We start from the raw sequence: 288,358 nt of genomic DNA, 5'->3' as shown, positions 1-288,358 counted from the left end.
AAACCTAAGGAAATTTATTGCAAATCTGCAGTTTACAGGAAACAGGACCATCACAACCTTTCTTTCCTCTGAAACTCCATGTGTCAGGCTATGCTCTTGGTGGCAGGAAAGACTCATGGTGGGTGGGTAAGTGCTATGGTATGTACCTACAGCTAGCAAGTGTACTTTCTGTCAAAAGACTTTGGGCAAGGAGCTATGTTAGATGATGAAGCTGCAGCCTCTGTCCTGGGCAGGAAGAACTGCCTCCTTGCAGCTGTGGCAAAGCTGAGGATGTCCCAGCTTGGAGTGTCTCCATCTGAAGGGCTCAGCGCTAAGTGGTGTTACAGCCTGTGTAACACCCTGGCCTTGTGGCATCCTGCACTTTTGGCTCACGGGAATATGCAGGATGGAGCTGCACCTCGTTGTCCTGCAGAAAGCAGTCCCTCCCTCCCAGGAAGCCCACATTGCCACTGTACAGGCAAAGGTACAACGGCAGCTCTGACTCCCGTTCAATATTTTTCTGAATGGTGTTGAAAATGCCCCTCATCATAATCTACTCAGTAATAAAAAAATGATCATTTTTATGTCATTCAGCAGAAATGTATGGTAAATGAGATTCAAAGGATTAATGCACAAAGGAAATGTCAATGTTAATCTATAGACAGTCCCTTTAGTCCTGCTTGTCATAAATTCAGGGCAAGAGAGTTTGCAGACTGGCTTGGGAAGGATAAAATCGAAGAATTAAACAAACCATAACTCAATCTTTCGGTGCCTTGAATTCTTACTTTTGGGGGATTTTCCTCTGCAGTTTTTCTTAAAAGAACATATATCTTTAGTGAGAGAGAGAAATTACAAACATTAGACCGTGAAAGTTGGGCTTTCTTATAGTCATGCTTGCACAGGCGGGCTCTAACTCAAATCAGCTGTGCCGGTTTAAAGCTGTGCTAGTATCTTTTATTGCTAACACTGAGCTACTTGGGTTACTCACTGTTGTGTCTTCTATGGGAATATAGGAAGAGACAGGCTGGCTTTGTCTCCCTTCTGACAGGGAGGCTCTGTATCTACCCGTCCTCAGAAATCAGATCATAAAATTAGAGCTTCACAATTGTTGTTGGTGGGTTCATGGTGCTATTTTGTTTTGTTTTGTCTTCTTAGATGAATGTTAAATTTGTTTTGCTTCCCAGTATTCCGGCTCAGCCTGAAAGGAGGGTGTGGATCTTTGGATAATGTGAAGGACAGCTCAGGTCTGGATGAAGGACTCAGTCTTACACCGGGATTCACAAGGGTAGTACTTTCTGCTCATTCATTTAGACTGCAGTCTGCCTGGTGCCAGGTCCTGCCCAACTTCTTAGCGTAGAAAATGTGCATTCAATTGCATGTCTAATTTGTTCACAAATTTTCCATGAGTGTTGAACCAAATCACACTGCAAAGACTATGCCTAGTTATGTGCCTAACTCAGCATTTGCACACAAAATTGCCTAATGAGCATGTGCAATTATGGCAATTAGACTTGTGAATTAAGCATGCAAATACCCTAGCATTTGGGTTAGAGAGTCATAGCCCATATCACTAGAAATAGCCTAACCTATTTTTGATATGATGAAAAAGCATATCCACCTTTTCCAGTGTGACCACACTCATGAAAAGAGAGCATTGTAAGACCTTTGGCTTGGGGAGGAAAGACTACAAGCTCTGGGCAGAGACCATAAGGAATCTGCAAATGAAATGAGACTTTAGGTGCTTCTGCTTCCTGTCCCAGGTGTCTCTTACTCATAATGAAATACCAGCATGCTCTCACAGAGCATACCTTGTCTTAATGGGGTTATTCACATGCAGCCTCCATCAGCAGGAACTGCTGCAAAAAAAGTGGACAACTTTCCTTCTATTATAGAAATATAATATTATTCTATTATATATTCCTTTCTACTATAAACACAGTACAATGCATTACTACCCTATGCCCACATGAATGTTGCTGCTGAATTCATAGTTTTCTAAAATAATTCCATTTTGAGGCATTCTCATCCTACCGAGGGAAGGCACTGCTGGCTGGCTGCAGCACAAATCCCAGTGTAAGGTGTGAATTCATTTGGCAGCTGCCAGGACTGAGATTTTTGCATCACTTATTGCTGCCTTAGTGAAATAAGGTTAACAAACACAGAGGTGAGCAGGTGGTCAGAGATAAACAGGTGAGGGAGCACATTTCTCTAATAAAGAAAAGTCTTGGGAGGGAAACCATACGCTCCCCCCCCCGCTTAAATTTCTGCTTCATTAAGGTGATTTCAAACTCGCTGGGAAATCAAGGACTTCGTAGCTGATCAGCGCAAACAAAAATAATCCAGGTGGCAAGTCTGATGAGATATGACCTTGTTCAAAATCAATAGACTGTTCCCCTTCCACAGAGCACAACCGACTCTCGAATGAGTTTACTTCAACAGAGGCATTTCCCTCACAACATTAACATTTTAATTGCTTGTGTAGGATTTTCTGGAAAATTAACCCGGCGCTGGTTGAGCGCCGGGTGCGGATGCTGGGCGCAGGGCTGGGAGCGCAGGCGGTGCTGCGGGGAGCTGCAAACACATACCGCCACCTAAAGGAGAGAGACCTGCAAGGAAGCCGCCGAAAGCTGCTCCCCTCGCCTGACTCTGTCAGAGCTGCTTAAAACAAAGAGGCTTAATTTGCTCTTCGCAGCCTGCCTCCCCGATGCCTTCCGAAGGGCTGTCGCCCTGGCAAAACAGGACAAGTCCAGCAGCATCATGGGCTCTGCTACAGGACCAGGAACACAATGGTCGCACACCTGGCAGCGGGCACGGGGTAACTTCTCAAGTTGTCCCAACTTCTTTGTGCGTCTGTGCAGCCTTGTAGCAGCGCCACAAAAAAGGTGCAGCCAGGTCTTGTGCCAGGGGAGGTGCCCGGGGAAGGCTCTGCTGGGGAGCAAACCCCAGCTGCGCCGTGGCACAGGGCTGTGGTGCTGCTCCCACTCCTGCTGCCAGGTCCTGCCGGGCTGGGCCAGCCGGGAGCAGGCGGGAAGCTCAGGCCGAGGCATCGGTAATGGATGGATGAGGAGGGTGGGTGGCAGCCTAGTAGGTGGTCTTCAGATCATGCCTGATTTTACTTCATTATCTAACGTAGATGGCATAAATGCCAAGGGGACAGGACTGAGATCTGCTCAGCCCAGACGAATATCTTAACTCCTAGTACTAAAGAGACAAGCTTCTTTTGAACAGTCTTTTTATGCCTTCATTCCTGGCTGCACAGAGGAGGCAGGCAGAAGAAACTATTTACAGAGAATATATTCCCACTGAGTATTCCCAATCCGTTTATGAGCAAAGCCTGTGAAAATAAAGGGATGGGGTGGGGGAGGGGAAGGGAAGCTTCCCCCTGCCTTCTGTAAGCTTGTGGAGCGTAAAGGAAAGAACCTTTTAGACACATATAGGCAATGCTGAGCCACAGAGCTGTGTCCTTGAGGTGTGGCTGACATGTCAGCCCACAGGGCTGAGCAGGCTCTGTACCAAATCACCAGCAATGAAAAAACCAAGTGAGTTTGGGAACTTCCCGTGGTTTGGAGCGCTGTCCAATTTCCCCTGCGAGTGGCTGCCAATATCACATTAACACCTTGGCTGCCAGTCAGGTGGGGCTCTCAGAGGCTGGAGGGATGTGGAGGCACGTGTAGCTGCACACTGAAAATCAGCCTGCGCAGGGGTGGGCTGAGGTGAGGAGAGCCTGTGCTCATACAAACATTTTTGGTGTTTCAAAGGCAAAGCTCTAGTGTTTTGGGGCACCTTTGCAGAGCAGTAATATTTTGTTAAGTGCATGCTCATAGACAGACGTACACACAGCGCTGCCTGCCTAAGCTGTGCCTGCAGCCCTTTACCTGATGCCTGACTTCAGGCAATCGGTTGCACCCAAGTGCTTGGCACACATGGCTGTCCTGGGAGGAATGATGTGTCAGAGAGACAGGAGGTTATGCACAGACAGCCAGCACCCCACTGAGCAGTCATAACCAGCACATTCCTGGGATTCCTGCAGGCCAGCCCAATCTGCAGCTCAGAGCTCACCCGGTGAGAGCACTCCTGGTCTGGTGGGACACTGGGCCACTGTTCTCTGAGGTCAAACCGCTACCAGTTCACAGCTCCAGGAAAGCTCTCCAGGAAAGCTGCAAGGTCACTGGCAGGCAGAATGGATATTGTTTTGTCTTATGTGAGTTATTTTCTTTTAAAAACTGATTATCATCTCAGCATCCCTATCCAGTGTGCCCATGGAGCAGGTTTAGGACGTATCCTTCTTGTTAGTGCTGTTCTACATTGTAGCTTACAGCCTTGGTTGCAGTACAGAAAGTGCTTGCTGGGAAGTAAGTTTCTCAGACTGAAAGGAAAATTAATGTGACTTTTCTTCAAAGAGAACTTTAATTTTATTTGTGGTAAATTCTTCACAATGATGTATCTGTGTTTGAGGTATTTTTAATACTACTTTAGAAACTTTTCAATTAAATACATCTTTTCCTTTTGCTGTCCAGGTGTGTTTGGTTCTGGAGCCAATGAACATCTGTGTTTAGGTGAGGTTTTCAATCCCATGCAATACCTGCATTTGCAGTGGAAGGCACTAGCATCTTGCTCTCTTCTATCTGTAGTATTGCTTAATGGGTCGGAGGTAAATGTAACAGGGTAGGTTTGAAAAGAGGGATTCTCAGATGGGCTAGGGTACTGTAGAGCATTGTTTTAAAACCTGAATATAGCCTCTCATTAATTAACACTGCAGTTGTATGGACATGGTCAGTCATAATAAGGAAGGAACGGTGTCCTGTAGGGAAAGCAGTTGATGATACTTCAAACAGATTTCTGGGTAGACTTGAACAAAAAGCTGTTTACTCCTCTGTGCCTTAATTTTTACATCTGATTAGAGGCGTTATGATTAAAGCTGATGAAACATTTTCAATTCAATGACTGGAGAAGTTGGTTCTGGCTAAAAGGACTAAAGGAATATTTCACAGCTGTTCCACCCATGGAGCCAAGGAATCCAAGTTTTCCATTTCTAAAAGACAGAGAAAGGATTTATTTGAAATCTATATCTATTAATTTCATGTTTAAATTACCATACTTTATTATTCCATTGAATTTTTGAATATCACCTGTATATCCTGTAGGTATGAAAACATTTTAATATCATGCTTTAACTTTTTTTACATGAATTCAGTGAACTGCTTTTCTGTTTGTTAAGTCAACGCTTCAGCTTTTTCAGAGATAAATGCTTTTGCAAAATTATTGGAAATTTCCTTTCTGCTCATTACCTTCTGATTTTAAAAGTATTGGATCCCCCTTTGCTGACGTTTCTGCACTTGCAAGGTGGCTAGGGCCGAGGATTAGGCGTTCTTTGTGTGTTTTGGGGGCTGTGACAAAGTACTGCCAGGGAATGTCCCTAAGGCAGAGTCAGTGCTTCCATGGCGCTACCTGCAACAGCAGTGGCTCGGGATGACCCCTTTGCATGTCAGCCACCAGCCAACTTTTCTGTCACTGCCTCACTCCATGGGGTCTGGCTGAGCAGAAGCTGACATTCATTCCCCCAGCAGCCCTCGCAGAGCTGGGCTTTGCAGTGGTAGCTGGGAGGTGCTGATAACACACCGCTGTTTTGGCTGCTGCTGAGCAGAGCTCACAGAGCACCAAGGCTGTCTCTTCAAGGTTCCTCTCTCACCAGTAGCCTGGGGAAGGGCAAGGTCTTGGGATGGGATCCAGCCAGGACAGCTGACCCAAACTGACCGAGGGATATTCATACCATAAACTAACTCCATTCCAAAAGCTAAGAGGATGGAGGGGAGGGTATTTGTTACTGCAATGTTTGCCTTGTGGAGCAACCACTCTGTGTACTGAAGTCCCGCTTCCCAGGAAGTAGCTGGACATCATCTGCTGATGGGCACCAGATAATAAATCTTTTGTTTTCCTCTGTTTCCACTCACGACCTTTGTTTTTGCTTCTTTTAAACTGCCATTATCTTGACTCACAAGGGTTTTGTTTTCATCCTATTTTCTCCCCTGCCCTGTGTTGCTGAGGAGAGAGTGGTATAGTAGCTTGGTGGGCACCTGGCATCCAGCCAAGGCCAGCTCATCACAGTCCTTTTTGGTGCTCAGTGTGAGACACGAAACAGTGGCAGTTTTTAAATAAGTGTGCTACAGCTGTAGCAGTTGTGAAGTGGCAAACACCTGCACAGGCTGTGGAGTTTGTTGACTGCACTGCTTATCTCTATTTTGCTGAGCTTGGAAACATGTTAGTACAAGCAGCAGCTCTGTGCTTTGCCCTGGCATTGATGGCCTTGCTGTGCTGTGGGAGCTGTCTTGTGGGGATGGCGAGGGAATACATCTCCCTCCTCCTACCCAGGGTTTATGTGGATGGTTTTATGATGAGGTTCCTGAGATTCTTGTTCCCCCTTGTGAGCTCTTTAATACTGGTAATTAACACTGTATGCAGTCTGTGGAATCTGGTGTCAGAGAAGACAACTTTTAGGTCAGGAGAGACTGAAATGTGTCTGGACAAAACAGATTCCTGGGTGCAGGGTGTGTGAAAGGATCTGGGCAGGTTCCTAGAATGGCTGTCACATCCCATAGCCTGGGACTTGAAACCCAAACATGAAAGTAACCCTGACAAACTGGTGTGCCACCTGACAGAAGAGTGCTTTGCCTACCCTGGAGAAAACCAGTTTCCATCAGTGTACTGGTGCTTGGCCTGTGCCTACTGAGCCACAGCTCAGTACTCTCAGAGTGGTTGAGATAGACACCCAAACACTGCAGTCATGGCTCCAACATAAAAGAGAAACAGTGGATAAGGAAAACAACGGGTCCATATCACATGTTAGTGAGGGAGAAGGAAGAAGAAGCTGATCCTTCAACAAAGAACTTAGAGGAAGGAGTGAGACAATTCAGGCAGGAAGCAGAAAATACCTGGTCTCTGACCACAGAATTTCAAGTCATGTAGAAGACATTTGTCTTCCAGAGCAACTGGAAGCCCTACTTCCTGGGAACTGTCTGGGTATCACCTGCTGGTAGGAAGCAGAGAATAAACCTTTTGTTTCCTTTGCTTCTGTGCATAGCCTTTGGTTTTGCTTTATTAAACTGTCTTTATCTTGACCCAAGTGTTCTTCTCTATCTTATTTTCTACCCACCCGGCTCTCCCCAGCTAAGAAGGGGGGTGATAAGAGTGGTGTGTGAGTACTTGGCATCCAGCCAAGATCAACCCATCCCATTTCCCCAGGGCAAGTCATAGGCAAGTTCAAGAAAATAGTTTAGAAATAAAAGGCTCACTTTGGCTTTGCCTAAGCCCACTCCTACCATTATGAGAGTCTGGAGGCTCTGCAGGGGAGCAGGGCTAACAAACACCTTCAGCCTTTCTCCAAGCAGGTGATTCCTGCAGAGGCTGATCCAAGACATCTGCTGGGTGACAAATGTTGTTGTGTGGGTGCTGTAACCTCCTGGGAGCCAGTGAAGGGCTCCTTGCCCCAGGTGCTTTGATGATGTTGGACTTCTGTGGAGTGACTTTGATGGGCCCTGGGGAGAGCCAGCCACAACCTGCATTTTCCTCACTTAGCATATCCAGTCCACAGCCATGCCTAGATGGCCTAGAGCTGGAAGGCTGCATAAGAGTACCACAGACATCCCAGGGGAAAACCCGTCTTTGAAGAATGGAAAAGGTGGGCTCAGGGGAATATGTATCTGTGATTAATCTGTTCAGCCACTGGGTGCCAATGTTGGCTCATATTTGATAATTCAATACATTTTTCTATGGGAAGAGGAATTTTTAAAATCAAAAGGAAAATGCTGTAGTTTCGAGAGGCTGTGGAGACTGAAAAATATCCCTGAGAAGATGTGAATTTTTCTTCAAACAAATCTGGAAGTGGAGTGCCAGGAAGGCATCCATGAGGGGTGGGGAGACAGGGGAGCCCTGGGTTAACAAAAGAAAGAGAGGGACCCTTAATGAAATGGGCTTGCTGAGAATTATGAATCTGTGAGCCTATGTCGTGTAGTGATTAATGATGAACGACTGTTTTAACTTCGGATCAAATAATGGGTTGCCTCTGAAAAGCTTCATTAATCACCGTTAGAAATAGGCCTGCCAATTCATTACTTCAGGGCAGACATGAGCTGAACAGTTCAGCAAATTTCAGGACTGAGTGACTCTAGGCAGGGGATGGCTAAAAAGAAAGCAGGGGTCTAATCTGTGTTTCAATGCGCTGGGATTTATGAGTGAAGAATATCTTCCCATTGGCAGTTTCCTCTTTGTCCCCTCCTCTCCCACAAAATCTTTCTCCTGATTGTGATCTGGGCACAATGGACAGAAAACACATGGCATTCAGGGCCACATCAGGGCCACATCTTCTCCCAGGTACCCAGATGTGACTCTGATCCGAATCACTAGAAATGACATTGCATGTCTCGGGGCAGAGCCTGGCTGTCCTCAGCTGCTGTTTTTCACTTTGCAGCCTTCATCTGAGACTAATGCTGCCTACTGAAGGGCAGAACATGGACAAGAAACACATTTGCCCCCCCTTTTGAGAAAGTGCTGTCAATAGTAAGAAGCTTCTGTGCTTTTGATGTGATTCAAGATTTTTGAGCCACCTGGGATCTGTTTTAATTGCTGTCCCAGGAAAGTAAGGACTGGGAAACACGTGAAAGTACAGCTGATGCTCCCTGCTTGGGAATAGATCAACTCTTTTTCTTTAAAATAGCATCCAAATATCAGCTAAAAAGTTTCCTGTGCCTCCCTGCTATTTGCACCAAGCCAGTTTGCACAGGGGAAGAGAAAGAAATGGAAATTAGGTGCAGAATAGTTTTATCAGATGAAATTTTTTTTTGTTCCCAAAACATTTGTTTTGATCAAAACAAAAAGCCTTTGAAGATGTAGCAAGAGCTACCTGAGTCATTTTGGGTAGAAATCTTTCCTTTACTCCTTTCAAAAAGGAAATGGCAAATTACTTGCCCTGCCCTCACCTCCACCCTTGAAGCCCAAATGCTTTTGCTTTTTTTTTTCAGTCACTCCAACATCTACAAATTTACTTCAGCTATGATTTATTATAAATAAGTTCAAACTCAACAATTTTTCAATTTGTTCTTTTTGAAACATTCACCCAAAATGATCATTTGCATTGTTTTGGTTTCCTGAAAATATGAGTACTTTTGTTCAGGATTGACCTAACTTCCTTGAAACAAACAAAAAAGTCATTTATTCGCACAGCTGGAGATAGAGAGGGAAAAACATCTGGATATGAGAAGGGAGAGAAAATGTGCATTGGAAGGGAAAAAAACAGTAAAAGGACAAAAGGTTATAAGTAGAAAAAGAGAAAGGATTGATATGGGGGTTGGAGTGTGTATCCAGGGATTATGTGAAGAGGGCTATAGAAAGGGCCTTGAAAGAGAAATGTAAATATGGTGATGGAAAGGAGGAGGGGAGAACTAAGAGAAAAGACAGGGGAAAAAATGAAATGGAATAAAATAAACAAATAGAAAGCAAAAATAATGAGAAAAACTTGCATTTGAATGAAACAAAAAAGTGACTAAAAAGAAAATAATAGTTAAGAAAAACAAAGTTAAGAAAACAGATGAGAGTAAGAGATATGCTAGAAAGGACCTACAAACTGAAAAAAAAAAAAAAAACAGGAGAAATTTATTGATTTATTGCAGAAAAGGAAAGCAACATCCTTTTTGAATCTCGACCACTTATCGCCCAGCCCCAGCTGCACTGAACACGCCAGCACAGCAGCCCTTAGCCCCGAGACTGCAGTGTCCCCACTGCCCAAATCCACAAAATCCATGTGTGGGACACAACAAGGCTAGGGGAGAGCAGGAAGTAACATGTCAGCACCTGGGACCTGTGTTAATTCGGTGCATCAGCACCTTGGCTTCTACCAGCTCATTGTTTCCAGATGGTGCCTGGGCTGAGCCGGTATTTAAGGCATTTAAGGTCGCCTGCCTTAGGATTCCCAGGGGGCAGGAATAAACCCACCTCTCAAGTATGCAGGGCTCAGTCGCAAACTCTTTGGCACTGCCAACTGCCTTGCAAAAACTGAGATGGTCAGTGAGCAAAATGGTCTGGTTTTTATTAACTCACCAACATCTCCTCCCATGTGGTGTGGGGAAGGAAGGGCACTTCTTTGTGCTCCATGGCCCTTGCAGAAGGGAGATGCATCCTGGGTTTGTTTACCAGCCTGTTGCCCTGATTTTTTAAGATTTTCTAAGCCTTCTGATGTTGACATTCTTTTAGAGAACTTTCTCACACACTTTCTGTAAATAGCACACTGTTTTGCATTCTTTTATGGAGGAGGAGAACTTTGATGGACTGTTGGTTTGTCCAGTGTCATTGGAGAGGTGGCACTGTCACCCTCCAATCCACTGTCACTTTTGGAAAACTATGAATGTTGGAGTCAGAAAATAAACTTTCTCTTTTTTGCTCTTCACCTTGAGAGCAGCGGTGTGCGCCTGTGTTCTTTCATGTTCCATAGCGACACCAGCCCTCATGAGAAAGGTCTGAGTTCTCCATTCTCTGGGGCCAACCCCAGCTTGAACCTGCAGGGACAAGGCTGGGGGCTGAGCCAGCCTTCCCTCCTCACTCACCCTGGGCTGCAGGCAGCGGAGGAGCCAGAGGCTGGGGCATATGGAGGTGGTGGGATTTCATACTGGCCGTCAGAGCTCCTGGCTGAGGTGGCAGCTGGGCTCTCTGAAAGGAATTGGCTTCAGGACATTCCTGTGTGTCTCTCCAGCATGGGGGAAGAACCTAGGTGAATAGCTTAGTGCTTTGAACTGACTCTGAGCACTCAGCAGTGAGGCAGGGACCACTCCAAAGCCTGGTCTCTGCCCTGCAGTCTGAAGTAGCATGTATGGCAGCAACTATTTCAGCAGCTTTTAATATTTCTCCCTCCACCATCAAAAACATTTAATCAGCTTGGCTGAAATTGCAAAGCCTTTTTCTTTCTTTTTTTTTTATTTTTTATTTTTTATTTTCAGGTTTGCTTTATGATTGCTCCTAGATATAAAACATTGAAAGGAAAATCAGATTTTAGGTGATATGAAAAAGACACTGGAAGCAATAAGCACTGCTTCAAAATGGGGTGACTTCTTCCTGTTGGCTTACTGTAAATAATGGGTGACCAGTGTTGCCGTTCGGTGTCACATCCCAGTTCTGCTGAATAGAATGCCGTGATATCATCATAACAGCAGACAGATAAATGAAACCAATGATCTGTCCCCTGTCTCATATTGTTTTAGTTTCACTGTTAGGCATTGATTACACTTTGCCCTCACCAAAAGCTTTTCTTACTAATTTCAGTGTATCCCAAATTGTTCACAGACTTTAAAGGTAAAACTATTTCCTTGTACTGTCTCAGATAAAGGATAATCAGGCAGAGGTCTAAATTCTTAAAGTTATTAAGCACAATATGGTCTCAAAGGGAATGAGAAGCCTATATTTAGTCCTTAGCATTTAAAGTTTAGTCAAATGTGAATAAATTTCCAGACAAAGGCTGGATCACTAACATTTCTCAACAGTCTGATTTTTTTACAGAAGAAATACATTTATAACCAAAGAATCTGGTAATTCTTCCTTGAAACTTGTGTTACCATTAAAGCTTTTGGTCATAAGCATTAATGCATGCATGATCAGATTTCTTCAGTTGTAATGGTCAAACTGCCAAAAAATATCAAACATGCTAATAGAGGCATGTGTTTCCATGTAGCATTCAGACTTTCAAAGCATAGCCCATGTCTCCATTGTCTCTGAGGACAGCGTCTGGGAAATCCTCACCTAGCACACACAGTCAGTAACAGAGATGTGGAAATCTGCTATAAACCTTTCATTTGTATTAGGTTGGCTTGGCAAGGCTGGGGGGCAGGAGGGGCATTTCAGGGGTGGCTTCCATGAGAAGCTGCTGGAAGCTTCCCCCATGTCTGGCAGAGCCAATGCCAGCTGGATCCAAGATGGACCCATCACTGGTCCAGGTCAAACCCACGAGCAGTGGTGGAGGAGTCTCTGGGATAATGAATTTAAGAATGGCAGAAAAAGCCCAGTGTGCATCAGCAGTCAGAGGGAGGAGTGATGAAATGTCAAACAGCTCTGCAGAGCCGCAGGGCCTGTGAAGAGGGACGAGGAGGAGGGGCTGCAAGCACTGGAGCAGACATTCCCCTGAAGTCCATGGTGAAGACCATGGTGAAGCAGGATGTGCTCCTGCAGCCTGAAGTCCACGGTGGAGCCTGTGGAGGACCCCATGCCAGGGAGGGTGGATGTGCTTGAAGGAGGCTGTGGCCCTGGGGGAAGCCCACACTGGAGCAGGTCCCTGGCAGGAGCTGTGACCCCAGGAAGAGGAGCCCACGCAGGAGCTGGTGCAGAAGGTGCATGGGCAGCTGGGTCCCTTATTTCTCCTCAGCTTCTCCTCAGGGTGGGACCAGGAGGAGACACAGCATGTTCCCCAGCAGGTGCTGTGTCCTGCAGGTACAAACCAGCTCACACAGAGCAAAGAGACCTTGGCTGGCAGCACCCCTGTAGTGCTCTGCTCCAGCTGAAAGGTGTGCCCACAGGGAGGCTTCAGGGGCACCAGCAGGTGTTAAACAGCATCGTCCTTATTCGAGGTGTTGATGTCTCTGATCACCCTGATGTGATGTGTCTTTCATTGCTTTTTTAGGTGGAAGAGAACCTGCAGTGTTACTGGTAATACATGAAACTTACATGACTGAAATCATACGATGAAATTTTGAAGATACATAGCACATAATTTCTGCCCTGTTGCTGTATACAGATGACTGTGCAGCACTAGAGAGAGTGGGTAGAGAGAAACTGTGAGTTTTCAAACCGGAGACCTGTGAGCTGAGTACTGCAGTACCTACAGAACCCACTCATGGCACATCTCAGCCACAACCCCTTGAAGGTTAGTGAAGATGCAGCTGCAATGCTGTAGCACCAGAACACGCAGCTTTAAAAAATGAGAAAAAGATATCATTTACCTAAGGCTGACTTCCTTACAGGGACAAAGAGGATATTTACTAGTGCTTGGAACATAAAAGAAAAGTGAGCAGTCCACGACAACCCACATTAGCGACTCGGTAATCATATCAAACCCATCTTGTTTGCTTTGCTGTAGGACACCAGGCCTTACAAGTAACTGAGAGCAGTCATATACAGCCATTTCAGCAAAGTTTTTGACATTGATTCTCATATCATTTTAAGAAAATAAGGTTTACATGTAAGTCATATAAAGAGATAAAGCATTGCCCAGAAATTGCAGTACTTACAATTCTGTTTGTTTAGTGAGCAATTCCCTGGCTAAGTCCAGGGGTATATAGAGTTTAATTCTGCAAGGGTCTGGTATTATTTAATATTTTCCTTAATGGTTTCAGTGATCCATAAGGAATAATATATTGTTTTTTAAACTTTCAGATAATGTTATGGTGGGAAGCACTTGGGGAAGAAAGAAAATTACTGGAAAACTTAATAGTTTGGAAAAAAGAGGTGGAAATGGAATCACAGAATCATATAATTAGCTGAGTTGGAAGGGACTCACAAGGATGATAGAGTCCAGCTCCTGGCCCTGCACAGCACCATCCCCAGGAGTCACACCATGTGCCTGAAAGCACTGCCCAAATGCTTCTTGAGCTCTGGCAGGCTGGTGATGTGACCACTTCCCTGGGGAGCCTGTTCCAGTGCCCTGCCACCTTCTGGGTGAAGAACCTTTTTCCAAAACCCAACCTAAACCTTCCCTGATAAAACTTCAGGCCATTCTGTGGGCCCTGTCACTGTCACCACAGAGAAGAGATCAGTGCCTGCCCCTCCTCTTCTCCTCATGGGGGGTTGTAGACTGAGATAAGGTCATTAAAAGCAATAGAATAAAGAAGTGTAAAACACTGCATTTGGGCTGAAGTAATTTGAAAGACATGTATAGACCAAGATTAGGTACCTTAACCTTGATTGGTTGGGAATCACATCTCCAGAAAAGTGCCAGAGGTTTGTGAGATGACTGTGATTCAACATTGATGTGCTATCCCAGAAAAGACAATTACACATGGGAAAATAGAGAGAAATCTGTGGGATGTAGGACCTATGATTTTTATTTGTACTAAGTCCTTGGCTGGAGCTCTGTGTCCAGATTCAAGTATCACGCTCCAAGGGAGATCTGGCTAACTGGAAAAATCTCAGAGAAGAGTGACAAGAAGGGTCAGAAGTCTGTGAGGTGTGGAAGACAAGGTGACATGGCAATGATAACCTAAAGAAGAGAAGGTGATGAGAAGTGGGAAGGAAAACAGACAGGACATTATAACAGTTTTGAAAATATAAAAAAATTTGTGCAAAAAAAAAAAAGAAAAACCTCAAAGGTTTTTTATTCATCTCAAAGGAAGGTTAGGGAGAAGTAGAGTGCCTTAATATAGTAAGGAAGCTTAAGGTTAGATTTTAGGGAAATTCTTATTTTGCTGAAGCCCAAAAATCAGTTTCCTGGTTGTGGAGTATGCATCACTGAAAGTCTTATACAACCAGGTAGGATCTGTCCACAATGGCTGAGTGCTTTATCCAGTCTTGAGGCAGAACAGTACATAGTCACTCCTCAAGATGCTTTCCAAATTAATTTGATTTCATTTGCTTGTGGTTCTGCATTTGAAAATCAACCACCAGCAAACACCTTCTCTGTGAATTGTTATAAACCTGTCAGTAATTATTATTACCTTTACTGAGCCATGAAAAATAATTTCCTCTTTAATTTCAAAAAGCAAATGAGCGTAAAGATCGCTCTTGCTTTTGCTGTGTATCATGACTTGTTGATGAACATTACTGGCTAAATATAAGCTTGACTCATCCAAAAAAGCAGAAATAATATTTATACACAGCTTTAGAGTGAGATATTTTGATCAGTCTCTATGTTCAGTGCTCTGTGATTAGGGTCAATGCATTCAGGTACACAGAGTATTAAGCTCCTGATGACTATACAAAAGAAAATTGGAATCAGATACCATTAAATTGAGTAGAAAAAATTCTTTTTTAATCATAATAACAGATACATGAGAGTTTAATTGCATAACTTTGCATTTCAGGATCAGCTGAAGTAATTTCCTGCATTCAGACTATAAAGAAATTGAGAATATCTTCATTTAAAATATAAACCCTTGAGATCAAATGCATAATATAGGAGATTTTTAAGTCCAATTAAATTTTTAGGAAGGCATTGAAGACTATCCATTTGGAGGCCCTGCTCAAAATATTTCTCAGTTATTTTCTGGTGTGTTTTTTTGGTATATGTTTCCAGTCCTCAAGCACTGAGATGAGGGAAGGGATCAAAGTTGTGTCCCATTTTTTGAAGAAGATTTCCTGATCTTTTCTGAAATTTCGCTTCTCTAGCCCTAGGCTCATGGAGGATTCATTCTATTTTTCTTCCACATCTTCCCAGGTGTCAATATTGTCCTTAGTTATCCAGCCCTCTCTGATGACAGCAATGTCCTTATTACCTTAAATTACCTTTTGCAGATAAAATATTTCAAGATATAGTAAAGTCTCCTACTGGAAACCCAGTAAGGACCTGTCCTTCTACCATTTTCCAGTTCTGGACCTTGCTACTATGCACACTAAACCAATAAAATGAAACATTAGGACACAGCTGTGACAAGGATATGTTATTTACATAGCCATTAATTAACACTTTAGAAGTTTCTTTCTTCCTTGCCCTTAACTTACCTTTCCATTAAATTGCAATTACAAAAGCAGAAGCCCATGGTGGTATCATATTTAAACAGGCAAGCCCAAAAGTGAGGTTGCATACATGGTTTTTATGAAGCTCTTCAGTTTGATCCAGAGTAAAGGAGATGCCAGAAGAGAATTGAAAGAAAAAAATTGTTTTTGAGTCTCAAGGTTGTTTTTGTAAAAAGAAAACACCTACTTTGGAATTTCTAAGGCTCAATTCTACATTGAAAGCAATGTTTAATCAACCATATCCTTGCTCAGTGTTGCTCTGCAAGCCTTTGATTAATTGATTCAGCCTTCTCCATACTCAGGTGACAAATGAATGAAGGGATGGCTGCTTAAACCAAGGGATGGAGAGAAAGATCATTCTTTCTGAGAAACTGAAATGAAAGAGCAATTTTACAGTCAAAAAACAAACAAGGTTTTAAGTTGGGAACAGATCATTATACAAATGCTCTTTGACAATTATTAGTGTTTGGGTTGCAGTTCTGCTTTTGTGCTATCATTAGTGATCAAAATGAAAAAAAAATCACTGTATTTTCTTTTTTGGAGAAAGCTAATAATGACCCATGTTTCCTTGTGAAGAAAGGAGACTATCCAAAGAGAGTATCCAAAAATAAAACTGAACACTCAAAGGCAACATCAAAGGACAGTCATGTTAATTGGAGGTCAAATCCTGCAGCACTGAATTCATTTAAAAAAGAGGTGAGCATAGATTAGAAGAGACCACTTTGTTTCGTATGAATCCTCAATTTTTCTTGCATCTCGGGACAACTGTGGCAGCAAAGATGCAGAGATCTGACATCCAGCTTCTCACTGAATGCTGAAGGGAGATGAGGATTTCAGTTTCCCAAGCAGAGGAAGGAATTGAGTTTGTCTTCACAGGATGCACCTACAGAGTCTGTGTCCAGAGTACTGAGTCATACCTCCTGAAATAGTCAAGGTGCCTTACTCAGAAGAGAGATGTGAGACAACACACACTCAAAACTGGGTTCAAGTAGAGGTGTCAAAATTCTTCTGGGGTTTAATCTGCAGTCCTTGATCAGGCTTCACCTGAATCTTACACATCCAGAATTCACAGTGAAACATCAGGAGTTGTTTTTCAGATATTAAAAGGCAGTTCTTTGTGTATTTGAAGGAAAAAAAATGGCATTAATTGTACTGAGAATGGAACATGAAAAATGCCTGATATTCTGATGTATCCATACAGAGTTTTGTCTTATTTTGCCAAAGAGGAACCACTAGCCTGGAATAAATCTTGTTATTTTGAACATTTGAGCTATTGCATGAATGGAAAGGCCAGTTTAAACATTAAGCCCAGTCAATTAAATAAAGCCACTCTATTAAGAATAGGAAGGGTTTTCATAGAATCATTGGATGGTTTGGGTTGGAAGGGACCTTAAAGATTAACTAGTTCCAAAACCCCTGATGTGCAGGGACCCCTTTCCCTAGACCAAGTAGCTCAAAGCACCATCCAGCCTGGCCTTGAACACTTTCAGGGACGGGGCAGCCCCAGCTTCTCTGTGCAACCTGTGCCATTGTCTCACCACCCTCCAAATTAACAATTTCTTCCAAAGACTCAATCTAAACCACTCTTCAGTTTAAATCCATTCATTCCCCCTTGTCCTGTCATTACATGCCCTTGTCAAAAGTTAAACTGTTAAACTGCAGTAACTGGAAGTCTAGAGGATGTGATAACACAGCAGCTGACACAGATGGCCAAATCACTGATCAAATACAGCGAGCATAGCTCTCAAAATTAAAAATAGGGGTAAATTAATGTACTTTGAATTGGAATGGAAGTGAGTGTTAGAAGTGAGGGCCTGGCTTACAGCAGAGCTCAAGCCCTGTTTCCCTGACTGGGTGTGATGCAGAACACGTGGGATAATGGCTGTTTGGGAAAAGGAGAGCAGGAAGTTTGCTTTTGGTCCATGACCGAGGAGTGGAGCAATGAAGAAGAGCTGAATTTGAAGCTGTGCTCCTGCACCTCAGAGGACGCCATCAACAGAAAATGAGTTCATCACTTCTTCGCGTGGTGGAACAAACGTTTTAGAAAAACCTGGCCGGATTCATGAAAGAAAAACCTCTCTGCATTAATGTAATGCGAGAGGCTTGAAAATGAGAGAGAATGGGAAACGTCGCGCCTCGGAAAAGTACCAGCAGAGGTCAGCACAGCCGGGAGAATGGAGCAGCCGCCGCCGGGATGCTGCTGCTGCTGCTGTGGCTGCCGGGATGCTGCTGTAGCCGGGATGCTGCTGTAGCCGGGATGCTGCTGCTGCAGCCGGGATGCTGCTGCTGCAGCCGGGATGCTGCTGCAGCCGGGATGCTGCTGTAGCCGGGATGCTGCTGCTACTGCCGGGATGCTGCAGGGCCGGCGGCGCGGCCCTTCCCGCTAAGAGTTTAAGTTCCTTCCTGCCAAGTGCGTGAGCAGCACACTCCACCTTCCATTCTGGGACAAAGCAGATACTGGTGTTTTCTTTATTCTGATCTCGTATGTGCTTTGCAAATTCAAGAAGGTGGCTTGACATAGCACTTTAGATGAGAAAATACTCACACCTGAATTCTTTCATGGCAATAAAATTTCCTCCACAATTCATACAAAATCTAATTTTTCACTCTGTTAAGACATCCATCCTGCTGCATCTTTTTCTTCATAACACTGGTTCTCACAGAACATTGTAGACAGAAAAGCCAGAACATCATTCATCAGACTTAATCAGTAAAACCCTTCTTCATGGAGCTGTTTCTTCCAGGAAAGCTCAGTTTCGTGAATAATTTTATATCTGGATTACTTCATTCAAAGCTAGTGCAGGAAACTGGATTTCCTTAATGTAAGGTGATACATTACACCTGTCTCTCTGGAGAATAATGTTGGAACTTGGGTTCCTTCCAGACCAAATGATGGCAAATGCCAAAATGCCCAGTAAAAAAGGGACTTCACATATAGAAACATAGACTGGGCTTGCTTCGCATCATTCTGAAGTAGAGTAGTGCTGGTAAGAGAACTTTGGTTATATCAGAGTTACATGAACTTGCAGTTATTGAGTTATGAAATAATTGATAATCATAGTGATGCAAAGCTTAAAGTAATGCCAATGATATCACGCCAGTGATTTCCTGACTGAAAAGAATTTCAACTGATTGAGTGCTTTGCTTATAATGGTGTGTATTCTTTTCCAGATCCAAAGAGGCTGGATTTGTTTAATACTCAATATTTGCACAATCAATGGAAATTTAGATTTGTGTTTTTCCAAAATAAAGTGTGAGACACAGTGATTTTTCAGGGTGTATGTTGTATGAGGCTGGTGTTTTCTGAAGAACTGATAAGAACATCCAAGTGAAATTGCATTTCATCTCAGTAGACATAACTGTAGCACTGAGTAACTTTACAGTGATGAGTATCATCGCTGGTGTCTCATGTAAAGACAGGAAAGAGAAATATATCCAGCCTTAATTCTGTGCAAAGGCACCTGGGGCAGCTTTGTACCTGCTGCCAAACCAGCATGGCATGATGCAGCACTGGAAAGAGGTACTGACACAGGCCTGGAAGCAGCAGAGCTATTTTAACTGTGTTTTCCACCTCATTTGATGTTAACCAGCCCACAGCAGTATTATTTAGGCATGTGATATCTACATGACTAAATTGCTTGCTATTCCAGAGCTTGTGCTTATATGGCACAAGCTTAGATAACTCTGGTATCCACTGTATTGCACACTATGGACATCATCCTCACTTGAGTCCCCAGGGAACAGAATTTACCAGCATCTGTAGATGTGTAATTTCTTATTAGGTTGAGGTAGCTGCAAAATGGGTATAGGGCTCCACTTTGTGCACCATTTTTTAACTCAGAGTGTTTGTTTAGGCTAACCTGAAGTGGAAGACTATCCATTATTGTTTTAAATATTGGTTAGCCTGAAACACTCAGTGGAAAAATATCTAGGAGCAGAAACGTAAAGATGTTTGTAAAGTCTGTCCTCAGCATCCATAGAGAAGTTTGAGTAGAAGTCTTATGGGAGCAGGACTTCCAAAACTACATAGTCAGAGGGCTGGGTCAGACCATCAGATCATGGAGTTGTAACCACAAAAATTTATACAAAAGCTTTTACTGTAGGCTAAATCCACAATAAACTCTAACAACAGTAAGATTCTGGGTATTACCCAGGCACAGAAATGGTTTTGGACTACTGAACATTTACCATTCTTCCTCAGTTTTCTGACAAAAATTCCATTATTCAAGGTAATTGTTGGCAGACCCAGAGAGTGGAGGTCACAACAGCTGAAAGTGAGTTACAATGCCCTTGTGTGTGTAAAATGCATCACTTGTCCCTTTGTGTGGAAAGAAACACATGGAGCTGGATATTTCTAATGCCAGTTGATGTTTAAGGCTTCAGTTCCCTGATAGGAATTGAGCAAAGAAAACTGCATTTTGAAGAAGCCATTTAAGTTTGAGACAGGAAAAAGTAATGCAGCTTATCACCATTAGCTTTCTTTTTGTCTAAAATCAATGATGTGCAGTGTTTTTTTTCTGTGACATAAACAGAATCAGTGTTTGTTTAATAATGTACAACTTCCTAAATGACAGAGATTATGAATAAGCCCAAGGGCTAAAGAGAAGAGCTGTTATGTAATGGTAGGGCCCCCTCCTACCCTAAGAAGAAATATGACATTTCAAAAAAAAAACCCCATTAATATGCAGCAAAATGGTTAAAAAAATTATTTTCTCCCTCTTTTTCAGGCCTGCATGGGACTAGCATATTTGACAGGAAATGTTCTCTGTGAACTGCTATTACTGATAGAAATGGTGGAGAAATCTGGTAACTATTAATATTATATAGCTGGGTTTTATTGTATTACAAAACCCTTGCAACTCCTTAATACAGAGAAAGGCATCAGAATGAGTACCTCTGAGCACAGAGAAACACAGCATCACTTGTGACTACACAATTAAAAAAGGTGTCTGTGTATTCCCATTTTGTCCAAAAAGGAAAAAGCCAATCTCATATATCAAATGGAGTCAAGGATACTGCTTGACAAGGATTAGTTTATATTAAAGAAATGTAGCACCATGCATCAGGGAACATTAGTGAAACCTGACCTCATCCATCACTGGCTCTCTGACAAGTGTGGCCATATCCATTTGTTTCATGAAAATTCAGGACTGAGCATCGGTTTATATTGGGCAATCCTTACACTGCATCGTATTACACTAGGCAGAAACTCAGGACAATAAGTCATTATAATTTACTCCTGCTGAAATCAACACAGCTGTCACTTACCACTTAGGCACTCCTGTTACACAAACTAGTGCCAACAAAAAACCCTCAAACCTCAAAACAGCAGAGTAGCTGTCAGTCAGGACATATCTATGAGGCACAGCTTAGATCTCACCAGGGAATATCACACAGGCTGAGTGTGTTTCTGCTGATGCCAACGCAGTGACACGGAATGACAATGCCAGAAAGCTGAACTTTCTCCCCTTAAACACACCCCCTGGCTCAAACCCATCGCTGTGAGAACCAGACTCACTCGTGTTCAGATGTGTGTGTCTTGTGTAATTTTAAATCTTCGGAGTCCTGGCAGGGAGTGTTGGATCTATTGATCTGCAACCTGCTAGGGCTGCAAATGGAGACCATAGATCTTAGTGTCCCTAAAGTGATACTGTAGTTGGTCATTGGCATCTTTTCTGATTTCAGAGACGTTCAGCCCACTCTTTTGTGAGCAAAGGGTTAACAGATTAACAACAGAAACTGGTTGTCTTGGGTAGAAAAAAACCAGTGATGCTGTATATAAAAGTATTCATATTAAAACACATGTCAGTCTTGGAAAAGTACAGGGTCAAACATCAAGGAAATACATGTGAAGTTTTATTCCGTAGTTTCTCATGTGAATTATATTTTTGGATCATGGCACTCACTTTTTAATTCCCAATATGCAGTTTTTTTTCAAAAATCCATTCTTACCAGAACAGGCAGGGAGGGTGAGAACCAGAGAGAAAGTCTCCTTGTGGGTTCCTGTTGTGAAAGGAGCTTGGATTTTCATAGTATGGTACATGCTGCTTTGTAAATCATTTGCCTCAAGTTTTACCTCTGGGCCTTGTGGAATCTCTTTGTGTCCCTGAGTCAAGTAACTCAGCTTCAATCATTAAGGTACCTCAGAGAAAATTATAATAGGGCATTATTTTATAATTAAGAATGGAAATTCAGTCTCCCAAATGGTCATGAAATTAATCCCTTTTCATCTAGCATTTTCAGAATGAGAAACCTAGTCTAATGCATCTCTTGACAGTAGCAACAAAATCATCATCCATCACTTTGCACCAGGGAAGTCCCTTCATTTGCTTCATTTTCAGTCTGGGAATACCATCTTCACACAAATGAATGAACACCAGAAAAACAGCCCTTCAGATAAATTGCCTCCTGGGGGTATATATCTTTAGATACTGCATTGCATTCATATATTAATATTATATGCATTACCTTTCCCATAAGATGAATAAAGTCCCCTTACAGCAGAAATCACCCTCTATATATTCACTTAATGATCAGGATAAACCTGCCACATTACCTTTAGTGTGGGAATTCTGATCGGAAACCAGGAAAACACCAGAGGAAAGGAAAATCTACTTTATGGTACTGAAAAGTAAATGCAATGGACTGTGCAGCTGATAGCCCTACATAGGCAAAAAGCTACTTTAACAACCTTGCACAAACAATAAACACACATTCAATTCTAAACAACCTTCATGCTTTCTCCATATATTGAGTACAATGATGCAGTGATAAATCATATTGAGGCTGGGAACCTTTCTAGAGAAAGAAAATAAAATCTGTTGCTTTAATTCAGCAAAGAAACTTTGCCCCATGCTTATGTTTGTAGAGGAAAAAGACTCAGCCTTTTACTTACCTAATATTTGGTTTTTGTATTCTAGGAAGATTATCAGTAAGATCTTTGAAAATAAAGCATATGAATGTTCCTTCAAACAACAATAAATTACAGATTACTGTAATTGGGTATCAGATAGCATTGAAAATATTTTTAAGGTAAAGGTGTGGATGAGGCTGAAGACAATTATATCTTACGAAATTGTAAGCATTGCTTAATAGAATGTTGTCAGTTAAGGGAGTTTGGTCTTAGTTTTATCACATAATTTCAGTAAAAAATAAAGATTTGCAGGCTTGAAATTTATGTTGAAGAAATTAAACTCAATTCATCTTAGAGAAAAGCAAGAGCATAAAAAAGCTGGTGTTCAAACCTCTGGAAGACCTTGATTGTGTCAGCAATAGAGCTTCGGAGCTGAAATGAATGCCTGTAACAGGTGGTTCAGCAAGGTCCTGGACAAAATCAGATGGAGAAATGTATTGTAAATGGAAGCAATATTGTATTGGGGTAGAAAAAGTACCTCATTCTTCATACTATTTAATTAAATGCATGTTTATTGAGAATATACACTGCACTGAACAAAAAAGTCTCCAGTAGAGGAATTTCCCACACTTGAAAGAGAAAATCAGAAAATAGTTCAAAATATATTTCTCTAAAAAGGGACAAACTTCTTATGGGTCTACAGGAATTTTGATGCTTGAGTCTCACCACCTGGTTTAATAGCAGTAGCTGAGGTCTGTCAGTCTTTGGGGTGCACTATTCACCTCTTACACCCTGACAATCAGAACACAAAACAGGCATTTGTTGCAGCTGTGGTTTTCATAGGCAAATATCAAGATATGTTTCACTTTATACTGAGGGAAGCTGTTTTCATATGCAAGTGGGAAATTCAGCAGGAATGGTTATATCACAGTAAGATATGGGTGGGCTGGGCCCATGGCTCCTGCAGATGAAGGATTGAGGTGGATTCTCAGGAGCTGATTCTCTCCATCAGATGGTAATTTTGCACTGAAGTTCAGTAATAATTAGGTAGATTGCATTCTTTTTAAAATCAAAAATATTTTAAAAATAAAAAATTAATACCCCGCATGCCTGCACAGAAAACTGGCCTCATAGACTAAGAAACAGAAGTGCCTTTTCAAAGTCTTTAAGCAAGGTATTGCAGGAACCAGCAATAAAACTTGACATCCCCAAATAACTTGTGTCATGACAACGCTCTTTGATCTCTCTTGCCTAAACATGTATAAACAAATGGATGCACCACTGATGATCTGATAGCCAGCAACTCTGTCTTCAGGTTTCTCATTCCATATGTGAGAAGTGGTTATAAAATATCACTGAATCTTTGAAAAACACTAAATCTTAGTTCAATTTACATCAGGAAAATGTAACTCCATGCTTCGCTGGGTGTTGGAGGAATGCATGCATCACCATAGATGTGGAATAGTCAGCAGCTGCTTTTTATGCTCTTTATTCTGAGGAAACGTTTTTCCAGGCTTCAGTTTTCATTAGAGATCCTTGCCCACATGTATCATTCTGTGATATGCAGAGTGGGTATAATAAATCATATTACCACAGAGAGATGCCAACACACATTACACTAAAGAAATGCTACCTCATGACTTTTTTTTTAATATTGAGGAAAGGTAAATCTTTCACATCACTTAGCATCAGCACAGTCTGGCAGTGAGCAAACTGGACTGGGAGAAACACTAATATTTCCAATCTTTAGCTAGAGTAGCATATGAATAAAAAGCATATAATTGTTTAGTTACAAATCTCTCAATCTAAACAGTTAGCTGTTACACATTCTTGATTATCTCTACCAGAGATAGCTGATGATGGAATTTGCCAATCCTACCGTGTAATCTTGCCATGTGGATAGGGGACCGGATGAAGTCTTGTTGCCCAGAACATAAGAATAGTTTTTTCAGTCCTTCCTTCCTTCCTTCCTTCCTTCCTTCCTTCCTTCCTTCCTTCCTTCCTTCCTTCCTTCCTTCCTTCCTTCCTTCCTTCCTTCCTTCCTTCCTTCCTTCCTTCCTTCCTTCCTTCCTTCCTTCCTTCCTTCCTTCCTTCCTTCCTTCCCTCCTTCCCTCCTTCCCTCCTTCCCTCCTTCCCTCCTTCCTTCCTTCCTTCCTTCCTTCCTTCCTTCCTTCCTTCCTTCCTTCCTTCCTTCCTTCCTTCCTTCCTTCCTTCCTTCCTTCCTTCCTTCCTTCCTTCCTTCCTTCCTTCCTTCCTTCCTTCCTTCCTTCCTTCCTTCCTTCCTTCCTTCCTTCCTTCCTTCCTTCCTTCCTTCCTTCCTTCCTTCCTTCCTTCCTTCCTTCCTTCCTTCCTTCCTTCCTTCCTTCCTTCCTTCCTTCCTTCCTTCCTTCCTTCCTTCCTTCCTTCCTTCCTTCCTTCCTTCCTTCCTTCCTTCCTTCCTTCCTTCCTTCCTTCCTTCCTTCCTTCCTTCCTTCCTTCCCTCCTTCCCTCCTTCCCTCCTTCCCTCCTTCCCTCCTTCCCTCCTTCCCTCCTTCCCTCCTTCCCTCCTTCCCTCCTTCCCTCCTTCCCTCCTTCCCTCCTTCCTTCCTTCCTTCCTTCCTTCCTTCCTTCCTTCCTTCCTTCCTTCCTTCCTTCCTTCCGTTTCTCTCTTTTGAAAGCTCCTACAGCCGCATGGCCTTCTATGGGCCAGGCTGTTGGTGCAGGTGATTGAAGTCCTAAGCTCTGGTTTGTGGAATGAGGACACTGCTGTATTTTGGTTCATTTGTGAGAGACAGGTTTCCAGCCTTCACCAAGGCTGTAATAATTGGAATAATAATAATGGAAAAATAACAACAATGACAACAACAGCAACAACTCATGGCCGACTGGAACATAATCACATAATCTTCAAAAGTTCAATTTTTTTTTTGCATTATAATTTTTTGTAGCCATGTTAAACTTCTTGAAAACTTTTGAAACTCCAGAATGGCCAGCAAATTTTAATTCATCCCATAGACTCAATGTGCTCAGTATGATTCATGTACATACTCAATATCCACCTTTTCCTCCCTGCCCCCCATGATACACAGGGTGTTGCTTCAATTGTGAAGATTCCTCATGATGTATAGCAAGGGCTTTCAAAAGTGATTTTAAATGCCATTTTTAGTTGTGAGATATTCTGAAAGGACTGTTTTCTCTGCAGAAAGTTTTCTTTTCATTGTTGGACAATGTAAACTGGAACTATTTCCTGACATGTCTTCCAGGCTTCATGTGAACAACCTGGAACAACAGATATTTGCAGCTAACCTGACAGCTGCTCTATGAGAAAGAGGCACCAGTGCTGTGCTCAGCTGTTATATTATGATACTGTGGGTTTTGCAGTCACTTTTGAGCCAGGTTCCTTTCAGAATTCCCTAATCCACTGAAAATTTCAAGGGACATAAGGTCAGGGACGTAACAAATCTTTCCATGCACGTAGTGAAGTTTGGCTGCTGGGCTCAAGCCATCCACTATGACCACCAGTAGTCCCTTTCGGGCAGCATGCAACATTTCCTCTTCAAGTGCTTCAGACTTCCTTTGCATTTAGCCATTATCCTCTGGAGTCCACCAAGCTCTTGTGTCACTCAAGTCCCGGGCTGTGCACATTACCAACCTCCTGTGGCATGAGCCTTGTGAAGAGACGCCAAGACATGAGTGGAGTGGTCACTTACAAGAGCATTGTCAACACAGGTGCTTCAGCATCTGCAGACCATGGAATTGGCTTTTCTTTCTGTCCACTAATGCAGTGATTTTGCAATGTTATCATACCCACAAATACAACTCTCAAGCAGAAGCAGAGTATTTAAAAATATTGTTACTTTGAGTGTTGACAACATTTGTAAAAAGCAAACCTGATATATATCATTAATGACACATTTTCTTACACATTTTCTTTTTACTCCAAAATTTTGTAGTACATTTATTCTCTTTGACTGCATTTAAAATCCCTCCAGGCTTTCCCTTTAAATAGCTACAGGAAGCCTCTTCCTCATCTGATATTTTACACAATAAAACTTTTGAAGAAGTTAAAGCCATAATATTGATGTATTGATGCCTGCAGCACAGCAAACTGCTTTCAGTAACAGCTGTCAGGCTCAGTGCTGCACCAGATCTCTTGATAGTGTTTGCAATTTACTTATCTTTCAAGAGATATCCAATGAATGTGGACAAGAATTTGTAACAAATAACTTTCTCTTTCTCTTTCTTTCTTTCTTTCTTTCTTTCTTTCTTTCTTTCTTTCTTTCTTTCTTTCTTTCTTTCTTTCTTTCTTTCTTTCTTTCTTTCTTTCTTTCTTTCTTTCTTTCTTTCTTTCTTTCTTTCTTTCTTTCTTTCTTTCTTTCTTTCTTTCTTTCTTTCTTTCTTTCTTTCTTTCTTTCTTTCTTTCTTTCTTTCTTTCTTTCTTTCTTTCTTTCTTTCTTTCTTTCTTTCTTTCTTTCTTTCTTTCTTTCTTTCTTTCTTTCTTTTCTTTCCCCTGTATATCCAAAATATCACTGACCTTGGCAATTATAGATTGCTTTTTTTTTTATTGACAACATAACAGGAGAGCTTGGCCATTGCTAGTTTTGACAAGGATGTATTTGTGTTTTACTGTTGGATTTTATATCAGGCTGGATTTTGATGTCTTGCCTATATTTTATCTATCTATCTATCTATCTATCTATCTATCTATCTATCTATCTATCTGTCTATCTATCTAGCAGATATATGTGCTTATGCACAAATGTTCTTCCATATTTGAGGATTTTTCCACGAGTATATTTTTATTTCTCTTTTTCTTTTCCTTTTCTATCTTGCCACAGATAACTTCACCTTGTTGAGCAGAAATAAAGAATGCTGCACATTGCTAAGAATCTATGAATGAGTCCTACTAAGGGAATATAGGATTGTTATCATAAATCTTCTTAGAACATTGACATTAAATGGAAAATCCCTTTCACTGCTAACTGAGACCAGTGTCAAGAAAGAGAGTGCTAACAAGATTAAAGATTCTTTTTTGGTGATCCTACCTTATGGCTCTTGGTTGGATTTATATTATCAGAAGAGGCTTCAGATCTTTCTCACCTCAGCGCTGTCTGTTGGTAGATCTCAGTTAGACTTTCTGAAAGCCAGAGTTATAAAGTGAATGGAAACTAGTCTATCCTAATAATGGTGTTAGAATCCCTCAAGTCTTGGGAGGACATGTAGGTCACTTATCAATAACATTGTCTCACAGATTAGGAAGAACCCTAAGAGAAACCAACCTACCCATGGTTATTAGTAGGAATAACAAGATATTTGGTACCCTTTGCTTCCATTTCAGTCTCTGAGCATTCTTATTGGAGTATACATTATTATTAATTACTAGATTCTATTTCTAGGCATGTGACTGGAAACTTATTCAAGTCATGACTGCAAATGATCTTTGGAAAAAGTCTCGGGGTTTCCAAGAAAACTGAGGAATTGTCCAAGTCCAGCAGGTTTGCAAGAAAATATGAAGGTCAGATCACAAGATGAAGGGCCTTTGTGAAGTTCTGGTTCCTATTCTTATAGCAATCAGCAGAATAATTCAGGAGTTTTATTAAGGTTATAATACTAAAACCTGTCACTTGCTGTTTTTGTCCCAGTGAGATGCATGTGAATTGGCCTAAACATTTACAGATTCCCCCATCCCATCCCTATCAGAGGGTCAAGAAGATCTCCCACTAACTTTTGCAGCTTCTTGGAGATAAGCCATGATGTGATACAGGCAGCTGTGGAGCAGCTGGAAGAGGTGTGATGACAAGGTACATTCTCATGAATGAAAGTTTGTGACAAACAACAGAGGAAATTCCTCTGGTTTAATCCAGGTTGTACCTTGGCTTTGGCTTCTCAGCAGCATTTAAACCCAAAGATCAATAAATGCCTACAGGCAAGGAAGAGGTCACACAAATCATGCTCTGCAGTAATAGCACTTCACTGCCAGTAATGGATGGTTTGGCCAAGACCTGAGCCTTTTCCTGAGAGGCACAGGCCTCAGAAATTCCTCAACTCCTTTACTTACACCTACTACTTTTCATAATTTCAACCTTACCATGAAGCTGCTGAGAAGGATTATTCAGTGAAGAAATGTTTGTTTTCCCCATGGCACGCTTCAGACCTCAACAGTTATTCAGAAATACCTGATGGCCCACATTCATGGCCATGTGGGACATGGCCATACATGTCTGTTAATGAGTTTATGATTTCAGATTTAGTTTCCATCTCTTACCTCTCTATCTGCTGTTCATAATAATGAGCTCAGGGACCTGATTCACTGGGAGGAGGGGAATCCCTTAACATTTTTTTTCTCATTCCCACTAACAGAAGTAGTACTGGGACATAATTGTGCATGTAATCTCAGAGGTGTTTCTGCTGCATTCTTTCAAACCAGCAAAGAGCAAATCTTCAAAGATATGAGGAAGTCTCTATTTGTTTCCCACTCTGAGAGAAGCAGAATGGTCTAACGTCAAGAAGTTTTTGCATCAATCCTTTTGGGGAAACTTAAAGTAAATCCGAAACCTCTTTGAAACTTACGCAAGTGTATTACAGAGGAAGAGGTCAAAACCAGCAGAGAGCACAAGCATACCACCAAAGTATAAATTAGACACAATTTTTGCTAAAGCTATAAAGGGGAAAACACACAGCTTTTAAAAATGGCCTTAATTATGTCTTGCTTCAGCTCAGGTTGCTTGCATCCCTATAGGGAAGAATGCCTGATATAAAGAGGAGGTCTTGTTGTATTTGTAAAGATTGCCATTGTTTGGAGTGATTCAAAAGATGAAAAGGAGCCCAGTGTGAGAGAAACAAGAGAGATCACGCAGTCCAACACTGCTGAAAAGGCTTAGGGAGGCAGAGATGCAATTTCTGGGCATCATGCAATTTCTGAAATAACATCTGTTCCAATTAACCTCTTGTCCCTGAGAGTCTGAGCTCTCCATGCAGCTAAAACACAAGGTAGTTATCAAGCTGTCCCCTGGCTGACAGTCCATGAGGAGAACAGCACCAGCAGCCAACTCGGTGGGCCCTAGCAAGGTGAGATGCAAGGCTTGCCATCCATGAAGAAAGACAGTAAGGAAAATAACAGAAACCTCCAACTCAGCAAACTCTTCTGATACACAAGCCATCCAGGACCATGCCTTACTATCAGGGCTCAGTTGTATGTCCAGAGACTGTCTTTGAGACAAAGCAACACTAGACTTCTGGTGCCATTTAAAAGAAGAATGAACATCCTCCATTGTAGCAGAAAAAGGAGGAAAGCAATTGCTAAAATTATTTCTGTATTCTGAACAGTTTTTGAAATACTGCTTTCAAAATCACAAAATCACAAAATCCAAGGTGGAAGAAATGGCAAGCAGGAGGTAACTCTAGGTTATTCAATATTTGAGAGAAAAAAGGCGTTGAAACACTACCAGCAAATATGGCAGCATATGAGAACTAAAAGAGGAAAAGTCTCAGTATCTCTAAAGATTCATGTAACAGGCCATGTTCAGCATTCAGAAAAACTGATTTATCAAATAGACAGCTTCTTAAAAGAAAGTAGTGAAGGGACATCTCTTCCAGTCCTAGTACAGGATATATTCCTCTGAAAATCTTTATAGAGATTGCACACATAGTTACTGGTGCAAGCCTTGGCCTTTAAAAGCACAAACTCTTAGTGTGTACAAATTCCTCCTACAAAAGATCAGAAAATGGAAACTGCAGTATCCAGGTGTGCATGGAAAGATTCGTGTGAATTAGGAAGGTCAGTGGGAAAGAGGCTTTCCAATCTGTGTCTTAATCCCTGAGTTTATAAAATGTTACAGATACTATTTGCTCACTTTGTGCTGCACTTTCCAAATCTGGAATTTTTTTATTGCTGTTTGCACGAAAGTTAATGGGAATTAAGGCCAAATGTATTGTAACAGGATTATGCAATTTTACAGGTTCCCATATCTTCAGAAACTAGGGCTAACTCCAGGAGATAGGTGTTCATCATAGGTAGAAAACATGGGAGAGAGTGAGTCATGTCATGATACATGGGTAACTCTTTCCCATTCATCGAGACTGAGTCCCCTGCACTGACTGACCACCAGTGTATGCCCATTTTTTGTTCTCCTGCAGGCTTCATGCTTTTGTATCTAGTGTATTGCAAACTCAGGGACTTTCCCTCAGATGCCCTTCTCTAGTTCCTCAAGGTGGGGTTACAGGGCTTCTGTACGGGATCATTTTGTTGTTACTGGGTGTGCTTTTTCACCATGTTTTTTCTTCCAAACACTGCTATGAAAAAAATGTGTTTTGAAAGCATCACCCCCATGATGTCAGCTCTCTGGGTGATAGGAATGCATCCCTCGTGTGACTTTATCACCTGCATTTCAATAAATGCAGTAGGAAACCAGGCCTTCTTCTTGCAGAATTACTATTCTCAGTCATGAGGCTCCTTCTCTGGTGTGGTGATCAGCTCTGTTTGACCAGGAAAACTCCTACAAACTGCCCTTGTGGAGTCAGAGAGGATTTGCTGTCTCATTCCACTGGTGTATTAGGTGTGGGATCTCACTTCTGCTTTCACCCTGTGGAGATGACTAATGACTTCCAACAGCTCTAAATAACACCTAAGCTGGTAAATCTCCTGTCTCCTTCAGCTTTGCTGCCTGGAACATGCAGCTGAGCTGCTGTCTGGACAAACACCTCAGTCAGGACATATTAGAATGTGATCGGTCAAACAGCAGTTACACAATGGAAATATTAATGTTTTATTGTGCTGCTGTAGGTGCTATTTTTGCTTTAACTGAAATGATAACATTTGCCCTGGACATGTTCCCAGGAAGAGGATGGCTGCTCTTTCAGCCTCTTACTTTCAGTCATCCACAAAAAAATTTTCCCCAGACCACAGGGTTACATCTGTCCAAAAAAAGCACTTAAAAAGCTACCTTCACTCACAGCTCCTTTATTGCCCTCAGTTCAGTACACACACGACCTTTTTCTCTTGGTTTTCCCAGGAAGAACAGGGGTGATCTTACTACCCTGTTTGCTACAGCAATCCCAGGAAGAAGAGGATGCACATTTTAAGAACAACAGTGGTTTTACCAAGGGTCACCTTGGTCAGTCATTGCAAATTCTTCCTTTTCCTGTTTTTCATCACTTTAATCTGGTTAGAGGTCTGTACCCTTTCTGCTGGTTTACATCCACTGGTTGTTTCGCATCTCATGAGTAGAAATTCTTAAAATTTCCACGTGATTACTAATGAATCACAATGAATTACTGTTGGTGTGCTAATTTGCAAATTTCTCTAAAATTCACCATGTCCACTAGTAAAGACTTGTTTTGGATTATGTGACTCATTTCTGTGGATGAAAATTTGAATGGATTGTGTTAAATTGCTATTATTTTTAATAATATTTTTATTATTAATGTTATTTTTACAAGTGCTAGTGAACCATTGGTTGGCCATAGGCAATAGTTTATGTACCACAGAAAACATTCTGGGAACTGATTAGATTCCTCAGCACTGGAGTATGGCAGAATCTGAGTGGAAAATGTTTCTGCACAGTGCTGAACGGTGGAAAAAGCCTAGGAAGATTTTGGCACCGTGACTGACCTTAGATAGTTACAAGGTAAGTAAACAAAGCATAAAAGCAGTAAAATTCATCTCTCCCTGCAGTTGGTAAGGATTTTGTTACTTAGCCTGAAAAGGTCAGAGTGCCTAAATCCTACCTGCACCCAAGGAGACTTGGACTTGACCATCTCAAATCACTCCCTCCCCAATTCCCCAAATAGGTACTCAGTCAAATTGGCAGGGTGTAGTCTGCCCAGAACGTGACTCTTTCTCCTTTCTTCTTGGCAACAGTGGTGTATTTTGTGTACAATGTGTTAATATTCATTGAAGCAGGGCTGCACATCTAGAACTTCTCCTTCCCAGCTGAGTGCTCTAACCTCTAGACTGTGCAGTATTTCCTTGGATCCAGTTCCAGCACAAAGACTATTTATTTATGCTGTTCAGATTGATAGAACTTCAACAGAAAGACAGGGAGTCACATTCACAAATGTCTTATATGTTCTGCTGATGAGACTCTCTGCTTAGAAGAAAAGAGATATCAGATATCTGGAGGTAAAAGAGGGAGTTAAAAATGTGTCCTTTGACCCATGGTATCCTAGTATCTGGCTAGCCATTATCCTCTAAACTACTTGGGCAAAAGGGCTTTCATCAGCTCGGGCTCTTCCTTTGTCATCTGTAGGAGCAGATCTGAGAATTCCTGTCAGCCTTGGTCTGCAAGCATTGCTATTACCTTGCAACTGCTGTGGCTTGGCTATAAGTTAGATGATTAAGCACTGAATCCTCCCACACTCATTTTCCAAGATTTCTGGATTTGTAATTAACTCAGCTCTGTACATTCTGCACCTGAGACAAGCACCTAAGCATTTGGCACAGCAGTTCTACTCACCATGGTACTCAGGCCTTTTGTTGGATCTGTTTGTCACCTTCTAAATTAGGTAGTTCTCTTAGTCTAGTAGCAGTAAATATTTTTGGCAGAAATATAGGTGCTAGGCAACTGAGAAGAATTTCTCAGACTTCAGATCTGAAAAAGGCAGCTAGATGCTGGTCTTTTAGTGGCATTAGAGTTGCTGCTCTTCAAACACCACCAAGGACTGCTCAGTACAAGAAAAGTGCCATGATTTAGGTCCTTGCAAAGTGTTTTTGAACAGATGTCTGATGGATACATGCAAGGTCAGAAAGTGTGAATAAAATCCCAGCATCTTTTGCTAGATGGAGAAAAGTGAAGCTGGAGCATGAGCAGTGTAGAATACAACTATATCAGAATCACTCAGTGCAAAAGCATAAAGAAAATTCTATAGGTGTAAGGAAGAACCAGCCCTGATAAGAAAGTACAAAAAGCAGTAAAAAGCCACAGAAGGGGACAAAGTTCCCAAATGTACTTTAAGGAAGATATCATTTTGTGTCTGTCTGATTTCTGCATTTGAGTCACACACAGGATCTGGATGTCCTTGAGCTATGATGTGGATGATTATTCTTCCTGCTGCTATCAGCACATCCAAGGTCACTTGCTCTGCTTCATCTCAGCTGGGTCAGGAAGGCATTGCTGACTCACAATGCTTCAGGAGAAGACTGCAGGAGGGGGAGTATGCTGGTATTGGGAGCAGGTGAAGTCATGGAATCCATTATAGCAGCTACGAGGCTCTTCAGGGAATGGCCAGTGGCTCCTTATGTCACTGCCTAGAGCCCTGCAAGATCCCCCAGTGGAATTCTTCAGTCACTCAAAGCAGATGGCCACCCAGGGCAGAGGTGGCTGGATATGGACCATCCTCCTGTGCCACTGCAGCAGGGCAGTGCTAGGGCCACAATGGACAGCTTTTGTGGCTATTGTTTTCTGCTGGGGCCAAACTATGTGGGGTGGGGTTATCTTTAGGGGCACAGCTTTGTGCATGCACAGATCTGCTGACTGCAGTGGCTGTCCAGGATGCTGGAATGAGCTCAGCCTTCGTGGTGCCGCTTGGATGTGATGGGGAGCTTTATAGCAGCCATAGTCCAGAGGGGCTGTGGGGTGAGGTGAACTTAGGAAACACCAGTGCAGTGGTGAGGAGTCCTTTTTCTCTGTTCTTTCTTGCTAAACTCCTGACTGAATGAAGAGCACCAAAAATTCCTTCCCACTTCAGGTCAATTATGTTTCCCAAGTTACTCAATTTTCCCTCATAAAATGTAAGTGTAGAGCCTTGTACCAGGACCCATCATGGACAGCCAGAATTATTCTCACAATTACCTTCAAAGTATTTTAGTTGATATTAAACTAAGCCTGTGTAAACAAGGGGCTCATACAATTAGATTATCCTCTGAGAGACAGTGCTAGCTCTTAATGAAGCTTTCCCCATACATATGGCTCTGTTTTGAACCTGCCCTTAGTATTTAGTGATACAATTTGCAACTTTTCCTTCACTGAAATGAATGGACTAATTTGTCTGTCTTGCCTTTTCTCAGCTGCTGACTTTCGCAAGGTTTGTAGGAATATAAATATATTTGACACTTCTACTATTTTTTTTTAATTTGGCTTGAAACTAAGTCAACAGTTTGAACAGTCTTTAGAAGGGCAAAGGACAGACAGATAACAGGACCTAAGTTTCACTGTCCTTGGAAGATAGGCTAAAAGACCTGCTTCTTTTTCCTAGCAGTCCTTAAGGGATTTCATGATGAAAGAACATGCCTGGAAAGCTAAATAATAAGGAAACTGTCATAAAAAGCAGTGGCATTTTTTAGAAAACACAAGGTGAAATAATTCCCCCATCCAATTTGCTTCCATCTGATTGGTGATGTGTCATGTTTATGCAGGGAAATAGGTCTCTGAAAAATGTCATAATGGCTCACATAGGAGCCATCTTTTATAAATGGCTTCTTCTCTTTTATGAGTAGATTATTAACTCTCTACATACTATAAACAAAAGAAGATCTTGGATGCCCTAGGGAATTTCTCAAGGAAGGGATGGACCAGAGACTGTGTTAAGGGACCCCAAGCCTTAAATTTTGGGTATTTACCCATGCTGAGAGTAACATGAATACCAAAAATAGACAAATGGCTGAAACTTGGATCTTTCAGATCTTTTTGGAAGAACTTTGACAAAATCTTCAGTTTCCAGGTAGTTTTATTGCACACTGCACATTTCTCTCCAGTTGTGAACAGCTGGATGCTTTGAGTTCATTTCCTCCTGGCAGAGCTCTGACTGCAGGGCCTTGCATTAAAGGATATATTCACATCTCACCACAAGCTTAGCAGTGTCAGTGCCTCTGATTTGGAGCTTTGCAGACAGACCAGCTCTGGCACTCCTTTTTGTTGAGCAGGAAATTCAATCTCAAACCAGCAGATTTTCATATACAGCTTGGTGGCTGTGTGCAGAAGTGAGGGAATTTTGCTGGCCAGTGCATGTGTGTATCCATGCTCCTGGGCACATCAGTATAGTCAGAGTACACTATCAAATTCTGGCTCTACTCTAAGCTCTCATGCAAACAGAAATTGCTCAGGAAAATTGAACAACTGTAACTACATGAGATGATTTTTTTTTTTAAGTGAACAAAAATTCATTGTTTAACTAAAGTAATTCAATTTGACCTATCCTCAGCTTTCTCTTTTGGAAATTGAAACCCCTTCAGTGACCCCAGGATTGCATCTTTCACTTCCTCTGCCTGTGAAGCAATGTTGTTTTGTGAATGACTTGGAGCTGTAGTCACACTCTGATAGCACTCATAGGCAGGGCAGCTCCTGGGGCTGGCAGGGTTTGTCTATGAAATTGTCTCTAAACCAGAGGTGACATAAGAGCTTCCAGGCTCCTGTTCAGGATAGGACCTGGACAATAGAAGGAGAAAACATTTAAAAGCTTCTTTCCTTTGCTTCCCAAGGGAAGAAAAGGGGGTGAATAAGCCCAGCAGAGTCTGTGAGGACTTCTGACTGATCCTGCTGGACCCCAGGGAACAACAGGTCATTTCAGCTGCAGAAAAATTATCAGCTAGAGGAGCAGTGAACACTGGTGAGTTCACTCACTGGTGTGTCTGGAGTTCAGCCTGACAATAGCAATCACACCTCTGTCAGAAGTCCTGCATCCTGTGACAAATTGGATTGCGTCTGACTGTTCCCTGGGGCTCCTGTCTTCTTCTGAAGCACCCAGATCAACTTCCCAGATTTTTCTGAAATATCTTGCTGTAAACATGTATAGAAAATGCAGTAATACAGTGCAGTAACACAGCTGTCCCAGAACAGCTGTGTCAGTTGTGTGTTTAGCTGTACCCTGGAGGATCAGATGTTGGTCTGTGTGCTGTGTTGGTGTATCTGTCAGACCTGTTTGAGAAAGAAAGTGGCTGAAGCAGACACAGGGTGACCTACCCTTCATACCAAGGTTTGTGTTGGCCTCTGATACAAGCAGTTTGGATAACTCCTTTTCCTTAGCACAGATCTTTCCAATTAATTGAACAAGAGAGGAGTTAGGCCAGTGCTGAAGGTTTGTGAAAGTCTTACCTACAGCATTGTCAGGAACTGGCCATTCAGTATGAATTAGAGAAAGAACAGATGACTTGAAATCTTATAGCCTAAATCCTATTAAGATATAACAGTTCACTTTTCCTCTGCAGCTTGAGAAGATAAGAAAGGAAGGCTGTAGATAGGAAAGTATGTCTTGAAGTGTTTTGTCCTTTCCTTTGTTGATGACATTCTATGAGATATAGAGAGAAAGACTCTGGAAAAGCCTAAGGGGACAATCTTGACAGAACTCCAACTAGTAATTCCTTTAGGCTTTTTACTTCAGTCCTGCTTTCCAGTGTTATTCATATCTGCACAGAGGCTGGGGAATTATTCCTCTATCTTCAAGTTTTCTTTTCCCCAGTTAGTTGTATTGATTTTCTACTCTGCTCTTCCATGTTCTTGAAATTACCACTGCACTCTTATCCCCAGGTCCTTTTGTCTTCCCCACTTGCCAGGTCAGCGTTTACAGCCCCACACTGTTGAATCCTGCCAGAGGTTACAGAAACCCTGCAACAGCAGTCACTGCTCTATAAGTAGCCAGGGAGGTCAAAGGCGAGGAAAGACAATATTGCAAGTCCTGTCTTGTGGGGGCTGTAGCTGGGGCTCTGTTCCAGGAGGCACAGAGTGTGAGCTGCAGGGAGATGAGGGCTCCTTTGGGGGGGCTCACCCCCACCCCAATGGCTCCACAGCAAACACTCAATGACAATGTGGTGGCGGGCGCTGGTGACACGGCTCATCATCATCATCATCTCCCTTCCTCATCTGCTGGTTTTATAGAGACATTCTCTTGTGCTCTCCACGTAGGATAGGAGTAGTGGGGCCCCTAATTCCTCTTTGGAACCATTGCTTCTGGCACCATTGGAGACAATGAATATTGATAATGCTTTTGTGGAGGGGCACTCCTCTGCCTTCCATGGGGCCTTTGCCAGAGGAGAAATATTGCTGTTTGACTGCTCTTCTTCAGTTCTGACCAGAGATCAGAGAGTTAGGAAGTGTCCTCTGCAAAGCCTGACACTAATGCAAGACCCCATGCTGGCCGGTCCAGGGCAGACTGCCCTGCCAGGATGGTTTTTTCCCTGACAGCTGGAGAGCTGCAGGCAAGCAGCAGTTTTGTGTAGTAGCACAGTATTATATATAGCAGGCATAATACAAAATGAATGAGTGTTTCTCTTAGAGTGAACGAACAAATTGCAATCCCACATCCAGAGAATTTGGAGCTGAGGAGCATGCTGTGAAACTGTTAATAAAGAAATATGTTTGCATCAAATGGCATCATTTCCTTTCTTTAAAATAAAATGTTTGATGGATTTGGGGTTTAATCTGATTTCACATACAGAATATATATCACATCTTATCCGGTAAAAGCATCTGCTAAGCCTGGCCACATGCATACCCAGATGCTGATTTTACAACACATGCAGTGATAGGCACCTGTGAAACTGAGATCAGTGAAAAGCTGATAATGTGTTCTTGACACCACAGAGTGTGAAAGGAATTTACAGTGAATAGAGATAGATAAAGTAAAAAACGTAAGAGAATGAGGGCTCGGAGTTAATAGCCATAGCATCTTTGTCCTTTATTCTTCCCAAAGTAAGTAGGTAAGGGAGCAACAATGCACTGTTTGCTGGAGAGCTCATTAGCACTAATGGTATTATGATATCAAGCAGGGCTGAAAGGTGAACTTCAAATCAGTCACAAGTGAAGGTGACTGGGAGGCAGTTGTATCACATGGAAGTAGGATAGTACCAGAAAATTGAAAACTGTTCTCAGACTAGAACTGCGAAGATATTTCCTTTCTGGAAAGCCAGGAACCTGTGGTTTCCAGTTTAAAACGTGCTCCCTGGATCTCAACGACTTCATCTGTATGACTGAAACAGAACCAGACACCCCAGAAGCTCCCATTGTGAGCTGCCAGCCAGCCACTGCAGTGTCCCACCAGCAGCACCACGGTGGGCAAAAGGCATCCTCACCCACCCACCCTTCTCCTGCCAACCCTGCAGAAGACACGAGGGGTGCAACAGAGCTGCCGTGCTTCCAGCCCTCCAGGCCCTCAAGGATTAGGATAGGGAATGGCTGTGAACACAGACCAGGCATGATGGCATCCTTGGTGAAGGCATCCAGGCCCCTGGTGTTACAACATCACAGGATTTGGGCACTGAGCTCAGGCTGTTATGAATGGCTAGATATCTAGGAAAAAACTGGGAAATGCCCTCTCTCTGTCCTGCCTGCCTTTCAAAGTCTATTGGAGGTTGGTTAAAATAATGCAGGTTGATTTTGGTGAACTAGCTAATTCCAGTGAATTGCAGGATTGAGAATTGTGTTTGCCATCTCTGCTTTGCTGTGCAGTGTAAAGACTCTAGGTGTGGTGCTCTGGCAGCTCTCAGGAGTTGCAAGCAACAAAGACTAATGGATTGTTTGAGTTTTTTAGATTTTATTCAGGATAGGTACATTCAGGGAAAAAATAGAAACTCTCAGGATATTTAGGATAAAAATTAGAAAACTACTTAGATTAGATTAATAGATCTATTGGTCCAGAGATTTACAGGTTACAGGGTTTAGAGGTGTCACAGGCAATATTTTCATCTTTTGCAAATCAACATACCCATATATGAAACAAGGCAAGCCCCAACTGAAGCAATATTAGAGATATTAAAAATAGTTTAAGTACCAGAACAGCACTAAAATGCTGGCTATCTAGGCATTGAAATGCCTCTGAAAATCCAGGATTGAAAACCTATGGAAATTTTCAAGTAGCAGGCTTTTGCTAAGAAAGGCAGTAAAAGGGATTAAAGGTATAACTGTGTTTCTTGGAGGGTGGCTAGCTAGACTGAATAATTAAGGGCAATGAACTCCAGAGAAGAATGAAAATTACTTTGGAGTAAAGGTGATCTAAATGGAGAGCTTTAATTGTATACCCTTTGCACTACAGGAGTGGAATAAGGTCATGTTTAGAAGATTAGATTCTGCTGCCTCAGTTTTGGCTGTGCTTCAAATGACAAACCCAGATGGAGATAACTTTCAGCTCTGTGCTCCTCTAAGAAAGACAAGTGTGAGGTCAGACTCATGGTGACAGACCATAGCTCCTGCTGCAGAAGGGATGGCCTGGCCTGTCTGCCTCTGACCACAGCTAACAGGCAGTCCCTGCCACCAATCAGTCCCCAATGTGGACATGAACTTGGGTTTTTCAATCAGACTGCTGTTTATAAAATGTTGAATACCTCTTCAGGCACAATAAATGCCATCAGCTTCAGCATAACCTGGAAACAACTAAAACAAGCCAAACCTGAACATGCCTAATTTACTGAAAAGAGAACAGAGAACAGTTCATGCTCTCTGTCCCCCCTACACTCCCTCACACTCATCACTTTTCTCAAGGAGATGACAGAAGGAAGTCTGCCTTTACAGACCTGCCTATGGCTCCAGGCAGTCAGACATAAGACCTAATGTTTCTATCATCTTCCATAGATTCAGAAGGTTTTGAGGGGGCTGTGTTTGTTCACTGGTATTTCCAAATGTTAGGACATTTCAATCAAATTTTATGGCACAGCTAGTGCCATGACCTCATCTTTCTCCTCTTTTTAAATAATTTAAGCTGTTGATTTTTATTCTGTTAAGGAAATAGCTGGGCACTTTTAGCTCCTGATTTTAATACTTCTGATTTGCCCTCCAGTGGCAACCTATCTTCAATGAAGTTTCTGAGGGTTACTTAGTCTCTCATCAGGAAGAAAGCATTCTTTTAGTCCAACCATGAACAGTTGGACTCTATGATCCTAGAGGTCTTTTCCAACCTAAATGATTTTATGAGTTGTTGTTCTTCTTCAAACCTCCTTTTGTTTGTTTCTTTTTTTTCCCTTAAATTTACACCTTAGTTAGCCCTTTTACATAATCAGTTTTCTCTCAACTCTGAAGAAAAACCTGAGTCTCTTTCAACTCTCTTGAATATGTGAACTAATGCATTTGGTAACAGGATTGGGTTTTATGTGCTGAGACTTTGTACATTCAGTGTATTGAAAAGGAATCCACATGAAAATTCTTGTTGTTGTGAACACAAAATGGGATCTTTCTTCCAGACCCCTGGAAAGACAGAGGAAGAGAGGATTTATCTGAAAAAGAGAGGGAAAGAAAAGGAAAAACCCTTTCACGGTTTTAAAAAGTTTTTAGTCAATTTAGTAAAATATTGTGACCCTCAGGTACAGACTAACAGGTTCTGAATGCCACTAGGGAGTTTATTCTTCCCCTTGCCTTTGTGGTCCTTTGACAGAACAGGGTAAGGCAGGAGCTGTGTGAAGGGATAAAGTTTGCTCTGCAGTGGCAATACTCCAAGGGACAGCTCTGCAGGCATCACCTGCTGAACTGAAATGAAAGAGGTGCCTGTCTTGGGAGGAGGAGACAAAGAGGCAATTTCCTTCTTAAGACATAGCAGTCCGTGGGGATCTATGCTGAATCTCCTTTTTCAATGAGAAAAGGATGACTTGGAAGTTGCACTGCCAAGATTATATGAGTGGTGTAGGGCAGAGCTGCCTGATTTTCCTTTCTGGACTTCCTCTGTGCCTGTATTGGCCTGAATATGAGAGTCTTGAATCTAGGGGAATGATTTCTATACAAGAAACAGCAGAAGATATAGCGATATTATATGGGAAAGCACTAAGCACCCTATGCTCATTCTTTGATCCATAGCACAGGTCTGAAGCCTGTCCCAGTTCAGTGACACTTGTGCTTTACTGGCCCACAAAATACCTCTGTGTCCTTTCCACAATCTTCTCCTTTCCCACTTCATTTGCTGTAAATGCTGATGCAACACAGCAGGCATCAGCAGGAGCACTTCTGTGCCCAGCCCTGGATTTAGGAGATGGTAATGGGGATATCCAGGTCCCCTTGCATTCTTAATCAAGCAAACATTTAGCTAAAAGCCAAGCAAATCTTGGTGCTCTCTAGTCACACATGAGGACCCACCTGTGCAGCCAAGTGCAGGCAGAGCCCTCAGCAGCATGCTGAGCTGGCTAATTGGTTTCCCAATCAAAATATCTCTCACCTGGCCTTGCCAGAGAAGGGCAGAGCAAGCTCTGTTCTATTAACCTTGAGCTACTCACAATTTTGGTTCCTTCTGCTACAGGTTTTGGATTTCCTCTTCTAGCAGTTGTTGTTTTCATGGGCCTGGACATTCAGCTCAGGAAATGCTGTACAACCTTGCAATTCACTAATATGCAGTGGGTTTTCTTGCATTGTAATTTCTAAAAGCAAATACTGCTGCTGTATTCCAAACAATAAATGTTTCAAAGGGCTTTATACTAATGATTCATCTCATGGGCTCCTTTTTTATGATACATAGTGTTCAACTTCTTTCATGTTTAGAGACTAAGGTGATATTCTTAATACACCATGTCTCACATATGAGAGAATTTAACTTTATTCAACCAGTTCAATAGAAATCAGCCAATGAAATACTATTGAAATAAATGTTCAACCTTGTTCCTAAATAGTCCATGGGGCAGTGTCTTGAAAGAAATCAATAATAATGCAGATATGCTGGACTTTAGTCAAGTGAATTGATTTTTCACTTAAAAAGAGCGAGTAGTTTGACTTGTGTCTTCTTGAAACAGCGGGAAAACTAAACAATAGTCCATGATCAATATAATGCACATACATTAATTTTAGAGCCTAAATGTGCTGAGGAAGCATTGTACCTACTGCAAATATCTACATTTGTTGAAGGTGATAGGACGTGCCATCAGGTTAGAGCATCTACAGATGTAATAAAGAGAGCAGACCTGTATGCAAGCCTAAGAGTAATTGAAACCTTGACTATATGTAACTATTCATGTTTCCCTAATGAGCTAAAGTCTAAAAATTTCTATTAGCTGTATGACATAGCTAAATCTTCATAGCCAGATATAATCATCTGTGTCAACACCATTTTTCTGGTACAGAGAATAAGGAAAAAGAAGAGTATGTCATTGTAAAGCAGTTTTCCATTGTTCTTCATGGCCTCTATTCTCAGGTAGTTTATACTCCTTTTCCCTTTCAAAATAAACAATATTGAAAAGAATTAGCAAAAAATCAGGATATATGTGCATTAACAGTCTTGGTTTTAAGGCAGAATCTGACTTTATTGCATGGAACATCCCTGTTAGGAGAGCACCAGCAGCAACTTGAATGTGGCAGCTTTGCTCAGTCTGGGCTGAAGAGGCTGAATCCTGTCTGATATCAACTGCTATTTTCAACCTCGATGAAGTTTGTCCACTTTCTACAGTCTAGGAGAAAAATGGTTTCATCAGTAACCACTCTAAACCCTCATAGTCCTAACTCAGGTAGTCTGTTGGTTTTTTCCTTACTTCTAATGTAATTAAAGACAGGACAAAGCAGACTTATTCTTCACAGGACTGCTGAATTATGAGAGCCCAGTGGGGTGACCTGCAGGGTGTGCTGGCAAACAACACATGCTCACAGCATCCTGAACCAGCTTTGATTTTTTTTTCTCAGTTTTTTTCCATAGCTTTATGATTCTAAGAAATATTTGAATTAACATCACAAAAAGAATGAGGTAGTGAAGTCTCTTGCACCCAGGTTAAGACATGCTTGAATGAGGATACATTCAGTTAGGCAAAGGTTCCTCTGGAGACTCTTTTGAAGACATAGTCCACACAGAGACTTCCATGGAAGCAGACAGGCTTTTCTCTGTTTTAAACAGGATGCTGTGCTAGATGGACCATGGGTCTTATCCACCATGGCAGTTTTTATGCTCGTTTCTGCTCTGGGGATGCTTCAATAAATACATCAGGAATCTGGAGCCAAATACGACAATGAATCCTAAAAAAAGTGCTGTGCATAGATAAGTTACAGAATTTGCCTGTGGCCAGCAACACTGACCATGTTTCTTAACATGAGAAAAATGAACGCTGGCAAAGTGTTAGGGAAAGAGGTTGATAGGGCTTGCAGAAGAAGCATCCTGAATAGAAGCAACATGAGTGCCATCTAAAGAGAATTAAAAAAACCCCCAAAAAATAAAGGAGAATGAGTCTGAGTAGAATTGAATTAATAATGAAAAAAGTTAAAATCTCTATAAAGTTCTATTCTTAAAAAGATGCTAAAATGTCCAAGTGCTTCATGCATTTCAGATCTCTCGAATCTATTTCCTTAGCTGGATTTTAATGTTTTAGATTAGTTATGTTGCCTGTGTTTGTAGGGAGGAGGTAAAGTCTTATGTTCAAATCAAATTTTAAATTATTTTTAACTGGTAGCTTACTCCAAATACAGATTAAGCCTTCATGTGTGATAACCTTAGGCTAGTATTCATAGCAACAAATAGTATTTAAACCTTGAAAACAGCCTAGCCTGGTGCTATTTATGCAATCTTGTCTTTCCCAAAATTTGGAAAATGGAATTCTTCTTCATGAAAATGAATCCAAATCATATTTTTCACCTCTAAATCTCCCATGTTGTACTTCAAGCCTGCCATTTCACTTTTTAGATTTAGCATGCCACAAACAGAGGGAATCTCTGCTGTCACTCTTCTAGCATGGCTCTTCATTAGGGATAACATCCACGTTCCAACACAGTAGCTTATATGCTGCTTAATTTTGCCATTTTATGCCAGTGGGGAAAGCCAGTGCTATCTGGAGTTAGAGAAAAAGCCTCAGTGCCTGAATCCACTTCATTGTGCTTTAGCTGCCATTCAGGACTTGGAAAATATTCTCCTTCTCCTAGCCAGACAGCAAAGTTTCAAATTATGATTAATGTGTTTGGAAGTCAAAAGGATTCAATAAATATAATAGGCAGACAGTGTAGACCTCAGCATTTGCAGTAAGCTCATGCTTATGCATAATAATTATTAAAGAGTTTTTGTGTTTCAGACTGGTACTATATATATCCAAGGATTATAGACAGTTTGCTTCCTTTGCCTTTTTGTTCTGAAAAATGTGACATCCCAGAATGTGTTACATATATGTTTTGGTGTCACTATGTACACTTCCCTGAGTTTTATACCCTGATTGATGGTACATGGAATGGGGAATGGATTGCCCCAAGCAACTTTCATATGTGAGTATCATGGGGGAAAAAAATAATCTCCAAGACCTTATCTGTCAAGAGGCTCAAGAGGAGACAGTTCTGAAAAAGGGGATGTGCCCCTAAATATCTTTGTTGCTGCTGATGCCATGTACTAAGCAGCAGCTTCTTTGAAGGAAAAGGCACTTGACAAAATTAGTATGTTCAAAATTTTACTTAGTGTACCACAGCAAACCGACCTCAATTACATTTATTGCTATGAAACCCTCACAGAACTACACAGTAGTGACAAATATACACTACCCTGAATATGATTATAAGGACAAAAACCCCTTTTACACCATTCACCTTACCATTTCCATGATTTGTTATTCTACCTCAGTTATCTGAGATTCTCTCCTTGCATGTGATGAGGTGGAACCATGCCCAGGGAGGCAGTAGCTCTTGTTTAGTCTTTTCCTTGCATGTCATGGAATGAGTTCTTTGATGAAGCTTACTAATTTGCATTTTGATATTTCACCTTCCCCCATTCCTTTTCCCCTCTCTGTTCTTCTCCTGCTTTTCTTCCTTACTCCAAGAATTTCCAAGATAGCTTTTCAGGGGGGATTGTTTCCCCTGCTTTCATCTCTACCTCCCTCAGCTGCGCTATTGTAGATGGCTTTGTTTTTCTTTAATGGATTTTCTTGTAGTGGTGAATAATTGTTTGGTTCACTGCTTCGTTTTTCATGCTTCATTTGCCTCATGTTCAAACTTTTGCACTCCCTTGAGCAATTTACTTTTGTTGCTCCTGCTTTGCTCTGCAGCCTGTGGCTAGGATGAGTGCTCAGCCTGGAGTTCAGTCTGAGGCTTCTCAAGGCAGCAGCTGTGCCTTGCTTTACTTCTGGTTTGCTGGTTTCTGTAGCATGAAAACATCATTTTCCTACTGGTGTTTTGTACTGCTGGCTGGTGAGAAGGAGCATGGAGCAGGTGGGTTGGCCTTTAGCAGCTCAGGGCATTGGCAGCTGGTGGCAGTAGAACAAGCAGAAATTTCTCATCTTTGTGGCAAAAGGCAGAGCATGAACTGAGAAAACAGGTAAGACTATGTGCTGATTGGATCTCTCTTTGGCTTGTCTTTGGATCCTACTTCTTTCAAGTGTTACTCAGAAATTGCAGATTCTGTCTAATCTATATGTCCGTAAGTAATATGTCAACATAGGCATTACCATACATGACTGTTTCAACTTACAAATGTGCTAGAACAGGAAAAACAACCCCTAAACTCATGCAGAAATAGGGATCCTGACTTTCTAAATGAATTGATAGTTTGCATCTAGTTGAAGTGCTGCATGCTCATTCTGGCCTTTTCAAAGTGACCTCAGTCCTGGGTTTGTACCCCCAATTCCTTATAGATCATTTTGCTGGGCACTTATTTACATGAAAACCAGGGCAGAGGAGAGTGTAAGAATCTCCTATGCACTTTGTTCTGATTGAGAGGTAGGGCTGGTCCCCTGATCCCCACGGTTACCTGGGCCTTGGAAGTATTTTGTTCCAGGTAAGTATTTTGTTCCTGGTAAGTAGTGTTGACCAAACATAGCATGTAGTGCTTTCTCTGTATTACAGTATTTTTCCATAAGGTCACTGTCTACTTGAAGAATTTGGTCAGGTACTACAAAAACAGTTGCAGAATAATGACATTTCAACACCTACTTTTGCCCTTTTCTCCACAGTTTTTCTTGTAGCAGATGCCAGCTCCAGGGAGTATACATGGATGTCAAAATTTGAATTGCAGGCACATTGTGTATTTGTTTCTTTTCCAGGTTCCATAGCCTAAATCATGCAGTTTAATCACTCTGAAGGGAAACAAAATAAGAACAATAAGATTCCAGTCAAATTTAGGTAAAAAGATCCAGTTACCTGATTATAGTAATGCACATAATGTGCCTGCACATCATTAGACTAAATGCAATCATATCCCATTATATTCTTGTATCTATTCACTGTGGTGCCCAGAGATCCATATTTTACTTTTGCAAGGAATACTTCTGTTTGACCATTTGCATGCAATATATGTATGCAACTGAAAAATCCTATATTATGGTGTTTGAAAAAACCCCCCTCCAATAAGAAGGGATCTCTAATAAACCAAGCAGTTGATTTAGACTTTCTTGTGAGAAATTCTACATTTCAAAGTGATGCTTTGTTTTGTTTTATTTCAGATAAAATATTAAAACAAATCCCTTTGCTAATGTTGCCCCAAGCAAAATATCATGTTTTAAATCTTCCAGAAACAAATAAAGACAGCCTAGAGCTGGCCACAGCCTGGGTCCCACTGAACTCTTAGAGTCAGCAGAGAGGTGCGGATGGTGGAAAGATTGCTGGATATGAGTAAACTGCAGGTGACTTTGGACTGCTAGAAGGTAGATGGAAAGAAGAAAGACTGAATAACTGAGGTAGTTAAGGAATGGTGCTCCCCAATTTAATGTTCCCTGCTCAGACTAACCATGTGCTGCTCACTCACTCCTTCCTTCCCAATTCCCTCCCCCAGTAGTGGGATGGAGAGGAGGAATGGAGGCCCAAAATGTAAAGATCTTTGGTTAAGATAGGAACTATTTCCTGGAAACAGCAATAATATAAGGAACGAATAGCAAGAATTGTGCAGAGGGTACTAGAAATGAACGATTTGCATGCGAGTTCCCACCCCCCCACAATATCCAACCACTTCCTCCACAGCCCTACCCTGACCCAGAGGTGACTCCTTCCCCTGCCCCTGGAAAGTGACATGAGGTGGTATAGAATAACCTCCCCTAGTCATGCTGACTACTGCAAAACTTAACCCTGCCAGAATCAGGACATTATCTCTTCAGCCTCCCTTGTGAAAGATATGGTTGACTAGAGAGCAGTAACCTGGCCAGGTAGGATGAGGCTTTAAGCAACCTGGTCTAGTGGGTGCTATCCCTGCTTATTGCAGAGGGGTTGGAAGTAGATGATCTCTGAAGTCCCTTCCAACCCAAATCATTCTATGAGTCTTTGTTCACTGGATTTCCCATTCCCTTCCCCAGACGAGGTCCACATTAAGCTGAACAGCTCCAAGAGACTTCTTCTGACCGTGAAAGTAAGTGCACAGGTCATAATTATGTGGCTTCTTCCATCCCAAAAGTAAAACAGGAAAACTGCAGGGAATCTTTATCTGTATATAAATGTGGAGTATCCCATGGCGTGTGTCACCTTGTGAAGCATTTCAGCACTGTATGGAGATCACAGCTCTCATGGGCCAAAGCCACATGCGGCAGGGAAAATGCAATTAAACAGTACAAGTTGTCATGGAAACAGCTTGAGCCTATGCCCTCTTTCTGGTGCACACAATCCTATATGTCTCTGGCCAATTTAAGTGGGTGCTTCCAGTCAGGATCAAGGAAAGTCTGCAGCAGTCATTTCTGACAGGGAATTTTAACTTGTAAGGGGCTTGGTGTGAGGTGTAGCCTTCAGGACAGTCCTCAGAGCTGGCAGTGAGACATGGAGTCTTCAGGAGGTTTTGCATGGAGTAGATGAGCAAAGCCCAAGCTGATGTAAGAGATGGTCAAGATAAAATGAAAAATAAAATAAAGAAGCAAAGGTGAGATTAAACCAAATATCCAAATGAGGTTTATATAATTTTAAATTAGGTCATAGGCACATGATTAACTTAGAATTGGGTACCAGTTTACAGCCTATTGCTTCAGCAGCCCGCTCCAACAGCCACTACAGCTCTGTCTGTACATGCTCTCGCTGTAACTGAGCTCTGTGTGTGGCTGAACTCTCAGGTGGCAGAAACAAGGACCCATGCATGATACCACCTGTCTTCAGGGCTGGCCTTCTTTGGGATGAGCTTTATTTCCCCCAGGACATCATAATTCATAGAAACTAAGGCCATTGAAAGATTTCTTTCCAACTTTCCTTTCTTGGTTTGTTTGCTTTGGGTATGTTTTCCATGTTTTGCTGTTGAAAGTAGGAGATGAAAGGGAAGGGAAAGACAGAATCAAGAAAGAAGCCACTCTTATATTTCCCAGAGTAAAGCAGCTGCAAGTCTTCTTGACCTTCATGTGGATTGCACAAAAGAAAGACAAAATTGCTCCCCCTGCTCCGTGCCCTTTCAATATTGTCAAGGTGGTGGCCCAATTAATGCTGTGTGCTAGCCATGCAGAATGGCAGGTTTTATTTAGTCACAAACATCTTCATCTCTGCTGAATGAAAAGCAACTAATTCAGATTTCCTCAGACTGCACAACCAGTTCCTATTAACAGTAATTAGAATGAAGTATGTGCATTGAGGGAAAACAGATGTAAATGATGAAGAGGTGGCAAGCCCCGTCCCTCCAAATAGTTATCACCACTTTACAGCTTGAAGTGTCTGTCTACAAAATGTCTTCAGAAGGATTTAGAAATTGCCTTTGTCAGGTAAAAATTTTGCTATTGATTCTATTTATGACAATGTTGTCTTATGTGTCTGAAAGTTGAGGAAAATTATTTGTTACACAAAATGTATATGATACCTGCACAACTAAAAATTTTAAGGAAGATATCAGTAAATATTTTAATTGGATTTTTTTTCCCAGCTTCTGTTACCAAAAAGATTATATAAAAAACAGCAGTGTAAAAAAACCTTCCTACCTTCTTGTAACAGGATTAGTTTGTTTCAGAGGGGTGAAAATCTGTGAAAAGCTGAAGAAACTGAATTCAAGAGTCATTCTAGCATTAAAGAATTAAAAAAAAAATCTCAGGTATGGTTTCATTTCAACCTAAATTATAATAAGCATAATCCCACCGTCTAAGGTAAGGATGAGTGGATGGATAAATCACTCTCTGAACATGGTAATTCAGAATCCATGCTTGGCATTTATTTGTTACCGTTGCTTCAGACAAATCTCAGCCTAAATTTTTAAAAGTTGATATCAAATGACCCACAGATGTTTGATTTTACCTTTGAAGTGCCTTTCACTTCAGTTTTGGTTACCTTTCTGCATGGTCTTTGGAGAATGGATCCTCCCTCTGCTCACTCACCTTGAAGGCCCCAAAGATGGCAATCTGGCTGAAATATTAGTTGTGTTTTACCACGGAGATTCTTCTTGTCCTATTGATGTAAATGATTGTGTCCATTAATACCAACAGGGTCAAGATTTCATCCCAATCCTCTTCAATGCTGCACATTTTCAGTGTTAGCTTCTTGAAATCAAGAAGAGCTAGCTGGTTCAGAGCCTTTTTCTTCCATGCCTCAAACCAAAGGGAACATACACAGATGTGCTGGACAACAGGGTCAAGATTTCATGCCAATCCTCTTCAATGCTGCACATTTTCAGTGTTAGCTTCTTGAAATCAAGAAGAGCTAGCTGGTTCAGAGCCTTTTTCTTCCATGCCTCAAACCAAAGGGAACATACACAGATGTGCTGGACAACTGCAGCAAAAGCACTGGACCAGTTTTGAAGCTCACTATCTTACCTTGGCTAATCATGTGAAGTACTAGGGTGTCCTGTAGTAAGCTAACAATAAACCCTTTTATCAACTTCCATTTTAACCCTAGTAAAGGAGGAGTTCATTTATAGACAAAATTTGCACTCTAACACCTGAATGAGAACACATATGGTAAAATAAGACTCGGACTTGGGTTTGAAAACAACCACAACAAAACACCATTGAGCTTGTTCTTAGGTATTGCTTTCTTCTCCCAAGTGTTGCAATTGAACAATCTTTATTTTCACAAAAGTGCTGTTCCACACAAGCTCTTAGTGCTTGAGGATCAATGGAAGGTGAAATTTAGACTGACAGAGAAAAAAAGGGCTTTTGCAGCACATTCCATTATTTTTAAATAAATGACCTTAATGCATGCTTTAAGCAGGAGCTGGCCTTGAAGAATGGCAATGGTAAAAGCACTGCCAGCTGGACTGGAACATGGGCCCTTTGTTCCAAATATTATGTATTCATTCTGGATCTAAATGAATATAGGATTTTTTTCCGTGCTTTAATAATGAAATGAATGCCTGGCCTCCCCCAGGGAACCGACACTGACCAAGAGGCAAGCAGTTGTCAGACACTGCCTGCAGCAAAGCTTACAGCTGCTCCAGATCAAGCTGCACTGAAGAAAAGACTATTAGGTCTCTGGGGATGCAGATAATAGACAAAAATGATAATGTATGTGGACAAAAGTAGAGGACAGTAGTGCTTTCTGGGATTAAGAAGCAGGCAAAAAAATGGTTTTGTTATACCCTGCAAAATGATTGCTGACTCTCGTTTTAGGATGACCCCTGACCTGAGGGAAAATAATGGATGGCCCATCTGCTTGATACACAGGAATCCTCAGGCACCATTTTGTCCTACTATGTCAAAACTGGTGTTAGAATTATGAATGTGCTGCCATTTGTCTTTCCTTTGTTACGTGAAACAAAGGTACCAGATCCTTACCAAAACTCCCCCCTGCAAGCATGGTTCCTGCTGCACGGGGAGGAGAGCAGAGGCAGAGAGATGGAGGCAGCTCTTCCCCGTGCAGCCTCACTCCTGCTCTGTTCTCATTACGGAGGGAGCCATCCATCTCAGCTCGGAGCAGGCGCTCCTCCAGTGAACCACGGATGGCCCGAGAGCTGCTAATAGGATATGGAGCTTTCATTACTCTGCTACTCATCTGAAGCTGGGCCAGCTGGGGGGAGACTGAAGGGCATTAATGTTTATCAGCTGTGGGAAATAGATGAGGGAATCTATTCTGCTCTCCACTTCATATCACCAACAACATTTCCAGCTCTCTCAGCATTTGAGCAAATGTTTAATGAGAATCTGAGCTATTTTCCCCCAGTGGCAGCACTGAGGTTGAACCATGCAGAACAAAGATGTTGTGCCTTAGTTCCTATGTTATAACACTCTTTTGCTAGGTGCAATTCCAAGGTCTTCAACCCTGGAGCTTACACAAGATAGCAGAACCAAGATTTTAGAATTGATGCTTACATTTGATACTTCTCTCACAAACTGGAGTAGGGCATCTACAATTCCCAGTAATTTCACTGATGCTCAAGAGGGGCGATTAGTTTATTTCTGCAGATGTGAAAAGAGGAGCACAGCAATAATAAAACAGTACTCCTTGGATCATAACATTCACACAAACAGGAAGCAGTTCTTGTGTCTGTGTGGGTTTCAGTGCATTTTTATTATTTCTTTCATTCATTGTAGAAAAGATCCTTCTCCTGGGCCTGATCCAGGACACCAGGAGGTGGCATTGCTCATAGAGAAGAGCGCAGTGATCTTCACTTGCAGGCGTCTAGTCACCATGAACATTGCATAAAGTGTCCCTGTGTTTGTGTTGTCTACACTGTCTGTTCCTCATGGTGCTATTGCTGGGAGCACTTATTCTGATTATCTTTTGCACACAACCTTCATCCCATCCTTTTGCCTGCAGCAAGCTTGGGCAAATAGAAGTAAATTGGGTCCCAGCTGTAATACCAAGTCTTGTGTGTATTCTCCTGGTTGCCCAAATGCCCCCTCCAGCATCATCCAGCACCTGTGAGGATGCAGGCAAAGATTTCTCTATAAGGTGAGAAAGAGCCAGCATGGATCCAAAAGGCATGGCAGCAAGGTATAATAAAATCTTCCAGATCCAAAAGGATTATTATTTCAATTCCATTTTTCTGTAATTGGGAGCAGAGAAGCTGCAGGACACCTTTGTGTGATGTACACCAGTGAAATCAGCATCTCTCACATAATATCCCTCACTATTAAGGAACTGCATTGTCTACTGATAGGAAAGGGAGGACGGCACAGGAATGCAGCTCCTGTCCTGAGTTCACCTGACATCCATGGCTTCATGCAATGCAGGGGAAATACCTTGTTTTCGTGCTTTTTCAGTGTAAAAACTGTGACTAGCCCAGTGACCTGGGAACTGTTTGGAGATGACCTGAGAGAGAGATTAAGAGAGAGACAGGCAGAATAAACCCCTAACATGGATCTTAAGGGAACAGTCTAACATAATTCCCACTGTACACCTGTGTAAGTATGCCAAGCTGTATCTGCGGCAACTCTACGGCAACCAGACGGCAACTCTAGAATTTCACTCACATAAATGTTCTCAGCTATGATGTTACTATGTAATTACATTTGTTTTATGTGGGGTGACAGCTAGAAGAATCTGACTCATTTGTCAACTTCAAAACAAAGCTCAGTAATAACACTTTGCATTTCCATAAAGTTTTCATGTCTGGAACACAGAATGCACTTAATGATTCAGCAGCATCTTCATTTGGCAGATCCATTTTTCAGGTATGAGGAAGTTTAAATGCATAGAACTTGTCTGAATTCACACAAGATTTCTGACTCAAAGCTGAGAATATAATTTAGAATAACCAAGACCTCATCTTGGTTTTAACCACTAAGAAACAATCTGTTTTAAGATAGCTTTTGCTTTTGGATTAAAAGATAAAAAACTCAATGTAATTTGCAATACATAGCTAACTTGAGTTCCATGCAAAATCCTCAGTGCCATTAAGTTTTTTCACTTCCTGTGATCAATAAAAAGCTAAACATATTCTCATAGTTTTAGTGATTTAGAGGAATATGAATCACTTGCACTAAAAAGGCGCAACATGCATGCTGGCATTTTAATACTACATTTCTCAGTAAATACCAAATCCTGTCCTCCAGATGTGTAAAACCAGTGACAAAAGCTGTGATGCCATTACAAGGCAGCAGTTCTTCTGTTGTAACATTTGTTCTATAACCATAGCACTTCTGCTCCCTCTCTTATTGGGTCACAAAAAAAGAACTTTGAGACCCAGCTGGCCATGGCTTGATACTGCAACACATGAGGATTCATAGTTCTTATTCCATGGTCATTTCAGGCTGAGCTGCAGATGCTCCTCTTTTCAGGAATTTTCTACTGTATTTTCCTTCAGTGGAGTCCTGTGACAGCAATGCACACAGGTTAATTGTAAATGGTAGAAAATGCAGTACTTGTACTATTTTATGTCTGTTGCATTTCTGTATGCATTTCATTCTTTTCTTTGTCATAATCCATAGGCTAAACAATATTTGAATGCCTGTTTTTTTATGTTTTGTTGTTTCATACACTCAGGACATTGCCTCTCTCTGTTGTACCTTTCCCTTTTAATTTGTGCCTAGTCCTCATCATGGCTTTAACCTTCACACTATTCTACCACAGACCTTTTCTGCATTTTCTACGATCTTTTTGAGACTAAATTCATCAGGGGAATATGATATTTGCTATAAATCTGTATTCATATGTACTGTTCTAAAAACTACCACTGATTTCCACAGAGCTTTGACGTAACTGTATTAGTTGAAATAACTGTGTTAATTGAAACTGAATTTCTCTGTTTTCATCCTATCTGGTTATTTGCTCTACATTTAATTTTCTACAGATTGAAAAATCCTTTATAACTTTGTCTTTGCTAATTAGCATAATAACCAAGTTTTGTTAAATTTATCTTCCTGCATTTGTGGATCCTCATTCTGCAGGTGTTTAGCAATGAACTCATGGAACTGATTTACAGGGTGTCACAAATGAGCTCTCATTATTGATTCTCATTCCAATGCTTTGTGAGCTACAAGCAAACATCTATTCTGCTTTCCAAAATGGTGGAAATCTTTGAACTTAGAAGGTAGGTGCCTTAAACATCAGCTAGTATTCAGCCAGCTCTATCCAATAGCATACAAATGTAAAAACATGAAAAATTTACAACATCTTTATGTGACAGTATGCATCTGTTCTTCAATGTGTTCAAGATGCAAGATTCACTCACCAAAAAGCAAAACCCTTCTATCTTTTCAAATCTTGGCACAGTGCTCTTCCTGGGGATTATTGGCTGAGTGGGATAAGCGGCCTTTGCTACAAGTATTGACTATTGCCACTTCTCCATCAATTCACTGAACCTGTCCTGCACCTCTTGGGTTATTACTCAGTAGGAATGATTCTTTTAAATGTTAATATAGATGACTGCTCATTTACAATGTACTAAATTTATGACATGAAGCATACTCCAATTACTTTTTCTAATCACCTCGCCATAAAAGTGATATTTCCCTAATAATTAATGAAAGAATAATTTCTATAATGGAGGATAAATTTTGGTGTGGTAACATAAATTAATATGTCTCCCTTTGATTTTTAACATAAAGATTCTGCAAATAACCAATATGAGAAAATGAAACAGATGTCTTCACCTTTCAGTTGCCATTCACCGCAGATTTGTGATCTAGTGTAAAACTAGAACCATACAGAAAGGAATCGACCTGGAGTATTCAGGTTCCTCTTTCCTCATTTGCTTCACACACAGAATCACACAGAATGAGGTTGGCAGAGACCTTTAAGATCATTGAGTCCAACCCATGGCTCAACACTTCAACTAAACCATGGTACTGAGTGCCACATTCAGTAACTTTTTAAAACACATTCAGGGATGGGGACTCCATCCCCTCCCTGGGCAGACAATTCCAGTACTTTATCACTTTTTCCATAAAAAACTTTCTTCTAATATCCAATCTATATTTCCCTTGGCACAGCTTAAGACTGTGTCCTCTTTTTTTGTCAGTTGCTCCCTAGAGAACGAGACCAACCCCACCTGACTACAAACACCCTTTGCTTACATCTGTTTTGCTTTGAAATTATTTCCATTATCCCAAAGAGCTCCCGTAATGAAATCAATTTGGATTAATGCTTGCAAGAAATCAAGTTCTAGTAAGGAATTCTTATAGATTAGAAGAAAACTGACCTCTCAACATAAGCAGATTAAAGAATGCAAAAAATGGGGTTTTCTAAACCCCATTTCTATATCCAGTTCTTATATCTATCTATCACAGTACAAGGTTCTGTGACCTAAGGGTTTGTGTGGTCTCCTGTAGAACTGTGTCCATAGCAGCCACTCTGAAAACCAGGGAACAGGGTTTGCACTGCTGTTAAAAGCAATTAGGAAGTTCTTTGGAGCAGTCTGTGGTAAATATTTTCTTTTCCCACCTGTCCCTGCTTGTAAGGCTACCAGTAATAACACACTGTGTTGAAAACAGCCCAGGGTATTTTATATACAAGGGTATTTTAGCACAACATGCCAACACATTCCTTATTGTAGCTGTTGAAAGATTGATAGTATTTTCTGTTTGGTTACATTTACAGTGATTGAGGAGTGACAAGCAGCATTCTAAGGGTTGTACTTTAGCTTAAGTGTGTCCACTGCTTTTAGTGTCTCAGCTGATGCCTGGCTCTGCGTGCAATGCGATACACAACCCTGCTCAGTGCTCCGCTGGGGGCTGTGCAAGTTTGTGCCATATTGAACTAGCAGCATAGAACATGGCATACTGGCTGGTTGTTTGACTATTTCGAAATGGTATAACTGTGTGAAGATACAGTTGTGACTATTAAAGTCAGTTTGGTATTAATCAAAGTGTCAGCAAGCTGCTCATGCTGGAATTTACTGATGACATTTAACATGAAAGAAAGTGGAAGGAATAGGCCTAAAGCAGTTAGGAGGGTTATAACATATTTATATATTTAATATAAGATAGAAATTTCTAGTCTGTTTCCTGAGAGTTAACTTGTGGAATCAGTCAGAACTCCTTGGGTTTGATTTTCCTGTATTTAAGACAGAGGTAGAGTGGTTTCATCTAATCATTGTGTATCTTTTTGTAGCTAGTGTCCACGCCTTTCCATCATGGTTTCACACATGCTAAGGTGTATTTGTTTGAATATTCTGAATTCACTTTGAGAATTACCTCATGCCTACAGCTCGGTTTAGCCAACCCAGCATTTGCCAACCCAGCCATCTGAAATGCTTTATACACTGCAGACACAGGCAGATGCAGCTGCTCTTTGGCTGCTGAGGATAAGGATGCTGGACAGGCATCATCAGGTGGGGAGTGGCACACTACTATGTGGTGTTTTCTGTCCTTAACAAAGAAAAGTCTTTTGTGGCAGACAATGCAGGAAAGTAATGGGATGAAGCATATATTTTCATCACAGAAGGAAGCAGCCTGGAGCAGGCTGCTTATCTGATCCAGTTTTTTTCTGTGTTCATGTCCTACAGTTCATTTGATCAGAGGATATCGCACTACCTGATGCTGTGGATGTTTTTACAGTACCTCACAGGAGATTTCTGAACTGAAAGCTTATTGCCTCATTTAATTTCAGAACCTGCTGTTACCTTTGTGAACACACTGTCAGATCTTCTTCACATTTTTTTATATGGAGGCAAGTTCTTCCAGGAATACATCTAGAGGCTGTATCAGCCCATCCCTGCACGTCTCTCATTACACTGGATTTTAAGAGGCCTTAAAGGGTGTGCATTAAGTGATTCTCCAGATGTTTGAGAAATGCAGAATTCAGCCACTGCTTTTAATGTGAGTTATGATGGCACATTGCGGAGCAGTCCCCATCTGAAATCTCACATTTCCTCCATTCAGACTTCTAAAATAAGACAGTGCCTGCAGAATGACCACCCAGCTTTCAAAACCATCACTGCTTCTGAAGAGTCCATAAAATCTACAGCTGACTTCTGGTCTCCATTTTGGAGACTTAATTAAGCTGCTTTATTTATGTGAATTTATAATTTATAAGAAGCTTTTTCTGCTGTACCAGGCACTACAGAAATAAAATAAAATAATCCTGAGGCAAGATTCTAGCTCTATTGGCATGTGAACAAAAGGCTTGTTAGGTAAATACAGGTAAGAGATTCAAATACACATAAGTGCAAGCCAAATGTTGTCAGTGTAGAGAGACACTTGAGCTGAGCTGAGCAGCAGCCTGCATAGCTGTACCTTAGTTTTTCCTCTCCTTTTCTGGATAGAATAGAAAGGCATTTGTTATGGTTAAAGGTGTTTTTCTTCATCACTATTCTTTCCTCAAGGTCAGGCAGGAAGAGCAGATCCAGTCAAAGAGATGTCTCCTAGAGACGTGGAGAGAAGCCATGCATCACATCATAAGAGAGCACCTCATTCTTAGGGTGTGAAGTTTTAGCCAAGATGTAATATGGCATTGAGTCCATGCCTTGGGAGAGTCAACAGAGAGTCTTTATCAACCAATGAACCTATTTTTGTTTTATTTTATTTTGTTTTCAGAAAAAACCCCAACTTCTAAGTTTTTATGCTGTGGTCTTTCCAAAGGTTTAGGGTTAAGGGGTTTTGGGTGGGAGGGGTTGTTTGGGGGGAGTTATAAATTAAGTTCTATGGTACATTGCTTCAGATGAAATTCCTTGTTTTCCATGCTGGTAATGTTAAGTCTAACCAGATAATAAATGCTGAAGTCTTCAAGCCCCTTTCAAATATGAGGATTTGACCCAATAATCCTTCTGTCTTTTGTATGCTACATTCTTCAAGTTGCTTAACTTGAAGAATGTAGCGTAGTCTGTTCAGGAAGATCCTCACCAACTTCCACTTTAATTTATATTTTCTGGGCTTCTTTAACAGATTTCTTATCCTTCCTTGTCACAGATGTCCTTTATCCAGCATATCCTAAGGGACAGAAATATGTGCCTGCTTTATTCCAAATGCGGAAGAGAAATAGCTATCAAGCACTTCCCGTCTCTCTGAGTCAGTATTTATGATTCATTGAGGGCAAAAATAAGGTAGAAACTGAATGTGCTTGCCTGAAAGGAACACAGCCTACATTTGGGAAATCCAGTGATAATATTAGTTGTAAATGTCTATTATATAAGCTTTTTACCATTTTTTCACTCTTGGCAACAGTCTGTCATAGTCTGAAACACCCAGCACTATGTTTCTGTGCTTTTTCTTTTCCCTTTTCCTCAGCTGCATCACTTGCTGTTTGGTGTTCAATGTTGGCTTGGTATTCAGTGCTGCTACAACTTAGAGTTTGAGAAGACTTTCCACTAGCCCCCTTGGAGCAGTTGGCCTGGAATTCTCCAAAGCAATGGAGTCCCTTCCTGAAAGAATAGTTGTAAGCTTAATAACCGACTGGAGAGTCCTTCACCACATCCTTCAGATATGTTGATGAAGTCTTACAACATCAGCAAAAACCATCTCTGCATTACCAAAATCTGTCACCAAGTTTTCAGAAAAAAAGTGGTATGGAGGGCTCTTTTCAGACTTCTTACACAGGAAATACTGAGAGGGAACGCTTCTGCTGTTTTTCCCTCTCATTATTTTTCCCATGCTCCAAAACATCCATATTAGGCTTTAGTAAGTCCTCATCAAAAATAAACTCTGCAGTTCTCCAATTCCATTTGACTCCAAAAGAATAAGCAGCATTATGATTTTTTTTTTACTAAATACTTAACAGAGCATTTGAGGAAAATACAGCAATGACAAATTGGTAAAGTACACCTTAAGTGATACATGACTGAAATAAAAATGACACTTGGCCAATGCAGCCTTTTCACTCACCCAGAGATGTCAATCAAGATGTCTTGCTCCCTGACAAACTGTCCATCTAGTGGAAATACTTAAGAAGATTTGGATCACTCTTTTCCCTGTGTTAACAGCATCAATAATGAGCTCTTTATCTCAGGGTCAGCAGGTCACTGGCCCGTCAGCTTGGATTACTCATTGTTTCACTCCGGGGTCCCGCTCCCCTGACCAGGAGCACAGCAGGCAGACTAGATTTGTCCTGGAATCTGTTCTGGATGGGAACAACTGAGTATCTCTTAAACAAAACCCATGAGTGGGTTGATGGTTAGATCCATCAAAGGCCATTCCACCAGGTGCTGTGGCCAGGGCTGTGCCTGTCTCTCTTGCCAGCCCAGGACTCCAGCAGGTACCCAGTATGATGGACCTTTTCACATGTTGTAATATCCTAGCCTGCTATGTGCAGCCCACCTCTCAGCAGTCTGCTGGAAAGGTATAAATGTACTGCAGGGGTCTCATTTTTCATGTGTATTTTAAAAGAAAGTATGAACCTTTGAATCTTTTTAAAACAAAAAAAAAAAAATCCAAAACCAAAAAACAATCACCAAACAAGCAGTGAAGTGACCAGAATGAAAGAGAGCATTGACATGGCCCAGAGGATAACTCAGACTTTTGTATCAGAAGGACTTTAGTGATTCTATAAATAAGGGACTTGAAGGATTTCAGAGGAACTTGAGAAATTGAAGTATTGTGCTGATTATGACCATAAATGACCACAAATTGCGCCTTGGGAGGTGAAGTTTAAGAGAAGAAAGAGGGTAATGCACTGCTGAAACAGGTTGTACTGAGACTCTTCATTCTTGGATGTTTCAAAAACTGAGATAGACAAAGCTACAGCTGATTTGAAATGATCTTAACTCTTTTAACAGGAGACTGGACTAGGCTTCTCAAGAAGTCCTTCCCAGAAAATGCTTTTATGAGTCTTCGATATTTTGCTGCATTGGCATTCTCATGATTCAACCACAGAGCCTTAGATTGTGACCTCTAGGATGCTTTGGTATATATTTAGAGCCACAAAGTGTCTTTTAAACATCTATTTTCTGTAAAAAGGAATGTGAGCTTATGCTTTCCAGATGTCAGGGAGCAGCAAGGACAAGCTGCTCTGCAAGGGCAGGAGCAGAGGGTGGCAACAAGACAAGCAGGGTCTGTGACCTCCCCAACAAGAAGTCAGGAAGTTTAGCCAGGCAGGGTCAGGACCAGGTCCAGGGACAGTGATGGGGCTCAGCATTAGCCCAGGGACAGCCCTGCTAACCCACGATGGTTAGCCTGGTCCAGGATCCAGATGGAAAGTCAAGTCAGTCTGCCAGGATTAGGGCTAGGGTCAGGACCAAGGATGTATTTAGGCTGGACTCACAGAGCTGTAATGAGGAAGAGATGTGGCCAAACTAAAGAGCCCCAGCTCCCAAGGGAAAGCTTGGTGGGCAGAATTTTTCTTCCAGCTTTCTTCATGATTTTTCTTATGAGTGAGGGAGTTGACTTTGGAGACAGTAAATTAGACTCCTTAACTTAGTTAGATTGCCTTCTGCAGGGAGGAGGGAACAGAACTCGGACTTCAGGGGAGGTTCTGCCCAGAGATCAGCGATCCAGAGCCAAAAGCTGGAGAGGAGAGCATCTTGGGCCCATAGGTCCTCATCCACATCTTGGTAATGTGGTAAGAACAGTTCTGGTTAACAGGGTATGCCTTTTAGTGGGTGTTTTAGCAGATTTAATGTCTAAAATCCCTCAGACACATTCCACGCTAGAAAAGTGGCAGATCCACCCTATCTAGCCAGAATCTGTCATCTGTGACTGATCATCTTTCTGACAGATCAGCTGGCTTGACTATCTCCTCTTTTCACAATAAATGTAGCAGTAAAAATCAGTTATCTCTGATATCGAAAGCATTTTCTGAATTTACTTTTCCTCTCATTTGCAATCTCAAGCAGATTTTTGGGGTTATGTCTAACTGAATTTCTTTTGTGCAGATGGGACGCCTTTCTCCTTGCTTTGAAACCCACATGGGTTTATTTTTTGAAAGATATATTATTATTATTATTATTATTATTATTATTATTATTATTATTATTATTATTATTATTATTATTATTATTATTATTATTTAATACAGACTTGAATTGCTATACATGCTCAACAAAAATAACACTGTAAAAAAATTTATCAGGCTGCTTTAAAAGGCTGCTTTAATGAAACAGCCTCCTCCCTCTTTTCCCTCTTTTTTTTTTTTTTAATTTTTAAATTTTTTTTACAAGGAAGAGTGACCACAGACAAGAAGAGGGAGTTGAAATTTAGTGGTAGCTGTGGCACTGCCCTTTACTGAAAATGACAGATGAGATCTAGTGGAAAGGCTGTGTCTTGTACCATGTGGCATTGAGCAATGCCCCTGGAAGTAGGGAAACTGGAAAATTTGGGAATAGAGAAGTAGAGAATAAAACCCTCACCCTAGATGCATCCACAACAAAGAGGTATCCACAACAAAAAGGAAATACAAAAGCAGTGATTATGTAAGGAACTGGTGCTGTTGGTTGTTTTAGAGCATTCACGCTTCCAATTAACACATGTTCAGTTGGCCAGTGATTGCTGGTTTTGTGTCTGTGGTCATGGATAATTGCACCATGTGATGAACTAAAATATTCCCACAGAGTACAACTGTATTGATCCACAACCTAATTGAGGACATTATGAAAATACCTTTGAAGGGGCATCAATGAGCAGCCTTGTTCTGAAGGAATTTTTATTTGGTTTGGCAGCATTAGAAGTGTTTAAAAATCACTCACTGTGCTCATCTTGTTGTTGAAATTTGTTCGCCTAAGGAATGATACACTGAGCCTTCGTGCATAGCTGGAGATTACTCACTTGAACAGTCAGCGGGGTGTAGGGATATATAAGTCAAAGGATGATTGTTTTCTTGCAGAGTGGTTATTATTTTCCCAAAACCATATTCCTCCTAGTAGAGGTTTGGAACTCTCTGCCAGGACCAGTAATTCAAGTAGACAAAAACCTCACCGGGACATGGGCTTGTAGGGATAGCTGATTTAGGAAAGATCACTGTTTGGTCAAGAAAACCTCATTTTGACTACACAAAGAAACAGACTATATGCAATACACTGGAATGAATATACTATATTTCATCTTATAATTCTTGCTGCTTTATTTATCTAACCTTTATCCATTGCCCACCCACCACAAGCTCAATAGACTCAAACTGACATTCATCACTGTCCTCTCAGTGGAGCTTCAGCTTGACAAGATTAGTGTGAGACACCTTCTTCTGTGCTGTCAGGTGAATAGGGATGATATAAGGCAGCAGAAACTTGTCAGATCCCATAGCTAAGTACAACTCAGATTTCAAAGCCAGAAAAATCGACTCCTGAATAGCTGTCATGCTTCAAGGCTGAGAAATTCTCGTTCCAGTTTAAAGGAGTAGAAATTATCTTGGCTCTGTCTCAAACTCTTGTTTTGTAGTGTCACTTCTTACTATTATAAGACACAGAAGCATTTGCTTAAGATAAACTGTTATTTAAGAATTAAAACACTGGCTTTCAAAAAAAAAAAAGTATTGAATCCCCAAAATGTGTAGCTTATTTACCGTTATAATATGTTGACCTTTCCTTACACTTTTTTTAATGATTCAGAAATCACATTACCCCATTAAAAAATTAGGACCTATAGGCTAACATTGCTCTTCTCAGTCTACAGAGAAGGAAATGTAAAGAAATCAGAGTAACAATTTTATTCACTGTCATTTAGCAGATCTGTGAGATAGACAGATCTCACAGATAAGATACAGACCTGAATGCCACAACTGGGGTGTCAGTACTTCAAGATTCTCCTTTAACTATTATAAGGAGTAACAACTGGCACTGAATTGTCAGAAACTACACTGAGGACTCATGCCTTCCATCAGGCTATGGCAAATTAGCAGGAATTTGGAATGACCAGTCAGTTGTGGGTTCTCAGAGCACTTCATCTATGAAGTGTTCCTCCTCCATTGAGCTTTAAAATCAAAGGAAAAAAGTTAAATCGGTGAGTATATTCATATCCTATATGCTAGGGTTTCTCTGCTGAGAGGTGGCAACTTTTTATGTTCGTGGCATATGCTCAGCCACCCCTCAGAGCCTTGAATATAAACCAGTGTTTTAATTTTGTTCCTTGAAACGTGTCATGCCAATGGGCTCTCCAAGCATTTCCAAATGCTTGCGTAGTAGCCTTTGCATGTAACACATTCTCAGGCTCTGTAGTGATGTGCCTGTGTTAAATATCTTAATATCAAGAGCAGCAAAGAGAAAATGTTGGTTCTGGAGTAGATGTAACAAACCTGAAATATTCCAGGGTACATTTGAAGAGGTTTTGTCTGATTTCACTGAGCCTACACTTCATACCATCCCACCCTTTCCCAGAAATTCTTGCTCGCTCTGCCTCCCTCTGGAAGCCACAGGTTGGTGGATCCAAAGGGACCTGAGGGCAGCTCCAGCAGTTTCTGAGAGCTGGCAGGAGTTCATACACCTTTGTAGTTCCAGCTGCATTACTGAGGTGCCACAAACCAGCAGTCTCACTCAGGACTATTAATAAAAGGTGATGGAGAAAGTGCACTAGAAGTAAGAGTGGAGGGAAGAACTGGAGTTGACAAAAGACTGTAATCCATGCTTATTCCAAACAATAAAGCAGTAGGAGTACAAATGGATAAGAAAACGGATAAGAAAAACAAGGTTAGATTTTGCAAATCATAGGAAAATAAGTAGTGAAAATCTTATCATGCTAATGAAGTGAGTCCTCTGTGTAATCAGTACAGGCTAAATATGAAACATAATAATGTTAGGACTTAAAATCCAAACTAATACTTTGCGTCATTTTTCAGTAAGAAATATGACACTGATGGGATGAATGAAGAGGGCAAATGGCTAATGGGCAGGAATGCACAGAGACAGAGAAGACCACATCTGTGTGTAAGAATGTTTAACATGCTCCTTTGAGAAACAAGGGGATTTACACACTGAAATGTGAAAAAAAGAAAAGTGAATTTTTAATGGAGTATGGAGGAGCATGATCTGACTAGAAAACACCAAGCACACTACCCATATATACAATAGGGAGAGGCAAATAATCCAGAATCAAGAATTTAAGCTGAATTAGGTGTAAGATTAGCACAGATATTGATGTGGTGAATATTCAAAAGCAGGAAATTAAGTAGAAATCAGGACAGCATATAGGATGGATTTAGTAGTGATAGTGATAGTTTGATTAGATGATTATTTTACCTTTTGATACCAAAGATTACTAAATCTGTGTAAAATATAGGACAAAAATACATGAAAAAATCACCAAATCAAAGACTAAATCTGATCTACCTGAATTGTAGCTACCTACCAACACCTAGCAGAAATATGAGTTCAGAATCAGCAAAAGAAAAGAAACAATAATTAGTCTGGAAAAAAACTGCCACTAATGGAAATCCTTAAACATCTGGGATTGATTTTTTAACATCTTCATTAATGACCCTGATAAGAAGTTGGTGTGTACTAATGAAGTTTGGTGATGACACAATGCTCAACAGAGAGGGAGAATGTAATATTGTACAAGAAAAACTAAATGACCTTGAGAGTAGAGTATTAGAAATGGGATGAAATTTAATTGCATAATGTGCAAAGTCATACACTTAATGAGCTTACAACATGAACTTCTGCAAATTGGGAGTTTCATAGGAAAATGACAGAGAAGGAGGGAGACCCTGGGGCACTTGTTGATTACAGGAGGATTATGAGCCACCAGTAGAGTGTGGTCATGAAAAAAGCAAGTGCCACAGCTGGAAAATTTCCTGGTATAGCATAATGTGCAAGACATTAATCAAAAACCATGTGAAATATCACTTATTTTCCTTATTTGAAAAGTTTCAAATGGGAAATTATGTCAAATCAGCTACTGGGATTTTCTTAGAGATGAGACTGGATTTTTTTCTCTTTGAGTGCAAAGAGAATATAGCTACATCAATGTCCCTATCATGCCCATGGGTCTGGACTGGTTCCCTGTACAGTGCTGTGCCCCCCTTGATGGATTTGTAGGCCTCAGACAGTACAAGTCCATGGTGCAACGAAGGTGTGTCCTCCCTGAGATGGTTTTCTTGGCCTAAAAAAGTAAAATTAGCTGGAAACTTCATCACTCTCTGTAAAGATACACTGGCATTTGTAGCTTTCCTGTCCCCTAGAAAAGCAATGTTAAGGAAAAAACCCAACAAACAGGGAGAAAATCAAATAAACATAGGATGAGAAGAAAGAGAGCTTTGTAACCAACAGAAAAGGGAGATTTAGCTGTGAACTTAAGGAGGAAAACAAAATTGCTTTAAAACTGAATTAAAATTCCTTAGCATTCTCTATTCATATTCTTTTCCTAAATGGTCCCAGAAAAAGCCTTTTTATTCTGTAACATCAAATTGCCAACTTATTGGTTCAAATCTACTAATTGTTAGGGAATGTGCTAATTTTTGAGAAGTTATCTCATCACTACTTTATGGGAAAGAGACACACATTTAATTCAAGATATCTGTGACTGATTTTTTAAAAACCTTGTCACAGAAATTTTGTCATAGAAAACAAACTGAAATTACCGGAGCTGTGTTCTAGCTTTTACGCCCTTTACAGTGATCTATAAAGGATTTCCACTCCGTGCTCCTCACTGGTGAGGCCACAGCTCAAGTGCTATGCCCAGTTCTGGGCCCTTCACTACAGGAAAGACATTGAGACATGGGAGCAGGTCCAGAGCTGATGAAGGGTCTGGAGCACAAATCTGATGAGCAGCAGCTGAGGGAGCTGGGGTTGTTTACCCTGGACAAAAGGAGGCTCATGATAAGTGATAAAGGAGACCTTGTCACTGCCTACAACCACCTGAAAGGAGGTTGCAGCCAGGTGGGGTTCAGCCTCTTCTCCCAGGGATCTAGTAACAGGATGGCAGGGCATAGTCTCAAGCAGGGAGGTTCACACTGGACATGGAAGAATTTCTTCACAGAAAGGGTGATTAGGCATCGGAATGGGCTGTCCAGGGCAGTGATGGAGTAACCATCCCTGGAGGTGTTTAAGGAATGACTAGATGTGTCACTCTGTGCCATGGTCTAGTTGGTGTGTTCGCGCTTGGTCACAGGTTGGACTCGGTGATCTGAGAGGTCTTTTCCAACCTGAGTGATTCTGTGAATCTGTGATCTGCCATTTTATGTGATGAACATTTGCCTATAGGAAGAAAAGTCAGCAAACATAACTAGGCAGTCAGACATAGGACGCTAATACCAAGTGCATGGAAATATTTTGTCTGCAAAGTCTTTTTCACACTAAAGATGATGCAAAAGAGACAAAATAATTTTTCCACTAACTACCATCAACTATTGATGCTTTCATCACTAGGACACCAATTATACTGACAAATGTTCTTCATGAGGTCTCCCTTGGGCTCGTTTTTTTTACCAGATGCCTCCCTCTCAGGGGTTTAGAGTGGAGGGATTTCTTTGGAGATCTAAAGTACCTGTCTTCCTTCTGATCTTGCTAGAGACAAGTTACTGCTGGGCAATGGATAAATCTGCTAGCAAAGTCCTTCCATCTTGAGTACCCCTTTGGAAGACATTTAATTTCTTTCTTTCCTTTTTGTGTTTTCCAGATCTCATAAGCTTATGTGATTAAGGGGATTAGTTTGGAATTCAAGGAGGGATTTTTTTTAAATATATTTTGAGTACTACATGCTTTTAATTTTTTCCTCAGGTTTTACACTTGTCTATAGCTTTTCAGAGGTGCTGAAAAGCACATGGTTTTCAGCACAATCTAAGACAAGTAGATACTTGCCACCTCTTCACATTTTACTGCAGTTCTGCAGGAAAAAATACATGTGAGAGGAGAGAGACTGCAACTGTGTCACACACAAATACCCATGCTGAGCCACTCCATCATATGGTTATTCACCCACCACCTGGTTATTCACCCATGCAGGGTATTTGACATGTCCTGAAGGCTGCTGCAGGTCTGTGGCACTTAACATTCAACAGCAGGACTAGGACAGCCTCTGCTCTGCAACGAGATGTGCGGCACATGGAGAGAGCCAATTCAGTTTAATGATGGTTTCTCGGCTTTTGTCCAGTGCAGGCACCACATCCTAGGAAGAGTGACAGACCAATAATTTAACCTTAGCATTAGTGTGGAGCAAACTGCAGCATGCCTCCATGGAATTGATGGTAAGCCCTGTATCGAGGAGGGCCAGACACAGTCCCCTCTGGAAAATCACAGCCCGCAGTTAAATCTTGACCTTTTACTAAAGGAGAAGCAAGGCTAACCGTGCCCAGCTAGTTAGGCAATAACTGAGCTTGAACACCTGATTAAAGAGTTTCTGGGATTTTATGCCTCTCCAGAGATGATCTGGCAGCTGTGATAGACTCCAGCAATGCCTGACAGTGAGGGCTTCCTGCCAGAACCAGGTCTTTCCAGCACTTTTGCAAACAGTTGCTGAAACCACTTTTCATGTGTACACATAGGAAAAAAACAGGTATTTGCAGCAGTGTATGTGAAAGATGGAAGAGTGACAAGAGAATTCATTTCCTCTCTCTTCTACATGCATACACAGACAGGCATGTCCCACAGCCATTAAAATCTTGGCTGAAGGGAGGAGATTTCTCAGGATGAGTGAAGTGACAGTCCTTGGCACTCCTCCAGCCAGCCTTCCTGCAGGTCCTTGCTGCATGAGAACAAGCTGATTAATAGTTCTCCATGCCCTGAAGCTAGGGGCACTTAAGGGAAGGGGTTGTTCCCTTTGTCCTACAGCTGCAGAGAGGGTACCACATCGGAAAAGGAAGTGAGGATTTTCCGATAGTCTCACCTTTCCCTTCCCAGCTGTCTTCAAGGTACTCGCCCATTAATAATTAAAAAAAAAAAAAAAATAAACCTAGCTGGTGAACACAGAAGTGCAAAGCTGCTCTTGAACAGACTCCGTTTGCCTCAGGATCAGTTGCTGTGTCTGCTTGTGAGGCTGCCAGTCAGGACTGCAGATGATTTAGGAGGCTTTCTTATTGGCAATTTAGTTAAACCTGCTGTGCGCAGCTAGGTCTTGGGAGAAGGAAGATGAATGCACATTTTAATGACTGAATCAGCATATATTGGGAACCAGGATGGCAGGAGCCTCGCCTCCCTCGGGGCTCACCAGCTCTGACAAACAAAATACCTCCCTCCTGTTAAAAGGTGCATGATTGCTGTATGTCCCACTGCTGGATCTATATTGCAGATGGATTGTAGCAGGGCTCCTCGACGTTAAAACATGCCCAGTGTTTGTAAAATGAGACTGTTGCTGTTTACACCCTGATTCCAGTGCTGAATCCCAGGAAGAGTACAATGGTTCTGTGGATTGGCTTCAGCAGATTGATACATCCTTTATGCTCCTGGATGAAGTAGTAATGTAAAGCATCAGACTGCTGATGGGTGTAACCGTTGTTTTATATACAGAGATTTACTCCTGTGCTGGTTAGTTAGCACACCTCCACCACAGTCAGCAAAATGGTGTTGATTTATATCTGCTGAGGATTGCAGCCATAATTCTTGTCTCTATTTTGTACAGGTATACAAATACACTCGCATTCTTCAGTTTTCAACAGACTTCAGCTATCCAGAGCAGCATTGTGTACTCCATCTGTTTATATCTCCAGCAAAAATTTATGCTTTTACTCAGTCACAAATGTGAGATTATTCTATATCCTCAGTGGCATTGAGATAATAGAATTTATATTGCACATATGCTTGTTTACACATGCAAGAACTCACAGTCATTATTACTGTTGTTGATTTATGTTATTGCCATCCAAAGCTGCATGTGTTTATGTACACCATTAATTTAAAACCATTTCAGAAATAAATCATCACATAACAAACTAAGAAATCAGATGAGTATCCTATTATTTGCCTCATCTCTAACTATTCCAATCCAACTACCAACCTTCAAATCCTCTTTTATCACTTCACATGTTCCATTCTCACACTTTGAGCTCACTGTTAAAGCTACTTTGGCCAAATGCATAGGAGCCAGTTGCAATTATTATACAGAAAGGGAAATATACAACAGACTTTGGGAAGCTAAGGAACACTGAAGTTAACACACTAGAGAATTGACATTAAACAGCTTACATATTTCAAGCTTTTAACAAATCATACACGAGATCAGTATGCTACAAATCAGACTGAATTGCTGTTTATGTGCAAACTGATCCCAACACAGCAAGGCAGCAGTTATCAGCCAGGTTTTTCCCAAGAGGACTTACCTGAATTGATTCTTTAATAGTCATCCTAAACCTTGAGGAACTCATCTACTTTTTGGACTACTTACCTCCTTATACACTTTTTTTTTGCCCTACCAGCCTACCTTAGGCTGCCTTACCCCTGCATCAGGAGGAACATTATTTCTAATATTCATCTTAGACAGTACAGCAAAGTTTTCCTGCACTATTCTTTAAAGGTCATATAATTTAGGTAGTATAGTAGCTATGCAAAACCTGAAAGCTCACAATTTATTTCTCTCTGCAAAAGGACACTTAGTTTTTTTATCAAGACACTGCCTTATTGTTTAGACAGAGAAGCACTGACTTTGTAAGTAACTGAACTCAATAGAAGCAGGTCCCCAGGTGATTTAAATCACAGTTATCTCACTGAAGTCAGCACACTCAGTGCTGCCAAGTTAAAACGACTGAAGACATGAGGCCAAATCTGCTCCTTACTTTAACAGCACATCTGGGCCTAAAGTCAACGTTTCCAACACCAAAATGTCAGAGATATCTGTAGTTTTTTGAATGCTTATTGGTCTTTAGATCCAAGCTGCTCAGTCTAGGTCTACACTGTGAACCTTACAATCCCAAAATAAGCCATCTCTGGGGTTTAGACTGGTTCAGAGACAGACAAGACCTGAGGGGGAAAGTTCTGGATCGCAGTTCTGAGAGCTTGACTTTACCTGGATTCTGCTGCTGGCCTCCAGCTCTGTGTTGGATCTCATCACCAGCTCCTGTAGTTCCCATGGAGCTGGGAACATTTCATCTTCACCCCTCTACATGCTCGAGGCCAAGGCTTTGCTCATGTCCCACTTACATGCTATTCTGAGAGTGGCAGAAGTGGTGATTGCATGTGAACTCAGCAAAAGAGTGAATTCTCTACATCAAGACTAAAGATGGCAAAATTGGACCCTTCTCATTAAATAAATCATATGAACAATCAATTTGCATATGTTTTGCATTCTTGGGCATACATTTTTAAATATTTTAAAGGTTCAGGAAACCTGGGAGGATTTAAAACATGAATCCCTCTGAACTGTGATCTAAGAGTTACTTGTCCCTTAAGAATAATGATTTACTGTGTCTAAGCAGTTTTAACATTATTATTTTTTAACCTACTGGGGCTTTCAATACAGTTACTTTCAAAGGAAATAAAACGAGATTGTAATTTTAGATTAGAAAAAAAGAATGAACTCCCAATTAATTATTAAAATTGACTGTTAATTTTAGAAACTTGCAGCAAATTGTTCGCAAAAGAAAATTTAAAGCTACAAGAACATCCAATACTATATTATTTCTCAAATTCCCTGTTCACAAGAGGTAAAAAACATTTTAAATATTGGAGAAATCACATAGGGAAAGTAAATGACACCAGGTATACACTGAATTGCATCAAGGATCTCTTCCCCTTCTTATATCAGAAAATCACAGAATGTGTAAGGTTGGGAGAGACAACCAGTGGGGTTAATTTGTCCAACATCCCTGCTAAAGGAATTTACATGCACATACACTAACCCTACAAAATGCTGAAGATCAATATGGGTCTGTGATACAGACATATATATATCTCTGTTTCAATCTTAAGGCAGAGTGAAAGCAGATTTCCACTTATTTGGAATTTTTTTTTAGGGTTAAAAAATCAATTCCTTATGGTGATGGATTAAAATGTTTCAGTGGTTTTGGGCTTTGTATGAATGAGAGAGTAATATCAGTAATATCAGAGATACATAAATGTTCAGACTAGCCCCTAGTTTCATGGCACATCTTGGGAATCAAAAATGCTGCAAGAGATTGTGTGTCTAGTCCAACTGAGTGAAGACAAACTATTTTACTGCAAAGAGAGTAGAAACTATTGATCATGCCTAGACTATGGAGCAATCATCTACTCTGACCTTCCATAGTTTCCTTGGTTAGGAAAGATACTTGTCTCCTTCTCACTGGCGGTGAAAATATACACTTCCTTTTCAAGTTTGTTATATCCCTAGGGTTTTTTATTTTGGTTATTTTTTTGGTCTTTTGTTTGTTTGTTTGTTTTAAAAGAGTATTAATATGTGTGTCAGTAGGAAAGGTCAGTTTACAATAAATTTAATATCAAGGTCCTGTTTTGCTTTTCTTTTGCATAAAACATCCTCCCCTTAAAAGTGACCTATTTCCTCCATGTGTGCAGTCAGTTCTGATGCCTTCAGTGACAAACTGTGATAACCAGCACATTTTTCTCCCCTTAGCTGTGTATATGCTACTGTAAATGAGAAAGGGCCGCAGCTCCAGTCCATGCACACCAGCAAGGGAGTTCCTAATGTCCCAGACATACCTTTATGAAACTCAAAGTTTTTTATCTTCAACGCTTTTTTTTTCTGAGATTGTAATGTCAGATGAGGTATAATGACTGGAACAACGCAAAGAATGATATGACCTGGAGCATGGTCTCAGAGTACAGAGTAGATTTTGCACAAAGAAAGCTATAAAGAAGTGATAAAGTGGTGATGAGAAAGAAACCTAAGAATATTTGCACTGGGATCAATATACGGCCCTGCTGTAATATGTTTAGAGATCTGCTTCTATCATAGTATTGTGGTACATGTCAATCATCCAGGGCCTCAGCAGGCACTGGTCACTTAACAGCAACAGTAAGGGAGGAAAAAACACATCAATTAAACTGAATAAAAATATTAAATCCCCAAATATTAAGCATACATCCAATTTGGCAACTCATTTGATTGCCTAAGGCAGTTGGTTTATAGAGTCATGTTCATTCCACTTAATATTATTAACAATTCCCAGGGAAGTACTGCATAGTTACAGTAGCTAGTACATTAATCTTTATCATATGTGCAAGAGTGGAAGCTTGGAACAGGATTATGAAAACAGAGTGCTTATTCTTTTATCTCCAAACTGATCTCTATGCAGAAAATAATGATCTAATGAGACTACTTACTAACTGAGTATTAACTTCCCTGGGGCTAGAAATGCTTTTCCATCAAGTGCTGGGACAAATGCTCTTGTGAGAGTTTTGAGCTCTCGGCCTTTGAGCTTCTGTTTCTTCTCTTCCAGTCAATGTGGTTGGGTCACAGGAAGCAAAAACTTCATATTCCAGTTTTACACATGCTGTGGGCTAAATGAATGGTTCTGCATGGAAATCTTCCTAAAAGCACAAGTCAACGTTCCCACAGATTCTTTATGCCTTTGCTCATTAATATTGGGGTGTTTCCTCTAAAAAGCAAGTGATTCTGGATGTACACTCTTTGAAAAAGAGCAAAACCAGCGGATCTTCCCCTTTTAAGGGAAAGCAAAGCTGAAAGGAATCCAGTTGTGTTCACATTCTCAAAGTTTACTTTGTATGTAAGAATATAAGAGAAGCCAGTACTGGGCCAGATCAAAGGTGCATCTAGCCCAGTGTCTACCTCCAGCAGTGATCATCATTGGATGGTTAAGGAAAAGAATAAGAGCAGGTCATAGATATAATCATCCTTTCCTAAATATTACTCCAGCCTTCTGTAATTTGTGGAAGGGTCTTCTTGAGCCAGAGGTTATGATTTCATGTTTAAAGGGTCTTAAATTTTTTTCTTCCACAGGTATGTCCTACAATTTTCTGAAGTGTGAATTCCTGTGGAAATAAATTCCACAGATTCATTAAATATTTTGTGAAGAAGCACGTCTTTTTGTTTGAATCAAAGCTAGACCCTTGTGGGTTTCATTTCTCCCACTCCTAAAACTGGAAATGATACTGAGATACTGTTCAGGTTTATCTTCCTCACACTGCTCTTTATTTTGAAATACTATGAATGATGAAAAAACCCCACACTTTTATTTTATCTACACTTACTCCTGTCCTTTTTTCTTTTCCATGCTGAGGAATCCTACTCTATTTAGCCATTTCCTATGCAGAATTTGGTCTTTATAATTTACCACCTAGTTCTTCACTGCACAAGATCCTTCACTAACTGACTCAGGAAACATGTCCAAAGCAGAGACCGAGAAAATCAGTTGACTTTAATCCACCAATTCCCAGGAATTATGCTCCACAATGCACAGGGATAACAAAAGAAGAAACACACTTTGCTGGTATGTTTAATATTATTTTGATATTGATAGGAGCAAATGGGTGTGAATTTGGTCATTGCATCACTCAAAGTCTTTAAAATTCCATTTAATATAGGTCTTATGTGGCTTGAAGAGAAAGTGATTTCAGAACCTAATTTAATGACAGAAGTTCACTTCTGTTCTTTCCACACCACCAGCTAAAGCTTAAACATCCCTCTAATGAAAGTTTGTGAAGTAGGCAGATGGCATAATCAAAGGGCATTATAGAAGGACATTCTAGAAACGTAAAAGTGTTGTAGGAGACACTGTGAGAATTCAAGAAGGACAAATTCATCGTGAAAACTCAGGCACTATGTTGCTGGGGAAATTTCTGAACCTGAAGTACTTGGAAGAGGGGCTGAGAGAGTTCAGGGTGAAGCTTGTCCTGTTTTTTACATTCTTCACTAAACATTTTCCACGGGCGCTATTGATGTCAGTCCCTGCAGTCTGACCAAGACAAACTTCTCTTCTAAACCAGGCTGCCATGTTCACTAAGGCAGCCCACGGACAACACACGGCCCGTTAAGATCACCTTTCCATGGCTGCTGTAAATGCCGCAGGAGGCTGTGCTCTGCCCGACTTTCTCTGGGGAAGAGGCGATGCTAGAAAACAGGCGGCGGAGCCAATGCCGCTGGGTGGGAGCCCGCCGAGCTGAGCCCTACCGGCGGCCAGCAGCCCCTTCCCACCCCTCCCGCGGCGGCGCGGAGCTCCCAGCCTGCATCCCGGGGTGCCGGGAGCGCCGGGAGCCAGCCGGGCGGGAGGCAGGAGGGCGTAGGACCCAGGGGGACGGCAGTGGAAGGACCCAGGCTTTGGCGCACACGCCTCCTACCAAAAAAAAAAAAAAAAAAAAAAAAAAATCACAGCCCCGTGGAGCTGGCGCTCGCTCATTCAGTTTTCTAGAGAGATCTGAGCCGGAACCCGGGAGCCAGGAGATCTTTCTCGCCCACACAGCTCAGCAGCAAGGACATCTACAGGGGGAAAAAACCCACCCCACGCAGCCCCCCGCCACCCCACGGCAGCTGCCGGCGCTGTGCAGGTATTTGGATTTGCCTTCTCTCGGGTTGCGCAGAGCGGCTCTCGGCGCTCCCCACGCCCCGCCGGGCCCGGGATGCGGCGTTTCAGCACCGCGGGGCGGACAGCTCCGGCCTCGGCCGCTCCCGCCCGGCACCCTGCTCCGGCCCTGCCTGCCCTGCTGCCGACCGGCCCTGCTGCCTGCCTGCTTCCCCTGCCTGCTCCCCCTGCCTGCCCTGCTGCCTGCCTGCTTCCCCTGCCTGCCCTGCTCCCTGCCTGCTCCCTCTGCCTGCCCTGCTCCCTGCCCGCTGCCCCTCCCTGCCTGCCCTACTCCCTGCCTGCCCTACTCCCTGCCTGCCCTGCTCCCTGCCTGCCCTGCTCCTGCCTGCTCCCTCCTGCCCCCTCCTGCCTGCCCTGCTCTCCCTTGCCTCCCCCTGACTACCTGCTCCCCGCCTGCTCTGCCTATTCCCTGTCCTGCTCCCTGTCTCCCGCCAGCCCTATTCCCGCCTGTCTCCTGCCTCCTTCCAGCCAAGCTCTCTGCCTGCTGCCTGCTCTACTCCTTGCCTGCGCAGCCTGCTGCCTCCTTCCCACTGCCTGCCCAGCCTGCTGCCTGTCCTGCTCCTCCTGTTCCCTGCCTCCTGCCAGCTCTGGCTGCTGACTCCTGTCTGTCCAGCTCCCTGACTGCCCTACCTCCTGCCTCCCAACATACCTCTCCTGCTGGTCTGCCAACCGACCTCTCCTGCATCTGTGTCCCTGCTGCCCGCCTGCTCTTTGCCCTGACTGCCTCTTTCTGCTGCTCACTGCCTTCCCTGTCTCTATGTTCCCTGCCTCCACTGCTTGCCTTATGCCTGCCCTGACTCCCTACTCCCTGCCTCCTCTGCCTCTTACTTGACCTGCTCCCTCCCTGTCTCCTTATCCTGTTCCCTGCCTCTCTTTGCCCTGCTGCATCTTACTTCCCTTACATCCCCTCCCTCCTCTGCTTCACCTGTGTCCCTTGCCTCTCCTTGTCCTGCTTACTGCTTCCTGCCTCCTATATACCCTGCCTCTTCTTCCTCCAGTTGTCCTTGCCCTGCTTCTCTGATTCTCTTCTCTCTGCCTTCCTCCATTCTGCCTTCCCTGTCTGCTCTCCTCCCTGCCCCACTCCCTTATCTCTTTCCTCCCTGCCCATTTCCCCACATTTCTCATTTGCCTGCCCTTTCTTCCCCTCCTGTCTTCTTTCTCCATCACCAGCCTCAATCCTTCCTGCAAGGGGGCATGGCACTGTAAAAATCAGCTCAGCAGCCCAGGTGCTGGGCTAGGAAAGAAAAGAGCACAAGTTGGAAGGGAAAGTCCAGATCCAGTTTGAGACCCGGGAGAGATGAGGGGCATGCAGAGGAAAGGGCTAAAACTGGGAGCTTAGTTAATGAAGTAAGGGCTACAGGCAAGCATGAACATACAGGAGCTTGTCAAAGAGCAGCAGATACCTGTTTCCTCCTCAGCACATTGATGCCTGTTTTGACTGGTTGCGCTCATTCCAAATAGAGAGGAGAGATTAAAGGAAGGGGGGAATGTGCCAGGTCAGTCAATGGTATTGCTTTCCTGGTGTCAAACGGGGATGGGTGCAGAGAAGAAGTGAGGTGAGTCACATCTAGCATGTGGGTCCTTTGCTGCAGGAAGTCAAAAATTAAGTTTTGGTCTCTGCAAGAAGTGAGGGTATTCATACAGAAAATAAATGCAAAGCAAATAACAGCTGGAGAAATCCTATGCATGCTACTGGCCTGGCTTTAATTCTTTTTGCAATGGTTTAATCCTGAGAGGGTGAGGAAGGTCATAGGAGAAAGGGAGTTTCCCCTTTTCAAAATGCTGATTCCTCAATTTTAACAAGCTCTGTGAATAATTAAGTTAAGGAGCAGATGGCTACTCCTTGTCCATCACTAAATAGTGACAGAATTATATTTGGAAGAAAAAATTAAATTACAGAAAGTCTGCTTTCATGTGCTGTCTGAGTAATCAGATGATAACATAGATTATCTCCAGTACTAAAAATTAATACAATGCTGACATTTACATGAGATATTATGTAACAGTATTATGCCATGCACTGCATAGCAAAGGTACTGGTTTAATTTTTCCTATAATAAGTCAGCTAACCTTGTAGAGCTTTTCCTCATTTGCAGTCTGTATCCTACCTTGAAGTTTACAGGGCCAGCTTGTGCTGTCGTGTATCTGTGCTGATGATTATTTTAAGAATTCTGTTGACTCATCTACCTCTAAAAACTATTGAGTATTTTCAAAAAAAAATAGACTTTTGTAAGGCAAACACAAAACAATGAAAGATACTGCAACCTTTTCAAGAAAACCTTCTTAATTTATTATATCACAATTTATAACTTAAAATCTGTTGCAGAGACGGGATACTCTGAGTAGCACTGAGTGCTGCTGAGTAGTAGTGTAAACAGTGCTGCTCGATTCAGCAGTGGAGAAACTGCAGAATCCACGCCATAGCACTGGGTCATAATTCCTTAAACTCTACTTGCCTTGAGCACAGACGTCATTTCACTGAAATATGTAACAGCAGCCTCCTCATCTTCCAAAAAATGGCTCATGTCAGTTGAAATAGTAATGATCAGCCTCATAAAGGATGGAGAATACTTCCTTCAAAAAGATGTAAACCCATGCAGTTTTTAACTTAAGCATGCAATTGTTGAAGCAGTTGTGCTATTGCTTAGAAAGTGAGTTTTATTTTGTCTCACAGCCTTGTACTGTAGTGTCTCTCTGGCATAAACAAACAAGATGTGACAATTGGGTGCAACTAGTTAAACAAAACAAAACTAGAAAAAACAAAGCAACAAGAGTCTCTTATAGAGTGGAAAAACTGAAAAGAAGTTCACATGGTTTTCATCAGAAGAGTTGTAATTCCTTTCCCTCTTGATCTAATGCTGCTCCATTGATTTAATTTGAGAATTTCCAAACACTTTAGTGGAATTTTGGTTTGCTTTGTTTTTTGGTTTTTTTCTTCAGTAATATTTATAGAAATAAACTCCTTGAAATATGATATGTTTCTCTACTGAGAAAACAAACCCACACAGTATTATAAAGTTATATTAAGTTTGAGAGAAATTTCTATGTACTTTGTGATTGTGCTCAGACTTCAGTAGAAATGAGTGAAAAAAATCCCAGAAGGACTGCATTAACTTCTAGGGGCAGAAATACCTTCCTCTTTCCTTTCTCCTTTCTTTTCCCCTTTCCCCTTTCCCCTTCCCCCCTTTTCCCCTTTCGCCCCCTTTCCCCCTTTCCCCTTTCCCCCGCTTTCCCCTTTCCCCTTCCCTTCCCTTCCCTTCCCTTCCCTTCCCTTCCCTTCCCTTCCCTTCCCTTCCCTTCCCTTCCCTTCCCTTCCCTTCCCTTCCCTTCCCTTCCCTTCCCTTCCCTTCCCTTCCCTTCCCTTCCCTTCCCTTCCCTTCCCTTCCCTTCCCTTCCCTTCCCTTCCCTTCCCTTCCCTCTCCTCCTACAATGATATGCCACAGGCGCTTTCCTCTAGCATAACATATAAAGTAGACAGAAGTCAACAGTAATATATCACCATTGCATTTCATATTTTTTGAAAGAACATAATTTTCCAGAGCATGGAGTAAAAGTGCAAAATTAGATAAACTTCATGTTATTAAACACGCCGTACTGAATACGTTGTTAATATGTTTTGTTCTTTCTCCTGTATATCTTCATGCAGATGTTGTAACACAACTCCTACAGCATTTAGGCATTTTTGGACACCAGTGTTATGATTGTGTTCTGTCAGATTCTACATATAGCTTCTTTATGAGGCTTGGGGGTCAGAATTCATGTTTTGCATGCTGTTAATTTCTGCTGCAAGATGTTTCTATATTATTGGAGGAACTGTCTTGATGTGGAAAGACAGGAGTCTGCTAAGGAAGGCAGAGGAAGGCAGAAGCCTCCCCTGAAGTGGAGAATGTAAACCCTCCCCTCTGAATTGCTATAAATTTTAAATTAAGTGGCTCTCGGGCAAAAAAATATGGGAGCAGAAAATAACAGTTCTTTAATAGGGAAGAAAAATAAAAGGATAAAATAAACAATGCAGTACACTAGAACAACACTGACAGAGTTAGAACCCAGCCCGACACCCTGTTGGTCAGGGTGTTGGTAGCAGTCCGGTTGGAAATGTGGCTGCAGTCCTCCTGAAGTGTCAGATGTGGTCCTGTTGGAGCAGGTGGTCCTGTAGAAAAGGGTGTATTCTTCCTCTGAAGATCCAGTGGAAGAAGAGGCAGCTGCTGTTCCTCCTTGGAATCCAGTGGAGAAGCCGTGCTGGTGTTTCAGAACCTCCGGATTATATCTGGGTAGGAATGCTTGGCTCCTCCCTCTGGGCGGAGCATCTCACAATGGGGTGTTATAGTCCTTATCAGTCATGCAGTGACATTCAACAGCAGATGTCCCCTCCTGAGGGAGGAGTGATTGTGATCACTGAGAGAAAGAGAGATAAGGAGAATTGCCCACTTGACAAAAGACAACTGCCATACAGATGGTAATAGAATATGTCTGGCCTTGCAATCTGGAGCAGGAACTGACCTCTGTCCACTATGGAGTGGACAGGGTGCTTTTGCTTGGTGATGCTTGCACTGTCACTGACATGGAAGTTCCTCATACACTGCTGCTTCTTTGTCATGCCACAGGTCATGGGAGCTATACACTCCCATAGGGATTTGTAGATTTTCTGTGATTGGTGAATACTTGTAACTTAAAAACTGATTTGAAGAAAAATTTAATCAAACTCTTGAGGTTAAGGCTGTTATAATTAACTTTTTTATTTCTGTGTTGTATAAGTTCCCCTCCTTGGCATGTGATCCAATTCCTTAATATTCAGGTAATTAATAAGTTTTGCACATTTAAGGTCAAAAGACAACAGGGCAGTTTTTTAATTTTACATTTGCTAGGCAACTCTATCTGTCTCTCCTCCTGCCTGGCAGCTTGTAGGAAGGACAGCTTCACGTTGGTGCTGCAGACCTGCCTGCCCTACATACTGTGCAAAGAGCAGTGAAGATCAGTTGAGTTTCTGCCACATTCTGTTCTGTGCCATGGCTAAATTAGCACACCACTGGACATTTAGATGTAGCCTGAGGGCAATCTGTAACTAACTCAAACTAGCAAGAAGATGGTAGAATGAGTAGGAATGCATGATGTGTTGTTTTTACTGAACTGAAGGAAATGTTAGTTTTTGTACCTGAGCTGAGAGATTCTACCCTGGGAAAACGTGAGAAGCCATCAAATTCCCCACACAGCTGTTACAGTCACAAACAGTCACTATTTTCATAATGACAAGAAGCAACAAATCCCTAGTGAAGGTTTACGGGAGCACCAGTACTTGGAGCAGAAAGACTTACAATATTTAACTCATTAATGTTCACTGGGAGAATCTAGTCCCTTGGGAAAGACTACAGAGAAGCAGTGGTGAGGCCACAGCTGGAGTGTTGGGTCCTCTTCTGGGCTCCTCGGTAAAAGGAAGGCATGAATGTATAAGAGAGTCTGACAAAGGGTCCAGGGAATAATGAGGAAAGATTCCCTGGATGTTAACATGTAGGTTTATGGCTCAGGAGGGATGTGATCTGTTCCCAGCTCTGTGAAATGTGTCCTCTGGGGTCTCAGGCAAATCACTCAGGGCTGTGCTTCTCCCCACAATCTGTGGGAGATGCAGCCAAGGGTGAAAGACAGTCAGTTTTGCTCATTGCTCTTTTGAAATTGCTTCATGGAACTGGGGTAGGTTCCTTTCTAGGTCTGCCTACTCCACTTCCAATGCAGGTTTCTACGAAGGCACCACAAGGCCACAAAGGGCCACGGGAGCCATTCCTATAGGTACAGATATGGATTCATCCTTGCCTGTCCTTATGGAGCAACCCCTGCTAAACAGAACATAGCCCTGAGAGATTTTCCAAAATTAACATCAAAATATTTTTCAAAAAGAAATTTAATGAGGTGACACCCACGCTCTGAGATAAAATCATTCTATATTACCATTTTCCCTCCCTCCCTGCCCACTCCCTTCCTCTTTGGCATCTTTTCAGCAGCTAATATCTGTATAAATGCTAGGAGTTAGGAATTACATAATGAGCCAAACCTTAGCAGTGGTGCCTCTTAATACCAGGTGAGAATGAAATGTTAGTGCTTTCTCAATTTTAAAATTGTGGTAATGAAATTTCACATGGCAGATAGCTTTAGACTGGATGGAAAACATTTGGTAGATTAAGAGACAGCTAAAATCTTTCTGGTACTGAATTGGATGGGGAAGGGCCAAATGGACATGAGGTGTTTAAAGAAGCAAGTGGTGTTGCGGGGACTGGTAAGTGGGCAGGAACAAAATGATCCAGACAATTGCCATCATCACTGCAGGCAGGTTTTGACCAATTTTCCAGGGCATGCAGTGCAAACAGGGATTGAATGCTGACCCAGAAACTGTCTCTGAAGAGAAAGCAGTAAAGCATGTTAAAATCTTTGAATGAAAAGTGCTTTTTATACTTTGGAAAAGTATTATTTTCATTTTTGTTTGCATAGTAAATATTACTATCATTTTATTAATAACTTTTTCTTTTGAGGATTATGCAAAAAATATAAGCTGCTTGTCTGAAAATTGTATTCCACTTGCAGTGTGTTACTCATGCTGAACACTCACTGTCCCTTGTCATTCCCTTGCTGGGACGGAAAATGAATCAGCCAAAATTTTATGTGACACCACAATTTTGGTGGAAATTTCCCTCCTTGTTTTGATTTTAGTATGTTGTGTTTCAAAACTCTGTAATTTTTTTTTCATTTAAGGCTGAATTTTCTTTCTTTGGTGGGATGATTTATTATAAGTGGCTGTGAAAAGACATTAGAAGAGCAAATAGTCCCTTGGGAACAAAGAGTCACAAGATAGAAAAACAGCTGTTGAGACTATTACCCATTCTAATGTGCCAATACACAGCAACAATATTCAAAATAGGAGAAGAAGGCCAGTATCTTCATTTGGAAGAAAAACAACCCTGCACCAAACTGAACAAAGATGTAAACATCTAAAAAACTGGCAGATGGATCAGAGCTGTACACAACACTGGAAGAGAAGGAGAAATTGCCATGTGTGGGAGGAGGTGAAAATGGAGATGAAGCTTCTGTTATATCTTGGGAATCAGAATAAATCAGAACCATTTGAGAAAGTGCAGTGACAGTTAAACTGGGTACTTATGGAGCACTAAATTTATTGTCAAGGTTAGCAGTGGGAGAACCAAATCATTCACTGATGTATATCAGGCTCCTTGAAGGCAATGGTGCTAGTGTGGCTTGCTAACTTCATGATTTCCCTATGATTCTGAGAGTGACAAAATTGTTCATACATATTTTAGACTATTTTGCAATATATAACTTCACACCAATAAAGTATTTTAGTGCAGCCTGTTCCAGGTGATAGTCAGGATAATCTATAGATAACTGTAATCCATGGTTATAGCTCAGCTCACTATCAGAAAACTCTGAAATGCATTTAAAAATGGATCTTCTGATAGAATGAGTATTTGTAAGTTGTTTTTTGGCAACAATATCTGACAAGAAAGGACTCTATCTCCCTCACCTTGGGATAATCCTGAGCATTTAAATTAGTTAAAAACAGTAGGAAAATTTAATAAAAATAAGCAGAATAATTTTTGGCATTAAATAGTTGGGGAACCAATAAAAAAGGCCTGATTTTATTTCCTTGGAGCAGAGGAATATCCTTCCTTCTGGAGCAGACTGTATTTGACCTTTTAAGAATTTGCCTTATTGCCAAAGAAACATCTTGGTGCAGGTGGGAGACAGAAAACTAGCAGAGGAAGGGACAGTTTTACTCCCATAAACTCCTAGAAAATGATGAACCACTGGGAATTGTGTGTGTGTGTGTGTGTGTGTGTGTGTGTGTGATTTTGTCTGCTGCTAATCCTTGGATGCTTTAGAACAGATCTGGAGAAGGGTCACAAAAATGACCAGAGAGCTGGAGCACCACTCTTGTGAAGACAGGCTGAGAGAGTTGGGGTGGTTCAGCCTGGAGAAGAGAAGGTTCCAGGCAGAGCTTACAGCAGCTGTCCAGTACCTAAAGTGGGACTACAAGAAAGATGGTCACAGACTTTCTACTAGGGCCTGTAGTAACAGGGCAAGGGCTAACATTTTTAAACTGAAAGAGGACAGATTCAGATTGGATATAAAGAAGAATTATTTTTTTTATGATGAGGGTGGTGAATCCCTGAAATGAGTTTCTCAGAGAAGTTGCGAATGCTAAAACATTGGAAGTGTTTAAGGCCAGGTGGAAAGGGGCTTTGAAAAACTTGATCCAGTGGAAGATGTCCCTGCCCACAACAGGGACGTTGGACCAGCTGACCTTCAAAGATCCTCTCCAAATTAAAACATTCTGTGATTCCACAATTTTGTGATTCTAAGCCACAGGAATGCTAAAGGTGTTGTAATTCATACTAGGTCATAAGCCAGAGCCAATGCAGACCCCGGACAAGCTTCTTCCTTCCAGACCTCTGCTTAACACCCTCAGGAGCAAAGAGTTTCCCTACTCTACACTTGCTAAAACTAGTTACACTTGCTAAAACACTTGCTAAAACTCTACACTTGTTAAAACTAGGGAAGGACCAATCCTGGCACTACAGTCCCCTAATGACAGTCACCCTTAAATACCCGTAGCTCTCCTAGCTAGCTCTGGGAGGCAGTTGTGAATAAAGCCATGATTTATGCAAGAAAATGCTGATGTCACCATTAATTTGAGATATTAGCCTGGTTTCTCTAGGGCCTACTGTAATTTTACATCAGTGGAATTAGGTTGATACCATTGGAATTACTCCAACGTGGTCTAATAAAGGCAAGAGTAAAGAAAATAACTGTTACTTTTTTTTTTTATATAAGGAATCCACCTTTATTACAGCTCTAATTGCTTTAAGAATTGAATAGCCTGCACTTATGGATTACCCCTCAAAATGTGGGGACTTGTTTTCTGGAATCATTTGCACTCCATAGCGCCTTTTCAAAGCCCTCTTTTCTCCCAGCTCTGCCTTTCCTCGAGTTTTCCCAGGCTGATCAATCATCAGATACTCTGCTCTGCAGGTAGCTCTTTTCAACTCCAGCTCCACAGTGAATACAGAAAGAAGATGCTTAATAAACTCTCCTTTGTGTCACCCACAAAAAGTCCAATTCTGTTGGACTTTTTTAACTTGCTGTTAAATGAAAAGCTTATCTCCCACCACAAATGTCCTTTAAGCAAATATGCAGAAACACTCTGTATTTAAATTTTGGGATTTCATCCTGGGGCTGCAGCTGTGGCATCTAAAATGTAGTTTTTTATCAATAACATGCAAGGTCACAAAGCAGGGAACTGAGGCATCCCTTGAGCTCATTGACTTCCAGGTCCTGCAACATATCTTTGAGCAAATCCGGGACCAAGAAATGCTTTGGCTGCTGCCCTCCCCTTTGTTTGATCTGAGAATGCTGAACCCAGGGGAGTAGCTGAATGAAATGGTTGTTTTGCTATAAATAATTCATAACTTTTCAAATAGCATTCTTCAAATACAAAAAGTATTTACTGAAGGATTCCCTTTAAATTTTTTAAACCCATTTTTCTTTTTCAGAAATTAGAAAGAGAAATCTGTTAAGCCAGGGGGGGTAGTTTGCTTCTCTGTTTCTGTGATGGCTGAAAAATTGTATGGATCTTGATCTTTCCTCACACACATATCACATTGGAACAGGCCTTGATCTTATTTCACACAAGTATAGCTACACAGACTTCGATGACAGCCTCTTGCTAATTATGTCACTGAAATGTAAGAGGCTCACTGTACCATTTTGCTCATACATAACAGCTTAAGCAGATTTTCTTCTAACACTTGTAAAAACAAATTCTAGGTAAAGTACCAAAATCAAAATGAAATTCAGAACTAGGTATTCAGGAAAGCTGCAGTATACTGAAAAAAGGAATTTTGAATAAAATAGGTCTCTTTTCAACTAAAACAGCAATCCTGCCAGACTGTATACATCAAGAACCTTATTTGTGGGAAGTTTCCCATGAAGACATAGTGAGTCTCAATGGGAAATATTTCCAGTGAATTTCTAAAAAGTAGAAATTATCCCTAGTATTGGTAGAGTTTTGGATTTTTTAAAAATCAGCTTTACAGATAGCTCATGATCTTATTCAAGGAGACCTACAAGCTGATAGCACAGTTGATAAAGCAAATCAAACAGGTGTTCTGCTTAGTATGATGATGGTAAATCTGACTGTTTATGAAGCTGAAATGTTGCTCCTGTTAATGGTGGAAAAAAATACTATTATTTTTGCTGCTATCATCCTTGGCTTGAAGTTAGGGATGCTGCAACTCTGACATTTCTGTAAGACAGCTTTGAGAAGTGTATTCTAATAGTAAATTGATACAGCTTAGTATCAATTGTCAATAAATCAGACTGCTTTTCTGAAAGACTGAAAACATGCATTCAAGATGTTAGTGACTGCCTTATCTTAAATGCACCCATTCTGAAATATTGTGACTGGTATTCTCCTACATAAAGAAATTTTATGGCTAAATAAATTCAGAAATGCATTCCTAGAAGCTTTTTATAAACATTTAATCTTTCTTTTATATATTTTCTTTTTCTTTTAGTGAGCGGTGGAATAAACAACACTTTCCTTTGGATGGATTATAGTACACGTGAACTGCCTGTTACTCTGCAAGAATAAGAAAAGCCCTTTGCTTTTACTTGTTAAATATCAGCTTGATAGCAAAAAGCATCTGAATGGCTCACGCTCACAGCAGACCATCAATTGAATGGGATCAGCACTTCTACTAAAATATCCGAAGTTAAGGGTTTGAAAAAGAGGTTTTTGCAGAGATGACCCATTTACAAGCTGGACTTAGTCCAGAGACTATAGAGAAAGCCCGCCTGGAACTGAATGAAAACCCAGACATTTTGCACCAGGATATCCAGCAAGTCAGGGACATGATCATCACGAGGCCTGACATTGGGTTTTTACGTACAGATGATGCCTTCATCTTGAGATTTCTCCGAGCCAGAAAGTTTCACCAAACTGAGGCCTTCAGACTGCTGGCTCAGTACTTCCAGTACCGCCAATTAAATCTGGATATGTTCAAAAACTTCAAGGCAGATGACCCAGGAATCAAACGGGCTCTGACAGACGGGTTTCCGGGAGTGCTGGAAAATCGCGACCACTGTGGCAGGAAGATCCTTCTGCTTTTTGCAGCCAACTGGGATCAGAGTAGGTAAATGTAGATAGTGTCCTTATCTTTTTACACACACTCACACTCAACTCCTAATGGAATATTTGTGGCCATCTTTGAAGGAGCAAGGCCATTTTCAGCGAAATATTTTGCAACCATATCTCCATTAGACTATAACTTCCATCTCACCTGATCATCTGTCAGTCCTCATACTTAGGACACAGGGCCATTAAGAGTTAAGGCTATATCAGTGTGTCATATAAGTAGCTCATGTCTGGGTTTTTTTAAAGAAATATTTCCAAATTTTATCCAGATAATGTATTTTTGCTATATGCACATTAACGTCTATCACACAATTACTCCAGCTGCATCATGGACCAGCCAAACAGGTTGACAGAAAGCATCTCAAAACATATGGAGATTCTTGTAGCTCTCCTGGTGCAGAGGAAGCTGACAATATTTATTCTATCTTCAGACTTTCTAACAGATTGCTTGTTTGTTTGTTTGTTTGTTTGTTTGAACCATTTTGGGAATTGCAGCCTCTGCTCTATTTCCACAAACTGCACAGAGATTTCTACACACACTGGTGGCTCTGTGTTGTTAGTCTGATAAATGGGAGAGTCACACAAAGCATATTTTCTGTTCAGGCCATTTCTTTACAAAGTGGCATTAACAAAGATATCTCCTAACCATTATTATAAAACAATGTCCTTAAATTAATGTGATTAGTCAGCTTTCACTACCTATTTGAAGTGGTACAGAGAAAAGGGGCTAGTCCAGGAATATCATGTTCACATTGTCCTCATCTTTGTAAGTTATTCCATTCCATTTTCCCTGACTTCATGGTGAGATGGAGAAGTGTAATCACCTGTAGGTTTACCATGTATTCTGTTGGATCTTGATAAACATCATAAGAAAGAACAAAATTCAGATTCAGGTTTTAAGTACCATCAGTTCTGATGACTTCCAGGTAGGATTTTGTGTTGCCATGGTCTAAAGTCTTTGATGAAAAAGTCTTATCCTTAGGAGTCAGTTGATTGGAGCTTTGATTTTACAGCATAGAAATTGTTAGAGAACAAAACACATATGCCTGCAATTTTTCATGTTATTTGTTTTCTGGGAAAACCTTTCATCACCATGTGAAAAGCAGAGTTCAGAAGTGTTTATGATTTTCATTCACATGTGAATAAATGTACAGAAAATGATACAGAAGTGTAACTTTGCATAATCAAACATGTTTGGTTAAATGGTGAACTAAGGGCAGTAATAAAAGTCCTATTACCTACAAACAGGCCAGCAGTTTATCTCCTGTCTTTCTGAACTACAAGTTTGCCTTTCTTTCAGAAAGAACTCTTCTGTTAGCAATTGGCCTGAAAAGAAAGATGAATGCACAGGTATCTGGAATTAATAGAAAGCATCAGCTTTAGAGGACAGAAGCACAGTGGAACTGCTGGTTGCATTAAGGGATTTAGCTATTACATAGAGCCAGCTTTGGGTTTCTGATCCCTCAACAAAATGAATCTTTGTGATTAACCTTGTACATCAGGTCCTGCTCTTGGAAAGCTGAGAGTGCTGGTGTCTAAGACTCCTGCAATGAAGTTTTGACAGAATAATGACTCTGGTCAGATTTTGGCTCATATTTTCTGCAAGGCCTTTAATACACATCCGTGTGTGTGTGTGTGTGTGTCTGTGTGTGTAAAAACCAAAGCAACCCTGCATATTTTTGAAAAAATGATTTTAACTTTCAAGGAAGAAAAGCTGAGGCAAATACCATAGGATGTACTTTCCTAAGAACCCTCAGTGACATTAAAAGTCATGTGCAAATTTTACCTCAGTTCAGCCACTGAACCTCGTATCTACTGTGGATTCAGATGACAAGAAGTGTTTTTTTCTGTGGGCTTTTGTGGCACTCCAGGTGCAACAGGGATTTGGGACAGGATTTGGGCTGTAAGTAAATGGATATCCTCCTCTTTTTTTGCTGTCTAAAGACATCAACAAGAGGAAAAGCTGTTAAGGAGGGGAAATGGTGAGTGCAACGTCCTGTTAAGCAGCATGGGAGCAGGTTATTGACCAGAAGAAACACAAATTTTACAAAGAAGTTCAAAAAGGCATTGTGCACATCTTTTATAAATGTATCTTAGGCAACCTTTCTGTAGGCATGTCTTCTGAGTGATGGCAAGATATTCACAAGCTGGCATTTCAGCTGAATGCTAATGGAATCGGCCACGATGCAAGAGTAAGAGCTGAACCTTCAGCATGCCCTTCCTTACTTTAATCTCATTTGCCACTGGCTTTATCTTCTCTTTCTTACTGATCAAATTCTAATTTATAAGGCATTGTTTATAAAGAAATAATAATTTTTAAGGGGTCTGTTAAAATCAGAATAGCTACAGTCCATAAATTGATTTTCAGTCCAGACATCCTCACCATTTATGTGCCTGGGAGTATGGTTCCTGTTGGCACATGTCAAAGAGGCCAAACTTGAAACTTTCTGTGCTTATAAATATCTTGATTTTTAACAGGAAATGTTATTATTTGTGTAATATGACTGCTTGGACAAATCATATCCAAGATGCTTTTAAGGTATTTCCTGGATCAAAGATAGAATTTCTATGTAAGCCTCTAGAAACATTTGTAATTTCAGCCCCCAGAATGCAACTGATAGACCTGACATTTCTAGCAAACTAGGTTTTAATTTCCAGTCTCAATATTTCCAGCTTCAGCTTCCAGCTGCTGGATCATGTTAGTTTAAATGTACCACAAAAATATGACAGCTTCCCATGTTTGTACTTTTGTGTCCTGACCACGTCACATTTAACCTATTTTTGAGTTCACTGGGGAGGCAGCACTGTAGGGTAAGTCAGGCAAGAAGATACTGCATTAGTGACTCTGCAGCAGAGGTTCTTGTGTTCACCTTCAGCCATGGGGAAAGTAAAACAGCTAACACCCTGGTCCTCAAGGAAAAAACAACTGTGTGTTGGTAAAGGTAAAGAACACACCTCTGAGCAGCCAGCACAGCAAAGATAATTTTCTGCAAAGCAATCCACTAGATTAATGTATCACAATACATTTAAGATGCCCAAGCTTAAACAGTTTTAACTTTACTCTCAGAATTGGGGAGATTTTACAGGTTTAAAATACTCTTCATCATTCTTTTCTGGACTGTTCCTATCATTTTAGTGTTGTTGCTAAGGTGCAGGTGGATGAACTAAATAAAAATTTTCACTAATAAATCATTAAGTGATAACCCTATCTCATCTGTTCAGTAGTTTCCTCCTTTTAGATACAAGATTGTCACTCTGTTCCTAACTACTCTATCCCATTTTGAGCTCATGTTCAGCTCAAATTTGCTTTCAAGTCAGTTTCCTAAAATACAAATGCCACTGGTAAATGTGTCATACATTCTCATCCATAATGTGGGGACAGTCTCGCATGTGATTCAGGCTCTTGGGCTGAGCTAAACAAGTGCTGCTCCCCAGTTATCATTTCAAGAGGTTTGTGACATCTGCAAAGTTACTGGCAAGAATTTTATTTTTGTTTCCACAGAGTTAAAAAATATAACAATGATTGTTTTGACCAAAACCTCTTTGATGACAGGGAAAAACCAACAGGGGATGATAATTCTTATTGCCAAATCACTAGCTGAGATTTATCACAGTTCCAGAGTTGGACTAATTTAGCATGTTCTGCATAGGTTTGATTTCTCTCCATTGTTCAGGCAGATTTCTTAGAGATGATGTCATCACTTTCTCTCTAGGTCCTGCATAGTATATTTTGGATCTGTTAGTTAAAGTTGATCACATATTCAATACCTTCATTTTCACTTATTCAGTATTGAATAAATGAAAATGAGCAGATGAATAGAAAAGAAAGAGATCAGATAAGTTCCATAGTGAGGGAGAAAAAACCTGTTGAGTTATATTACTGTAAACTAGTACAGGGGAGGGACATTTTTCACTTTGATCAGAACTCAAGGTGTGGACCCACCTGAAACCCACAAAGACTTTATTTACTCCCCTTCTTACAGAGTGCATTATTTTGAATGCAAATTTGTGCAGCAATAAAGACAGATAAGGATGTCAAACAGATCACATAATGAAATTTTTTGATTGAATAGTTTGCATGATAAAAAATTCCAGTTTGTAAAATGAACAAAGGCATACACGCAGTTTTGATGAGACCTGAACAAGGATTTAAGGTAAAAAAAAATGTTCCATGTGCTGGAAAACAAATACTCTTTCTCACACTTTTTTGTTTCCTCACTCTCACCAAATCTAAGCCCTCCCCCCCTCATCCACCTGTGGTGAATCTGAAGCTTTTAAAGAAGTTTGGTAAGAGGGTCTTCTCAGCAGTTGGATTGAGGAAAGCCTTCAGTAACTTCCACAGCTGTTCCTATGTCTGCTACTGTCTTCTAATACAAGCTGCTCATACACCAAGGAGATGGAGCTTTGGGTGAACAAGTAATTCAGCAGAAGGTGTTCATTAATCTTCCAAGCAAAAGTGTTTCAAGGTTGTCTGGCCAACGTAAAATTTATTTTTATGTAGAGACCCAGAAGAAGGACTCCAATCACAATACTCTGCAAATAGGGCTGGGGGTAGGGAGCAGAATGTTTTTCATAGTTTTTTTTTCAGTAAGATGGTAATTAATTTCTGTCTTCATGTCTGTGCCTTAGAAGCTGTCACATAGTTCCAAAAATTCTGTGAGTCAGACAGAGAAAACCTGCCGCTTTGTTTACAACATACCAAGTCAACTGCTAGCCATAAACTGTCTTTTATTACCCAGGGAATCTCAAATATGAGATACTTACCATTCTGTAGGACAGTGTACTGAGGCTAAAGGGAAAGGAAATATTCTGACACAGAGGTAAACCAACAGCTATAAATATTTTAAAGGATCATAATAAAACCCAAGTATGTCCTTCCTGAGAATGCTCAAAGTGGTGTAATTACAAGGATATTATCATCATCAGATCCTGTTGGTATAAAAGAACACATCTCAAGTGTTGATTGTTCTAATATATTTCAAGCATAGTCTCAGATGCTTAATAGAATATGAGGTAATAAACATCTGCTGAGACTGATTTATAGTCACAGGCAAACTGTGGCAGTAACTCTGCCTCACGTCTGTTTATCATGAGAGATTACAGCTGAAGTGCAGCCAGCCCTTGCACCATAATGGTTTTTACACATCAAGTCTTTGGTTTGGTTAGGAGCTAGTGTTTCTGTGTTGGGAGATGCTTACAGTAATGCAGATTGACACTGTGGTTCAAGCATTGCATTGACCAATAAAAAGCTTAGAAGCATGCTGCATAAAATAATAATTCATTACTGAGCTGATCTGAAACGGTAGCAGAATTCAGGATAGCAGGGGAAGGCAGCATAGCATAAGCATATTACTCATTTAGAAGAGTAACAGATGTGTAAATTAAATGTTGGACAAAGAAGAAAAGAAGTTCTGTCTTGAAATGTTTTAATTTGCTTGCAGGCAGTAACTTAATTCAGTTAGTACCATTTATTATGGAAGCCATATTTGGGAAGGCAATTGTAGCCCATCTGAATAACAGCAGGATGACATACACAAATGAGAATCCTGTGTTGTGCTGTGAAGGGAATCCAAGAAGACAGAGAAAATGTCTGAAAAAAGAGAAAGAAAAACAACAGCTGGGAAAGTTATGAAGCATATGTTGAAGAATGAGAGAAGCCTGACTGGAAAGAAAAAAAATCAATGGAGAGGGACTGGCAATCAAACACTTTTGATTGCCATTTTGAGAGGGAAGAGGTGACTGGACGGTGTTTGGCTGAGGGCTGACTGAAGAGCTGTGAAGGACAGTGCCTGGGGGTGAGAAACACAGTTGCAGGAGCTTGCCCCCAGAATAACACAGGAAAATGTAGGGCAGACTGAAAAGGGGCTCTGTGCCACCTTCCTCCTGTGGCAAAAAGAAACCAACCCAATTCCCATGCTTTATAAAGTGGAAAAGCTGATAAAGAAAAATATACAAACATGCATACACAGCAAACACATAGGCACACATACATATCCCCTGCTTTTCATCTCAGACTCCATTTTTGCATAAGAGTTTATGTATTGGTGTAAGAAAAGAGAAACTACATACAATTGTGATTGCACTTGTCCCTAAAAGAAGGACCCATAGTCCTACGTGGGCTGTATATGCCATCCTCACAGATGGGATCTACAACAGAGCTACAGCCACAGAAAAGTAGGAAATGCAATGTGACATCCCACATGGTTCTTCGCCCTTTTGAACTTTGGAAAGTGCTGGAAACCATGAATGAATGCTCTTATAAATAGCAGCTTTTCAAGGTGAAGCTTTGTAGGAAGAGACCAGAATCCTTTTTTGTCACAGCACTCCTCAAATCAAGTTTTCTAAATATTCTGACCAGTTTCTGATAATATTCTGATCAGTTTCTAACTTGCCAACCTAACTAAAAGCAGCCAAGGCAAATTCAGGCATTGCAGCAGGAACAGTCTGAAAAGAGTCAGGAAAAAAATATTAATTCTCTGGCCAGCTATTTAGTAAGCTACATGAAGTAGAAGCATCAGAAAAGAATGGAAATATTGAGCTGGAATCCTTAAATACATTTGGAATTTTAAAATTTTAATACTTCCTTGATATATTTTTTCCCCAGGCCGTGATTTGTTTTAGACACTTTCCTCTGAACTCTGAGCCCTGTATCAATTGCATTTTACATTGAATTATCTGCTTTTTTTCACTCTGGCAGGTGCTGAGCATCCTCCAATTCCAGCACCCTCAGAACAGCACAAGGGATGCCTAGGAACTGGTGCTGCTAGCAGACCAGGTGATAGCACAGGAGTTACAGCAGATGGCACGAGTTTGGTCAGGATGTGAATGTTGTGGTGGCTGCTCAAGTCTGTGAAATAGCTGAACAGCACCCTGGGGTAAATTCTACCCCAGCAGTCACCACAGTCACCCTACTGCAGGGCACTTTTTTGCCATGATGAGGGTGGAGGATGAGGGAGACATGGTTGGTCCTGTGGTTGTGCTCATGAGAGTGCCATGACCATGGGAAGCTCTCAGTGATGTGGGAAATTAAGTGGTACAAGCACCCAGCTGCCATGTGCACCTAAAAATTTAACCAAGCAAATAGAATAGAGGGCAGGTGACAGGATGGAGGAGTAAAGTCATTCCAATAAGTCAGATAAAAAAATTGAATTGTTAAAGGCCTTTTGTGTTTTGCCTTTTTTGTCATGGTTAAAACAATAAAAGAGTTGGAGGATCACAATTAATATGTCATGAAAGGAGATTTGATTCCTAAAAATGAGTAAATGGAATAATTTCTTAAGAAAGAGGAAATTTTGGTCTTAAATTCTGATTGCACTCTTACAGCTTTTCTTTTTAATAAGTGCAGCAACCACAGAGGCAGCAAAAAGCAGCCATCCCTTGTTCACAGACCATGATAATCTCAGCTCTGGAAACTTCCTGGAGGGTCCATTTGTTGCAGGGACAGAGGGCAAAGCAAGCCAGTTAGCCTCCTGCTGACACTGTTTCCTATGTAACTGCTTATGAAAACTGTCCATGCTGAGCAAACTAAAGCTAGTAAAGATTCATTTTAAGGAGAAAGGTAATATGCAAATATGTTTTTCTTTACAGAGAGATGGTATCTCTTTCCCACTATTCCATTGCAGAGGATGGCACTTGTCTGTGCATGCATTAGCACATGTGGTGCCAGTTTTCTTTCACACATGCAATATAAATCACAGCATGTAGAGTTATGATGCTAGAGGTTCAATAACAACCAATTTGAAGAGGGTATATGGAGTATTTATGTAATATCCCACAATACATCTTTAGGGACCAAAATTGAATATTTGATTGAAAGTGTAAGCTAGTGACTGCCATATTGACGTACATAAGAAAAAACACTTTCTTTTCAGTGTAAGATTAGTATGATCTCTATTTTAACCTTGTCAACCAGCTGTGTATCAAACCTCTTACTATTCCTGGCAGGAGAACTTTTGGTCTGATCCCATAGAACCGGTCTCACACATATTCTCACATACTGCACCCTGATGGTATGAATTAATGAAGCAGGAAGACTTTTTTAAAAACCAATTTAAACCAATATGTTTTTCTTCATTGTATTCTAGCTACAAGCTGGAACATCCCCACATCTTCCTCCTTCTTTCCTACAGATAGTCCTGTGCTCCTTTCCACAAAGTTGCAATCTCAGCTTCTCTGGTTTTATGACATGTCAGTAGAGGAACTCAATTCCATAAATTCAGCTATGGATGATGTAACACAGGTGAAAAAAGGGGTAGCAACACAAGGCCACTGCTATGGTGTGATCAGAAACATTTGTTCCCCTTGCCAGGGCCAAACATTTCACTGTTTCCTTCCTCCTGGCTTCCTTTCACAGCAAATCCAAGAGATGCCAGTCATGTATTTTAGATATGCACTTTTCAATCTGCAGAGTATGTGTGCTGCCTACACCACTTCAGAGTGCTAGGCTATGTGATAGCACACAGCATTGCTTTTGTATGGGTGGTTCTAACCAGGAGAATCTACACCTGGGGGTGATAACCCTAAGTCATCTTCGTCCCCTCCTGTTATGTTGGAGCCGTGCTCCTCTAAGCTGTTCCCACTTTGCAAAGTTTCTCCATGTGTGTTCATTGCCTTGCTTTCCCAGGGCTAATCCTACCTGTCTGTTGTATAGGTACAAAAGAAGAAATGGGACTTACAGTGAAAGAGAAAGAGACCTATGAAAAATCCTGCTTCCAAATCTACTGCAATATTCATTTGAAAATTAAGTAAAAAAGGAGGAGGAATAAACTTGGACCTAGGGAGAGATGGTGGGAAATCTTTCCATTTCTTAGGTTCTCGTGTAAGCCACTTCTACCTGGCTCCTGCAATTTAAATTCACGTTTATTCTGATAAAGCCTTCAATTCTGTTTGAATAAAAGAGTTTTGCAAGACTGGGGGAAATGGCAATTAGTGTATGCTGTGCTGCCAATGAGTGCCTTTTCTTTTTCCAGCATCTTATTGTTATTCTCTGCTGAAATGTATACACAGGTACATGCACATTCACTTTCCTTCAGAGAACATTTTATATGAATCATTTAAAAGTACTTCAGGATCATTTGGGGATTTACTTCAGAAAGAGGCTTAGCAGATGTAGGCTCCAGGTTAAAAGCCAAGGAGACTTGTGAGACACCAGGCACACCTGCCATTATTGGTTTCGTCCTGGCTGACAAGTTTGTCTCTACTGGGATTTTCTCACCTCTTGATTCTTAAATCAGGTATTCATGGGTAACTAATATTGACTGGGCACAAAAGGATTTGAGGGTGAAGAATGGACTACAAATGAAATGATATACAGCAAAGTAACACCACTGGGGGAGCAAAGAGTCTGGGCTGTGTTACAGGAATATTGTCAGCAGGACAGCAGGAGTTACTCACCTTTACCCACCTCAACTGTCCTGTAAGCTAAGTTCAAGCACAAGAGGTGAGTTAGAAGAATAGTGCAACAAGAAGTCTGAAAAATATGACAGTGTCATACAAGTTGAAGATAATAAGAGGTGGGATTAAATTACTCCTATATACAACAATTTACTTTAACAAAATGTGGTAATAAACAGTGGATATAGAGAATAAAAGCAAAATTATCCCCAATCCTAAATGGAATTAGATTTCCAAATATTAGAAAACAGTTTGCAATGTGACTAAGATACAGGTAGCTGTGGCATTCTGTGGGCCACATCAGCAGTGACACAACTGATATGCTTTGCCTCAGACATTTGCTTAAATATCTTACGACTCAATACACTTCTCATGCAGAAACAAAAGCACTGCATTTACTTGGCCATTAAACACTGTTGCAAAATATTAACCAAAGCTAAGTCAGCCTAATGCAAGGGAATGGAATGGGCAAGGGTTCTGTCAGATCAAGATGAACAATCACAGAGTGTCTGAAATGTGTTTTTGTGGAGTGAAACTAACTGTAACATAATTGGAATAATTTTGCAAAGACCTGATTGCTTGTAGTTATTCACTGATATTGCATAAGGCCTTTTTAGTAATCTTCTGGTGAAGTCAAAGTATTGTCTAGAATAAAACAACTATGCACTACAGTTACTTTAATGAAAATTAATTCTGCTGTTGTAAGAATGCGTCCTAAGGCTGTGCAGAGATCTATAAAATGGACTGTCCCTACCTGATTTTCCCCTTTCAATATAGTCTAAACTGTGAGACAGTAGCACACAAAAAAAGGATAATCAGAGTATCAAGAAACATGGCAATTCTAATAAATCATCTCATGATACATGAAAACATCTCTGATGACATCTCCTGAAAAGCAGGCTTTGCAACTTAAAAAAGGTTAAAAATTTAAAGGTTAAAAAAAGAATTTAAGACTTATTGGAGGGGTTTTTTGTTTATTTTTTCCATTGTTTTGTTTTTGTTTGGTTTTTTAAATTTTTTTCTTTATTTATGGAAAGGAAAAGATGAAAAAATTAGGTGATTCTTTGAAAAAAAGCTAGTCCAAATGTAAGCATGTACATGCTTTCCACAAACATGAGGAAGTAAAAACAAGCAGTGATTTATTTGTTCAAGATTTACACATTTGCCCCTAAGATCAAGTTTTTCTTCTGGAATCGTTCTCAGGGCCATGTGACTATGTTTGCTGTGGCAATTTCTGCTGATCCTTTTTCTGCCTCTTTCTGGCTACCTTTTGCCAAAACAGGCCCTCCCTGCTGTCTTATACCTTCATTTCAGTGCTTGTGTTTGGAGTAGAAGTCCTGGTTGCTCCAGCTGTCTTGTTCCAGAGCTTCTTTCTTCAAATACCAGCACAGGGTCTGGCAGGACATCGCTGTGCATTGAGTTCAAAGGCACTGATTTTTTTCCTATTATGTCCTGAACTTAAATCTTGCATATGTTTCTTCATTAACAATTATTTATAATTGAATTAGCAGTACAGAGTCATGACTTGAACTAATCACACTTCTTCAGTAATTCTCTGTATTGACTATATGAAAATTCTTATTAGAGGTGTGAAAAAATTATTTCAAATTAATTATTTTAGCTTCATAATAAAAAGAAATACAAACAGAAATAGAAGAGTATAAATTCCATTTTACAGTTTCCAGTAGGTTAGAAACTTAAACTAGAAACAGCAAACTAAAAACAGCAATTGCCAGAAAGAAGAGACTAAATCTCCACACATATAAACATACTCTATTATTTAGAGGTCAGAGTAATTTAGGAGGTTGCTGAAAACTAGTTTAATAAGAAATTAGTGAAACTTTTATTTCAGAATCTTTAACATTGCAATTCATAGGAAATTCTCCTTTCAGCTCAACTCACTTTAATAGTTTATGAACCACTTAGATTACTTTTCTCTGGAAATTCCTAAGAAAATTTGATGGTCTCCCCAAACTAATTATATAACATTATTATTCCAAGGCAAGGACTGCACTGCACCTGCAACCCTCGTCTGTGCGCTGCTGGGAATTGCTGGCATGTGCCATAAAACTGTACTGGCTTCAGGGGAATAAGGATATCAGGCTGGGCTTCTTTTCTCCAATACCCTACACCCAGTGCAAGGCTCTACAATTCTGTTTCTGTTGCCTTTGGGATCTCAGCTTAAGCAGGTACTACCCACTATTGCTGTTAGGATGTTACACCATGGTCTACCCTATACCATTCAAGAAAAACCCTTCTTGCTGCTAGATCATAAATTAGAAACCTCAGTTAAAAGGCAGAGTTTGTTTCAGAAATTTAAAGTTTCAAATCCAGATTCTGAACCAAAAGTAAAGCATTGATCAATTTCTTCAGGTAGATTGACAGATCTTTTTCTCTTTATTTTTTTCCTTTTTTTTTTAATGGAGAAATAATGTACTGAGCCTCTGCATTCACGTAAATTGAAGTACTCAAAAATTATGAATATTGGTCTTAGAGTTTTAAAATAAGTTTAATTTTCCCTTTTGTGATTATATAAGATCATACTTTAAAAGTTGATTCTAGCTTATTTTGTCCACTGATCCTGTGACAAAGACATTTTGAAAAGAACTGCAACCCTAGCAGTTTATAATTTTCAATTTGCAGCCTGAACTTTAAGATTTTTGTTCTGTAATTGTTTGATCTGTTTTGAGAAGGCCAGTCTCAGCACTGTCGTATTGCTAAATGAGCAGGGCCAGTGACATTAATTTGTTCAGGTTGCTGCTTTGGAAAAATTTCAGGGGAGTTATGCTAGGCTCACATCTTTTCCCTTTGACCTCCAGTTCTCTCAGGAAACTGTAATTTGCAATTTGAAGGCCAAAAAAACATCCCCAAAACCCCGACCCATTACAAAGGACTATTTTTTTCAAAGGAACCTTGCACATCCCAGGAATACTCACATCTTCACTTTCACAGCATCAAGTGGTTGAAGCCATCTCAGGATCTCAACATCTTTTATTTCCTCAAACCCAACCAATTCTGCCTAAGTGGTAGCAAAATGCACAAAAAAAAGATTTTTAGCTTTTGTTAGAGTTTGGGTTTGCTCCATTGCTGCCAGCTACACAAAAATACCCCTGGTGAAAAGCTTCTAACACCACACAGAACAGCACTGATGATATTTGGTTTCTGTATTCAGTAATTCCCCTTCAAAAAGAGCAATTGCTGCACTTGCCAGAGATGTTACACTGGTGGTCATTTATGCAACATACAGAATTACATGCCTAAGGTTTCTACATTTTATGGTTGAGACTGATGGTGTCATTCCATCATTTTCATTTTCTACCAGTTGCTTATAAAATTCATTCAGTTATCATATTTTGTTGATTGACATACTGGGGAGCCATGTGTCTGTGGAATCCAGACCTCCCAGGGCACCTTCTGTCAGCTGCTGTCCACACAGGAGGTTGGATACCCAATGAAATCTGGGGCAAATGTGGAGAATGTGAGTAAAAAGACATACCTTTTTTAAAATTTCACTGGTGACAAATCACCAGACTCTTCATTGCTGGTTGGATCACAACCTATTTTCACTTTACTAAGGTTTCTGTAAATTCTGCAGTCTTCTACAGAACTGGTTTATTTGCTCTTTCAGTGGAGAAAAAATAAATCTGCTTTTTAAGGGGGAATGTTTTTTGCTATTCATTCCTTCACTTTCTTCAATGAAGTTGTGTGAAATATGATCCACTCAAAAGGAGCTAGGGCGAAAATGCTCATTTTTCTTGAGCTTCATGGCACTGTATATCCTTTTCAGTATAACTGTGCAAAGTGGTTTCTTTGTGGCTGGCAGCACCATGATTCTATATACTTTTATCAGTCTTTATTACATAAATCTACACAGTTTCATTTTTTTTCCTGGTCCTTCTCTCCTGTTCACTCCAATGATCATAACAAGTTTTCAACATTGTTTCTGCAGAGACATGCAGGTAATTTTTTCTAGACTGCTGTCTTATGAATCTTTATTGCATCTGTTTTGAGTTCCCCAGTGATTATTTCCACATCAATAATATCAAGTTCCTCCATCTTGTCAGCTATATCAAAGTTGCTTATTGTTCCAGTGGGAAACCTCTATGATATATAATACTTGACACAATTTTTCATTTATTTATAAGAAATGATTAGAATATTTTCGTGTCTATCTTTTATGTGCCCTGAAGGGCTCTAACTAAAACAAATTATAAACCTTATTGTGATTGACGTGAGTTTTGTATGTATTTCTAATATCTGCTACTTCCACTGACTGGATTTGAGTCCAGGCATAATCCAAGTATATGCTCTTTCCCTGATTTAACAGCCAGTTTAGGTGCCTACTAATGTATATTTGCATTTCTACTTTTTGCCACCTCTTCTCATGTCCTGATAACCTCTTACCCCAAATGCATCTCAAGAGAAACATTTTTTGAGGCTTTCTGGGATGAGTAACCAGGTGCTGTTTGAATGTCCACAAACAATAATACAACTTTTGTCTTTCTGAACACAGCACTCTCAAATACATGCATTGGTGAGCAGTTCTTTGATTTTAGCTTTGCTATTTGATGTAGTCATCATTGAAGTCTGCTGTAAGAGTGCTTGCAAGCAAAGGGACAATTAGATAATTTTCTTGGAATTCTTTAATGTAAAATATGCAAATATGCCATTTGGTTATCTTTCTTCCTGTGAACTTTTTTTTTTTTTTTCAAACACAGCTGAAGTTTCATTTTGCAAATAAAAGGGGTCCTGATACTTTGGACAGAGAGTAGGATTTGCAAGTGGCAAAATTATATTAGCATAACACCCAGTAGTAATCTTTTGGCAGACAAGTGAGGTGAATGGCGGTGTGACAAAAAATAAATGAAAAGTCACATAGGTTAGTGAGGAATAGCAAACATTGTGGAAAACTCTAGAATGACCTAAAAAACAGCATTATTGTGCAAAGAAGTCAAATAAAATATTGGATTTTAGTATGTGGCTACATCTTATATAGAGATCTTTCATCCTTTCTTAACTCTGTGCACTTTCATCTGGATTTTCAATTGCTTTTAACCTTCTAAGAAAAGCATTGTGTTGTTATGGACACCGTAATTAAGAAGTGTACTTATTGTGCAGAGGTGGTCAGAAAAGTTAATTGTTAGGCTGCATTAAGAATGAGATGGAGAACAAATAGAAAAAGATAATGAATTCTTTTATGCATGCTGATGTTCCAAACTCACCTTGAATATGAAATTCACTTTGTACTGTATTATTTCAAAAAGGTGGGGATGTAAAAAAATGTAACTATCTGACCAAAGAAAAAGAAAAGGCAATGAAAGGAATTCATTAGTGTTATGAGCAAGTGAGGTGATAGCATCAGGAGAGAACAAAAAGTTTGGGGTTATTTCAGATGGGAGGATGTTGAAGATGCAGAGATATAACTAGAAGGGACATAGTAGAATCACACAGAGGAAACATGATGTCAGGGAAACTGAATCAGTGATGCCATTTGTACCTTCCAACAACAAAGCAAAGGAGCTGTATAATTGCTTTCAGCCATTAAGCAGTAGCTTCATAATGTTCAAAAGAAAATCCCTTCCCTTTCTGTAATGAAAAATTAACTTGTGAAATGCAATGGTGCAAGAAATTGAGCAAATAGCTTAGTGTGATACAAGGATGCAAGAGGGAATAAGAAAAGGCTATGCAATCACACAGAGTAAAATAAACAACAGAGGTCATCAATCCTAATGATTCTGGCCATAGCCATTCATGTGCCAGCCATTTGTTTTGTTCATTATTACTACAGCTGTGCTTTGAGGAAACCATCACAGCATTGGTGAGATCACCACAGGAGATTAAAAACTACCTCCTAAATGGGATCCTGATCTGTGTGTTACCACGAGTCATCTCCTAAATTCCCAGCAGTGAGGCCACTAACCTGGAACCACTGCAGACTCCCTGGCTCTGTTCATGCTGGAATGAACTCTTTGCCTCTCTTCCCCATGCTCCTTGCAGGGGACACTGCCTTTGGGAATAGCCAGGCAAATTACAGCAGTGGCTCTGTCAAACTGATTTATTGATTGCACTTAGGGGTTGTAGTATAGGGCGTTTAATAATTTCCACAATATCATAACACGCTGCCTGTGATTGTCACTTATTCCTTCTCAACAGAGAAATTTACACGGTGTGCAAGCATGGCATGGACCTGGGTGCTAAAAAGGTGAGAAAATCACCAATGTGAATCTCAGAAATACTTAATTCCTAAAGGAATAAACCAAACCCACAGCCAGAGGAACAGTTCTATTGCACTTGAGATTGAATTCTGGCCTTTTCTGTCAGCAGCAGGCTGCTGAGCAGAGCTGTACACTGCTCATGGGAGGCCTGCCAAGCCCTGCTGCATCCACAAGAACTCCTTAGGAGCAGTCAAAGAACTTGTGCTATGATAGGTTGCAATCAGTTGCCTGCTCTGTTTGGGATCAAGTTTCTGGAGAGCTCTGGGAGAGATTTTTTTAAGTCTCGGGAGTGTAAAAATTCTGCGCTTTATCTTGGACTCATCCCCTGCTAAATGGTGTGACACTTCTGTGGGCTGAGGCAAAGGGAAGAACAGATGCCAGCTTCCTTCTGGTGGAAGCTGGTTCCATCATTTGTCTGAAGAGCCCCACCACCAGAAGCCTCCCTCCCAAAACCCAGGGTCTGTGAAGGTCCCTGTTTGTCAGCCAAATTACACGAAATAAATGGTCTTTGCTCAGTCACATTAACATCAGGGACAAAGTATTCACTTGGTAAGGGTGCCTGCAATATGAATGAGTGCATGTGGGAGGAGGTTTGTAGCACAGACTTGAATGCAGAATGTGTAATTCGTGGGCTATTGGTTGCTATGGAGTCCAACTGAAATGGAAACTGACAGCAAAAAAAGAAAAAAAAACAACTCATAATACTTTTATGTACAAGAACCTCTAGCAGAAACATAACAAGGGAAAATTTTTATATCTTCAAGGAAGTCACTGAGAGGCAATTTTGTATGATAAAAAGAAAAAAAAAAGATGCATTTTTTTTTCTCAGGCTTGTACATTTCCTCTTCACTGGCTGTGGCAGAGGCTTCCAGCTCATTCTCAGCAGGAATTCAAAGCTAGCCAGATATCTGTGTGTGAATGGCCTTCATTCAGTTATAAAATAAGCCATGCATTTCTAACTTTAGAAAAGTGAAATGCAGTTCAGGTCTCAGCTTAGTCTATGCTATTCTTTCCAATATCCAATGCATTGCTGGACTAAGCACTACTGGAGAATAAAACAGTACACCTATCTATCTAGTCTGTTGTCCTGGATGTAAAATTACTTGTGAATTTTATTTATAGAATGACACAGATGCTGTGGGGAAAAACTTGTTATCTCTTCGTTACAAAACAGGGGAGATGCTTGTTTGAAGCTGACATACTGGAACAACCAAAGATAGCTACACTGGATGCAACAGAAGAATTAATTTGGAGCTCTGACATTAACTTAATGTAACCCATGTTTTACTCAGTAGGAGTTTCCTGTGCATGTATTCTGTTTTGACAGAGAAGAAGAAAAAAGAGTAATATAGCTTGGGCATGACAAAGAAGGGTTGGGTACCCCACAAAATAAGAAAATTTCCCTTATATTGTTTTGTAATAATTTTTCCAGTTTGCATGTCAGTGAATTATTCATATTTCTTGCAGCTAACAAGTTTATATGGCTTTGAATTGGTGCAGTTCAGCATAAACAGAACAAGACAATTGGGAATAAAAGCATCATCATATAGTCAACCTAGGACATCTATAAAGAAGGTTACCTACAGCAGGCCAAAATATTCTTTGTGAGCATTTGCTGCTAATGCAACCCATTTCCTTGAGCTGCAGGCAAGCCTTGCTAATTCCTGCACATAAATGTGCTATTCAGACCTCAGACGGAGGAGATCAGCCCTCTTCAGTGCACTCCTCTGTTTGACTGTTCATCCTCTCTAGAGCAGGATTAATCACGTGAGCCACCATGTTCATTTGTGATTCTTCATCCTGAACTTATTTTTCCTGATTATTCTTTAGCCAATGGCTGCCCTGAATTGTGCATATGAGAGACCTTTCCTCACCAAAAGTGATAAGCTGTGAAGATCACGTCTTGCAGCACCTAGAGTGATTGCCATTTCCCTCTGGTGCCAGAGAGCAGGGTAGTTACTCAGGATCATGAGTTTGAATCAAGACATGAATCCTCAAGGTTTGTGTGTTAATAACTTCAGGTACTGATTTCAGTAGGGGTGAGGTTTAATTTTCTAAAATAAATACGCACATTAAAAAAATACGCACAGATATTTTCCAAGAATGCAGCAGTGGAAGTTCAGGGCTTTTTTATAAATACTTCATGAGCAGAAAGGAGAATTTAATCTGATTAAATAAATTACTTCATATGATTTATGAACAACTTTTCAAAGCCCACTGTTGACTGGATTCCAGGGACTTTTTTTAATTCATATTTCATGGATAACATGCCTCAGCTGTGTTTGGGAACAATTAAAAATGTGCCTTCCTGGGTTCTCCTTGTCCACCTGCATGGATCTGCTGTGCTGCTCATGTCTCCCTTTCTAAGCTTTTCACAAAATCATGGAATCATTTAGGCTGGAAAAGTCCTTTAAGATCATGGAGTCCTACTGTCAACCCAGCTCTGCCAAGTCCACCACTAAACCATGTCCCTTAGTGCCGCATCTACTCATCTTCATGTGTCTCCAGGGCAACCCTATCAGTGTAAAAGCTTTTCCTAATATCCAATCTAAATCTCTCCTGGAACAAATTAAGGCCATTTCCTCTTGTTCTGTCACTTGTTACTGGAGAGAAGAGACCGACCCTCACCTTGACACCGTTTTTCAGGTAGTTGTAGAGAGTGGTAAGGCCTCCCATGAGCCTCCTTTTCTCCAGGCTAAACACCTTCAGCTCCCTCAGCCTCTCCTCACAAGACTTGTGGTCCAGACACTTCACCAGTGCCATTATCCTTCTACAGACCTGCTCCACACCTCAGTGTCCTTCTTGTAGTGAGAGACCCAGAACCAAACACAGAATTTGAGATGCAACCAACTTCTTGAACTTGGACTAGCTCAAATAATTTAGGGCAACCTGAAGTTGTGTTTCTGGTCCTTTTTTTCTGCTTCCTCTTCTGTGTTTTACTCTCACTGGGAATCCTCCTTGCAGGGCAGTTCAGCTCTCCCCATTTAGAAGCTAAATATGCATTTTTGCTCTCCTGGTGATTTTTTGTGTATGGAGGGAGCAAAGCAAGATGTGGTCTCTTACTTGTTTTGTAGCTATGCCGTGTTTGCAGCTTGACAAATGTTATGGAGCTTTGGCCACCTTTTCAGTATTAGAGGAGAGAGGCTCTTACTGCATATTAACTTAGGGATATTCAGCTGAATTATCTGCAACTGCCAAGATAGCGGCACCAGTCCAAACTTTCTTAGGCTGCTACCTCATGGGACAGGCAGGATTTGCAGTGACAGTTTGTTTTTGCTTACCACCAGACAATCTTAATGGCTTCAGCTGCCAGTACTTCTGTACATTTGTATTTTTCACTATTTGAATAATCCAAATAATTTCACTAGCATGCCTAAAACAGAGCCTGTGCTTAGTTTTTCAGAAGGAGTAATGTCAAAAGCCTTTACTGATGCTGTCTTCTCCAAAATGTATCACTTTCTTTCAGTATGTCTTGGTTGCCCCCTTATTTTCCAACAGTCCCTCAGCTTTGTTATCCACGGATCTCCTCAGAACGACTGGTGGCAGATACATGCAAATAGAGCATTTAATTTCCTTGCAATGTCTTTATCCCCTTTAATTGTTCCCATTGCACCCTGGTACTCCACTGAGCCTTCTGGTTCTCTCACAGCCTGCTTACACCTCTTATAATTAAGTAATTTCTTCTTATTTATTTTCATGTTATGCCTTTGGCTAATCTTCCTACCAAATCCCTCAGCTAAACCATCTTCATTTTTTGTGTTACATCATTGTTCCTTACCACTAGCTTATGTTGGGCTAACTTCCCATATTCCAAAGGGTATTTGAAGAGTCCCTTTTGTGGTACCTTTCCATTCAGCCAAGGCAGATAGGCACACTCTCTCCCTCCTCCTTTTTCTCTTTCTGGGGCATGTGCAAATCTTTTATAACTCATTAGTGCCTCATTTTAGTAGGCTCCATGCTGAATCCTTACAGGACCTTACACATTTCCCTTTGTGTAATTGTAATTCATTTCACTTTTTTTTCTGTGTGAGAGGGTTAAACTGGTGAGGAGGGGCCCTGGAGGAGGGGAAGGGAACATTAAGAAAAGGAACAAAAGTGATGGACTAATAGAAAGTGGTTCTGTGTTCATGCATAGAAAATTATTTGGATGCAAATCAGTCACACAGCTGAATGATTTGTCTCAAAACCCCAAGACTTGAGAGCAGAGGGCTTAAGACTCAAGTGGCACTCTGTCTGATTTCTATCCAGGCTCTGCATTCATGGAACAGTGTGTCTGCAAACAATCCACCTGGAGGACCTGTGTGCTGCTTTTATGTCTCCCTGTACTCATCAGAAAAGCATCTTTGCACTCACTCTGAGTTATTTCCTACACCATGTCCTCAGATTGCAAATGCATAGAGAGAGGAGGGGTGTAGGCAGGGACAGGCAGATTAGTTGCAAACTAAGAAAATTGAGTGCCATATCTGCCAGGTAAAAAATTTCTACTGAAAGTACAGGAAGGTACAGGTGACTAATTGTTTGATAAATTGGCAATTTATGTAAACACTCAAACAAAGACTGGAATTCCTCAGCACAAAGTCCAAGGGGAAGATTTTGCACTGAAATCTTTCCATTGTCATTTAGAGTTTGAGTGTTTTACAGATGTCTTGTATCCACCATTTGCAGACAGTCCCACTGGAATCATTACACAGACTTTAAAATCATCAGTGCTAGCAGGATCATGAACATAAGTTTAAATGTACTCTTAAGAAAACTTCTTTCCACAAATGAAGGATGAAACCTTTTTTTGTCACAACGTAGCCATGTTTAACATCTTTGTCAATAAAAACCATCCGGTTCATTCTAGGTTTTGCAGCTGTGGGATTGAAGTCACGATTATTCCATTGTCCCTAAAGTAGCCAGCCAATGATATAACATTAAATTGATGCCAGTAAGAGTGCAGAGAAGGCTGGCATGTATGTAAGGACACTTTTGGAGCCACTGTACATGTCTGGGAGCTTCCATGGGGCAGTTCTTGTGGAAGGCTGACCACACTGAAGGAGGATGCCGGTGCAGTGTAGGATATATTACATAGCATAGTCTAGGGCTATGTCCTGGTTTAGGGCAAATTTGTGAGGAAACTTCCAAAGAGCTCCCTCTAGAAAGCAAATTCAAGCAACCCCTCCCCCAACTGGTTCAGGAAAAGATTTTGTTGGAGAAAGGTGAAAAAAACCTGTTTATTTAACCGGCAAAGTATTCACAAGCATAAAAAAATGAATAATATTAAACAAGAAAACCTCTTGCTGTTCTGAAGAGATGGCAAATTCAGAAAGTCACTTCATGGTCGGTAGCTCAGCTCACTCAGTCTCTTATCAGTCCCTCTGGCACTGGAAATGCTGCGTCCCAGGCCCCGGTGGGCCACAAGTGTGAGCTCCTGGTGTTCTTTTGGGTTTTCAGTCCAGGATAGATTTGAACCTGTTCCAAGAAAAAGGAAAGCCACAGTCTACAGAACTTCACTGCCTCAGCTAACTAAAAACTAACTAAAAAGCAAAGGAGAGCTCTCTCCCACTGTCCATCCGTACTGCAGACAACACAGTCCAGGAGCAGGAACGTGGAGGAGTGAGTGAGGTTCTGAAAACAAACTCCACTCTTCTTTTCCCCTGCTTTGCCCTCAGAACCAATCTTAAAGGTGCAGAACTTAATATCTAGCATAAACAGAGGAGATGACTGGGGATATAAGCATCACAAAGTCACCCTAGAACAGGGTATATTTGGGGTTTTTTCACCAGATGCGGTCATCTGATGCTGCTGCTTGAAAGTCTTCACCATTTCAGCTAAGCAGTAGGCAGTATATCACAGTTTTTCAAAATAAATTAAAGTACAAGCCAATTGCCAATCCAATCAGCACACCTTCACCTGATGTTGCTAAGGAAATACTTCTTCTTTTAGCAGTTTAGCAGAGCTTCCCCATAGGATTGAAAAGGTCCAGGTTGTCTTGTAACTGTAAATGAGGGAGGGGTGACTTGGTACGCAGCAAGAACAATATTATGTATCTTTAAGCCCAATAAGCTCAATTTATTCCCCCAGCAATTATACTTCAGAGAAGCTTCTAACTTTTGCAGAAAGGCAGAGTGCAGAAGCAGCTTTTACAAAGGATCAGATCTTTGGAGAAGGAATGTACATTTCCACTCAAAACCTTTTAAGAGTAAAGAGAAAGAATCAGAGAACACTTCACCATTTACTTTTAATAGAAATTTAATGTGTGTCGATGACATTCAGGGGTAGAGGCCAATGTTAGAGAAATTTGTTTTGACTACACATACGTTTGTTTCTCTCAGGCAGAATTTGAAACCATGCTCTTGAAGGTTTGAGAGGATTAGTTTTAAATTGATGAAAACAGCAGAAAATAACAAAATTAAAATCTCCATGGGAGGGCATGGTGTGAACCTTTCCTGTAAAAGAGCTCAGGCCTCATGAAAACTTGAGAATTATGCTGAGGTAAAGCAGATGGCACTAGCAGTATATTACATTTTCATTTTACACAAGGTTAAGCTTCACTTTGTGAAGCTTTCCTTGCTTGTTGCTCTCTAATAGAATGTATTGTTTTTAAATAATCTCAATGAAAAGGACAGATGAGGAGAACACCTAATTCAGCTTACTTGGGTATAAGTATGGACTAGTCATTAAAGTGTCCAAGTCTTGCTTTTGTGAAATGGAAGTAGTGAGGAAATGGAAGCAGTGAGCAGCCCAGGCTTCCCAAAGAAGACTTTCACATTAAAGAAAACATTTCAGTGCTTTCTTCCCTTTTACTTGTTATATGCTTCAGGCTCTGCAAGGTTTTTAATTATTTTCCCAGAGCTGAGGGAAGCCTTGTGGCCAGCCTACTGTAGCTGATAATTAATAAAGAGCTCTCATTTTGAGCATACGTAACAATTTTTCATGTTGCATTTGGTTTGCAAAAATAAGGCAACTGTCAAACTGTATTGTGTAAAGCCATGGATCATTCCCTACACTCAAGAAAGAAGGCACAGAAGCTAGTTGTATGATATCTTTTATATTAACATTGTGCTGATTTATTTCCTTTTCTGAAAATAAGGGAAAGAAAAAATCTGGTAAGGAGAAAGGGAATAAACTGGTAAAGTATATCCAAACAAGCAAGGATTTAAATTGATAGCTTGACTTTGTTTCATTTTATCACAGAAAAATAGTTTCCCAGTGTAGCTTAGCTAAAATCTGTTGAAAGGTCTACTAGTAAAATTGAGGAGATCTCAGTGTTTATTTTATCCATCAGTGAGCAAGATTTATCACACCAAGCAGTTTTGGAGCAGGAGCTCTTTCAAGACACCTCTGAAACAACTCTTTTTCAGCATTCTACCAGAATAAATCCCTGTCCCTCACTCATGCCCCACCCATAGCAAAATTGAGTATCTTGAGGTTCGAAGACAACTGCAACCATTGATTTTTTTTTTCTGCTTTTGCTTTAGGAACTCCTTCATAGATATCCTTCGGGCTATTCTGCTTTCCTTGGAAGTGCTCATTGAAGATCAGGAGCTTCAGATAAATGGCTTCATTCTAATTATAGACTGGAGCAACTTCTCCTTCAAGCAAGCCTCCAAGCTTACACCATCTATCCTCAAACTGGCCATTGAAGGGTTACAGGTAGGTGGAGGGTAACACATGTACCTACAACTTTTATTGCTGCAGACAGTGATTTTTGCTTCATCAGGCCCTGGGCAAAATGAAGGGAGGAGAAAATAATCCAGAATGCTTTAATGTTCCATCCACTTGCTGCATAGATCGATTTTCAGACATCTCATTTTATCTGTCTTTCACTTTTATTTCAGCTGTAAATCAATGTAGCCAGGACGTGCGTTACTTACCACCGCATTAAGAAGGAGGGTTAGAGATTTGAGGTTTAATCCATGAGAGAATTCGAGGGGATTAGAACCCAGCAGAGTCTGCCTTCTGGAGTGTGCAGTCCACATGCCAGCACATGTGTGTGCAGAGGGAGGGTAACAGGAGATGAGAGCAGCTCCCTCAGCAGATGGAAGAGCGCTGCTGTGTTCGGGGGATGCATTTGAGGAGGACGGAAATGAGGAAGAGGGAGGACAGGCTCCCTGTTGTGGCCTCATTCTGACTGCCTTCATTTGTCACACAGGATCCTGTTACTTTATGGTTCAGACTCTGGAGGGGCTGCACATCCACTTGGTGCTTGCAGATAAATAGGAGCAAGCTAACACCACGTGCTGTTATGGGGTTAGGTAGGAGGTGGGGACAAGGCAGCTGGGGCCTGATGGGACAACCTGAGGATGGGGCAACCTGAGAATGGGACAATCTGAGGATGGAACAACCTGAGGATGGGACAACCTGAGGATGGGGCAACCTGAGGATGGCACAACCTGAGGATGAGGATAAACTGTGGTGGTCAGAGAGGACTTCAGCCCCTTCTAATAAAGTCCGAGCCCATCTCTGGTGTTAGACCCGAGAAGGACTTTTTACATAACCTTACTATTTGAGGGCATTTGATAGACTCCAAGGGCCATTTAAGTTGGAAGAAGATCTGGAGATCACTTTGTCTGACTCCCTGCTCAAAGCAGGGATGACTTCAATCTTATACCAGCTTGCTTAAGGACCATGTTTTCATGCTGCTAGATATTTAAAAGGAGAGATAGGTAATTGGTTTTTTCTTGCTTAGTACTAATCAGATATCCTGTTGTCATAAATACCTCAAGAAAAATTCTCTCTGGGGTGATCATTTTCATTTTAACTTACATTCCAGAAGGAACAATTTGTTCAACTAATTTTTTGACTAGCAAATTATCTACAACTAGATCATGGTTGCGTCTGCTTTGTTTTATTATTCAAAAATGAGGTAGAAAAATCTGCCTGCAGTTTTAAGCCTGTGTTCCCCTTTGTGAGGAATTTTCACCTATTCTAACAAATTAGAAAGTCAAGCTGTGCAATTAGTCCTTAGCACAGTACTTTATCTTCTGCAGATACTATCACTTCATACAGAATAACATTCTGTGGTTCAAAAAAACTTCTAGTCAGGAAGATAAAGCCAAGTGACATTCATAAGTAAATCAAATTCTAGCAAAGCATCCTTGTGCATGTCCAAATTTAGCTTTTCCATCTATTCAGTACTAGGCCAGCCCAGCCTTCATCCCATCCAATTTCTGGCCATGGCACTGCCAGGTTGTCTGCCTCCACTTTGTTTGCATTTGTCATCAGCAGTACTGGAAGTACTGAAGCCTGGGAGTACCACAGTTGATCTTCTAATTCTGTCATCAGCCTGACATCCTGTTCTGTGCAATTGAAGGAGGCTGCCTTACTTGAGTATGCAAGTGCATTTTGTTTCCTATTTGAAGTTGAGTAACTGTTGTCTTCTCCAGGATTACTAAAAATATGACTCTCTCTGAAACTACAAATTGGGATAACATGTCCTAAACTTAGTTAACCACTGGCTTTGTGAGTAGTAGGAGTAGTAGGAGCTGTGAATGCTGCATTCCTTTTTACCAGTTTTAAAAGCAAGACATTCATGCTTATAAAGCACACGTTTAGCATACAATGATGTTGGGGGCTTTTTAGTTTGGGGGGGTTTTTGGCTCTCACCATTGCTGCTGAAGTCTCTTCATTGAGACTTTGTTCTATTACTATTGTAAAAGAACTAGTGCCATCCTAATGTAGAATTTGTATGAAATGTAGTTGAAATGCAGACAAGACCTACACACTTTAGAAAAAGAGTCACTGCATTGGAGGTCACTGAAAGTAAAAAAGTCAGGTCCTGCTCCCATGAGATGATGATGTCCAGAAATAAAAGCAGATTGCTTCAGTTCCTTGTTTTTTCTCATAGCTAAGGCGCTGTGCAAGTACAAATCCTCAGACAGGCAGATTACATGGTTATCTCAGTCCTCCTTTCTATGAAGAGATTTTGGGTTATATTAAGTCCTGTGTAAATCTAATTAAGTAGACGGAAGGAAAATAATCCTCTCTTACCATTTCTCCTGGACCTGAACCCATATGTTGCTATTTGCACCAGGAACTTTTAGCCTCTCTCTATGTAATGGCAATTTTAATGCCATATTGTAACAATTTTCCTATAGTTTTTAAAACTGTAATTCAGTGTCTCAGACCATCAAGTTCTGACACATAGGATTACTTTTAAAAAATAGCATTTAATAATTTGTGAATTTGGGTTTTTTCTTACTTTGAAATTGCTTTCAGGTAATTAATCTTTTGGCAATTCCATGTTTTTGCATTTGCCTCCAATTTTTTTCTCAAATCACTGCTACAATGCATTACCACTAAGTGCAGACAACAAGCATTACACAGGTGCACATATTAATTCATCTTGAGTTGTAAAACACTAGTCAAATCTAGTGGACTTGGCTAGAAATTAATGTATTGCTATTATACAGGCTGCTCCGTTCCAAACACTGTAAAATCTGTAAATGCTTAGAAAGATGAAGTAGGAGTTACATCACCACATTGCTGAATGCACATTTTGCTCAATACTACTCCTTTTTCTGTATGGATTTCTCTATATATTGCATCACACAAGACAGCTCATTGTATCTCAGCTATGTTATTTAATGACCTAAAAATGCCCTTATGCCTCCACTTCAAACAACAGCAGTTCAGATGTTAAATAAGTATTTGTACAGCGTGGCAATTCTCATCATGTCACAGCAGTGTGGGGACAAATGTCTCTGTAGTGCTTAAGCCATCCCTGATTAACAAGCTCTGCTGTTTTAGCACAAGACAATTGCCACTGTATGCTTTGAGCTCACGCTGTACTTCTTCCTAGACCCTGCAGATGTATTTAATTTTAACACATTAAACACAAGATTTAAGGTGGGGAAAGAGATGTGTCTAAAATAAATCTAGTGAAGCAGGTAAGAAATGGTCACTTTTCAGTATACAGGATGCTTGCTACTGACCACTGCATTCAACGACTCCAATAATCCTGGAAACCCAGGCTGAAGTGTTGCAGTGAAGACAGCCTTCATGTCCAGTGAAACCCTGACAGTTTTTTTAATTTAAGGCTGCTTGGTTTCTGCTCTGAGGATGTAGTTGGTTGGCCTCCAGACAGGACTTTTGATTTTATGGCATACCAATGAGCATAAAGAAACACTCTTTGTTCCTGCCTGATCCAACACCAGGGCTATGTACTGCAGTTCGTGTATGTGCATGCCTGTAGCAATTTAGAAATCCCCCCAGCCAGTATTCTGAATTGAAATGCAATAACTTCTCAATAGCATCCAGAAATCTTCCAAAACCTCTGAAACAGCAGAAGGTTTGGCCTTGCCTGCCATTTATTTGGTGAAAGTGAAGACAGAAGTCTATGGTCTACCAAGACCCAGCTGAGTGGCTTATGACACAAATCACCAAACTAGATTCAAAACTGACCTGAAGATGAGGTTTCCCTGATCCAGAGTACCTAGTACTGCCTTACCTAACAGGTAACCTGCCCCAAGGCTGTCTCAAGGTAGTGAAACAAGAGATAGGGTGAATGGTTATTTCCTGGCTGCATTCTTTCTTTCTCTGATAGTTGCTTCACACGCAGGTGTCCTCAAATGTGATTACAGTGACTCTTAAGAAATAAACCATATTCCCACTTTGTGACAATGATGACTCACTGCAGGAGTGGTCTTTGGGGTTCAATAGGGCTTTGATTGAAATTTCACAATCATTGCATTGAACAGCAGTAACAAGAGGGAACAACTGAGGTCTGCAAACAGGAATTTGTCTCCAGAGTTTCACTGGCAATAACCTGGCAAGATTTGACCAACAAAGGACATTAGGAGAACAATTACATTTCTTATAGTTATCTTCAGTTTATCATATCCAGCCAAAATTTGAAGCTAGTATATCTGTGAGGAGAGGAAAATGAAAGGAAATCAATGATGCTTGCCTTTAGAACACTTTGATCAGATAGTGGTACAGATAAAAATCTTGGAGAAAAATCTTCAAATAAGGGAAAATTGTATAAGATTCTCTTAGAAAATTGTCAAAGGTACATTTGCTAATGCTACAGAATAGCATTCGTACTTAGATGAAATCAGAAAATCAAGCTAACAGGCTTGTTTGGAGATTATTCCACTTCAAAGTCCAGAATGAGATGACAGTTTATGGAAAACTAGCCTGTTAAGAACTATATGAAGCTTTTTGATCTTTAGCATAAGCAATAGATTTTAAAAGTCTTTTTTTCTGATTTCCTCCTACTGTAATTTTATAGGATCAAGAAACCTAATGTCAGTTCAATTATAGCAGCAAATTATTTGTTTTTTGTCATTATCTTATACAATCAAATATTTTTCATGTTGTGCTTCAGAAGGAAGAACTATAGTATAAAAAATGCTCAAAAGCGAAGAAGAATGTAGATCTTAAAGAAAAAAAACACAGTCTAATATTATGCCACAGGTGTAATATTTTTTATAGTGTTTTTTCCAAATCTTATTGAAAAATATGAGTCTTTAGAGCTGATAAAAGTTTTCAAGTCAGAACCATTTTTTTTTTCCTGGAACTATGCTGTATTTTCAGAATAGCATTATTACAGTGGAACAGATTTCCAAAATTATCTGGAAGTATGTTTGTTTCAAAAATTTTAATCTGGGAATCAAAATGCTTAATAATCTTTTACTATGAGTGATAGGAAACTTTGATTTCTGCCTTAATTGTTAGTATTTCTTGCTTTTTGAGGTTTGAATTCAAGTGGAGGTAAAGGAACAGTATTTCAGAGCATCATGGCCTGGCTTAATGGGCATAATTTAATATTTGTTATGGTCAAACTGGGCTTTTGAACAGAATCCAGGCAGTCCTTGAGTGTTTGGAGACTTCACCAAACCTTCTGCCCTGAAAACTTGATGTCTCCTTCACCAGCCCAGACTGGGCTGGAGTCTCCAGACTGGAGCAAGGAACTGACTCTTCTTTCCTTGCTTAAACACATCTGTACTCTGAAAGCCGAGGTAAATGTGATCCCTTTGTCTGAATAAGTACTTCCAGTGGAACTCTTCATGAGTCATGAGAAGGGTGTAGGGTATAAGATGCCTGGCATAGTGAGTATAGGATAAAACTGCTCTTTCCACAGCGTTTCTGAACATAACATTGCTGTTACTTGAAACTTTAGAGTGAGTGAGAATTCTCATTGTAAAGAGCTGATAAACACTCAGCCTTTCTGTAGAAATCTGTAGTGTAAGGTTAAGTCTGCCTGTGCTATAAATATCCTATGATGTTATTATGTCTCCACTGGTATTTATAACAGGTCATATTAATAGAAAGACAGAGCTCTGTCATTGCTTCCTGAAGTCAGAACAAATAAAATCCTCAGTGACAGAAGCTATGCAAAGAAAACCAGGTACAGGCTCATGTATCCACTGGCTTGTAAAAGGACAAGCCAAAAAACCTTAGCACCTCATATAAAAAGGCCCTAAATGTAGATTTAACACTTTATCTCTTGGAGACTGACTGCAGATTCAAAAGTTGCTCATCCAATTGTTTGGCTTCTCCTCAGTTTTTCATGTTGACAAAAGTGAGCAGAGAGCTGAGGCCAGTTGCTGGAACAGGGTAACTGGCTGTGGTTCTGTGCACATCTGCAGAGAAATGATGATCTGTGGCAGCTGAAAATCTGCCCCTCTTTCCCTTCCCCTGTTAGAAAGAAACCTACCTAAAGGCAGACAATTTTTTCATATTTATGTCCAGAATTTAAAGACTAGTAAAAAATTAGAGGAATACTTAGATTTTGGATTTTTGCAAAAGCCTTGGCATTATCTTCCCCAAGATATGGAAATTGAAGAAAAGGGGATATCCTAGGCTGGATTCTTGGAGATGGATAACTGTACCTTTAGTAGTGTCTTACCAGAGGACAAGTGATTTCCTCAGGATATAAAAGCAGGATGTTCTTGTGTTGTAATCACAGGTTTTCATGTGTCCAAAGAAGGGTCCCTGTTAGTAACTCTAGAAGATCTGCTAGGAACTCAAGCTTATTTCCATAGAGAAAATATGAGCTACATAAACATGGGTTAACCTACAGAAGGGGACCTACAAATCTGGTCTGTGGAGGAAAAAGAGACCCCCTCTCAGTAAGAATGATTGAACTGTTCCTAAAATAAGACACCTTCAAGTTCTAATGATCTTCAGCAACTAGAAAGTGCCTAAAGATCAGAATTTATTAGATGGCTTAAGATGGAACTGGATATTCTCTTTTCCAAACATATGTAGCAAAAAAACTTTCTTGGTTTCAAGTCCACTACTCATATGAGACATCACACTGCATGTATACACAAGTATTTGAATGACATAATCTGCAATATGTTCACCAAAAAAGCCTCAAAAGTCCCCAAATCTGTTTACCTTGCTACCTTTTCCCTCAGTGTTAGAATGTGTTTCATGTTAGAGACCTGTGTTGGAACAGGTGAAGCACAGCTAATGATGAGCATTTAGTATCCATTGAAAGAAGGTGGGTTTGAATCATTCCAGAAATGCTCGCGCTATCTGTCTCCAGCAGCTGTTGTGATATGTAGAGTGAGTACTCTCTTAGCTGCCAGTGAGGGAGCCTTTGAAATTAAAGGAGATGAGAAGAGGGATTGACTCATTTTATATTAAAAAAAGGCAGATAAACAGACTTCAGTCTCTCCAAGAGAAGGCCTATGTTCATTGTGTGTCTATCATCTCTAAGGATTTGACTGGAACAAGGAAAAAGCAAAGGATAGCAGGTTGTAGACTCACATTTTTCACTTGAAAACTGGAATTAACTGCTTAGTAGAATTGATCAGCCCTGCCATGTTTATCAGTAGGATGCTTTGGGGCTTTTGGCTGCAAGTAAAGGACAAGCTGCATATGTTAAATGGAAAGTCTCTTTTAATGCCAGTTATTACACCTTAATAAAGATCTCACCAAGTTGCTGATAAGCATTAGAAAGAAAGAAAATACTCTTTCAGTCCCAGCAAGGAAATGTGAAAGTTTATTGCAGTAAGTCTGCCTTGAACAGAAAGTACCTGTTTCTTAGCGGCAGACAGTAAAAAAGCAGCTTAGAGCTAACACCAGTCATACTCAAACCTTCCCACCAACATAGATCATGTTATATGTTGAATGTTTCTTTCTCTCATAAAATATGAACCTGGTCTAATGTACTTGCATTAAATTACATTATCCCTGTCCTTCATAATTCCATAAAATTTCAGGAATGATGCTTCTGTAATATGTTTAACTTTTTTTACAACTCCAAAAGCTTTCTCCTTTTAAGCATGGGAAACGAGTGAATGCTTCCTGAAGAGAGTATTTACTTACAGGTAATTTCTTGCTGTGGCAAATATCCACAGTGATTATGCAAAAATAGGAGAGAGATTGCATATACAAGACTAGATTAGAAAGAGACAGGAGTAGTGAGAGTTCAGTGGGTGCTGTGTGACAACAGCGTTGAAGTAGGTGTTGTTTTGTCTGAGATGTGGGGTGGCAATGGAGGTACAGGTGTATAGGGAGATGGAGTCAGAGCAGGAGGGTCTGATATGACTGTGCACAGTGGCATAGATTATCCCCTGAGCACAGGTAGACAAGGACTTGGCTCTCTCCAGGAGAAGACTCCTGCTGGAGCCTTCACTAACAACTGCAGAACTGAAATTCCCATCTCCAGGGAAGACAGCTGTGGCAGGATAAGATCAGCTGTTCCTTTGCACCCCTGGCTCACAGCCCTGTCGTTAGCACATGCCTTCAAGGACGTGCTGCATCAGTGGAACTGCCTGTGGGTCCCTGACTGCTGCTGTGCAAGACCCAGCAGCTCAGCTCACACAGAGGCAGGAGAGGGCTCTTGGCAGGACTCTGCATTCATTCTGCTCCTCTAAGCAAGGTAATTTCTGGTGCAGGTTTTTTAACAAAAAGCTGCTGTCAGAAACAGCAGCAATTTTAAAATTCTGCAGAAAGGCAAATGATTTTTAGAAACATTTGCCTACTTGTTGTTTGACTTATGTGCAGAAAACTAGGACTTTCCTGCACACATAATTTTCTTTAAAGCCTCATGTACTATTATCTCCTCCTCAAAAAAGGAACTTACAAATTCCTCAAGCCTTGTATGGTCAGACAGACTTGTAGCCATACATATTTGTATGGCAAATATGTGTATGATCAACATGGTCAAAGGAGGCTACAATGTTTTCAGTAGGTTTGAGGTGAAGTCCCAGCTGATGCAAATAGAACTTTTACCATTGTCTTGATGAAGGCTGTAATTCCATCCCTATTAAACCATGGCAGAAAGTAATTTTCCACTTCAAGAGAGATTTCTACGCTTGCACAAAGAGTCCCTCAATGTATGAGCCCTTTTTGGAAATTCTGTACATCAATAAGAACATTTGCCTAGTGATTTGAAGAGCTCCATTTTGTTCTCAAATATTTTTACGTCTCTTCTTAACCATGTGCAACCTTACAATTAAGCAAATATTTATGAAGAGTAGGAGTTTCTTGATGCAAAAATGTCAGCCTCAAACACCACAGTCTTCCAAGGAGTGTTGAAAACACCAAGAGAAATATTCAACCTATTTCCTTCTCTCTTCATCTCTGTCCCTTGCCCCACAAAGCTTTGGTTTCAGCAAATGGACATTTTCTGAGGGAAAAAAAAAGCATTTCAGTGAAAATTCATCCAGTAGTTCTACTTCTCTGTAATTCAAAACTTCCTGTTATTAGTTCAGGACGTGTTTCTCATCCCTTTCTGGTAGACATATTAGACCATTAGAGCATTAAAATATACATTGTGATTTTTCAGTCTGAGCACAGTCTGAGCACACTCCCACTGTTACAAACTGTTTGCAGTGGAATCAGTTTATAGCAAGGCCAAAGGGTAATAAAAATAATTTCCATTTCAGAGGAGGCTTTCTGACCAACTCCAATCTACATGCAATAAAAATGCAGCAAAGAAACCACATAGCTAACACAAGTATCATTCCAATGCAAATATTCTTCAAGCAGCAGATACATTTGGAAGGTCATTAGATTGACAGTTCTTCAGAAGAAAGGCAGAAGTGTGAATATATTTGTGATGAGCAAAGTACTTGATGGCTGTGTAAGAATTACAGAGGAAAACAGCAGAAATTTCAGTGAACTGAAAACAGAAGGCAAGCTTGCCTAGGCTTATAGGGTAAGATAAATTGTATTCTTCTATTTTCCAAGAGAATTTAGAAGCATCTTTGAATCAGTAAGTGTGCTCAGTAGCATATATGCCCAGTGTCTGGAAGACATTGTTTCCTGTGGCTTGGTGGGAATGTTTATGTCAATGGACACCTGCAGTTGCTGCAAAGGGTCCTAGTCCAACTTCACACTGAAGTTTCCTGAAGAGTCCCACTGACAATCCAAACTTTGTTTGGTGTCTCTTAGAAGTACAGAGAACCTGAACTGAATTCTGAGGAAACAACATCTCCTCAGTATAACACAGACAGCATTAAACTCCTTGTGATGGTCCTTGCCTTTATCACATAATTTATCAATCTCATTCCTAAGTGCAAGGGAAGCTGCAAGGAGACAGTCCTAAAGAGATAAGGATTCCTGAATCTGCAGTGGAACTGAAATTAATTAATTGGTACAGATAAAGCTTCTGACTTAATTAATCACTGTAACTGGGCTTCCTGTTAATATTGGAGACAATATCTACCAATCATTCTCTCTAAAAAAGAAATAAAAAATTAACTTTTGCATTTGAAACCAACCAGGCAAACTTCAGTTTCTGTTGCTGGCCACTGTCTTTGCTTAAACTGAGCCCATGATCACTGCAGTGTGGGGACTATAGTCATTTGCCACTGGGTGTGAAAGAACTTCTGGGACAACTTTTCACGCATAAATAAATAAATGAATAAATAAATAAAGAAATGCATACATACTTTGGCCACAAGAGCTGTGCCTTATCAAAAGTGAGATCAGCTTGGTTTCCCTGCAGGATTCTAGCTTATGTTTAGAGTGTATCACCCCACATATTCCCAACTGACATGGATAAGTGCGTTCAAAGGATTTTCTCATCATCCTATAATATTTGCTGCTCATGGAAGAAGGACTGCAAATACTAGAGGAGTTCAACCACAGCCAATCAAATCAGCTAGCCATTATCTACTTTTTCTACTTTCCAACCTCCCAGCCATTTCCTTACCTTTGGTACTGCTTTCTCCTCTAAATAGTAAAAGAAAAATAAAGCTGTGAGGTAAACCAGGTGTGCAAGGTGTGTATTCTGTGGTGCTGAGCTCTTATGGCTAACAGTGTTAGGTATTCAAACACACAAAATATAATTAACTATTCAAGAAATTTCCCCCCTCCAATTTGTTATACATGCCTGAATGAATGTTAATGGGGTCACATAGCTCTTTGAACTGCTGCTGACAGAACAATAAAGAGTTCCTGTGGTTTTCAAGAAACAGCACAGTATAATTTTGCTTGCTTTGCAAGGGCATTTCTTAATGATATCATTATACCCTCTAAACTCCTGGTCCACTCTCAGAAACTCACAACACTTCAAATGACAAGTTACCTTCTCTTCTCCCTGGGAGACCTGAATCTCAATTATAATTTATAATGTGTGAATATTCCTTTCCTGTGCCTCTGAGAGGTGCCAGCTATGGTATTTTAATGAAGCACCCCTGTTTTATAGCCTCTCTACTCTGAAACTGGAACAACAGCACTTAAAGAGCTAGACCTTTTACCCACTTTGCTGAGTGAGAAGGCAAATACATTCCATTTGAACTGTTTTAAAGGACAATGAAAATAACTTAGATTTGTCTCTGTTCCAGAGATGTTACACCTGAACAGTATTGCCTGAGAATGTATGAATAACTTTACCAGTAAATTCCTGCCATCTGTGGTAAAACTAATTCAACAGTTTCACCTATTTTATTTTGACTGCTTGCACTCCTTTAAGCTCATTTATTTTGCAAAGATATTCTAGGGAAATAAGCTCAAGAATGTTTGTTAAACTAACAAAATAAGCGAACATTTTTATTAGCTTGAGTAAATTTATTTGGTATCTACCTCTAAGGATTGCCCAACTTTGTGTGTGCATACAAGGGAAAAAAAACCCAACAAAACAACCCTTTGTAGTAATGCATTCCTTTTCTTTGAAGCCTATGCAGAAAGTACATCTGTAAGATGCCAGGCTTAGACAGAATGAAAGAAAAAGTCAGGAAATAAGCTTGCATGCTTATAGGAGATTTTGCAAATTAGTAATCTTTGATGATTTTTTTTTTTAATTGGAAATTTTACATACTACAAATTCTGTAACAACATCAGAACATGATTTACAGAAATTAGCTGTCAACAGCAGAGTGTTTTATTGGACACTCACATTGTTGGAAATAACTACATGAATTAAAGGCACTTCAGAGCAGTTTGTTGCAGGCTGCAGTTTCCCCTCAGAGCAGTATCTCGGATCTGGGTCTGCTCAAATTGCCCTGGACTGGTCAGTAAATATCCATGCCTCTGGCATAAACAGGGGCAAGCAATCAAGGATTTCAGTGCAGTGAATGCTCAATTATGTCACCAGCAAAACAAACCTGGTAACCACAGGCAAAAATCGTTGTCTCCTTTGTTTTGTATATTTGTGTACTTGGGAGGTGGTGTCCAAGCCCAGAGAGCCAAGCCCATGCCACCTCTCCCCAGACCCTGGAGGCTGTGTTTTCGAGGCAGGCCTCTTTCATCTGGGCTGGCTGGCACACTAAAATAAGACCTGAAATAACTCTTGGCAGGAACATTTCACTAACAAAGAAACATCTGTTGTTTTCTGTGTAGATTACATCCTTTTGAGAAACCTGCCACCTCAGTAGGGACAGATTTAGAAGATGTGACATAGGTGAAGACTTTCATCCCTTCTGATTTCTTTGCCATTCAGCTGTTGTTGCATGTGAAGCTGATCTTGCATCCTTTAAAAGATTCAAAATGCTGTTTGAACATGCTAAATGCAGCAAACCGTCAACTTGAAAATTATTTGTCATTTTCTTTTCATCTACCTTTTTGTACTTTCAGTCATGAGCTGACTTTTCCCTTGCATTTCTCCAATCATCAAAACACAGCAGAGCTTCACAAGCTGGAGTGTTGTTACACTGCCATGATGGGACATTTTGTGAAGCAGAGCAGTTAATGCCATCTCTCTTTTTTTTTTTTACTTGAGTTTTGGGGTTTTTTTGGTTGGCTAGTTGGGCAGTTTTTTGTTCAGTGTCAGAATGATGTAAATTAGCTCCACAGCAACACATCAAACATAAGCTTCCTGTTGGGAAGTAGTTTGTCAACTAACTGAAGATCTGATTCTGTTCAATATGGTTGAAATGAGCAAACAAACAGCCACTATCTCTCCCTGATCTCCCCTAAAAGAGGGAAAAAACTAATCCTGGAATGAAATAAAAATGTCTGAGCCAATGCTACGTAAGCTACAGGAAATCATTAGATATATACTGCCCACCCTCTCCAAGCTACACATTTCATTTTCAAACAAATCTGTACTTGGAGGCATCAGTAATTATTTCCATTTATTTTCCGCTTCAGCGATATGTAAAGCTGCAGTTTTGATATAGCTTGCCAAATGCCTCTGTTGATTTACATGAAAGGTTCACAGGAGGCAGAAATATTTGCCTGAGGGATAAAAATAAACATATTCAAGCAAACAAGATGCTAGTAAAAATGTAGTAAATTCTGAAATTCAGTGGAAAACTGACAGTGTTTCTCCCTGTGCTTATCTAAGCATAACCATGGCAGAGTTTGGTGGATCAAACGTGTGGAGCATCCAGTCATCCCTGCTGATCCATCACCTGATCCTGAGAGGCACTGTGACTCTTTTGCAGAGGACAGAGTGAAGGCCTGCTGGGTGGGGGCAGGAGCTGCTGAGCTGAAGGTCTATTTATCCTTTTGTAATGCTGGAGTGAGCTCTGCTGATGGCAAGAGCAGGGAGAGGAGAACCACAGAGCCTTTTTCTCCATTCTGCTGAGCAGCCCCCCACACACCCCTGGTGTCCTGGTGTCAGGGAAAGCAGAGACTGTGACCATGAGATGAAAGGTGGACTGCAGCACTATCACTCCTGTGACCAAAAACCAGGAGCAGCAAAAGACCCCTGAATTCCCCAGCTGAGCTCTGGCAGATAACTACACGGTCTTCCCCAGTGCTTTTCAACTTTACAGGAGCTCTGCACAAACCACAGGAATCAAAGGGGAGAGAGTTTCATCCAGACCCCTCCTGCTGCTGCTGCTTTCTACCTGCCTCTCTTTGAGGAGTGCCTGGAAAGCTCACAGCAGGTCCTCTCCTCCAGGTGGGCAAGAGACTGCCAGTCAAAGCAGCTGCTTCATAATGTGCTTACTGCCTCCCTCTGAAAACATCCAAAAACCTGACACTCCTCCTCTCTTTTATCTCCTTAGCCCCATGAATTTTTTTTAACAGATGTGGAAGTGCAAATAAAAAATTTAAAGCCCTTATTTTGCATTTGCAGTCTAGGTTTTGAGTCTTTGAGGCGCTTGCAGTTAATGCCTTCAAGATTTTGTTGGCTTCCATGAACACTGGAAAAAATTTCTCCCCATTTGAATAAAAGCCAAGCTTTCATGCAATATCACAGGAACTTAATGCTCAGCTTTAAGGGAATCTTTGAAAATCACAAAGTTCATTGCCAGTGCTGATTCTGTGTCTCCACAGAATATGTTTTACATGCATCCTCCCTCCCTTGCAAGGCCCACTTGTGAGCTGGCTGCTGCTGCTGGCCCCACAGAAGAGACAGCTGCGTTGGATATGGTTGTGATGGGAATGGGGTGGGGCTTGGTTGGATAGAGGAGGAGGAGAGATGGATGGAGAGGCACAACCTCTCTCAGCCAAATAACACAAAGCTGCCATTGCCCTAAGCAAGATTTTGTGGTCAGCTTCAACACTTCCCTCATCACCAAACTCACATCAGTGTCTTTTCTAATTGGAAATGCTGTTTATTTTCAGCTAAAGTAGCTCATTACAAAAGACATCCTCCTGTGGATGTAGTCAAAAGGATTCTCTTTGGTGTGCAAGATGTACAAAGACCCTCAGTGCTTACTTTTGCAGTGACAATGAAGGGTGCTTTTTTTCTCTCAGACTGAAAGGTTCATATTTAGGAAATCATTTTCTCTCTCTTTACATCAGTGGAACAGGCCATACCTTGAGCATGAAGTGCTATGTTGCCATTTGTCCCCACCAGCACCGAAGAATCAGACCAAAACATCAAGCTTGATTTTACTGCCACTTGCACGCCTTCTGAACTCCCATGAAATGGGGATAATTGAAGGGGGAAGAGCCTCACATTAGCGCTGATTTAGATGGAAAAACAGCTCATCTTGTCCATTAAAAAATGGGCACAGTTTGATTTGGAGACCATACATTTAGAAAATTGTTCTAGTGATATTAGAGAGCCCTTACTCTTCCTGTTGAAAGACCGGTTCTGACCAGAAAAGAGTGATGTGTGCTATCAGCCACTACAGCATCTTGTCTAGGAGTGCAGTAGATCCTCCCCCACCTGAGCTGTGCTAGTGAAGGCTTTCAGGCTTACTTGAAGTTGTGTGCTATCCCTAGCTGGATTTACTGGCCAGTTTTCGGACTCCACTTCCTGAAAATTCAGTTCAGACCTTTTCTGAACCAAAATTCAGAAAGTTCAGACCAGGTTTCTATCTTCCTTTATTCTAGCATTTAAAGCTCTACATGGCTGGAAAACAAGATCTTCTACTGGTTCAGTTCCACTCCACAGCTTTTCAAATGCACAGTGTGCATTCTACTGCTGTAAGCTCTGTTGTATCCTGATTTTTTGTCCCAGTCTTTAACACTGGTAGCAATGTGAGGATAGAAGGAAAATTAACATGTACAGCTTAAAAGGAAGCACATGAGTTCCTGTACCAGAACAAGGAGTTTTCAAATAGGAAAAGGTCTAAATGAGGCACCTAGCAGGGTTTTGTTATCAGTGAGGTCCTTGTACCTCCTCACACAGCTATTTTATTACAAAAAAATCGATTAATTAAGTGTTGATCCATAACTGTATCTGCACAGTGTCTTAGTGTTCTATAAATAGAGGAGAACAAAATGTCTTTTCCAAAGGTGAAAACAGGTTTAATAAAGTGGTTAATCAAATAAGCTGCATTCTGGTTGCAATGATAGATCTCAATGGGAAGAAAAAAATGGTTCAGTGAGAACTCTGCATCCTCCATGAGAAAGGAAGAATGGATAAGCAAGCATCACTGAGGTAGCACCCCTGGTGTAAGGGGAAAGGAAAAAAAATGTTTTAATTTGAAAAGAAACTGTGTGCTATCAACAACTGGTAGTAAGTTTTTGTACTCTGCCTTGTGTTCCACCCATCAGGATTTTAAAGCCTCCTGCAGAACAAGAGAGATTTTTGCTGACACAGGAGTCTGTCAGCAGGCAGCTGGGCTTCGGGGCACTCAGTCAATGGCATGGCAATTATTTACAAAGAAGAACAAGTAACCTCTAATTCTTTGGGTCTTAGTTGCCTTTCACCTCCCCCACCTTCTTCACAAACACAGGACTGAAGAGAGGAAAATAAACCTAAAAATGCTTTCTGTGTTATTAGAGGTAAGGGGTGGGGGGAAGGAAAAAATTACATGTGCATTTTCTGCAGTTTTATTTTCCAAAGCCTATAAAAAAGAAAGTCCCAGATCTAATTGTGGAGTAAAAGCAAGGAAATACAGGGTCTAAAGGCATCTGGCTTTCCTAAAATAGATCGTACTTTTTATTCTTTCCATCTTTTAAAAGTATATTTCTAGAAACTGCAACCTGTATTTAGGCTCTCCCTGTGAGATGCAGGAGTTGGGTCATTCCCTCTGGGGGAATGGTAGGGGAAGAGGTGCTGTAGGGGAGGAAGGTGGGCTCAAAGTCCCGTGGAAGTTCATTGGGGTGGGTGTAGATGTTGGCAGATAGTTCAAGCAGAGGTGAGGAGTCCAGAGATGGAGAGCTGAGCAGCCATCACTGCCAGGGGACCAGTGTTTGGCGTTCCTGACCATGGAGTGGTGAGGGATGGCAGTGGCAGTGGTAGTGGCAGTCTGGAAGGGAAGAGCAGGGAAGCTGAGAGGTTTAGGCAGAAGGAGGTTTGGAGCAGAAGGCTGGAGGAACTGAGGAGACTCAAGAGTTAGGTGGTGCTCTAGATAGCTTTTTGGGTGAAAGAGGATGGGTGGTTTGGTATGCGCTGAGAACTTATGTGAAACTCTGATCCAAGATGGGTATGTGGAATTATAAAAAAACAGGAACTGGAGCTTTGGAGTAATAAGAGCTGTGGACTGTGTTTCAGTGGGATGGGTAAGGGGTCTCCAAGGTTGTTAGGCCAAAAGGGATAGGCAAAGCTGAACAGGTTGTGTGGCACATAGCTCAGGTGTTCTTGCAGGGATCCTGGTTTGAAATGAAACATGCATCACATCCTTTGGCAAAGGAACTTTCCTTTTTCCATATCACCAGGGCCACTAGGGCCTGTCAGGTGGTCTGCAAGAAGCCTGCTAGTGCAATTAAGAATTTAGTTAGCTTTAAGATTTCATAATATTGCACAAAGTCTATATCTAGACCTTGCTGATCACCCTAAATATAGAAAAGCGAGTTGTTTAAAACAGGAGGGGGGTGTGGAGGTTACCCTCCCTTTATCACGCTCTCAATTAGCATGTGAAGCCGGAAGGATCTTAGCACTACATCCAAAGGAAAGTGCCATCAGTATTTTAAGTAGCTAGCATCCCTATGAACAGTCAGGGGGGGTTTTCTCACTCCCCAGATCTTCTTCTGGCAGCAGTGCTCAGCGCCAGCTGGCCTCCATCACTCCCAGGAGTGTCTTTCTAGTACCAAAAGCCCACAGGACCATATTTCACTGAATCATCATTTTTTTTCTAGCACAGTTTGTGTGTATTCATACATAACAGTTCTTTGAAAAAAGGTCAGGGCTATGATTTTGAGTAAGCTAATTGGAGTTGAAAGCAGTGTCAGCTCCAGAACAAGTTCTGAGGACAGAAGCGAGCGTGCGTCTCTGCCACAGTACCTCACTCTCCACCAGTCAGCCTCCTAGAGTTAAAGAGCCCACAAATTCATAAGCCTCTTAATTATGTAGACACTAAGGAACTGGCATTTCTTTGTATTTTCTCTTTTGCTTACTGAGATTGGAAGGATTTCTGCTTTGAAATCTAAGAACCTCTAATGATTTGCTGCATATGCTTCTATATTCCTAAATTATTTGTTTTTCTCAGCTCCTGATCTGGAGTTTTCTCCAGGTGCTGGTAACAAACAGGTTAAAACTTTAATTTGCCCTATATTTATTGTAGCTACAGCCATAAAAATAGGAATGGTATACTTGTTCATGGTTTAATCAATACCCTTAGCTCTTTCTCTACCTTTGGCTATTATAAATTGAATTGTCAATACTACAGTGCAGGTACATTTCTTAAAGTTCATCAGAAGATTTGAAGATATGTGTGGCTATTTTAATCTAGATTTGGAAAATACTCCTTGTGTTACTCTATTTATTTTGTGCCTTATAGCCTCCAATTCCAACCTCTAAAGTCCCCCTCCCTACCTTACAGAAGTGCTTTGCTGCTGAGGTCTTTCATGGAGAGCTAGAAAATTCTTCTACAACAAGCACACATACCCCAGACTATAGATAGATGGTTGCCACATGGGCTTGTAAAGCTTTTGACACACCTTACAGCATGGGAAAGCAATTTCTACCTTTTGGATTGAGTGTGAGCGGTGAAAAGCAAGACCCCTTTTGCAGTCATGGTCTGGGCTGCAGGATCTCTTCGCTGTAAATCCGGTATTAATCCCCTGTGCCTTTCTAAACACTCCCACACAACCCATGAAATGGCACTGCTCAGCAGTAGCCACCTTCCTGACAGCAGTAATTGAGCCACAAACACCAGTCTGTTCAGATATTTGTATAATACAGACATATATCCATATGTTTGCACATACATAAGGTGATGGTGGCTCGATGGAGGTCTCTTCCAGCTCTGATGTTCTGCTGCAGCTCCAGTGAGCTCCACACAGACCTCTCTCTGCGTTACTGGAATTGCTGCAGGACTGTCAGGAGCATGGATCAGCCACCTCAGTTGATGTTCTCCAAGAGCCCATAGGCCCTGTGGGATCTGCTGTCATCCCAAAGTGGCACGTCCTCACGAATACAGCCGTGCATTCCTGTCGTAGTAATATTTGCATAAATGTTATGAGAAAAATTGCACAAAGAGAGCTTTCCTGTGCAGGCAAGGTTTTACCCATGGCCATGCAGAGCTTGTGTTTGTCATCAACTGTATGGCAAACTGTATAACTCTTTTTTTCCCTGATGAATAAGTTTCTAATTTTGGAAAACACCTGTGGACCATTTCTATGTTTGTATGTGTGTGTGCTTTGTTAAGCAGAGGTCTTTAATAAGAACTGCAAGATTTTGCCTTCTGAAGAAGCAGCACAGTGGAAGTTTTACAGCTGACTTTACAATAAACTTATTCAAATATTCCTCAGACACATTTTTGGCACAGCTGTCATTATTTTCATTGAATCACAGTTTTGAAATTTTACATAAATTGAGACTAGGAATAATAAGAATAACCTGCACCTAATTTTCTTTAGGCCATATACAATTCACTCAGCCATTTTCCAGCTATTTTAATTTCAAAAGTTGCAGGTATTTCATAGCATTTGATATTTTAGGCAGTCCTTTTTTCCTTCTTTGAATATTGATAAAATTCCCTACAGGGAAGGTGGTAAGATACTTTGATTCATGAGTTATATTTTGCAATAGATGCAAAAATATGAAATAGAAACTTCCTTTTTCTTAAGTTCATAAAATCAAGAGTACTTTTCTCTAGGGCCATTTTGTCTTCCATCCACTAGCTTAAAGAATTTGTATCCATTTGAATTTTGCCAACAGCAAGAACTGACAAGTAAATGTAACAAGTACACAAATTCCCAGAACTGACAAGGGCAAATCTTTTGCTGACTTCAGAACCAAAGATTTCAGCCTAGTAAGTAATTTTGAATTATTTGCCATTCTCAGCCTTCATAGTAAAGGGACTGGACACAAAAATGTGAATCCAGGAATCTGTTGGTACCATCTTTTTGAACCGCAGATACTCATTTATGTTTTTAATGGTTAATACATTTACTACAGGAAAGAGTAGTATTTCACATCACTGGAGTTCATGCTTTTTTCCTCTGTTGGCTAATGTCTGTCTTTCTTTCTAGCTGTGATTGACATTTATGACAACTTAAAAATAAATAAACAATTTCTGAAATAATATTATTGCTATTTCAGCTGCATATGCAACTATTCAAAAGAGTGCAGAAAAAAAACCAAAACAAATTTTAAAAATCCATAATTCTTTATGAATTGAGAGTGAGTAGCTGTAATTAAATAAATGCTCTTCCTGTTGTAATGATGCTTTGTTTCTCACGTCCTTACCTATTGATATCTGGTCAGGGTAGAAGAGTAGGACAGACGTGCATGAGAGGCTAAAGTTGTACAGCTGATAGTAGTTCCATATGTCATGGGATTTCTACCTTTTCCCTGTCCCTGGTAAGTCATTCCACAGAACTTGCACCTGTGTGAATTTATGGGAGAGAGACATTGTTTCATCAGAAGATTATCTCCCAGAGAAGGAAGGTAGCTTGTTGCTTGTTGCACAGATTTTTTGCACCTAGGACAGGAAATGAGATCCAAGGACTAAGAGGGAGCACAGATATTGTCAGTTCCAGGGTGGACAACAGAAGGAGCCCCCTCAGGGACGCCCTGAGGGAAGAGTCTAAGGGACTTCTTGAGAGACACTCATCCTCCTTGCTGCTCCTCTGAGCCCTTCTCCTCCCTGCTTGCCAGTGCACTTGCTGGAATAACTGCCTCTCCTCAGAGGTCTGGAGGACATGATTAAAAAATGTGGCTCCCGAGAACACAGATGTTCCACTTTCAGCATCCAGTTGCTGGTATTTCTACCAAATGCTCTGTCATTTCCTGGGCAGATCTCAATAGGGCTGAGTTCTGCTCATGTAGCCTTGTTTGTGTTCAGTGCTCCTCTTCAGCTGGGCAAAATCCCTCATTTTTGCCTGAGGCTCATTAACCTGGGTTAATAAACTCTCATTATCCAAGGTTTCCTCAATCGACTGCTGAATTGATGATGAGCCTTCCAATACATGGCAACATCAGAGAGAGAGGTTTAACATCATGTAATTAAAATCCCCATTATTCCAGCATGAAGGTGACTGAACTGACACAGAGCAAACTATGCCTACTAATTCAGAAAATAATGATGCAGAGTGAAAGCACTCAGCACTTCTCCCATCAGGAGGTCTTCCTATGCCTGTGCAGGACACAGCCTAAGGAACTTCAGATGCTGGGGGAGACAAACAGGTCATTTAGAACTGGAGACTCAGTCAGGAGAGGTACACAGTACAGCTTATCTGTACTGCAAAAGAAGGGACAAAAGATAATCAACTTAAGACCTAGTTGTGAGCTAAATGAGATTGATGTGAAGGAAAGAGTGCTGCTTCAGGTGTGGTGTGGCACATCCACACAGCATCGTGTGGAATTACTAAATTAGGCCATGTGTAGTCAAGGGATGCACTCTGTGATGAGGTGTAGGGATGATTTTGGTACTATTAGACTTGTCTTGTTGACTCATTTCCTTCCCTTTTGCAAGTCAAATTATTTTTCTGAATTTCAACTATATGTTACTGTCCCAGGCATGTGTCATCCCTGTCCTGGTGAGGTTTGAAGTAAATCTTTGTCATTGAGTTGTCCTTGAGCATGTTGATTTATAAACTACATATCTTCAAATAATGTGCCTAGGTAGTACCTCTGTTGCATTTTTTCTCAGGATTTTTAGATCTTTGTACCTTAAGTGAAATAGAGAGTGTAAAATTATTTTGAATGCATTAAATGTCCCAGGCATAATAGTTTAAAGCAAAACAGCCGTGACAAGAAAGAAAATGAAGATGCTTAGATATGTATTCATTATATCAGAAATTGAACTCAACAGGGGATGGTGCAAGTGATAATAACCAGCCTGATTAATTCAAAGTCGTGTGTTAATATTGTTACTAAAGCAAAACTTTATCCCTTATCTGTTCATGTCTGGGCAGGTGATTTCTGGCATCAACAGAGAATGATGGATTTTTAAGAGCAGATTTGAATTTATTTCCAATCAAGGTTATTTGCCAATGGGATTATGAGATTGCTCAAGTCAGTTTAACCAAGCAACTTTGCACATTTAAAAATTTAGACCAATTTAAGAATATCAGTACATTTCAAAGTTTTTTTGTCCAGATAACAAGTAAAGCTGTGTTAAGACTACTGGATAATATAAAAAAAGCACCCAGTCAGGAACAAGTCCAACTTTAGACCAATCCATGCTATAGTGCTCTGAGACAAATGAGGGAAACAGGAACAGGATTACTTCCCAGTTTCCAAGGTTTCAGTCAGACATGTCTGCTTAGCACTAGAACTTCACAGCCTGCAGCTCCTCTGTGTTTAACAGCAGGAACAGCACTTACCCTCTAACATGTATTCGAGTCGTATGCCTGAATCGTGCTGAGGGTTTTTGGTGTCTGGACAGATTTTGAATATATACCAGCTATAGAGTTGTGAATAATAGCTGAATTTTCAGTATCTTTACTAAAATCAGTAACTGAGAGAGCTTATCACAGAATACCAGACTAGATGGATTGTGGGTCCAACCCAACTCCCTCTGTGCTATTATGGAGAAGGTGATCTGGAAATCAAATTATAATTTCATGGTGTACATATCACCTTTTCCATGTAAAACATGTGCCATAAGTTTAATAATTAAACTATTCTATACAGTGCTTAATTAAAATTCATTCTCAGGGTGACAATAGGATACCTGCAACAGCTTAATATGGGAGACATCTACATAATGCAGCAAAACCACATGGCAGGATGATGCAGACATTTTTTCTCATACACCTGCTTATAACTGTTTTTTTCTCATTAGTTTAATGAACAGTTCAGCACAATCCAACAAATATTCCACTGGCCAAAAAGACATGTATATCATTAGACCACATTCCCAGACTGTTTTGTTCAGATTCTGCCATAAAGAAGTACTTATACTGCTCAATAAAAGTAAAATATTATCTTGAATTTTGACAGTGATTCATACTGACGACAGCTCACATGATCTGCACAACAAAGAGTACTATCGGGTGTTCATGAGTTCACAGACCAAAAATGTTAATGACATTGAATAAGTTGTTTATTCATTGTGGCCACAAACCACACTGAATGCTTCATTACACACTTAATGACTAGAGATGAACAAATTGATTTTCTAAGTCGTTGTCCCACTATTACAGTTGGAAAAGCAATTGTTGTGGGTCAAAACAAAACAGAAAACATCCAGTTCGTTCTTTGACTTGCAAAAGGCCTCATGTCATTTTTGAATGTTTCTTTCTCCCTTTTCATACCACACTGAAGCTACACATCAAAACAAAACTTGGAAATAATTCAGTTTGTGCATTTCCTTGATTTTTCCCTCATCCTTTTTTTGGCAAGATGCTTCATCAGATAAATACAAGTAATTTCAGTCAATCTTTTGTTTCTTCAGTGAATAAACCACTTTCCTAACAAATTCTGACCACATGGGTCTTGTTTCTACAGTTGAAGCAGACAGATGCTCTATCAACCCACTGGCTAGTGCCAGTCTGAAAATTGGATAATTTCTCTGGTGACAACCACTCGAGCTGAGACAGCCCCTCGAGCTGTGTGTATATACGTTATTTAAAATATGTTCCCATGTCGGTGTAGCTGTGTAGCTTTCCTGAACAACTTTTGAGTCACACAGCAACTGCTCGATGTTGCTAGAGACTATCTTCCAAAATAAGTGCTTTTTTGTTGTTGTGGTGCAGCTGTTACTGCCTGACACAAATTGGTACCAAATTGTACCCCCTTGCAGTGTGAATAAACTAGATAGCACTGGGTGGAAGAGTAGTTGTCCTTCACTGAGGGACGCAGAGTTTCAATTTGGTCATGTTGTTGGCAAAATAATTTCTTGTTTGCCTATCCAAAGGGTTAAATGGTCGTGTAAGAAGGCTTAAGTGTTCTAAAGGGCTTCCTGTGGTTTCCCAGTCTGGAGATTGTTTGCTCTGCAGAATAGATGGCATTGCCAGGGCCAAGGGAGAGGAGTATTTAAGTGCTCCCTGCGGATCAGGAAGCAGAGAGAAGTCCTGAGACACAGGGCTGACCTATGGTGAGGATATCCATGTCTAATGAGGGAAGGCTGTGCCTGTGCCCTATGTGAGCAGGGCACACTGCACCACACTGCTTCTCTCAACCAAGCACTGCAACCCTCCAGCATTCTGGGAGGCTTCAGTGAATTGCTTCCACCAAGAGGCTGAATTAAGGTTTATGGGTGTTGTAGGTTGTTGATTCTTCCTAAACCCAAAGGGTTTTATGGATGAGACATTCTGTTTTTCAAGAATAGATTTTTTTTTTAATCTTCACCTGTTTTGAAACTGTACAGAAAGTGTGTTGAGTAGCTGCAAATGCAACAGTGGTTTTAGTGGAATTTTTAGAAAGTACACTTTGTTGCATTCCCAGGAATAAAGAGAGCTGCAAAAATAAAGAGCACTGGAATAAGGGATGTATGCTACCTTCTAGAAATTACTGTAGTCCTCATGATCTTTCAGAATCAACATTTCCTCTACCATTCTAGGTATATTAGTATCAAAAATTGTAAGGAATTCCTAAATATGCTGTATTTTGATAAACTGAGATAGCTTTAATACCCTTTTCAACCCTTTCACTTTACACTGAGTTCTCCTAAACACTTACCAATATCAGGAGGTGCAGAAATACTGCAGCAGATTATCACAGAATGGCAAGTGCTGAGCTTTCAAAAGGCAAGTGCTTGCAGGTGAAGTGACATGTTGTTTTCTCTTTCTTTGAACATTGTTATTTATAATTAGTCATGAAAAAAAGCTGAAAATATCAGCTTTTGTTCAACCCTATTTCAACTTAGAGTAAAAGCCCACATGCCTCAGGCTCAGAAGTGAATCTAAAAAGGAAATGTCAACCTAATGAAAAACAAGCAAGTGTTTTGAAAAGCCACAGTTTGTACTTGTAAATGTTCAACACCAGAGTGCTGAGCCAGGTCAGGCTCTCAGGTAGTCCAAGGAGATCTGCTACCACTGGGTCCTGAGGTCATTGTCACACCATGAAATCTGCTCAGCAGCTCTCAGCTCCAAGGATGACTTGCAAAATTATCTACTGTATATGCAAAATGACCATAAAGATCCTGAATTTTTTTTAAGTTTATATACCTTGTTATTTAAGCGCTGTATGGGAGTGCAGAGCTCTCACAGGATTCACTAGTGTCTGAGGAGTGCATGTAAATTCTCTGGCTAGCACTGAAATATTCCTGGAGCACACATGGTGTTACTCACAGGATGGTACCTGACTTGAGACATGAAGGAGAAGGAGCTGCAAGAACTTTGTATCACAAAATTTGGGATCCTGATTCATGCTCTCAGGAAGTAATAGGCTTGGCCACCTCCACAGTATTGCTTTCTGTTATTTTTTCCCAGTGGAAAATCTTGTATGAGATCCAAAGAGCCCAAAAGGAGTATTTCAGAGCAAAAAAGTGATTATTATTGGCAATACTAAAATATGCAGAAAAGGCAAAACCAGAGAAAAGGAAATCATTACGGTGTCCCCTTCCCTTTTTCATAAAAAACCCAGGACAGCATTGCAGATGGCTGGGTCCCTTTGCTTCAGTAAGAAATGTTTTGATTAAGAAAGCTAAACCTTGCAATTTATTCCTAGGCAGGCTGTCTGGATTCCTAAGGTATAAAATATTTTCAAGATTTCCATCATTTTAGTTAATTCTTTTTTTTTTCCTATCCATAGATTGGAGAGTTACAACTTAATTGTCATTAGAGAAGAGACATCATTTGAGACAGAAAAAGATCTTTCAGGAAAAAAGTAAACACAGGAAGCCCTTAACTGAACAATGAGAGTACTCTGTGAATATACCAAATTTTATCCTGGTTTTGTATTGCTTCTTTTTGCCACTGCCAGACATAGGGTGTTGGATTTGCTGGATTTGGCTCAGCAAGGACCTTCCTATTCTTTTATGAAAGTTTTTTTTCAAAAATTAAATTTGAGCAAGAAAGTGTTGAGGTCCTGAACATTTGTCCTGTTGCTAACTACTCAGAGGCAAAAAAAAGGCAATCAGAGATCACACTGGTGTCAGCAGTCATTAACACAAGCAAGTAAAGTCAAAGGATGGAAGAGAAGGGAGCAACGTTCAGATCTAGCTGTGTGACTTGTGAAATTTTCTGATCTTGCATTTTCTGCTTTCTCTGGCAACAAAAAGACCAAGTAACATTCATGTACCAAACCCAAGGGCAGCTGGCTCATTGATCACCTGGGCAAGCCCACCTTTAAATGTTGCCAGAGCCATATGTGCTTTGAAGAGCAAAGGAGGTAGCACAAGGGAAGAAGTTAGAAGGCAATCTTAGAGAGGAAGGTGGCCTCAGAATTTTCTGAGAACATGGCCTCACAGGAGAGCACTGAGACAATGGAGAGGGGTTGCAAAGATGGCAAGGCAGAGTTTTCAATGTACACTCTGATTTAATGAGAAGTAAAGCAGAAGGTGAGCAGATTCTCATGCAAATGTCCAAGGTGTCAAGCCATCACAAGACTTTTCTGCCAGAAGATTTTTGATCCCTTTCATTTTGCTTGATGAATATTCCCTCTGGTGGTCTCAGATTAAGGTGACCTCTCAACTCTCCTTTGTGGGCTTCTACCAGTGAACACAGTCCTTCAAGATATCACACAATCAGCATTCAGTGTTAATTACATTTAAATGCCAGATTATTTCATCATTCCAAACCCATGACAATGAAGGCACCTTTTAAAATTCACTGCCTTAATGCTGCAGGTGTTTCCTCAAAGTCTGATACCGCGAAGTACAAAAAGAAATGTCAGGTTCTTTAGGGGAGGGCAGGTGAACCTCTTGCAGGAACAGCCACTGCAATACGTTTAAAATGCAAAGTCATATCTGCCACCTCTCCAGCCCCCTGGCTCACCATTGAAACCCCCCTGATGATGGAGTCCTGCTTGCTGCATTTGTCAGCACATCTGGAGTCACAATACAATGCTGAACAGCATGGCAAAAACTCCTGGCTCAAATCTTCCCTCCTGCTTTGTTGCCAGTTCTACAAAAACATACTTGACTTGTATTATATACTACAAAATAAGCAAAACTAGTACAAGGCTGAAGCAAAGCTTAATATGTAAAATCAAATGGAAAGTAGAATTAGATGGAGAAGTTCCTAATTCTGCTCACTGGATTCAGAGCCTTGAGGCCAGAACCATTCAGAATTTTGCTGTTTTGACAAACAAATCTGTAACTTGAAGACATTGGAGCTGGGACTGGACTTTGGAGCTACAGTTTCTACTGACATTAAAATCTGTCATAAAGCCAAGACACCCATCAGGCAGGGAAAAAAAGTAATACACAGCAAATTTTACTGCTTCACGCACTGACAAGTGTTATATTCAGGTCCTCTTCCAAATAGAGAAAGCACTGTCCATACTTCTGTGTGTAAAATGAGCAAGTGCTAGGTGTTAACATTTTCTTCAGTTACCGGGCTTCTAAAATACTCAAGCACAAGAGAAGACATTTTCTTATAAAGAGTTAGAGCATAAACATATGATTGAACAGATGTAAATCAAAAAAACTTCAGATGTTACCATGTTTTAATTGGGGAAGCTATTTTTAACCCAGCACAATTCTGCAGAGATTGGTTTGAGGAACTCAAACCTCATGAGTGTATGCTCGGAGGAGTCCCAGAGATGGGCACATATTAGTATCCACCCAGCATCATGCAGTTTTCCACAGCTGTGGATCATAAGCACTCTCTGATGTCTCAGGGCAGGAATATCAGGTTCATCTAAGCCATCCTCATGTGAAAGGATAATATGTAAAGTAATAGACACCCTCAAAGGACCAGGTTCCACAAGGGAGAGTCACCAGCAACTTCAAGGAGGTTATGAGCAATGATGGGACAGTAACCTCTCCTGCTTTTTCAGAACTGCTTGTTTTTACATGTTGAACCTCAGTTCACAGTAAATTTTCCCATGTCTGAGCAGAGGCAAGGTTTTTTATTTTTTCTCTCGATTTACACAGAATTGCTGTGTGCAGGCAGGTGCTGTTTTCTTCAGCTTCCAGCTGGTGTGGATAGCTTTGTATTTTGCTAGAATGATCAGGCATGTCTGTGGTATGTGCTATTTATTTAGAAGAATGTTTTATAAAGCAGTGGGGGCAATGAAGCTTTTGACCTACAGCTCTAAAAACACACGTGAAGTCAATCAAATGAAATACAGAATGCAGACCAAAATATATTAGAATGGATTTTATTTCAACAAACTTAGCTGAGCCAGAAGAGGACTATTAATGATAGGAAGCATGAAGGAATGACAACATGGAAAGGCACCAAAAAGTCACATGAATGTTAGCATCAGGTCCTTCTTTGCAGTCTGAAACTTATGACAAGCTTTGGACTACAGCAGAAACAAGTACTCCTTATCTACTAGAGAGGCATTTTCTTGGAGGAGTGGGAAAAGGCAGCAAAAGACAGAGAAATGAAACAAGTGCTCCACCAATCTGCACCTCTGCCTCCAGCCCTGCCATTACATTACACTGCCAGCTCAGAGAGAAGAGGCCAGAGGGAGGGTCAGAGAGAAAATGAAGGACTGTGCAGCATGCAAGGGTATGTATCCATGAGCATAGGACAAATCCAATCTCACAGGGAGGAGCTGGCCCTATGAATTTAGCCCACACAGGGCCATAATTTGGACTGCATCCTGGAGAAGTGTTGGATCTGCCACAGGGACCTGAGTCCTGCACGCCTGTAAACACCAGTGCTGTGCAAATCCTTGGTTGTCACTGGTGCTAAACATGGCTGATATTCCTATTGTAAAGAGTCTATGCATGCTTTAAACTGTCTTTTGGGGTACCTGATTCCATAACATTTTAACTGCAGTTGTGCATTATTGTTACAGCAAAATTGCTGGTGCTACTAGCTTCTTACTTCTGTAGGATGCTTGATTATTTGTCTCATGATGCTTTTTAGAAGAATTGTCAGATTAAACTATGAAAACAACATCTAAACATTTCTTTGAAGAGTGCAGAAACAGGATTAAAAATGAAAACCTCTTTACTAGAATAAAAGAAACCCTGCAGAGCTGTGGTGTGACAGGATGACTAAGCCAAATATCCTTTCTTGAAGTGTCCTCTTTCCACAAGCAGATGGTTTGCTGTTATGATCAGGGGATCTGAAGCCAGAGAAATTATCCTGTTGTGAAAATGCCATTGGGGAGAACACATTTACTGCCTCTTTCTTGTATTCTTTCCCTTACTTTTGCTTCCTACTGATGTGGTTTCTGTAAGCAGTTGTGGGAGACCTTATCCTATCCCCTGCAAGGGAAGAGGCTATTCCTGCCACTTTTAAAGGAAATGCAAAGACAGTGCTGTTTCATATTTCCACTCCAAACTGAGAGCACAGCAACAGAGGGGGCTATAAACCCATCATGTCTGGATTGATGGAAGTAGGAAAGGAACCAGTAATCATTTATTGCTATGTATCTATTTCAAGGTCCTCCTGTAAGTTTGCTATTTTCCCCCAACTCCCCTTTCTAGCCACGCCATCAGTGATTTCTAATGTAATTCAGAATCCCAAAGACCATCAGCCATCCTTGTTCAATTAGCTCCTAAGGTGTGCGGTAGCCTCACACGGACCCTTGGATCTCAGTTTTAAAATCCATGTTGTCATTTCTGCCTCAGCCAGGTCCTTCAGTCCCTGCTGTCCCAGGGCCTTGATCTCAGCTGTCTCAGATGAGAAAACCTATTCCACCTTTGCTCGTGTCCATCTGGTGCAGCAGTGTCGCTCGCACCCAGGACAAGTTCACTGCACATCGGCATGACTGCTTCCCACCTTCATCACATTCCACAAGCCATACTGGGCTTGCTGCTTTGCTCTGTCTGTCTCAAGATACCTGTGAGACCAAAGTGACTCTGACAGCTGCCTGATAAGCACAGGCATCTTATCTTCAGAGTCCATGTGACCTCCAGTGCATCATTGGTGCCATGGAAATTTCCCGACGTTAAATTCAGACCGGGTTGTGACCTACTCTTCCTGTGTGTGTCTTGGAAGCTCTCTCAAGCTGGTCCTGCAGGCGGCTTGATAGGTGCAAATTTCCTTATGGCTCCCTCATATGAGGAGTCTGCTGGGGGAGACATTCCCAGGGAGATACACTGGAATATATCTTTGCACTTTACATCTTAATTTGTTTAATTTTTGTCAGAATTTCTGAGTTACTTGAGGCCTCCAGATGGGATTTTTTTTACACTTCCCCCCCATCATTTGTGTGTAACTTTGTACTGTTTACACTGTCAAATATTTTGTATTTCCAAGAAAAAGCCTTGTGGCTCCAAGTGCAACCCAATGGCATTCCAAGGAAATAATTTCATGAAGAGATTATGATCAGGCATATATGGATGCCTCAGTTTCGTAAGGTCACCTCCCAGAGTGTTACTGCCTTTTCAGTTTCTCATTAGAGACATTGTGATAGATGCCATTTTCAGGTCATTCGTATGCAAATGAAATATTTCAATGTTTTGCTTGCTTTCTGCATGATCTGTAAGCACAATGCATTCACTTGCTCTTCTTCATTATACTTTCCTCCCTAGAGCAATAGACTTCTCTTATTGTAGCCCAAATTATGGCAAGGGAAACTTTCCTGGGTAGATGAGCTGTGGACCATCTTGACCCTTTCATCTCTATATCATACTCTGTTGAGAGTTCCTTTATTTCCCAGAAGCATCCTTAGGTTCCTTTTTAGTTGCTGACAACAATTGTCTGTCCATTGCAATTGTCTGTCCATTGCATGAATTCAGTCTCTGAGATCCAGAACTGCCATCTTTTTAGCTCAATAATAAGCATTTTATTTTACTTCTGGTACTATTAGAAATTTTCACTTTTCTATAGATTTTAATATTATTCCTTGTCCAAGCACTTACTGGCACAAATTTGTTATGTAATAAAAGTTAACCTCTATATGACCAGAGTTTCACTCCTATCAAAAATGAATTGTCTTTGCAAATACTGGTGTCTCTGGTGCACCTAAATATCATGGAAAATCAGCTGTGTTCTGTGGACAGGGAAGAGGAGGGAAAGGCACTGATCTCTTCTCCATGGTAACTAGTGATAAGATCCGAGGAAATGGCCTGCAGGTGTGTCCAGGGAGGTTAAGGCTGGCTATAAGGAAAAGGTATTTTTTTTTCAGAGGGTGTTTGGGGCACTGGAACAGGCTCCCCAGGGAAGTGGTCACAGCCCCAAGCCTGACAGAGTTCAAGAAGCATTTGGACAGTGCTCTCAGTCCCATCCCTGGTGTGACTCCTGGGGATGGTGCTGTGCAGGGCCAGGAGCTGGATTTTGATGATCCTTGTGGGTCCCTTCCAACTCAGCCTATTCTGTGATTCTATGAGGCTATGAAGATTTCCTTGGCTGCCATGAAGAAGTGTGTTCCTTCCTCTACAGACCTCTGCTGATGCTTTTAAATGCCTGTGAGGTGCTGTGATCCTTTTACAAACTGTTCTATTATCTTGCGTGGGTTGTTTGTCCAGCCTGCATTTCTCCATCGTGGCTTCTGTGGATTCCCACACTGCTGGTGTTCTGCTTTCCTGCCTCAGTCTCATTTGCAGAAAAATTGTGGGTTTATTTTCATGTCCACAACATCAAAGCGGCATTTAACCTTCTCAAATTTCAGGCAGGTCCTTCAAGTACTTTGTTTTAAGAAGATTCTGGGTATTTCAGTATGCATTTCCTTGAATAATTTTTCCCAGAATCTGTGATTTTATCACAAACTGAATTCCAAAATTTTTTAAACTTTTTTACCTTTCTATTAATCAGAGCCAAATTTTTATTTTTACTATATTGAATTGTTTGTTTGAAAACAAACATCTCACATGTTTCCCTCTATCTTGACTGTAGTGCTTAAACTGCTTTTATAATCTTTCATAATAAACCTTCTTTTCCCAAAATAATTTCAACAACCAAGGTGCTTCACAACTTCTCTGTCAGAAACTGAGCTACCTTAATGCTGGGACTTCTGTTTTATGGACACAGACTGAAGTACTGGGCAAACTACTTCAACTACCTTCTGCGGTCCGAAAGAGTTTTGATTTTGACAAATTGTTTAACTTCTCTGTTTTTCTGTTAGGAGATTTTCTTGCTGTTTATTATTGAGAAAGTCAGTTGTTCAATAATCATCCTGAGTGAGGAACTGGCTGTATGCAGCAGTGGGTTTCACACTGAGCAGATTTTCGTAGCCTGAACCCATTCACAACTCAATCAGATCAAATAGCAGAACCTATTTAAGAGATCTCCCAGGCTGCACAACACAGTGCATCTAAAATGCAACTAAAAAGTGGAAGCAACACAACACAGTACCTAGAGGAGACAATTTGGGGGGAAAAAGAGTTTGTTAACTTTTTAGTCTTAAAATTTTGAAGCTGATGGTACCAAATACCAAAAAGTAGTGAACTGATTTTCCCAAACAGATCCTGACAGAGGTGGGGAAATATATTAATGTAACCTCTGCATAGTAAGTGTGTTGTTAGTGGCCCTTATCCTCAATTTTTTGTGCAAAGATGTACTGTACATGTACATTACAGTATATATATGATAAAAGTGTGTCATTGCCAAAAATTAAAAAAAAAAAACAAACTAACAAGTAAAAACACCCAGATGAAACATCTGCAAAGCATTCAGTAATACTATTAGCACACTTGCAGACAAACATTTGCCTTGGTTGTAATCTCCAAATGTTTTTCAAATTTCTGGATATTCAGCCAAACTATTTTACTTCCTTCCAGAAATAACCTAGCACTACTGGAGAGCTGTCCAGTGAACAGCATAATGAACACTCTTTACTGAGCTGGGGTACTTTGCTGTGCCAGTTATGGATTTCAGTAATGGGGAGGTTTTAATTGAGTTGGTGGGTGTAAGTGGGATTAATATGCATTGCACATGTGCAACACTCTGTAGCAGGTAATAGGGAATGCAGCTTTTCTGATAACTTCTCTTCACCTGGCACATTCCTAATAACAAGGAAATCCTTCATTCTTGGAACAACCGTTCAATGCAGCGAGTTAGCGATATAGATTTTCTTCTGGTCTGAACAGGTTATTTTCTTTTGTTTATTGCTGTCATTTATGCTCATATTATGGGTTTTGCAGCAAAGCAGATAATAAATAAGCCTTACCTTCCTGTCCATTTCTACAATAAATTCTGTGGCCCATTATAAAGATGATAAAAGCTTCAGCTTTGAATGGAAGCTGTAACCTGAAGCCCTGAGTAACCAGCGATCAGCCAGCAGTAAGTGTGGAACATGAGAGGGCAGGAACAGTCTGACAACTTGAGATGCACATGTACCTTAATGTATAGAACGCCACAGAATCATGGGGTAAGTAAGTTTGGAAGATCAGATCCCACTCATAGCTTAAAGAAGAACAAACTTTGAAATTAGAACTAAGCACTACCACTCCAAACAAAATCTCTGCCATTTGCTAGAGGGACAATACAGGCCACTGTGCCAAAAATCTTGCAGAAGTCAAGGTAAATAACATCAAATAATTTGCAAATTTGCACTGGCACCCAGTTCTTGGAGTTTAATAAGGAGGATATGCTGCTGCCTACAATTAGGTGGGAAGAGCTCTTGATGAGAAGCCTTCAAAAAAGAAGGTACAGACAGACTGTCCAGTACCTACCTAGCAAATTTAATGACCTCCAGAGATATGACAGAGGATACTCTAGTCTCTGCATGGAAAAAACCTAATTCATTTAAGATTTCATGTAGCACTACTTAATGTGTGACTTCAACACAATACGAAAAGAAAGAGGAGAATGAGAATTTGTATGGCTTTTTAATCTGAGGTGGCTGAGAAATGGGGTCACACCTTCCAGTTTTAGCAAATTCAGAGAAACTTTTTCCCTGCTCTCGGCCCTGAAAAAAATAACCAATGCAGATTTTTAAGGAGTGGAACCAGAGTGTGAGGGAATCATGAGCTTGCATGATGCTGTGGTACCTGAAAACACAATTCAGAATAACTTGGAGAAGGTAGGGCAAGCACTACTCAGGCAGTAATCTTCACTGGTAACTGTCAGACTGCGCTTGTTAGGGTCTGTAGTGGGAGCAGATGATAATATACAGGATTCCAAAGGGCTGAACAGTGACCTGGCACTACGTCCACAGTTTGATATCCATGCTTGGCTAATGATACTGGAAAGACTGAGGAACTGCACTTGCTAATGCTCTGCTTTTCTTGCATCTACACAGACATCAGAAACCATTTTTCTACTGCTCTCATTGTAGTTGTTTTGTAGTCAGAGTTAAGGTGGCGGTAAAGCCAGGTAGTGAGGAATAAAAAGTGTGAACTGAAGGGAGGATGTGTCGTGGAAATGAAAGAGCCGTTGCAGAGAGGATAAGCATGTATTTCGTGTAGCAAAGAGTACAAAGTTTAGGTGACATTTAATGCTGCCAAACTGACAAAAGCCCTGATTCTGAGTGATTACGCAATGAGCTGCACTGACTGCTGCCTAGCATTTCTTTAGGTGGTGAGCACAGCACAAAAAGAACATCGAAATGGCAAAGTCACGCACTTGGGAAAGGAAAAATCTGAGTATCAAACACAGCTTCAGGGGGCACTGACTACACCAGTGCTTTATGACATCTCTGGGAGAAACCACTGCAGAGAGAGGTCTACCTCCCACCTGTGGGCTGGGGCTACAGCCTCCCTCCCTGTTGGGAGAACATGGGCAATGAACTCCAAAAAGTGTGACTGATCATAGCTTTTAAGGCAAGAGGGTATCACTGTGACTAGTTGGCCTATGAATCAACCTCCACTCTTCCTTGAGTGAGTTTGGTTACACACATACAGAGAGTTGCAAATTCTTTCTGCGTCATTAAATCCAAGTGTGCCAGGAATACCTTTTGTGAAAGGTTGGGTCCATGCTCCAGAAGCTCTGAGATTTAAATGTCCACCCTCCAATAATCACAGAAATACTTTGAAGTGCAGAAAACAATATTTTTCTCTCTAAGCCCATGGAGAAACTGCCATCCCACCCCCCAGCCTCCAACACTGTTCCCCTAAAAATATGTCTGGCTCGCTATTGAAATTTTTGGGCCCAAAATGTGTAACTACAGCAAGGCTGCAACAAGTCAGACAATCAGACAATCTTAGCTATTGGTGGTGCTATTAGCGATGCCTGCTTTTAAAACCACAGGGGAAAAACATCAGTGAAAAATATCAGTTCTTTGTAGTGCACAGTACAAGGCTCTTCACTAAGAAAATGGTCTTCATGACGCGTTTCTTAAATACATGTTGTTGAAAATGTCATGAAACTTGAATTGCAGTCTGACATTGTAAAAATAGCTCTCCTAAAAATATATTTTCCACAATGTATCTTTAAATCTTTCCACATGTATTTTTAACATGACTCGAATTTTTTTATTATCAAAACTTATTCCAAGGACATTAAATTATGGTCAGGTTTCTCATTACCAAGGCAGTGCTCTGTTATTAAAAAAAAATACGGAGAGAAAGAGATCACAAAAGGGCAGACACAAAGAGATTATATTTTATTGCAGACCTGACACATTGGTCTGCTTCTGTTAAATCAGTCTGGTGACTATGTGGGACTTTGTGAAATACAAATACACAAAACAATTTTCCCTTCAGCATGAAAGGATAAGACAGCAAAGAAATCTCACTCGGAGACTGGAACAAGGACAGAGACTGAATCAGGGAAAAAATAAGAAGGTGGTTTGTTATTTTCCCTTAGACTTCTCTTGGTCTGAAGAATAAGAGGCTGTATATGAGGCAAAGGTGATGCTGCTATCAGGTGTTAATCTGAGGCAGTGTGAGCTGCCTCATATTGCACCCACCAAGAGCTGGGTCTCCCCCAGTGTGCAGGCATTTGGCATTTTCACTCCTTTTAAAACAAAGTAGCTCATGGGGTTTGCTCTCACATGCATATACACATATTCACACACTCCTGTTGAAAGAGAACACAAATGGAAAATATATCTTCACCACTTATCACTATGGGACATTTATCAAAGCTGACAGGGACCAAAAAAATTGTTTTAAAAAGGGGTTGTGCGAGTGCTAGGAGAAGGGAAACCTTGAATTTTAAAATGAGGTTTCTGTCTCAAACAAATTTGAGTAAAATACAAAATTCTTAGTGTAATAAGGTAGGAATGTAGCTCCTGTTTAACAGATAGCTCTGAGAAAATGAGTGCTAAAAGCCTGTGATACCTACAAGGACTGGTATGGAGGAGTCAACACAAAGGATTATTTTAACATACTGCTAGATGCAAAGATATCTGCTGGAAAATGAATGATTTCCATCAAATACTTTGTTTCAGTCCATCAACAATTGCCAATACAAAATTGTTTGATCATTTTCTTTTCACCATACTAGATTATAATCTCATCACAATGATGGTTTATAATCTCATTCCATGCTGCTTTTAAGATGAGTCCATGCATTGTTCAAGCCAGGCTAGATCAGACTTCTGTTCAGCAGCAAATAGGTTGCCTAGCACTATAAATAACAAAATCTCCTTTGCTTCATCATCAGCTTTCAATCACAGCACAAGTGCAATGCAACTTGAGGAATTCTGTTTAATACCTCGGTGCTTCCATGGGCAAAGATGAAAAAGCTTCTCTGCAAAGTCAATAGGTCTCCTGAGAAGCAGTGCAAGTGCCACAAGACCTTTTTAATTGCTTTTCTTAGGCTGACTTTAACTAATGCTGTGGGCATTTGTCCTCACCATGGCAGTTTGGCCTTCATTTCATTGCCCTGTGCTCAGGCACAGCTATTTCAGTAGAGAGCAAGTGTATATACATATATATGTGCACGTGTGTGGGCATGTATACATGTGTATGTATATATATATATATGCACATGCAAGTGACAGTGTGAAAATAGTATAGAATGAATGTTTTACATAGACTGTGTAGAGAATCTCAGCAAAACAATGCATATCTAAAGAGACAGTCTCTGTATGGGGTTTTTTGTTTAAAATCTCAGTACTGGACAAGAAATAAGGCATAAATGCTGTATATTATGCTTTTCATGACTGACTTTGCATGCACTCCACTCATTCTTTTCAAGACCCTTTTAAATGCTGCTGAATTTGCCTCAGTGCCATCTTCTTTGCCCTAACTTCTTCACTCCCTGTGCTTTCAATCACAGTGTCCTACAGATCTACTGCCCTTCAGGATCAGTGCAAGGCTTGTCTATGGAAATAGAAATAGCTAGGAGAGAGCTACAAATAAGATTAGCTAAAGAAAACAGCAGTGTTCTTTACTGTAATGGTTAATGGTACTAGAGTTAATTTTGTCTAAAGCTTAACTCTAAAAAATTACTTTAAAAAAAAAGAAGCCCTATTCTCTCTATTCTTTTTCCAAAAGTATATATTAAAAATAGAATGCTTTTTGGGTCAAGTTTTCAATGCCAAACTTTCAACCCCAGTGCTCCTGAGTAATTTCTTTTCCAGGTGCTAGGGAATTAGGATGCTCCTTTGTTAAAGCTGTCTTAATGCTGACTGTTACCTTCTTTGGTGGAGGTGCTCATTCTGCTGGTAGGCATTTTAGTTCAGGATGCCCTGCATTAAAATCTGCCTACAAAAGAAACTCATTTATTTACCACACCCCCAAAACTGAGAGCAGCCCACACCCACAAACAGCCATCAACAGCTCAAGTGGAGATAAAACACACCACTTTATCTCCTGGAGTCAGGGAGAAGGGACTGAAGGGAGGTCACTTCTCTCAGTAACCCAAAGCTTGCACAGGGACTTTATTGCCATGATGATTTGGAATGAGCAGCCAAAGCTCAGGGGTCACACTCAGCCCAGGGCTTGGTGTGTGACACAGCCCTGTGAGCTGTGCTCACCCAGCAGGTCTCCAGGCCAGGCTTGCTCTGTGCCCAGCAAGTTTTGCCATTTCTAATTAAGCCCAAACCTGCTTTCAGCTTTGATGATCTTCCTGCTGCTTTTTCCTTCCCCCACAACTAATTTCAGACATTCACATTCAGTGAGATACAGGAATAGAAGCAACTCAGCTTGCAGTCTCCCTGCCTTAGGAAAGCTGAATATAAACAGGTTTCTGAGCTACAGTTTACACCAAAAATCAGAACACTGGAGACAATGCAGCCTGCTTTGCTGGAGCTGGCTGCAAAGATCATACCAACTTCCTAAACTAACTCTGAAAAATAGCCTCCAGCTAATTCATGTCCCTTCCTAAGCTGCCTGTGACCCAAACTACCCCTCCTTAGCTTAGTGGGTGACTGTCACTCTTCTTGTTCCACCAGAAGCATCCTGATCTGACCTTACCTAATACGACCTAATCTAGAGAAAAATGCAGCAGCCCACATGCATGAGCTACTTCCATATTAGTGTCTCAGTGCTCTGGGTTTTGCTTTTTAATCACATTTTGAATTCCTCTCTTCCGTGTAAACCAAGCCCTTGAATGAACCTGCTGTTTCTCTATTAATATAATGTATTTATTTGTTGTTGTTGTTGGTTCTGGAGAGAGCCTTACTCTCTCCCTTTAGTGTGTAAAAGAGGAGTACATGCCAAGCAAAAAAGTAGCACCAGGACATGGTGTCAACCCAACAGAGTTGGGTTGACACCATGCTTCTGGGAAATTTTCTGTTCCTAAATTATTCTGAGCTGGTTCAGAAAAGGGTTTCTTGTAAAAAGGTAGTGAAGAAATCCCCCTTTTGCCCCAAGGTTACAACTTATTTTTTTTAGACCAGATGACATGACAGCATGATTCTATCAGGACAAATCAAAGTTTACTGAGCAAATCTGTGTTCTATAACCTGATTTATTGGTGCCATCTGCCAATACTCATGAACAGATGCTCTGTAGGACCTCACTAGTGTGCAATAATGACTGGGAGAAACCCACTGCAAATGACTGAATTTTTAAAGTTACTGAATGTAGCAGAAGAGATAACAAACATAATGAAAAAATGCCTTGGAGAATGTATCCCAGTGTTCATTTTACAGTTCTGGTTCTCTGACAGAAGTACTTCAGAGCATCTTCATCTACATATGTGGGTATAAGATGTAAAAATAAACCAAGAACTCACAATTTCCCATGATTTTGCTCCAGTCCTTTGCTATTATGTGCTTCAAAGAAAAGAGAGTATTTTGGTGTGAGCAGTTACAGCCACAGCTTAGCCAAAATCAATGAATTCTTCATGATTTCAAGAGTTCTTTTTATGGTCATATTCAAGCAGGTCAGGATTGCTACACTGCTAGCCCTAATATCTTTCTTTTTACTGTTTTTCCCCAGCTCTGCAGCTATTTTCAAGCCCCATGTACTCTGAGGGCATGCCAAGGTAGAAGCAAGCGATTTGCAATTATTGCCACTGGCAACATTAATTTTGCATTCCCATCTCTTCAAAAACACAGGGGAGCAAAAAGAGATAACGGAAAGACAAGCAACTTGTCAGGGTGGAGATTGGAAACGTGCCTGGGATCAGTGGAGGCACTGCAGAAGGTGAGGGAGAGCAGCCCCAGCTCCTGCAGCCCCAGGGAACACCTGTAGAGGTGCAGGAGCAGCCCAGTCCCATGTCCTCATGGCCCTGGTCCTGCCTCCCACTGCCTCCTGCCAAACTAGACATCCATCTCTTAGGAGCTGCATTAAAATTAGAAGCTGAAATTGTAGCAATGGAAGGACACTTTGCCTTCTTGCCTAGCATGCCCTATTCCACAGCCCACTCTGTCCATACCTAGGGCATCCCATGGAATCCATTCAAACATGCTCAGGAGCAGGTTGTTGATGGACACAGCCTATCCAATATCTGACAAAGCCGTAAAATCAGGGAACAGCGACTTGCAAGGACTGTCGCTCTTTCAGAGGCTGAATTTGAATCTGAAGCTGAAGAGCAGAAGAGTAGAAATTCTCCTTCCCTTATTGTGCCAATTCATTAAAATCACACACTCATGGAAATTCTCCATAGAGAAACCATCACTGAACTATTAATAAAATCTTCCTGAACTATTAATACCATCTCTGGGAGCTTTAATCCACCTTGGGAACTGCTTATGTAAGGGCCTGAAGATGCTGTTTTTATCCTCAGTTTACATGACATTTCACTTTAAACAGTTTTGTTTATGACTGATATCTTCCTGAATCTGGGGGCAATTATTTTCTTTCCAGGGGAATTTTATTTGAATGTGTAGTAAACTGTCAAGTATGGTTGAGACAGAAGTTCACTGGGGTATGTGCTTGGTTTTCTGATTAGAAAGGATAAAGGTGATGAAAGCACTTTAAAAATGCTTATTTCTCAAAATTCAGACATTCTGTAACCCAGAAATATGCTGTAATATGGATTTTGAGCTCAGGTCTTTGGTCTATGATGTCAATTCATGTAGTTTGAAAGGAATGACCTTGAGCATCAGGCTGGATTCATTCCTATTTTTCATATTCCAAAGATGGCTTTGCATTCCCGACATACTTTGCTGTGAGGAGATGCTGGAAAATCAAGTTGATTTTTAGCTTCCAGGCAGTTCCAAACAACACCATAGTAAAAGGTTTCTGATGCATACTCATGCCAAAAGAAATAGTTGTTTTCATGGCAAGAACAGGCAGAAAGAAAGAACAATTGTCTCTAATCGACCTCATAGTTTCCAAGCACCCCTCCTAAGCTATTTAATGGAATATTCTGTACCAAAGATTTTCAGTTTCAGGCTCAGTTCAAAATTTTTTTTGCACAGGAGGTCTGAGCAGAGATGGGAAACGATGATCCCCATAACATTTTGCTCTGACTTGCAAGCTTGGAGACACTTCTTCTATCTGAAATGAAAGATCTATTGAGGCCTGCATGGGTTTGGGGCGTCTGTCGCAGCTCCACTGTGTTCATTACTTTCTCTTTAGGCGTGATAAAGAGGAGAATAACTGAAAACAGCAAAGAAGCAGATATATAAAGCAAAACAAAGACAAATCAGGCAAAAGAACAGGCCCATCAATGGCCCCAGTTTCCTTAAACCAACTCAAACTCTGTTTGGACTATTTCCTCTCTCTCAGTTTGCCTGTGTTGCTCTGGGAAGGTGCCACTGCAGCATCGATAGGTATATTCCTTATTTTGGATCAATTTAAGTCCCAGTGAAGAAGGCCTGGTCTGACTGTGGAGTGAGCCAGCTGTCCAAGGAATATCTGAAGTTCTTCCACTGAAGTGGGGGTTGGATGAGAGTACAGAGAGGTGGCCTGAGAACTGGCTCCAAGGCAGATCCCAGAGGGCCATAATTAGTGCCACAGGGCCAGGCTGGGGTCCTGACCCCAGGGGTGTCCCACAAGGCTCAGTTTAGTTTATTCATCAGTGACTCTAAGGAAGGGGCAGATGCCTCCTCAGCAAGTGCAATAGGGGAAGAAGGGATGGGTAAGAACTGATCCATGGGAAGTTCCACCTAAACATGGGGAAGAACTTCTTTCCTGTGCTCCAGGGTGAGAACTGGAACAGATTGCCCAGAGGGGTTGTGGAGTGTCCCTCCCTGGAGATACTCAAGGATATCTGGACACAGTCCTGTGCCATGTGCTTTGGGATGACCCTGCCTGAGCAGGGGGGTTGGACCTGATGGCTGTGCTCCCTTCCAGCCTGATCCATTCTGTGATTCTGTGATTCCCTGCTCCTGCTAAAGAGCAGGTTAGCTTGGTTAGGAGTGGATTGCATGTATTTATTTACTCTGTAATTTGATTGCTGAGCAACATGCTAATGTGTCCAGCCCTGTTTTCAGAGGAGAAGACAGTAGTGCCCAAAAATAATTAGAACAATTCACGTGTGCTACGTTTCATTTATAACATTGGAATAAAAGCCAGGTATATCCTCAGGATTGGGTATTTTTGACAAGGAATCAGGTTAAGAAAAGGCTCCATGATCCCAGAGTCCATTTCACAGTAGACTCCAAAAAATGTACCTCATTATAAAATACACCTTCCCAAGGAATCACAAGACATGAGAAATCAAAAGAGAATTCCTAAAAGCAAAAGCTCTCCAGCAGAAAATCAATTTCAGCTACTTTCACCTTGCCCCAGGGAAAGCAGCAGAGACACTAAGTGGGGTGTGGGAAATGTCTCATACATCTTCCTGGAACTGCACAAGGCAGACCTCCAGACAGGAGCTTTTCTTTCCAAGACAGCTCTGCTCTAATTAGGGACTTCTACAAAATTAGTATGTTGCAGTTTTAAACAGTCCTGGATGATTCCCATATCAAATTTCTTTGGGTTCATTTTTTTTTTCCTTAAAAAAAAAATCTTTGTCCTTGTTCTAATTGACAACCTTACAAAAGCAGGTGGACTGAGGGATGAAGGTCAAATTGAACTTAATGTGCTTAATAGGGCAAGGAACAAAGTTTAGAAGAAAGTTACACACAAAACAAATGTTCTTTAGTTGTTTGGTTTTTTTTTTTTCTGACTGTCATGCTTCCTTTCTTCCTTTTCAAGGGCCTTTGTGCACTTTTGGGTGCACCTTCAAAATTAAAAGAAAGCAATTGCCTTTAAATAAAATTGTTATATTCAGGGCTTTCCTATAACACAGATGTGTGAGATAGAAGCTAGTTTATAGACTCAACGATCTACATTGGGTGGACATAAAATTAATTTTCTATATAAGAAAGTGCATCCTGCTCCTTTTTTAATCTAAAGGCAGACTACCAGCTTAAACCTCTGGCTGGTTCCTATAATTCTCAGTATTTGGGCCTTTCTGGGTATTGTTAAAGCTGGTCAACATGTTCTAAAAATACATGTTCCCCCTTGAAAATGAAGACTGACTGATGTTTCTCACTAAAAATGATTAATATAATTTGTGCGTTCCAGCAGGAAAGCTAAAAATTTGTCTTTTTCGGGTCGGTAAAAACACCTGTGTCTTAAAGTTATTGCCCTGCTTCAAATCTTTCATTTCTTTACTTTCCCATGCTTCAGACTCAGGTTGGATTTTCTACACTGACATTAGCTGCTACAGTACAGCCTGGGAACAACTGTGACAATTTACTTCCAAAGAGCAAAGGTGTCAGAAACTTCTTCCTTATGGATACAGCTTGTGGGATGACAGCCAGCTTGACAAATTAATAATAGATAGAATTAATAATAGATAAATAAAGAAAGGCAAATATGGAACTTTCCAGTTTGTCTTAGGTTTGGTTGCTGGGTTTTTTTTTTAGAATAATCTGTGAAAAGCTCCAAATCTTAAAAGCTTCATTCCCATGTGTGAGGTAGGCAACTGAATTTGTGAATTTTGCATGAGATGGGCATTTTATGGCTCTGCTCTGCTATAAAACACAATTATAGGTTATCACATGGTACAGAATCACTTTGGGCTTCACACTTCTGTCAGTCCATGTGTTTTCTATGTGGGCCTGCAGCAATTTCTCAGCAGTCAGTTGAAGCCACTGCAACAAGCAACACTGCAGCATTTTAACTCAGTCAGATCTGCATCCTAAACTCTCATGAAAAGCAGTGGAAATACACTCTTCTTTACTGAACACCCCAACAAGACTTATGTCATCCTTAAAGAGAATTACAGAATCATAGAATCACTGAACAGAAACATAGGGTTGGAAAGGATCTTAAAAGACATCTAGTTCCAATCCCTCTGCCATGGCAGGGATGCCACTCGTTAAATCAGGTTGCTCAGGACCCCATTAAACCTGGCCTTGACCACTTTCAGGGATGGAACATCCACAATTTCTCTGTTCCAGTTCCTCAGAACCCTCTAAGAAAAGAATTGCTTCCTAACATCTAATCTAAACCAGCCTTCTTTTTATATAGAACCTTGTCCTGTCACTATCTTCCCAGATAAGAAGTCCCTCTCCCTCCTTTTTGTAAGCCTCCCTAAGGTACTGGAAGGCTGCAATGAGGTCTCCCCAGAGCCTTCCCTTCCCCAGGCTGAACAACCCCAGCTCACTCAGCCTGTTTTTGTAGGAAAGGTGCTCTACTCCTCTGATCATCTTCTTGGCCCTCCTCTGGGCTCACTCTAACAGGCTGACATCTTTCATGGGCTAAGGACCCCAGACCAGGTGGGGTCTCAAAAGCTAAATTCATCATTTACTGGAATTAAAAATGGGATCACCTGTGATGTTACTCTGCTTGTCCTCCTATGTGCTGGCCTGATTACCCCATAGTCCTTCACAGTATATCCAATATGCAGATTTGTAATGATTTCAGATCTACTGAGCTGTCTGAGGTGGAAGTGGCTTATTTCACTGTATAGCAAAAGAAAAAATATCACTTACTGTCTGAGGCTGCTCACAAACATTACCCCAGCATGGTTTTAATTGACAGCCAGGGCAAACCACAGCTGAAGAGTATGGAGAGTCCTGATGATGTGCCCTGGGTTGCAGAAGGTGCTGTATGCATAGATATTGCTAAATCTGGGGGAAAAATTGACCTTGAAGCAGCACAGAAGCTCTGCAGAGCAGGTGTATAAGGGGATTTTTTTCATATCATCTCACAAATCCACCCCGTATTCTCACCAGCTGTGCTCAATCTCTGATGCTCGGGAGGAAGGCGAGAGAAAGCCCCAGGACACCCTGTGCTAATTGTGGGGGGAAGGAACCTGCCTGAGTCCCAGAGCCAAAGCCCTGAAGGAAGAGACCTGATTATACTCTGCTTTTCCTGCTGAGCTGTAGGGGTTGGGAGCACACACAGGATGAGGACGGCTTCATCAGAATCTCCCTTCACAGCAGAGAGACAGGCTCCTCTCCTCCCCTTGGAAGCGTATTTGCACACAGCCGCAGCGGTCGTCCCATTATTTATGCCACGCGAAAAAACCTCCCAGGCTCTTCCTTGACTGGCGTTGGTTGGATAAGATCGTAGGTGCAGAACACCCTTCGCCATGCACAATAACCTGCAAAGACAGGCCGGCCGCCTCCCCTTCTCTGGGGCGTGCCGGGCTGGCGGAGGATGCTGTGCGAGCGCCTCGCCAGCGGGACGCTCCCTGCATCCTAATGATGCCCGGGCTGTCCGTGCCGAGCCGGGCAGCGGCGAGCGCGGCTCCCGCAGTTTCCATGGTGCTGTCATGGTGCGCTCTCCCCGCACCTTCACTTATCGGCATTTCCCACCCATCCTCCTCCCTGTAATATGCTGCTCGCTCACCCCGAAAGGTCAGCCATTGTGATGATGATTGGAGCGGGGGGAGGCAGGGAGGCCGAAGGGTGAAAAGGTGAGCTCTGAGCAGCGCTGTGCGTGGGAACCGGGGGCTTGCCTTGCGCAGTACAATGAGAAATTAGAAAGCTTCCCCTCGTCAACCCCCTCTCACTTCCCAGGCCGGCCGAGTCAGATGCCCTGACGGAGTTAAAAAATGTTCGTGAGAAGTGGCTGGAGACCCGACTTTAAATCTTCAGCATCTTCTCGGCAATTGATGCGCCAGTGTGTGGAGGGGCGAGGGGACTGCCTCTGTCCGCAGAGGAAACTGATACAAACGCTTACAGGCATCTTTTTCGGCTTTCCATTTTCCTCCTGCCCCCTCCCAGTGCTCGTTTGCAGATGGAAAGAGGCAGATTTTTCCTTCGACTTTCATCCAATTGACTGCCGGAGTAAAGCACTGCATCTCTTGACTGCCTTCCTTTCTTTCTTTCTATAGGACAGCTTTCCTGCACGTTTTGGAGGAGTCCATTTTGTCAATCAGCCCTGGTACATCCATGCCCTGTACACGCTAATCAAACCATTCCTCAAAGACAAGACAAGGAAAAGGGTAACTCGATGGGGGTGGGGGGTGGGGTGGGGAGGAACCTGCAGACCTGGATTTTCCAAGTACCTGACTGGGGTTTTTTTTTTCTAGTTTTTTTCTCTCCATTTTCCATATGGTACAAGAAAATCACTGCTGCTATTAAAAATTAGAGTTTGGAATGATTTGGATTGAATCAATAACTCAGCCAGGGACCAGAAATTTGTTATCACTAACAAAGCATGGATACATTTTACTGGGACGTGCTCAGGGATAGAGAGAATTGGCAATGTGGAGGGACTATCAGGCCTGGCTGATGTTACTTGCAAGCAAGAGAAAATTCAGTTCAACTCTTGTTGTAGGAGTAAAAATTCATATTACATTCCTTCAGCAGGGTGATTATTTTCACATGATGGTTAACTCACTTGCTTCCACCAAAAGTAGCCATGCCTGAAGGCTGTTTGCTCACACCGCAGAAGAGGCATATCTTCTCCGCTGAAACCCAAGTGAACTGGTGGTTCTGCAGTCACCCTAGCCATTTGTTCTCTGCAGTCTGTCAAACAACAGCTGAATAACCCCTCAGGAGACCCCAGAGCCCACCCTGAACTGGGTCTGACTAGGCAGGAAAAGGGTAGGACCCACCTGAAAGCAAAGAGGGATTAGAGAAACAAGTGGTGCTGAAGCATCACCGAGTGGTGACACAGCCTGATACACCCCTGGAAATGTCTGTCCTGGCCCCCTCAGATGCTGCAGTCCTACTCTTTACGCCTGCTTTCAGTAAGCTCCACTGTCACCCTTTTCTTCTCACTGCTCTTCATGTAAGCCTCTATCCTCTTACAGTAGCAATAATCAGTCATAATTCCTGACTTCTGCTTCTCCTAATCTGGTACTTAAGAAATTGTCAAGTGCCAAAAGCAAGCGAATGGGAGTTTACAGAAGTGTTAGTAGTGCCCACCCCGAAGTTAACCCCCCCTCTTCTGCCAGCTGAGTAAACCCTGAGAGCTTTTGAAATTCCCACCTGAAACTGCAGCGTCAACTAATGACGCTCCACGCCTCATTAGCGCTGCTATGATTGTACTTAATGAAGTAAGGAGCCGGTGATGACTTTGAACTTTCTTTTTTATTTGTTAAAGATCTTTCTCCACGGTAACAACCTGAACAGCCTTCACCAGCTAATACACCCCGAATGCCTGCCCTCTGAGTTTGGGGGGACTCTGCCTCCCTACGACATGGGGACGTGGGCTCGAACGCTGCTGGGTCCCGACTACAGCGACGAGAACGAGTACACCCACACCTCCTACAACGCCATGCACGTGAAGCATGCCTCCTCCAACCTGGAGCGGGAGGCCTCGCCCAAGCCCATGAAAAGGTTGGTACTGCCCTCGAAATCAGCTCTTATTCAGCTCTCGGAACAGGTTTGGCTTCAATCTCACAGGGAGGGCTCATCTGGCTCGAAGGGAGGCAGTAATTTCACTCTGGGCTGTGCCCATGGTGTGGTGGGAGAAAGGAAGCCTCTCGGTGGAACCGTAATTACTTGTCTGATTACTGTGCATGAAAATGAGGGGAAATTAATGAGCCCCCGCACAGAGCGTTACAGAAAGTACATCAGGGTGAGATGCTGTCCTGCACGGTGCAGTGCACCCAGTGGCACCACTTCAGCACTGGTCCCAACTCCTTGCTGCTGCTCTGCTGCTGCTGACCCGCTTGTTATCGATGCGGGATTTACCTCCTTGAAAAAGCAGCTTTTGTACGATGAACACCACTGCCCTCTAAAGGGAAAAGGAGTTGGTCTTCTCCCTCTGTTTCTGCTCCTGCTTGCTCTGCAAAGCCCTGCAAAGGCAGTTGCAGAGCTGCCCTTTGAATGCTCTGATTTTAGTTCTGGTGATTGTGCATTCAGCTCAGAATGCTCAAAATGACACCTCTGGAGAGTGTTACCCTCAGCAGTTTGGGCTAATTGTGGGGACGGGGTCAGGAAGCCGGATACCTGGCACAGAGCTGCGGGTGGCACGGCTCAGCCAGCGCCAGCTGCAGCGAGCCGTGGCCGTGTAGGCTCCCCTGTGTGAGTGTAACATCTGCACTTGCCTCACCCCTGGCGTCCCCTCCACGAAGCTGCTTCCCATGCCGATCGCAGCGATGCTGCTTCCCATGCCGATCGCAGCGATGCTTTCCTCGCTGCTGCCACTTGATGAGCGCGGCGCTCGCAGGCACGGCGTCGCTCTCCGTGACACGGAGCGGCCATCATTTTGTCACAGCAAAATCAAAGCTGACAACACAGGCAGGCCGTAATGTCACGCAATTAATTTTGAAAGTCTTTCATCTTCAGAGGAAAAAGAAATGCGTTCTTGATTCACGGCTCCCTTCCAGGTCAGAGGGATGCCATGCAGCTGTGTCTGCAAAGGGAGGCCTCGTGCTGCAAACACCAACACTTATGGCTGATTTCAAGAGCTCACAGGGCCACAAGGCTTTCAGGCTATGCAGCCCTGTCATGAAGAGGGGTGGCCACCTGCGTTGTCAGCAGTTCTCCCTCTTGAGCACCAACTGAGGCTGGGAGCCAGCATGAGTTTACAAAGCCTGCCCCAGAGGGCTGAGTTTAAACCAATTTATTTTTAATAAATTTTGTCAGTGAAATGCACGGAATTATTTTAGAAAAATATGAAATATTTCTTTATTAATAAACTATATCCCCATTAATGTAGCTTTATAGAAAGAAATCTGCAGTTTTTTTAAAGCTCCAAATATGTTGAGAGCTGTTCACAGGTAAATCTTTGCCGAGGATCTGATCCTTGGCTGCAAAGAAGGGAGGGTCTTATTGTGCCCTCAGGGGAGAACCTCAGCTTGAAAATTAGTTCAGTGCCAGAAAACCCTGCCTTGAGGCAAAGCCTTCTTTTATAATCTGTTCACTAATAAAAAAGTGCACTAATACAAATACGGGGAGGGGATGAATCTAATTTGTCATGTTGCCTCTGGGCAGACTAGATCTAACTTTTAGCCTAATTTCGTTACTCAGCGGTTAAGTCAACCATCTGATCTTGCACCCCGTGGTCACTTCTTGCTGTTAAAGGTGAAAAGTTCACAGCTTCAACAGATTTTCTCCTATGAGTATTTGCTTTGATTCTTCTTCTCCTGAAATTATGCTTTGGTCCAATCACAGGTAAAAGCCTATGTTTAGAAAGCATGATTGTGTGTTTTATTAGATTTTTTTTTTACCAGATTTATATTTAAGGCATCTTGAAAGGTCTCCAGACTTCTACCAGCATTACCTGTCTTTATATATCTCCCCTTCTTGCCTCTTTAGGTTCATTTATCTCTAACAATGTGAAACTCAGGCTATGACTGAGATTTCTGGATACTCTAGAGAGGTTTGCATTAGGCATAGGTGATCTTCTAACATTATTCTTCATCTTAAATATAACTCCCTCACAATTGTTCCATCATTTCTTTACCTCATTAAAACAATTTCTAGTTTTATTGAAAATATCTCCTCTGGCCCTCCTTTCCTGGCATACACTCTTAGGTAACATGTTAATTTTGTGGTTTTTTCCGATGAAATGATCGGTTTAACAAAAAATAAAGGCAAAGGTCCCTGACTTTTTCTTTAGCAATCATGAAAGGGGCAAAGACTGAGCCTTCTTAGGTTTCTGCAATTTAAGGCTGAAAAGCCTGAACGATTACTGGACCTTTCCTCTCTGACTGCCCAGACATCACTGCGGGTTTACCTGGCCAGCAGCCAGCTGCAGGGGAGGGCAGTGCTTATGAGACTTGGCTTTACCAGGGAGGCTGAAACTGCAGTGGCACCGTCCTGCTGCGTGACAAGGTGCAGGGCTGCAGCCCCTCCTGGCTCTGTGGCCACTTGCTGTAAAGCCACACAAGCCCATCCTGGCTAAAGTCACCACTGGAGTCTTTGAGCTGAGTGCAGCTATAACAGCTGAGAGCTTGCACTGTGACCACAGAGGAGTGTCCTGTGAGATGAAATGCCACCATTCTCTGCACCTGGAGAGCAGCTCGCCCTTGACACCTTCTCCAAAAATAGTGTCTGGCAATTTTAGTAGCAGAGAGGCTGAGAAATCAAGGTATGAATTATAGATCTGGAAGAAAATTGCCAGGAAATGGAATCAGAGAATGACTGACCAAAATACCGTAGTAGCTATGTAACCTATATTAGCAAATGAAGGCAGAGGTGGGAAGGAGGCCATTTTCAAGATGTTCCTGAGACCAAACAGAGAACTAAAATAAATCTCCAAATACAGACCAGGAAAAACCTCACTAAGCAGAAGTGAGAGGGGCTGAAGCTGGAGCAGGTACCTGCCTGTAGGTTGGCTTTAGGACTGACAGCAGTGCTTTGGCTCCTGTCACCATGGCAGGGACATGTAAATTGAAACAGGCTCACCTGAGAACTCTGGGGAGGATGAAGAAAGCAGAGAGCATATTTTTCCACAAGAAGCTATAGAAGACAGTGGTTTGTTTAACTTCAGAGAGCAAAGGTTGAAATTGATTTGAAGGGAATAAAATCTGGGGAGAGAGAACAAGTATTTGAGAAAAGGACAATTTAGGCATTAGGCATGAGATCAAATGGGTATAAATTGACCAAAGTGCACCTTGGCTGCAAATCAGGGTTGGTTTGCTAGCCATCAGAGGCCAGAAGCAGTGTGCCAGTAGGACAATCTGACTGATACAGGAGTGAAAGACTAATGTGGAGGGGCTACAGGACATTAAACTTGCATAGCAAAGTCTCATTAGAACCAGCTTCTGCTCCATTTAACAGCAATGGAACCAGAACATTATCTTCTTCCCAGTCACAGGCAGGGGTGGTTTTCCCAGTGACTTGCACAAGATTTGTTCTCAAGAAAGAGTCCTTGACTTCAGAGAATGGATGTGTTGTAGATGGGGAAAGGATTGAATATCCTCTTAGAGAAAGGCTGCCACTGACTCTAGTCAGTGACATAATCTTGAAAATTTTGAGATTTGATGAATGTCTATAATATGGAAAATCTTTAATCAAAACCATTGCATCTTTTCCACCAGTGGCCACATGAAGTCCCACTGGAGCAAAACCAAACCAGCAGAAATGGCATTCCCATCTGCAGTATTATCTGGGATCCCAAGGACTGTATGAACAGATGGGAAACAAAGCAAAACAGCTGATGACTCCACATAATGAGTCTTAATTACCGGGGGGAGGGGAGGGGGAGCAACAATAATAAAAATCCATTCAGAATGTATGTTTGTGAAGATTCAGCTCAGTGAAGTCTGAAATGTGCAAGGCAGTAAACATGCAAACCAGCATTATTACAGCAAACTTAGTTTAATCTGGGAGCCTGGCTGCATCCATTAGAGAGTCCTGGGAGCAGCAATGGCAACAGGCCCTTCCCCTGTCTTGAGCCATCTCTTCTGAAGGGTCCACCTCCACCCAGCAATCCTGTCACTCAAGAGTGTTGGGATTTCAGAGTGATATAAATGGTGCAGAATTTGGAGCACAGGGAAGAATATCACCTCCCTTTCAGCTGTGGCCAAGTCTTCTGTGATCTCTGATGGTCAGAAAGGGGCCTTTAGTCAACAGGGAGCTCAGACAAAAGCAAAGCATTTGCCTGAGGCATTCATGCTGGCTTTTGTTGATGAAGTGTTTTTTTTAGCAGCAGCTGGAGGTTTTATCTGGGTGTGCAGTTTACCAAATAGTTATAGTGGATGCTTAAGCCTAGCAGTTACAGAGTCTGAGACTGCTCTCAGCATATCACTGTGCCAATAGGGCACAATATTTTAGCCCCATTCTGCCAGCAGTAGGAGATCCATGTCTGCAGCTATTTAGGTACCTAAAAGCAGTGGGTGAGCATCCCCAGGTGGAGGGATGGATTCAGTGACTGCAGAGGATGTGAAAGAGCTCTGTTCTTTGAAGTTTCCTTTATTCTCCAGGGTCACCCTTGCCCTTGCACTCAGGTCCAGCAGCAACAAGTAAGCTGCAGCAGCATGCTCCCTCTCTGTGACTCACTTTTCTTCACAAGAACTGCACTTCCTCAGCTGCATCTGGGTCACTTCTTGATGTTTGAACTTGCTCTTCAGTCCAACTGATGGAGACTGTTCTCTGCCTTTGCTTGTTCCCTGCACAGGCACCTAGCACAGCCTGGGAGCTGAATGATCCTTTTCTGCCCTCACAGGCATCAAAAAAGCACTAGCTTTTAACCTGCTGCCAGTGCAAACAGGTTTGAAAATTTAAAATTGCCTTGCAGAGAAGAAAATTTTACCTAACAACTACATATATAGTCTGGCTAAACAACCTGGCTTGTTTAATCAAACTTATTTAATCAAAATATAATTAATAATAACTTTATTCAAATTTGGGGTTTAAAATTATTCTTAGGATAACATGGGTTGAAGGGCATTTCTAGTAGAGTCAAGCTTATCAGAGACCCTGCAAATTCAGAGTTAGGGAACAACTTTTAAAGTAGGGCCAAGCACACTAATTATGAACATGTACAATCTATGCATTATGTTTTTCTACTGTAAAATAAAAACTTAAAGAGTCATAGAACTGTAGAATAATTTAGGTTGGGAAAAAACTTTAAGATCATCAAGTACAAGTTAATCCAAGTCCGCCATTAAACCTTGTGCCTAAGCACCACATCTATACATCTTTTAAATACCTCCAGGGAATGGTGTCTCCACCACTTCCCTGGGAAGCCTGTTCCAATGTTTACGATCCCTTCAGTAAAGAAATTTTTTCCTAATATCTAATTTAAACCTCTCCTGGCACAACTTGAGGCTGTTTCCTAAAGGACTTCAGCGCCCAAAGACTCAATGGCCTGACCAGTGGTTCATCAAAAGCCTCCATATCATGCATTTTGAAAATGCAGTGGAAAAAGTCTGTTGGAATGCATGATGTTGAGTTATAGCATGTGGATTTTTATGTCCCAGATTAGAGTGAAAGGATTTTAAAGTACAGATGAGGGTTTAGCCATTATTGCCTCCTGATGTGTGTGTTTTCAAAAGCCCTGATATTCAAATGAACTCACTGCTGAAACTAATTGCTGTTTCTCAGAAATGGGATCCTGCTCCCAGAAAGAAGGATTTTACAACTGGTCCCCACTAATGCCGACTGGAACAGTTTTAGAACCAAAAGGGGCCGTTCATGGGGGTGACTTATGTAAGGTTTTTATTTATTCAGACTTGTTTCTCCATATGCCCAGCTGGGCTCTGCAAGGCAGACCTTTCTAGTTGTTATCCTTAGTGTGACCTTAATGTTCCTTCGCCATATGTTTCTGCTTTTATGGGTCATGTTTTATGCCGGTTCACAGTCAGCACCAATTTACTGCAGAAGTAGTAAAATACCAGCAAATAAAAACCAGTATGAAAATGTGTGAACACTTCCCACTGCCCATGGATGGCAGCTGGGCTGCTCTGCTTGTAGCTGGGGTGCATTTCTACTTGTGTTGGGGGAAAAGGGAAAAAAACTTGTGATACAATAACTCTAAAATACACAAGACCTACAGCATGAGGCTTACATTCACTATTTTATTATAAATTATTTCAAACAAAAGAGAATTTTTGAACGCTTCTGCAGAATTCTTCCCCCATACACAAATGATGAATGAGACATGGATTGGTAACAAAGCAGGTGTTCCAGGGACATGCATGTCCTGTAATGTACGCATTATCTAGTTTATCTAGAGTTTAAAGTTATCTATTCTGTTTAAAGTTTACAGCTTCTAAACAGAATACAGTGAATGCATCAGAAAGAAGTGGAAAGCAGCTGGTGGATCTGGCACATTAGCAGGTCCTGTAGCAGGGAAGCTACAGGGGAGGCTGCAGCCTCCTCTGGAACATATAGCAAGGGAAGCCAAGTGAGTTGCACAGCCACAGCTGAACCAAGGACAGGAGGGATGGGTAGCTTGGTACTGGGGATGCCCTGGGATGAGGCAGGAAATCAGTTGCTGTCTGGGGGCACTGACAGTGTGGGCTTCATTTCATCTGCTTGCAGCACTCAATTCCCAGTGCATGGGTGCAGAAACACAGGCTAGGGGTGAGAATGGCAGAACCAGTGCTGTTCAGGCTGACTTAAATACTGTGCTGTAAATTATGTCTTCAACTGGCTATAAATTTGCCAAAAGTTTAGTAGTTTAGATTAGAGACATGACACTTAATAAAACAAATGGTTTTACACTGCTTATGTCTTTTGCTGTCCTGTGAAAAATCTGCCTACATCTGGCTGAGCTACAAGCCTTTGAAAGGGCAATTCACACATGCCCTGTAGAAACATATTTAATTTTAGCATTTAATGGCCCCACAGATTGCCTCGTGCTTTAGCTTAGCCTCCCAGCATAAATAAACTTATTCAGCTTGTGTTGATGGTTCAATGCCTACGATGTGCATCTCCTGCCTAGGCCGTGGGGTGTAGAGGGCTTTTGCAATTACAACTTTTACTTGTGATCACAATTGTCTCTGCACTAGGCCAATCCATGGCATGGAGCCAGGATTTGGAAGACTGACACCTTTTGCTTGCAGGGTTTCATCCTCCCTGCTGTTGGCAGGAGAATTGGAGAGAAGAGGATTTAGTGGTGAGCCCATCTGTGTACTGGAGACTTGGGTCACTGGGATGGGAGCCACGAGGCAGACTGAAAGATGAGGTGGGCACAAAGGAGTGGAAGCAGACGGACTAGGACACACACTTGGTGGGCAACAAATGGCTGATGGAGACCAGGGTCAGTCTGTTGGGTACAACCCTTGAGAAGCAGACCCTGCTCTCCCTCTCCCCCAGAGCCCCTGTGCCAGCCTGGCAAGTAGCTTAAGCCAAACTTCACACAGACTGTGAGATTGCACATTGCTTATTTTCAGCATGCCAAGCTATAGACTGTGGGCTCTAATTTCCAGAAATACTCTGCACTCGCCTGCAACAAGTGCCATGGGACATGTGCTTTGAACACACAAGCTGCCACTTCAGGCTGAGGGCTCTGCAAAATCAGACCTCCAGCACTGGGCACCCCATGGGAGGAATACTTGCACCCAGCCTCACTGTGTTTCAGCTCTCCACATGCAAAATGAAAATCAAAAGAACACCAACTCTCACAGTCATGCTATGGCAGTAAATGAATGAGCATTTAGGAGGCACACAAGTATTGCATTGACAAACTCCACAGAAAAGCTCAGGAGAGAATTAAAAAAGGCTATCTTCAGAGCAGGATTGGGACTAATATGCAGCAAATGTGTCACAGAGCCACATGCTGAATCACCACAAGAAAGCAGAATAAAAAGCCACTGACTAGCATAGCACTGTGTGTGCTGAGCACTGAGGGAGGAAAGAGCCCTCTGAGTAAGAACAGAGTGTGCTCCTGGGGCCAGGGTGCAATGCACGGGTCTCAACACCCACACACACCTGGCCAAGGGACTGCTGCTCCCACAACCTACATTTTTGTTTTTCATGCTGCGGTGGTGCTTGACTTTCCACTCTAAATAGTACATCTGCAGGGCTGCTTTCATGCTGTAGTGCTGCTCTTCTGAAGGACAGGAAATTTTTGATGTATGATGGGGAAGTAGAAAGACTTTGCCCCTTTGCTCCTAGCACTCTGTCCTCCCTGTTATTGCACACAGCAGTGAAGAGACTGAATCAGTGGCAGATCTGGTTGAGATGCTGAGACTGGAGTCACTGGGAGCTAAAAAAGGCAGACTGAAAGATGAGGCAGGAGTGAAGCACTGGATTGTCTGGAAAAAGGAAGCCATTGGGCTTGGTGAGAGCTTGGTGGGCAAGAAAGTGAGGATAAACAGGAAAAGTGTGAGTGGCCATGACAAGTGCATGTGTGTTCATGTGTGAATATTCATAAAGTGTGAGAAGAAATTTTTTTCATTACCTGGTCTGAATTTCTTTTTTTTTTTTTTTGATATCAAATTCTGCACACTTTGTAATAGCTCTGCTGAATCTGATGTAATTGGTGTTTGCTGCTGCAGGGTTGTCTTTGATCCTATGACTAGGCTTACCATGTGATAGGTGATGTACTGGATTCCAAAGGACTAAGGATATTCCAGGAAACCCTTGCTGAAGCAGGTGCTGCTATTCCTTCTATGAGAAAGAAAGCATGTGGAAAACTCAGCCTATAGCAGAGAAAGGAAATGGACAGGGAAAGCTCCTACCCACGCCATTCCCCTGCCCTGACCTGGGGCAAGAGCTTGACACAGAAGCTCAGAACACTTAGGAGAAGGAGATAACAGGCAAATCCACACGGATGAAAAAAGACTGAGATGTGCTCCCTAATTCCAAGGCTGATGGAGGACAGACCAACTCCTGTCCTCATTTCTCAGGGACAGGCCCTGCCAGAGGAGTCTGGCTGCATTTGTCCTGCATATGCTCTGGTTCCATCTGGGTCTCAGTGGCCTGGAGGCATGGGACTGTATGCACTGTGTGACACACTTAAGCATTTCTGTATGTTTATACAGTTCAGTGTCTGAGTGTCTGCAATAAGCTGAGAACTTCTCATAGCTCATCAGGAACCTGATTTGACAGGAAGTACCAAAGGATACACGCCACATCCCTGGAGAGCAGTGTGGGCTAAGGGACAGGTCAGGACTGGGTGCTCAGACAGCCAGGCCATGGTTGGAGTCAAATGGGGTGCAGTGTCACCCCTATCCCTCCTTGTGCACACCCTGCAGCAAGCTGTGCTCAGGGTTTGTGTGGAGAGAAGCAGCTGTGGCCAGCTCCCAGGTACAAAGGGGCATGGCAAGAACTGGCAGGTGTGGGGAGGATCAGGGCTTTTGTGCTGGGTTCACTCTGCAGTAGCTGCCTCTTTAGTGAGGCAACTCCAAGACCTCTCACTAGGGTGTGCTCACCACTAGGGAGAAAGATGGTCACTGCTGCCAGAGTGGCCACAAAGTCAGCTTCCATTGGAAGTGCAGCAGCTTGGCACCACTGTCCTGAGGGTTGAGCCTTGGCAGCAAGGTGATGCCAGAGTTTTCACACTGCTCTTGCCCCTGACTCATCATGCCAGTGGATCATTCCCAGGCCACCTGGGCCTCTAGACATTGGTGCTGCTGCATCTCTTTGCAGTGTTGAGATTGATGTACCAAAGCTGCCCCTCTGGGCAGGTCTCTGTGCACAATACCCTGCTGTCTTAGTGCAGAGCTGTGAGCCAACACCAGCGTAGAAGCTGTAAAACTGCTTTGGCAAGAGATTTGAACAGTGCTTATGAGCCTGGGCACAGAGCTCCACACCATGGCTGCTGCACTGGGATTGTGCACTGCTGAGCAGGGCTTGCTTCATCTGCCCACACCACCTGGGGAGCATTTCCTTTCCGAGCACTTTCAATAACAAAAGGGTACCTTTTGCCCCAGATACTTCACACCTGTACATTTTCACTGTTTCTGTGATGCTGAGGAGAAATCCTTGTTTTTCCCACGCAGTGAAGCCATACCCTTGAGTGAGGTGTGTTGCAGAACACTCTCTGAGGTGCTGCACCCGCCTCTACAGTCTGATGGAGGGAGAAAGGCAGAGAGAAAAATGTCCCTCAGACCTTGTCAGCACAAACATTCATGAGTGTGATTTAAAAAAATATGTTCTGTAAAGAGAATGAATGATTGGGAGATGAACAGCCCTAAGGTACTGGTGAAATCTGAATGGATTTTAAGTGAAATGAGCAGATGGGAGGCGAGAGGTAGAAAACAGTCACTCAATGTGATCTGCAGCATGTCACTCTGAGAGCTTGAAGCCTCCTGAACTTAGGGAAGAAGAACATGCCACCCTCCTCTTTCCTTCACAAACCCCCTGAAAAGAAGCCTAGCACAAAGATGTCCTTGCTCCTGTGGGCTGCAGCACATCAGCATTCCTGTGAAGAAGAGCATAAAATGAGGGATCAGAGAATTGGAGGGTATCTCTAAAGACAAACATGCTGTGATACACTGGCACTTGCTGTTGGCTCAGCCCAGTGTTTTGTACCGTGTTTTTTATGGGAAACAAACCTGATACCAAACAAACATCAGTCCCTGTGAGCTGATTGACTGCAGCTATACCCTGAGAAGAGCCTTCTGAAAACAGCACAGCTAGGAGGTCTGCATCCAGTCTTCTTACATGGTTTTTGACTGAATTGGAGAGAGTTGCATAAAAGTGGCCACACACATAAAGCCATCTGTTCTCTTAGACATTGATGTACATACCTATGCAGTGCTGTCATCTGAAATATATGGCCAGCCTGCTGGAGAAACAGCTGGGTATTGTTGATTTTCCAGACTTCCAAATATTCTTGCTGAACAGTAAAACAACCATGGGGGGTTTGATTGACGCTTTAAATGGACCACACTCAAATGGTACCTAGGGTTCAGAAGTGAGACTGAAAAGTCATTCCTCTTTCCATTTTCATTTTGTTCTCCTAAGAAAGGTTACCTAGCCTAGGAATCTAGATTAGTAAAGTGTATGGGCATTGGCTTGTCTTTTAATTACTTCAGATTTAGGTCCTAGTCCACTGTGATCACGCACTCTTACAGGAGCTAAGTCTCTCCCAGGGATCATGTTAAAGAAAGACAGGCACAGTGTCTGCCAGCTGAGGGCAGCGACCCTATCTGTGTGATACAAACAATTGTCTACTTGTGTTAAAATTTAAGTCAACCAGATTCTCCACAGCCAAGTATCTTTCAAACTGGTTACTGAGAATTTTCAGCTGAGGAAGGAAGGAAACCAGAAGGTTTTGAATTCACATATAATCATTCCAGAGCTGCAGAGCACACAGGACAAGTGTCACTTTTCTGGTGAGTACTGAAGGTAATGTAGTGAAGGTGAATAGTGAAGGTGTAAGGCAGTTGTGGCTGTGATATGTAAGAAACATTGCCTCATAAGTCATGAAATCTGTTCTCCCTGGTTTTAACAGATGAGCAGGGACTTGAACGTAGGTAACCCATGAATCATATGTTTGTACCATATGTTTAGAACAAGTCAGATGAATAGCACCCCAAGAAGGTTTATTTCTCTGCCATTTATAGCACAGAGTGACCATAGATGTCTGATTATGAGATGAATCAAAACACAAGTTACTAAAATGTATTGACAGGAGAAGGCCAGTGCTATTTCTGTTTCCTGCTTAGATGATTAGTTCATATCTGGCTCAGGTCAAAATTACTTGGACATTTCTTGAACATGACAAAGTAGCTGCATTCATCCTGCAAAGTATAATTAAATGGTTTTAGGCACTGTGATGGCCTCTTGGCCTCCATCTGTTACTTCAGGAGGACACGAGTCCTCTACAAGTCCTTTATAAACCCGAGAGCCATAACCTTCAGTTATCTAATCAGTTGTTTTGGATACCCTATGGTGCCTTAAATGGCCACAGATATCTATGTTTAGCAGCTGAATGCCATCCACACTGTGAAGGCTGACACCCCAAAGGCATAATTGACTTGGAAAGAAAATAGTTGCCCTGTCAGGATAGAGAAAGATGAATTGAGATGGTTCAGAAAAGTTGGTATTTCTGTGGGCACAGAATCAAAAAAAGGTTGAGGAAGAAGCCTCTGGAGATCTTCTACCCAATCCCCTGCTCAGTGCAGGGTCAGCTAGAGCACCTTGTCCAGGATTGGGTCCATCTGGATTTTGATTATTGCTAAGCATGAAGACTCCACAACCTCTGAGCAATTTGTTTCAGTGTTTAAGCATTCCCCAGTAAAAAATGCAAGTTCCTGTATTTCCATCTATGTCTGTTGCTCCTTCTGTCACTATCAATGAGATGATTCTTTTATGATCTACTACTCCACCCCATCAGAACATATTGATATGGAAAAACAGCAAAACAGAAATGTTTTTGTCTGGTGCCATGAACAATTTCTGCTGGCCATGGGATATCACCAGAACAGTGTCCACTGCACTGACAGGGCCAAACCTTAACCCCTGCTTGCCAAACAAGGGAAGTTTTGTACAGCTCATTTACCATTTTAAATCAAAATGGCTTAAATTGTTGTGCAAGAGGGTGCTTTGAATGCAAAGAAGCAATTTACAAAGACAAGTCAGGGCAAAGGCACTTTGGTGTCTTACTGCAATTTATTTTTCAATAGGAGGTTAAGGTGCAATTAGATGCACACACACCTTCTCAAGAACCATGAACAGGTTGTCTCAAAAATGGGAAATGTGGTTGTGAAGTCCTCTGAATAAAATGTTAATGCAGCTAAAGCAGGTAGAAGTACTTTTAAAATAAAAACTAGTCTTAGTCCTAGGCTTAGTGCTAGAGACAGCATACAGACCCCCCTAAACAGTGTGTAAACTTGCACATACCTAGAATGAGACTGCTTTCCTTGCACTAAACATGTGTGCTAGATACACAAAAACCAGATGAAACCAATAGATAGGGCGCTTCTTCCAAAGAGTATTTGTTTTACAATAATTTCTACAGCCAAAAAATTCAGGGAATCTCAGCACCCAGAGCTGAAGGACCATGACTGTGACAATGATCAACTCCCAGCTGACTCTGAACTTGTGCAGGATCAGCTGCTCCAGCTGGATCCCTGGTAATCCATGGGGCCTGATGGGATTCATCTGAGAATCCTCAAAGAGTTACCTGATGTGACTGCAATGACTCTCTAGATGATTTTTGAGTGATCTTGGTGATCTGGAGAAGTCCCAGCTGACTGAAAGCTGGCAAATGTCGCAGCTTTCAAGGAGGGCAAGAAGGAGGAAACTACAGGCCTGTTAGTCTCCCTTCAGTGCCCAGTGGAATCACATAAAATATTATTCTGGGCAGTACTGAAAACCACCTGGAGGATAATGCAGTCATTGGTCACATTCAGTGCCGTGATGAGGAGAAAGTCTTGTGTGTCAAACCAGATTTCCTTCTACCACAGAGTAACCCACCTAGCTGATCTAGGAAAGCCAGTTAATGAGATCTTTTTGGAATTCAGCAAAGCTTTTGATGTTGTCTATCACAGTGTCCTTCTTGACAAAATATCCAATACTCAGCTGGATAAACACACCAGTGAATAGGGTGACATCAGACTGTCACTAGTCACTAGTGGGGTTCTACAGGGCTCCATCTTCAGCCCTGTGCTCTTCAATAGCTTCCTCACCCAGGTGGATGCAGGGCTGGAAGGAATACTTACAACAATGAATGGGAGGAGCTGCTGACTGCCTCGAAGGCAGGGTGGCTCTGCAGAGAGATGTTGACAAATAAGAGAGATGGGCAATCACTGACCATATGGAGTTTAACAAGGATTCTGCACCTGGCATGGGGCAACCCTGGTTGTGTGAATAGTGTGGGGAACCAGAACTTGGAGACAAATGCTGTGGAAAGACACCTGGGCTCCTGGTTGATAGCAAGCTGAACATGAGTCAGCAGTGCCCTGGCAGCCAGGAGGGCCAAGTGTGTCCTGGGGGCATCAGGCACAGCATCACAGCCAGGCAGGGGAGGGGATTGTCCTGCTCTGCTCTGCACTGGGGCAGCCTCACCCGAGTGCTGTGTGCAGTTTTGGGCACCACAATATAAAGCTATTAAGCTATTAATGAGTGTCCAAAGGAGGAATGAGGATGGTGAAGGGACAGGACAGGAAGCCACATGAAGACCAGCTAAGGTCACTTGGCTTTTCAGCCTGGAGGAGATGGGGAGACCTCACTGTGGTCTTCAGCATCCTTATGAGGGGAAGTAGAAGGTGATATCTTTACTCTCCTAACCAGTCACAGCACCTCAGGAAAGGACATGAAGCTGAGTCAGGGGAGGTTTATTTTGGAGGTCAGAAGAAGATTTTTCACCCAGAGAGTGATTGGGCACTGGAACAGGCTCCCCAGGGAAGCAGTCACAGCACCAGCCAGACAGAGTTCAAGAGGCATTTGGACAATGCTCTCAGGAACCTGGTGTGACTCTTGGGGATGGTCCTGTGTAGGGCCAGAAGTTGGATTAGATGATCCTGATGGGTCCCTTCCAACTCAGCACAATCTGCAATTCTGTGATTCTACAGTTACTGGCCAGTTGAAAATGCTTTCTGCAGCAGCGGCCTACTGCAAATCATCTTTTCTCTGTCATTATAAATAAAGTAAAGCTATAGAATGCATTCAGGATGTTTTAGGCCATGCTAAGTTATTGCATTAGATTGTGAGTTGCATTGATTCATATCATCAAACCCCAACCATCTACATTTTTAATACTTACCATAACTGAAGAATATGAAAAAAATTATTTTGGAGTATTTTTCAGAATTGACTGATTTTTTTGATTTTCTACATAAAAAAGTAAGTTAAAAATAAAACTAGAAACACTTTTCAGCAAAAAAAACCCTGATGTATTTGGAAAATGGAAATCCAAACACAAATCCTTTTTTTGTGGCGTCTTAGAAAATAGCAACGATTGTTCAAACCATGACTGTGCCCAACAGATAGATATCAGAATTGCTTATTTTAGGATAGTAATCTAAGCAGCTTTTACCAGAAGCAGAAAATAATTTGCTGCTGCAGAACTTAGTAGATACAAAAATCTCAGTTGGATCCCTCCCCACATTATTCAGAAGGGCTGAGCATAGCATTCGAATCATTTGGCCTTTGGAATTTGGAGGTCAGGTGGGTTACAACACATTTATGCAGTGCCCTGGATGTTTTGTTTCTGTGTAAAAAGAAACAGCAGAGGACCTGAACACAGAATTTGGGATTATGTTGCTCCCAAGGTGGTGTCCATCCAAGCACCATTGTGGTGGAGAGTCCTGTATTTTGCTGTTACAGAATGCAAGAATTTTTGAGTGTGTAATAAGATGAAAGCAGAGACGATCAGCAGTGATCACAAAAGGAAAAAATTTCAGATTTTTCAGTTGATTTAGAGCAAAAACTTTCAGCTGTGTGTTGGGAAATGCTGCAAAAGATACACAACTTTTTATATCCATTGAAGGGCAGCGGGTCAGACAGAAAAAATACACTGGTGACGAGTATTAATCAGGTATTATTAATTAATAATTTAATCTGGTTGTCAAAAAGAAAGTATAAACCTGGTGATGTTGCAATTTCAATCAATTCGGTAACAGTTTGAATGCCACATGATTATTTTTTGCTGCCTCATACTAGAAATATGTAAATTTCCATTTAGCATAATCTCCCAAATCAGTTGCTCTTATCTATTAAAATGCAATTATAAATCACTATTCATGTCACATATCTGTAAAACATACGCAGTGAAAACATTTGGGAAAACATAATTTCTTTGAAAATTATAGCATAAAGTCTTGCCATTGAGCATCCAGTTTTTATTATCTTTCTTTGGAGATTTTTTTTAAATGAAATTTTAAAATTATGCTTTAATGAAAGCTCCAGGCATAAGAATAGGAATAATTATCATACAAGTTATTCACAGTCACGATATTCAGTCCTGCAGTACCAAAGTATGTAATTTATTCAGGATTCTTATGAAAAGAGAGGTGACATCTAATGTCACAAAATAGCTAAAGCATAAATGAACAATTGGGAACTACAAATGCATCATGTGTGGAATGACAACTACTCCTAATTCTAAAAGCTATCCGTGAGAAAACTGGCTCTCTATAACAATACTAAGCACTATGTGAATGCCTGGTCTGGATGACTCCATCATCACTTATGAAAAAGTTCCCTTTCCTAAAGTACAAGATTCACTAAGAGACCTTGCTCTGAAGCTCATTGCCTCCACCAAACTGGGAAGCAACTCCTAGCCAAAACAGAGAAAATGGAGGATAACAAATCTCTGTCACAATAAATTAATCAGATCCTCCTTCCATAGCTCAGCAAGCAAACATTACAGCCCACAGACCTCAGAAAATTTAATAGTCTTGAATTTTCCCACAATTTTGATCCCATTCAGCTTTTGTTACTGCAAGAAATCATGATGCTCCTCTTTCTCTAATGCTTACTCATTTTTCTCGTGTTGGGATTTTTAAAAATCCATTAATAACAAAGTATAAACTATGCTTCCCACCTTGGAGACAGAAATGAATTTTAAATAAAGTTATACTTCAAGGGTGTAGGCAGGGAGATAAACTGCAGGGCTGGGCACACCAGAAGCTCCCTCATCATCATAGTAACGCTGTCTTCTTTATTGGTCTTGGGTACCTCATGGAAGCTCTGCCCTGGGAGCTCTTTAAGCTGCTGAGCACGTTCAGCACTAGGGACAGTAGGTAAGCACTAAATATTTTGAAAGCATTTGAGATCTTCAACAGCTCCCTTCCCTGCTTGTATTTAAATGAGTGTTTCCCGAATTCCTTATGCTTTCCACAGAAAAGAATTAAAAAGCCATAAAGATGAAGATGGACTGAAGCAAAGATGATAAAAAGAAGCACGGGGAGCCGAGGGAGGTGAGTGCATCTGCAGCAGTCATTGCTATCACGTGTGTTTTTCTGCATCCAGGTCCCAGTCTGTGGTGGAAGCCGGCACGCTGAAACACGAAGACCAGGGGGAAAGTGAGAACACCCAGCCACTGCTGGCTCTGGACTGAGCTCTGAGGAGCCCCAGGGAGATCCATGAACTGACCTCCACCATGGCAGAACCCCATGGAGCACACCACACACAGACACACGCACGCACACGCGCGTTTCGCTTGACACCAAGTCCTTCGTGTTTCCTGACCAGTAACAGCTGTCACCAGCCATCTGTCCCCAGGGCTGAACCAGACCTGAGAAACTTCTACTGACACAGCAGTCTGTCCATATACAAAGAATTGGATTTCTGTTTTTTTTCCTCTTTGTCTCGTGACATTAAAATATTGGAAATGGTGGGACTGCATTCTCTGTTTAAAGAAACCAGGGCGTGTTCATAGTGTTTCTGAAGACTCCATCAGGGATGCTCATTTTATAGAAGTGAAGATTGTAAGAGTTGTAAAGAAAAGCATCTCAGATTTAAACTTCACACAGTAATCAGCAAGTGTAATCTGGGTGACAGGGCAGAATCATCAGCATCAATTGAGTACTTGAGTTTTACAGAAGGATTTTGCATTTTAAAAAGAACCCCAGTGCCAGCATAATGCCATTCAACATGACATGTTGTGACTGCCTCATCCATGCAGCTTATATGGGGGTCACATTTCAGTATCTAGCAAAAATTGTTCTCAACTTTTGAAGCCCTTCTAAAACTGCCAGCTAAGTGGAATGAGCTGGGTGAGCAGCAGACACACACAATTTGAAATGCAATTACTTGATTTTAATAATGATTAAAATTTCCACAGGCAACTTAGGAGCCTATAAGACGTGCGTGTGCATGTGTGTGCACGTGTGAAGGGGGTGGTTCCAGGGAGGCACACTGGACAAATTCAGCAGTGAATAATGGTTCAATCCAGATTGTTTCCTTTAGGTCACAACAGCAAATGAAAGCTCTGCAGAACCATTTACCCCCTTCCCTCCTTCAGTCAGGGAAAAGTGTAGCCAGAAAGGTATGCTGATCGCAGATGTGGGCCATGGTTAAAATGAAAAAGGAAAACTTAGAATTAATTGTCCAGTACAAGTTTCTGCTAGAAGGAAATGTTGAAGAATAGAACTACTGAAATGCCAAAGATCAGTTTGTTTTATCTCTGTTTGCTCTAGCTGCAGAGTACCATCCCTTCATTGAAATGGAAACCAGATCAAAGAAATAAAAGAACAATCATTATAAAATTGCATGTGCAGTGACTTTATTTCTTAAAACAGTTGCAATCACTGTACACACTTTAAATCTTCAATTAAATTGCCATACATTGACAATTCACTAGAACAAGCAGTTGGCAACAATATATCAAAGGTAGCAGTGTAAACCATACATACAAAATGAGATGATAATGGCACAAGGGTTTTTAATGTGCAGGAACACCCACTGAATTCTCAAGTGTTAGGCTGAAGTGATGATACAGTTCCAGTGGACATGGCCAGCCCTAACAGATGGACTAACAAAATACTGCTTTTATCTACAGCAACACTTTATGGCTGCACAGGACAGAAAGGACATCCTGCCAGATCCTATCAACACACCTGGGATTTACCCACTAGTATTTGTGCAGAATAACCTCATTCCCTCTGCTCTTACTGCAGCAACATGTCATTGATACAAAGCCAGGCCTCCAGGACAGAGAGCCAGCTTTTAAGGCTGTGGATGGTCCCAGCAAGGCAACATAGGAGTCAGAAAAAGAAGCAGAAGCTTGCAGGAACATTAAAAAAATAAGATGACTGAGCCCATTAATCTTTGGGGTTTCTTCCATTCCCCCCCCCCACCCAACACCATCACCACCTATTACAGGAAACAAGGATGTCAAGGCCTGGTAGCAGCTCCTTTCTCTTTCCTGGGCTCACAGAGACTAGAAGGCATTTGGATTTGTCAAAGAGAATGTGCTTAAAGCAGAAAGCAAAAACCAAAAGAGACAAAAAAAGACAGACATTTGCTATCATACTGCAGCATTGAGGAAGAATTACTTTGGTTTGTGGTTTTTCTCTGTTAATACACTTACCCCCACTGCATTGAATCTTTGTGATGATCTGTTACAATCACTGTTCATTAAAGTGGGTCTTGTGCTGCCCAAGAAGTGCAAATACCACTGAAATCTAGTCCTTGAGGATCAAACCTCACAAAGGATAAATGATTTACTTTCTTTAACTGTAATATGAATAAATACATATGATGCCTTGTATATAACTGTATGAAGCCTGCATTTGACTGTAGGCTCTTACACAGATTCTGCGCAAGCAAGGTAACAACAGGCAGGGAGGAACATGATGAGAAGTACACACTGTGCTACAAACTATATTGCCCTTGTCTGCCATTTCCTTCTGTAAATAAATCTAACAAAAAAAAAATGCAAATTGCAATGGATTTCCATTGAAAAACCAGTTCACTTCCTCCCTTGGCATTTCCAATGTTGAAAAGCTTTTCCAAGACAGAATATCACTTGGCAAACAGGAACACCTAAAACAATATGCCAGTAATTCACTGCAGAATTTCTGCTCTATATATCCTCCCCACATACAGAGCTAATCCAGTAACTGTACCTAAAAAATTATCCACTCTTTGCTCCCTGACAGGTGGGCATACAATAGATTCCCTTCAGTGTTGCAGGAACACCTTGTCTTATTTGAGGCACTTAAGATTTTTATATGGCTAATGTATCAGTATACAATCTAATAAACAGTGTTGCTCTGGCACACACACATCTTGGGGAGATTACTTTTATCTATTTGCCAATTTTATCTATTTGCCAATTGCAATTGGACAAGATAAAGTGTGAGCCTAAAAAAGGATCAATGAAATAATCTGAAGGACAGCATGGATCTTCATAAATAAAGCTCCAAAGTTTTTACCACTCCTTTAGCATTTACTCTGAGCTATAGAAACTAAAATGCAACATTAATAAAAATATTTCTAAATCATCAATTTTTGTTAAAGAAGTTCTTGATTTTTTTCTTTACACACACAGTCTTTATTTTAGAGAATTACCTTATAATTTGTACTGCTTGATCACTTGAAAAAGATATAAAATATAGGCTCTGACTTGACAGCTAACGGGATATTTAAAAAATATTTTTACTCTTTTACCCCCCCCAAAAAGTACCTTATTTCCAGCTTTGCATGATTCTCCAAATGATCTCCAAAAGCATTTTTATATTATGTGAAACTTATAAATCTTTACAGCTTTTCATTATTATTAACTGAGAACTGTTACTTTCTGGTACATTGTGTATAGTTTCATTATCATTTTTGATATGGACAACACGTTAAAACCTAATTATCTTAGCTGTCTAAAAGTGACTCTTGATAAGACAGGGTTTATCAGTTTAATATTCAAAAAAGGAAATTAAAGTGCACACTTCCAGAAACTGTTCACACTAATTTATGGTGCAGTCACCATGTGTTATATGGCATTAGAAGATTTAATGACCTCGTAAAATACAAGAATCTGAAAAGCATTCAGTTTATGGGAATGCAAAGCTCTTATCTGCAGTTTGCTCCAGCAAATGGGACATTCAGGTCACGATACTCCAGTGCCATGATGTAGACTCTGCAGCAATAAACCACTGAGTGCTGCACGAATAAAAACTGTTCTGTGTCTTTTGGACAAGAAAGCCAAAGCTGCAGAGACTAATCTCAGTGCCTCCTTGCTTAGTGTTTGTCACTCACAACCCTCAGGAATGATGCCCAGAGCATCCTAGCACCCCTGTCCCCACCCAGCTGGTGCTGTGGCTGAGGAGATAACAGCCAGCCAAAAACATCAGCAGTGCAATCTCTGCTCTCTCTCCTGTTAGTGTTCTTAGAAGTTAAAAGTGGAGGGTCCTGCACACTCCAGCTCCCATTAAACAGTACAGACCTAAAAGATCTGCCATCTGCTTAAACATCTCACCAGTTTTCTTTCATGAAAACAGGCCTTTTTATCATATAGCAAATTCTGTATTCTGCTTTTGCAGTATGCTCTGCAAATACAGAGTACACTGCAAACAGTACTGGGATCAGACTACTTCAGCATTATGTCATTCATTTCAAGACAAGGTAAACACCATTAGGTCAATGAGAGGATCATTCTAGCCCTCTGGAGGATGCTGGCAGAGGAAGTTAATACAAGATAGTAACCTGAAGGTCTTCATCTGCTCTGCATTCTGCCAGGAAGCCAAGTTGGACCTTGTCCTTCTGCCCAAAGCACAAGAAAATCTTCTTTTTTTCTTTTTTTCTTTTTTTTTTTCTGAATGATCACCAAAGGACAACCAAAGAGGAGCCCCAGGAAGGAAGGGCCCCAGACCCTCAGTGGGTAGAGAAAGGATATTACACCAGAAGTTTTTGTAATGATAGAAGAAACAGCAGCTTACCATATAATCCTAAGAATGGTCAAGTACTTCAAGATCGGAGCCTAAAAATGTCAGATTTGCTCAGCATTTTCCAAAATCACATTATCAAACTGAAGGTCACCTGCTAACTAAGAGAACTATTCTGTTTTAGAAGAACAAAGCTTCATTAGGCAGCTATTATGCAAGTTTCTGTTTACATTCCCAGGAAGGCTAAAGAAGGCCACACTTGGCAAAAATGAAATTTGTTCATAGATAGTGTTTTCCTTCTGCTGATAGCTAGAGACACATTTGTATATATATCACCTTTTTAAAAAATAGTGGTTAATTAAAGAAGATTTGTTCATAATTAAGCTAGAAAAATACAGTTACTCGGGTAGAAAAAGTACAAAACACACATAATCCATTCACATTATCTACAGTGATAACATAGGGACATGTTCTATGCCTAAAGCAGCTAACATTACACCTGCATACTGATTTTCAAAGTCAGTTGTGTGCATACATTTGCAAATATCTTACATGTTGCTTCCCAGAAGGCCAGGAAGTATTCCCTAGATGTAAAATTATAAATCATGCGCCTGAACATAGTCAAGCAGGTGACTGACTGGTTTTGTAGAGAAATACAGGTATGGCAAAAACATCTGCACATTCCTCAGCTTTAAAATCCAGGTCTATTGCTTTTTGGCTGACAAGACTTGTGTTTTCAGACTTGCAGCCAGAAAAACAATACACATCAGTGCTGTATCAGTATGAAACAAATCATGGCTTCTTCCTGCTTTTAAACCAAATCCACTCTGATTGTAGAATGTCATCCTTATCTTTTCTTACCCTTAAAATGCTTGTGTACTTTGTATGCTGGATAAATTAATCCTATTTTCATACTCCAAAGGAGTTAATACTCCTCTGCTCCACACATCAGAAGAAACCCCCTAAATAGCAGGAAGGGTACGCCTCTGTTGAGCTGTTAATTCAGGGTGCCACACATCCACAATGAAGATCAGGCGATAACTTTCAGCATCCTGCCATACTTCGTGTTCGAAGGAGTCATCAAAAATAAGAACTTTCCCTTCTTCCCACTCTCTGTAAAACAAAAAAGAACATTCTTTAGTGTAGCACTTGAAGGCCATGGAGCAGGTAAGCTATAGGTCGGCTCTGAAGATGCTCTTTGACTTATGAGAAAGATTTAAACAGTACAGATCACATAGTCAAGATTTCACTGCCTAATCCAGAGAGACTGGAGTAGGGGAGCTTTAAAGAAACTACAGAAAGATTGGTCTAATGGACCTTTATATTATTAAGGGATCTTTACCCCTCATTCTGCACAGTTATGCTCACAAACACAGCCATTTATGGTGTATGTTATTTATTATACTTTTAATTACTTGAGTATAGCACTGGTGTGATAATCCACTTTTCTTCATTTCCATCACATCAGTGATGTACATAAGTGATGCAAACTGAGGCAATGACTATAACATGGTCATACAGTTCAAAAAGAAATGACTTCAAATCAATTTGCTTTTTCTAAAAATCAGAACAATGCTTTTGGAAGGTCATGTGGTCCAAGCCTCTGCTCATAGGAGGACTCACTGCAAAGTTAGATCCAACTTTGAGGTTAGGTGAAATATTAAAAAATCCACTAGTGAAGACCCTGAGATACCTGCAGCCATGGGCACTCTACCATCTTATTGTCAAGACTCCCTTTTACCTAGATGAAAGTTCCTTCACTGTCACTTGTGTTTATTGCCTGTCATTCTACAACTGCACCTCTCTGAAAAGAGTCTGGCTCTGTCTTCCTCACAGTCACCCCTTAGTAGTTAAGAGAGTAACTAGGCTACTCTCTAGCCTTCTGGTTTCCAGACTCCAAACCAGTTTGTTGAGCTTCTCCTCCTAATCATCTTATCCATCCTCCACTGGAGTCCCTCTAGTTTATGAAACACTTTTTTTGTACTAAAATATCACAAACAGGACACTGTACTCCAGAGGCAGTGTCTTGAATGCAGAAGAGAGAGGAAAAATTTGTACTGCTTCAACTTTTTCTTAGAAATTTACTAACACAGTCCAGTACACAGGTAGACTTCATCAATACAAAAGGAGATTATAAGTCATGTTCAACTTGGCCCCTAGGGTCCTTAAGCCCTATTCTGCAAAGCTGTTTTCTAGGCAGTCATCACCCAGCCACTACAGCTGCAAGGTGTTTATCTGTTCTCAGCTTTGCTTTTGCATTTGTTGAACTTCATCACGTTTCAGCTGGCAGCTTCTCCAGCCTGCTGAGACCTGGATTCATAATTTTGAAGAGAAGTTTAACACCTGATTATACACCTCCAGGTGAGATGGGATGAATACCAGTCAAGGTAACAATGGTCATAAGAGCATTCTTTCCTAAAGCCACTCTACCATGAACACACACTCAATTTTTTTAACAGCATCCCTCAGGAGCTGAAGCAACCCAAGAGGATGGATGGCCCCAGAGGGAAGTAAGCATTATGAACAGCAAAAATAATGGTAAAGAAAAAAAGTAAAAATAATGGTAACAGTAAAAATTATGGTAAAGAAACAAAGGCCTTGCAATCCAAGATGGAAATGCATTGCTTAAGCTCATTCAGCTGTATTCATTTACAGAGAAAACAATTTCCTTTTGCAAAAGCAGGGTGAAAACAAGGTTCATACTTCCAATTCGTCTCCATATTTTTAATTCAGCAAAAGGAAAAAGTAACCATCAAAATGTAAGGGGTTGTGCTGTAATGTTCTGAAAAGAAATTGAAATAGGATCAATTGAAATAATCAGCTAAACATAATTTAAACAAGAGTAGAGAAACCAGAGAGCATAACATAATAAAAAAAAATCACACTGACTTGCACATGCCTTAAAGGCCGAGATTAACAGCCTTTTGCAGGTTTCAGATATGATCATATGGGGTCATTTGATAGCACATCAGTTATCTGGTAATGAAAATGCTGTATGTCACAGAGACCCTGAGTTACTGGTACTGGTACACTAAAGTTACACTGGTTTTATTAAAGTCCATGGGAGTAAACCACTTGCAATGCTGTAATGGGATAAAAAAATTCAAGCAGACTTTGGGTTGTATAATTAGTTTGGTTTGGTTTTTTGGGGTTGTTTATTTTTGGGTTTTTTTCTTTTTTGGAGTTTTTTTGGGGGGGTTGATTTTGGGTGGGTTTGAGTAGGGTTTTTTTGGGAGGTGGCACCAGGGGTGTTTGGTGGGGAGGGCTGGGGGATTGGCTTTGCTTTGTCTGGAGCAATTGAGATCTAGTGTTGTTTTTCTTGTTGGGGGAGTAGCTGGGTTTTCCATTGGTTTAGGGGTTTTTTGAGGTTTTTTTGTTTCTTTTTTTTTTTTTCTTTTCTTTTCTTTTTTTTTTTTTTAATTAAATCAAGCCTGAAAAGAACTGCTCTAAATAGCCTGAAAGTGCAACTCAGTTAAGGACAATAAAAACCCAGGCACCCAGATGAAGTAGCTTCAGAGGTTAAAACCCAGGATCTATAATTTGCATCATAATGGCATCGGCTGTTTTGCACAACAAAGAAAAAGTCATAAAGCTGACGGGACTATTAGCCCCTTTTGAAAAGGCTACAAACCCCACTATTAGCATGCAAATAAATATTTTCTAGAAGCCTGATGGTGTGAGAAACACTTCTCAGTGGTAACACAGGGACCATATTGTTCAGGTCTGGTGCTGAGCCACTTTGGGGTAGTTTCCAGATAATTCTCCATATCAGCTCTAGTGTCACCTGTTAAAGGCCAGATCTCAGACTGGCTTCTGCACAATGGCTGTACCTTCACCTGAATTTCAACATAAAGTTACCTTCCTTGATAGCAATGCTGGATTATGATAACTAGATATTATTTACCTACAACTTTTGTGCATTATACCCTGCACTTTACAGAGCTGGGACTTCAAAATGGCCAAGTGACCTAAAATTATCAATGCTATTCAGAACAAGAAACATAGAATCATAATAGTTTGGATTGAAAGAAACTTTAAAGGCAAAACCTGCGATGAGCAGCATCTTCAACTCAATCAGACTGCTCAAAGCCCTATCCAGCCCAGTCCTGAATGTTTCCAGGGATGGAACATCTATAATTCCTGTGGGTGACCTGTTCCAGTGTCTGACCACCATCTCTATAAAACATTTCTACCTTACATATAAACTGACCCTCTTTTAGTTTAAAAGTATTACTCCTTGTCCTGTTGCAACCTATCTGATGCAAACTGTCCCAATCTTTCCTAAAAGCTCCCTTCAAGCACTTAAAGGCTATCATGAGGTCTCTCTGGACCCTTTTCTTCTCAAAGCCAAACAACCCCAGCTCTCTCAGCCTTTCCTCATAGCAGAGGTGTTTCAGCCCTCTGATCATCTTTGTGGCCCTCAACTGCGAGGTACACCAACTCGAAACAGCTGCAAAAAGCTCTTCTGCAAATGAAGGAGTAAAACACAGCACTAGACAGTGCTGATTTGCCTGTCCATCAAAGGACGAGTTCCATTGAAACCCTCTAAACAACCATGCTGGGTGGTGTCAGAACCCAGGATATTCCTCTGGCTGCCCTGGAGGACTCGAGACCCTGATAGGGGGCTCGGAGACCTTGGCACAGAGTCAAAAACACCTGTGCCTTTGATTTTAGCCCTTGGAAAAAACAATTACCAACTTTGTATGAAGATGCACAAGCCACAAGAGTTTGAATAGAATGTTAGTGAGTTTATCACAGGGTGAAATGTAGAATTTTGGGGGTTTTAGAATGGGGGTTCAGGGGGCAAGATGGAGGAATCTGGGTGTGTTCAGTCTTTCGCCTTCTTCTTCTTCTTGGCCTACATCTTCTGCTGTGATGGTGGCACTTTTGGATTGGTTTAAGGTAGAGACAAACTGTCTAACATTGGTGATAGGTATTGGAAAATTATTGTAAATAATGTACACATAGTTTTTAGTATAAAAAGATAACACTGCCTCTGAAGGCAGTCAGTGTGCCTCAACCCGAGCTGCCAGACAGACCTCGGCGGGTTGGAGAAAGAACGTTATAGATAACAAAAAATAAACAACCTTGAGAACGAGAACAGAAGAATCTTGACCCCTTCTTCGGCTGCCAGGCTGGGAAAAGAGACTCCAACACATCTTGGGGTCATCATGACCACAGAGACCCCGAGAGGGTGGCACAGAGGTAACCGAGCATGAAATTCTCACTGTTTCTGTTCTCTCACGCACACAGCAGCAGCACAGGAGGCCAGAAAAGCCATGATGCTAACCTTCCTCTTCCAGCCAGCTCTCCTATTGGAAACCACCAGTTTACCACTGCTCTGAAGCACCACGAGGAAAGGAATGGAAATTACTCAGGCTAAGTCTTCCTCCTGGCACCATTCCCTCTGCCAGGAGTTTACACACCCCCTTGCCACAGGACAAGGATACATAAAAGCCCTTTCACTGCCAGCAGCAGACACACTTTTAGTGCTTCCAGGGAAAATTTCGCCCTTGTATCTGAGTGTACAGCTCTTGCTGTAAGCAACTGATCTTAACACTTTCAGCAGAAGTTGTAGTCAGCTCTTGAGTGCTTTATATGTGAAATGAATGTCTGATGCATGGGACTGACACAGGTTCTGGAATCTGGACGATGACATGCTCTATGGTCTGTCTGCAGCAACAGGCATTTTTCTGCTCTTGACTTTGAGGGAGTGCTGCTACCAAGGAGGTAGTTAAGTTCATTCTCCACAGGATTATCCCTTCTGTCCAGGTTAAGAAGGGAGCCAGCCTTATAACAGGTGGTGAGCTGTGGATACCTGCTCTCTTGGCAGCAGAGCAAAACCACAATTTTGTTCACACCAGCTACTAAACAGCCACCTAATGGTAATGCCATGCAGTCACCACCAATGTGAACTCACATTAATGTCCTAAAGTGAAAAGACTCCATGCCTCTATATCAGTCCTCTTGGGCAATTAGCTACCTCTCCCTCCACCCAACTTGATTTGGACATTGGATTGGAATGCTGGAAAAAAATGTCTGTCACTTTCTATATGTAGGTAGTGTAGGTTGTAATACCAACTATAAGCTATATGTTGGCAGGAGAGTATAGTACAACACTTTTTGTTCTTAACAGCTGGATACTTCCATCCTCAAAAATTCCAAAAATTTCCAGTTGTGGTTGTTTTAAAGTGTTATTAAAAAAAAAAAAACCTCCTTTGCTATGTATTGCAGTCATGCAGACAGGAGTAGCATTTCATTTCTCAATATCAAATTAATTCTATTTCTACCATTAATTACATTATTACATTGAAAATAATTCAAAGTTAGCACTTGGTGCCCTCAGAAGCCGCAAAATCTTTCAAAATATATGTACAAATATTAAGCATCATGAGAGCTTCTCTTAAGTCCAGCAAATTCAGCCTGGAAGCAATAAGCAATAAAGTTAACACTACATTTTTCTTTCTGTGTTTAATAATATAATACAAAAAACATAGCATATTTTCCCATTTTTCTAAGTGTAGTATATGCCCTGATTGTAAATGTATAAGCTATTGCATTTAATTTCATTTTGGACTGAGCAAACAGAGATAAAACTAAGTTGAAATTCAGTACAGTTTTTCCTTCATGGATAAAAAACTTCCCATAAAGCACGCTTTAAAATAAAATTGCCACCTGAGTAATTGGGCCTAAAACCTCATAGATGTCTTCATCCTGATATCAGCTTCAACTGGAATATTTTAAATGAATTATAACAAATAATACAGGCTGAAAAGGAGGCTTCTTCTGGAAGTACCATGGCATTCTCTCAGAGCAGTGAAAATGTAGGTATATCTTAATCAGCTTCTGCCAAAGAGCAACAAATTCTACATCTCTACAAAATCAAAATAAATACAGGAACTCTGTTGGCAGCAATATTAGGCTGTCATTGTAAAAGTAAACACAGACCCCATAGACCAAACCCACTGTTATTTCCACTGAAAATATGTCATAGCAGGGAAGAGCAGGTTTGTCTCAAAAGGTCCTCCTAACACTGTTTCAGCACTGATATTTATAAGTTTGTACCATGAGTCAGAGTGCAAACTGCCTATTTAATGATATCTATCACACATCCCAGTCATCAAAACACCCCCTTTTTTATCTTTTTGTAACTATATGCAGTCCCATCCCTTCTTCAGTCTTGAGGAAGGTGGGGAAAAAAAACACCAAAAAAACAAGCAAGCAAGCAAGCCCCTTCCCCCCAAAACAGTAAAAACCCCCAGCATTGGAACCATACCTGTTCTCTTGGGCACACCGTATTCTGCAGCCCTCCTTAGGGATCACCAAGCCCAAATGCATCCTCAGCCGACAGTTGGTGGGCCCTGTGTGGGGCCAGACATGAGTCCCTGGGTGCATGATGGAATATTTGATCTGCAAGAAGAGAAAGGCACATTTTTTAACCCATTCCATTTCACAACCATGCTGCTGGGAGTCAGGACTTCATTTAGTCTCATCCTCGGTGATGGGTGAAAAGTGTAATGCCATCTTTTGTTTGAGTTTCAGCAGCAATTCTCTCTCATATCCTAAAGGCATTTAATACTATAAAACATATGTCTTGTGGTGTGTGTGTGAAAGCAGGGGTGCATTTATATGTGAAAGTACACAATTTTAATTTTACTTAAATTAACTAGTATTCACAGTTCAGGCTGAAAATAATTATCTTCTGTCTACACTCAGAAAAAAATACCTTTTTTCCTATGGAAAGATTTAAAAGGATGGACAATAGGAGACACAAATCTGTGTTCATCAGACTGGCCAGCCCCTCTCAGATGACATGACTGTGGAGGTGACTGTCAGCCTTGGCTGCAGCAACCCTGAGAAAGTGGAGCTCAAGATCATGAGAAAATGGAGAAAGTAAAAAATCAGAATTACTACCTGTTCAGGAGAGAATATTTGGTCTTACTCAGGGATCTGCTGGGAAAAATCCCATGAGAGAAGAGGAGTCTAGGACAGCTGGTTGATTTTTAAGTAGCACCTTGTCCAAACTCAATAATTCCTATGTGCAGGAAGCAAGGCAACCCAGAAAAAAAGAAACACAAAAAGGAAGAATACAGGAGGTGGAAGCAGGGTCAGGTCACCCAGGAAGACTGTAGAGACACTCTCTGCAAGGGCAGGGATGAGGCTGGGAAAGTCAAACTCTCCTGCTGCTGAATCTGGAGACAGAACTGAAGGGTAACAGGAGAGATTCCTACAAATATCTCAGCAATAAAAGGAAGTCTAGGGAGAACATGCCCAGCTACTAAACATGACAGAATATCTGATGACAAAGGACATGGAAAAGGCTGAGGCACTACACGTCTTCTTTGCCTCAATCTTTGCTGGTCTGACTGACTTTCAGGAGTGCCAGGCAGCCGAGACCAGCGAAACAGACTGGAGCACTGATGAGTGATCTTCTGTGGATCAGGTTAGGGAACATTTAAACAAACCCAGCAACCTGGTTCATGGATCCTGATGGGATCCATCCATGAGGCCTGAAGGAAATGGATGATGTGAATCCATACATAATCCAGGCAGTCTTTGAAAGGTCACTGCCACCAGCAGAGGTCCCCTGGTAGAAAGGAAATGTTCCTATCTTCAAGAAGGACAAGTAGGATGGTCTGAGGAGCTACTGTCTAGTCAGCCTCACCTCACCTCAAACCTTGGAAAGGTGATGGAGCAAGAAATCCTGAAAACAATTTTCAAACACAAGAAGGAAAAGAATGTACCTGGGTGTAGCCAGTAAGGGTTTATGAAGGGGATTCTGTACTTGACCAGCTTTCTGTGGTGAGGCTTCTAGCTTGGTGCATATTGTTTATCTCAACGTTAAGTCTTTGAACATCCTAATCAACAAAGTGAGGAAATAGAGTCTAGATAAGCTCCCAGTGAAGAGGATTGAAACCTGGCATTTAAGCCAGGCTCAACAAGTTATGATCAAAGTCCAGCTGAAGGACACTCATCAGAGGTACATCCCAGGGCTCAGTGCTGGGTCCAGCACTGTTTAAGAGCTTCACAGTGACTCAGAAGATGGGACAGAGTGCATCCCCCTCAGCAAGTTTGCAGATGATAGAAAATTGAATAGGAATGGCCAATACACTACTTTTTTTTTTTCCCTGCCTTTCATAAAGACCTTGGCAGGATGGAGAAAGGAGGAAATACAAATCTTAAAATATTTGACAAAAAGCAGCATGAAATTCTGCACTAGGGAGGCATGCACCAATACAGGCTGATGGACAACTGTCTGGAAAGCACCTTTCTAGAGACTGTGGGGTCCTCACAGCACCCAAATTAAACAGGAACCAGCATTGCAGCAAAGCCACCAACAGCTTCCAGGGCTGCAGTATGGAGAGCTCTGTTAGCCCACTGAAGGAGGTTATCCTTCCCCTAAGAGTTCATGAGATGTCTTAAATGTTGGACCCAGTTCTGTGCTGCCTGCTGTGAGAGAGACATGGACACACTGGAGCAGGTGAAGGGGTACAAAGGGGATTAAGGGATGGGAGGATCTAACATACAAGGGGAAGCTGAGGTAGTTGGGGCTGTTCAGGCTGGAGAACATAAGGTTCAAGGAAGGATCTTATCAATGCATTTAAATACCTGATGAGAGGAGTGAAGAAGGCAGAGGCAGGCTCTTCTCAATGGCATCCAGGGAAAGGCAAAGAGGCAATGGACACAGATTGAAACACAGGAAATGCCATTTAAGCATAAGGAAACACTTTTTTTACTGCACACAGGAACAGGTTGCCCAGAGAGGCAATAGAATCTCTAACCTCAGAGGCATTCAAAACCTGGCTGGACACAGCAACCTGCTCTAATTCATCATACTTTAAGCAAGGGTAATCTTCACATGTCCCTTCTCTCCTTGACCTTTTGGATTCATTCTACAGCAACTCGGGGTACAGGAAGCATGAATAATGCATGTTTGCAACTGAGAAATCTGCACATTTGGCTGGGACAGAGTAGTTTTGGTAAATGTTACAGATTAAAGTGTTGCATGCTCTTCAATTGTTAACAGAACCGGCAGAACACAGCATGTGCCTCCTGTCTGAAGGGTTTTTTTGTGCCTCTGAGCTGAGGTTTCAGCTTACTGGCAGTGTCTTATGACAGCAAGTGATGAGCTCCAGTGGCTGCGGTGAACACAGATCCTCCCACCCAACTCTGCTACACTGTGATGTGTCAGACCCTAACACGATGCAAACAACTGGTGATGTTAGGATGCTTACTAATATCTGAGCTAAACAATTCTGCAATGCTAATATGCCAGCACTGAACATTGATTGCTGTCATGTACATTATCTGTCCAAGCAGATCAGTCTGGATATGTCTGTCAATTATATCTGCCTGCTGTGCTTCAGTGCTATAGGTAAATTGTTCTAAACTACCAATGAGTTGTACTATGGCTACAATGTAAGAAATGTCCAGAATTAAAACTAGCTGTGATCCTTTTAGTTTACTGCTATTTTTAAGAAGAATGTTACAATTTTGATCACTTTTTATTGTTCTACAGTGTCTCAGCAGCACTGAGCAGGTAGTTGACTATTTTACATTTCATTTATCTTTGTCACTACATGAAGTTACCAAAGCATCCAAATAGTCTATCCACCACAGAATTCTTTATTTCCTGATTGTGTTTGTTCCCATTGCTTACCGGTGCTTCCATATGTGACTAGGGATCAGCTGATGGAGGTTTATTTTAGCAGTAACATCTGAGTCATGGCTAAGATAAAACTAAAATTGCCCTAGGCATCTCATAATAGTGGATGTAAAACTTTAGACTTCCAAAGCACAACTTTTCAGATTATTTTACATTTATATGTTCAAAATATGTGACTACAGCTACAGCTGTAAAGATACAACATCTCTGCAAACCATATGATGGTGATAACGTGTAGGGCACCAAGAAGTTATGAACAAAACAGTAGCTCTCAAAAAGAATCTGCTCTCAGGGAGGGATCCACTTTGGCTCTGGATGTGACTGAGGGCAGTTCTCTTGTAGCCACATTGAGTGTGATGACTTCTAATCAGTTATATTCACTATAACCTGCCTTTGCAACCAATCTATGGAACAACAGCTTTTGTTCATTCCCACAGCAGTAGCCACCCAGTGCAGATCTGCACATCAAAAGCAAGGGACTGGTCAAAAAGATGAACACATACACTCAAGGGTCTGAATTAGGGCTACATTAGCACAGTGCTTTTCAATTTTTGCATCCTTAATTTTGCCATGTGAAGGAAATTCTCACGTAGTCATTGTAGACAAAATATAATAACGTGGAAAAAAATGAAAACTTATGTCCTACACAACCAATGCATGTGCATTGACCTATACAGGTCTACTGCATGATTAAGTGAGGTTTACTGATAGCTGAATAGTCATTGTAGACACTTGAAACAAATTTTGTTGGTGCCCACAGTCATGGGTGTAAATTTTCTTTCCTTCACCTTCAGGAAAGAAGCATGTGGCAGCGCTATTTGGCTTCCACAATGTCATTCTCCCTCTGTCTAATGCAGCCAGGCTGGGGGAGACAGGTGAAGTTTATCACAGTGAGAATGTGGCCCACTAAATTAGTCATGTAAAGTGAGGTTCAGATCAGAAAATAAAGCTTAGGTTAGAAAGGACCTAATCCAACCTCCTGCTCAAAGGAGGTTAGGCTATGAGTCAGATCAGGTCACTTCAGGCTGAGGTTTAGTAATGCTTTACTTATTGGTTGACCCATGGCAAATAACTACTTACCTACCATGAGCTCCCAGGAAACAGAAGGTAAAATGGCTCAGCTAAAGAGTCCACAGAAAGACTTCAGCTAGCATATTTCACCTGGCATTTGCTGACAGTTAAAATAGGGCATATTTTATTATTAAGTTTATCGTGTGCTTGAGGCGCCATTAAATATACCAAAATTGTGCATTCCTCTATACATGTCCCTCTATTCCTTAAAATCACTTGCTCCCAGCATTAAGAACTTGCAGAAATGAAGAAATTTGCCAGGTACCTGCCCTCTTCTGCAGCCAGTAGCTTCTGGGAATCTTTCCAATAAAGCGCATGTTTTCGGAACACTTTTACAAGCATTCTCATTTTTTCTTCCTAGTGAAAATAATGGATAGAGCATTGGTAAGAGCAATGAATGAACATTTCCATTTTCTGCTTTGCAGAAGAGCAACAAAGCTGCCAAAGACCTGACACTGAGAGACAGGTAAATATTACTGTTCTCATTTTAGGACTGTGCAACCTATGTATCTCCATGTTGTAATATCATAGCAGCCTACACATTTTACTTTTACATTATTTGTGAACACCAGGCTTTCTACCATTAAAAACTGTTATTTTGAGCATACAATCACTAACGTGGATGCATAGGAAAAAATATTTAAAATGCCCCCAGTATCATAAAATTTCAACACCAGATTCTATTTTGATATAAATTTGCTTTTAATATTTTATTTTACAGTACTCTTTCATATGTGGAGTTTAATAAGAATTTAAGGTCATTCCAAGAGCTGGGCCTCCCAGTGCACAGCTCAGTGGCAGGGCAGCAGGCACATTAAAGTCATATCCTTTTGCTCACACTGTTTCTGAATGACAGAACTCCCCTAGCTGGCAACCCAGAACTGAGGATGTGCCTTCTCCCAGGTCCCCATCCTCCCTCAGGCTTACCTGTACTATGCATTACCAGGTAAAGGGTTGGCAGCCTTGCTAGAAGAGGAATACCCTCATTGAACAGTTAACATACTCAAGGGACCCTTAGAGGTATTTGGGGACAACATGGTTTAGAATAAAGAACTCCTGCTCATTGTCACAGGGGTCCCAAACACGGTTTTATCAATTCCCTTCCTCTGTACATACTGATTACAAAAACAGTTTTAGAAAAAGCTGTGTTGATACTTCTTATTACACTATGGTTATCTGAGATCATGAAATTGAGGAAAGAGAAGAAATACAGAATGTTTTACCTTGTTGCCATAAGGTAAACTGGCTCCAGTCTCCTTTTTCCCGTAGGTTCTCATCTTCAGGCAGGAAGAGGCTTTGTTTTTTATCCATCACAGCAAGACCCTCATCCCGAATGAGCTTCCAGTTTTTCTCTAAGGACTGTTGTGAGAGCCATGTCACTGCACTGAGAAATTACTGTGTTTGGCTTTAGTACCATTTTTATTTTTTCCTGCCATTATTAGCTTTTTTAATATATTTAAAGGCAATAAAAGAAAGTGTTTGTCTTTATTATGAAGTTGCTTTAAATTCTATTCCCTTCTGACATGTTAAGGCAGGAAAAATAACTTTCACACCAGTCTTCAGATTCAATTACATTGGGATTGTAAGTTTTCAACAATAGCCAGCCTCTTTGCAGACCAGGCCTCACTTTGACTTGCTTTTTGATGAGCCTAAGGGCTCTTTAAGTGATCATTTTGTATTGCAAGCTAAATGTATTGATCTTCCTAAATGCTGTGCATGTGACCCTGGAATCATTCCTGCAACTGGAAAACCACTTACATAACCTGGAACTCCAGGTGTTGGAAGAATATTACAGGCCAAAGAGGCCAAATTTAAACACACCACTTGAGTTGAAGTTTATGATTGAAACCTTCAAAAAGGCTTGCTGAGATTCACTTGCATGTGTTGATGCTATTGCAAAAAGTCATATACAACTTGAAATGCCAGGTGATCATTTATGGATACAATGATTGAGAATGTGTGAGCTGCCTAACACTTCATACATACAAATTCACAAAATAGCAGAATTAAATTTTTTGTTCTCTGCTGCTCAGAACATTATATTTAGAGAAATCAGATAGCTTAGAAAACCTTTTATTCTACCAATAATAAGTCATTTTAATGTTATAGCAATAAAAATGGAAAAACCACAGTATAACAATGGATCTGGATAAAAGTAACTTCAATTTCCCAGAAGCTTACTTTTCTCACTAAACCTTATTTTGGGTGAATAGTTTTCATTTTTCCTTTGTGCTCTTGAACAATGCATTTCTGTAAGACATTTTCAATCCATTTCACACTGAAATAAGTTATGGTATGTTCCCACACTACCTCCTTATATGATGAGTAAAAGGTGATATAGGTGCCAGGTGATAGAAGTGCCCCCTTTTAGTCTTAAAACTTCACATGTTTATTAGCCATCCTCATGTAAAATAAACAGTTGCATTTTCCACTTGAGTCTTTTTTACTTAAAGGAGAAGTTGATCTGACAAAATTGGTTCATATTGCTAGATCATAAAAGGCTCAACAAAGCAAACTTTGCCTAGAACACGTTGTCTATAATACAGCTACTTTCTCCCACTAGAGCAATTTTAGCTGGGCTAAAATGTATGAAAATATGGATTTTACTTCTGTTATTACAGTAATCTCTATCATAACAAATTGGTTTTTTCTCTCGCCTATCAAAAAATGGGAAAGAACACTTATTTTTCCTAGGGTATTCATGTTATTCTCCCTCATTGATGGTTTCTATAACACTCATTTAACAGCTAGCATTAAGTAAAATTGCAAAGACTTGTTTTGGAGATGTTTGGTTTTTTTGTTTTTTTTTTTTTTGTTTTTAGAATACTGACTTTTCCAAAATGTAGGCTACAAAAAAAGATTGAAAATTTCCACCTAATCAGAGATGTATATGAGAACAGTGCTGCTACTTATTCAGCACTACCCTACCTACAAAAGGAAATGCCAGCTTCAGTACTTGTTTTGCACTGGCTGGAGAAGAGAAAGAAGAAAATAACCTACACTCACACCAGCCTCAATTTAAAGTGATATAGAGCAACAAAACTTTAGAAGATACTCCAAGTTCTTCTGTGCTTCCTCAAACTCCTCCTACTTCCTCAGCTGAAAAAAGGTAAAGAGGGAGCATTGATCCATGCAGACAAGATGACACACGAAGAGCACTGGTGGTCCAAGGCATTGTAGGCAACAGCTGCTCTGTCACCTCTACTCTCTCTCAAGTGCCACAGGTTGAAGGTTAACCTATAAAGGTGAGTGTTTGTCCTTGTGTCTAAAGGCTCCTTCCCCAACATGTTAGATACAAATTTATTTGAATACATCTCATCAATTTTGAGCTAAATCCTCAATGGTTTTAGACATAAATTGCTCAGCTATCAATAGGGTTTCTGTCCTGAAAACATAGACCCCCATCTGTAAAACACACTGAGAGTGCTTTATAATGACCAACAGACAACTCCTAGGGAGAAATAAAGTGGGGAGTTCAAACACCACCCAGCCTTGGTCCCCCTGATACTACAGACTCTCAGGGATATCTTGAACAGTAAGAACACAAAAAACCATTCAAGCATGTTTCAGTCCAGGACTTGGACTCACAGCTCCTGATCTAAGAGTTGGTTATCTGCAGGAAAAAAAGTTAAATGTACTTATGGCTCCATGATATGCAAGGATTCAAGCTCCAGGTTAGAGCAAAAAATTAATATTATATTTAGTGCAGTATCCTGATTACAACTGAAAAATCAGGAGGCAACAAGCACTGGGAGCATATGTACTTGTTTGGTAGCAGCTGATTCCCATAAACCTCCATATGGCTTTTTAAATACAGTTTCTAATAACAATTGAAGTTTACAGTTGCTGTACATCTGGCAATAATGTAGATTTTATTTAAATAGGGATTGTTTAATATTGGAGGTTTTTATGTGAGACTATTCCATTGAAAGTATCCTTACTCTGTGCTGTCAAAGCCTTTCAATGTGTGGTTATAAATGACACAGGAGGAGATTAAGAGGTGGTTACCCCTCATGTGAGGCATAACTACTGACCACACATCCATTTTAATTCACTGAACTATAAAATAAAATTGTGGTGAAGGGTTTAATGTACTTCACTCTGTTATTGAAACAGAACAGGAAAGCATTCACAATCAGTTACCACATCTCCACTGGGTAAGGCTGATAACCTCCAAGCAAGGGGCAGTGTTTTAAACTGCTTAAAATCCAATCACTCACAGAGCTTAAACCTCAGCACTTGTATGCATCATCTTTGTTCTTTTCAACACAAGCCTCCCCTTAAAGCATCCAACCACACTTTAAATACACATTTCAATTTAATTTCTTCCTTGCCTATGAATGTTTAACTATTATTATCAAAACCATTAAGGCCCAGCTGTCAACCTGTGGAAAACTATAAAGATATGTTCTGTTGCCAATACTTTCATTGTCTTTCTGCACTTTTCTTGAAGCACTTGAAAATTTGTATAATAAAATCTAAGCCATCAGAGAAAAGCAACAATACAAGATCTACTTTAATCAATCAGTAAATTGTAGTAAATTATTGGCAAAGCATCATCTGGGTCCTTTCCAAATGTCAAAGGACACAACATGCAGAAAGGACAAAGTTAATTAAGTCATTGCCTACATATTAATTTCAGACCAGTGGAAAGTCTCTAGGATCCAACACCATTGTATCACTTGTGTTATTTTTTTTAATGAGCACCAGAATAGAATAATGCTATAAATGAGGTTCTACAGAAGGTACTGGAGAAAGATGCAATGACTCAGTAAGACTGGCTGAGGAAAGCTAGGATTGCAAAGGAAAAGGATGGGTTTTCAAAGAAGAAAGTAAGGTTTCCTTTCAACTGAGGTCAAAAGGGGAAGAACAGTTTCTTGAATTCCCAGATCCAAAGGCCTGTAAATCACAAACATTATTAGAACATCTCTACATAAATCACTCACCACACCCTTCCTAATATTTTGTATTTTGTTTGTATTTTCTTCTCCCTGAGAAATCAGGTGCCTCTTCCTATTTTTCAAAGAAAAAACCTTAAGCCTCAGTGAGCTCGAGAGAGATTTAAAACTCCTCTTCCCTTCAGCACAGTTCCACTCATTAAGATCTACAATGCCCTGATAAGTGTTACTGAGATATTCTCAGTCTTCCCTGCCTCCTCCCCCCCCCCCCAAAAAAAAACCCAACCCAAACCCCCCGTCCTTAAGACATCCAGGCAAGCAGGTAATATTAAAAGAGATAAAGAATGAGACTGTCTTTTTTTAACCTTACCCACCAGGAAGTTAAGCATTAGGACCCATTTTTTAAGTAAAGCAGTAGGACAGTTACCACCAGAAAAGGAGACATGCCATGCTTAGACAGTTATTTAGCACTGTAAAAATGAATCATCCCGTGGAAATACCCTTTTCTTTCACTTGCAAACAATGCCACTAGCACGGACAGTATGTCTCACTCTGTATGATTACAGCTACTTAAGCTGAATGCCCCTCAGAAGGAAGTTATTGAACTGAGAATACCGTAAAAAGACACTTTTCTCTTTAGACTTTCTGTGGAAGAAGCAAGGCAGTGTCAAAATTCACATCTCCATCTCTAGGCCCAAGAAACTAGATGACCTTTCATAAGAAAATCAAGCCAGGTCTGTGCTGTAAGATATCACTGACCACAGCTGTGCTGGTTAATGGAATGAACCAAAGAGAGTTCAGCCTTACTACTGCCCCAGCCCCAAATAAATGCTCAGTTAGCATTATTAAGATACCAAGTTCTTGGTATAGATATAGTTCATTCCCATTTAACAAGCAGTGAAACTCAGAGACAGGGTCAGGGCCTCCAGTGCTGTGTACAGTGTCAATGTATACAGTATATATCCATATTGAATTCTACCACAGTGATTTGGGAGCATTTCCCACACAGACAGAAGAGGAATGTGTTGAAATGAAGCAGTAGGAACTAACTGGTGATTGGTTTCTGCTTTGTGAGAAGGGGAAATATTTTTAACTAAAACATGTACAGAAGTTGGAGTACTTCAGAAATTAGAAAACTAATGTCATCAACAATGTTTTGCTGCTTCCTGAAGAATACTACTTCTCATCTTGCTTCCAGTATTGTATGTAATTAGAATTGAACCTGCTTTCTTTCAAAACTTCAAGTATTTTCTTGAGTTACAAAAAAACCCCAACAATACAAATATTTGTCCTGATGCATATAACTACATTTTGGCTTTATGCTTTAAACTGTGAGTGTTGTCTTAAAGATCTTACTGCTCCCAAATTATGATACCTGTGCAAGTAAATTACCAGTCATATTGCTAATAAACATGTACCACCAAATGATTGGAATGAAAAGGTATTATTGAATTCCAGAGAGACAGCTGCACTGTGGAGGTCAGGGGTGAATTTTTATCCTTGCTGGTTTTCTGAGCAGCTCTTCTCTCTGAGAAGCCACTCAAGATGCTGATCCAAACCAAGGCCTCCATTTATATGGTCTGATTCATCTGAAAAAAAACCTTCAAGGTGAAGCTCTGGCCATTTTACAACATCAAGTGAATTCTTTCACCCTTCAAAGCTGACTCATGCCAAGGGTGAATGGATCATTACCTTCTGTGACATAGGAATTTGAAAGGCTTACATGTAAGGAACTGTAAAGCATCACTGCATGTAGCTCTAAAACACTAATCAAATAATATTAATATTTCCTTTTTGTTTGACAAAAGCATATTAAGAAGTTCCCAGTTTCTCCATATCTTTTATGGCAAGAAGCATCCATTCTCCACATACTTCAAGAATTAGTTCACTATGAGCACATTTCATGTGCTAGCCCATAAAGCTCCCTGCTTCTTGGTGTGGCTGAGATCACATTGGAGAATCACACTTTAATCTAAATTTCTAGCCTTATTTTTGTTGCCATCAAAACCATAACAAAGAGCAATCTTCCTTTTTAAACTACTTTTATTTTTTTTCTTAATAACCATCCTTCCATAGTGTTTTTTTAAAAGATGCTATGTAATTAATTATAAAAGAAACAACCACTCTGAAGGAATTTGTTCCTCACAAATATACGTTTTTGGGTTTAAATCATTTATCCATAATGGTTTTTCTAAACCACACACCAATAATTGAAACATACAGGAAAAAAAGGCTCTTCCTAATTTTTTAGGAATTATTATTAGAATTGTAGTAAATTAATAAAAATCAATGCAATTTTGGAAATAAAAGCTATTGTTATGAACAATAACCACACTACTTGTGTTGCATTAAATAAATAAAAAACCTTTTAAAGAATTTAAATTCTGCATTATTATCTTTTGTTAAATCCATCACTGGGCATCTACACTTGTTTCTCTCGTGCAATTAAAAGCTTCTAAAGTCACTAAATATTACACAAGAGCTCAAAAGCACAGCCTTTCCTGACTAATTATAAATTCACAATGGGTATTCCAGACATTACCAAATTGTGCTGTCATTTTCCACTTGAGATGTTACATTTGTCTACCATGCAAATTTTGTATTTATTAATAATTTCAGACATCTTGTTCCCATTCTCAAATTTGAAAATGTCTAAGCATATTTTATAGTGTCTTATTTAATTCTTGTGCTCAGTCTGACAGTCCTGTCTGGAATTCACAATCAGTAGTTCTGACCTTATTGATTAGCATTTTCTCTGCTTAATAACTGAAATTATAGCAGTAATTTTAATAAAAACAAAAGTATAATGAAGCCTTACCTTCACCAGTTCTGTATATCCAGTTTCCCTTGCTGTCCACCAAGGCTGAGCTTTCAGTCCCTTGACATTGTAGAGGGAGCGCTGCCAAACTGATGCAAAGTGACCTCTTTGGTATCCAAGTTCATACCACTTGTATGCCTAAAACATTGCAGTTGTAAACAACCAAATTCAAATCAGCCAAGCTCCTACAGGAAAAAAGTAACACTTCCTGGCAAGACAGCAGAGTGTCTCTTCGGATGTTGGGGTTATTCTTTTAATAAAATGTACTAATGAATACTTTAAGGAAAAAAAACACAAACAAACAAACCCAAATAACAAAATTGATCAGTTGGCCAAGAGAGTCCAGTCCAACATTAACAAAACAGGATAATCTTCTCACAGCCATTCACATCAAATATGGGCTGGTAATGCATGCCCTTGGACCCGGAATATCCAATTGTTTCTCATCTTATTCAATTTCATTTTCTCTGTTTCAATCCTCTACCTACAAGTGAAAAATGACTGTCTTCTGCTGCCAGTAGAGATGCTGTGATGATGAAAACAATGATGACTTTGCAGATCTAAAGTGTTAATTATCTAATACTTAAATGCCCTTAAATTTCTTCAAATATTTTTTACCACACCCTAACTGATCACATGACAGAAACCTGATGAAGTTAATACAGGACCTTTTCTTGTCTTTACTCTCCCTTTACACAAGTTGTTTTACCCCTGCATAGCAGCAAAGAAAGAAAATTAAATTCTTGGAAAAAAAAGATCCAGCATTTGTAGTACTGTGATAAACCACATGGAGAGAAAGTTACACAGAGCTGCCTCCTTCCCACCCAGCGCTGCTGCTACAGCTGCAATATTTCAGATAACATAACTTAAAAAAAAAATCCTTCAATGAACAAAAAAATAAACAACCTCCCCCCCCCAAAAAATTAAACAAACCCAAAAAACCCCCAAAAATCCGGACCACAAACAAAAAAAAAAACAGGACCGCTAAGTAGGGAAATATGATAACAATCATTCCAGAGCAGAGGGACTGAGGCAGGCAGCAATCCCTGCCTTGAACAGAAACTGGCCAAAGTCCTCTTTGAGAGTCTGTAAACTTTCTTCAGGTTTTTGAAAAATGTGGTACTCTGATCTTTATAAGTCTCCCAAAGTATGGAGCAAAGTCTGCAATACATTGTTTCCCTACAGTATTTATCTGAAGTACAAAAAAGTAGTGTGGATGAACAGAATAACAGCAGATCATATATAAACTGCCATCTTTTTCTCCCTAGAGAAGCTCAGTAAAATTGTGCATGGGTCAAAAAAATAATAAGGTAATACACAAAGATAATACACAGCATATCTTTAAATGTTGATGTTATCTTGGTTAACTTTCTGAAATGGAAGCATTAAGATTTATAATAACATTTGTTCCCCAAAGTTAAAATACCAGTGAGATATCAAGTGATGGTTCATGCTGACTGCCTGCACACAATTGCAGTGTCTGGAGTTAGCCCAAATGATAAGGGGAATTATTTGTTTCAGCCCCTGAGTGATGAGTATGAATGTTGCTGCTCTTTAAGATACTTCAGCTATTATTATGATGTGTAATACAATTAATTTTTGTTTATTAGAAGAACTGTGCTACGGAAATTGCCTTTATCAGGATGGAATAGGGTCAGGCTGCCTCACTCATCCTTTCCATTCCCAAGACTCAGTGAAAAATTTATTTTCTCATGCAGGTCTTGGCAGGAGAACATGGACAGCTACAACAGTGTAGCTCTTCTTTCCAGGACAGAAATTGTTTGAGATACACCCAGTTTATACATTTTGTGTGAAAAGTGCTTTGTTGTGTAATAACTTCCATGGTTTTAATTTCTCTTTTCTTAAGCCAGTATGGCATTTTATTAAATTATAGTTGGAAAGGGCATACTCAATACTGTTCCCCTCACATTTCCCAAGGCCACATTCATAATTTCTAATTTAGCTCTAATAGATGAATATCTCCTTTCAACAAACCTTCAGTGATGGCAATTTCACATCTAACTTAAATATTGATCTGTTTCCTTGATTAAATCTTGAAATTCAGCAAGTCTAGCAAGGTCAGTGAGAAAAATTTAGCTGAACAATGGACTTTCCACTGATAAATTTAGAAGTCTCCTCTATCCCAAGAAGTTCATTTGTCATTAATTAAACTTTTTCTACAGCAGATTTGGCCATTAACTCCATAAACATTAACACATTATTATCCTGGGGTTAGAGATGCTGTACATTAATTACACCTGCGTGGTACCTTTATTCAAACAAACGGCAATGGGGTGTTCTAGGCTCAGCAACTCAACCCAGAATGTTCCATGGAAATGTACAGGGATTTGAGAGAGGGAGACAGAGTCAGAGTGTGAAAGCAGACTGTGTGTGCATGTGTTTCTAAGTAAGATGAAGCAAACTAATTCTTACTAATAAATGAACAACTAAAAAAAATGTCATTGGAAGAGTATTGAGGGAAGGCAATCTAGCTTAAAATTCAGATATTACATTCTAGATCTGCTGTATGTATAAAGTATGGTAATGAAAGTTCCATGAATTATTAAAAAAAAGGTAAACTGTTGAACTAGACTTGAGAAAGATCACATACAGTGGCTTCATCACAGCCCACTTGTCTACAGTTCATACTGGAGAACCACCTACTGACTGGGCCACAGCACTAAAGGGGTCAGCATTTTTTACAGTTTTTTAGGTATTAATATTGCACACATTACTAGTTAAGTAATTAAAAAGCAGTGATTTTCATGGCTATTTCTACTCTGATTTTTAATGCTTATTCTTTTCATATTTCCCACCTAGGAACTGGATTTCTTTTTTTGCTGTTGTTTTTAAATTCATGCCCATATTGAAGTACATGACTAATCAGAGTCTTCAAAAAAAGTCCTTTGCTCCCCTTTCATGACCACAGTGGAAAGTCATACACTTAAATTTCACTTTTAAGTATAATTTGATTTCAAATAAACAAAAGACAAACTTATGGCTTCCAGCATCATATGTTTGTTTTTGTTGGCCACTCAACAGATACACAGTACAAATTTCTGTTTTCCTGATTGGTTTACTAATTTAGTTATTGAAAAACTTTCATAACTCAGCCCACACATTCAGTCCTCTCCTGATCCTCTTTTATCTCATACTCATTGGTGCTTTTTCCTTGGAAAGAAAGGAAGATTTACAAAACAGTGTTATACAAGAACTTCTATACAGTAATACACATGTAACTGATTCTTTTAACTCTCATTAAAATCTGTGTTGTAAGTGACATAAGCAGAACAGTTTCTAGAAACATTTAAAATTTTTGTAAGTCTTTAGTCCCTTATTTCAAGATGCCCTATGCCAGTTTCAACATTTCCAGTTAAATCTAAAGCAAGGGATGCAAAGAGATTGTATTGTAATGCCTACAACAGAGTTTTTGCTGCTGATCATCTTGACTTCTACACATGCATGCTGGATTGTTGTTGCAATTGGACTACTCTTGCTTTCAACACTAAGCCCATTATTAAATGCTTTTCTGGGTTCTGCAGCCACTCACAGATTTAGATTTTAAAGAAAGAACATGTTAAACATGTACCTGTTTGTCTCCCATTCTCTGTAATGCATCACCCAGATGAAAATAAAAACGTCCATCATCTGTGCCAGGATCACCAGACTCCAGTCCTTCCTAAAATTACATAAATAAATACATGAACAAATAAATAAAAATGAAAGGTATAAGAAAACTTACAGGACTTCTGAAAGAGTTCATTTGATTGCTGTAAATAGTCTGTCAATCCTATGCAAGAGACAGGCTATGAAACTAGGTAAAAAATGTAACCACCACGGTACCCTGGAACTTAAGCTGAATAAGTATGTCAGTCGAAAGTCATTGAGAAACTTTATCAGTTTTCCAAATCCCCCAGCCTCTCCCTTCAATCCTCCAAGACAGAGGAATATTCAGAGATGGATACTTGCCCCTGACCCTATAAATATATATACACAAGCATATTATACAGCTGGACCAAGGTTTTATATTGTAGTATTTCTTCTCAAACCTTCAGAAGTATACATAAGCCTTCTCTGCATCTTTCAGGAACCTTAGATTTGCAGCATACTACCAACCTCAAAGAATCTGAGGCTCTGAGCTCTGTACTTCAGGTTAACCATTAATAAAACCAATATGTGATGTTTAAGAATTGATGATTTTCAATGTACAAGTTTGTTCCAGTCTGTAAGCAGTGATACACCAGTATAACTCCAACAAATAGCTTAAGCAGTGATTAGTAATTAGCACACTTCTAGTCTGACATATTTCATACGGTCCAATTCTACTGTTTGATGGTAAAACATTTACTGTGAGTGAAAAAGTACCTGCAGATAAGGTATGCTCTCTGCTATCTTGTTTTCTGCCTTCAGGATGAAGCCATAATGTACTTTGGCAAAGCCATCATTTGGAGCCAGACTTAGAACCTGTTTGAGAGAAAATTGACTAAATACACCTGTATGAATCTATGCAAATTAACAAACCTGTGTATGTAATACCACTTAGTAATGCAATGGTATTTTCTTCCATTACTGATTCTCGGGTAAATCCTTGGCTTGTCTGTGCGTTCTTTTCCTCATTCACTTTTGTGCTTTCTCCAGAAAAACCAAACTTTGAAGTCTCAGAAGTAAAATTATTTCAACAGAAATTGCTTTATTTTTCACTTGTCCTTTTCTACACTTCTGTCTTGAGTTATAGCATGCTTCATTGCAGAATTAAACCCACTATCAACACTTAAGTTACTTATTCCAGGTTGGACTAATCAGAAGGAAAGCAGCTACTCTTGAAAAAACCCGCAGCAGAAACATACCTGAAATAGTTTTAAATTAGATTTCCAATGTTAGCAAACTAGTTTTTGCAAGAGAAAGTACATGAAGCATAATGACTACAATTCAGAAAGAAGCTGCAATGTAATGCCAGCATCCTGAGACGGGGATCTGCAAACCCCGGAACACCAAGAGCACTCTCAGCACAGGGGTGAACTGGAGCACTCTCTGGTACAGTGTGCACTTTTCTGACCATGAAAAGAAGGTAATTAAAAGTCGACTGCAGTAGTGGCTCAATGTGCTTTCACACTAGAAGGTGATGGATAAATTATTCTTGCGTAGTTGTGTGCTGCACTCTTTGACCAAGACTAAGCATGCTAAATTCGGCTAAAAGATTTTGCACCCTCAACAAGATTCAGATCATATGTGAGTTTACAAACTGGCTTAATTTTGCAGAAAAGGGAAACTCATGGGAAAATGTCCAGAGATGGATATTTAATGAGGACTGTGGAAGAGAAGGATTTGTGTGTACAGGGACAGCTGTAGGAAAGGATCAATGTATGGGGCAGTGTTTCAGGGGAAGGATGTGTGAAGCTGCCAACCTGAATTCTGGAGCATGCACCCCCCCACCCCCCCCCCCCCCCCCACCAGTCAGATAATTTAAGTGCATTTGTCTTCCTCAGCCAAGAGCAAAAACTAGAGAGAATGTCTTGATCTACTTTTCAGGTCGGCATTTCTATGATGTACATATTCAATATCATTGTAGCTCTATGCAATATCAATTACATGGTTAAGTTAATCTGTTTTTACATCTCTTCTTTCCTTAAAATAAGGGTGGACAGTTTTATTAGGATAGACCTTCAACACGTCAGGATCATTACAGGAGCCTGGCAGGCAGTGGAATTCGAGAGGCTGGTATTCACTGAATGTCTAGACAGCTGCTAAACACAAAACAACAGACAGATGAGCAATTTCTCTTGCCTAAATCCATTTCTGAAGCTACTAAACTTATGCTGTGGATAAAATGCCTGCATACATTATAGTTATTTCCCTCTGCCTTTTCCAGTCACTGTCTGAAATAACTTTTCAATCAAAATAATTACAAGCAAAATCATAAGAAGTTTTCTGGATCAATTTCTCTCTTTTCTCAAATCTTAAACACACCAACTACATCCAAGCAAAACCAAAAATCACAGCCATGAAGGTACAAAATGTTATGAGTTAAAAATAGCAATATTTTACTTCTTTTCACAGAAAATACTTATTATGAAGGAACAAACAATTTGAGAATCTATTGAAAGTCCATAGTATGAGACATATTAGGAAAAAAGTACCACAGTAAGGATGAGCTTGATCTCTAGTATAAGATTACACTACCACCTCCTGCATCTTATGGCTTTTGACTACAGGATTCTGTGTATAATTATTTTGATCCAAGAATCTGTACCTGCAGGGTGAAATGAAATGACTGACAGAAATATTTATTAGGCACATAATTTCGTTACAGTTTCTTTGACTATAGGATAAAGCTATCTGATTAATTAAGACAGAATAGAATTTTCTGTATTATGGTTCATTTAAACTATGCCGAGTTGCATTAAGGAATGATCTACATTCAGAGCCCCTAAAGAGAAGCAAAGAGATACAATCAGCAGAAATTACACTGGAAGTATTTAATGTAAATTGTACCACTCTGTTGCTGTTGCTGCGTGCAATATTAATTATGTTTAGAAATAAGTTTTACTAAACTGCTCATAGCCCATTAAATATTAATCATGGATATAGAAATTAACCTCTGGGGCTATCAGAGACTAATTAGCCATGGCAGAGTACTGTGTTAATGTGGATATTCTGGTTTTGGTACCTGAGATAGCTCAATCAGAGCTGGCTTATGCCTGTCTCTATAATGCTGCACTGAACCATGCACACATGCCTCAGCATGGAGGCAGAAAAAGAGCTATTAGCTGAGTAACCAGTCTTACAAAGTTCTCTTTTGCTGTGTTTTTTTATAATCTGTGGATGCTTGAGCCAGGACTACTTTTAAAGTTATATTCTCTTCGAAAATAGAAATAGCACTGAATTCTACTAGGATTATCCTTAACATTATGTTTCCATGTCCCTAAGTGAATTCAAAAGAAAATGATTTAATATTAGAGGCAAAACTGAAATCCTCCCCAGCTGGACACCATTTTCCATATGTGGTTCAGCAAAAAATTCTGGCAAACACAAACTAGAAAAGTGTATTTTGGGCAAGTTATACTATACCACACTACAGCTGGAAGCAAAAAACTCTTTTGGTCTGAAGTTCAGTGTTTATACACATTATTTCTGTAGCTAAGGTAAGAAACATACATTAAAGACTTTTAAAATAAGCTACTAAGATGTAACAAATTTGGAAAGAAAAATAAGAATGGACTGGCAAATAGGTAAACTGACTACTAAATGTAAAGCTAAAGCAGAAAGTTTTCATCTACTAGGATTCCCTGGGCTTCTATTCAGTTCCTTGGAGATGATGCAAGCTCGGGTTAGTCTGGTCTGAAATGGCATGTACAGTGATCCCGTGTAGGGAACAGAACCTGTGCAGGGTTCATTGGCTGCATGTGCTCAGTGCATACTTAACACAGATCAGTAATACTGAATGGAGATTGAAATGCTGCAGCAGGAAGTAAAGATTTTGCCCATGAATCTAGCAGCTTCCCAGGAAATGGGAAACTTGGAGTTTAAGTTCCTCTGCAGAGAAGAGTGTTTAACTACTTGGGAATTTTCCTGAGCAGCAGAAACAAGTACCACATACACAGGAATTTAGACAACCACGAATAAGGCTAGAGGGAAATCAACAAAAAGCTGAGACTTCAGGTTGAATAAGGGGTATGCTCTCCTGAGGATGTGTACTGAAGTCTAAGATACCTGTCCTTTCTACATTAAGGAACACTTGAATAAAATGTATGAACATCCTTATATTGGGAAACAGAACACAGGATTCATAAATATTGGAGGTCTACTTTGCAGCAATGAGTTCATGCTCTTGTCTGTGCTCTCTTAACATTTTTGTATGAAAAGATTACACAAGTGAGGAGGACTTAGTCACACTGCAGAAGACTTAGTCACACTGCAGAAGTCTTCCAGCTTTTTTAAAAATCATGGGAAGAGCAGGATGTCTCCTTGAGGCCCTCAGAGCCACTATTCATTCTGCTCCCTTCTCTACCATGCAGAGAACCTGAGCACCTATGGTAGGAGCTCAAAACCAAGCACTTTATAAATATGCCTTGCAACAGCTGAGCAAAGCACTCCAGAGCAGGCCATGTAGCCCCTAAGCAATCTGCCCAAAATCATCCAAGATGCCTTCAGTAGAACCAAGAATCAAAGCAGGTACATATGAGATTCTCCCTGTTTCTTTGGGTATTCTATCTTAAAATCCTGAATTTACAAACTTATCCTGAATTACAACAACAACAAAAAAATACATTATTGTGATAGAATTCAGCATGAGTAATATCTAAAATACAGACAAACCCACCATGATTTAAAAAAAAAAAGAAAAAGAATCCAAAGCTTTAAAAAAAAATTATTTGTCCTCCTTTTACAATGACAGACCATCACTATGCTCTATTCTATTTCAGTGTTAGTGAACTGCAAAACAGAGCAATTACACTGGATAAAGAATGGAAAACAATATGTTAAAAGCACACTAGTTGCATATTTGTTCTTCATCAGAGCCATATATATTTCTTTTGAAGTATAAAAAACTCAGTATCAAAGTAATTATATAGCAAATTCATGACCTTTGTCCATGTATAAAAATCCCTGTGATTATTTATTGAGAAATTCTAACAATTATGTTGTTTGCAACAAAACACTGAATAATTGCATGTGAAAATCTTGCCTGAAAAGAGTATGTTTTTGTTTTCTCAAATTCCTTGCAGCCTGAGTAGCAGGTTTGTTTGATAAAGTCTACCTTTAAAAGCCAATATTTCCAATCCTCTGAGAAATTTTGACAGCAAGCCAAAAATTATTGGACAGAAATGTTTTATGGAAGGACCTAAAAAGTAGCCAAAGTAGCAAAGCAAACATTATTCTGGCAACATCTGAGACTACCAGAGGAGCTTGAGGAAAAAAAAATGGTATTCCTAGTGTTTGGCTTCTGCTTCCAACCATGTGGTTGAACATCCTCCTTCTCTCTGAGAAGCTATCAGAGATGAGAATCTCTTCAGCCTCCCAGATGTGGGGGATGGAAAGTTAAGCCTTTATTCTCAGGAGGTGGCACTAATCCTGCTGATCCCTTTCCAGCCTCCACAACCAGACAATTAGCAAGCCTGTCCTACACAAGCACCACGAGTGTGCCAACATCAACAGGACCATTCCTGGTCAGGTGTGATGATTTGTGCTCTGCCAATGATGTCAGACTCCACATCTGTCAGACAGCTTCCAGATGTTAACAGGGTTTCTAGATCACAGGAGCAGAGTGGCCTTTCATGGCAGTGAAGTTTCCTCAGCCAGATAACCACAGTATAAGACAGAAATATAAATCCAATGAATTGTCCATGCTACAAACAACATGAAAGAAAAACAGATTTTAAGCTGCTTATAAAAAGATGAAAAAACTAAGGTAAAATAGCTTTGTGAGAACTGATCTACTTGATTACATGGTTAGAAATGCTCTTCCTGTAAAGAAACTGGCTTACTTCTGCTTCCTTTGTCTTGAAGATTGGTTATCATTTTTTATAGTATGCATTACATATTACCTGTTACATACAACACATCTAGATGTGTTGTCAATACATTCCAGACTTGATTACCAGAAGATAGATTTTTTATTATTAGGCATATGGAAATAATCTGAATTCCTCTGTCAATGAGGAAAAACTTGGCATGACAGTATCAGAAAATACAAATTAAAATTAGAAGATAACTGCAGAAAAAAAAATTATATCTGCATTAACCCTTCAAAAATCTCACATGTGACATGTTTAAAAACTAAAAAAGTTAAAATCAAGCAATCTTTCAAATGAACATACAAATGTAAATAGTAATTTTTTGGCTGGAATGGAAACTCACCTCTTCATATACTTTCTTAGCATTGCTGTTATCTCCTATCAAGAGGTAACCAACACCAAGGTCATTCTTGAATGAAGTCTCACTGGGAAACAGCTGAACTAATTTCTGTAGAGTAACCAGAGAGCCCCTCATGCGACCTGAGTTGATTGAACAAGACTTCATTACCAGTGCAGATATAAGAAACAGTTGCAAGATGTTCACACAACATCTAAGGCAACACAAATTAGAGGCAAGTGGTTCACTTTCACTGACAATCAAGAGGGAGAACCCGGAAAAACTTGTGCAGACAGAAGCACATTCAGCAGCCTGGCTGTCACTGAGGGTGTAGCAGAAATGTCTCAGAGAATCACTGCAATCACACAGTGCTATGGCAGCCTCTTGTGGAGGACCCTTCACAGTGCAGAAATAACATTATTTAAGCTTTGGTTGCTCTGTCATGCACAGATAGCAAAGCGCTGGACAAAACTAAGTAAACATATATTAATAAACTTCACCTTGATTAGGTAAATTCAGTTGATTTCTAGTGTTAAGTAATAGTTCTACTCTACTTCTGTTATGAAGTTTATCATGCTATATATGCTTAAAATTAAGTATGTTCCTTGGCTTCCTAAATGAGGCCTTGCTAAGGAAAAGCAGGAACAAAACAACTTGATATTAAAAATCCAACCCATAGGAGCAGAACTGCTGATTTTGCCTCATATTCTAACCATCACCTCTCACACATCACAGAATTGAGATCTAAAACTAGAATCTAAACCTAAATCTTGGGGCTGTTCTTCCTGTGTTCAACTCCATTCTTCTCTATGCTTTCTGAAGTTTATTCTGAGTCTGTTTCCTCTGCTTATGCCAGTAATTTCCTCTTGATTTTCTTCAGCTGCAGTAAAAAAAGAAAATTTCTTTTTTTTCAGAGCAACCAAAATAAAAATTTTTGACTATCTATCATCATACTTTCTCATAGCATCTGCTGCAGCTTTCTACAGGCACTATTATCCTAAATTATAGACGCTAGTTCCCTAGAAAAACATTAAATAATGTAAAAATGGTTTTCATTTAAGATACTACGAAGACAAGTCCAACCAAAAATTCAATGGAATTGTCACCTTAAAATCCTTAGTGATGTCTTGAAAGCCTCACTCAGACAACTCCTGTAACTTTTTATACCATCCTCAAAACTTACCAAGGAACTGCTGCCTGTCTGCTTCTCGCTTCAAGCTCAGTTTTATCAGGTCTGAAGGGACATTTGGCAGACTAACCACCTCATCATAGGTGTTGATAGCTTGTTGCAGCATCTCATTGCTCCTCATTTTCTCAGCTAAGTCATCCTCAGACTAGAAAGAATAATAAAACCATTATTAGAACCCCTAATAATCCATTAGTCTTAAAACCAACGATTTTCTTACCAGGCAAACTATGCAATTGTTAGAATATGGATTCTGCTTTATGGGAAAGAAAACTAGAATTACCATTAAATCTTGTTACCTACAAACTTTGAAAGGAGAAGTATGAGAAAATTTGCACCTAAACATACATTAATACAGATTTTTGATTAATATTTGTAGAATTCATAATTGCTGCTTTCAAAAGCAGATGAAGCAATCTGTTTTATTAACACAGAAGAAATGCAAAATTTTGCCTATGGACTATTTGTATACTAAGCCTTACTTTGAAAGCAATACACAGGTCAAAACACACCCACAAACATTTTTATCTATTCTGACACATTTATTTACCCCTCTTTATTGCAAAATGAATTAGGAATTGCCTTTTGCCTTCCCTATGTTGATAGAATATGTATCATACAACTCCTTCAAAACTTAAATTTGAGCATCAAATTCAGAAGCAGACCAAAGGATATATGAGCTCTCTACAGTGCAATTACAGCTTCAGTGAATCTAACAGAATCTATGACTGATCTCACCTGTGGTAAGGCATGTTCACACTTTGCTTCCATAGCTGAAAAAGACTATGTCTCAAATGCAGAATTTTTAAAGCCTTACTTTGAATTGTTTATAGAAATGTATCTATTTTCACATGTTTGATGCATTCTTCTCAAGTACTTCTAAATCTATTGGCTGATATTCTTAAGAGCCATGGCAGATGTATCACAAGCATGATGGTGCAGAAGCTGTTGTTGATCTACTTAAATTCACTGTTGCATCAAATGAAATTGAATGAAATTGCTTCAACTGTGTTATCTCTATATGCTATAACAAATATCTGAAATCTCTTTGCACTTCTGTCCTTTAATTTTTTCCTTGAGTTGTTTTAAAACTTAGTATTGGAAATACCAAAAAATATGGTTACTCAGCCAAACAGTTCATCAAACAGCTTTCAGAGACAACTTCAGAAATCAGTTTTAAGCAATAACTTATTTTTTCTGATGTGAGCTCACTAGGAAATTTTTTTCTCCTTTTTTCAAAGGAATTGCAGGGCAAAAAATATTCCAGATCTATAACAAAGAAGTAAAAACTGTCAGAATAAAATCTGCATAACTCCACCTTATATGAGTAGTGATATAAATCATTTAAGGAGGTTAAAAACTATCCATTGTTCTTTTCAGCTGTAAATATGTTAATGAATTCTGTAGAGTATCATTTTATCTGGCTCGAGTGTAATTCAGACAGCAAATAAAGAATTGCTCATATTTCTGAAAAACACACCAACAATGAAATATTTTGCAGGTTTTTTTGGAAAACAGTTGCCTTTTAAATCCATTAAAGGATCCAGAAAAAATCAATCCTCATGTCTTATTGAAAATTGAATCTACAAAATTAGCATGTAATGCTGGCTCATACTTCAAAGAAAAGGAGAACTACACTTTTGTGGTGAATTCTTGACCTTCTTTAGCTTTAATCTTCAAGGCCTTTAACCATATCCTTTGCAGTTTTACTTTTAGTTGGTGATGAGAAACAGCAAATTTAAATGAATTTTGTTGGTATGAATACCCATTTAAAAATAATACTGTGTTACAATGCAAATCTTAAGAATAATCCATCTGTCTGAAGCCCCATGGTTTTCTTCTTCTTCAGACAGCTTAAACTTACACATACTGGGTTCAATAAAATTGCCATTGATAATATTAATATGACTGTTCAGTAAAATGACTAGTATGAACCTTAAAAGGCAAGAAAATGAATTTATTGTTGTTTTTACACACTTCCAGGAAATACACCTAATTATTTCTTCAGATCTTGGCTTGTATTGACCTCTCATGGATTACTAAAGTGGCAGTAGGCAACTACAAATTGCTGCAAATGGACAAATGAAGTTGGGTCACTGAGATGGGAATTCTGAATGAAAATAAATTTCATAACTGGCTGCAGTGATCTGCCCTTCTCCCCAAAGCCATTGAGGAGGCAGGAAGCATATTCTATTAGATATAATGAGTAGATTTGTAAAAACTGGTAGATAGTAAAACTGTAAGTTCATCATGGATATGAACAAAGTGGTCTCCTACTGTAAAGAGGCAAAGAGTTCAGCAAAATGTCACCACAGAGAGCATTGAAGTATTTGGCCTGCTCTGAATCAAGTGTGATAGATTTTTGGATAATCACAGCTTTGGTTTTAGCATGACTATTATTAACCAAGTGGAGACTGGTTGTGACTCCAAGATCCTCATAATTGTCTAACAGTACAATTCCTTCCTGCAGCGAGGGCTTCACTTTTTTATCTTGATTAACAGGAGTTCAAGGAGTTTTGTATTATTCCTAGTGCAGCAGGATTATCCTACTATTATTCCCTTTTGAGGCATCTCAGCACAACCTCAAAGTATTATAAATGCAGAGATTATTTTCTGATGCCTTCTGGGTTTCGGTTGGTTTTTTAATTTTTTTTATTTTTTTTTTTTTTTAAGGGAAACACCTGAAACATAACTCACTCTACAAGTAAAGCTAATTAAGCCTCACTGCCTGAGAATTTGTGGTTTTTATCCTTTAACTCTTTCTCTCTAAAAACTCAAAATCCTCTTCTCTATTCCCACTAGAGTAAAAAGTAGCATTTATCCCAGGCTGACAGACGTGTTGATTTCCTAGCTACAGCAGACAGCATGTAACAGCTAGGTTCTGCCTGTAGTTCCTGCCCTGGGTATTAGTTGGTGTTTATCTCTTGCCATTTACTTGACAGTTCTCCTGAGATCTACAGGATGTACCTTATTTTTTTTTGTTATTTACAGTACTTCCCACTGAAGTTCCACAAAAGCTGCCAAAGTAATTGGGGAAGGACAGTTGACTGAAGAGATACACATGACAGATCACATGATTCCTTTTTTTTACCTAGAAAACCAGCATAAATTTATAAATTAATTCTAAATAGTGTTATAACTCTATTGGTAAAACAAAATGTTTACTTTAGCTTTTTTCAACACCCATCACTTTTTTTTTTCTCAGTACCTGTGCTTTCCCATATCTTGCTCGAGGACTTTGTGGATATTGATTCACTAATGCTTCAAAGGCCCTTAGAGCTTCTTCAACTTTTCCCTGAAAAGCAGAGATATTTATCAGCAATTCTATCTAATAAAAATGCTGAAGGATGCAGGACCTAATAACATATTAGTTTTACAATTAAAGAACAAACACTAAACAATGCAGACTGCATCAACAGCTTTCACTCATACTTTTGTTGTGATTGCCTTTTTAAAAGGAATTGTCATTATTTCTGAAACAATATAATCTAATTTTCATGGTGAAAATTAATAACTTGGTTTTTCATACTTTACTCACTCTCCCTTGTTGACTGGATAAAATGCTGAGATGAGAATAACCTGTCTGTATAGAAAAGCAAAGACCCTACTGCTAATAACAAATTCCAGACCAGAAATAATAGAGAATAAGAAGAAAATTCTGGAGACAGGTGGAAATTTTCCCTCTGCATACCTCTCATGATGAACAGCATCATAACTACAGTTCTTCTAAGGGAGATACTGTAGACTCAACCACAGTGTATGGCTGTTTCCTCCAAGTTTATGCATGACAAAGTCCCTCAGGACATGTCACACAAGTCCAAGTGTAACTGTGGCATTCTCCTGATGGATGCTGATCCCGTGATGGACATGGACTACCAAGTACAGATGGATGTTGAGAAGAACCAGCCTCACTGTCAAACAGGTGCTAAGAACTGCTTGGCAACATTTGGCAATAGATCTTGCTGCCACTTCCACCCTTTACAGCTTTATAAATATGAGTTATATGCGTATGAAATATACACAACTGCCCTGCTATCTTCAAATATTATACAGGTCTGATTTGCTCCTAAATTTATCCTGATTCCTACATGACATGTATGACTATCTGTAACATATCAAGAAATACAGCAGGAAAAGAGAGTCAACAAGCTGACCCTACAGATTCATCAAAAGCGTCTAGTACGCCTACTTTTGATTAACCAATTGCTTAAGTTACAAGAAGCATGAAAATTTCTTTTGCTTTTGTGTTCTACCATGTAAAGAAGGCTTGTAGTGAGGAACAACAGCAGTGGCAGCCAGAGGTTAGTGCTCCCTATGCAAGAGCCCTCCAGTCCCATCACAGACCTACCAGAACTCTGGGGCTGCATAGATGGCAAGATAAAGTCAAAACAGTATGTCCTGAAAATCAAGAACTCAAATCTAGGGTACAACAAAGACCTGCAGTTCTTTATGTGCTAGGACTGTCTGTGAGACATATCAGAGTTTTAACAAGAAATAAATTCAAAAGACTTGAGGTCCCTCATTTTTAACAGCCACAATCTTGCTTCACTACTTAATCTCATATCTGGAAAAGGGACATCTCTGCAAAGGTATTATTTTCTGAAATATTCAAATGAAAGTATAAAATTGGAAGCTTTAAGGGGGAGATGACTGAAGAGCTTGGGGGGTTTTTTGTTTCTTTTTCATGGTCAAATTTATTAAATTCAGAACTACCCAAACAGAATGATTGATGTTAAGGTCTTGCTACCCCTGGTGAGAAGCAGGAACATCTGTTTCATCCTCTAAGCAGCTGTACAGCAGCCTAGGCACTCCCAGGACTCAGAATCTCAACAGAAACAACACCTATTCAGTGATCTGCACCTAAAGCTCCTGAGGCATCAGAACACTCACTGAGAGATCCCTGCTAACACACACAGAGTTATCTGGTAGCACTTGACTTCAGTAGTCAACTGCACAAGAGTGATAGGACAGAACTGACCCTGTTTGATGTGATCCATTTAAGCAGAAATTCAATGATCAAGCTACATATCTTCAAGGTTAACAAACACATATGAACAGACATACACTTAACAACTTTAAAAAATTTAAGACAAACTATCCAGCAGAAATTAAACTTGAAGGACAAATATGCACTCATTATTTCAAAAAGTTAATTTCACAAAAAGTAATCTAAAATTCATTCTCTTTTTACAAGTATTTAATTTCTTGATTTTTGTCCACTGTGTACAGTCCTGAGTGAAACATTCAAAACTTACTTTCTTACGTAGTTTTTCTGCAGCATCTAGTTCAGCTTTAATGGTCTTATCAAACTTGTTTAAGAGCTTTGGCTTCTTCTTCTTTTTAGCTAGAAGATTTAACAAACAGACACTTCATTACTTCTTTCGTACTTCAATTGCCTGGAGTAACACTTAGCTAGGGACTGTGCTGGCAAATTGCATCATTTTCAAGTAAGGCAGTTTCAAATTACACTGAAAAGAAACTGATTTCTTACTTATTACAGTCACAAACTCCTATATGAAAAAGCAAACTTCAGTCATTCAAATTGAGTAACTTGGCAGTTAAGTTTAGAATAAAGCATTTTTCATCACATTACAGTCAAGGATTTTTTTTCCAATTGGTTCAACTGATGCAGAGCAAAGGGAACTGCTATTTTCCTACATTTATATTGGTATCATGAAAAACATGATCATCAGGGCATATGAGTCATTTCCAAAAGTTATGACTATATGCTTTGCATAGAGCAATTATTGAGACTACATCTGGAGAGCTGTGTGCAGCACAGTTCTGGGCTCCTCAGGACAAGAGAGACATGGAACTCCTGGAGTGGGTGCAGTGGAGGATAATAAAGATGGATGATTAAGGGACTGGAGTGTCTCTTTTAAGAGGAAAGGCTGAGGGACTTGGGTTTGTTCAGCCTCAAGAAGAGACAAGTGAGAGGGGACCTCATCAATGTGTATAAATATCTTAAAAGTAGGTGACAAGAGGATGGAGTCAGGCTCTTCTCAGTGCTGCCAAGCAATAGGACAAGAGGCAACCGGCAGAAACTGATGCATGGGAAGTTCCACTTGAACATGAGGAGGAACTGCTTTACTGTGCAGATCACCAAGCTTACCAATCTGTCACTGATGCCAGTCTTTTTCTGCCTTATTTATTATCCTCCATTTCATAGGAAAGCAATGTCTTCACTGCCTTTTCATGCATTTAATGATAATAATGGTTAAGGGGCACAGCAGTGGCTCTCTTCCAGGTAAAATCCAGTAAATTCACATGAACAGCTCTTATTTCAAGTCCAAGGATCCCTCCACTTCAAACCTTCAGTCCACAGTGACTGACAGGCATGAAGTTTCTCACATAATGTCATTGGGCCTGAAAAGAACAACCCATAACATGCAAAAGGTTTGTTGGGTTTTGTGTTTGGTTTTTTTTTTTTCTTTTTTAAAAAATATGCCAGCTCAGTTTTTGCAAGAAACCATTGCTATTTCTAAGGCCTGGCTTGCTTAACAGCAGGAGTGGAAGAACCTAGAAACATCAACCCAAGGAACCAATGAAAGCAAGTTACCTTAACGACTTTTTAGGTTCCCTTTGCTCTTAGCTGCCATGTGAAACTGTCCTTTGCTGTTAGCAAGAAAACTCTGACATGTCAGTTCCTCTGGGTACAGCATCTGGGGAGCTTCCAATGGGATATTGCCACCCAACACTTGGTTAATTTCTGTTCTCTAAGTAACATAAACAGCAACTAAAATGTGAGTTCTCAGTTCTTATGGCATGAATTAAAATCTTTAAGTTCAGCCAGCTACACAGGAACTGTATTTCAGTGAGGCAGGACAGCTATTTGTCAGCTTTTTAGCTTTGAGCATTCATGGAAAGACAGTCATTTGGTCTTTCTCAAACTCAGTAAGCATGGCAACAGTGAGGTTCCTTTGAGGTAAAGGAAAGAAGCTTTCCCACCCACCAGGAAACTCCCACTGCCTGTGGGACACACTCTACAAGTTCATTTAAGTTTACAAGGACATGAGAAAGAGCTCAGAAAAAAAAAAGTAAATTAAAAAACTAAATTAAAATCTTACAAGTCTGTGGCACAAAGATACAATATATTCCCTTTCATATCCAACTTGGGTGATGTGTTGGAAGAACCTATTTACCACCCTCCACTACAACAAAAAGTACTATCTTCCTATTTTCAGTACAATTATATATCAGCCCTAGACCAGCAGGAGATCAATATAAAAAGCTGGAAAGGAGTTGTTAACATAAATATTATTCATCTGCTAGACACCAATATAACACAGTAAACATTATATAATGAGCAATCATTTTCATCCCCCATTCTATTCCTATGTTAAAGGATTCACCAGGGAGCTTTCAGTGTAAGCATCAAGCATTCCTCTATATTAACCAGATAGCCTGCTATCTCCCTGCAGGGGTATTTTAATAAATTATCCATTGCCTCCTTCTAGTGCAATAATCCTTTAGCAGATGTGACCCAATATATTAAATTCAATGATACAAAGAAGTTAACTTATCTGTTTTCAGAGGAAAATATATGTAATTTTTCTTCAGTGACGGATTTCACCATGACACTGAAGTCGTGCATGATCACACAACTGCTTGGTTGGTTTGTGGTCCAAATTAAGTTGAGCATTAAAATGGTAATAATCCTTTTACCTAATGGTAATAATCCTGGACTTTCAAGAATACTACTGAGGATTTTCAGTAATAGCCTTGGAGAATAGGCATTCTATCTAGGACTGCTGTCATAGGATTCCTGAGGACTTCCTTAGAGAGAACAATTTCCACTGAAAAAGCAGCAAGCTAGGATGAGGTCTCACAAGAAACTCTATGTTAGTTCTTTTGCTGGAGACAAGACAATTACCAGTGATGACAAGCTATCTCATATCTCATTTATCAAGACACAGAATAAAAAAAAAAAAATAGAAGCAGCAATGTATTACAATGTATTACATTAAATGTACAGTAAACTGTATAGATAATCCAATGAAATTTGATAAAACATTTCATATAACTGTTTTGGTAAATGAAAACTAAAACACCAGGCATATTTTGGTTTTATGTTGAAAAGCACCTTGTCATCACCAAAAGCAGTGACAGTCTTACTTCTACAAGGGACAGAGAAATTTCTTTTGAATAATAATGCACACACTGCTAGATACTCTTCAGACCACAAGAGAATCACATCAAAATTAAGGAAAAGTAACCAAATTAATAAACAGAATTGAATCACTCTTAAAGACTGGTTTAAAAATATTTTGCCTTTAACTGAGTGGGGAGGGAAGCAACAGTAAGTAAGAACAAAGGGTAAAAAGGCAGTAATAAAGAGTTTGCCATGGGAAGACAGGTACACACTACTTGGTAAAACATAGCTACAGAGATGAAAAGAATAAATTATTTTCTGTATCATCATAGTTAGGATAAGGAAGAGAAGGCCTGAAATGGCTATAACAGAAAATTTGGCTTGAACATCTGGAGCTACGATCTCTGAGCAAGCACAGTAGAACAATTGCTGAGGGCAATTGTGGAATTCTAATTAATGAAAATTTTGTTTATTTGAGATAACAAGATGTGTAAGCATCTGTCAAGAGCAATGCACACAGCTGAGAAGGCCTTTAATCAACTAAAGAGACAAAGTAAGGTTTAGGGTCCCCCTTAGTCATATGTTCTACAATTTCTGTAATATACTATTGTATGTCAATTGGCTTTACTGCCAACACTGTAACTGCACAAGTAACTTTCACTCCTTCATTTGCCAACCAAAGAAATCCTCACAGGAGCTCACTGTGCCAGTCATCTCAGTAGCTGAGATTCCTCCCAGCCCAATGCCAGCAATAGAATATTGAAGCTCCAAAACTTTTCCCAGTGCAAAATTTCACCTCAGTGCTATAATTCCAGAAAAGCCATAAGTGATTAAAAACAGTCTTGCGATAGAAAGCAATCTCAATTCCCACTGCTCTTATTCGCTTTTTCTGTAAAAATAAAATACTAATAACATTCAAAGAATCAAAAGCAGATTGTTTTACCTTAAGAAACCATCCAAACAGCATCAGAAAAGCAATTTTGCAAACTGTTGATTTATTCACAAAATTGTATTTCTTGATACTTGATAACTTTTAATGTGAAAAGCTGCCTGAAGATCTAATAATCAAGGAATTAAAACTTTCTAGAATTTCTAGACAATGTCCTCACATGATCAAATGTCTGCAAATTCTTGTGTAACTGAGCAGAACCCAAGGTTGGAAATTGGTATAAAACACCAAGTAGACAATTACATTAAGGCAGTTACATGGATAACAAGGAAAACAAAAAGAGATAACTACTACATGGCAAAAATGTTGATTACATATGACCCTAAGTCCAAAGCAACAGAGAAAAAACTCAGAAATGTCACAAATAACTAGCAATACCACTACTATAATGGAGCAAATGAATCCTCTCTAGCTTCCAGAGAAGTGGTAATGGTTTTGTGTATGAAATCTCTGCATTTCATCTTTTCATCTGAAATATAACACCATCATCCAGGCTAAGGAAAACCTCATTCTCCTAAAAGAGAAAACACTGATGACCTGCCTGATTAGATATCAGTCTGGTATGTCAAAACAGTTAACATTAGCCAGAATTGGAAAAAAAATATTGAATGTTATCATGATTATCTTTCACAATTAACACACCTTTTACCCTAGAGAAATGCTGCTACGCACTTGGCTTTTTAACAGATAGCAAATTTAAGTGGGTGAAGGTATTTTCTACACTGTAAAGGCTTCAAATTGTTGTTTCCTGAGAAGATAATTTAAAAGATAGGGTATATTTACCACAACACATAGCATGAATTGTTTTGCCCTTGCTGCCATACTCTGAGCTCTGATCAAAGGATGCACATACAGTTTTCTTCCTGAGCAAAGTAAGTAGGAGATAACATAATGCTACTAATTAACACTTCCAGAACAATTAGTGTTTGCATCTAAAAACCAGTATGCACTTCCATGCACTTAATACAAATCATCCCTCACTCCTGTGCCTTGTAAAATATAGAGCAGATACTTTACAATTCTGTGATTTTATTCTGTCCCAACAGACATGCCAGGAAGGGCACCTCACACAGAGAGCTTGTTAGCTGATGTGCAACCATGACCAGGAGGAAATCTCAACTAGGACTACCTCAGGCAGTTTTCCACTTGCTGCCCTTTTCTCCTCCTCCCTCTTGCTCGCAGTACTAATGATTCCCTTCTTAAGCCTTCTACTCCCTTTCTTATATTCAGAGCCTAACAAAATTGGTGTGGTTGGGGTGCAGGCTTACCTCCAGTGCTGGAGCTGACATTTTGAACCTGGTCTGTTCCCTGAGAGCAATGAGTGACAGCCTGGCTGGTCTGACTTGGAGTTTTGGGGGAAAGGCTGCCTTCCACACAGGATACAGAGTCTTGCTTCAGTCTTTGGAAACTAATGCTGTGAGATTTACAGTCAATTGAGAGGGGCCTGCTGTGTGATTATGAGAGTCCATATTACATCTTAGCATAAGTATTTCTTGTTAAACTTGCCTTTAATGACATTTCTAGGTCATCAGAAACGGTGAGACAATAACATTACAATCCCTCTGTGGATCTAGGGCAGAAAACATGAGGATGGAAAGGCACTACTCCCTACCTAACAACCCCCCTCGTAAATGTGGTTTGGTTCTTGTAATTAGATTTTTTTATTCACTTAGTGATTCATTCATATTGTCACTATGATGTTAAGGGAGCATTCCTGGTGTCTTCCTTGATATTACATCTGCTATTACTCGCATGCAAAACAGAGAGGAGTTAGGACTCCAGTTTTAATTACTCTGTTAGATGTAAGTGATCCAAGATAAAGGCTGGTCTTTACAGCCACCTTGAGGACAGATGGTCCCCAGTTACTGATTTGAAAAGTACACTGGAGCAATCCTACTCCACTGGCTGTATGTTGTGCTTACTGCTAACCAGAAAATTGAATTACCTCAATGCAGGCGTTGGACAAAATGGCCTTTAAAGTTCTTTTCCAACCCAAACTGTTCTATAATTTTATGATTTGAATCATAAATGAAGTTTTAATAGAAGCTATAATTATTTAATTGTAGAGATTATAACTATATAGTTACGTCTCCTTATGTTATGCCATCTCTAAAGCTAATCTGAAATAAAACCCCATCATGTGATACAGTCTCGTGTACAGTCACTTGCAGCAAAGGCTCCTCCTGCCAGTTCTCTGTTTTAAACTTTGAAAAACTAAGGAAGCAGTTTCCAAAAACTAAGGAAGCAATTTCCGGGGGGAGTCATAGGCTTTGTTTCCTAAACATCCTCCCATCCCTGCTGTGATACAAATTCAATAATAATGCTCTTGGCAACCTATGAATGGCAACTTCTGAGTGTGGGACAATGACAAATAGATACTGATGATGATGGTGTGTAGTTGTTTTCCAAATAATTTTGTGACCTTTTGTTTGACTAATTCCCTTTGCCACCCACAACAATACTACATCATCCCAGTTGGAAATTTCAATTATGTCCTGAAGAACATACATATATTTGTAGACTTTTACCTGGAATTCAAAACTTGCTCAAGTAATTATCCTCCCTCCTGATACTAGCCCCATATCATTACCCAAATTAGTTTTGGAAATCGTGCTGCATCTCACTGGACACTTGAATGAGAATTTGATGATGATGAAAAGCTCCTGTCACTGTCCTGTTGTTTGGGAAGCTCATTAGGTGAGATACAGAGAGTGTAAGTTATCTACTTGTTTTATGGGCTTCTATAAATGATAACTTAGAAGGTATAAAACCAAGTAAACTGCAGCTACACAATTTAAAGCCAGAAGCACTAGAATAATTAAAAGATCTTTGTAAACTCTATTGGTAGAACAGGCAAAACCACTATAATCAACTTATCTGGGGAAGTAATCAGACAATAAAAACTGAGGCATTTTAGAGACTAATAAAGCTGGAATCTAATTACTATAATAAATCTTTAACTGCAGTTATTCCAGAACAATTTCCCTTGCAGTAAAAAGTATTCTACAGGGCTTTGTGTGTGAAATAATTGTTGGTTGGCTGGTTAGATGTTAATCATAGGAAACAACAGCAGAATGATAATTTTGGTTTTGGCATGTATTTCCATCATTCACCTCTCTTTCACCAGTAGGACTTTTGGATTCACTCAAAGGCTAGACTCAAACAATCCTCTGACAAAACCTGAAAAAAATTTCTGCATTGACTTTCTGTTAGAAAATACACTGTAACATTCTAATGTCCTATATATTTAGTTCAGAATGGTGTTATGCAGCAGTTTTGGACTTTGGCAGCTACACTTCTGTGTTGGTCATTCTGCACACAGCTCACAGAGATTTAAGTGCAACCTGTATCAAATTTGCAAATCAGTAGGTACTATGCATACTGTTATAAGCAGAGCTTGAAGGGGTGGAACTCAGCCTACCTAACTCCAGGAGAAAATGCTGGAGGTGAGCTAACCCTGTAAGCTCTTTCTCCAGACAACAGAGCTCTGTTCCCAATGGAATTGAGGGCAAACCCCTGCAGCAAAGCCCTATATTTAGTCAGAAGAACAGCACTTTAATATCCTCAGATTAGATCTCTACTGGTATCACAGTGGAATCCTACATATCTTCAAAATGCCTAGAGTAAACAGTGGTGAATACTGACCTGCTATCAAAATGACACAAGTGGCAGGACCACGTGTGGAACGATGTTGTCCTAAGCTTGGCTTACATGTACTTCTGTTCCTAATGCAATGCAGCTGAGTGCTCCAGCCAAACAGCATTCATTTTTACTTTCATGCTTTGTCAGTTTTGAAAAGGGAAAACTATTACTTATAATAATAGCACCTATGCTGAAATTCACTATTTGAAACAAACATACTCATAGCTGAAAATTATTTTTTCATTTTTTGTATCTGTTCACCAATATAAGTAAATATTTAATATATGTCCAATATAAATAAAATTTGAAAAATTAGGCTTCTTAGTTAATTTTTTTTTAAGCCTATGTGATCAAAAACAACTAAAATTACCTCAGATGGAAAGACAACTTATGGATGTGTGCATTGTACTACCTGTGAAACCTTTCAAAGAATTAGTTACCATATTCACCTGGAATTCCCATCCCATTTCAATTACTTGTTTAAATATTAAATCTGATTATATTCTTATGGAGAAGATGAAGAATCCACCTCAATTAAATATAACAGAGACACCTTGAAACAACTGTTTGTTAGAAACAAATTTATTTTCATTTTTAATTCTTTAGAGAACTTTCCAGAGAGGGGTTTTGTTAATATCAAAGAATTTTCAGTAAGACTTTTAATAAACTTGATGAATACTAAAATTTACATAATTATTAGGAGGACACTTTGCTAACCAAGTACTATCAAGGCTGCAGTAGGAAAAAATATTTATGTTGCAAGAGCTACTCAAAGCTATAAATACTTTCTGCACAGGTCTTTGGAGCTTATGTTCAAATACCACAAAATAAATGCAGACTTGCACATCAGAATGTACTCTCAGAATCAGAAGCAAACCCTAACCACAAGCCAAACATGAAGTTTCAAATTCCCAGCTCCTTAGATTTCCAAGTTGCCTACATATACCAGTCACAGTACAGTATATCTTATAATCCATCTCTCATCAATTTATTGCTGCATTTCATTAGGGTAATTTTAAATAAACAAAGTCAATAGTACCTTATATCACTTCCTGAGACTAGGACATCTCTATAGCTAACCGCCTTTATTGAGAGTGGAAACTTTAAACAGTTCAAACTATGAAAAAAGTTCAACAAAATTCAGCTTGTAAGAAAATCACACAAGCAGTGTACCCATAAACAAAGTTCATTAAAATGCAGGGTTGTTTTTCCTGGTAGGATGAAAAATTCTAACAATTTAACCTGGAAAACAAAACTATCCCTTTTTTCTACCTTATAGAAATTCTGTAATCTCCAGTGACATTTATTTAGTTGCTGTTGAAAAATAAACAAAACCACAAAGCACCTAGGGTAAAAAAGGCAAGTTGCTCCACTCTGTCATACTTTCAGAATTTAAAGTTCTTGTACAGGCTCTGATGAGTAATGGTGCATACTAATGGTGCATACTAGTATGTTCCTTACACAAGCTGGCATTTTTACCTATGACTGCTTTTTTCCCATACTGGATGGCTCTTGGATGTCATTTTCTTATACTTTTCTAACAGGTCAGTAAAAGCAGCACACAATGGTGATTTTTTTCCTACTATCAAGTAGGTAAATCCATTGCAGTAAGATATTCCCTGCCAATAAATGGAAATGCAGGCATAATTGCCAAGCTTTCCAAGTTGTTTTGGCTGGCTTTTTACTTTTTATATGTAATACTTACATGTGACACATTTAATACTTAAATAAAATGTCTGAAGTTTGCCAGTCCTAGAAACTCATTTTCAAACCTCCAATATACAAATCCAAACCAAATAAACCATATCAATATATTGGAAAAGCAGCATTTCTAAATACTCAAATATAAAATAACAGCCACATAGAAAATAGAAACAGAATGAAAAAAGAGCATAGCTACTGAATCCTTTAGCACAGGCCTGTTTCCGAGCATTGTCAGCAACCAGCTGACAATGATCCCAGTGAAGGAGGTTTTGCAAATTTAGTGCAGTGACAGGGAATGCATGGGGCCAGAACAAATGTCATTGCAGGGAGAGCAGATTGACAGTGATTCTTCAGCAACTTCACTTCGTTTCCACCTAATCTGTCTCCGCACCTTCCTACCTAACCTGTGGGAGTGGACCACAGGGAAGATGGGGTGGAAATGCCCTGGGAGGACGCTGCTGTTTGATTGCAAATCAACTGTAGTCCACTCCCCAATTCCAGAAAGTTCTCCACTTTCCCTTTCCCTGTTGGCTCCCCTCGAAGGACCACCCTCGCCCTGCTCCCTCATTGGTTCACCCCATGCCACCCCACCTCAACTCCTCCCTGACTCCCCTTCCTATTGGATGGACGTACCCTGACCCCGCCTACCTTCCCCAGGTATAAACCCCAGCCCCTCCCTTGTTCTGGGCCCTGCCGCTGACTCTTCTTCGACAGTGGTTGTGCTCTGGGCTGTTCTTGTCCCTTTCCTCACCCTCACCCAGCCTGGACCCTCAGACTTGCCTTCAATAAACCCTGTTGGATCTGCCGTCGTGTTCAGAGCCCTCCTTCTACATCTGGTCGTGCGCACATCACGGTATCCGGGCCTGAGAGCAAGGTGGGCTGGGGGAGCTGGTCACTCGGACCAAAAAAGGGGACTGCTCTCGACCACACCTGTCCAGGGACACCATCCACCTGCACTAACCTAAGACAGACTAGGCAGTCGTGGTTTCAACAAGGACTGATTGGCATGTCACTTGTCTCTTCACACTTAGCACAGCTGACAGTGCTGAGCCCAGCTCCAGGGGCCTGCTAGTCCACATTGCCTCTTGCCCTCAGATGTACAAAGAGCTTCATGGAACTCTGACCTCCAGAATACTAATCTAGGAGTTATGACACTGAATATTTTAGTCCTGAAACTGCAGGAGTTGTCACAACCATCCCATGACTCAGTGCAATGCTATAGAGTGGCTGGAGAGCTGCCCTTCAGAAAAGCACCCAGGGGTAATGGTCTACAGCAGCTGATAAGCCAGCCTGTTCCCAGGTGGCCAAGAAGGCCAATGGCATCCTGGCCTATATCGGCATTAGTGTGGCCAGCAGGACCAGGGCAGTGGTTGTCCCCCTGTACTCAGCACTGGTGAGGCTGCACCCAAATCCTGGGGTCAGTTTTGGGCCCCTCACTACAAGAAAGACATTGAGGTCCTGGCATGTGTCCAGAGAAGGGCAACAGAGCTGGGGAAGGGTCTGGAGCACAAATCTGATGAGGCAGCTGGGAGTGTTTGGGGATGTTTAACCTGGAGAAAAGGAGGCTCAGGAAGGACCTTATTGTTCTCTACAGCACCCTGAAAGGAGATTGTAGTTAGTGAGGTGGAGGTTGGTCTCTTTCCACAGGTAACAAGGGACAGAACAAGAGGCCATGGCCTCAAGTTGCTCCTGGACAGGTTTAGATTGGACATTAGGAAAACTTCTTTCACTGGAAAGGTTGCCAAGCCGTCCAGGTGGCATTTAAAAGATGTTAAAAGATGTTAGGGACATGGTTCAGTGTTAGGTTATGAGTTGAACCCAGCGACCTTAAAGGTCATTTCCAACCTAAACAATTCTATAATTCCATTCTGCAGCCAGGTAAGATTGATTGGCATACATTGGTGCCAATTACCTTGGAAACAATCAAGTGTTTGCCTATTAAAGTATATGCTCTCTGGATGTTTATTCAACTGCAGTTTATCTACATGAGATGTACTGGAGCAAAGCTTCACTAGTCTTTAGTCTGATTTAACAGAAAGCATGGGTTTGAATTCAGAACAGAGTGTTACTTTCAGACTTACCTTTTTCTGTTTTGTCTTTTTCAGTTTCTTTTTCACTTTTTCCTAGAACATTAAAAATATAATTTCATTGAAATAAATTTATGTTAACATTTTATGATGAGAAAGAGATACAAGAAAATTACAATTTATACTCAAAACATAATTGAGTCAACAGGATTTTTTTTGTTTCATTTTATTTTTTAAAATAACCATAGATTATTTTCTGAACTATATAGTTACTTAAAAGGTCTTTTCCTGCAGATGCTTCAAATATGACAATATTGCTTCCATCACAAAACATTTTACAGAATTTCTCCTCTAGATATTTAATATATTTTGTTGATATATGCTTACAATGCAAGCTATTTTGCAAGAAACAATATCTGTTCACTAATTAAAAGATATTGGAAACACTAGCTTAATACACAACACATTTGGTTAAAATGTGAAAAACAAAATCAATTGGGAACTCAAGTCTCATTTTTAAAAGCGACTTGGGCACTTGGAAGCTTTTGTCTTTTTTTTAACTTTTAAAACAATGCAACAGGTGTTTTGCAAACATCTGACTGCAGGGGTAGATGATAAGTAAGCATGAGGAGAGTCTGTAGGAAAGGCAAACTAAATCCTGGACAAAAACCATCTATGTGTATTTCATGAAGGTGGTAGATACAGAAAGATCTTTCCCCCCCTATACACTTTTTGATCCTGCCCTACTCTATAACATACATAGCATCTTCCCTCACAATTGTAACACTGTTATTCTGTTTCCATTTCCAATTTTTTCCCAATATGCTTCCAATATTTCCTCCTAATAAACTTAGAGAACACTAAATAGGGAGGTCTGTTGCCTTTTTTGCTAGTTACTGTCCTCTTTAACATATACTGGTTAATTTTGAGGTATTCTTACATGTATAAAAAACATTTTCTTTAATTTCCAAGTAATTTAGAGACACCTTCTCTGAATACTCAGTCTTTACTGCTTTTTAAACTGACTGCTCAGAAGCATTATAGTGTGAATATGACATTTTAAAATGCAGAAAAACATTGCATTTTTTAGTGAAGAAACTGGATTATGCACACACATTAAATCAAATTTTTTACCACTCTAATTTCACCCTTTACTATAGGCTGACAACTGCTATTCCTGAATGTATGGACACTATAACTCTAATTTATATTCAGTACAAGGCAGAATGAGCATTAACTTGATTATATGGTAAATTAAATAAATATGATCATGCTGAAAGTCATTCACTTCTTCAATTACATCATGAGATCTAGATTGTCAATTAAATTGTAAGAAATGACAAAAGACCTATAGAGTCAATGACATACTAGGAACAATTATTACTGTAGCAGTATATTAATGAAAGCGTGGTGCAGTACTTCCTAAAACCCTGGCTTCTGTATTTTCTTGCACATATCACACAATCAATAAAATGGTCATATGTCATCCAAAACAGTACATTTTTAAAAGAGCAACAATGCAGCCCCAGATGAAATATTACTTTAGTTTTACAGTTTTCACATAAACCAGTTCATATACTCGTATTTCTATTTTTACCACCTCCCATTACCATGACACATCATGCTAGTTAGCCACCCATTTTCCATATATCCTCTCCTTTATCAGCAACACTTGAGATTCTCACCTGGCCTGTTCTCTCTACTTCATTCTAGGTCACTGGATAACCTGCTTCCACACCTCGTCTAACCTTGGACATTCATTTTACTTCTGCAACTTTGCTATTACAGGAAGAACAATGTATATGACTTCATCACTCTAAAGCCTGCTCCCATCTCCCATTTCTTGTCTGGCTTCACATTTCTTTACTCCTGAGACTCATGCAGCATATAACCTACAGCCCTCTATAGCTATTTATGCACTAGAATCAGTTCTCCAAACTCTCAGACTATTTTCAACCTGTATTCTGCTAGATTAGTTGCCATTGACTTCACTAAAGCCTCCCCAATGATCTTTAAATACTCACACTTTTCCTCCTATTCCTGCTTTTGAAATTCATCACAACTTGATCTTGTTAGCTCTGAAGCTAAGAATTCACACTTCACTAAGAATTCTCTTCAGCATCATATTCAGCACATATTGCTTTGTTCCTTCCACACTGATCCCTAGCATATTTCAATGGTGCAAAAGCTTTTAATTATGCTATTTCTGACAAAGGCTTAAAAATGTGCTCTCTCAAAGATAGGGATATGATAATAAATCTTGAGACTATTTTTTCGTCAACTTAAATCAACTGTAGCTCAAGCAAACAAAAAAAAAAAATCTTAGCTCTTCAAACCACTCTCATCCTTTACTCAATGTCTTCATTTCCAGTAAAATAATTCAAGATGAAAATCACTGACAAAACAGCTTTAGCTAATCTCTGTAGGCTAGGAGGGCTGTCACTATATAACGAAGGCACCAAGGACTCCCAAGCAGGTTTCTACCAAGAAGAATAAATTTATTTTTCATACTCCAATGAAATGTTTGACGGTATATGATAGCAACCCAAGGCCTTGTAGATTTTATATGAATCTCAACCAACACTATAAATGCACAATACAATTTATTTACAGATACATAATTTTTGAAACATGTAAAATTACAAATGATTACTTCAGTAAAGTAATTACATTTTTCAGTATCTTTACTACATGAAATCTTAGCCATTTTCTTTACTTCCTAGAAAGAAGTGCCATGATAAGGGACTTTTTCAATTACAGAGAATGTTATAAAGCCACTTAAACTGTATTAAATTGGCAGTATTAAAATACTACTTTAGTATTCTATTCTTTGCTTACTGGTATTTCTTCCTGTGATTTCCAAAAAAAAAAGCAACTGAATCCAAGATTTCACAGATTCACTGACATATAACAAGTGGGTAGGTAGCAATGTGAAAATATTAAGGAAGAAGTAATCTCCTGACTTTTTCTTAAACTACTATTCAGCAATACCAGACCATTAAAGCTATGGAGGTGTCAGAAAACTGAAAAGGTCAAGGAAGATTTTTGCTTTCACAGCAGTGCATGGACTTTATTGGGTTTCTGATTTAAACTATGGACCATAACCATAATATTCTATATGCAAAACATATATATCACCTTTGCCAGACATTTGTGTTTGTTAAGAAGTGCTATCTCACCCATTATAAGTTAGAATAGAAATGGTTTCATGGAAAAAATTCAGGCCTAGCTGGTTGCAGAATGCCAATACTCCAAAAGGACAATCACGACACAATTATAGAAGACACAGACCTTAGCATACTGCCCATTTCCTTCACATAACAGCAGCCAGAAATAAAATTAAATTATTTTACTTGTTACTTGCCCCTTGTAAACAATGCTTTCAAATATATTTTTAATATTCAAATTCACAATTAAAAAAATATTAATTAGTGGCTGAGTCAAATATTTATCCCTATAGCTAATATGTAATACATTCGGGAATAAATAATGACACTAGAACAACAAAGATATTCTTCTGTGTTTTATTGCAGCCAAACAATAAAATGGTTTAAATATACATATTTTAATAGTCCACTTGACCTTGCTTAGCTTGGCATATTTTTGTAAACATGAAGCACGTAAAATCACATACCCAGTTACAAAATACTAAAATTCAATCACAGCGTAATATACTCTCACAGTCCCATAATTCTACAAATAGGCTGCCACTGTTATATAAAAAGTCCTCCATTCACCGTTCTAAAATAATTCCCAATATACCTCACAAAATATGGCTTTGTAAAAATTATTGCTCTGCAATTCACAATCACAGGTAATTTTACTAGAATATCCCATCCCAAAACACATCACAGTCTAAGAGTATTATTGCTTTCCTGAAAAGTCTAAAGATATCACTTTGGGACATCTGTATTTGTTGATCAGATGTAACATGTGGAGTCTTACTGACATCCCAAACCCAAAAAAAGGGCAAGCATATATGATGCCCCTTTCACTACAAATGTAAGCATCTAAAGCCCTGACTTCAAAACAGTGTTACAGAAATTGAAAGTCTTCCTGTAAACCAAAAGGCAACCAACTGTTAGGGTCACCAAATTGGTTTTTCTTTTTATAAATTTATCTTACTTTATTTCTCCTAAGCTCCTGTAACAGGCTTGGCAACTTCCTAAAATCACAGCAATTATTCCTGAGCCAAAAAGGAACACATGCAAAATATCACAGAATAAAATATGTCTTCGTAATTGTGGAACAGCAGCACAGAACAGGGAAAAAGCACACCTGTTATATTAAAATTCTAAATCACTCACAGTACCTAAATTTCGGATGTACCATTTTTAAGAGCATTCATAACTCTAGGTCTTAAATTCTGACATCATATTTTTAAGGATGAATTTCCAAGTACTTTTTAAAAATAAAGTTTGCAAATCAAATATTTATGCAAATTTGACTTTAAAAATAATTTACTGAACATAAAGCTTATTAAAGCCAGCTTTGAGATCATTATATTGGTAGGCGAACCAAAATGGAATCATTTTACTGAATTCAACCTGATTCCAGCAACTCATTCTTGTTGCAATCTGCACTGACTCCCTGTCAGGCTTTCATCTAGTCTCTAGACATTTTTGCTTGAAAAATCAGATGAGCATAAATAAAAAGTGCTAATTCCTACATAATTTTGTAATTTTGTAATCTGGCCTTTTACTACTATGAATTAAACACATTTTATACCTTGTTAGGCTATTTTAAAAATCACCTGAAATTCATGTTGTTAACTGTTGACATAACATCAGTGCAAAGAGATATAAGTCAAACTTCACAGCATAGTGTGTGCCTGATTAGTGTTTTTTAATAAAATACAATTAGGCTGTATTGTATATCAGCAGTTATGAAACATTTAAAAATTCATAACATCATATGTTTCATTTGACCAAACTGCTCTGTACATACTGTATGAATCCACAACAAAAGATATATATTAAAATCTGAAAAAAAATGTACTTGCTGCTATGTTATAAATAGAATATTAACAGTTGCTTAAACAGTACATGAAATGCAGCTCTAAGCTGTAACTTTGTCACAAACACAGATGAAAAATAATGAATTCACTAAACTTGACCAAGGGAAAAAAAATGTCAGACAGGAATGTAAACTAAACATCCAAGTGTTAAAAATGCTTACTAAAATGACAGTTGGCTAAAACCCATTTACAACATCTTAGTGTTCATTCCCCAAACCCTGAACTGCTTGGTAATTACATCATAAGGTCTGTTTTAACCATCTGCTCCCCTTTTGTAGCGTATGGTTAGGACTGGTCCTCCTGATGTAGGGACTTTTCTTTTGAAGCTTTAAGTATCTGAAAAAATAAGGGGAAATCTATATTAAAGGACCAACCAAAACACAACTTCCTCTAAAACAACAACAAAAAAAAACCTTAAAGGCTGAAAAATGCAACTTTGTATCAGACTAGTTAATATAAAAAAGCTATCATTTCTAAGAGCTACCTTAACGAATACACACAAAGTTGCTGTATAAGGTGGGAAGCAAACTTTTCTTTCAAGTATTTTTCTAGGCAGTAAATTTTTTATTACCATATGGCACTTTATTTACCTTGTAAAGAATATCTAGGCCATGCCACAAATCCATTTAAACATTTTAATTTTGGTTTTGGTTTGGTTTTCAGTGTTGGTTTGATTTTGGGTTTTATTTGTTAAAGTCAAAGGCAACTGGAAAAGAGGAACCAGGGAATGAGGAAGGGTCAAGGTTCTAAAGTGGAAATTTCTCTACACAAAAAGGGGGTTGAGCAGTTGGTAAAATAAATATAAAGTTATAAAAATGGCAGGGATACAAGGTGAAGGGGAGGAGTGGAAGAGCTCGTAGATATTTTAAATCTAAACACATACAAGCAAATACGGAGAATAATGGTATCCCCTAAACCTGCCATGTCTCCCTAAAATATGTGTCTAACAAGTACCACTCTAGCAAACCACTGCAATTTATGTGCCAGTGTAAAGCAGGACTAGCCAGAAAATCTGAATCAGTAATAATTCAAGCTAGTTTAAACCATTAGTTTATAAAGTCCATTCATTTATAAAAGTGCAGATTATAACAGCAGAAGTATCCGACATCTGAAAGAAACTCAGAGAATTGGAAAACAGGACTTACAGGTACCTGAGGATGTACTTGACTAGTATGAACTTTCTTGTGATATGCCCTAGAATCAGCCAAAAACTTTTGACTTGCACTCCAGTATATTCAAATCCCACACCCAGTGTTTTCCCTGGTGATATGAGAATGTTCCTAACAGCTGAATTCAATCTCTGAGCTATCTCCTGCTTTCTTTCCAAAAAACTAAGTTCCTATGTTTTAGCTAAAATCCAAACAACTGCTCCAAACTTGATATAAACTGGTGCCACCATGCTTCAAATGCTGTTGCATATTTTAAACTACTGAAGAATAAGAAATGCATAGTGACATTTCTGAATTTCTTTTACACTGCCTGAAGTTATGTTTGCTACTGCTTAAAGATCAGGAAATATTAGCTTTGAACAACTGATGAAATAAAATCACAAACAAAGAAGAAAGACTCCTGACAAAAAAATCTCCCATACTTGATCCTCCATCACAAAGAAGATACAAAAGAAACCCAGGAAACATGAATGTCATAATCTGAGAGGAAAATTTGAGAGTGCTGTTGCTTTCAAACTGAAATATTCACATTAAAAAAAGACAGGTAAATATGCTTAATAGCAGAAGAACTAATAATTTAATAAAATTTTATTCATTGTCAGTAATTTATGTGCTATGTTTCTTCTGTCAGTTTCCCAAAATGCTACTTGAATTTTATGTGCTGAAACAATAAGATTTTTAGAAAAAGTTTTAAATACTGGTTCTTCTGCCTTCAGAGTGGTTCCCACGTAACTACACAAATTATAAGGATTCTTAAATTAGTGCAGTGCTCAGATTTTGTGCTAATCAAATTATTTTCATTTTCTACTTCCTAAACAAAGGATCATGAACGTTGCACTACATCTAATAATTACTTGTGTCTTTAATAACTGTAATAACTGTCTTTTAAACACATTTTGATTGATTCTCTCACTTTTTCCCCATGAAGGGAAGAAGAAAATAATTCATTCCTTTGAGTGCTGCTGCTATTATGTTTCCAAAAGCTGTGCCTGGATAGATGTCAAGATAATTCTGTGATTTAAATGCTGTGTTGCATTAATTTTGAAAACAACCACAGGTTAAAAAAAGAATAAATCTAAAAGATTTGTTCAGAAATACCTACAATTTCCAAGTAGAACAAGCTATTGCTCATTCTAACAGTGTTTGAAAAGGCAAGGAGTCTCTCGGTATCACAGTACAACAAAAGAAGAGCAGATAACTAGGTTCAATTCCACCATCTTATTTGCAAATACATCTGCAATTAGAGAAGTGATCATTGCCTTCACTTGGCACTGGAGAGGCTTTATCTCGAATCCTGTGTTCAGTTTTGAGCCCCTCGCTGCAACACTGAAGTGCTGGGAGTGGGTCTGGAGCACAAGTCTCTTAAGGACCAGCTGAGGGAGCTGGGGTTGTTTAGTCTGGAGTCAAGAAGGCTCAGGAGGAACCTTACTGCTCTCCAAAAACATCTGAAAAGAGGTTGTAGCCAGGTGAGGATCAGTCTCTTCTGCCAAGTAGCAAGGGATAGCTTAAGAAAGCATCACTGAATTGCACCAGGAGAGGTTTAGATCGGGTGTGAGAAAAAATTTTCTTCCCCAGAAGGGTAGTCAAGCATTGGAACAGGCTGCCCAAGGAAGAGGTGGAGTTCCAGCCTGGGGGCATTTAAAAGATGTGTAGATATGACACTTGGGGACATGTGGTGGACTTGCCAGTTTTAGGTCTAAAGCTGGACTCGACCTTTAAGGGTCTTTTCCAATCTATGATTGGAAATGATGCTGTGATTCAAAATGGCATATTTCAAAATCCATCACTACTATATAAAACACCTAAGTTGGTTTTTTTTCTGGGAAGGTAGAAAAATTAATTAGCTGCAAGACTAAGCCATAAATTACATTACAAAAACTGATAGAAATATGGTCCAAAACCCCAGTATTTCAACTTGGCTCTTCTATGCTGAACTGAATTTTAAAATAGTATCTGTAAATCAAGAAATCATCTTAAAATCCTCAACTGACATTTTGTGGTGGAACTATCTACTGCTGAAATTTTGTAACATTTCTTAAGGGCCTTTTTGCTATTTTAACTTTAAACAGCAACCTCTTCTGAGAGAAAACATCTTTTCCTCTTCTCCAGTTCCAACTTAACGCATAAAAAACTGAGCAAAGACTACCTTTGCTGAACTTCTTGCCCATACTATTAAAGATAACTACTGTTTGTTCCTACACTGATTATAAGCTTTGGTTAAGAATACTTCATGTTCATTATGAAACAAAACACTTTCAGTTAATGCATCTATTAAATAATAGCTATGGCTTCAAACTTTCCAACACACCACATGGTTGTTGTGATAAACAGCTTGGAAAAGCCTTGCAGACAGTACACTTAAGCACCAATATGACCATTTCAAACCACCTCAGCTAAGGTTCAGCATACAAACTCAAACATGAACTAAACCATGCCTCCAATCTGTACTGGACAACCACAAAAGGCCTCCTGCCTTTACTTACTTACTAGTTTTCTTTACTTCTCTGGCTACTTCTGGCATGACTAAGAACCAAATACAAATACCGTAAGGAAAAAGAAAACCCACAATGCAGAACTCTCTGGGCATCACATCTTGTAAGAGCTCCTTTACAGTACAAATAATAACTAACCCAGAAAGGGGGTCAGGCTAACCAGCACAAAACAAAAATACAGCTGTTAGAGGTCTTGGATTGCAGGTTCTCTGATGTACTGCCCTGAGATACAGCTCTGTGTTCCACTCAACACAACTAGTTTGGTACAAGTAAATTAGCAAACTGCAATAGTTAACTCCAAGAAATGTAACAATATGTAGTTCTTGAATTTAGAAGCCACTTATCTATGCTAAAAATGTTTTTGGTAAAATTCATGTCTACTACTGGCAGGCAACAGATGGAAAAACTGGAAGTGCTCTTGTTCTTAAAAATCAGTTATGCCAAGAAAAATGTGATGACATGACAAAACAATCCCTGTTTCCAGATCAGTGCCCAAAGAATGTGCCACAGTCAGATTCCAGTAGATTCAACTGACACACACAGAAGTAACACTATCATTGTCCATGATAATTGCTCTGGAGAGGATGTACATGCATATTGAGATCTGAAATTGTTGTATTTCCCTTTCAAAAGTATTCAGCTATATCTAAAATCGTTAAAAATAAGTTCTAAATTAAAACTACTTAGTTTATTTGGAATGCTTTCATATAACCCAATAACTATCATTGGCATTTATCAAGTATAACAGAAAAATTATTGCTTCTTAAACCAAGAAGCAACTTTGACAATAATGATATCCCTTTGCAAACTAATTTGATTACTAATGTTCATGTAGCTACAGCTTCACTTTTTTAGAAAAAAAACAAGCATCCAAGATTGACTTACCCACTTGAACATCATCTGAATAATCTTCAGCTCTAACAGGTTTTTCTGTAAATAAAAAATGTAAATATAATTCAAACTCAACCGCTTCCCAAATATTTACAAAAAGCCCCCTTTTTTTTTTCCACAGTGACCTATTAAGACTGCTCTGTAATACTACTTTTGGAGAAGTGGGATGCAAACTTCTACTTTGGCTAAATTTTTCCAAGGGAAAGACTCATACTTAAGTAGGCCAATGAGCCTATTGTACAGTTTCCAAAATGTGAAACTTCAAATTTCTGAAACTATACTATCCAAAACACACATATCCCAGTTTCACATGTTACTACAGGATGGGCTTAGAAAACATCCATATATACCTATTATGTTCCTAGCTGTAACTAGGAAATACTGTAACTGTGAAATACTTGACTTCAAAATTCAGTTACTTTTATTTCTAAATGTATGTTTAAATTATACATGTCACACATCACCTAGTGCTACTATTGCTTACAGACTGAAGTCTGCACACATGCTTGGAAGGAGTCAGGCTCACCAGAAAAACTTCACAATTACCAGGATGCTGGTTGTAAATAATAGGAAGAATTGAAGAGGGGAAATACACTCTCTGATTTGGGAAGCCCATAAATAAAGATCTCAAAGCTTAGAAGACATTCCACTTTATTCCTTACATATACCCTTTTTCCTGAGTACGCACACCTGACTGACTGGTGGAAAATGGAACATGGAAAAGAAATTTTCAGTTCCATCATATAACCAAATACGGTCATTTTTATCAGTACAAGTTTTTCTGTAAAAAAGCACTCTCGACTTCTAAAACTGAAGAGTGCTTTCTAAGCCATTAAATATGTCACTAAAAAGCCCAAGATGCTAGATTCCAAAAACACAGATATGTTTGTCCTTGAAAGAAAACAGCTGCAGAAAAAGTTATGAATGTATTTTTATTGCAACACAGAATCCTACTCCATAGTATTTATCATTCTCAATTATTAATTTTTTTTAAGTAGAAAAAGACAATATACAAACCTGATTCCTCTGGTTCAATTGCCACATCATCTTCTGTTTGCTTACTTTCTATTCCTAGATAGAAAAGAAGTGTTCAAAGTTATTCACACTACATTCATAATTTTGTTTTTATTTCCCAGCAGCCACACAATTTAATTAGTATCAAACAAAAAGGAAGACTTAAATTACAAACTAACAAGTTCAGTTAACTGAAGAGTGGAAAAACAGTACTAAATGCATTTCACATCCAAAAGTTTACCTGTAAGGAGGCACACACCAGAAGGATTTTAGTTACAATTGTTGTTTGAGTGAAACAATGTTTCACTCAATATGTTATCCCTTCTAATCATAGAAGAATGCATTTTTTAAAATTGAAAACCTAAATAAATATAGCATCAAATCCTACACACAGTGCTCAGGCTAAACTGCTTGGGTCGCTTTGCTCTAGCTGACTCAACCAACATCATGTTTGAGAAAAACTTCTTCAACAAAATTTTTAACTTCTTAGAGCAGATCTTTAAATTACATTTAACACAGTACTCATTTAAAATTCTTCAAGAGCAATACAGGAAACAAAAATTTACAACCTAACCTTTCTGAGTAGCAATGTGGAAATTAGCACAGAGCTCCAATTTTAGCAATGGAATAAGCACTTCATAAGAATGCCATGAAGTTCAACAAGACCAGCGTCAGGGCAACCTTCAGCATCAATAAACATTGGGGGAAGAAGAGATTGAGAGCATCCCTGGAGAGAATGACTTGGACATTCTGGTGGATAAACACTGGACACGAACCAAAAGTGTGCACTCCCAGCCCAGAAGGACAACTGCATCTGTGGGTACATCTAAAGAGAAGTCTGTCACCAGACCCCCTACGGAGTGCTGCATCCAGCTCCAGAGTTTTTAGTACAAGCCGGACATGGACCTGTTAGAACAGGTTCAGATGAGGTCCATGAAGATGATCAGAGGGCTGGAGCACCTCTCCTAGGAAGGCAGGCTAACAGGCTGGGACGGTTCAGCCTGGACAAGAGAAGACTCCAGCGAGACCTTACTGCAGCCTTTCAATAAGGGATCTTGTAAAAGAGATGGAGAGAGATTTTTTTACTCATACCTGTAGCAACAGGACAATAGATGTTGAAGTGAAAAAGAGGAGACAGAGACTGGACATAAGGAGACTTTTTATGATGAGTGTGGTGAGACACTGGAACAGGGTGGCCAGTGCAGTAGTGGATGCTCCATCCCTGGAAGTGTTTAAAGTCAGGCTGGACTAAAGTCAGCGCTTTGAAGAAGCTGACTAAGTACAAGATGTCCGTAGACATGGCAGGGAGATTGAACAAGATGATCTTCAAATATCCCTTCTAATCCAAACTATCCACTACTCTATTCTCTGCTGTGTTTTTCTTTTGTTTGGCTATTTTAAAAATTATATTAATAAATATAATGGAAGAAAAAAGCTTTTTCAAGCTATAAAATTTAATACCTGAGAGGTCTTTAGCAACATCAAAATCTTCATTAATTTCCTCTATAAGTATAAAAAGGAAAAAAGTGTATAATCAGCTTGTTTGTTTTTTTAAAATCTGTTTTTCAAACAAATATTTCATCAAAACATCACAATTATAAAATATATACCTAGCCCTGTGGCTTCATTCACCCCCTTTGGAAGGTCCTCAATGGCTAAGAAAACATTCAATTCAGAGCAATAATGAAGTCAAGCCCTCAAGCAATGGAACTTACACACTACACAAAAGAACACAGCTAGCAGGTAGACATGTTTACCTGACATTAACAAGCAGACACTTTGATAAATTCCAGGGAATAAAAAACACACCTTAAATATTCTTTCCTGTTTCACTAAATAGCTCTTCTATTCATCAGCTAGTTATTTCAAAATTGTACCTTTTCAACAATTGTCGTTTGGATTAAGGTACAATAACTGAAATTTTAAAACCACTTCTTAATCTTTCTAAATACATTCAAGTACTCCCATGTTCTTGCTTTGCAGCATCAACTCCATCTCCTAGACATAGTGAAAACCAACCAAAAAACCTGCAAATCTATAAACTTTAAAAGTCTTATTTGGATAAACACACAATTAATTTGAGAGTCCTAATTTCTTTCTCGAAGCACAACAAAGAAATTTTACAACTTAATGGATTCTACAGAAAAAATAATTTATTTTTGTTTTCTCTTAATATGGTACTTTTTAAATTCATTTGAATGTCCTCTTAAGATTATGATAACAAAGGTGACAAAACAGATTCTTACCATTTATTTACACTAGAGAACTTCTTGACTTCCTTCTAAACTAAATGATCGTGAGGTTTTTTCAGTCAGCTGTCTGAGATGACTCTCAAAAGAGCAGGCATTTCAAGATGACAAAGTATACAGAACCCAGAGAGAATACTGCAGACAAATAATTTGTAATTGCTTCTACTAATTAGACAACTGCACCAACAGGAGGTCTGCATCAAAGCAGAGCACTGACAGCCTGCATATTTGAATGATCTTACACACTGGTTGCAGGGTAATGAGGAGGGCTCATTACAAGAAGCAGTGTCTGTGATGAACTGCTGTGGTCTAGCTGTCCTTAAAAGCCTCAGACACCCCACTCTGTGTCAGCTGAGACCTTACAGATGAATCCTCAAGGATGGAATATTAGAACAAAGTTTCTCAGTTTGCAGTCAAAAATCTAACTTCATAACAATACAGGCTGTAATGAACCTTTACCATAACTGGCAATGCCATGACTGAAAGTCACACAGATTGTGTACTTCAGTATATATAAACAGAAAGATTAAGTCTATTATCTTTATGCTATTTTGCTTAAAATATTTTTTGTGTATATATATATATATATATATATATATAGGGAGAGAAAGAGAGAGAGAGAGAGAGAGAGAGGTATATACCTGTATCTTGAGTCTCAGTCTGCTTTTCTGAAAGGAAAGAAAAATAAAATAGCTGGGTGGTTGATATGCACAAAGCATTCTAAAAATTTGGTTAAACATACAGTTTTTTTGTTAATGACAAAAGCAAACGCCTTAAAAAAAACTTCCCCTGGTTTGGGGCCCTGAATAGATATATGAAGCCTTTCTGGAGCTTGTAGTATAAATGCTACATTAAAAATCCCAAACCATATGTGTACATATCGCTGAAATTTTAAGAGTTTCTACCACACAGATGAAATGTTGAAAGCAATTACAACAAATCTATCATTCAGTACAGTTGTTACAATTCTCTTACATTCTTAATCTTTGCATAGTCAGTCTAATTTTTGTAATTCTGAAGAAGAAACAGATCAAGAATATTCATTATTTAATTTTAGGTAATGTCTGAAAATAGACAAAATCCCATCCATTGTCTGAATTTTCAATATACACTTACTGTGAATTTTAGACTGAAAAAGGTTCATTCAGTTTGGATAATTTAACCATCTAACAGGTACCAATCCTCATCTGAAAAAGGCCATTTACATACCATTAAAGAAAACACACCAAAAAAATCCCACCTTTATATCACATTGTATCATTTAAAATATTGTTGTATGTTACTAATGGTTGTATGGCTCCTTTGAAAAAGAGGTCTTATAGAATATCCTTAAAAAAACATCCAGAACTCTTTCTTTCTAATGAAAGAAAGCAAGCTTGAGATTTTCTCTGGTTTCATGGCCAGAAAATGTAGGAAACTCTTCATAAAACTGGAAGTTATGTACAATAACTGAGTTCTTGTATTCCAAATGCTGTGATCAATCATTTATCCCCTCCACTGTGGGCACTTATTTCCACTAAAGTATATTTAACATTAGCAATAACCTCAGTGATGTGATTAACGTGATCCTATTAGAGCAGCTCCTGGCCTGAATTAAGAACCAAGCCTCACAAAGCCAGAGTCACAAAAAAATTTGGACTGCTCTGGCCAGCAATCATCTTGCACTGTCTTCAGCTTTAAGAACTCTAGAAAGCAACAGGATTAAAGACAACATTTCATGAGAAGGTTTTGCCAGAAGAGGGGAAACGTGATAGAAATGGGTAAGATAAATTGACTCAAAGCAATACTTCTGTTGATTTCACAGACAACTGCATATGAAGGCTTTAATGTGAATCTTCTTGTGGGGTTTGACTGCTATTTTGGAGCCATACCAAAACCACAAGCTTCACATTTGAGAGGAAGGATTTGAGATCCCCACAATGGCCTCGAAGCATTCTTTCACTTCAGAAAAATGGAGCCAAAATCACTCTTCTCCAAAAACAAAGTAAATCTGTTTCACCAACCAAAACCATGTCAAAAGGTACAAGAAAGATGTAGAGAGACAAAAGGGATGAAAAACAGGTGCAACTGCTAAAATGGTGTCTAGCACATGAACATCCAGGGAACACCTGAAACTCCAGGGACTGAACTCAGAAGGAAAAAACTGGTGTGTGACAGAAAGGCAGCCGCGTCTTACTGGTCTTTTTCTTCTCCACTGCTCCAGGCTGGAGCTCTGAAATGAAATTCCTCTAAAAAGTACAAAGGATGCATTGTGCTTTCTCTCACAACAAGAATGCCTTCAAGGTGGATCTTGAAAGCAAGGTAAAATTATGTTGTGAAAAGGCAAATTTAATCAAGAGGAAAGCAGTTTTCTATGGATTATGTTGAACTGTGGAAATAATTTACTACACAAAGAATCCTGACAACTTAATAGCCAAGAATAATAGTGGTTTTTTTGACAGTCACATGCTACTTTACAATTTCCTTTTGAGAGGAAGAATGAAAGTTCCTATTCTCCTTATTGTCCTAATCAGAGAACTGGCAAGAATAAAGTAAGTGTAGGGGGATTTATCTGATACTATTTAAAACTCTCATTACAGTCCAGAGAAGCACTGCTGCTTCCTGAAGTAAATGAATCACTGTATTTTGTGAGTCACAAAATACAGTGATTCACTGTTATTGTGCTGGGGTGCCAGAAGAGACTGCAGAATATTAAATGCTTTTGGAACTGATTTTAAAAAAAGCTGATGCAATTTACTTTGTAACCTTCCTGATCAACTTAGTCAAAAAGGAGATATAATGTCTCTTCCCAAGGACATGGAAACATTCTCTGTTTGTGTTACCACTGCATATGAAAGAGCATGAAAAGTAAACATTATTAGTTGCACTTCTTCATATTTAGGTGTGAGAAGCAAGAGAAGTGATTTTTGATTAGGAACTGATCATAAAATAATTACGTCCTGGAAAGGCAAATAAAAAATAAGCCCTGGGAAAAAACTAGAGTCACTTGCTTTTCTATCCTATTACTGCTGAGACATTTTGTCAAGGGCACCATAACTGAGGCAAACAATTATTTTCTGCACACTGAGAAAGACACAGGCTAAGGCCTAAGTCCACCTTTGGGCCACTGAAAGTCTTTCAATGGAATTTTGACTCCTATCCCAAAGGAGGATGTTGGAATTTGCCTCCTGATAACAAAGAATTTACCTCAAGGTTTTCTGTTACAAATATTTTGAAGAAACCCTGTCCTTTGCTCAGGTTACATAAACATGGGAAATAAACAAGAGTGCTTTAAAGGTATGTTTAACTATTCTGAGGTGTGGTAGTATCCAGAAGGATATCTCAGCAGGAATCACAACCCCACACCTTTGTTTTAAGGCTGTGACTACTATTCTTCTTGTATACTTTTTGATTTGGTCTCAGCAATCATTAGCAAACCCAGTGAAACTAAAATGGTAATTCCCAAAGAACTGTTAGTGGCAGACAAGATGAAAAGGTGATACTGAGCTAAACAGATAAACCACATCTGACCTGGCCAGGGTTTCAGAAGGAAAAAGGCATGGCAAAGCCTTCAACAGTCTGCTTCCACATATGCACAAACCATGGCATTAGGACCAGGATGGGACTATAATGAGTATGCATACTCTGCACTGGGACCAGTGTTAAAAGATTGATTGACTGATTACAAACACAGGGAGTTTACGCAGACAACAACCCAAAACCTTAGCTAAGAACTTCCAAAGTAATGTGGCAGCATAGGAATTTTTTTTAAAAAGTAATTCCACTTGCATATTAGCAAAAGAGTTTGCTACTGTAATTTGTTCCAGATTGCAAGGCCCCAGATGTATTCTATTACCATTTGCATGGCAGTTGTCTTTTGTCAAGTGGGCAATTTTCCTTATCTCTCTCTCTCTCTCAGTGATCACAATCATTCCTCCCTCGGGGAAGGGGGGTGGGGGTGGGGCGCGGTGGATGGGGGACATCTGCTGATAGCAGGCTACTGAATGTCACTGCATGACTGATAAGGACTATAACATCCTATTGTGAGATGCTCTGCCCAGAGGGAGGAGCCAAGCATTCCTACCCAGATATAATCCGGAGGTTCTGAAACACCAGCACGGCTTCTCCACTGGATTCCCCAGAGGAACAGCAGCTGCCTCTTCTTCCACTGGATCTTCAGAGGAAGAATACACCCTTTCCTACAGGACCCCCTGCTCCAACAGGACCACACCTGACACTTCAGGAGGACTGCAGCCACATTTCCAACTGGACTGCTACCAACACCCTGACCAACAGGGTGTCGGGCTGGGTTCTAACTCTGTCAGTGTTGTTCTAGTGTACTGCACTGTTTATTTTATCCTTTTATTTTTCTTCCCTATTAAAAAACTGTTATTCCTGCTCCCATATTTTTTGCCTGAGAGCCCCTTAATTTAAAATTTATAGCAATTCGGAGGGGTGGGGAGGGTTTACATTCTCCATTTCAGAGGAAGCTCCTGCCTTCCTTAGCAGACTCCTGTCTTTCCAAACCAAGACAAATTTCATTAAATATAGCAGTTGTCATACCTTGGTCTTCACTATAAACTTCATGTGCTCTATCCTCTGTTTAAAGAAAAAGAAAAATGAGTGGGAAAATGCATGGAATTTTAAGACAATAAAGACACACAAGTAATACAATAGTGTCAAGTTTATTCAGAAAAAAATAATTTGAAACTATAGAAGTTCATACTGTAATAAAGCTCATAAAAGTGCAAAGGTGAAGATTTCTAAAAGATCCTGTGAGAAGAACTGATTGATTTTCTGGCATCAAAAGATAGATTTAAAAAAGAAGGCAATATCAGCAGGCTTTCTTATACAGTTCATAAATATTCATAAATATTTTGATTCTGAATTATTTATAATTCATTTATATATACAGCTGACTTCCACAGAGTAATTTTGGCATCTACTAGTTATGGCTTACTTGCTTTTAAAACCTTAGAGATACTACCTTCTTCTTGACATCATACTAACAGCAACATCTCTAGCATATTTAAATTATTTTTTACCCACAGAAACACTTCTATACAATTTAGAATACCAATACCCACTCTCCTGGAAATTCAACCCTCAAGATATTATTCTGGCCATTTGGCTGATATTACAGAGAAGTAGTACTCATATAGGCTTTAGCATCATTTCCTTAGGAAGTTATTATGACCACATATTCAATTTACATTCTGAAAAAATATTACCTAGAAGCTCCAAAGTCTTGTGTGTTGTTTTGTTTGTTTGTTTGGTTTAGGATTTTTTGTGGTATGTGATTGTCTTGGTTTGGGGCCAAAATTCAGTGAATCTTCAATAAAAAGAAAGAAGACTTTGGACTGTACCTGCATAATGTTCCACAGCATCTTCTGGCATTATCTCAGAGTTACCTTAAATAGAAATATTTAATACTTTATATTACAATTGAATTTTCATGCAACAGCTAAATAACACAAGAGAGCTTAAAAAGGTCACATATTTAGCTCAAAAATTAAAGAAACAATCATACTGACTTAATACTACAATATCTTACTTGAAAGTGACAGCTGAATTTGAAATACAGCCAGGAACTACACCATAAAACAACAAGTTAATGCATATTTGTATTTAGGCCTAAAGTTAGGAATATAGGTAGGTGTTGGATAATCAATCCATTGCTTAGACTGGGAAACTCCTGACAGAACAAAATACTTATCTAAGTATTTGTAGATTGGATTCATGGAGTGTTATGCTCACAAATGTAATGGCAACATAGTGGCATAAAAATCAGGCCTACTTTAAACTACCTAAAAAGCCATTTGAAAATAAAACTGTGAAAAAACAGTCAATATGACACATCACTTTTTAGCACATTTTAAAAAGTGTGATTATATTATCATTTGAAGTAATGAAGATTTACAAACCTGGAGTGTCTGGATCGCTTATTTTTTCTTCCAAATCTGCAACATAATCATCTAAGGCTGTAAATTAAATATGAACAAATAAATATCTTGAAATTAAAAATATGAAATACGTTTAATATTTCACTGCTTTAACTTGTATCCATAATGAGTCTGTCAATGGTTAAATGTAGCTCCTTAGCTGAAAAGTGAAAAACTAAAACTTTATATACTGACACTTGCAAATTGACACATGGCAATCTAATGGAAGGTGTTGGGCCACTCTCTCTTTCAGCCTTCATACTCTGTAGGAAAATGAGAGCAATGAGAGCCATTGGTCTCCATCAATATTTTTTAATATTTATATGAATAAAAAAATGCAAACACCCTCTATCTGAAAAATTGCAAAGTATCTTATTTACTAATTTGCAGGACGCTCATTTGGTGATAGATCTGTAGAAGACAAGATATGAACCAGAAACTGACCTTGCAAAATATATACTTTATTTCTGGCATCTCAGATTTAGAGCAATTTACTTCCTTCCATTACCCAGCTAAATTTGGGGGTTATTTTCCTCTATAACTACAATTCTTTTCAATGTTGCTAATATACTCACTATGACACATCTGAGAAAACACAGTAGTGAAGGTAGAGTAGCTTGTCCTTTTACTTTGGAAGTATAATAGCTTGGATTCTAAACCAGTTATCCCCCACACAGTTTGGAATAAACAGTTTTAGCTGTATCAAACAAATACAACTATTTTTCCATCACATCTGTGACACCAAACACAACTGCAAAGTCTACAGTCTTTACAAAGTCTTAACACTGAGTCAAACACAAGAAGCCTAGTACAAATAGAAATCAATGTCTAATGTAAATGCAAGAGACTGTCCATACTGTAAAGAAACATAGTTAGAATCCTGAAGAAAATACTTATCAGACAGTAGGGAAATTGCAATATCCACTTAATGCTTCTTCATAATGGGAAAGATGAGCTAATGCCATTGTACATGGTATCAAGCATAACATCCAGATGACTATAAAGTAATCAGATTAGTCCAAGCCAAATTTCAAAAAGCTTTCAAGATTAATTAAGATGTGCAAAAAGACAGAACAAGGATAGTTCAGAATTACATCCTTGGTGTTGACTCACTCTCTGATAGCAGAGTCAGCCACTAAGAACAAACAGTCCTGAAAGAAAGGTACAAAAAACTGGATGCTCCTAATGACAAAGATATTTTAGAAGAACCTTAGTAATGTAGACTGTCTGAAGACAATATAAGCAATAAATCTATTCTCTCTTTTAGACCGTACAACCACAGATCATTTGCCTACCCAGTCCCCAATAATACATAACAACCAGGAACACATAGTAAATAAAATGTTTTTGCACTAATGAAAGCAAAGTTTCCATACCTGTCATCTGCTATTTGTAATAAAGATTTTCAATAGCAAGTATGATACAGTCATCTCAAAGTAAAATTCTCCAAGACAATAACAAGTTATTGAGAGAAAAAGACCAAATTCAAAAGGATCTATTTCTAAACCAGTCTAACCTTTTCTATTTGTCTCTCTCATATAATTTGTTATATTGAGGCAGAAAACCATTATTACTGAGTATTGAAAAACACCATTATTACTGAGTATTGAAAAAGATACCTGGAATTTCGTATGATTCAGACTCCGCTGCTCCAATATCCTCCACCACGGGATCAGCATCTGACAAATTAATACATTTGCAAAAATTTTAACATTTTTTAAATCAATAAACAATAACACAAACCCTCTAACATATATTATTTAAGAACAGTAATATTTCTAAGCTGCAATTCTAAGCAAATTTCCCCTAATGGCAGCAGGCTATGTATACATATACTGAAAAAAAGTTACTATTTTATTTATATACAATATTGAGAATATGTATACATGAATAAACTCTATATTCATAAAAAAAAAGAGGATTCTCCACAGAAATTTCTGAATAAATTGGAGGAAAGAAGAATATGTTTACTTTGCCTTCTTAATTACAAAGATTTAAAGTAAATGGAATTTGAATTTCTTCTCTTTGACTTGTGCTGTGGAGATACAGAAACAAGGAGGTTTAATAGACCCAGACTGAAGACTTTGGTTGTGAAGAAAGAATCTTAGTGCACTTCCAGACATCAAAACTTCTATATGACATTGGTTACATGGGTTTTATTAAAAGGTATCAAGAGATATTAAGAGATAGGTAAAATTTCAACAGTACAAATAAAGAGCATTCAGAAAAATTTCCCCCTAGCTGGATTTAGATCATATAATTCTGCTTTAATATTATGACTTCAATTTTCATCATCCAGTCAATGCCCCAAAGTGACAAGATATGCGCATCTTTATATGATGTCTTCATCTCTGCAGGACTTAAATATGATTAAAGCTCTTAGGGAGCCATATTTGAATGAAAGAACAATGAGAATAAAGTATAGAAAAGACTGTGTTCATAAACTTTCAAATTTAGTTTAATAAACCAAAAGGTCCAGAAGCAGACTCCATACAGGTTTTACTGATGGGGAGTGAACAGATTGAGAGCAGCCACACCAAGAAGCACTTGGAGGTGCTGGTAGATGAAAAATTGGACATGGAACATGTCTCCAAAGGTGTGAGAAAAGGCTGAGAACTGGGGTTCAGCCTGTAGGAAAGAATACTCTAGGATGACCTAATTGCAGCCTTTCAGTATCTTAAGAGGACAAAAAAGCTGAAGAGGGGTTTTTTACAAGGGCACATACTGATAGGAAAGGAGTTTTGACTTTAAACTGAAAGGGAGCAGGTTTAGAGTGGATATAAAGTAAAAATTCTTCACTGTGAGAGTGACAAAGCACTGGAACAGTGCTTCAGAAAACAGTTGCTCAGAGAAGCTGTGAATGCCTCATTCCTGGAGTGTTCAAGGCCATGCTAGACAGGGTTTGGAATAATCTGGTCCAGTGAAAGGTGTCCTTCATGCCAGAAAGGTTAGAACTAGCTGATCTTTAAAGCCCCTTTCAACCAAAACCATTCTATATAATTATATTCCTGACTCTGCTGGGGAGAGATATGCATACTTGGAGCACAGAATAATTTTGTTGAAAGCCCACAGAGTAGCAATTCATAATATACAGTTACCTGGATTCCAAAACACATAGCATTAAAATATCCCATTTTGACTTAAAATATATGCATTTGCTAAATAATGCTGTGGTTGACACTTCCTAAGGCTCTGCTTTAAGCAGAAATTTCAAGTCCAAGTTTTAATGAGACACATATTCATTTGTCTGGGTTGGGTTTTCTTTTACAGATTTATTTTAAATGTATTTAGTCATTCAGATACCTTTCTGAACTGAGTCTGGTGTCTCATATGCTTCTGAAATTTCAGTCTCAAATTCTCTGAGCATGTCATCTGTTGCAGGAGCTTCAAAAGTTTCTCCATGTATTTCTTCCTTTACTTGCCACTGGTCACTTACACTTTCATCTACATCTTCATGTCTTTCTCCTAATCAATAATGCAGATTGTTAGTGAATAAATTTTCTATGGTATATTCTACTGCCAGCAAATATTCAGTCCTCAGTACAGCCTTTGTGGTTTCCAGCTAGTCTCCAAAGGGAATGGAAAGTGACAGAAAACTTATCTGCACAGTCCAGCATTATAAACCTAACTTGCCAGGACCTTCTTTGCTCACAGTAAAGGCCAACTCTGCTCTGTCCACTCTTGCCCTCTACACAGTGTTTTGAGGAAGCTTTTGTTAAAATGACTGATTTGAGCTATTACTGCCAAACAAGTCTGGGTAAGAAGACATTTTTAGGATTTGGTGACTGAACTTTCTGATTCTTTTTGAAAATGACAAATGAGTTGATTTGAATGTTTTATGCAGGCAAAAGTACTTTAACCACATACCAAAACCAGACTCTGAGATTCATCTAGCCTATGGCAGTATTTATAAACTCTTCAGTGATTTTTAAGTGTTAATGCATTACCAGGATGGGAATGGAGAGCTTCATGAAGAACAGATTGAATTTCCTCTTCCAATTCTATGTCAGCAGTCTTGTGCTCTAAAAGGATTATAAATTGCAGTGAAGGTAAGTGCAAAAGGCAAAATCTAAACATTCACTCAAGGCTTGCAGCTTTTAGTAGGCTACATAAGGTTCTTAATCCCTTTCATAAAATTCCCTAGAGACTGACCTGGTGAACCTCTGCAACTCACACAATTAGAAAAACAACTTTGTCTCGCTTATTCTCCAATATAGAAAGTATGCAACAATCACATCAGACTCATCCATCTGAAGATGAATTGGAAGAATTTATCTACACTGCATTTTTTGCACATATATTTTCCAGGGGTAGTAACCACTTCAGGTAACTATTCAAACCAAGAACTCTCTTCTAAGGAATTAATTTACTAACACTTTCATCCATTACCTTCCTACAATTTAGGCAGCAGCACTAGGAAGTCATATTTGGCAACATAATGTGAGTTGCAGAAGTAGGGTCCTGTCAACTTCATGAACAGGAAAAACAGATACATTACAATATCAAGGTCTTGTTCTGCTACGAATTGCCAGGAGAAATCACAAACTGGTTTCATGGATAAGTGATTGCCATCCAACACACCAGCTCAGGACATAACAGGAATTTGTATGAAGTGCTGTCTTCATATAAATGTCCTGAAATTAATATTGAGAAACCCTACAATAACACATCTGAGAAAAAAAGCTCTAAAGCAGGTAACAGCTGCATTTTCAAATAAGAATCCAGAATGGCACCAGTTATGAAAAACGGTCCCACAAAAACAAACCACACACACAAAAAAAAACCCCACCCAACCAGGAAACCATATCTTGATATATTTTATAATTGATATCCTGAGAAAAGCAATACAAGTCTTCTGAAACAAAATCTATATTCCATAGATTCCACTGGCCATATGGTCTGGATTTGTATGTTTATGTATCAGGTTCACATAAACATCACATAGGATAAGCTTCTTCAATAACCGGGAAAAAACATGTACTCTCTGAATAACACTAATGCAAATCACACATGTGAAATGCAACATGTAAAATATTTCTTCTTGAACCCCTCTTAATTCTAATACATTCCACTAATAGTATAGGGCTTTAAAAATATTTAGATTATTTCTTTAACAGTAGGAGTTCAATTTATTTTATTATATATTAGTAGTTTTAGCAGAAAAGTGAATACTTTATTATCTTACTAAGTTGATTGTTCAGAGGGTTTTGTTTCTTTTTAAGGTGAAGAATTTGCTGTTATTCTGACTGGATATGCAGTTGGAAATCAATCTAAACCACAACCATACATCATCAGAATGTTATTCTGATGTGATATATCTACAATGATAACCATTAAATGTTACAATTTTCAGAGTCAGTGATTTACACCAAGTTATAAACCATGATTCCTGTTAAATAAACTTCAGTAGATAAGCAACACAAAATCTATAAAAGAGTTTGCATGTTAATGACACAGAATTATAGTTTTGCCTACGATTCACAAAAGGTCTTACCTGATTCAACATACGACGTTTCAGCAGGCTGGACAGTCTCCTCAGATTCTGGTGATGCTGGCTGTGCTGGGACAGATCTTTCTTTAAGGCCTGCATTTTTTAGTTATAAAGTTAACTTTATGCCCTTTTTGAACTGATTCAGTTATAAAATAAGAAAGTTCTTTCAATTAAATTAACTGATGTTATACTCTCCAAAAATGCATTCAAACAATCACAATTACAGGGCTGTCATAATATACAGGGATATACAAAAAGACTAAAGCATATTCAGATAGTAAACAAAGATGTTTAGAAGACAAACATACAATGAGGAGGTAAAAAGAGAGAGAAATTTAAGCACTTGCTTTTATTTCAAAGTAACTGAACAAATGACTAGGCTATTCTCAACATCTATTCAGTATCCAGTAAAAATATAGACAGCAAATTTTTCTCTCTGTTTTCAATTAGGGCAAAAAGTGCTCCATATGATCAATTTCATAGGTTCTATGGAGAACTAATTTGAACTTTACAAAAAGCTGCACAGAATAATAATTACTTTAGATTCATATGTTACATCTTAGATGACATGATTAAGATTAGTCTGTTTTGACAACTAAATGACTATAGAAAAAGAATGACTGATGGAATTTTACCACTAAGATCATGACTATCTATACCACAGTCTCCTTCTAGATCAAAACACAATGTAAAGAAAGCAATCAATAAATGTCATGATCAACACCATCATCATGGCAGGAGATAAAGATACAGCTGTGACAGATCATGTCTCATCTTAAGACACCATATGGTCAAGAATGTGTTGGTATTAGACTAATACTCCTCTCAACTCTCCTTTAGAAAGGTTCAAGCAAAACTTATGCAAGAGGTTCAGACTGGGCATAAGAAAAAACTCACACACCCACAACCTCCCACCTCTATGAGGGCAGTGAAATCAGCAGAAAAGACTGCAGAGAGGCTGTACATTCCCATCCTTGGAGGTCTGAAAGACCACACTGGGAAATGGCCAGAGTAATGTGGTCATTCCTCTGAAGTGACCCTGTTTTGAGCAGGATCTTGGAATAAGGATCTCCCAAAGTCCCTTCCAAATGGCATTTGCTGATAATCCTCCATCCAAGGTCAATTAAGGTACGACTTCCTTCTCAACAAATACCACTGCCCAAAGCAAACTAGTTTTTCAACAGCTGTATACGTGGAAATCAATAGAAAAGATAGAATGTAAGAAAGCAGAGGCTAAACTATAATGAACACTCCTGTAGTACTAGCAGTCTTGTAAAAGCAACTCTTAAGTGGATAAATGTTATATTTCAAGTAAGTACAAATTAAAAAATAGTAATTACCACATTTCCATTGGAGTCAAACATATCTCAATGCAAATTGGACTAGTATGTCTCAAACCAAGTTTGTGTAGAGAGATAAGATTTTATGCATTGTGAGAAAAACATGTATTTATTTCAAGTAATGGTTACAGGATAACAGAATTAAGTCTATCTTACAATATTATTTAATATTAAATATATTATTTTATATTATATTTATATTATTATTTAAATTTCACTTATTTGAAGATAGGTAGTTAGGCTGTATCCAAAAGTCATGTAACTAAGAGTCGACCACTTTGGAGTCAAAATGAGAAGCTAAAGAAAAATGCCAAATTTTCACTTAGGTTTTGGCCAATTTTCTTCTGTCATTAAAAAACCACCCACTTAGAATATTAAGAAAATATTATTAAGACATTCATCTTTTTCTGCAGGACTATTAATGGCTACAAGAGTAAGAAGTTACTTCCTTCTACAATCATCTTAGGATAGGATGGAGACAAAACCAGTAAGTCATATTAACCACTCCCACACTTCAGAATCCATAAACATGGAAACAGCCACCCTGCTTTCACAAACACAGTTCAGTTACTTTACACATACACTGCTTTAAAAAAGTTTTTGTATCCTCAATAAGCCACCCCCATGTTCAGATCCAGACAATCACATACTCAACTTCGTGAACTATAAATGAATTCAAAGCATTTCAAAAGACAGCCAAAATACTCCACACCAAACAAGCGCTATGGGTACTTAACAGGAAAGAAGGAACCAACAAGAGTGTCTTTGTTTCACTTGCACATTTCTCAACTTAACCTTCAAGCTTTTTATACATGTCTATTGTGCTTAACACTGATTTCTATTCAATCTTGTCAAGTATGTAATATACTAAATAATTTACTTTTTGTAAGATATTATTTTCTCTCTTCTGTTTATTAAAATTGCATTTAGCTTTTACTTGTCTGGTGCATTTTTTGAGCTTATGTGGTGACTTGTTGCATTAAGTTTAATGACAATATTTCATAGAGATATACAACAAGACAACAGAACTCTGGAGCAAAAATACTTTATTTTTGTGTCTGTCTGTATAGCCTGGAGTGCTGCTCAAATAAAATTTTCTTTGGAAAGGGAAAAAATAAAACAACCCAACCTTTCCAGAACCCCATAAACTTTGGGTCATAGATACAATATTTTAATCAGAACAGCAATTCATTTGAAATTTCACTCCCACACAGTTAAAAGCTCTGGCACATTACAGGAGAAAATAAAAAGTGATGTGCACCATACCATTGTGCCACCATCCTTGAGAAGTGTGATTTGAATGCTCCTCTGGTCAAATATACATTTTAACACTCACCAGAGCAAGGCTGAAAAAGTATATCTATCATCACCAAAACCTAACAGAGAATGTTCATTATGGAGGTGCATTTATTAGATCTTCATTCTCTCATATTTTTTGCTAGGCACTGTAATGTTCACAATGCACATCTCTTCCTGCGCTCCTCATGAATATATAAATATTTAGAATATACCTCAGAGTAGATAATATCTGTTCATTATCACAGCCAGAATCTTAAAATACTGTACTTTTTTCTACAGCTTTAATTTGAACTGTTTTTCACAACTGTTTGAATGCTTCATTTTCTCTAAAAAAAAAAAAAAAATTAAAAAATCAAATAATCTTTAACCTTATTATCACACCTTATAACTCTAGGGATCAAAGCATGATGCAGACATATGTATAGAATGGCTGAACTAAGTGTATTGCCAACTGTTATACACAAAATTTTAGCAAAACCATAAACAGAATTAACCTTCAGGACTTCAATCCTAAATTACCATCCACATGCATATAAATACTCATTCTCAATTTCATTCCTTAATTTGTTTTCTTGAAACTAACACTGCAGTACAAGAATCAATCTTAAACTTCCATTACAAATTTTGTTCTGAATCCTGTGTAATTATATTGTGCAGTTCCATACAATATACTTGCTTTCAAATTTATTTGGAAAATATTCATTTCTAGATAAACTTGATAGCAACCATAGATTCAATAATATTCTGAAATCTCTCTATTATCTCTTCAAAAATGTTTTTGCAACTTTATTTATTCTAATGAGACTGCTGAATAAACCTTTCCTTGATGCTGAAAATAGAGAAGCTGTAAGAACAAACTAACACAAGATTTTGCTTATAGAAGCATCATGCACTTGAAAGTGTTGAAGAAGATAATAGCTGCAAAATATCTAAGCTGTTCTCTAAACAAGCTCAACCAGAATTGAGTAGTACTAGCATATCACATCTTACATGTAATTGGAATACAACAATGCTTATCAATGATGAAATAGATGGCCTAATTTTCATCAGTATTCATTACCAAAAGGTTGGTGAACTTGGAAAAAAATCACGACACAGTTAAATAAAAAGTGATAATGAATCAAGATTTCCAACACAAATATGGAGAAATAAAATAATTAAGTAAATAGGGAAGGAAGAAAAGCAGAAACATATTGTCATGGGATCAAAATACAAAAATGTAGGAACATTTTGATTGAGTATACCCTGAGGTCTCACGATAAAGTGCAACTCTGAAGCTGGTTTGACTCCTTGTCTCAGGAAAAAAACCCAGTTTCCTTAGGGAAAGAATTTGGCAGAGAATAAGTTACATTTATTGGGTTAATAGTGGACACTACAGTCCATTAATGCTCCTTTTAGTTGTTTCTGTGAAATGGAAATATTTTATGAGTTTTCACTACATGTGTCCAGATAAGCCTGTTAATATTGCTTTTAAACTTGCATTTCATATAGAACATTTGACTTTCATCTCTACATCAGGCAAATACAAGTAAACAAGGAAAGAAAAAAAAACAATCACGAAACCCCAAACCCATATTTAGAGTAGATTTGAAGTAACTGGCATCAGGTTGACATTTGAATGTTTTCAATACACATTGGTAGCCAGGCACATTAACATATGTACATACTTGAGTTTCACAGCAGATGTTTCTGCTTTGTGTTTATAATACCAGTACACACTGAACAGTTTTTTAAAAAATATTATATATAGCCTTTGTTCACACTTATTTCCAGAAAACATTATTTTCTTATTGCCATATTTACCACATTCATATAAATATGCTGAATTCTACAATTTTGAGGTCTGTTCCTCATTAGCAGAATAGGAACTCTTGTTTATTTCTTTTCTTTCTTGTCTTCCTTGGATTGGCTTTTAACTATCTTTTTTGTTTCTTTGTCTTTTCCCACCTGAACGGTGCCATCCTTTTCACTGGCTGATCTTTTTGTAGTCTCCTTGGATTTCATACTTTTCTCTAGGCCTTTTTCCTTTCCTCTGTCTCTTTTAGCCTTGTCAGAATCTTTCTTTAACTTATTCATATCAACAGCTTTCTTGTCCTTTCGATCAGTAGCATCTTTTCCTTTCCTGGTTTTCTTTTTCTCTTCTTCATTTTCCTCCTTTTTGGATTCCTGCTTCTCCCTTAACTTCTTGAGTGATTCTTTAATAGCTTCTTTTACTTCTCAGTTTTTCATTTAAAAAAGAGGAAATGTTCAATAAGAGAACCATTCTTAGGCCGAAAAGCATCTTATGAACAACCATGTAAAAGCTTTGATCAAATTATTATTTAATGTTTGTTAAGAGTTAAACTTGTATAGTTAACTCCTAAGCTTTAAGCAATTTAAACAAATTAGTTTTGACTTTTAGGAACATCTCACACCATGCAGCCAGCGGATAACCTTGGCTTGTACTGCAGCTGCATCCAAATGAAGTGTTAATCTAGAGAAAACCATGCCTCTATTATCTTACTGCTAACTTCTGCCCAATGCTAAAACTACTTTTGCCTGTGAGCATGAAAATCATAATAAATTTTGAACCTTTGACAACAGCGTAACAGTTATAAACATTATTACACAAAGTTATAATACAATGGTTTACTGATATTGCTACCTCATATTAAGCAAAGACTTAAAAAAGATAACTGAAATACATATTGAGAAGTGCAAGTAATAAGAAACAGCAATGTCCTGATGAATTAAATCAAATCCAGAAAAGTTAGCTTGGTTAGACTAAACTCAGTGAAATAAATCAAAGCAATAATTGTAAATAGTTTCTTACAACTTTGCTTTTCAGTTATCAGTAACATTTTTTTCTTAGTTTTACTTTTGGAGTTGTGTCACTTGTGCTTCTCTACTTCAATTCACATTTGGGTGTGACAGGGTATACAGATAATATGTCATCAGAACATAAACAACCAGAACAGAAGCCTTGAAATTTATGCTCAATATGTTTAATGTTCAATATTTACTTCCATTTTGCCATAGTTTTGAAAATATGTCAGTACCAGTAGAATTCTCCAGAATAATGAATTTTAAATTCAATAAAATGCAGTGATTTTTCCATTAAATCTATACACAATATTTGCACTTAATTTTGGAATTAATACTCCCACATTATTAAGAATGTGATAATGACTTCTACATATAAACAGCTCTATTTTTATTCAGACTTTTGAGAGAAACTGCAGTCTGTTGAGGCAAAAAAGCAGGTCTGCCTCTAGCTGCTGTGTAATGTTTCTGCACAGTGAACAACTCAATTACATAGTTCAGTCTAAAGGGAATGACATCATATTTTCTTCCAAATGGTTTTTGACATAAAATATTTGAAATATGCCATTTATTTATTCTCATATCAAACAATGAAAAATAATCCAAAACTCAGGAAAGAATTGCTAAGTGACAGTTGTAACAGGCTTTGAAACATGCAGTTTGCAACCAAGTTATACCAAGCACAATGCGGAACAAATGCTAAAAATTTCAACTTGATGCAAGGTGCTGAGTAAAGCCACAGTGAAATGAGCAGCAAACTTTCCTTAGTAAATACACTTTTTTCCTCATGAAGGTTTGTATGGTGAATAGCATGCATTTTTCATATACTGCTAGGAAAAAACACCTTGCAGTCTATATGTGGTTAATGTAACATAGAGACTGTTTCCATAGCCTCATGCTGCCGCTGCCCAGAGATAAGTGAGCAGATATAAAAAGCTACACACCTGAAGTACACCTGGTACCTTGGTGTTTGCTGAGGCTAATTAGCTTTTTTTGTCTTCAACACTATGACCTGTTTATACAGCAGTGTAGTTATAAATAAATATATGGCATAAATTGGTTGCAATCTATCCCACGCCAAGCTTTCAGAAAATATTGCAATAAATCCTGCAAATAATATTGAAGGGGAAGTTATTGTACTTTGCCTAAATTTCAATTCTCACAGGAAAAAAATAGATGAAACTATTAAAGTACAGCCTTAGAAGAATTAAGGCATTCAAGGCCAATTATGATATAGTAATGGTATCATGAATTCATGGAAGATAACAAAGAGGATTTCACATGGAGCAAAATCTTACTTAAAAACATGCAGAATATCAGGTTATCATAAACTACTTACAATCCAAACAAGACATCTGTTGTAAAAAAATCCACACAAACAAAATATCATCTCTAGTTAGGAAAGCGCTTGCATTGCCTCTGAATTTCAATCGGTAGTAAAAGAAAATACTGAGAAATTGCAAGAACAATAGTTTTCTGCATCATTAGAAAATATTTAGCCAACATAGCTAGTATTAGTAAACATTATAACCCACAGTTGGTATTTGTACTGCACATGCATTTCATACATCATTATCTGCATAAAGTTCTGCATGAAAAAGAACATTAAAAATACCTTTGAGTTTAGTTTTTTTCTTGGCTACCCCTCCTGGCTCCTCACCTAATTAGTTGCAAAATGGAAATAGGTTATGAGCATATTTGTGGTGTTTAATAAACTTGACATTAAATTTTCCAACCTGCCATCTTATGTAAAAAGTTCACTTAACATAGCACACTACAATGCTATGGAAAAATACAAAATATTAACTCATGAAAAATAAAACAACTTCAGTTGCAGGACCATCACAAGTACTGACGTGAAAGACTAACTAATCAAAGAAAAATACCACGTTACCAGATGTTATTTGTGAAGCATCTGACACTTGGAGATTGCTCAGGTCTCTCCAAACAAGTGCTGCCACATAATTATAAGCAACACCTCCTCTGATTTTTCTGCAAAGTATTTGCCAGTTCTCTCTCAAATGCACTAATTTATGTTTCTATAAAACTTAATAAATATTTTATAAACATATTAACTCAAAAGGCCTTCAAGTACACAGGTATTGCAGAGTATAGAAACTGACTGTTTTCTTACAATAAATTACAATATATGTTTCTTTATCCAAAGGAAAGTAAATGTTTTGGCAAAGGTATTGCTCAGGTCTAAAAAGCAGTTACCAGTTCATTAGAATCAAAATACTTAACTGCATTACTTCAGACTCCTTAAGACTATTAGTCTTCTTTTCTCATTGTAGCTAACAAACTGAGAGCAGTCAGCCTCTTGATTGTACTTTATAGCTAGTACCACAAGAGGCATAAAGGCAAAAGCCTTTCTAAAAATACAAATAATATTTAGCTTCATCTTTTTAATACCATTTAAAGAGTCTGGATTATCACTATCATGATGCTGGGGATTAAGACTTAAATCCCACAGACACAGCAATTTTGACCACAAAAATCATGTAAGTTGCTATCTAAAAGCCAACTAGAAAGTAAAGAAAAGCTGAAAAGATACAGTAACTATTTTTAAACTCATACATAATCTTATTAAATGAGAAGAGATATTCTAATGTGTCAACACTAGGCTTCTCATTCAGACATACAAAACACCTACACTGAACATCTGCACCATGAGCTTAGGTTTCCAGAAAACAGTATCTACCTAAACTGTGTCATATATCATTTAATCTGAAAAAACAAACAATATTCTAATAGCCTATACTAAAAAAATGAAATCATAAAATGAAAGAATTTAAATGTAAAGTCATTGTAATCACCTTGCATCTAACTTCTATACTACACGTTTTCAAAATATCAGGTGTTGATATTATAGCCCAAATTGTTTTAAAAAAGGTTAATCATGGAAAAACAGGCTTTAGATTAATTTCCTTACGAAGTCATACCTGGGATATGAGTATTTTCAAGCTCCTCCCTCATAGATTACCACCATTACTGAAGTCCAGAGCTCTAACTTGACTAAAATCATTATTCAGTCTTACTATTTCTAAGCAGTGTATGGAAGAATAAGTTAACTTTTTTTTTAATATAAAAGGAAATATAGGCTCCAAGTTCCATTTACATCATCAATGAAAATATAAACAATAAAAGGTACTCAGAAAAGATGCGCAAAGCCATATTTAATTTTACCCCCGCCCACTTTTCATATTAAAATTAAACATTACTGTATATTTTAAGATACTCTTAAAAGCATATGTTGACAAAGAAAACTGTAAAATTTTGCAAGTATTAATATACACAACAATTATCATACAGATATTTCAAATTATTTTAAAATAAACATATATTCACTATGTTGAAAAATTACAAAATAGCTTGTTACTGATTACTGTTATTTCACTTGTTAAATATTTCACAAGTAGTAATTTTGTTTCAATCTGCTTTTATGCAATGAATAGCACTAAAGTTCTCAGCAAATTATCGATTCATAACATAACTATATAAATCATGTAAACTTTAACATCTTAATAGACCTGTTCACAAGAGAAGCATGTGAAATAATATATTTTAAAACATTAGTATTATACAATGATCACAAGACCAAAATCCTGTTGCATCTTGACTCCCACCTGGATATGATCCCTACAAAGGGAAATCCCTACAGCACAGGGAAGTCTTACTTGTCAGCCCCAATTATGCTGAAGCAAGATGGGTGCAAACCACTTGGTTTTCCAAGATAGCAATGTCCAGGGCATGTGACAAAATCTGGCACCTAAGGGAATTCATCCAAGACTTAGGCTCTTACAACACAGGGACACACAAACAAATGTCCAGAATTCTATAAATGATGTAGTTGAACTTGTGAACTCTTATTCTAAAGCCCAATTCAAGTGGCTTCACACTTGTTTTGAGCTAAAGTTCCTGCTTTTTTCCATTCAATCCCACATTATGAATGTCCAATGATGGCAATGCAAGAAGAAAATATACAATTTATAACATCAATGGGGTTATAATGGAAGGTCAAAAATGGCTATTATTGGAGTTAGTTAATTAAAAAGTTGAGTTCAAAGTTAAAAGGATAGGTTTAAAATATTTTTAAATACCTCCTTCAAATAGTCATTCTATAAATTAAATACTCCTCTCAAAGTGATCATTTCCATACAGTGCTTAAAGGTGGTCAGCTTGGTATCTTAACTAACCTTTTGAAGCTCAGAAATATTACAAAGCATTCTTATTCTGCAACAAAGTCCAGCTGTTTCCTCTATTTTTCCCCATAAAAACCTTCAAGAACATTATCCATGAACAACTCCCAAGTGAGACCAGAGATTTAGAACTTGAACATCAGAAGAAAAATATATAAATACTATTTTTATTTAGAAAGATCAGCATTGAAAACAAAAATAATAGGCAAAAAGTTCTCAATTTTTTAGCAGTTTCCCAGATGTTGACAAAAAACTTTCTCATATTTAACAATATATTGAGAAACCTGGCATGCGCAAATACTATTTTATTCACTTAATAATCCTGAAGGATTATTCATTTAATTATTATTCACTTAATAATCCTGCTAGACAAAAGGCTTTGCCATGTGAAAAATTTCCTCTAAGTCAAAATCTTCACAGCCTCTACCTACATAAACACTTTTAACCTGCAGCACCAGGAAACAAATGTAAGCTAATTAAGGCGGTTAATCCACTTAGATGTGAAAAAGGGAGAGGCTACTTTGCATTTACTGCAGAAAGCACATGGGCCAGGTTAGCACTAAGCAACTGACAGCACTCGCTTCCCTTCTGTAATTTATGCAAACCCTGGACAATAGAATATAATGTGTCAAGTTTTAAAACACTAGGGCTGGTGTCCATGCTCTTGCCTTAATTTATGATGTTCCATTAAGAACCTCTTTAGCCACACAAAAAAATAGCAAAAGATGTTAAAATTGCAGTACCAAAAGAGGAAATACAAATCTGTACGCCAAAATCATTAACATTTTTTTCTCTCCTTTTTATTTTCCTTTTCCAGAAGAACTGCAAGTCAGCAAAAAATTATGATTATTTGTATATCCCCCTGCACAAAATTATTACTATGATTGTGCATTTATAATATGCTATATTAGATATACAAGGTCATCTGCTAAACAAAATTAGTTTTCTGACAGAAAGCTAACACTCACTTACCTTTAACTGAGCTCAGAGCGCTTGTCTTACCAAAGTCTGTAACTCTCCAAGTGCAAGAGTTTGAACTCATACAACTAGCATAAAAACCTCTCAAACAACAAAACACCAAACTTCGGTTTATTCTCCACACGTTGCTTTAATATCTCTTGCTTATTTAACTGCCTAATGTCAGAAGCAAAATCCAGATCAGATACACGTGGCATAAAGCATTTTTGTTCCCTGAAGTCACGGATGTTTATGCTGCACCCTGTATGAGCAGATATAAGAAACCAACAAGCAAATCTTGCCTTTATTATTGTGTCTCATGTTGAGACATGCATCCTAACTGACTGTGAGAAAGACAACACGTAATGTATTTCATGCTACTGGGACATCATTATGACAGCTGCTTATTTGATGGAAACCAAACAGGGAATACAGTACCACATCTCTCCAAAATGATTGATCTGTACACAGCAGTTTTCCCCAGCTCCCAAATTACATTTACAATACAGGTGGGTTTTACCTCTCCCATCTGACCATGAAATTAAATTAAAATCTTTCTCATGCTTCAATATATTCTTCTTCTATGCTGACATCTAAATGCAACCTATACCAATAAGTCGTGAAAATTTGATTTCTTCTATAGCCAGTCAATTGAGGCTAACTAATAATGAAAAATTTTTAAAGGGGGGAGAGGGAAATACTGGTAAAAATCATTGCAATAAAAATTTTAACAGATATGCAAACAATCTCTGTACTCTTTATTCTCTTCAATTCGAAGTTATTCTATACATTATGAACATTGTGATTTCTCTCTGCCATATAACACTCTTTTACCTTCAAATTAAATACTGCTGAAGGTGGTCACAGAAATCTGGGGTTCAAAGCTTCCAAAAGTTTTCGGCCATTTCAGATGTATGGGTATTAAGGGTTGTTACCCCTATAAATTTATTTTGATTAGTATCACAAGAAAGCAAGCAAAAGCTTTGCTATGAAGGTTAATGCAGTATTTTGTTTGAAGACTGGCAATTAAAATATCAAACATTTATCAACAAATGACAAAGTAAAACAGCCCACAGATTCTAAAAGCACTGGACAAACTGGAAGACTACAATTTCAGTCACAGATATTTATTTCTGGCATTCTGAAAACGAAATATAAATTAACTGTAAGGAATATGAGGGTATCTAATGAAACTTGAGTGTCCAATTTAATATAAAATAAGTAAAGTTTCATCCCTTGCCAGGTATGAAACCTAGCAAGTTCCACTTAAACAATATATTCTCCACACATTGGAAAAAACACACATTCCAAAAAAACATTGTTTGCTACTAATTTTACCCAGTTTTAAATTCTCAAACCAGAAACTGCGGGAGAAAGCAGCAGCGTTGCTCTCTAAAACAATTATTCTAACATAACAGAAGTCAAAATGCCACAGCTTTCAACCCACACTTTAAAAATACTTTAAAAAAATTTAATGACTGTATCTTTATAGTCACAAACAATCAAACTAAAAATCTAGTTTTCAAGTTCCTTAACTAATTTCAAACTATTCGGGCAGACTCAGAAGCAAATTGGGATACTGTTCAGTTTTCTTTGCTTATTTGCACATCATACTCAGCTTAATGTTTTTTGCTTTTAAGTGCCTTTTTTAAAACAAATGAACAAACAAACAAAAAAGCCTGCCATGCCGATATAACTGAATATTCAACTAAGTCTTATTACCATCCTTACTAGCCAAGTTCTGCTTGTAATCACAACCATTAAGAGAATACATGAAAACCAAACTCCTCTATTCCAGACTTCCAGAGAGAACCACAGGTGAGGGTTCAATTGCTAACTCACCAGGAACAACCCCAGGCAAGACTGAACACTTCTGAGAAGACTGTTTTCAGAAAGGAAGTACCCTACTAAGATATCTACTTAGACTAGGTCTTTGCATCCACCCCTCATCCCTTCTGCCCTGACAAATTCTTCATTCCCACTATAGCTGTTTTTGAGCAGATCCCTACACATTTAATAAAACCAACATGGAAGTTGCATGACATCAAATCAGAACTGTTGGCCCACCTTTCATATCTGCAGCCCAAATTAAACTAGTTCACTGTTTACTGATCACCTGAGTGCCTAAAGCTTTCTCATGGTTCAAGCAATCCACCTTGATTTCACCTGAAAAATTTCCCATTTATCAATTCATTTTTTAAAAATTTTATATAAACTTCATTATACAGAGTTCTTAAAGCAGATGTTTCCCTTCTCTTTTTGGCTATCTAGTTCCATTACTGAAGCATCTACAACAGAATTCAATGTTCCATGACAATTTTTTTAATCCACATTGAGAGGTATTATCCCAAAACAGTGATAAAGCTCTTATTTCTAATTCAAATCTTCTTCTAATAAAGAATCTTCTAAATTAAGATACAGAAAATTCTCAAACAAAACAAAACAACCCAAGCTTACTTATTTCCCACATCTCAGACACTGCAAGTTTCTTGCACTTGCTAACAATTGCTGAGTAATATTCCAGATGTACTAACATTTATTTTTATAATGTTTATGGGTTTGTTTATTTATTTTCTTTGCCTTATACTTCATTATCCATTAATTTTTTATGCTGTTAGCTTTCTTATATCCTAATCCCCAAATATTTGGAAGAAAATGTGACCAATGCTCTCATGGCTCTATTTAATTCATAAACCTTGAGTAGCAGTATTAGCCCATCACAACATTTCACTTGCTTAACACTAGCACATTTTTATTACTTTTAAAAGATTATACAGTACACTGAATTGGATGATCTAGAGGAAGTTTTTTCAAACAGGCATGTTAAACTGCTTTAAAAATGGCATGCCAAAGTAAGTGAACTTTTATTTATTTTGAAAAGAAGTTAAAATTTCAGCCTGCAACTACTAGTGTTTAACTTGGGTATCAACTTCATCTAGGAAACCAATACAAACTTCAGCAAAGCAGGCATTACAAAAACCAATTTAATACAATTTTAATAGTAATTTTTTGAGTACATTATTAATGTTTTAAAATGACAGCTGAGTTTCAGCTTTTGTTACCTGATACAAACTACAGGATACAATTATAAACTGCCCTTTCTATACCAGTAATTTCATGATAGCAGACAGAATTCACATACATGGAAAGTATTTCTGGAATAACTGCCATAAAACAGTTTCACAAGAAAGATTCAAATTTGCAAAACTACATTGATTACTTCAATTTCTCAAGGAATAGAAGACATAAAATTCTAATTTCCAATTAGTCTTTAATATATTTAGTATTACATTAGAAATACATAATCATAGCTTCCCACTTCCACAGAAGGCCCACCTGAAAAACTAAAAGAAATTTGGAACAGCCCTTGTGATGTGATTGTCATATTAAAGAAATAACTGAAGATTTAGACTGAAAACAGACTAATCAGTGGGAATAAACCATATGACAGTGTAGTTTCTGAATACATGATGTTTGCTAACTTAGAAATAAATGCTTCTGTAGAATTTTCAAGCACTTAAAAATTAGTGCTTTTCTTTGAACAAGTAAAAAGAACCTATCTGAGAAACCAGTGAATCACAAAATAAGTTATTTATTAAAATTATATTTCACAAGAGAATTATCATTGTCATGACTATATCAAGGATTAACATAAAAATATGTATTTACAAAATGCAGTCATGCTAGAATACTTTATAATCAAGGCTGTTACAAAATGCTTCAGTTAATGTTTGCTAGAAAGACGAATGTTATAGTGTTAACAGTAGAGATTATTACACTTAAGCTTTGTAAGTTTTGTGCACAAAATGCACAAATTGAAGCACATACAGAAACCAACTACACAACCACAAATACACATTTTATTCTACATATATTTACACACCTGCATAATACTTGCCATCCTGTCACAAAAATGGAAAAATTATTGAAAGGCTTTTAACTACTGAAACAGCATTGCATGGCTAACTTTAGTTCAATCTTTAGAGTGTCCATTTGGGAGGTTTCCCTCAATGCCATAAATTCTTGCTTTATTAAGGTTGACGATTTCATGGACATTTTCGAAAGCCAATCAAATTAGTCTTTCAGTCACTGGTTCTGTAAATCCAAAATAACACAAGTCTTTTTTCCCTGAACCCCTTCATTCTGTGACGTACCATCAACATCATCTGCAGCTTCACTCTCTTCTTCTTCTAGTATTTCAAAAGGAGTCAATACATCATAGAGAAATGAGAGAAAGCCATAAAACCAATCAGAGCTTTCCTCTGCTAAAATATTAAGGACTTCCTCAAGGGAATCAATATTTTCATTACTGCCATCTTTGGTCAGGCCTATACAAGAATAGAGGAAAGAAAGAGAGAGGGAAGGGGAAAAAAGAGAGAGCAGTTAGGTGGAAAGAGGAAACTGTAAAAGGAGGATCTGTGAAAGACATCTCTTGTCATAGACAGAAGTCTTTACAGGAATGCTAACTAGGAAATAGAAGGATGTTAAGAAAGTTGAATCTTTCCAATACAGACTATAATTTGGGCAATAAACATGCAAAATATTATGCCAGAATCTTACTTAAAAAAAAAAAAAAAAAGGAGAAAAAAAAGCAGTAGCTTTGCTTTCCTTTCTTCCTAGTCCTAAAACTAAACCAATTTATATTTAGGTTTCTACCCCAATTTAGACAATCTTTTATCAGTAATCTTTTACTACTTTAAAATCACTCAATTTGCTTTCTTTATTTTTTAAACCGTTATGTTCCATTTTGAGAGCTTGCAACTGATGGCGACAATAACATTTAAAAGCAAAGAGTTTATAAACAAACTCGTCACAGACACACTGTTAAAGATAACATTCTTATCCATGCAGAATTTTGATTTTGCTTAGAAGTGAGGATTCTAATTGCTAGATTTGCAGTTTGTTTGCTTTGCATTTTTTTAACATATTTCTCAACCATTTTTTTCTATGATAGATTTCTATAGCATGCACTTGATTCTCAGGAATTATTTCCACACCTAAGGATATACAGAACACCAGATAAAAATGAACAGGTAGTCAACACAGGGTCTAAGTATTGTTATATAGAAAATCTAAAGCAAGGTAAAGAATTGAGGTAGAGAAGGCCAGAACAGCAAAGAGTGAGCTCATCACTGCCAAAGAAGCTAATATTAGAAGTCACTATTTTATGTTACAAGACCTACTGATCTAAATGGCATTTGTAAAGTGCAAATAAGCCATGGCTAATGCTTTTTCCCCCTCCTGCTTTGGGGGAGGTCTTGCCTACATTTGTTTGGTTTTTTAAATCAGTTTTACAGTTGTTACTAAATAACATTTCAAATTTTCCATTCTAGGAAAAGCACAACAAAATGACCAGGCAACAACAAACAATAACTGGTATGCTTTAAAGCTGGAGAGGGAGGAATTTCCCCCACTTCTAACCAGAACAAACCTTCATTTGTTTTGAAAAGACAAGCAGAAAAGTGAGCTAAAGGTGAAGACAGATTGTTGAAACATAAAATTAAGTGAACGTGTTGCACATGCAGATTACAAAGCAATATTAGATGCAGGTTAATGAAACATTCAAGATAGAGAAGTTCATGGCAGAGACATTCAACACAATTCAACACATTTTTCTTACAGCACATAGTGAAATTATCAATGATAATTCTGAAGAAACTTCCAAGTCCATGATATTCCACATCCTTGTACCTGGATGTCCAGAACCTCTACTTGAGTGACCAGCCATTCTCTTTAACTTTTCACTGGATAGCCCAAAGGTTTAAAAATGACAGATTGAATCCAGGAGGCAATCAAGGTATTATAAATATCCCTCTCCAACTTCTTCCATGGCTTAGTTCTATAAAAATTAAATTTTATTACCAACTTTATGCATAGTACTCAATTATTCTAATTTGTTTTCACAATTTGGATAATACAAGATATAAAGACATAAACTGAAGTAAGGATATTTACTGAAGAACAAAATCTCAATATGAGAATGGAAACTTGAATCTAAAAATCCTAAAAGTACAATTTAAGTTATAAATGCAGAATTAATACTTGTCTTATTCTAGTCTGTCAGAATCTCATATAAAAACAAAATGGGGGAAAAAACCTAAAAAACTCCAACTAAAGAAAAAAACCAACACACTACTCCCAAAAGACCTCAAGAAGTCATTTTTGTACACACGTACAGAATCATACAGATGCCCCTGTTATTGCACAAAGTCAAGAATAAGACTTTTGGACAATTATATTTATAAAATGGAGTACAGCAGCATATTTTCTTTGAAAATACTAAGACTCCAAAAGGAACCACAAAAATTGGAAGAATATGTCTTTCAGTCTTTGTAAAAATCAAACAAACAAAAAAACCTAAATCTTTTCTTTACAATTCTTTGCAAAAATTATCCAAGATGAAGATAATAGCCTTTGAATTTAACAAAATAAACCAAAGAACAAAACCAGAAAAACCCTCAGGCAACACTTCAGCCTGAGTTAAATAAAAAACCCACAGGATTTCATGTTTATCTTGCTTTCTGAGAAAGAGTACAGAAAAACCACCAACTCATTAATACTCTGTTTTTCATCTTCATTCACACCCCTAATCAAGAAGAACTGCTGTTCAAAGGAAAAGTTGATAAGCTCACAAAAGCATTGCAACAAGTATCTGAAATGGCGACCAAAGCAGAGCAACCATACCCTACTAAAGCAGGGACTCAAAAGATATAGCTACTTTATTTCAAGAAAATTCTTAACATGACAGTTTAAATCCAAATGAATGAAGGAGTCAAAAAATTTGCCCGTTCAAATAGTTACCACAATCAGTAGGGCACAGGACTTCCCTACATGCATTTAATAAGACAAAGCTTTTCTTCTCCTGTGAACATCTCTTCTTATGAAAATGAGCACAAGCCAACCTTTAATATTTGAAAGTGCTACAGCAGAACACTAGAAAAATAGGAAAGAGCAGGAAACTTACCCTAAACAGCTGAACTTTGCAAACGCGTTCTTTTAACACCTATTATCTCACTACAGATTTTTTGAACGTGCAATCTCAGCGTGACTGCCTGCAAACATTCTTCTACTGTAGGTGAACCAGAGGAAAAGAAGATTTCTTACTTGGATTTTACTGCTTATTACCATTTGACTGCTGACACACGAGGATGGGGTTTTGCCATTTTCTGCATAGCTGGACTACTCTGAACTAAATGCACAAGAACAATAAAGGGATTGTTTTCTGTAGCTGCAGTTCCAAAACTGTACAAACTACTGCAACCATTTAAGGAGAATTTCTCAGGATATTGTTGCTTGTTAAAAGGGACAGAAGTACAAGAAACAGCTTGGCTACAAAGTCACTATTACAACAGGCATCGGTACCTGCCGCTTTTTTGGTAATACTACTGAAGCCACTGCTGCACTGTAGTGATTTAAAGCAAGGTCAGATGTGTAGCACTCCCCCTAAGAATAACACCCTTCCGAGAACAGAGTGAAGTGGACAATAACTGGGAAGCAAAGTACTGCAGACAGCAGCCCCCAAAGGAGCGGAGTACAAAGCCTCTCCTCCCGTTACCAGAAGGAATTCTGTAAACAGAACCTCAAAAATATCTACGAAAAAGACAAAATCTGCAAGATAATGGCAGATTAGCTTCAACAAGTTTGCAATTCCACCACAGATAATTTTTAATAAATGCTATAATACTCCATAATTACTTTGGGTTGGTTGACTGGAGGAGGGGGTGTAGGTGGTTTGGTTTTTTTACTTCTCTTACATGAGGAGTAGGGGAAGAGGGCAAGAACAAACTTCTCGCACATCCTTTTCAAAATTACACAAATCCCTCAAGAGAACCTAATCATAAAACCTGCTTTGATTCCAACAAATAAAAAAAGAACAGATCCAATCATACCTTATACAAACAAGAAATAAAATAATAACTTTTAATTATTCTATTTAGGTATGGCCAAGTAGTACAGAAAATTACTAAAACCACTATTTGAAATACAAAATAAACTCATGCTGATAGAAGCTTTTCTCAAAATGTTAATAAAAGTAATTAACACCTAAAAGATATTTAAATTTTCATTAATATAGAATTCAATCTTGAAATTTGTAGGGAAAACTAAAGGTTATGGAAGTGGAAAACATTAAACTATTGTACATATCACAACTTCAATACACAATACTAGTGCTGTAATAGCTAAAGAACAGAAGAGAAAAAAGCATATGAATTCCTATCATTAAACACCAAAGTGCAGTAACTCCTTTTATACCAGAGAAACCACTTGCTGTTATGGCATTCTGACCCAGAAAAAAATCCCAGAAAGTAATAAGACTTCCTAACAAAATCCTCACAAATAACAGTAGCTTTGCACTCAATATTCAGAAAGTAGGCTTACTATTCAGTTTTCTTTACTACAATGACTTATTCTGGAAGACAAATTCCTCAACAGAGAATTCAGTCTTCCAGTTTCTGCATCAATGATATAATTTCAGTCTGCATTGTGGTGCTCATTATTTCATATTAAATTTTAAATGTAAACAAGCACAGTAACTTACAGGGAAGTTAATAATATAACATGCTTGTTATTGGAAAAAATATCTTTTTATATTCATATCTTTTTCAGTGTCACAAAACTTTAAAATTTATCATTTCTTTCATACTGCTAAAATTATTCTCAAATTCAAATGAAAATAAATTCTATTTCTAAGCATCTTCTGAAAAATATTAAAAATAAATTTTGATATGTGACCTTTTAAGGTCACACTTGAAGTACAAGGTTTGAATGCATGATAAGACAAGCTTAGAATAGAAACACTTTCATGTACTGGCAGAACTCCCAGCTATATCAGGCTGCATAAAACAGAGATGGAACAAAGCAGCAGAATGTTTCTGCCTGTATACGACTGTCAAGACAAGGATATCCAGTTTCTATACACTACATAATAGACAGAGAAAGATTAGGATTATAATTATCCCAAGTATTATCTTAGTCACCAATTATAATTAACACCCAATCTATAGCTCTGTAGCCATTCAGAGTGCTGGAGATTCTCTGCAGTGACTCTCACATTCACACCACTGCAAACTGATTCAGTTATTACATGGGTTTTCTATAAATTGTGAAGAGATTCAACAAATGAACATACATCCTCCTAAAGACTTAGTTATTTCTTCAGATAAAAGTAGGAAAAATAAAATTATGACAAGCTGATTTTTAAGGAGTATGAATTTGAAATAGCAAACCATAACATTCTAATGTACTACTGATAACTTGGACTAGTTTGATACATTCCGTTTTGTCCTCTGCTCAAGTGTTAGTTTCTATGCTGAGAGGTTCATTGCTTTGTTCATTTGTTTAATTCTACAGGTTTGTGTGCTCAGCAGAGGTTTAAATTTGAACGAACCAACTAAAGACAATCTAAACAAAAGCAAACTTAACTAAAATTTCTACCATCAGGTATGCAAGAAATATCTATCCAAGGCTTGACTGAAGCTGAAGAAGGCTTTAAAAGATGTAAGAAAACAACAATACTATAAAGCATGTCTAGAGATTGAAATATTGAAATTTCCCTTTGAAGATACACAGTCAGCAGAAAGACATCTCACAAATTACAAGGAACAGAAGCCTAAACCCAGTGTTTCAATGCCAGAGAAGAAAAATTCATGTCATGTACTGTTTGTGAAGGGCAAAAAAAAGGAACAGACTTGTGGAGAATTCAGAATAGAGGAAAGACAATACAAAAAATACACTACACAAATAGTCATCTAAGAAGTACAAAGGCACATTTAAAGTAATTTTAAAATGGACCTCCTTAACATGTTAACATAAACAATGTTTTCACTCTAGAAGCATCTTAGGTCCTGCATCTGATAAATTTATTGATTACCACAACCATCTTTCAACATTCAATGCAGTAGCATCAACCACATAATTTCAAAATCATCCTGTAAGATTAAATGCTTTCCACTAGCATTGCTACATTAGAAGAAAAAGAACAAAAATTGCTGTGAGGTACACACCCAATCCTACAACTTGCATTAAGGGAAAAACCCATCACAATGAAATCAATTTAAGTTTTCAAACTAGGAAAAACCAACAAACAAACAAACCAGAAATATTGTTTTGACTTAAAAATAAAAAAGCAAAACATGAACATGCCAACTAAATTATATATTTTGTTCTCCCTTTTTATGTACTTGCCTAGCAATACTTTAGCATCTTCCACATCAAAATCTCCATCTCCATCAGCATCATATATCCCAAGCTTGCCTAGAAGTGCAAAGAGAGGAAGAAAAGACAATTAGGGATTTGGCCATTTGTGTCCAGCACAGTTTTCAATGTGTGATGGTTGACTGTCAATGCTAGGTTGTGACCATCTGGTTTTAACCACATTTTAAATTTTCTGGGAAATACTACAAATATTTCAAGTTTCTTTCTGTATTTCCTGAGACCAAACACAAATTTGTCTTTTTCCTGTGTTGATTTTGCAGACGGTAGATTTAAAGCAAGTCTGTAATATGTACTTGACATGGACATGCTTTGCTCAGAATAAAATTTAAGTTCACAAGAAACATTCAACGTGTTTGACGGAAAATAAAAATACAAAAATTTGTAAAATAATGGCCATTTGTTTTCTGATTGCATGCTTCCTGCAATTCTAAATCCTTGGAAAAGAGATAGCTATACAGATATAAAGTTTTTAGAGTCAAGTTAATAAAGTAAGCAGCCTACTTCCCAGACAAAGGAAAACCACTCACAAATTCTACCAACAATTGTATAACCTTCCATGCAGACAAAAAAAAGTTGCCCGCCCTTTCATGTAAGACTAACAAATCAGTTTTCTCACTTTTTGTTTTTGAAACTGCAGCTCTATCAGCCCTAAGTATATGCAAAAGTAGAACTCAGTTTCTATTAAAAGAAAATTTTCAGCATAAAAGCATGGTATCCAGGATTTGAAGTATCCTGGGACCACCAAATTAGTAGAAAGTTATCTAATTAAAGGCTTGATAAAACTCAGACACAACTTTTAACAGGATAGAACTCTGCAGAGCTTGCAGAACTTTGTGTCCTTATAGTCTGACAGTTTACTACACTTGTCATTCTCTAAATGAAGGTAGAACTTTCTTGCTATCAAAATAAATGAAATTCAGTTCTTAATAAGGTACTTAGAAAATAAGAAATCAGTTTTGTGGAAGAAAAAATTTAGACTTGGGTCTAGAATAGAAAAATATGTTCATCACCATTGTATGGAAGCAACCCATTAGAAAGGAGCCATATCTGTTTATGGATAAACACAGCAGACTGCTGCAACTAGAAATAAGAATTATATCATCTTCAAAACCACGAAGAATGAGACAGATGAGAAATGGCTGAGCTTCATGTCATTGCAAGAAGAGTAATTCTTAAAAAAAAAAATTAAAATCATAATGCAGTAAACCAAACCTTTCAGCCAAGGCACTGTAAAGCAAGCTTACTTCTCTAATATCCTACCTTGTAGGACCTCTGACAAGTTATAACGGAAATCCTTTGCTTTGGCTGCATGCATGGTAAAAATACAAAAAAACATTATTTGCATCACTAGACCCAGTTAAGTTTCAAACCAGAAGATTTTTTTCTGAAAAAAATCAGTCCAGATCAAAAAAAAAGCATGTACCAACAGATTTGTAAATTTTGAAAAGCCACCAGGTGCAAAAGAGCATGTTGAATCCAACAACATCAGGGAAAACAGCTGTAGCTATGGACATACATCTTGAAATTTGAGATATTACTTTGTAACCTTAAATATTATATTAGCAGTACTGTCTTAAAATTGTCATATTGAGATACAATTATCACCACTATAAGCTTAAAACTGAGGTCATTCAACATCTCACTTGTGAGAAGACGACTGATCAGTTGTCCTGACCCTACAGGCATCACAGTCCATCAGAGCAGAGCTAACATTAGCTGCCTACTGTCAACCACTGCTGTGAGTTTCTGAGACCTTAAATTTGAACTGCATATTTAGCTGACCTCTCAAATTAACTACAGTATGCATGTTACAAAGACATCCTACAGGATGTTCATACCCTTTTATGAGAACTCCATTTTAACATCATGATAGGGCTCAGCATTAAAACATACATTTTGAACTACACTGCCTATTCTTATAATATAGATACTTTGCAGACATTACAGTAGACATATCATCTATCTAAAAACATAAAATGGCATTCATTTAATGCATATCATTAACATTATTAGAAAAATCTTAAGATTTAGAATTCTTACCTAGAACTTCTTCATAATCTACAAGTTCAAACCAGACAACTGCTACTGATGTCCAAACTCCCAGCAAAGCAATTACCATAAACCAGGTGAAAAATGAGCTTCCAGAGAGGCCTTCTTTCTTTCCATTCTTGCTTCCTCCATGCTTAGTCTCTGTTAAAATAAAACAAGAAGAAAAAATGCATGTAAGAGTTAGAAAATTATTATTGAAGATACAATTATAAAATCTGGTGCTTATGATTACACAGAATACAAGACATTTCAGCAACAATGCTGGGTTTTGTTGTTGTGAAGTTTTTTGGTTGGTTGGGTTTTTTAAAATTTTACCATTTCACTGTGAATTACTGTGAGAAGCTTGATGATTATCTAAGCAAAAGCCTCATAACCAACCAAACACCAAAAGCCCTCATGTAATTTGTCTTATAAGTTAGCTGAAAATTCTGCCTTGCTCCCCCCTTTGATGTCTATTTACACAGAGCTTCACATTTTTGAGATGCTTTGCTCTTGTTCCCCGCAGTTCCCAAACTGCCACCAGAGGCCAGTATGGCCAGCAGAAAAGCTTTGCAAGAGAAGCATTTCTCCTAAATCGAGCTTCAAAACTAGTCAAAATAGCTCACAGAACCAAAGTGACAATTCAAATAGCCTAAGAAAATTCTAAAACCTAAACTATGTTAAGGGTAAGACTTCAAATTCAGATCACTTTGCCAACTAAAACCATCCTCCCTGAAGCTCAGAATTAAGAATTAAGCTCAGAATTAAGATTCACTCCACGCCAAATAACTCTAGAATTTCAGTCCTATGGAACATACAAGTAAAAGGATGACACAGAGACATAACATAAATCATGGTTTCACTTATAACTGCACATATGGAAAGTAAATATATATAAAAAAATTACACACAGTTGTAAACAAATGTTGCAAAAGACCTTGACCCAGTATGTGCGTAGCAAGTTTCAAATGGGCATCGTCACCACAGAAGACATAAATTGCTTAGTCTGTTGTTTTGGGATTGTTTTAGTGAAACAATATACATATACATATATATAAAAAAGTAAATAAATATGTACACAAAATGAGGCCTGCCTGTGGCCTTCTCCAAAGCTCAAGGTCTGCTCTTCTGCCCCCTGACATTACAGCTGCAAGGGTGGCACTTGGCTGCAGTTTCAAGTCCATTAGTCTATTTCACTTCATTCCATTCCAAAAACCAACTTTTGCCTGCTCAGCCACATGCAAGCCCAGTTATTCAAGCTAAACTATTTCTTACATGATGTAAAGAACATTGCAAGAAACTTTGTCATGAATATTGTGATAAGCTAAGGAGTTATCTTTATACTAATTGAAAGTAATGTTAGATGTATTTATCAACACTGATCATAGAAAAAGACAAAAAATACTCTAGAAGCTAAATATCAACACTATTGTTTTTTAAAATAAATTGGTGCATCTAAAAGATAAGTAATGAGATGGGTGACTGACTTGTTTTTGTAACAGGAACTATATATAAGTACTCTCTGACCCTGCCTGCCAGCAGGTTTACAGCTGTAATAAAATACTCTTTTATTACATTGATTGTGCTTTATACAAAGTTCAGACCAATATAAAAACCACTGACCCACGCCAACTCTTATTCAGCTCAGCATTTTACTGAAAAAAATTCTTTTATTAACACTACTCCCTTCAAAGATCAAACATCAACTATTTAGTTTCTTTTCAACATTTAACACAAATGCCCAATAATATTCAGAGAAACTGAAGTAACTTAGCCTCACATCAGGCATATATAATTTGCTACTGCACAATCCTCTAATTACATATATGCAGGGTCCATATACACAGCTCATTGTAATATCTCTCTTGTGGGAAATGTAGGGGTAGCCTGAAAATTGAGGGACAGACAAGCAGCGTCTGCATTCAGATATATGCTCAACTGTATGAAAATTACTTACAGTGTTCTTGAACTGGTAATGTTAATACTGAGAAATAAACAATTACAGTATGTAACAGCAGGGCTTCACTACGCCTGTGCAGCAGGGCAGTCAATGAAAGCTTTGCATATATTTAAAATGAAATCTTTATGTTAAAAATAGTTTAAATTATTCCAGATTGCAACTTGGTTCTAGAGCAAACAGGAAAGAGGATCTTACTGCATTTCACACTTATTTGGCTTACTGTTTTCTACCATTTACTGCTATTTGCCTTCCAAGAAAGAAGCTTTACGTATCAGAAGAACAGGAAAATGAAGGAAAATACAACTTATTTAAGTAATCAAGCAGAACTATTCATATTTTTTCCAGTATAAGAGAAAGTCCTCAAAAATAGATTCTACTATAAGAATGTAGTTCGCAATAGTCACAAAGGCATATTTTTTATTCTTGGGCTTTCTACCTTATAGCAAAATTATTTACAAAACTCTTGAATAACAACTCAAGCACGGCAGCTTGATCACACAACACTTTTATATAAATGGAGGTTATGTAACAAAAAATTTACCAATGATCTGCACAAAAAATGCTACATGCAGGGTCAGAACAAAACATTGCAAGAACTGAAGCTGGCTCAGAGCTCATTCCAAACAGTTAATTCTCAACTCAAGCCCTTTCCCTGCACATGCTGCCAGCCATGCCAGAAGTAGGTCACTTGCCATATCTGGTAAGCCTGTGCTTACACCACCAGATGTCTTTATGCAGACATCAGAAAGTCTTAAAGCACGGTCTACCGCTCAACAGCAAATCTATAAAATCCTATACCTCACCCACCCCCCAATAAGTCACATCTAGCTAAAATTGTATGAAAACCTTTTTATTTTAGCTTACCTTCAAGGCACCTTACAATTTTACATTCTCTAAAAATAACTTTGAAGTCAAATATTTGAAGACAAAACAGTATGTCTTATGTTAATTTATTCTCTATTAGGCAAAGTATTATTTACAATTAGCCACCGGCCATAAATTCATGGAATACCTCTAGCCCAGAGAACACATAATCAAGGAGAACAGAGGCAGTCTGTAACACAGACTAGACAGCAAACTGGTAAGAAAACATACAACAGTAAGCCAGTTATTTTGCTGATTATAAAATCAGACATAACTGGTATTTGCAAGTACACATTTTCCATTTGCTCACAAAAAAAAAAGGATTATACCTGTGTCGTCAGCCATAACATTAGTGCTCGATTTCCACCAACAGAGAGAGTGTGTCAGTATATCCAAAAATTAATGCTGAAGGCAGAATAAGAAATATCCTCACGGTTATCCTCCTGTTTGCAACAGAAGCAAACAGGTTTCCTAAAGCCAGCTCAGCTGGAACCTGAAACTGGACCCAAGAGAAACCTCTCCTCCAAATCTATTTTTAGAGCAGTTATCCTCAGGAGCCAAACGCTTTTCAGAACTCATATGGCAATCTAGTTCTGACGACAATGAAATTCACTTACTCCTCCTAACAGAGCATCCTGGGTAGTTGATCCTTTCCCCTCCCCTTAATCCTCCAACATCAAAAACAACAGCAAATGAAACCAAGCACATTGCACTGTAGTACTTCTGCTGCAATTTATGCCACAGTGCCTGATCTCTAAGGACATTAAATCCATTCGCATAAGCTGAAACACAAGTCTGGACACAAAGCTTGCCGGCTTGCATTTGTTACGTTGGCCCTCATCCAAGAAACTTTCTCCATGTTGGCACTCCCCTACCAGGCTCTGAGTACCCTGCAGAGACTGCTCATTTGAAACTTGTTAACTACTTTAAGAAAAAAAGAGACAACTACTTTAAATAATGTGGTTTTGAGTCTTCTAAAAGAATTACTTGAAACCAACCTCATGCATTCTTGCCAAGGAATTTTCATATCAGAAGTGTAACACATTGTATTTACTTCTGGCAGACCCTTTCCAGAAAGGTTAACGCAAAATTATGTCACTCACCCCTCCCACAAATTCTGACAAAATGCATATGGTCTGTACAATTTAAAGCTAATATAAAATACATCACCAATACACCCTCTTCTTATGGACCAGAAAAAGAGCAAAAACCCACTAATACACTTTTCAACATTTTTTTTCCATCTTCAATTTTATTGTTTATCAAACAAAAGCCAGCTCCTTTTAGGTGGAAGTCAGAAACAAACTAATTCGCATTCACTCCAACCAAAAAAAAAGCTTTAGGATCTACCACTCTGCCCTGCTATCCCCATGCTTCTTTAAATAACTCAGCTACCAGGTAGATGGAGTGAACAGAAGAATGCTACAGCTACTTCGAAAAACAACACATACCTCCTGTGGTTTTAACATCCAGCAAATGCAAATCCCAAGAGTTCAAGGGAGAAAAATTGAGAAACAGCACTAGAGCTTTTCATATGGATGAAAAGGAACTACAGGCAGTTGATTCTACAACTAGTGTATCTTTTAACTATCTTTAAAGCCACTTGAATACATTAAATGCTTTAAGAAAGACCTCCTGACCAGTACTTTTCAGTAACATAACTGATGCACAAGCAATTAAGTGCAAAACATGGAGAAATTTACACAGAGTGAAAGTAAACTAACATGGAGAAATAAAAAAAATATTCAAAATAATTTTACACTCAATGATATTTATTCTATTGTATATAAACCCCACAGTGTTTTGACAGGCAGCAGATTAGGCAATTTACAGCAAATTCACTTGAGCTGCACCTGCATTTGCAGACACCAGATCTTACCACAAGTGCACTCATAAAGCATTTAATTGATGCTGAGAACCTCCCCATCCACTGATCCGTATTTTGGGAGGACTGGTCTGAACCAGACCTTACCTGGCTGAACACCCATAATGATTTCAGCACACCTCTTAACACCTTTCACTCAGACCTAAGTGAGCAAATTCCATTCAGGGACAACAAGCAAAATGCTTATAAGGAAAGTGAGTTGAGAGAATCAAGAAATTAATTTCAAATGTACACTCCAAATCTGAACTAACACATATATGTTGACCTCTAGCCGAGTACCCAGAGTTTTATTCTTGTGCCCTTTAAAAATTAATTGATTGCAAGAAAGACAAACATCTTCCTTCCTAAAGGGGGAGGCTACAGCTAAAATGGGGAAACTCTTCAAATTCATCAAAAGGAAAAAGGACCTAGAGAAAGATGGATCAAGGTTAGCTCAAAATACCACACAATATCGTTTTTGTTAGTTTTATGAAAGACAAAGGTTAAGTTGAATATGTATCTACTTACAATGCAATTTGACATTGGAACAACAAAGTCAACAGTGTAGACTTCTGACAATGTCTCATCTCTACTGTGTTCAGATGCTGTGACTGCTGCTTCTTTTTGAAGTGATTCCAGTTGCTTCCCTAATTGTCATAGTTCACCTGATTTATATAACTGTTCACTGGTGTCTCTGGGCCGGCTGTTGTCTGTCTCTGCCCAGACACATGTGAAATGGGTTTGCTCTAATCGGGCTTCAAAAGACGAGGCTGGACTCTCAGGTTCAGTCTTCAAGGTTATTATTTCTTATCTACAAAGTTTTCTTTCTGCCCAGACGGGGTCTGACCAGCAAGGCAGCCAAAGGCACTCTGACTGCCCACAGGGCAGTTGCATCCTTTTATAACAAAAACTACGTAAATCTTATTTACCTTTTGTCCCCAATACTTATAATTTTTATTACCAAGTGTACCTTCACCAAGAACCTATCAAAAAATATCTGCGTCACACAGAAAATGGAAGACATGAAGAAGGAAGAAGAACCATGAGGCAGGCCCAATTTCCTCTGTCTTGTCTCCATAACCCCCCTGTACTAAAATCTTAAAATCTGTGTTTTGCCCAGTAATTATACTATTTCTATACCCTTTAAACCCCAGTGATTCTCATATCCCCATATACAGGTGGTACATCTCTTGCAGGGTCAAAGTTGAGCCACCAGGTACTTCTGGCAACATTCCAAGGCTCCCAAGCTCCCCAAGGGCTCTCTCGGTAGCTCTGGACATCAGGAGCGATCTGCTGAGTTCCCACACTGTTCCAAAATTTAAAAACTATCATCAAGTTAGTTGTGCTACAACTACGCAGCCCATGTATTTAAATTAATTTTACAGAAATTATTTTAAATTAATTTTACAGAAGCATAATTGACAATTCAGACTAGCAGCATTAGTTACACCTCTATGTCACTACCAAAGTACAAAGAAATTTAGAGGAGAAAAATAGCCAGTTATAAACACAGAATGTCAGGCTTCAAATCATCAAGCTAGCTTTTGTGATGTGTAAAATTATTTCCCACAAAGGTGATTAGGAAGTTATATGGAAGAAATTACATTTTATCACTTGAAGATAAGGGTGCACAAAAGCAAGCAGTCACTAGAAACTAGAAATACACACTTAAAGAAAAAGCAATGAAACACTACCCTCAAAGAAACAACTAAAAATCACATTTTAGAAGCAAAAACTATCAATCAGCTAGATTAAAGGGAGACTTTAGAACACATGCTTTTAAGAACAAAATGCAGTGTAATAAAAAGCAGATACAGGAGAGAATTAAAAAGCTAAAATAAGGTACGAAAGAACCATCTCATTACCAACAAAGCAGAACTAGTAGCAGTGCACAGACAGAAAACAACCTCTATTTTATAAGCACGGCCTACTACTGCTTGAAATTTTTGCCAAATTATCTTGTCCAATATGATTAATGATAAAGCAACTGTTGCAAGCCCCTTCCACTAACAGATCTGCAGATAATTACTTTAAACTGATTTTACATAGAGGAGTTTATTGGGTTGGGTCAGTAACATGTATTTTGACTGAAGTGTCACAGGAAATTCAGAGCCTTCTCTGTTGATTTTCCCCTATCTATTTTCTCCTTCATATTAAAATACAAGGTTTTTATTCACTCTCTCTCTACTGAGGGACAGGTCATGTGAGTGTATACACACACACAGACTTTATAATATGTATTTTATAATTGACTCAATAAGCACATATTGTGCATATTCTTGCATTCCAAGAAGTCCTTACACCATAATGATTCCAAGTGCTAATCCAAAATCAAAATTATTGTCATCTTTTATTTTTACTCAGTGTTACTCTACATCACGGGTAGAATAATACACTTTCAATTGACAAATCTGTGCTTTTATGAACTATATTTTATTTTTTAAAGGGTGACAGGGTAACTATTTTCTCTGTGTTTACTTTACAGATGGAACAGAGATTTTTACCAAAATACTTATTATATCATTTATGAAATATTCCAACCTCAAATTTTCACTAATATTCATACTCAGAAATTTTTGTTTGTTTTACAGTCATGGCAGCAGGGTCTTTAGAGGTAAGATATAAAGTTTAAGGTAAAGGTTCACTTTCAATAAATTCAATAAGAAAATCTTTGCAATATAAAATTGACTCTTCCTTTTAGTTTCTAAGAAATTTTCTTCATCACTACAACCTTAAGGGAAATTAGGAGGAGGGGAAATAGATTTTTAAATTACTAATTTTCTCATTAAAAACTAGATCTCTGATCTGAACTTTGTATAATCTAGACTATATGGTTATAAAGATACCTCGGCATGCTGCCAAAAGACTTTAATAATCTACATCAGAAACTTACTGGTTAGGAATGGGGAAACTGATGGAACAGAAAAAGCACTAACTTCAAAGGAAATACAAAGACCAGAACATAAAAATTCACTAACTGAAATGCAATTTTGGATCTCCTGTTGACACTTAACAAATTTTTATCTTAGTATTTGAGAAACTTTTCCTTATTTCACATATAATCAATCAAAACATAAACCTTTCTGTTGTTACTTTTTAATCACTACAAGACTTCTCACAGTAAAATAACCCACTATACAAACAATGTAAAAACATAAATACTGAAAGCAAGAGAAAAGTCAAATTCAGGATTAGACAACCAAGCAGGCTGATTGTTGAGATGCTGGGAATGGCCAACTGAAGGGGGAAAAAAATAGTAGGCAAAAAAAAGTGATGCATCACAAAATATGTAAAAAGCCTCTAGGATCATAAGCATCCTGGCAGAACTTCTCTAGTGAAAGGAAGCTCCTCCTTTCAAGAGATGAAGTGATTCCATTGAAACATCTCCTTGAATTCCTCACTTAGGATGTGAAAGATCAGACTCAGTTCTCTCCTCTAGGGAACACAGTTTGAACTTCTCTGTAGGTCTAAAAGACATTTTTAAGTATACCCAAAGGTATAAGATCAAAGCCATTTTAGTCTGTCAAAAATCAGATCTGAGTCCTATTATCTGAAAATATGCTTCAAGTACAAGAGACACATACAGGTTTTTAGCTGTTTTATATTCAGTTTATAAAGAGATGGCCAATAAGTCCATTTCTGAATTTAAGCTTCTGTATTTCAAAGTACTTTTAAGCCTAGAGATAGCTTTCTGACTCACTGGGAACAGCACAATATTTAGAAGAGTTTGTTTAGTTGCAAGCTAAGGTGATGTGTTACTAAGTCAGAATTATTCACTCTTCAGAAAAAAAAAATCTAAAACAAGAATAAGATTATCATCTGGCTGCCTGAAGTTAAGCATCATCCTCAGTAGGGTTTTTTACATTTATTCATTATTCCTCAGTAGTTACATTTTTTCTGACTATAAACAAATCCTATTGCTTTTCATTTACATGATTCTTCAAAGACATATACAACAGAAATAATAAAATTTATGCCCAAGAAATCTACTCAGAAAACCCATCACAATAATGGCAAGCTTCAGGGTTGTTGGTTGTTTGAGTGGTTTTTTTAAACCCTAAGGATTTGTCTCTATGAGAAAAACAGTTACATATGAAAGAAAAGGAGAAATTTAGTGAGAAATTCTGTCCTAGGAGGTTGCAGTTTCAAGAGACTTGTCAAAAGCACTTCATCTAAGTACAGCAGAGCAGTGGACTCTACTTGCAGTGCTGGCTCCACACTTCTCAGTGAGATTTGGAGAGACCAGCCATTTGCCCCATAAAAGCTGCTGCTGTTAACAACTTTCTTCTCAAGTCTTGTTTATCTAAGCATAACTGATCAAGTCAGAGGAGAAAACAAGACAGAGATGCATATTCATAAGATAAAATCCTGAATCTGCTTCTGATTTCTGCTGAAATCCTTGCTTCTTTTCTAAATGTGATAGAAAGATGATTACTTCCAAAACCTAGTCAAATTTTATCCAAGCCATGTTTTGGCTTTTCAATTTAGTTTTTGATTATTTGGATGACTATTTTTTGGGTAGTTCCTCAAGAAGGATTTATTACAAGGAAGAAATACACACAGATGTGCACACAACTTAAATGACTAAACCCAACATTGCTTGCGACTTGACTTTTATAATGAATACTATCAACAGCAATATATTTAAATCAATATTTAAAGCACCTATCACTATCTGAATACTTTGGATTACTTTGTCTTTTAAACCTTTTCTCCACAAACTTAAAAGATAGTACAATAACAAGCTTAGACAACTAGAACTAGAAGAAAAAATCCAAAAAATAGGAGTTGTGTAAAGACAGGAAAAAAAATATTTTGTTATACATTTATGTAATCTAAATAGATTTGCACAGAAAAGTCCATATTTTTCCCAAACACTTCTGTCAATTTTCTCTAGTTTTGTTTTTATGTGTATACAAGCACAGCACAGAATTAAAGTCAAAACTATGTAGAACGTGCCTCTTGTATACATGCTTGACTCAAACATCAAGCCAAAAGGTTCAAGGTCAAGATCACATGCTTAAAAAGAAATTTTAGTTTGCCTCCTGCTGTAGGAACAATATCTCTGTAACACTAATGAGTAGACAAAATACTGATTTTAATTGTACAAATTACTTAAAGATTTTTAATAGCTGCAATTTTGATTTACCAGCTCTTTCCCACAGAATATTTGGAAATAAGATATAAAATTATACAATCTACCTATCTTGCATTTGAATGATTTAATGCAGCCAACAGTCCTACATAATTACTAGGTTAATTAAATAGATGGTTGTATTTAGGACGGAGAAGAGTTCAGGGAAGGTAAATGTAGAGAGGAAATACAAGAAATACTTGGGCCTAGAACATGCAAATTTTGCTGGTGGTGACCTTTAAAAAAGATTCTATTACATAAGGTTGAAAATCCTCATCGTCGTACATAACATGCTGACATTAATTTAAGGGTATTTTTTCCTTGTTCCATTTTCCTATCCTGTAATGTGGGTCACATCAATTTGTTTCAGCAACAAGTCCTAATTAAGCCACAAAATAAAGAAAACAGACTATGTTGGTTTAGTTCTTTAAATTTTTCTCATGTTTTGAGGGAGTTCAAATAGAAAAACTCCAGTTGTCACACAATCACCTATAACTCTGCTTTTCACAGGTTTCTGCTCATGGAAAGAAAGAATACTTCAAAATGCTTGAAATGCCAAAAACATACCAGTTTTCAAGTCCAATACTAAGCCAATTTAATTAGGTGTTTGTCCACAGGTTGCTATACACCTACAACTCTTATGGAGTACAAAACAGGTTTTAGAGATCTCATATGTTACTAAAATATATTTTTAGGATATCTCAGTTGCAGAGAAATTGCTGTTTATAGAACCTTCTGTCTGTGTCTTCTAGTCACTATGTGTCCTCTAGCTACTACAGGAAGAAACTGTTACAAACTGTTACAGTTACAAACTGTTATGTGAACTTTCTTTAGGAATTTTTAAATTTAAAAAACACCAGCATGAGGAATGAGAAAGTGAGATATGTTGCATTAGTAATTAATTGTCAGTTAACAAACAGAACCTCAGGAAATAAAACTGCTAAACCAGAAAACCACTACTGGAGTAGTTACAACTCCCTCTAGCTATTAGATGTTTTGTAAAGAAAGTCTTCAAGCAAACAACTTGGTAGCATTTGTTACATCAGGTTAAGTACATGCATAGTAAGAGTGCAACTCCACATGAAGAAAACTGCAACTGGTTTAATCTTTGAAGTTCTAACAAAGTTAAACCACACATACCACAGTATGTTCAAACTCAATACATAGTTATTGGCATACTTAATTTCTAATATGTTTCAAGACACATAATATTATGAGTTCCACTTCAAAGCATAGCTCAAAACTTTTCCATGCAAAGAGCTATCCCACAGATGCAGTTAGGGAAAAGATTGCTGCAGGCTATCACACAGATTACCAGATTGTGATCTTCATCAGGAAAGAACCACTTGGGGCAAATCAGAACTTCATTGCTCAAGTTCTCTACAATGAAGAATTCAACATACAAATTAGCACAGGAATTCTTATTATATGTTTCAAAGTGATTCCAGGTGAAAATATACCCTTGCTTTTCATACAGGCAATCAGCCAAGCAGTTTTCAGTTCAATAAGACAGCATTATTCAAATGCCACCTCTTTATGCACTCTGTAATTAGAAATAATCTTGACACATAGGCCTTCCCCTGCTAGTAAATTTTGTTATCTTTACTGAAGCCCTTATATATCCACCTATTACAGCAGCATAGCCAACCAAACCAGTCACCTTTCGGTGTTCACACCATGGCTCCATGATTACATGATCGAACATAAAACTCTGGATTTAACCTCACCCTCCCCTAATGCCCACCCACTCATTGTCATCTCTTCCCTCCTCCCAAGATGACCTTCCATAAAGCCATGCATTGAGCCAGTCTAAGGAGGGAAATAAAAAAATCAGCTCTCTGCTTATCAGTTCCCTGCATGCTTCATCTTGCACCTGCACAGCCAATAATTCAGGTACAGGGAAGGGGCATTGAAAAGAGGAAGGCTGCAGAGCAGCCTCAAACTAGATTAAGCTAACTGCAGACCTGCAGCCTAAACTGTTAAAAAAATTTAACTTCTTAATCCCCCAATATGATATACATCTTTGGCGACTGAACACTGAGCAGCTATGACCCCTGCTGAGGAATCCTCATGTGCATTTTCAGAGTAATTGCCAAAATGTGAGAAAACATATTCCAGCTTCCTGTCTCCCTGATACCAGAGATACTTTAGGTTTTCCACCTAGCATTTTAAACAAGCCTTATCCTCAAAAGGATATTGTAAAGGTTATCATTTAAACACTTAAAAAAATGCTCAAAAAGTACATTGAAGCAAACATCCTTGCAGATGTGAAGCGCAACTTTCCTCCATATTTGAAGAACTGTGAATAATTTCTTTTAGCCCACAGTGACTTGCTGCATACACATAAGATCCATTAGAAAACACAGAGGAAGCCCAAGATTTCAGCCCATACTGGATCAAATGGGGCATGAGAGCTTTGGTGTCTTCATTAAGTGTAGCATCTCTGGAAGTTTGGAGAGGACTCTGCCAGCGCTTCAGAATTCTTTAGGAGAGAAAGAACTGAGAGGAATGCATCAAGCACTTTGTATTTATGTCCATCCTGCTACAGTCAAGTATCAATCTTAAAACTCAAAATAATACATCCTTGAGAAAAAGTAAAGGAAGTAAATACAAATACCTGGCAACATGGGAAAACCAGAAAGGCATAAAAGCATATATTCTGTTCAAATTGATTGTTTCTACTTCCAGAGTAACTTTGGGAATCAGCTACTGCACCTGTCAACAGTTAATGGTGTAGAGAAACTTTCATTCAGATAAACCTTAAGGGTCGTCCTTCTAGAACTCACTTGACTTTAGTATTAGACAAATGAATCAAGAGTCTATTGAGGATTCACTATTTCAATGCAAATCTGCTCAAGTGAGCTGAGAAATACCTATATTAACCATTTTAAAGATATTTTTTATATTACTCATTGAATCAGAGATAGAATGCTGACTTGTTTGAAGAGTTACTGCCTCCAATTTTGTACAGGACATTTAAAAAATAAAAGAAGAAAAAAAGAGAAGAATGGAAGAGAATCAGCAAATGCAGTAATTTCACCAGTGGAAGTGCTGCAATGTACCCTGCAAATTAGTGATGTTTGGACCATTACTGTTGGTACAATTTTTTAATTTGTCAGACTATTTTACAATATTTTAAAATGTCTTCCAGAAAGGCCACCCTGAATAAGACTCAAGGCAGACAGCTGAATTATAAAGAGCTGTCTACATTTCCATGGTTTTGCTATTTGTATTAGCATCTGGCATTAATGGTAAAAATACAAGCTCTTCAAATATTTGTAAGCAACTAAACAAGGCAATAGGATAAACTTCCAAAAGAAATCACCGCAGAATTTTCTTAAACAGTATACAAAGTTTCCACCAGTGAGACACAAAGTATTTCTCATATGCCCACAACAGACCTACAGAAACTCTAAGGCAGTAATAACAATTCGCTGTATATTTCTGAAGATCAAAAATGTTACAAGAAAACACTTCGACATTGAATTTAAAAAGCCAAATCAAAGCTCAGAGCAGCAGACTAACTGAATCATGAGAATTCTTTTTGATTCAGCAAACTGTTGGACTTTGGTCACTTTTGGTCAGCAAACAGGTTAACAAGTCAAAAGATTTGTAAAGCTCCACAGAGCAGCCCAAATTTACATCTCCAACTTAGGACCTCCAACACCATAACACCCTTCTTCCTAAGGGTTTTAATTAAAATATAGGAAATAATGGATAGATTGCAATACAAGAAATCAGATTACACACTACACAACTGTAAAGAGCATAAACAAGCACACTGGACAGCAGTTGAGGTCAGAAATTAGAGATCAAAATTTTATATAGATAAAAGCATCATATTTAAACAGAATCCACAATGTAAAAAAATGATATGTTATACCATAGCACAGCTGGGTAGCTGAGAGACATCACAGAATAGATGGGCAATCCCACTTCAAGCACTGACATGAAGTTCAGTGCTCCCAACAAAAGAACTTCAGCAGCGAAACGTGACCTGTTTAGTTGATGAATTTTCTCTGCTCTTTAGGTTAACTAGAAAGCTAATGGAGATCCTCACCCAGATAAAAGCAGTTCTAAAGTATCTTTACAACAGAGATGAGATGAGATGAGATAAAAAGTGGAAATTCTTGCAAATTAGCAGGCAAAATTTCTTTCTAGAAGTGATACAGTGAACTAAAAAACGTTGTAATGATAACACAAAATTATATTTGGATAAGTACATTGGGTCACCTTGAACGCATACCAAAAATAGCCCCAAACAAATCTGAAGAAAGTTGAAACACCTAAAATTAATCAAAGAATTACAGCAAGGTGCACTAGAAGGTCCAAAGGATGAGTGAAAGGAGTTAAAAACATAGCAATACATTTGCACATGCAAGGAAACCACATGATTAAAACAGAAAAATGAGAAAAAAAAATCTCCTGGGATCTTGCAAAGAAAAGTAGAGGATGTCGGAAGATTCTCAGTCATTACTGTAGAGATTAAAGAAAATTTACCAAAGCAATGTTACAGTTCTTTGTCATCATAGAGACTGAAGGCAACATGGCCTCAGAACTGAGATAGGACTATGGGCTTTTTAATATAAAATACAGTTCTCTGTAGATACAGACAATGCTTTACATTGGAAATGTGTGGTTTGTATGGTGCTTAGCCTAATGGAGAACACTCCCACTTAACACCTGAGATGCAAAGAAAACAATTATTGCACAACGTATCTTCAGTAAAAATTATGTTTAAGTAAGCCATCACTTACACACTGTAGGACACACTGTACCCACACAGCAGCATAATGCTTGCTGTCTTATGATCTGGACTAGGTAAGCATCGGCTACAAAGTAATCCATAATTTTTCAGCCACGTGTATTTCAAAATTTAGCTGGGCTGCTAATCCTCAGTCTTGCTGAAAGTCTTCTCCACAGGCACCTGCTAATGCCCAAGACATTTCCACATTTCGCATCTCATGAAATCTGAGGGAGTTGATTCATGACCAGGTGTTATGCATTTGCTTCTGTAACAAAACTGTTCTTCATCTAATGATGCTTCAAGTAACAATGCAGCAAGTATCTATTACTTTGTCTAGTCTTTAAAACTGATACTCTTCCTTTTGAGAGGCCAAGTCTTTACTATGGATTCTGCAGGCTAGTAAGCAGCCAAACTTTCCAGTAAAGATAATAAAAACATGTTTCCCCTCTCTAAGTATCCCCAAACTGTCAGATTCTTCCCTGGTTTCACTTCTGTACTCTAAATAAAATCATTGGTATAGTCACACAATGACAATAATGTAAATTATATTTACATTCTGTAAATGTAATTTTCAAAGAATAAATAGCACTACAAAGCTAAAATAAAGTGTTTTTTCTTATATTAAGAATGATTTGATAGCTTCTAGTATATGACTTCTGAAAGTAAAAGCTAGAGTTCTATTTCTAAAAGATGTTTAGTTCCACTTCTGACAGTACAGTGTACCTGAAAACACCTATATAAACTACAATTAGAACTTAATCTATTAGTTTACTGTAAATATTTACTGACAGAGAAATCTAAAAGCATATTACTGATGCTGGCATTGTCTTGAGTGCACAGATTTTGAAATAAGCTGTTAGCCTCAGTGGCTTGAGCTGTGAGCAAGGCCTTGGCAAGAAGCCACATCCTCTCTCAAGAACTGCTGTGAAAGTGAGTACTTCTATCAAGCAAAAAGTGCCTCAGATTTGAGGTTTTCATACTTCCCAGTCTCAATTACTTGCTGTCTCAAAATCATTTCCTCATCTCAGTTTCACATCCCTTGACTGTGGAAAGCTTACTGGCTGCTGTGAAAACCCTGGTCCTCCAGCTGTTCCTTTATTCACACAGGAGTTACCATCCCTCACCTCTCTCTGCAGCTGCAACTATGAAAACAGCATCAGCTTCACGCTGTAATTGCTATCTAAGGGATTCTAACTAGGAGTGCTGTATACTAACAAACTTAAGAGGTTGCATGTCAGTAGAGTGCTTCATTCCCTCAAAGACACCTTTTAATACAAAGGGAGAAAATTTTACTCAGATGACAAATAAAAACCCATAGAATGCTTTCTTTATTCAGTTAGAGATTTAGTTTACCAATAAATTCATTTTTCAGATATTGGCAAACATGTAAAGTGATATTTAAAATATTAATTACCATATTCAGTATTCAAAATTACAACAGGGATGCAGGTTTTTAAGGCATTAAAATTGAAAATCTGTATTTAGCATGCTTAATACTGGGTGATCATCACAGCATGTCCAGTCCAAGCAAAAACTGTAATTAACATAGACTACACAGGTCAGCAACTGAAAAAAAGATTTTAAAATAAAATAAAAAACAACACTTCTACAAACTCTGCAATATTATCTCTAAACTCTTTTAAGCTTAAGTATATTTGAAATCTTTCCTTCTTAATTCATCATGTGACAGGTAAACTAATCCAATATGGCTCAGCCTTTAATGAACATTGTTCTCACTATTATTGCTACATTCAAAGAGGAACAACAGATATTATTTCTGTGCCATCACCACATTTTATCACTGGAGCTCTGTGCACACGAAACTCGAATCTAAAGAAGCTATGACACGCAAACACTCAGTGTATGGTAAAAAACCTCCTTTCCCCAGTACAGTGCGCATGGCTGTGGAGTGACTCCAGAAGTACAGACACTTTTCTCCCCTTTCAGGCGCGTACCGCTATGCTGAGAAAGGCCAATGACCATAAAACTGTCCCTACTTAAACTGTGTGCACACACAGCGGTCTGTGAGCAGTCAGGTTTGCCAAGGGGTTCTTTATTGGCGGGGTGGGGGATCACTGCCTCAAAGAAACCTCCTGCTTGCATTTTTCTGAGACTCTTCCTCCTTGCCTCGATAGTTACAGAAACCATCAGCTTAGGTGCTCCACCTACAACAGATCTAATAATTTTGACCTAACCAGGTCACTCTGGGGAGATATTCCACATCCAAGTTTGGATACGAGAATATGAGAGACTTGAGACTGGGGCATCCCGGTTCCACCTCACCTCGAGGAGGAAGCGGTCCCGGGGGTACCCGCAGATGTTGAGGCCTGCCCGGCGCTCATCTCATCCCTTCTAGGGAGCTTTCGAGGGGAGTCCCCGCCGCCCAGGCCCGACAACTTCCTCCTCCACGTGAACTCCCTGGATAGGGAACGGCGGGAACGCGAGGGACACATCACGGCCACCAACCCTGCGTCCCCCTCCCCAGCTCCCACAGCGCGGGAGGAACCAGAGGGGCCGGCAGAAGGGAAGGGAAGGGCCGTAGAGGGAGGGAGAAGGCGCAGCATCCCGGCGCTTTGCCTGGCGGCTGCCCCGTATCGCGGGGAGGGCCCTTCCCTGCCTCCGGGCTCCGGCCGCCGCTGGAGCCCCCGCCCCTTCCCCGCAGAGCTACTGCCTCGGTCTCGCAGCAGCGCCGCTCACCTCTCTTGGAGCCGGGGCTGGGGCTGCCGCCGGTGGCTCTGGAGCTCTTGCGGGAAGCCATCGCACCTCCCGTCGGGCAGCACAGAGGGGCGGAGCGGGACCGCGTCGTGAGCCGCCGCCACTGGAGCCCTGAGTGCGGCGGGAGCGCGCTTAGGCCCCGGCAGCGCGACCCCGAGCGCTCCGCGGCCCCGCCCCCGCGCCCCCCGACAGCCAATCGCGTCGGCGAGGCGTGGCGCCTCTCGCTTCCGATTGGCGACAGCGCCGCGAGGGGGCGGGGCAGCGACCCGCCGGTTGCGCGCGCCCGCCGCGCTCTCCCGCCGCCGCCGGCCCATTTGAACGTGGCACCGGCGGGCGCGAGCGGCGGCCTCTCGCGAGGATTGGGGCGCGCGCGCGCCGCCAGGGAGTGGGGGCGTCCCCGGCGCTGAGGGAGGCAGGCAGGGGAGGCGAGGGGGCGGCATTTAAATGGCGGCTCCGCCTAAAGAACCCTGCCCTGTGCCCTAAACCGCGTTCCGCATCCATGTAAGCGCCCAGGTTGTGGGAACACATCGTTGATGTGTATAAATGTCTAACGGTGTAGGAGGACGGAGCTAGGCTCTTTTCG

At 39.4% G+C, this 288,358-nt stretch overlaps 2 protein-coding genes across 13 annotated transcripts; one reads left to right on the top strand and one right to left on the bottom strand.

The window, feature by feature from the left end:
- Positions 1-85,128: 85,128 nt before the first annotated feature.
- CLVS1 (clavesin 1) lies at positions 85,129-172,238 on the top strand (the record flags this gene model as incomplete). The annotated part of the gene is made up of 5 exons (XM_084209256.1): positions 85,129-85,517; positions 108,591-108,765; positions 153,769-153,879; positions 154,986-155,221; positions 172,151-172,238. 5 exons carry the CDS (start codon positions 85,129-85,131, stop codon positions 172,236-172,238), a joined length of 999 nt encoding a protein of 332 aa, XP_084065382.1.
- Positions 172,239-173,450: 1,212 nt separating this feature from the next.
- ASPH (aspartate beta-hydroxylase) lies at positions 173,451-287,918 on the bottom strand. 12 transcript variants are annotated; one of them, XM_084215587.1, is made up of 27 exons: positions 287,758-287,918; positions 270,504-270,653; positions 268,434-268,502; positions 254,708-254,752; positions 247,655-247,744; positions 246,108-246,182; positions 245,464-245,625; positions 243,780-243,839; positions 242,143-242,199; positions 241,585-241,629; positions 240,782-240,817; positions 236,881-236,907; positions 235,452-235,493; positions 233,994-234,047; positions 232,971-233,015; positions 223,462-223,503; positions 212,249-212,337; positions 210,202-210,288; positions 206,991-207,141; positions 205,814-205,950; positions 200,321-200,419; positions 199,545-199,634; positions 195,956-196,093; positions 189,463-189,598; positions 188,505-188,596; positions 183,779-183,912; positions 173,451-177,615 (listed from the first exon to the last, which is right to left on the bottom strand). In XM_084215587.1, the coding sequence occupies exons 1-27, from the start codon at positions 287,816-287,818 to the stop codon at positions 177,465-177,467; spliced, it is 2,364 nt and encodes a 787-aa protein (XP_084071713.1). In that variant the 5' UTR covers positions 287,819-287,918; the 3' UTR covers positions 173,451-177,464. The 12 variants fall into 12 exon arrangements, with proteins under 12 accessions (XP_084071713.1, XP_084071718.1, XP_084071717.1 ...); XM_084215592.1 differs by lacking the exon at positions 287,758-287,918 and adding an exon at positions 273,645-273,877; XM_084215591.1 differs by lacking the exon at positions 235,452-235,493.
- Positions 287,919-288,358: the final 440 nt, after the last annotated feature.

Source organism: Fringilla coelebs (assembly GCF_963513975.1).
Source record: "Fringilla coelebs genome assembly, chromosome: 1".
In the NCBI taxonomy this organism is placed as follows: domain Eukaryota; kingdom Metazoa; phylum Chordata; class Aves; order Passeriformes; family Fringillidae; genus Fringilla; species Fringilla coelebs.
The sequence above is the reverse complement of the archived record's forward strand: the minus strand, read 5'-3'. Positions and strand labels throughout refer to the sequence as shown.

What these genes read in the sequence shown, in the direction of transcription:
- ASPH (XM_084215587.1), bottom strand. Translation starts at nt 287,818, where the DNA reads ATGGCTTCCCGCAAGAGCTCCAGAGCCACCGGCGGCAGCCCCAGCCCC. An exon ending in GACTGAGACTCAAGATACAG is followed by an intron (nt 235,494 to 236,880) that starts GTATATACCTCT and finishes TTATACTTATAG; the next exon opens with AGGAAATTAATGAAGATTTT. An exon ending in CAAGATATGGGAAAGCACAG is followed by an intron (nt 207,142 to 210,201) that starts GTACTGAGAAAA and finishes TATTCTTTCTAG; the next exon opens with TCTGAGGATGACTTAGCTGA.